This window comes from Nilaparvata lugens, chromosome 6 (assembly GCF_014356525.2).
Source record: "Nilaparvata lugens isolate BPH chromosome 6, ASM1435652v1, whole genome shotgun sequence".
NCBI classification, from domain to species: Eukaryota; Metazoa; Arthropoda; class Insecta; order Hemiptera; family Delphacidae; genus Nilaparvata; species Nilaparvata lugens.
In genome coordinates, this window is record NC_052509.1 from 65,395,033 (window position 1) to 65,624,888 (window position 229,856).

At 34.3% G+C, this 229,856-nt stretch overlaps 2 protein-coding genes, 1 long non-coding RNA gene and 1 other non-coding gene across 21 annotated transcripts; 2 read left to right on the forward strand and 2 right to left on the reverse strand.

Moving 5' to 3' along the window:
• Positions 1-9,925: 9,925 nt before the first annotated feature.
• On the reverse strand, positions 9,926-23,702 carry LOC120352089. Of its 2 annotated transcripts, none has more exons than XR_005571693.1 (3): positions 23,666-23,702; positions 21,153-22,713; positions 9,926-12,600 (listed from the first exon to the last, which is right to left on the reverse strand). It is a non-coding gene; the product is annotated as an uncharacterized LOC120352089 (long non-coding RNA). The 2 variants fall into 2 exon arrangements; XR_005571692.1 differs by lacking the exon at positions 9,926-12,600 and adding an exon at positions 18,749-19,872 and having other exon boundaries at positions 20,825-22,713.
• A 3,442-nt stretch (positions 23,703-27,144) lies between these two features.
• LOC111055439 (C-Jun-amino-terminal kinase-interacting protein 4) lies at positions 27,145-161,208 on the forward strand. 17 transcript variants are annotated; one of them, XM_039431744.1, is made up of 26 exons: positions 27,145-27,624; positions 34,876-34,996; positions 40,065-40,248; positions 45,304-45,463; positions 50,380-50,567; positions 53,545-53,636; positions 63,212-63,277; positions 67,695-67,712; positions 73,845-73,902; positions 74,309-74,365; positions 78,686-78,833; positions 91,427-91,608; positions 93,415-93,621; positions 113,484-113,766; positions 116,704-116,874; positions 118,507-118,681; positions 120,119-120,385; positions 124,709-124,837; positions 131,867-132,026; positions 134,027-134,243; positions 138,509-138,680; positions 144,887-145,000; positions 148,570-148,746; positions 151,263-151,394; positions 155,061-155,124; positions 159,947-160,617. In XM_039431744.1, exons 1-26 carry the CDS (start codon positions 27,322-27,324, stop codon positions 159,963-159,965), a joined length of 3,864 nt encoding a protein of 1,287 aa, XP_039287678.1. In that variant the 5' UTR covers positions 27,145-27,321; the 3' UTR covers positions 159,966-160,617. The 17 variants fall into 17 exon arrangements, with proteins under 17 accessions (XP_039287678.1, XP_039287687.1, XP_039287682.1 ...); XM_039431753.1 differs by lacking the exon at positions 63,212-63,277 and adding an exon at positions 60,741-60,776 and having other exon boundaries at positions 45,307-45,463; XM_039431748.1 differs by having other exon boundaries at positions 155,061-155,135; positions 159,947-160,085.
• On the forward strand, positions 87,936-88,050 carry LOC120352137. The gene has a single exon (XR_005571735.1). It is a non-coding gene; the product is annotated as a U4atac minor spliceosomal RNA (small nuclear RNA).
• An 11,560-nt stretch (positions 161,209-172,768) lies between the features above and the next one.
• Positions 172,769-225,064, reverse strand: LOC111051102 (neurofilament medium polypeptide). Its single transcript, XM_039431754.1, has 10 exons — positions 224,844-225,064; positions 216,326-216,442; positions 213,560-213,822; positions 211,784-212,006; positions 201,330-201,487; positions 197,484-197,613; positions 194,686-194,813; positions 187,562-187,734; positions 182,694-183,223; positions 172,769-175,688 (listed from the first exon to the last, which is right to left on the reverse strand). The coding sequence occupies exons 1-10, from the start codon at positions 224,914-224,916 to the stop codon at positions 173,557-173,559; spliced, it is 3,927 nt and encodes a 1,308-aa protein (XP_039287688.1). The 5' UTR covers positions 224,917-225,064; the 3' UTR covers positions 172,769-173,556.
• Between the last annotated feature and the right edge of the window lie 4,792 nt (positions 225,065-229,856).

The window sequence follows — 229,856 nt, forward strand, 5'->3', positions numbered from 1 at the left end:
AGGATTTGGTAGGGCAAAGGGAGGAATAATGATGGCTTATAGGTCTGTCTATAATAGGAGGGAAGCTTGTAAATTCACTTACTTAGAAGAGTGGCCAGTAATAACTCTTAAATGTGATAGATATGGAGAAATTCATATTATGTCAGTTTATCTAACGCCAGGAGAAAGCTGGAGTGCTGACTTTAACAAACTGAATGGATTCTTAGAAGGCAGAGAGATGGGTGAGAATTTAATATTGTTAGGAGATTTTAATGGACGCATAGGGAAATGTCAAATAATACCGGATGAAATTATGCAGAGAGATTGGGTGATAAATGTTGAACGAAATTCTAAAGATGAAAATTTGAATAGGACTGGGCGTAGAATACTCAATATGTGTGAGGAATATAACATGTGTGTGTTAAACGGGAGGACAGCAACAGATGATAAGGGAGAATTTATACCTATGTTACAAGAGTGTTGGATGCTCAGTTATCGATTTATGTTGTGTGACGATGAGTACACTAGCAGCTGTAAATAGTTTTGAAGTCCTGACTGAAAGTTTTTCTGACCATATGCCAATAGTAGTTCAATTGAAAGGAGACATTTCGAATTCAATATGTGATAATTTAACGCTATTGCCCAAGCTGATTTGGTCAAAAGTAGATGCAACAGAGTACCGTAATAAGTTATCGCGGAGCAGCTGTGATGTTATCTTGTCACCCGATAGTAGTCAAGCCGCAGAAAAGATTATCAATATCGTTTATGAAGCAGCGGGTAACAATGCAAGAATTTCTAAGAGAGAAAATAAACATGCGAAACAGATATGGTTTGATTGGGAATATGATAAAGCGAGAAAAAGAAGTTTTGCCTGTCTTAGACTTTTTAGGAGGGTGAATAGTCAGCAAGCTAGACAAATCTATGCAGAGGAAAACAAAAAGTACATTCAGTTGTGTGAAACTAAAAAAGCCGAGTATTATGATAATATTAGAAAATGCTTAGAAAATGTGCGCGACTCGAAACAGTTTTGGGACTCGGTGAAAAAGTTTAAAAGAACATCCTTCAAGTGTACAGGCCAGATAGATATTGGAAGCTGGGTCAAACATTTTAAAAACTTACTTTTCGTTGAAGTTGAGGCAGATAAAATAGCATATGTCATAGAGGACGAAAAACTAGATGCAAAAATAACGAAAGAAGAACTGAATTTGGTATTGAAAAAAGCAAAATGTAATAAAGCTCCGGGCACTGACGGCATACCGGCAGAATTTTTCAAATAAGCTCCAGATCAATTCTTAAATTTGCTGCTAAATTTTTATAATTATATTTATGATACAGGATTGGTGCCTGACAATTTTTCGGAAGCGGTTATCTTCCCAATTCATAAAAAAGGTGATTTGAATGAAGTTGCTAATTACAGAGGCCTACAATTCATCAATGCATTTGCAAAAATTTTCGCAGGAATTTTTCTGAATAGATTAAACGAATGGGTAGAGAAAAATGAAGTAATAAATGAGGAACAGGCGGGATTTAGAAAAGGATACAGTACAGTGGATAATATATTCAGTTTATACAGCATCATCAATTTGAAACTGAGGAGAAGGAAAGATAGAGTTTATTGTTTGTATGTTGACTTCAAGGCCGCTTTCGATAAAGTAGATCGTAATGCTTTAATTTATAAGTTGTTTCAGATTGGGTTGTCTAGCAAATTTGTGAGAATTGTCCAGAAATTATATGAGAATACACGGGCGTTTGTTTGGTGTAAAAATAGTCAAAATAAGAAGGATGGGCTGAGTAATGCATTTTATACAGAGAACGGATTAAAACAAGGCTGCTTGTTGTCCCCGATTTTATTCACCCTGTTTATTAATTATATTTTTGATAATATGGAAGAAGGGATATGGGTGGACGAGTTGAATATTAAAGGACTTATGTATGCCGATGATTTGATTCTGATTGCATCCACGCCGAAAGCATTACAAAAAATGATAATATGTTTGAAACATTACTGAGAGACGTGGTGACTTACAATCAATACTGACAAAACTAAGATAATGGTGATGAGAAGGGGACAATAATTATACACAATAATTATATAGGAGCCAATCTCACCCGCAATGAGAAGTCAATCATATTCAGATCAAGGGGACTCTTTCATACATGTCAGGTTTTAATTCGTAAGGTTCTAATTAGGTATTTTCTTCTCAAACACAGCTGTGTTTGGATTAATACAATAATATTCATGCTGGTATATTTGAATATAACAGCTGGTGTTAAATTGTAAGATGTTATTTCTTGATCAACAAAATTTTTAAGTTAATTAAAAATTGTGAATTATTTGAATAGTTTCTTTTTGATTATGTTAATTTTGGATGTTCAGAGAGATTATTTTCTTAAATTGAAAATTTGTTCCTTGTTTTGACACATGGTATATAAACTTCATCTCTTCTCTCCATTGATGAAATCATGTAATATTCATGGAAAAATAAAAAAAATTCTCCCTGAGTTTTAATTTATAACCTTAGTTCCTGTGAACTAACAGAAATGAATTGACCATATGATTTTGACTTGGAAAATTTTGAATCAAATCAATTCAAAACATATACTTTCTCCACTACATTTAATCAACTTTTATTTTTCAAATTATACTGTATTGAAAATATTTATAATTTTCTTTTTAGTATCAAGTTGTTTTTCATTAGAACTCTTTCCCCACACACAGACTTGTCTATGTGGGGAAAATTCACAAGTATTTATATTATTTATACATGTGTACTGTATTTGTAATGATTTCTGTGAATAAACTCAATTTGAATTTGAAACAGATAATAACGATATTAGGTTAAAATAAAAACAAAAAGGCAAGCGTTTGTGAAAGACTTTGTTTTTCCTGTTTCCCTAGCAACGAATTCGAATATGACGAAACCTATTCGTGTCGAGGGGGCGTTCTGTGCTATGCGGTTGCTATTCGGTACCGAATTCAAACCGAATCATCGTTTCACACTTATCGGAATTTGCCGAAAACGAAACGAACCGAACCGAAAGTGTGTGAAAGTAGCCTCTCGCTAGCAACGAATTTAAACCTGATGGAATTTATTAGAGTCAAGTGGGCGTTCGGTTCTAAGCGGTTTCTATTCGGTACCGAATTCAAACCGAATTACCGTTTCACACTTATCGGAATTTGCCGTAAACGAAACAAACCGAATGAGTGTGCTACTAGCCTAATACCCTACTACCCCCATTCGACCAATGCTAACAGTGGTTTTGAATAGACAAACAAGTCCGCTGAAGAGATTTAAACTGGACTCGTGCGTTTTTTATTAAAAAACAAAATTCACTTACTGTTGAGTTATTGAAAATTAACTTAAAATAATATACAAAGATTGTAAACAAGACGTGTCTTTATTTAGAACTGAAACAATTACAAATTGAGTTTGTTAATATTTTTTAAAACATATGTTTCAGTAAACATTATGTCTAACTTCTATTAATCACTTACAAACTACAGTTTACAATAGTTGGCCTCCTCAACACCCCTTATAGCCAACCCTAACCACCTCTAGTAAATAACAATAGAACAATTACTAAGTTATAATAAATTTAATTACAAACTAAAAGGAAAAAAGTTTACAACAGATTGAAAAAAATTAATAACAGGCGAATATTTTTATATCAATTTCCAAATGTGATTTCTGTAAAGATATATTTCCAATACAATTTTCAAAATAAATTTTAATTGAATCGTATAAGCTGAGCTTTAGCTTCAGACAGGCAGAAATTTATATGAATTTCCAACTCACTTCTGCAAAGATTTAAAATTCAAAATCACTTCAAAAATGAATTCAATTAATTACCAACAATTAATAAAGTATTTAATTTGAAATACAGTAAAATTTTGAAACTAAAAATCAACCGCATTATCTTAAACTTGTTTTGAGTTTATTCAGGCAATAATAAGTTGATAATTTTATAAGCTGAACTTTGGCTTCAGTTAAAGATACAATAAATTCACTTACAAACTAAGTTTACAATAGATGGTAAACTCCTCAACACCCCTTATAGCCAACCCTAACCACCTCTACTAAATAACAATAGAAAAATTACCAAGGGCCGATTTCCGAGCTCGGGATTTAGCCAAGTTCTAGACTTTAAAGAGCTGGAGTCAGAAAATTGGCTTTCCGAAACGGGGCGTACTCGTAGTGTCGTAGTCCACGTTTAAATTAAATTTTTAAAAACTAGGAAATTGAACACAAAATAAAATGAAGAGAAAATAGTGTAAAGTTTCAGCTATTTTGATTTATTTGGGAATGTTTCATTTCGTCAAGGAAAAGCGTTTCCAATTATAGAAATGAGAAAATAAAGATTATCATAAAAACTACGACTATGCCCAGTTTTGGAAAGCCAATTTTCTGACTCCAGCTAGAACTTAGCTAAATCCTGAGCTCAGAAACCGGCCCCTTAAAGTTACAATAAATTCACTTACAAACTGAGTTTACAATAGATGGTCTCCTCAACACCCCTTATAGCCAACCCTAACCATCTCTAGTAAATTACAATAGAACAATTACTAAGCTACAATGAATTTAATTACAAACTAAAAGGAAAAAGTTAACAGTTGGATTTCACAAATTAATAACAGGCAAATATTTAAATGAATTTCCAACTGTGACTTCTGCTATAACTTTGCAGATGTCACAGTTGGAAATTCATATGAATATTCCCCTCTTATTGAAGTTGTTCAATACAATATCCAAAATACATAATTATTTCAACTGAATGGCATGATCAAAATATAAAATAAATATTCTAATTTTAAAATTATTATTATTCAAAAAAGGAAAAATTAAAAAGAAACAATAATTGTGATGTAGTCCACCCACCATGAGCTGAGCGATGGCTTAACAAGTGATAATAAATATTACAAGTTAAGTTAAGTATCAACAAGTTGATAAGTATGAACCTAATATCTTCAATGAATTTATTATCAAGTAATTAATTTTAGAGGCAATGAAGTTAGTAGATGATAGAATCAGTTAGACTTTGACTTGTCAATTTGATGATATTATAGGATTCTATAATCACCTGCTCTAAAACATGGGTTTCCCATAGTTGAGTAGGTTAATTTCCGAAAAAAATCTATTTGTAGTAAATTTCATATATTGTATTTTTGAATAATTATTATGTACATTTTATTGATTAGATTGTTTATTTGTATATTAATGGAAATAAAATTTATTTGTATTGTATTGTATATAGGATTAAAATTTTTGACAACATGAGCTAAGCTATGGATTCACCATTATTAGAGCATTGAGCTGTGGCTTGGCAATTGAAATTAGTATTATTTTATCGTTACAGGAATAAATTATAGTATGATTATAGAATCATTAAGGCGTTGGATTGTTGAATTGAAGTAATTAGTATTAATAATTTTGACAGCATGCGCTGAGCTATATGAATTGACAAATTAAAGAAATTGGTTGTAGTATTTTTTTATGAATTATGTAAAAATCAATATTGGAAGAATTATTCTTAATATTATCATATGAATAGTATGTTGATAGATATTCATTTATTTTAACCAGCCAGGGCTCAGCTTATAGTAGGGTACAAAGTTACAAATAATTCACTTACAAACTAAAAACTTGACAATGTTTACAATAGTTGGAGTTCTCAAATTTCTATATAGCCAATCCGTTCCATCACGAGTTAATTACAATGGACAAATGACTTAGTTGGAAAAAACTTACTTACAACTGGAAGGAACAAAATTTATAATATTTAAATTGAATAAATTTGATAACAGGCAAAAATGTATATGAATATTCAACTGGACTTCTGCAAAATTATATCTAATGAGGAAGCTACAAGTAAATCACAAGAAGCCATCAAGAAAATCGAGTAATGGACTAGAACCTGGCGGATTAAGTTGAATGAAAGCAAGTCACACATGTTGTCTTCACAAATAGGCATTATGTGTACATTCCAGTAAGATTGAACAATTTAGAAGTTCCGTTTGCAAATGAAGCTAAGTATCTTGGAATGACACACTAGATGCAAAACTATGATGGAAGTCACACGTCAAGAAAAAGAAAGTAGAATTGGATTTCAAATATTCAAATGGACTTCTGCAATATTATATCTTAAATACAATTTTCAAAATATAAAATTATTTCAATTAAAGAGAGTTATATATTTTTCAATTAATGCAATAATTGAATGAATAATCAACAGTGGAAAATGAAAAATAAACAATAAATTCTGATAAGAGTTCATCTGCCATGATCTGATCTATGGCTCAACAAATTGATAAAATTAGTATTTTCAATTTTAAATTATTTGAATGAAGTTATTCAATTTTAAGGAATTAATGTTATTATGTTTATAGAATCAGTAAGACTTTGGATTGTCAATTTGAAGGAATCAGTATAATTAATTTTGATACAAGCTGAGCTATGTCTTAACAAACTAAATGAATTAGTATTAATATTTTTCAATATTAATCATAAAGTAAAGAATATTACAGGAATGATTAATGCTAGTATGATTATAGAATCAGTAAAGATTTGGTTTATCAATTAGAGAAAAATAGTATTGATAATTTTGACAAGAAGCTTAACAAATTGAAAAAATAGTATTAACCTTTTTTTAATGGCTATTTTGAAGTAATTACTATCAGAGGAATTAATGTTAGAATAAGATTTTATGAATTAATGTATTAGAGGAATCTATGTTAAAATAATCATTATTATTACAGTATTATTTATTGTATAAGGCACTATAATCATAATATATATATATATACACAGTTTATATTAGCATTACATTATATATATATAAAAAATAGAATATATAATTCATTATGACATTGGAGGGAAAACTAGGCTGAGCCTGTACTATTTCTCTCCAAAAACTTTGATAGAATGTTAATGATGTCCAAAAGTTAAGGTTATTTAATCATCGAATCATCCCTTTGGCTTGTCAATTTTTGAGGAATTAATATAATTGATTTTGATATAAGCTGAGCTATGTCTTAACAAATTAAAGGAGTTATTATTTATATTTTTAATGAATTGAGAAGTAATCACTATTGAAGGAATTGATGTTAGAATGTTATATAATCAGTGAGGCTTTGACTTGTCATTTTGAAGAAATAAGAATTAATCATTCTGACAACATGAACTGAGCTTTGAAGAAATTGGGAGAAATATTTTAAGAGAATTATGAAGTAATATTTTTTTAAAGAATTAAGAAATAATGATATTGGAGGAATCTATGTATGATGTACAGTATGATTATAGTAAGGCTTTGTTTAGTCATTTTGAAAAAATTAGAATCAATAATTTTGACAACTTGAGCTGACATATGACTTGATAACTTGAAGAAATATTATTATTGATATTTTTTTAATGAATTGTGAAGTAGACTAATATTAATAGTAGAGGTATATTATATTAATATTAAGTTGATTTAAATATAATTATAGAATCAGTACAGCTTTGGCTTATCAATTTGATGAAATAAGTATTAATCTATTTTTAATGAATTATGGAGTAATTAATATGGATAAAAATGTATGTTAGTATCAATGTGGTTAGTATTATTAAGCATGAGAGATTAAGATTAATCATCTAAACAAACTTTTAAATCCCAGAAAGATCTGGCAACACTTAACAGCTATAACTGGTCTGCATTCACTCACGTTTCAAAAAGAAACACTTCAAGCAATCAATTGGAGGATGAATAAATTATAGAACAGAACAAAATGAAAGATCATAATTCACTAATAAGCCACTAGTGAAATATTCAAATTCGACTGGAGTTATGTTGGTGAGGAGTTTGCAGAGTTTGGAGACAGATTACGCCATCTTGAACAGAATTTCTCCGAACTCCACAGAGAGATAATGAGGTTCAATGGAGATGCAACCGGTCACGTTCCTTTGAGGTTGAACTCACACTTACGCGACTCAGGTCGAGAAGAGACTCGACTCTAGTTGAGAGCATGTGTTTCCAAATGGTGACACTCAGACCAGTCGATTCTAGTCTACGCGACGTCACCATTTCAAAGCACATGCTCTCGACTAGAGTCGAGTCTCTTCTCGACCTGAATCGCGTAAGTGTGAGTTGAGCCTAATTCAATAATAATAAAAATAATCACCGGCTATCCAATTGAAAGTTAATTCTCTAAAAAAACAGTAAATTACTTGAATACTATCAGAATAAATTGAACTACAGATTTGAAAGAATCAAAGTGAATTTTAAAATTAAAATTCAAACTAGGAATTGGATTTAAAAATTTAATGAGATTAAACTAGAGATTTAAAATAATCAAAGTAAATTTAAAAATAGAAATTCAAACTTGAAGATAAAAGAGAATTCTCCACCAACCTTAATAAAATTAATTCTCCACTAATAATAAAATTTAATAATAATATAATAATAATCACCGGCTATCCAATTGAAAGTTAATTCTCTAAAAAAACAGTAAATTACTTGAATACTATCAGAATAAATTGAACTACAGATTTGAAAGAATCAAAGTGAATTTTAAAATTAAAATTCAAACTAGGAATTAGATTTAAAAATTTAATGAGATTAAACTAGAGATTTAAAATAATCAAAGTAAATTTAAAAATAGAAATTCAAACTTGAAGATAAAAGAGAATTCTCCACCAACCTTAATAAAATTAATTCTCCACTAATAATAAAATTTAATAATAATATAATAATAATCACCGGCTATCCAATTGAAAGTTAATTCTCTAAAAAAACAGTAAATTACTTGAATACTATCAGAATAAATTAAACTATAGATTTGAAAGGATCAATGTGAATTTCAAAATTGAAATTCAAACTAGGAATTGGATTTAAAAATTTAATGAGATTTAACTAAAGATTTAAAATAATCAATGTAAATTTGAAAATTTAAATTTTAAGCTTGAAGATAAAAGAGAATTCTCCACTAACCTTTGAACCATGAAGTAGCGAACCGGTAGCCAAAATTTCGTCTTGAACTTCATACTGTTGAAGCCTACATTCACTTACTACATTAACTAGTTTATCACTCGATGTTATTGCACTACTTATTTCACTAAATCACTAAAATTCACTGATAAAATTCGCGATGTGAGAAAATGGTGACATTTGTAAAGCTTCTCTCTCTCTCTCTGTCTTATTCTCAGCCTTTTCCCACTGAGGTGGGGTCGGCGTTTCAGGTCATTAGCTTCCAGGAGTCTACTTCGATCATGAGCTCCATTTGGTGTTAGTCATAAAAGGCTTCACTCTATAGAAGGTATTTATAATCATCCTCTCCATCTATGAGAAAGAAGCTGAAACCTCCTTATCTGAAATAAAAATATCATTAGTTCAACTGAAAAAACACAATACTGTAACAATTTAATTGAACAAAGAAATATATAGTTTGAGTCAGTCGCTTCCAGGAGTCTCGATAATGGGCTTCGTTTGGTTTTAGTCCCAAAAGGCTTCACTCTATAGAAGGTATTATAATGATCTTCTAAATCTAAGAGAAGGAGGCTGAAATCTCATTATCTGAAACAATAAATTTGACAACGTATATCAACTATATACATCTCTACTTAATTACAATAGACAATGATATTAGAGAATAAAAATGAAACATGTATAATATTAGACAAATAAAATAAATGCGCCAAAATGAAATAAATAGAAGAATAATAAGACCTAAGTCAACTATACAATAATATGCATCTATGATAAAAAAAAATACATTCGTCCTGAACTATTAAATAGATATATCAACTTTTTCATTATTATTATTATTATTATTATTATTATAAATAATAATAATAAATACAATTTGACAAATACATATTCAAATAAAATATATGTATTTAAGATTATTAATCATAATATCATTAAATATTGATATAATATATATTATATTTAATGAATATAGGCATAGCCACCTCTAATAGATGTATGTATTAAGAGGTGGCTATGATATAGGCCTATTTTATTCCCATAATAATAGAAAATTCCCATTGAATTTATTTATTATTGGAACTCATTTATTACATTTTTCAACATAAATTTTCAAAGGCACTAGGATCTTCTTGATTTAGTACTTGAAAATTTAATGTTATGACACTAAAATGTAATAAAGAGTTGAAAATATAGCTGAAACCCCATAATCTGAAACGAAATATGTTTTAGTTCAACTGTAACACAGCACTAAAATAATGAGAAATCTAAGGCTCAACTCACACTTACGCGACTCAGGTCGAGAAGAGACTCGACTCCAGTCGAGAGCATGTGTTTCCAAATGGTGACACTCAGACCATTCGACTTTAGTCTCCGCGACGTCACCATTTGAAAACACATGCTCTCGACTAGAGTCGAGTCTCTTCTCGACCTGAGTCGCGTAAGTGTGAGTTGAGCCATTATCTTGAAAAAATAGTAGTGATGATCATTATGGTGATGATATAATATAAAATGACTATTAAAATTCAAACACGTTCCTAACATCACATCCAAGACATACAAGTGGAAAGTAGATGCAGCAAATAATATATAATTTTAAAATTTACACCAGGAAAAGAGAAGTGGAATCGCTCCATATTAAGATGAATATTGAAAGAGATGTTGTCAGTTCTACATTATTCTGTAGAACTGAAAACATCTCTTTAATTCACCTTGACTTATAATTTTGAATACAATAATACCTGGCAACACATTCAAGACCAATAATTGGATAGTATGCAACAAATAGCTTATGATTCCTACATGGGTTGCCAGAGTCATTAAAACATTATCCAGTCTCTTTGTTCAACAAATCACTATTTGATCTGCTTGCAAACCCCTTCTATTCTTTGGAGGAGTTTCTCACACATTCTTTTATCAATGAAGTGTTAAGTGCCGGTTGCACAACAGCCGGTTAAATTTTAATCGTGATTAATCCCACGAGAGCCAATCAGAGAAGCCGTGTTATCAAGAAGGCCATCTCTGATTGGTTCTCGTGAAATTAATCACGGTTAAAATTTAACCGACTGTTGTGCAACCGGGCCTTAGTGTTATGAATATTTTACTGGCGTTGCTGATGACTGTATGGTCCATAGCAAATGAATTAAATCTATCTATCTATTATATGCCTACAGCTCATTCAAGATTTATAATGAATATTATGCAATATACAACATATAATATTATTATAACACATGTTTTTCATCACATATCAAACATAAAAGTGAACATATAGTATGCAACAAATGGCCACAACACAACGTGTTCAAGATGCAACATAAATCATCCTAAACATGCACTCAAAACACATGAAGAGATAGAGCTGTAAAACTAAAACTGCAAATGCATTCATCTCTTATTATCATCCGCCTCATTACCCATGCACAAGCCTAGATCACTGGAAGCATGCACTCAAAAAAATGAAGAGATAAAACTAAAACTGTAGGTGCATTCATCTCTTATTAATTATCATCCGCCTCATCAACCATGCACAAGCCTAGATCACTCGAAGCATGCACTCAATAAAAATGAAGAGATAAAACTAAAACTGTAGGTGCATTCATCTCTTATTATCATCCGCCTCATCAACCATGCACAAGCCTAGATCACTCGAAGCATGCACTCAATAAAAATGACGAGATAAAACTAAAACTGTAGGTGCATTCATCTCTTATTAATTATCATCCGCCTCATCAACCATGCACAAGCCTAGATCACTCGAAGCATGCACTCAGAAAACATGAAGAAATGAAACTGTAAAACTCAAACTGTAGGTGCATTCATATCTTATCATCCGCCTCATCAACCATGCACAAGCCTAGATCTCATGCGGGCATCACACTCAAATGAAAAATAAAAGTTGTGAGCATGTGCGCACTTTAAGTAGAGAAGCCGCAATGAATCTGAAACGTACTTGAGAAACATAAAAATTGAGAAAATTTATGTTGACAAAGAACTTGAGTTGTTCTAAATGCAACATGGGTCACTCAAAGCATGTACACAGTAAGCATGGAGGAGGAAAAGATGTGAGCGTTTAAAAAGATGAGCTAAGATGAAAAATATGAGCGTTTAAAAAGATGTACCTGAAACACTATGAAACTGAAACAAAAGGATTGAATACAATGTAGATAAAAAATACAAATTCAAGATATAAGATAATTACTCAAAGAATCCATTGTTATTGGATGTAAATCAAAAACACCATTTCACTCACAGAGTAAAATGTAAATTCAAAGACACCATTTTACTCACAGAGTAAAAATGAATGAATAGCTGCGACGATTGTGTTTATAATTATTAGAGAAGTGATGCTGTGATGAACCTGTAAACAAATTAAGGAACAGGGCAATTTAATACAATGAATAACATTAGATACAATAATAAAAATTGTAACAAATTAAATACAATATTAATATTAGAAACTGATCACATGCACACAGTATATAGTTGTAAACATGTGAAAGAGAAGCCATGTGATGAACCTGGAACATACTCAAGAAACAGAACAATTATATTGAATACAATAATATAATATTGTTAAAAATATAATAATATTAATATTGTAATTATTTTCATGCACACAGAAAATATTTGTAAACATGTGTAAGGGAAGCCATGATGAACCTGAAACTTACTCAAGAAACAGACCATTAATACAATGTTGATTAATTATCATCCGCCTCATCAACCATGCACAAGCCTAGATCACTCGAAGCATGCACTCAGAAAACATGAAGAAATGAAACTGTAAAACTCAAACTGTAGGTGCATTCATATCTTATCATCCGCCTCATCAACCATGCACAAGCCTAGATCACTCGAAGCATGCACTCAATAAAAATGACGAGATAAAACTAAAACTGTAGGTGCATTCATATCTTATCATCCGCCTCATCAACCATGCACAAGCCTAGATCACTCGAAGCATGCACTCAGAAAACATGAAGAAATGAAACTGTAAAACTCAAACTGTAGGTGCATTCATATCTTATCATCCGCCTCATCAACCATGCACAAGCCTAGATCACTCGAAGCATGCACTCAGAAAACATGAAGAAATGAAACTGTAAAACTCAAACTGTAGGTGCATTCATATCTTATCATCCGCCTCATCAACCATGCACAAGCCTAGATCACTCGAAGCATGCACTCAGAAAACATGAAGAAATGAAACTGTAAAACTAAAACTGTAGGTGCATTCATCTCTTATTAATTATCATCCGCCTCATCATGCACCATGCACAAGCCTAGATCTCATGCGGGCATCACACTCAAATGAAAAATAAAAGTTGTGAGCATGTGCGCACTTTAAGTAGAGAAGCCGCAATGAATCTGAAACGTACTTGAGAAACATAAAAATTGAGAAAATTTATGTTGACAAAGAACTTGAGTTGTTCTAAATGCAACATGGGTCACTCAAAGCATGTACACAGTAAGCATGGAGGAGGAAAAGATGTGAGCGATTAAAAAGATGAACCTTAAACACTCTGAAACTGAAACAAAAGGATTGAATACAATGTAGATAAAAAATACAAATTCAAGATATAAGATAATTACTCAAAGAATCCATTGTTATTGGATGTAAATCAAAAACACCATTTTACTCACAGAGAAAAAATGAATGGATAGCTGCGACGATTGTGTTTATAATTATTAGAGAAGTGATGCTGTGATGAACCTGTAAACAAATTAAGGAACAGGGCAATTTAATACAATGAATAACATTAGATACAATAATAAAAATTGTAACAAATTAAATACAATATTAATATTAGAAACTGATTAAATTAAATACAATATTAATATTAGAAACTGATCACATGCACACAGTATATAGTTGTGAACATGTGAAAGAGAAGCCATGTGATGAACCTGGAACATACTCAAGAAACAGAACAATTATATTGAATACAATAATATAATATTGTTAAAAATATAATAATATTAATATTGTAATTATTATTTTCATGCACACAGAAAATATTTGTAAACATGTGTAAGGGAAGCCATGATGAACCTGAAACTTACTCAAGAAACAGACCATTAATACAATGTTGATAAATTATAAATTACAACTTTAACTTATCATTAAACTAAACTAAGGCACTTCCTGAACCAACAGGAGTACATGTTCCCCCCGCCAACTGGCAAAGGCTAGAGGCAACGCTTTCTCGTCCCCGCCAACTAGCAAAGGCTAGAGGCTATCACCCGCCAACTAGCAAAGGCTAGAGGCTATCCCCCGCCAACTAGCAAAGGCTAGAGGCTATCACCCGCCAACTAGCAAAGGCTAGAGGCTATCCCCCGCCAACTAGCAAAGGCTAGAGGCTGTCCCCCGCCAACTAGCAAAGGCTAGAGGCTGTCCACCGCCAACTAGCAAAGGCTAGAGGCTGTCCCCCGCCAACTAGCAAAGGCTAGAGGCTATCCCCCGCCAACTAGCAAAGGCTAGAGGCTATCTCTCCGCCAACTAGCAAAGGCTAGAGGCTATCCCCCGCCAACTAGCAAAGGCTAGAGGCTATACATTTTCTTCCCCGCCAACTAGCAAGGCTAGAGGCTATAATTTTTCTTCCCCGCCAACTAGCAAGGCTAGAGGCTATACTTTAATGATATAACTTCAGAATTATCAATGGTATATCTCCGCCAACTTATAAACTAAATTTCATGCAAGTTAAGACTTAAATTAGGTTAGAAATCAGTTTAAACCCAAGGTTTTACAGGATTGCATTGATCTTCAGTTCCGCGCCAACTAGCAAAGGCTAGAGGCTATCCCCCGCCAACTAGCAAAGGCTAGAGGCTATACATTTTCTTCCCCGCCAACTAGCAAAGGCTAGAGGCTATACATTTTCTTCCCCGCCAACTAGCAAAGGCTAGAGGCTATCACCCGCCAACTAGCAAAGGCTAGAGGCTATACATTTTCTTCCCCGCCAACTAGCAAAGGCTAGAGGCTATCCCCCGCCAACTAGCAAAGGCTAGAGGCTATAATTTTTCTTCCCCGCCAACTAGCAAAGGCTAGAGGCTTTACTTTACTAATATCACTCCAATCTTAAAACTAAACTTAGATTTCTAATTTCTTAATTCTAATGACTTATCACTAAACTAAACTAATGCACTACCTGACCACCAGGAGTGGATGATCCCCCCGCCAACTAGCAAAGGCTAGAGGCTATACTTTCTCGTCCCCGCCAACTAGCAAAGGCTAGAGGCTGTCCCCCGCCAACTAGCAAAGGCTAGAGGCTATCCCCCGCCAACTAGCAAAGGCTAGAGGCTATACTTTCTCGTCCGCCGCCAACTAGCAAAGGCTAGAGTCTATCCCCCGCCAGCTAGCAAAGGCTAGAGGCTTTCCCCCGCCAACTAGCACAGGCTAGAGGCTATACTTCACTTTTACTTCAGCCTTAATCTAATCTTAATCCAGCATTAATCTAATATTTACATCGCCAGTGTCATAGAACAAGTCAGACCAGGCCACAGTGTAACAGTACCCCACCTGCCCATCAAATTAGTGCTGTACTGAGCCCGCAACCATCATGAAAAAGCTGTGAGACCACCACAAAGGGCACTGATCAGAAATGAAATACTCGACTGACAACTGCAAATATCCTACGGGGATCCTAACAACTCAACCCCTATTTATAGTGATTGTCTTACACCACAGCCATCCACAAACCACAATCAAACAGTAGCACATGTTCGTCCAGTTGTTGGCACGCGGAAATGCGATCTGCAGGTCAGTTGACTCTAACTTGAAAGCATCCATTGGACTCAGAACCAACCGGATAGAACTTGGCACTGCCGAGAGGGTTGGGATGAACTATGTTATAATACTAACCGCCACAAACATCCCATCCCTAAATGTCTGTGTTATGGGAAAGTGTTAAGAAGTTCTAGCCTGTCTTAAAATAATATAAATACCAGATACCTCATACCAAATTCACCGGTCCATATCTTCATTACGGTAGTGGCGCTGCTCTCCATTGATAACTGATGTATGTCTTTCCATAAACGTTTCTTTACGTTCATATAGTCCTGTTGGAATAAACAAAACCTAGGTTAATAATCATGATTTACAAATAGTATCAACTGTAATAAATATATTAAAGTTAAGCCTACCTTATGTTTTAGAAATTAATTGAAGATATTTTCAAAAAAATCAACTAAGATTATTTTTTGACAGGAGCATGCTTTCGTGAGTGCTCACAAGTCTCTTCAATTATGGAAAGCTTCCACAACATCAATGTTCACTCTACAAACCTAAAAATTGAACTTTTTTATTGGGGGTTGTGCATTCAATTGGTCTTGAAACTAATTATTTTTAATAAAATTCAATTAATAAATCTGACAAATTGGATTGTTTCAACTATTGGCCAACCTTGAAAAACGTAATTTGACCTAAAAAGAAAAATGTAATAGGCCTATAATAATTTTATTTCATGATGTAACTTAGCCTTGCCTTTATTTTAGTTTTGAATCCAAACTACTTGTAGGCTAAAGCATTTCAATAAAAAAAATTACTAGGCTATAAAAACATTTCAAAGATTTTGTGATGGAGCATTTTTAATGGAATGAACTACATTATTGAAATAGAATTTATAGAACTTACTCGAGATTGATAGAATTTCTTTTAAATAATTAAGAAAAGTATGTGATAGGAAAAGAAAGAGTAATAAGAATTGTCCGTATAGAATCGATAAGAAAAATATAGAATGATCAAAATGATTATTTAAGTATTTTAAAAGATATCTAAATTTTAAACTATTTGAAAAAGCTGGGCTCAAAATAGTTAATTAAAAAGCTAACAAGTACGGTATTGAAATGAAAAATCATTATATATTATTATGAGGCAGTTTAAAAAATTGAAGATATTTTCAAAAAAATCAACTAAGATTATTTTTTGACAGGAGCATGCTTTCGTGAGTGCTCACAAGTCTCTTCAATTATGGAAAGCTTCCACAACATCAATGTTCACTCTACAAACCTAAAAAATGAACTTTTTTATTGGGGGTTGTGCATTCAATTGGTCTTGAAACTAATTATTTTTAATAAAATTCAATTAATAAATCTGACAAATTGGATTGTTTCAACTATTGGCCAACCTTGAAAAACGTAATTTGACCTAAAAAGAAAAATGTAATAGGCCTATAATAATTTTATTTCATGATGTAACTTAGCCTTGCCTTTATTTTAGTTTTGAATCCAAACTACTTGTAGGCTAAAGCATTTCAATAAAAAAAATTACTAGGCTATAAAAACATTTCAAAGATTTTGTGATGGAGCATTTTTAATGGAATGAACTACATTATTGAAATAGAATTTATAGAACTTACTCGAGATTGATAGAATTTCTTTTAAATAATTAAGAAAAGTATGTGATAGGAAAAGAAAGAGTAATAAGAATTGTCCGTATAGAATCGATAAGAAAAATATAGAATGATCAAAATGATTATTTAAGTATTTTAAAAGATATCTAAATTTTAAACTATTTGAGAAAGCTGGGCTCAAAATAGTTAATTAAAAAGCTAACAAGTACGGTATTGAAATGAAAAATCATTATATATTATTATGAGGCAGTTTAAAAAACTGAATATATCTAGACTTGGATGAAAAACAAATAACAACCGGCTAAAATGAATGCTTCAAAAGAATTAAAGTTAAGTTTAAGAGTTGAATATTTACACTTGAAAGAAAAAGTGACTTCAACTAACCTTCAAACCATGAATTAGCGTAGGAAAAAGTTTACTCTGTAGTATAATCTCATTACTGAAAACTATATTAACAATTGATGTAATTAAAAACTTTACAAATTGAATTAAAAATGAGAATTAATGCACTAGCAAATAATTTTACAAAAAGTGAATGATCAACTAACTTTGACATCCTCACTCAAGTAGGTACTGGGGGGAGACAGCCACTCGGACGACGGAACGCTCGGACGACTTTGCAAACAAACCATTTACAACTCTGTCGACATTGTAAACAAACTATATATAGCTAATCCATGACGTAGGCAGCTCTCAGCACTCAGATGAACCTGAAACTTACTCAAGAAACAGACCATTAATACAATGTTGATAAATTATAAATTACAAATTTAACTTATCATTAAACTAAACTAAGGCACTTCCTGAACCAACAGGAGTACATGTTCCCCCCGCCAACTAGCAAAGGCTAGAGGCAACGCTTTCTCGTCCCCGCCAACTAGCAAAGGCTAGAGGCTATCACCCGCCAACTAGCAAAGGCTAGAGGCTATCCCCCGCCAACTAGCAAAGGCTAGAGGCTATCACCCGCCAACTAGCAAAGGCTAGAGGCTATCTCTCCGCCAACTAGCAAAGGCTATAGGCTATCCACGGCCAACTAGCAAAGGCTAGAGGCTATACTTTAATGATATAACTTCAGAATTATCAATGGTATATAGTCACTTATAAACTAAATTTCATGCAAGTTAAGACTTAAATTAGGTTAGAAATCAGTTTAAACCCAAGGTTTTACAGGATTGCATTGATCTTCAGTTCCGCGCCAACTAGCAAAGGCTAGAGGCTATCCCCCGCCAACTAGCAAAGGCTAGAGGCTATACATTTTCTTCCCCGCCAACTAGCAAAGGCTAGAGGCTATACATTTTCTTCCCCGCCAACTAGCAAAGGCTAGAGGCTATCCCCCGCCAACTAGCAAAGGCTAGAGGCAATACATTTTCTTCCCCGCCAACTAGCAAAGGCTAGAGGCTATACATTTTCTTCCCCGCCAACTAGCAAAGGCTAGAGGCTATCCCCCGCCAACTAGCAAAGGCTAGAGGCTATACATTTTCTTCCCCGCCAACTAGCAAAGGCTAGAGGCTATCCCCCGCCAACTAGCAAAGGCTAGAGGCTATAATTTTTCTTCCCCGCCAACTAGCAAAGGCTAGAGGCTTTACTTTACTAATATCACTCCAATCTTAAAACTAAACTTAGATTTCTAATTTCTTAATTCTAATGACTTATCACTAAACTAAACTAATGCACTACCTGACCACCAGGAGTGGATGATCCCCCCGCCAACTAGCAAGGCTAGAGGCTATACTTTCTCGTCCCCGCCAACTAGCAAAGGCTAGAGGCTGTCCCCCGCCAACTAGCAAGGCTAGAGGCTATCCCCCGCCAACTAGCAAGGCTAGAGGCTATACTTTCTCGTCCGCCGCCAACTAGCAAAGGCTAGAGTCTATCCCCCGCCAGCTAGCAAAGGCTAGAGGCTTTCCCCCGCCAACTAGCACAGGCTAGAGGCTATACTTCACTTTTACTTCAGCCTTAATCTAATCTTAATCCAGCATTAATCTAATATTTACATCGCCAGTGTCATAGAACAAGTCAGACCAGGCCACAGTGTAACAGTACCCCACCTGCCCATCAAATTAGTGCTGTACTGAGCCCGCAACCATCATGAAAAAGCTGTGAGACCACCACAAAGGGCACTGATCAGAAATGAAATACTCGACTGACAACTGCAAATATCCTACGGGGATCCTAACAACTCAACCCCTATTTATAGTGATTGTCTTACACCACAGCCATCCACAAACCACAATCAAACAGTAGCACATGTTCGTCCAGTTGTTGGCACGCGGAAATGCGATCTGCAGGTCAGTTGACTCTAACTTGAAAGCATCCATTGGACTCAGAACCAACCGGATAGAACTTGGCACTGCCGAGAGGGTTGGGATGAACTATGTTATAATACTAACCGCCACAAACATCCCATCCCTAAATGTCTGTGTTATGGGAAAGTGTTAAGAAGTTCTAGCCTGTCTTAAAATAATATAAATACCAGATACCTCATACCAAATTCACCGGTCCATATCTTCATTACGGTAGTGGCGCTGCTCTCCATTGATAACTGATGTATGTCTTTCCATAAACGTTTCTTTACGTTCATATAGTCCTGTTGGAATAAACAAAACCTAGGTTAATAATCATGATTTACAAATAGTATCAACTGTAATAAATATATTAAAGTTAAGCCTACCTTATGTTTTAGAAATTAATTGAAGATATTTTCAAAAAAATCAACTAAGATTATTTTTTGACAGGAGCATGCTTTCGTGAGTGCTCACAAGTCTCTTCAATTATGGAAAGCTTCCACAACATCAATGTTCACTCTACAAACCTAAAAAATGAACTTTTTTATTGGGGGTTGTGCATTCAATTGGTCTTGAAACTAATTATTTTTAATAAAATTCAATTAATAAATCTGACAAATTGGATTGTTTCAACTATTGGCCAACCTTGAAAAACGTAATTTGACCTAAAAAGAAAAATGTAATAGGCCTATAATAATTTTATTTCATGATGTAACTTAGCCTTGCCTTTATTTTAGTTTTGAATCCAAACTACTTGTAGGCTAAAGCATTTCAATAAAAAAAATTACTAGGCTATAAAAACATTTCAAAGATTTTGTGATGGAGCATTTTTAATGGAATGAACTACATTATTGAAATAGAATTTATAGAACTTACTCGAGATTGATAGAATTTCTTTTAAATAATTAAGAAAAGTATGTGATAGGAAAAGAAAGAGTAATAAGAATTGTCCGTATAGAATCGATAAGAAAAATATAGAATGATCAAAATGATTATTTAAGTATTTTAAAAGATATCTAAATTTTAAACTATTTGAGAAAGCTGGGCTCAAAATAGTTAATTAAAAAGCTAACAAGTACGGTATTGAAATGAAAAATCATTATATATTATTATGAGGCAGTTTAAAAAACTGAATATATCTAGACTTGGATGAAAAACAAATAACAACCGGCTAAAATGAATGCTTCAAAAGAATTAAAGTTAAGTTTAAGAGTTGAATATTTACACTTGAATGAAAAAGTGACTTCAACTAACCTTCAAACCATGAATTAGCGTAGGAAAAAGTTTACTCTGTAGTATAATCTCATTACTGAAAACTATATTAACAATTGATGTAATTAAAAACTTTACAAATTGAATTAAAAATGAGAATTAATGCACTAGCAAATAATTTTACAAAAAGTGAATGATCAACTAACTTTGACATCCTCACTCAAGTAGGTACTGGGGGGAGACAGCCACTCGGACGACGGAACGCTCGGACGACTTTGCAAACAAACCATTTACAACTCTGTCGACATTGTAAACAAACTATATATATAGCTAATCCATGACGTAGGCAGCTCTCAGCTCTCAGATGAACCTGAAACTTACTCAAGAAACAGACCATTAATACAATGTTGATAAATTATAAATTACAACTTTAACTTATCATTAAACTAAACTAAGGCACTTCCTGAACCAACAGGAGTACATGTTCCCCCCGCCAACTGGCAAAGGCTAGAGGCAACGCTTTCTCGTCCCCGCCAACTAGCAAAGGCTAGAGGCTATCACCCGCCAACTAGCAAAGGCTAGAGGCTATCCCCCGCCAACTAGCAAAGGCTAGAGGCTATCACCCGCCAACTAGCAAAGGCTAGAGGCTATCTCTCCGCCAACTAGCAAAGGCTATAGGCTATCCACGGCCAACTAGCAAAGGCTAGAGGCTATACTTTAATGATATAACTTCAGAATTATCAATGGTATATAGTCACTTATAAACTAAATTTCATGCAAGTTAAGACTTAAATTAGGTTAGAAATCAGTTTAAACCCAAGGTTTTACAGGATTGCATTGATCTTCAGTTCCGCGCCAACTAGCAAAGGCTAGAGGCTATCCCCCGCCAACTAGCAAAGGCTAGAGGCTATACATTTTCTTCCCCGCCAACTAGCAAAGTCTAGAGGCTATACATTTTCTTCCCCGCCAACTAGCAAAGGCTAGAGGCTATCCCCCGCCAACTAGCAAAGGCTAGAGGCTATACATTTTCTTCCCCGCCAACTAGCAAAGGCTAGAGGCTATCCCCCGCCAACTAGCAAAGGCTAGAGGCTATAATTTTTCTTCCCCGCCAACTAGCAAAGGCTAGAGGCTTTACTTTACTAATATCACTCCAATCTTAAAACTAAACTTAGATTTCTAATTTCTTAATTCTAATGACTTATCACTAAACTAAACTAATGCACTACCTGACCACCAGGAGTGGATGATCCCCCCGCCAACTAGCACAGGCTAGAGGCTATACTTCACTTTTACTTCAGCCTTAATCTAATCTTAATCCAGCATTAATCTAATATTTACATCGCCAGTGTCATAGAACAAGTCAGACCAGGCCACAGTGTAACAGTACCCCACCTGCCCATCAAATTAGTGCTGTACTGAGCCCGCAACCATCATGAAAAAGCTGTGAGACCACCACAAAGGGCACTGATCAGAAATGAAATACTCGACTGACAACTGCAAATATCCTACGGGGATCCTAACAACTCAACCCCTATTTATAGTGATTGTCTTACACCACAGCCATCCACAAACCACAATCAAACAGTAGCACATGTTCGTCCAGTTGTTGGCACGCGGAAATGCGATCTGCAGGTCAGTTGACTCTAACTTGAAAGCATCCATTGGACTCAGAACCAACCGGATAGAACTTGGCACTGCCGAGAGGGTTGGGATGAACTATGTTATAATACTAACCGCCACAAACATCCCATCCCTAAATGTCTGTGTTATGGGAAAGTGTTAAGAAGTTCTAGCCTGTCTTAAAATAATATAAATACCAGATACCTCATACCAAATTCACCGGTCCATATCTTCATTACGGTAGTGGCGCTGCTCTCCATTGATAACTGATGTATGTCTTTCCATAAACGTTTCTTTACGTTCATATAGTCCTGTTGGAATAAACAAAACCTAGGTTAATAATCATGATTTACAAATAGTATCAACTGTAATAAATATATTAAAGTTAAGCCTACCTTATGTTTTAGAAATTAATTGAAGATATTTTCAAAAAAATCAACTAAGATTATTTTTTGACAGGAGCATGCTTTCGTGAGTGCTCACAAGTCTCTTCAATTATGGAAAGCTTCCACAACATCAATGTTCACTCTACAAACCTAAAAAATGAACTTTTTTATTGGGGGTTGTGCATTCAATTGGTCTTGAAACTAATTATTTTTAATAAAATTCAATTAATAAATCTGACAAATTGGATTGTTTCAACTATTGGCCAACCTTGAAAAACGTAATTTGACCTAAAAAGAAAAATGTAATAGGCCTATAATAATTTTATTTCATGATGTAACTTAGCCTTGCCTTTATTTTAGTTTTGAATCCAAACTACTTGTAGGCTAAAGCATTTCAATAAAAAAAATTACTAGGCTATAAAAACATTTCAAAGATTTTGTGATGGAGCATTTTTAATGGAATGAACTACATTATTGAAATAGAATTTATAGAACTTACTCGAGATTGATAGAATTTCTTTTAAATAATTAAGAAAAGTATGTGATAGGAAAAGAAAGAGTAATAAGAATTGTCCGTATAGAATCGATAAGAAAAATATAGAATGATCAAAATGATTATTTAAGTATTTTAAAAGATATCTAAATTTTAAACTATTTGAAAAAGCTGGGCTCAAAATAGTTAATTAAAAAGCTAACAAGTACGGTATTGAAATGAAAAATCATTATATATTATTATGAGGCAGTTTAAAAAACTGAATATATCTAGACTTGGATGAAAAACAAATAACAACCGGCTAAAATGAATGCTTCAAAAGAATTAAAGTTAAGTTTAAGAGTTGAATATTTACACTTGAAAGAAAAAGTGACTTCAACTAACCTTCAAACCATGAATTAGCGTAGGAAAAAGTTTACTCCGTAGTATAATCTCATTACTGAAAACTAAATTAACAATTGATGTAATTAAAAACTTTACAAATTGAATTAAAAATGAGAATTAATGCACTAGCAAATAATTTTACGAAAAGTGAATGATCAACTAACTTTGACATCCTCACTCAAGTAGTCAAGTAGGTACTGGGCACATCTGATATTGTCGTCTGCTTTGTCCAGGTGATCGGGCCAGTCACTGCGTGGTACGTGCTCAGCTGTTCAATCAGTGATGTAAAAATATAAATATTTTCGAAGATTACCAAGCAATAAACAATTTCATCTGTTGAATAAATTTTTCAAATTACCTGGAAAATTATCAAATAATTATATTATCAAGTTATTTTCTTTCATATGAAATATTTAATTTAATTCTTCTGAGAGCGCTATGTTTAAAAGCAATGTTTTGAAAATTGGAAATTGCTCAAACAGAGAGTAGCCGTTATTGATTTCTGCGAAGAGTGTATAATATAACTTTTAGTCCAAGCGATGATTGTTAAATTAAACATCAACCTGTAAAGAATTTAATGCTCTATAAGCTTATAATCAGAATGTTTTTTCAACGTTTTCTAATTATAAGAACAAGAAAAGCAAAAAATTAGAGGCGAACGGTTTTTTACCAATTATGTCACACCTTCAAGATCAGATATAAAAAAAAAGTTGTGAGATCAATATTACAGGGAATAATGCATCCTTAAATTTCGTTCACAACAAAGGTAAAATTCACTCCAAAACTGAATAATTGAAGCTTTTTCCAGTTTACCTTGTCTGGACCCAACGTTGTAATTTGCAAAATTATAATATAATAACATCGGAAATTAATATGTAATTTAAATCATATGTCACATCTAAATCATATGTAATATTAGCTGTTTATTCCTGTTCGAAATACTCAATCTTATTTTATCTATAGAAGGCAATGGTGAGGCGGAGAATCGGCAACGTTGTTCTCCTATCTTTTTCCACTGTCATTTTATCGTGGACCTCACTACAGTACTTGAATGCTACATTATGTACTGTAAATTTGTATTATAGTACTGTAAGGCTAGCTACACACACATAGATTTTTGCCATCCTTGTAAATTCTATTAGATTAAACAGATGATTTCAAACAGATGATGTTTGTCAAGTTCCGTTTAATCTGATAGAATTCATAAGGACGGCAAAATATCGTACGAACAAAAATCGATGTGTGTGTGCAGGGCTTAAGTGATATTATGATATTGTTCTATACCAATATTTTTTGCAATGTTAAATACGGTATACAGATTCAACATCAATATAGTTTAGTTAATATTTTTGAATAGTATGGACCTTTCAGAAGAAATTTATTCATTTTACATTTATTTCAATAGGTCTACTTGGAAGTTTAATTACATTTTTATTGAACGAGCGTTAATGAGTTCTCACTTGACTTACTAAAGGTCAAAATCTTCCGTATATGTGTGTATGTTCTACAATTAACTTTCGCAAGAATTGATCAATCAGCTTCAAATTTTGAACGCATATTCTTCGAACCTTTCCACAGGTCAAGTTCATTGGACAACAAAATTGACTCACTCCTTCGTCCTTTTTCAGGATATAAGAATAATATTGAAAGTGCATAAGAAAAAAATCTGGTGTGGTACACTCACACAACTCTCCTTGCTCATTGAACTATAAGCCTCATTATCAAACGAGAATAATTTAGGGGAATAACATAATGACGATTGACGGCAACATATTTGCAACTACGATCAGACTACTGTATATGTGTATATACAATTGTTTTCAGAGTACTTTTTCCTTTATGTAAATTGTGAAATTCGATGATTTTTTTTAAATTCGTCAAAATAGCTGTTCTACACATGAAATATCTTGACTATGACTGTGTTCTTTTTATAAACTGCTCTACCTACCGTACCCACGGTATATGGAAGAAGAAAAAGTAAAAACCGTGTACCTACCTATCTCATGCACGAGAAGGAGGTTACAAAGTCCATTTCTCAAGGATTGGGTGGACCCCCCATTAGTACCCCAGGAAAAAGACTCATGTCAGTTGATAGAGCTAATAAATAACTATACAGGGTATGGATTTGAAAAAAAAAACGTTAGAGCCGTTTTTGAGAAAATCGTGAAAAACATGGTTTTTTAGTAACTGTCATTTTTCTCAAGAATATTACGGAGCTCCTGCAATTTTCTCAGAAATGAGACTCACGTCAGTTGATAGGGCTTATAAATAGCTATTCATGATAAAAATTTGAAGAGAATCGTTAAAGCCGTTTTCGAGAAAACCGTGAAAAACATGGCTCTTTAGTCATTATCCGCCATTTTTCTCAAGAATATTACGGAGCTCCTGGAATTTTCCCAGAAATGAGACTCATGCCAGTTGATAGGGCTTATGAATAGCTATCCATGGTATAAATTTGAAGAAAATCGTTGGAGCCGTTTCCGAGAAAAACGTGAAAAACATGGTTTTTTAGTCATTTTCCGCCATTTTTCTTAAGAATATTACGGAGCTCTTGAAATTTTCCCTGAAATGAGACTTATGCAAGTTGATAGGGCTTATAAATAGCTATCCATGGTAAAAATTTGAAGAAAATCGTTAAAGCCGTTTTCGAGAAAACCGTGAAAAACATGGCTTTTTAGTCATTATCTGCCATTGTTCTCAAGAACATTACGGAGCTCCTGAAATTTTCCCTGAAATGAGACTTATGCAATTTGATAGGGCTTATAAATAGCTATCCATGATATAAATTTGAAGAAAATCGTTAGAGCCATTTTCGAGAAAAACGTGAAAAACATGGTTTTTTAGTAATTATCAGCCATTTTTTCCGCCATCTTGAATTGAATTTTATTGAATTTCTTATTGTCGGGTCCTCATGGTATAAGGACCTTAAGTTTAAAATTTCAAGTCGATCGGTTAATTAGGAATGGAGTTATCGTGTTCACAGACATACACACACACATACACACACACACACATACACACACACACACATACACACACACGGACCAATACCCAAAAATCATGTTTTTGGACTCAGGGGACCTTGAAACGTATAGAAAACTTGAAATTGGGGTACCTTCATTTTTTTTGGAAAGCAATACTTCCTTACCTATGGTAGTAGGGCAAGGAAAGTAAAAAACAGTTACAGGCTCTGATTCATTCTTTGAATTTTGAAACTGGAAGCATCTTTCAAAATCTACCGCGCATTGGCTCAATCATTATGGCTGCAACATCAATTCATTTATATTCTCATTGAAAAAATAATTAAATTACTCAAGAATATAAATCAAGTTTATTACAATTCAGTGACTAATCATTAGTGATTTTCAATCAAGATTGCTATATGATACGAGTAAATTTTATTCAGAATTATCCATACAAGACGAGGAAAGAACAGGGAAATTTGGTGGCTCACCATATGTAGCAGAATTGCAGCAATGTTATTCTGTCTGCAGAGGTGGAAGGCTGACTAAAAATTGTGAAAATGTCATCCTTGTTCAGATTAATGTCGTTGTGCCTAAAAGTGTTTGATAATTGTTTAACTTGAAATAATGGTGTTGTATATGTGTGTTATTTTTACTTATCGATAGTGTTCTGTGATAATTGTACAATTAAAAATGATCGAAATGGAGCAAGAAGCTGTCTACGGGACACATGAAGATTCTCATGTTGTCATGTCCGAGAAAGTGCAATCCCTTGCTGGTAGTATTTATCAGGAATTTGAAAAAATGATCGCCAAATACGACGAAGATGTGGTTAAAGATTTAATGCCTTTGGTAGTAAATGTTCTGGAATGCCTTGATTTATCGTACACTGAAAATCAGGAACATGAAGTAGAGCTTGAACTTCTTCGTGAGGATAATGAGCAGCTGGTTACTCAGTATGAGAGAGAAAAACAATTGAGAAAAAACTCTGAACAGGTATGATAATTATTAGTTATATTCGAAATATATTTTTGGAAAATAAGAGGATAGGCCTACTAAATTTATCCGGGTAATTAAAGATAATTAGGCTATAGTATTGATCTATGGCATATTCAACGTTAGAAATGTTCATAGATATTATTAGTAGTTCATAATAAGTATCAAGTACTGTATAATATCAATAGATACACAAACACACAACTTTGTAGTGAAATTCATCTATGGATCCATTACATAGCCTACACCTTAAAAAATTGTATCGCCCACATGTGACCAATGGTTTATAGATGCAAAAGTAGCAACAAATTTGGCAGTTTGGTATCTGCTATAGTGTCTTTATTATCAATATTAAAATTATCCGTATATCTAAATATCACATCATACATAAGCTCAAAAACTAAAAGGTTCTGTCACATAATTTAAGAATAAAAGTGTAGGTTAGGAAGGTTAGGTTTTGGTGTTACATTCTATATTTCCAATATCGATAATAGGGACACCAGCTAAGAAACTATCCCCTGATATGCAGCTGAAGAATTGAACATTCGCCAAAGATGCGATCGCAATATACGTCTCGGACTCATACCTTGATCCCTGGGCGAATCTATCCCTTCCACAAAACGCTACCATGCATAGCAATAACATTAATTTTGATGACCCAGCTGGGTTGTGTCATAAGATTGTTTATGTTCCAAGTTTCAAGCCGATTTCTTGTTAACTCCAGCCGACTACTATCTATTATTGCTGGTTTGTTGGGGTAAGAGTGTGGTGAAAACGGCACAGTATGAGAGATTACCAGCGTTGCATAACTTAGTACTATTAAGGACTATCAGCTTGAGTTGAAAGTGAACATTGGAACATAAACGCTGCCCTATACTATGGGATATCTTCTTGTTCTATCCTATTCTCCGGTTGTATAAAGCTAATTGAGTAAACCAGCCAGCATATCGTAATTTTATAATTTAGAATACAGCAGTCATGCATGAGCAGTTAGCTTCCTTCTAATCTCGCCCGCCCCCGCACCGCAAAACTAGGGATATTCTCATCATTCCAATAGGCCTATTCGATTTTTAATTGCTGCATGGTTTATAATAAATAATTGAAAACAAAAAATCACATTCAGTTCCAAAGTTTCTAGAAATAAGTTGAAAAAACTGATTATTATGGCACCAATTGGTTAGGTGAAGCATGAACAAGTAGGCCTAATCACTACTAAAGCCGATGAAACTACTAAGAAAAGTATAAGTCTATACAAACAAATTACCCAATACTGGTTCCATAAATAGGAAATAATCGACAATTTCTTGTTTTCAAAGAAATTTTCAGCAATGAACTCAGCTCTTGATTTATCAATTATCTAGGCTATTGCAAGTTTCTAGTAAATTGTTTCTACCAATTACGAATCCAGTTGGCCTCTAGAAAATTACTCATAATTTGATTATTTTAGTGCAGGAAAGATAGAATCAAAGTAATTCCGATTTTTCAAGGAAAATTAGATCAATTTGAAAGAATAAGGAATGAGTGAACTAGGAAATTATGATGTCAATGAACTTGTCTAGGCTGCAAAATTATTAAATTTGGGAGGATTGCTATGGAAACATGGAAGTGAAATCGTCCGTTATAACAGTGGTTTATCATAGAGAAAAGGTAGCATAAGAAAATATCCCATTGTATGTTTATGTTCCAAATTTGATGGGGATTTTTTCTTTACTCAAGCAGATTACTGTCGACTACTGTCTATTATTAATGTTTTGTTGGGGTGAGGGTGTAAGAACGGCACAGTGTGAGAGACTTCTGGCCGGATAAGAGTGTAATAACGGCAGAGTAAAGACTACCAGCGTCACGAAAAAAATACTATAGTCTGTGTAAAATAAGTTGAGACCATCCATCCGAAGAAATTACAGAGTTGCCAATTCGTGCAACTTTCTCAAATTTCCAATTCAACGTCAGAATTGAATGTAGAATATCATCCCTGATATCCTAGTTGTATTAAAAAAGTTTCAGGGTTGAAGGATTAAATGGAAATTCAATTTGTATGATAAAATTGGAAACATCGCGAAGATTTGTTTTTCTTTTGAATATCACTTCTCTCAGAATCATGGGGGGTCGTAATGCATAAAAATTTTATATCAAATTAACGGGGAGAATGTCTTCTTTCTATTGGTCTCTGGATTATTTTTATCCGACTTATAGTTATTTTTTAATTGATGATTATGTTCGTCAATGTCGAGATATTTCGAGCAGAAAATGCGATGTTTCCAATTTTATCATACAAGTTAAATTTCCTTTTAATCCTTCAACCCTGAAACTTTTTTAGCACTACTAGGATATCGGGGATGATATTTTACAATTCAATTATGTCGTTGAATTGGAAATTTAAGAAAGTTGCAATTTTACACGATTTGGCAATACTGTAATTTCTTTGGATAGAGTGTCAAGTCTCAAATTGTTTTGCACAAACCATAGGACTATCGTTTTAATTTAACATTGAAAATTGGAACATAATCCGTGCCCTATACCGTGGGATATCTTCTTATGCTATCTTTTCTCTATGACTTAACTTGAAAAGATAATATTAGGGTATATTATAGATGTGTGTAGTGAGGATTAAAGGTAATTTACTATATAGATACATTTTGTATAGGTAGTGTAGTTGTCATGATCGGACATGTGAATAAATTATTAGTATACCGTATAAAGTTGGAAGCAACCTGTTCTTGGATTGCTTGGTTCTTAGGACAGGTTGTGTAGGATTACATAATCACACGCTCCAACCATTATGAGCTTCATTTCATCCTAACATCGTTCAAGATTCATTTAGTTTCGTCATTAGTTAAGAGACGAGACTAGAGACTATTCATTTTTGGTTTGAATGGCGACCTTGAGATAAATGAACTCTTCAGTAGTTGAGATAGTACACTGAAACGTAATAAATTTCATTCATTGTATATGAATGGGTGCTCATATTGTGTTTTGAATTTCTATTCAACTTACTGTGACTAGCCTATATGATGTTTTCATCCACTGTAATTCAAATTGCATGAGGTTGGTAACTTTGAAATGAAAAATATTTCCCTTGGGAGTTGATATTGTTTGCAGTATAACGCCAAAAATGGACGTATAAATAATAAATGATTTTATAATCTAGGAAAATACGCTTGCATTAAATTAGGGCAGAATATAAACTCGGTTATTGTATTGATTAATTTCAGCTCGTGTTTGGAAACTTGGTAAATTTTACAATCTCTCTCCATGAACACTATTCTCTTTCCAATTCCTAGCTGGTTCATACGTTTATAGTTGGGTCCACGTTATAATGTCAGTGGAGAAAGAAAGGAGAACAGTGTTGACGATTTCTGTCTTGCCTCTGTCTTCTGTAGAGTGTAGCTGATACCGTTGTATCTGATGAAATATCAACTGTTCATTCTTGTTAAAAATGATCTTCTATATTCTGTTTGTCAATAAAATATATATTTTTTATGATATTATAATAAATTTTCATATTTGAGATTGAATAGTTTGTTGTTTAATTAGATTTATACATTGTGGAATTAAGCGATCTGGAAACGTTGCGGAGGTAGATAGGGATAGCGCTATCTGCTTTGTCGAATGATAGACAAGGATAGCAACACCAAAGTAGATAGAATACTGCCATTATAACGTGGACCTCACTAGAGATAGCTAAGAGAAGAAAACTCTTCCTATAGGCAGGCCACATATTGAGAATCTAGTAGCCTACACAGGGAAAAATAAACAACTGAAAAATTATCATGAATTAATGTGTAATTTACTCTCTATTATTCTCTCAAACTTGGCTAGTGAAATAATCATAGAGTGGCTGTGTTTCTGTCAACTGAATTCCTACATTTTTCCATGCCGATTCGTACTATTATTAGCATATCAATGGTAGCCTATTGGTAGCTTAACTGAACAGGAAAAGGGATAATGTATTCCTTTTCTACTTGACTAATTCTGCATTCACTTCTTGTGCGACCTTGGTGGAATTCAATTTAGACTCGCTTCCAATGTCTCGAAAAGCTCGGGGCTTGAATTCATTTTTTGTGGTAGAAGCATTTCCCCACAACAATATACCTCAATGTCCTAGGAGAATATTTTGTAGGTTTCTCAACAATATATAACTCATATGATATGGATGAAGACATAAATGATAAGACATTTCTTCCCCCTAATCATTCTCGTGAATTATGTTGAACTATAGGGAGGTCCACGTTATAATTGCAGTATTTGATTAACATTGGTGTTGCTATCTTTGTCTATCATTCGACAAAGCGGGTAGAGATATCCCTTTCTAGTCCGTAACGGTGCCAGTTCGTTTTCCAGCAATGTAGAATTATAATTTATAAACAGAATATTCATTATGAAAATGTACCATTCAATCATTGAAGAATATGTTTTCTCGATGAATGAAATATAAATGAATATTTTAAACAAGAATGAACAGTTGATATTACATCAGATATACCGTTAACAGCTATATTCTATAGGAGCCAGAGACATAGCAACGCTATTCTCTTATCTCTCCACTGCCTTTTTTGGTAGTGAGTCCACACACTGAGTGAGTCCACACACTCTTTTAGTAGAGAGTTAGTGGGGAGGATATTTTTAATATTCTTTCCGAAGAATGGACATTGATATGTCCAAAGCTCCGCCAATTTATGTAGATGCATAACAATATAATTATTATCTATAGTTATTATATTACAAATTGCTTTTTCATATCATATACAGTTCAATAATTATTTTCTTAGTCTATATCATGTAAATTCATATATAATTTTGCTGTATTGTAAGCTATTGTATATAAGTGTATAAGACAGTATATATTGTAATCTACATAAATAAAGTACTCAATCAATCAATCAATCACTGCCATTAAAGCTTGGACCTCACTATAGATGAAATCTCCCAGAACAATATTTCATACCTCAACGATGATAGAATATGATGGGAATGAAGAAATAAATTGTAAGATATTTCATCCTCCTAATCATTCTCGTGAATTATGTTAAATAAATTAATATGCTTTACATTTTTGATATGTAACTTTTCCTTTCCTCGTAAAGTCTACGAGATCCTGAATTTTTAGAGCATGAATTATTCCAATAGCACTTCTCTCACAAAAATATCTCCAATCAATGAAATATGTATGACTGGCCTTGTATGAATAATTAATGCATCAATCAAGCTTGAGTTATTTTTCTTATGCTGCTATAAATCGAAAACTAAAAATTAACCAGCATTCATAAAAACTGTAGAACATAATTTTGATAGTTGTAGTGACTATTCAGTATCAGGTCTTAATATTCGTTTAGTTTTACCATAGAGAAACAATAGCGTATTAGATATCCCATGGTATAGGGAGTTTATGTCGAACTTTTACTGTTATCTCAAGCTGATAGTCCACGTAGGCCTAGTTATTTCCCTTGAAGCTGTGTGACGCTGGTAGTCTCTCATATTGTGCCGTTAATACACTCTCACCCGGCCAAAACAGTAAAAGTCGACAATAATCGACATTAATCGGCTTGAGATAACAGTAAAAATTACGACCTAAACTCCCTATACATACCATGGGATATCTACTTACGCTATTGTTTCTCTATGGTTTTATTCAGTCTGTGAGGATATCAGATCACATTTGTGTGAGAGAATATTCATTGTTCAACATAATATAACTGTAAAAGAGCATAGTTCTGATTGTTTTAATACGTATATTTAATTGTAGGTCATAATCTGTTAGTATTAGTCTGTGTGGATGTCACAATGGTGTGATGCTATTTGTAGCATAACAAAAGAAAACTGAATGTAATGGATAAATTATTATTTACTAGTAGCTCTGTGAACAGTAGACATCGCGCAGTTATAAACCGCAGCATCCTCTTATACCATCAGAGTAAATCCTGTCTATATGTCGTGTCGGCGAAATATCGGTGTGAAAACGGCTAATGGCTGTTGGGGTTGGTGTATCAAAAATGCTTACATTAAAAGCTAATCTCCTTCAAGACATACTGGCAACAGGACAACCCGAGTTCAAAGCAGAGAAAGTTCGAGATACATTACTATGTTATTTTAGTTATTAATTGCATGCGTTATTGCACGCAATCAATAGTTCATTTAATAGTGCCTAAAAATTGCATTCAATGAGGCATGCAATTAATAGTCTACACAGCAGCTGATTTTTTACCAAGTTACATTGAGATGCGTCATGGCATGCAATTTATAATCCACTCGACAGCTGATTTATGATAAATAATTTTATAGTCTGATTTTTACTCTAATATTGGCGTATGAAGGAGGCTCCTTTTTCCTTTTATATTATCCTTGAAACGCAAAATTTCCAAAAACCTTGTATATATGTCAAATTTCATAAAAATCTATTACCGCGTTTCGCCGTAAATGCGCAACATATAAACATTTAAACATAAAGAGAAATGCCACCTTGAATGTTGAGGTGCGTACAGATTTACGCGCCGCGAACATAAGCAATTCACTTTTAATCAGCCGATGCCAAGCTTTTTATATCTGTAACTTACCGTTTCTGTAAAAATACAGATATAGTCAGCTGATTAAAAGTGAATTGCACATGTTCGCGGCGCGTATATCTGTACGCACCTCAAGACCTCATTTCGCTCGGTCAATAATCACAATTTTGTAGAATCTACTTGAATAAACTGTTCAAAGTTGTATGTAAGTTTGAAAAGGGACTTGAAAATCAACCAATATTTTATTGTGTCTGAATAATGACACATAATAATGTACATTTTCGATGAAAATCAATAATTATTTTCCTATCTATATAGTTCATTTGGATTTATCAGTTATATTAGAATTTATTGTGTCAATTTTTATGAGATGTTCCTTGTATAACAATAATTCATATGTACAATTAGTTAAACTCCCAATATTATTGTTATTTGTGTTTCCATCCTTGAATCTACAAACGCTATCTTCAATCTTCGATTGGCTATTAGTGATAAATGAGTTTTTAATTCTATAGTTACTGTGGATTTCATGAATCTATTGTTTGCTACAACCAAGTAATAAATTTTGTTTACACATGGAAATAAATTCCCGGGCTGACAAATAAGTTTTGTATAGTAGCCTAGTGGCGCTCATCGAATTTCCATCTAGCTTTTTACCCTGTTGTCAATATTTGCAGTAGTCTTCGGGGTGATTTACAGCATTCAATTTGGATTCTTGTTTAATAATAATTAAATTTTGTTTGTTATTTAGAAATTCCTGGAGGTGGAGGATGCGACGGAAGACGAAAGAAAGGAGCTAACTGGAAAAATAGAGAGTTTAGAGTCAATAGTTCGTATGTTGGAACTGAAAGCCAAAAATTCATCGGATCATGGTATGTTAAGACATATACAATTTTTTCGTAGATTCTTTAGAGCTAAGCCACATAAAGCGTTATTTCAGACGTTTGCAGACGAGTCGGCAAAGCAGAAAGCTCTCCGATTGGCTGATCAGCTCATTCCAGAACCTAATCAGCCAATCGGAGAACTTCCTGCCCTGCGACTCGGCTGTAAATGACTGAAAAAACGCTTCGTGTGGCTTGGGCCTTACTAAGAATGTATGGTGTGAATGAAAATTGTTTCAATATTCTATTAAAAATAATCGGATCTCTATTTTGAGCGGAAATTGGATTCCAAACATTTTTGAATCAAGCAAGATGAATCATCAAATAATAAAAAGAAGTCCAGAATTCTCTTCCATATGAATAATGAGATACCGCACTTTATGTATGAGTGAGTGAGATCATTCTGATTTCATTCTTAGGAGTGGCTTTATCTTTTCGATTCTGTAATTGTTGACACGATTTAGATGGAAGCTTTTGTCATATATGTGTTTTTGGCAGAGACAAAAATATTACAAGTTACAATTTAACGGTATCTTTAGTGTATGGTTTTGGCTTTCCAAAATAGATATAAATTTATTTATTAAAGCCATTGATTTACTATTAAATCAGCTCATAAAAGAAATTCATCCATCATTCACATATCTATAGTGGGGTCCACGTTATAATGGCAGTGTTTGATTAGCAATGGTATTTCTATCCTTGTCTATCATTCAACAAAGCGGATAGCACTATCTCTTCTCGCTTTGCTCTGTTGCCAGATCGTCTTTTAACAATGTAGAATTAATAATTAATTAACAATATATTTCATCCTTATTATGAGAATTCATTATGAAATTATTGAAAAATATAATTGATTATTTTAAACGAGAATGAACAGTTACTATTACACCTATAAACCTGTATCAGCTACCATCTATAGAAGGCATTGACAATTGATTGATTAATTTAGTACTTTAATTATGTAGATTAAAATATATACTGGCTTTTACACTTATATACAATAGCTTACAATACAGCAAAATTATAGATGAATTTACATAATATTATAGACTAAGAAAATGATTTTTGAACTGCATATGATATGAAAAAAGCAATTGGTAATAGCTATAGATAATATTGTTATGCATCTACATAAATTGGCGGAGCTTTGGACATATCAATGTCCATTCTTTTGGAAAGAAAGACAAGGCAGAGGATCGGCAACGTTTTTTCCTGTCTTTCTCCACTGCCATTATAACGTGGACCTCAATAATATAGAGAATTGTTTTCTGAACAGTAGACATAAGCTATTGAAATAGTGTAATGCCTTGAAGTGTTAGACAGTTACAAAAACTTATATTATATCTTTTGTGACGTAACTACCACTTGAGATCCATGAATTATGTCGTGTACAAAGTTCAAATGTAGCCAATGTGACTAGAATGCATTAGAGCAAAATGAAAGACGTGGGTGGAATGCGTAAATGAGTTCTCTTCACTGAATGAAAATACTAGATATTGACGAACCACTTATTTAAATATTTGGTTTGACAATATCTATAGTCAAGTCCACGTTATAATGGCAGTGAAGATAGGAGAACAACGTTGCCGATTCTCGGTCTTGTATAGACGGTAGCTGATACAGGTTTATTGATGCAATATTAACTGTTCATTCTCGTTTAAAATAATCAATTATATTTTATTAAGCAAGAAATTATATTTTTCAATAATTTCTTAATTAATATGAAATATTTTGTTAATTAATTATCAATTCTACATTGTTGAAAGACGATCTGGCAACAGAGCAAAGCGAGAAAGAGAGAGCGCTATCCGCTCTCTGCCATATAGCGTATGGCATTTTGACACATTTACCTCTCAAATATGAATTATGTGTTTAATTATAATAATTGATTGTCATTAAATTAAAAAAGTCAGATATAAAACTATGCACATGGAGAAAACCAGTAGTTTTAATAACATAATTATTAAAAGATAAAAGTAGACATTTATAAAGAAAAGTCCAAATCAGCCAGCCATTCAAGAGCTGCTGGTGCAGCATTCACAGAATCCTCAACAGCATGGGGATACAACCTGACAGGACAGACCTCAGCAATATGTTTCAAAGTTTGTTTTGGAGCTCCACTGTCACATTCAGGTGATGGAATGATCCCACATTTATGCAGACTGTCCCCACATACACACCTTGCCCTGTTCGCACCCTGTTTAATCCCTTCCAAAGGTGACGGGGAAGGCTGAAACCTTCTGGCTTGATAAGTCGTGACAATTGGTCAGGTGCTTGCAAATTCCAAACAGCATTCCACTCTGAGTCTATGTTGAAATTGGTTCTGACCAAATCCTTTGGTCTTCATGAATTGGCAGCATTGGGTTATCGGAAATCTTTTTGAACTCCTTTAACAGGGCATTTTTCCTCCGTAAGGGAGGTGGAGCAATATTGCTCAGTATTGGAAGCCAATTTACAGGAGTTGACTTGATACACCCAGTAATCATTCTCATAGCCATTTTGAGCTGTGCATCAATTTTCTTAGTGTATGGGCTATTGATCCACACAGGTGCACAGTATTCTGCTACAGAATGAACAAGAGACAGAGTGAAGCACCGCAGGGTATGGGCTGAGGCACCCCAAGTAGAACCACACAATTTTTGAATTATGTTATTGCAATGCTTTGTTGTATATGCTTTGTTGAATGATAGACAAGGATAGCAATATCATTGCTAATCAAACACTGCCATTATAACGTGGACCTCACTATAGTCTTTTTTATAAATATGGATATATAACTACCACAATATGACCTCCATAACTACTCAGAGAGTGAATTCTCTATACTAAATTTTCCTTCAACTTATGATGTCTGGAGTTATTATTCTTTTCTTACATTTTCAATGCTTAAAGAAATATGTTCATATCTTCAATTCATCATATATCTTCAATATAGTTCATATCAGGCAATCAATTATTTTAATACCAAACGGGATTTTGTTTTTCAAAATACTAATAAGTTTATTACAATCAACAATAGAGTATTTATTTATTTCCATTAACCAATGCACAAATCAAATACATGATTAAAAAAGGACCAACAGGTCTAGCCTAAAACTGTTCACTTTCCGATTTACTGAGAACAAAAGTTAAATGCTTTGCAGTGTCGCATTGTCACTATCAATAATAGTAGAGTCTTTTCATGAATGTTAAGTATATAATAATGTGATGGCCGGATATCTCAAAGACAAAGTATTTTGCATACTAGTTTATAAACAAGCTTGTCATGTAAACATTACAAGCTGAATAATGAGTTAGCACGTGAACGATAATTACGTAAGAAAGGTTGCAGTAGAGCTATTTTACGAATAAAGATATTTGTACTTTTGTTAGAGAATATATTGAATGCTTGTATTATAGTGAGGTCCACGTTATAATGGCAATGTTTGATTGGCAATGGTATTGCTATCCTTGTCTAGTTTTTTATTTATTCATTTACAATGCAAATGACACTAATGCAATAACATTATAGAAGATAAAATAATAAGGTAGTCCTTGTGCTATTTTTCTTCCAAATTTATAGGTGACAAAGTCCAAGATAAGGTTAGAATTTCACTTGTGCAATTTTTATAAAATTTTAGTCCAAAATAAACATGAAAACTATAAATTTTGAATTTAAATGTCTTGAATAATAAATTGATAAGTAATATTCCACTCAATTACCTCTTGAAAACTAATACTATCGAGTTATTTTAAAAAAATTGGAACCATTGAAGAAACATAAACTTGTAAACACTGATCTATCATTCAACAAAGGGGATAGCGCTATCTCTTTCTCGCGTTGCTCTGTTGCTAGATCGTCTATTAACAATGTAGAATTAATAATATTAATCAACAAAATATTTCATCTTAATTAAGCAAATTCATTATTAAATTATTGAAAAGTATAATCTCTTGCTTAATAAAATATAATTGATTTTTCTGAAACGAGAATGAACAGTTAATATTTCATCAATAAACCTGTATCTGCTACCGTCTATAGAAGGCATTGATGTGACAGAGGTTCGGCAACGTTGTTCCCCTATCTTTCTTCACTGTCATTATAACGTGGACCTCACTACATCAATATTAGCTATTACTTGAAGGATAAAACATATGTTTGTAAAGCACAAGCCCTGTAGTAAGAAAAGATATCTGGCTGTAAACTTATCTCAAAATAATTTTCATAATTTGAGATTTATTGCTAATGAAATAAAATCCATTTGGTATTATTATTAATTTATTTATCTATACATTGATAGATACAATATAATTCTCATCGATGAATGATTGGGAAAGGAACAACTGGCTTAAAGCCCAAAACTGTTCCTTTCCCAAATTTAGATAGAAATTGTCCAAAAATAGGTTATGTTCACACTTCATGATTTTTGTCAATTTTGAGTCCAAAATATTTATAAACTAGAAATTTAGAAAAGTTGAAAACCAAATTAAATAAGAATACTATAATGATCACTGATAACTGAAAAATACTGTATTAATAATTGAAAATTTTAAAACTTGAAAAGAAACTCAAACAACTATTATAATTAAATATTGATGCTTCGAAATAGTATCTATACTTTTTCAATGAAGGATGTAGCCTACAAGTGCTGCAAAATTGATTTTTTTTTAAATTATAGTTTCTAAATTGTAATGAATTTAATGGTTTCTCTCGCAATCGTTGTAATGATTTGTTATTCATTATTATCAAGGTCTTTGCATGCAGTATTTTATTTCGTGCATTAATTATGGTGTATTTTTGTAAAACAGAGTAGCTGTGCTAGATTACATTTCATCATCCTATAATGAGAATTAATACAATTAGTATTATCAGCAAATTTCATATTTATTCGGTTAAAAAGTTGTCTTAAGTATTGTTTTATTATTCTTATTTGCTATCTTTTTTTTAGTTTTGTGCGCTGTTCTGTTGTTGTAAATTGGATGCGAAATAAAGAATCTTATTCTCTTATCTTATAGAATTAAATTATCAAATTAAATATTATGATTATTTATTCTAGTATTTTGGTTTTAATTTCCTTAGTATATAGGTTAGAAGAAAAGGAACAAGATATGAAGAAAGAGTACGCTCGCCTCCACGAAAGGTATACAGAACTTTTCAAAACCCACATGGATTATTTGGAACGAACCAAAATACTCATGGGCTCGGATAGGATGGAAGTTTCTGGAAAGCCGAGGTTTAGCATGAACATATCACATCTAAACAGGTAACAATATTTTCTTGAGCGATAAAAATAAATTTAATTTTCAAACATTGAAGTTCAATCATCAATATGAATTCTTTAATAATGAAGAATGAGGGTGATGATAGGGGAGTCAATCCGAACTAGTTGTAGGCCTTACTTCAAAAAACTTGGAATTCTCCCACTCCCTAGCCTATATATTCTGGAAACAATCTGCTTTTTAAAAAACACATAAATGAATTTAATACAGGAGAAACATTTCACCAATATTCGACCAGATAAAGAAATAATTTGAGAGATGATGCACACCGAAGTACTATGTATGAGCGAGGGGTAAGGAGTACAGGTATCCGGATGTACAACTTATTGCCACATAAAAGAAAAGTCAGGTAAAGCTTTTAGATATTTATTGAAAAAAGAGCTGCTATCCATATGTGCCTGCTCAGTGGAGGAATATAAAGATTTCTACAAATCTCAAGATGGAGGTTTAAGAAGATTTTATTTATTTATAATTTTTACAAAGTAGCACTGATTGGGAGAGAAAAACTAAGGATAATCCTTGTACCATTTTTTTCCCAAATTTAGATAAAATTTTAAAAGTCCGAGATAGGGTTATGGTTTCACTTTTCTAAAATTTAGTCAATTTTCACTGAAAAAACAACGAAAACTAAGAATTTTAAATCTTGATGGTTAAAAACAGAATAAAAAACAAAAATACCACACTCAAACCACCATTAATTGGAACATTTTTGCGTAATTTGACAAAATTTAGAGCCAGAAAAAAGATAGATAACATGTTGCTGTTTGATTAATGACAAATTGATATATCCTTATAGCCTACCCCTTTTACAGGTGGTCGTTGGATGAAATAATAATAATATTCGGACTATGTGTAACCTTATCTAAATTTGGGAGAGGAAAATAGCACAAGGTTACCTTATTTTTTTCTCTCCCTATCATTTTTGATGATGTACTTTTTGTATGAATCAATAAAGAGTTATATAGTTGATGAATTCTATAATAATCTATAATATAATAAAGGAAAGAAGTGGCTCATAAACGTTGGGATAGGAAATTCACTAATGACGCATCATCACGTCTGAACTACTCAAATGATTAAGGCTGTGCAAAGGATAAAAAAAACCTTTTTACTCGTGATATTTTTCAAAGTTTTTCGATTTGTATATCATCAAACTATAAAAATGAATAAGTTTTCTCAGGTTTTTTTTCTGATCATTACTTTTTGAGATATGAGCGCCTAAAGATTAAAGTTTTGGGACAGAACATTTCAAATTCGGTAAGAGATAAATCCATTAGATTTAGAGGATAGATTCTTCATGGTATTGTTGATCTAGTAAAGCAAAAATTCTCTGAAAATATCAATTTTTAAAATAGTTATTCAATTTATTAAAAATAACTTTCAGTTGAGTTATTTTTGGTAAATTGAATAACTTTTTCAAAAATTAATGTTTTCCCAAGAAAACTTTCTCATTTTGATAGCTTGATGATATATAAATCGAAAAACTTTGAAAAATATCACGAGTAGAAAGTTTATTTTTAGCCTTTGCACAGCCTTGACTTGAAATAGATTGCATATAGATTCTCAATTCACCTAGGATGGTAATGGTTATAGACCTATTTTAAATTCTTCAAGATTTTAGTAGGTCAAGTTTCCAATTAAATCCTTGCGTAGCACGGGTTACCTGCTAGTATAGAATATAGTTGATGTATTCTACAATAATATAGAATATAGTTGATGTATTCTATAATAATATAGAATATAAATTATGGATTCTATAATAATAAAGCTGGATTTGTGATAGTGAACAATGAAAATATTATTTCCGCGATTTTTAATTGGGCTATTCCCACTTAGCCCGGCCGAGTGAGCATGAATAAAACAATTAGAACTTATAATAATTAGTATATTTTATAGGCTAACTGAAAAATCAGTTTTTTTTACTTTCCTTGCCCTATACCATAGGTAAGGAAAGTATTGCTTTCCGAAAAAAATTAAGGTACCCCAATTTCCAAATTTCTATACGTAAATTTCATTCGCTATTTTGAATGAGTTTTTCCTATTTTATCATTTTGTTTTCTTAACTTATCATCTATTTGTTGTAAGATGTATTGTTTTAGTTGTAACTTAGAATTGTATTGTATAAGTGGAGTATTGTATACTTCCAGCAGGTAGAATTTTTTATTCCAATTCACAAATTTACCGTATTTCTAATAAAACATACCAGTATTTATTTTATTAATCTTCCATTATTTATTTTTTATCTTACTGAGCTGAGTGTTTTGTTTTTCTTATTGATTCTGAATGTGAATATTGTGAGTTTGAATAAATAAAATTTGAATTTGAAATTTGAATTGGAAGGTTAAGTGTAAGAAAGGTCTGGCTGCGCGCTAACTACGCCCTCCTAGGTTTTAAATAAAGACAGCAAATCAATCACTGTTTTGTGCGAATTCAACTTGATACAATATTTTGTTTTTTGAAAAAAATACTGACATGCAGTCAATTTATTTGACATCGCAGTTCGGATTGGATCAAGATATCATCATATATAATAATTTTGAATCTGATACAATATTTTATTTAGTAACTTTATGGTTTCCTTGATTCCTTTTCTAACTCATCTCGATTTCCATTCAGGAGTTTTATTCTTCTTTCTGGCGATGACTCTACTTTCTGTTCTGGAGGAAGCTTGATTAATCACTTGGAACTAATAGTTACCTTGTTACAACGATTTTCACCTTCAATCCTTTCTGCTTGTTTATCGACGAATTCTTTTCTCTACAGCTTTACCAGCTGCGTGCTTCAGCGAATGAAATAGAGATTTGTTTAATAAGTATTTGATGCTATGTAGGCTCACTGTTATAGCGGTAGATTTCAAAATGATGGTAGGCGTCGAAGAATAAGATGCTAAGTGAATTAACTACAAGACTTAACCTATTTCGGACTATGTGTAACCTTATCTAAATTTGGGAGAGGAATATCACAAGGTTACCTTATTTTTTCTCTCCCTATCATTTTGATGATGTACTTATTGTATCAATCAATCAATCAATAAATAAAGATAAAAGTGGGCTGATAGAAAGATTTGAAGCAAGTATTATCAAAGAGAAACAATAGCGTAAGTAGATATCCCATGGTATTGGGAATTTATGTCGCAACTTTTACTGTTATCTCAAGCCGATTACTGTCGATTATTGTCAATTTTTACTGTTTTGTTGGGGTGAGAGTGTATGAACGGCACAATTTGAGAGACTACCAGTGTCACACAGCTTCACGGGAAAGAACTACGTGAACTATCGGCTTGAGATAACAGTAAAAGTTGCGACATAAACGCCCTATACCATGGGATATCTACTTATCGTTTTTCTATGGTATTATTTTGCTGAACTCTTTTCACCCATCTAGTCATCTTTCTCTTTTATTTTATTCTTATTTATGCTAGTTATCTTTCCCTGTTCCATTATTATTTTTCTGGTTATCTTCAAGGATTCATATCAAATGAAATAGCAATTTTGTATTGTTTAAACTTGAGATTAAGTTTTATGTTTTGTATTACATTGATATTTTATTTCTTCAACAAATATTGGGTACTGAAGGCTACAGTTTTTATTAATATTAATAAGCTAATAAAGACGTGTTCCCGTTTGATATTAGCACATTTATTCTACAATAAATTAAACGTTATATTTATTTATTCAATCATTCAGAATTACACAACTTACAGATAAGTACCACAGGCTTATAGGCCCAAAACGGTCCCAATTCTAATTTATACAACAGTCCAAATGTAGCTAGGTTATGTGTCACTTAACATTCTTCAATTACACACTCAATTTACTATTCAAAACACACAGAAGTCATTTTTAAATTGAAAAAATACATCTAAATTGAATTAAATCAATTACAAATAATTAGATAATTTCAAACTTTGGAAAACTATACAATTGATATTTTATTTGCTTTCAAGATGAATTTTTCATACTCCTACAATATGATAACCCAATTTTAACACGTTGTGATTTTCATCACAGAGAAATATAGCATAGGAAGATATCCCACAATATAGAGTGTTTATGTTTCACTGTTAACTCAAGCCGATAGTCCTATTAGTTATCTTTCGTGAAGCTATGTGACGCTGGTAGTCTCTCTTACTGGTCCGTTCTTACACTCTCACCCCAACAAAACAGCAATAATGCAGACAGTAGTCGACAATAAAGTCAGTAATAAACTACAGACAGTAGTCGACAGTAATCGGCTTGAGTTAAGGCTGTGCAAAGGCTAAAAATAAAATTTCTACTGGTGATATTTTTCAAAGTTTTTCGATTTGTATACTATCAAGCTATCAAAATGAAAAAGTTTTCTCTGGAAAACATTTTTTTCGATCATTGCTTCTTGAGATATGAGCGCCTATAGTTTAAATTTTTGGGACAGAACATTTCAAATTCGGTTAGAGATTAAGCCACGAGATTTATAGAATAGATTCTTCATGGTATTGTTGATCTAGCAAAACAAAAATTTTCTGAAGATATAAATTTTTGAGTAAGTTATTCAATTTACTAAAAATGACCAAAAATAACTCAAAAAAAGTTATTCTTGGTAAATTGAATAACTTTCTCAAAAACTGATATCTTCAGAAAAACCATGAAGAATCTTTCGTCTAAATCTCATGGATTTACCTCTCAACGAATTTTAAATGTTCTGTCCCAAAAAAATAAATTCTAGGCGCTCATATCTCAAAAATTGATGATCGGAAAAAATGTTTTCCTGAGAGAACTTTTTCATTTTGATAGCTTGATAGTATACAAATCGAAAAACTTTGAAAAATATCACCAGTAGAAAGTTTATTTTTAGCATTTGCACAGCCTTAACAAAAACCGGCTTAAAATGTGGAACATAAAGAGACCTATACCATGGGATATCTGCTTATGCTATCTTCTCTCTGTGATATTAGACTCTTGTCATTTGGAAATGATGCTGCTTTGTTTGAACAGTAGATCTATTATAATTTTCTTAATCTATCTCTTGTAATTTGTAAATAATGCTGTGTGTTTGAATGTCAGTAGGTCCTCGGGTCCCGTGTCGTTTGGGTTCCAATCTCTGGAGGCGGGCCCAATTAAGACGGGATCTGGGAGTCCTGGCACCGAATATGCGCCAATACCCGCCTCTCCGCCCGACAGCCATCACTCTATCACTAGTCTACAAAACGAACTGCAACCATCAGTGAGTATATGAGATTCACGTTTAGGCTCAACTCACACTCAACTCGACTCAGGTCGAGAAGAGACTCGACTCTAGTCGAGAGCATGTGCTTTTAAATGGGTGACGTCGCGGAGACTAGAATCGACTGGTCTGAGTGTCACCATTTGAGAACACATGCTCTCGACTAGAGTCGAGTCTCTTACTCGACTAGAGTCGAGTCTCTTACTCGACTAGAGTCGAGTCTCTTCTCGACCTGAGTCACGTAAGTGTGATTTGAGCCTTAAAGTCAGCATCTGATCTACATTGGATGCATTTATGTGCATGTGCACGCAGTACCACGCGTGCACATGAGAAACAAAATCTGGAAATAGCCATAGAAACTCTTACACTTGCTGGTGGCGTTCATTGTGAACAGCAGAAGATCAATCAATATTTTTTTCGCCACTCTGCACAGAAAGCAGCTGTTTTTCAGTCCCTACGTAGATCTGAAAGACTTTGTTTGCAGACGACTCTCGTCTGACGTCAGAACAGGTTTCTTTCCGGCTAAGGCCGGAAAGAGTACCCTTTCCGGCCGCTAACATGGAACTAAGAAAGGTGAAAGAGAAATGGTCTTTAGCATAGGGAGCTAATGTATCGGATTTTCGGATAGATATTCCAAGCCAGGGCGGAGCTTAGAGATGACTTGAATAGAACAGACCAATCAGCATCTCCGGATCACAGTCCCAGAACGAACATTAACGAATAAAAACGAACATTCCCGAAGTTAATAAGTCCGTATTAATAAGTCATCCGCTAGATCGGGCGAGTGTCAACTTTCTTCATCTGAAGTCGCCATTATTTCTGTTCGAATTTCGAATCAAACTAATTCAACATTCGCTTCGCAACCATTTTTATTCAATTATTTATTGCTGATTAGCGCATTCCGAATTTTCAAAAATGCTTGAAGTCGACGATGCCCGCCCCACATGGTGTAACCTACTCACAGGTGATGCAATGCATCTATTTATTGTCTCTTTTGATTTAAAAATCATCACCTAAGCCAAGCTAGATGACAACTCTACTTGACAAAATCAGCTGTTGGAACGCAAAAGAGACCCACGAAAAACCGCCTAACTTTTTGGTGTCAGCTATACCTGTAGTGTGGCGAAAAATATCGTTCGCGACTCTCTCAGAAAGGAGTTTACGGTATTCGGATAACATATTCTCATACCGTAAACACTAAGTTTCTGTGCTTGTAGCGTAATATACTATATTCAAATCAACATAATACAATATACATAAAAGAAATCAAAACACAAAAAATCACAATCAAAAATAAATTTCCAATAAAATACAAAAAAAGGCTTTATGGTGGGGTGTAATGAAAAGAAAGAATGGAGGAAAAATAACTACAAGTCACAACGTGTTTGTCAAGGTACGTTTTCGTTTGTGCGTAAATGCCGTCGTTGACCACGACAGGGTGAGGATCTCAGATTGAGTAGATTTCAATTTGTCTGAATGACCTAAGAGATAATGTTCAGCTATGTTTTGATATAGTGAGCTCCACGTTATATTGGCAGTGTTCAATTAACAATTGTATTGCTATCATTGTCTATCATTCAACAAAGCGGATAGTGCTATCTCTTTCTCGCTTTGCTCTGTTGCCAGATCGTTGCCAATTCTACATCGTTAAAAGAAGATCTGGCAACAGAGCTAAGCGAGAAAGAGATAGCGCTATCCGCTTTGTTGAATGATAGACAATGATATATTTCGTTGTAGATCGTTTCCTAGTAGATCGTTGCGAGAAAGAGATAATTATTATCAATTAACAAAATATGTTATCCTAATTATTAAAATTCATAATGAAATTATTACAAAATATAGTTTATTGCTTATTAAAATATTGATTATTTTAAACGAGAATGAACAGTTAATATAACTGTTAACTTAATTTATTCAAAGTGCGGTGATATTAAGTGCAAAATTTGACTATAATTTGGTATTTTAATCATTCTAAATTCAAAATTCTAGCTAATATATATTCTTGGACAGAACTTTGAACTTTAAATTTCCTCAGTAAGAACATAACCTATTTTTTCGGACATTTGATTATTATTTATCAAAATTTGGGAACAGAATAGTTTTGGGCTATGCCTGTTGTTCTATCCCGATCATATTCATATGATTTGTAATTATATCAACGAATAAATAAATATTACATCAATAAACCTGTATCAGGTACCATCTATAGTAGGCATTGACAAGACCGAGGATCGACATCATTGTTCTCCTATCTTTCTCCACTGCCATTATAACGTGGACCTCACTATAGAGTCCATAAACGGTCTACAACAGTCATCGTTCAGCACAAACCGCCTGCGCTGCTCGAGATACGGAGCGATGGCTACATTGGAAACCGTAGGATTGACGATGCTTATTTTGGAGCGTCAGTGATGCTTCGCCTGTTTGAAATGAACTGATTAATTAACATTAGGAGATGTGTCTTTCAATAGGCCTCGCTCAAGCTACTTACGGCGTTCTGTGGCCTGCCAGTGTGAGGAGATATTGGGTCATATGAATAAAACCTAAGCATATGCTCATGAGCATAAGGTTTTGCTCATGAGCATTAGGTTGAAGCATAAGAATTTGCTCATTTTTATATGAATAAGCTCTACCTTATACTCTCATCTTATGCTCCTGAGGTCTGGAACAAATGCTCACGTATTTTGAAGATTTTTCATCAGCTGATTCGCCCTTGTGGTCTTACTCTGTTTTTATAGCTCACGTAAGCGCTAAATATGCAAGTTGGAGACACCGCTTGTGTTTGCGTCGTCTGCTCTGTTTTCTATTTATGAATTGAGTTTTAGGTTAGTTGAGTTTAGAATTTTGAAATAATAGCGTGAAAAATGTCATCTCTATGATAATCTTCAGCATAATCTTATAATCTCAATAGCCTTCTTATAATCGTCCACACTCTCATCTTCTTAAATGCCTATTTCCTATTCTGTGATGGCTATCTTTATATCGGATAGGTATCTCTTGTATTTATTCTTTTGTAGGAATAATGGTGATATATATCATGGTTGAATCTAATAAAAGTTTTATAGTTTTCAACTATTGGTTGTGATCGTATCTGGTATAGTTTCCTCTTACTCACACGAATTAGTTGAGCCATTTTACTATGAGCAAAAGGTGAAAATCTGCTCCAGAGTAGACTCACCTTTTTTGAAGAATTTGCTTCAAAATTTGAGCAAATGCTCTAGTTTATTCATACAATTTTGAGCAAAAGCTTTTACTTTTGAGCAAATGCTCAAACTATTTTTTTGATGAGCATGAGCAAAAGGGTTTGCTCACGTTTATTCATAGAAAATGAAGCACATGCTCTCCATATTTTAGAAGTATAAGCAAATGCTCAACTTTATTCATATGGCCCTATGATTCGACACCCATGTTGATTGCTGAGATTGAACATTTTATAGTGAGGTCCACTTTATAATGGCAGTGGAGAAAGATAGCAGAACAACGTTGCAGATCCTCTGTTTATAAAAACCTGTCTTGTCTTCTTCTGTCAACCTCTCGTTGTCAACCTCTGTCTTGTCTTCTATAGACAGTAGCTGATACAGGTTTATTGATGTAATATCAACTGTTCATTCTCGTTTAAAATAACCAATTATATTTTATTTTACAATTATATATTTCATAATGAATTTTAATGATTAAGATGAAATATTTTGTGGATTAATTATCAATTTTACATTGTTAAAAGACGATCTGGCAACAGAGCAAAGCGAGAAAAAGGTAGCGCTATTCGCTTTGTTGAATGAAAGACAAGGATAGCAATACTATTGCTAATTAAACACTGCCATTATAACGTGGACATCACTATAGTTCTTCATTAGGGTCAAACTACATGAGGCGTTTTTCAAGCGAGTCGACAGGGCAGGAAGCTCTTCTCCCTGAATTAATTATTGTTATTAACAACAATAGACCATTGATATAAGTTCAAATGTACCGGTATGAATTGGGGATACCAGACTAGAGATCATTGATTATACTCTGTACAAAATTACTTCTTACTTGGGATGGACATGCGCAGCAGAGAAGGCATACAACGGAAGGGATACAACGGCGGCTATGTTTCCGTTGTGAACCGGCCAGCGTTCTCTAATTTCCAGTGAATATTCAAGCGTTCATGTTGAACTTAGGAAGTTTCCTCTCTGCAAGCACTGACTCGACTGACTCTAAACCTAGCGCCGCAGTGCAGGATGGTTTCTCACAGCTTGGCGTTGTTGTCATTCGAGATGGGTGCCTGGTTTGGAAGTGTTTCGGCCGCATTGCAGGATGACTGTTAACGGTTGCCGGAAGATCAACAGCTGGGGTTTTTTCGTTATTTTTCGTGATGGAGAAATTCTGATTGCAGATTCGTTCTCAGCGACCCCAAGTTTAGCCTGAAGGCTATTAATATGGTAGTAAACCACGTTTCTGGAAACGTTTTACTGGTGACTGGAGTTTTTATTGACACACAAAAATCAAAATAATCGTGAGAAAGAAAACTGCTGATGAACGCGAATAAGACCGCCACTCCATTGTTCTATTGTCTCGGCTGCTTGGCTGAGCCTGGCTGGAGGGAAACCGACTGGATTGATCTTTCGTCTGTCCGCTAGGCGGAACTACGCCGACCATTGCTGGGTGGAAGATGTTACTGCGGCCGCTCGCATTCCCACCAACGCTGCTATTATTTGCTGTCTCAGCGCCTAGTCCGAGTCAGACAAGCATTCAGCCTGCACTGCGGAGCTAGGTTAATCGACAAATTGACAACTGCGCTTCCACCTATGACTCTATTAATCACTGAAATGGCTGATCTCCCTCCATTTCTCTGTGCCGCAAATTCCTCCAAGTGTGAAGTAATATTGCACGGAGTATAGTGGAGATGATTGATGGTTGAATTTGTTTACTAGGAACAACAGACTGAAGATGATGACCCGTCGTTACGTGAGCCGTCCGAAAAAGGATGGTCGGAAACCCTAGGAACGGTGTCCAAGGATAACTCTCCCGATCAGGACATCTCTGAGGACTCCTCGGCTCCTGTAGGACCACCCCCACCACCAGCGGTCACCACTCCTGTCGGCAAAAGCCATACCAAGCGGTAAGTAGGGATGGCAATATTTTTCGATTTGTCGAAATATCGGAAGCAATAGACTATATCGATGTCTATGATATATTGGCCCCCACAATATCGATATATCCGTTATATCTATTTTTGGTAGAGAGTTAGTGGGGAGGATATTTTTAATATTCTTTCCAAAGAATGGACATTGATATGTCCAAAGCTCCGCCAATTTATGTAGATGCATAACAATATAATTATCTATAGTTATTATATTACAAATTACTTTTTTATATCATATACAGTTCAATAATTATTTTCTTAGTCTATATTATGTAAATTCATCTATAATTTTGCTGTATTGTAAGCTATTGTATATAAGTATATAAGCCAGTATATATTGTAATCTACATAAATAAAGTAATCAATCAATCAATCAATCAATATCTGGTTAACGATTTATCGAAAATTTTACTTCGCTTTTTGACAATAAAACTGCATTATAAGTTCAAAATGTGCAAACACAGGGAGATTTAGTGTTAGGTAGTTAAGTAAACAGAATCACGAAAAAAGTTATCTTAAAGTAGATTGAAATATTGGTTGTTTGAAATAAGTGAGGAGGAGGCTGTGGCTCTGGTCTTGACGGGCGGCGGACTCACCTGACTGCAAAATTAACATGACTTTTACTGACTCTATACCAATACTGACTGACTCTATACGATACAGACTGGCTATATACGATACAGATGGACTTTACTATACAGAATGACTCTCTACGATACAAAACTATGACATTCATTTAAATGAAATTACCCTCATAAATTGAATTAATTTTGGCTCTCTTTCTTCTCCCCCTTCATAAAGATTCACTATACCTACTTGAAATTTCAACTCGAGTCTACGCACAGGCCACAGTGCCCATGTAGGCTCATTCCATAACCTATAATATGGAAACTTAATGTCGTATTTTATATTTTATATTATTCATCATTTTTGTACTTACTGTATTTTTGGAATAAAGAATATTCTTGATTGATTAATGAGCCCCACAAGATCATGCCGTATGTCAGTAGCGGTTGAAAGTATCCATAATAAGTCGAGAATACTACTTTCTTGTTCAGAGCTTGGTTGTCATGAGCGTGCGAGGAGTTTGGTTGTCGTCTACGGTCCGACAACCAGTTCCCTCTTAACCAGTAGGGGATTGGCTGTTGGGGAGACTCGTTGACGCCAGCGTGCAAGGAGTTTGGTTGTCGTCTACGGTCCCGACAACCAGTTCCCTCTTAACCAGTAGGGGATTGGCTGTTGGGGAGACTCGTTGACGCCAGCGTGCAAGGAGTTTGGTTGTCGTCTACGGTCCCGACAACCAGTTCCCTCTTAACCAGTAGGGGATTGGCTGTTGGGGAGACTCGTTGACGCCAGCGTGCAAGGAGTTTGGTTGTCGTCTACGGTCCGACAACCAGTTCCCTCTTAACCAGTAGGGGATTGACTATCGGGGAGACTCGATGACGTCAGCGTGCAAGGAGCTTCATTGTCGTCTACGGTCCGACAACCAGTTCCCTCTTAACCAGTAGGGGATTGGCTGTCGGGGAGACTCGATGACGCCACCGTGCAAGGAGCTTGGTTGTCATCTACGGTCCCGACAACCAGTTCCCCCTTAACCAGTAGGGGATTGGCTGTCGGGGAGACTCGTTGACGCCAGCGTGCAAGGAGCTTGGTTGTCGTCTACGGTCCGACAACCAGTTCCCTCTTAACCAGTAGGGGATTGGCTGTCGGGGAGACTCGATGACGCCAGCGTGCAAGGAGCTTGGTTGTCGTCTACGGTCCCGACAACCAGTTCCCTTTTAACCAGTAGGGGATTGGCTGTCGGGGAGACTCGATGACGCCAGCGTGCAAGGAGCTTGGTTGTCGTCACTGAACCAAGCTCCTCGCACGCTCACGTTCATGTGCCGGAGTTTTCGCAGCTAAACTGACATATATTCCATGCAGATCAGAGAATACAGTAAACAGATAGTAGACAGTTGTAGGCAGATAAGCAGTAGATCAGAGCTTGATGATAATATGGGTTGTTTTTCCAACCTCAGCTGCTTAGATATTGTAAGGGAATACACTCGTATTTCGTGGACAGAAGTTCATTGAATTCTTTTTAGCTTTCAACGTATTTAGTGGCATCAATTTATACCGGTAACATTCAAATTCAAATTCAAATTGTTTTTATTCTGATTAATTTTCTGACAGAATTTCAAATACATCAAACATCAAAAATGGAAATAAAATACAAAGTGCACTGAAGAAATTGTATAAAATATAATTTATGTAATAAGGCTTTCTACGTGTATGATGTATTATGAAAAAAAATAAAGCTTTTTTGAAACAGAATATTTCTAGCTTGCTGTGAGCATATAATGCTTAACGCGTGCAAGCAGGAGTGCTTATACTATAATTGAATAAAATCAGAAAGAAGAAAAACATTTTTTTTGGCAAGAAAAAAAATGAAAACACACACTCACACATTCAGTCACCTCTCATACATTTCCAGTTTGGGCTTAATTACTTTTTGATATGATTTTCAACAACTATAATAATTATTATGTCGAAAACTAAGAAAGAATAAAAAACATGTGTTCTAAACAATCAGGCAAGATATTTCTAAGCCATTTAAGAATGTAATATTTAAACATTTTCCTATTATCCATTCTCTTTGCCTCAAAAGGTAAATTATTGAAAAATTTCTGACCTAGAAATACAAACGATTTCTGGAAACAAGTGGTATATGACCTGGGAAGCCTTAGCAGATCAGAAGTGACTCTCCTAGTTTGATAATTCGTTCTCTCCCTGAAAAGTGCCTGACCACTGTTTCCAGACATTACAAAGAATAGGTATAAAACTTTGAAAACATAATAAATTGATACAATTCGTTTATGAAAGCTTATGAATTCCTAAGGCAATCCTTGTGTTATTTTTTCTTGCTAATTTGAGCAACGACACAGGTTAAATAATGACCGTTTTGTTTTTACAGGGAGCAAAGAATCGGTAACACGTTGTATCAAGAGCTGAGCTTCCAAGACGCAGAAGCTCTTGGTGAAATGGACGAAGGAGCCGATATTACAGGTAAAGTAGTACAATTTTTGTTCGCCTGCAAAATAATTCTACATTTTCAGAAAACAGCAGAACGTTGAAATTATTTTCGGATCACTTGGTGATGCAGTATTGAAATCATAGAAACATATAGTTGCGTATTTCTAATTCATTTTAATAAAATTGTAGTTTTTTATTTTAAGAAGTTTTGAAAACGTTTACAAATGTGATGGTTTTAAGATGCGTCCAGACTTCAGCTCAATTAACACGCGCATTAAATTTCGCTTTTCATCAGCTGATTATATGCTTATTATATCTGCATTATTGTAAAAAAACATTAAGATACATATGTAATAAGCCTAGCGTCATCTGATGAAAAGTGAAATGAGCGTGTTCGTGGTGCATAAGTTTGTATGCACCGTAATAATATTTTTTTAATTTCAAGAGTTATACCGAGTGATTCAGAAAGGACTTTACATCTTTGAAAATTCATATTAATCGTATTGAACAAGGTACAGAGCTGGTTTTGGTGTTGTTTTAAAGGAAAACACTTCAAGTTTTGACTCGCTTAGTCCGCTAGTGCCTGGTCGCGCCGCACAAGCGCTAGCGGCAGATACGTCAAAGAGTGCTGCCTTCACTGGACCCGAGCGTGCTAGCTGTGTTTTTTTGGTTGAAGAATCGAAGTCTACGACAATAGTTCAGCGTAATTTTCGTACCAAGTACACTAAATATCCTTCTAGTAGGCCTACAATTTATGAGTGGCATAAGGTGCGTACTGATTTACGCGCCGCGAACATGAGCAATTCACTTTTAATCAGCTGATGCCAAGCTTTTTATATCTGTATCTTACCGTTTCTGTAAAAATACAGATATATTCAGCTGATTAAAAGTGAATTGCTCATGTTCGCGGCGCGTATATCTGTACGCACCTCTAAATGTTTTGTAGAAACAGGGTGCTCAGTAAAACACACAAAATACAAGATTTTCTTAATGCCCGATTTTCAAATCAGTGGATTGGCCGTAATGCGCCAATTGCATGGCTCCCTCGTTCCCCAGAACTAACACAGCTGGATTTTTTCTTTTGGGGTTTCATAAAAGATTTGGTGTACTTACTACCTCCTTTGCCAGTCACTCTACCTGAACTTAGAGCAAGGATTTGCGCTGCTGTTGAGCAAGTTTCACTTGAAATGCTAGTGCGAGTATGGGAAGAAATCGACTATCGATGGGATATCTGCAGGATAACCAACCGAAGTCTATAGAACATCTTTAGTATAAGGTAAAAAAACTTGAAGTGTTTTCCTTTAAAACAACACCAAAACCAGCTCTATACCTTGTTTAATAAGATTTATTTGAATTCTCAAAGTTGTAAACTCCTTTTTGAATCACCCGGGTACTTTATTGGAGAAAGTACTAATGAATGACTCTTAATTGGGCAAAGAATGCTGAAAATGAGTCACTAATGGTTGCTAATAAAAAAATATTTTTGAAAAGCATGTTCGGTGCTCAAATTGTTGATATTTCATCATAGTATGCCATTTTTTGGGTGTCTAACTTTATTTACTTAGTCGAGGGGAATCTAATTTGAAATAATAGAAATACATTCAATTGCTGATAAAACATTAAAGATCTTGTAATATTAAATTTTGAAAGTGTGTTAAACTTTGTCAAACATATAATTTTGATTAAATTCAAATTAATTAAATTTATTAATTTTAATTTTAAATTTTTTGATTTAATTTTTTTTAATTCAGCAATTTATAGTCTAGTGGATGAATCACAACTTGATTCTCTGAGCATGGTTTCTCAAAGTAGAATTTTCTCATCTTTTTTTCTACTGTATGTAAAATATTTCCAAGTATTTTCAATCTGGTGCAATGGTCTCTTCGTATCTACTATTAGCAAAATGCTTTTGATACACTATAAGAGAAAGTAGAGTAGTCACTACTTTTATTCATGTAATCTGGAAAGTGGTGTTAAGAAATTTTCTAGATTGAGATTTTCATCTAGAAATTGATAATATGACAATTTTTATCACGCAGACTCTATTTAAAATGCAATAGCTTCCACAGTTTTTTGTTATGCACTTGATTGCATGTTGGTTCTTATTTTGAAACAAAATTTATTCTCTAAATTAGTAATTCTGAAAATCTATTCACAACTGAATATCTTGTACCTACACAATGTAACACTGCAAAAATTCTGATACTAGTGCTTAGCTTTCACATTACGGTCTCATTCAAACAAGTCGGTCAAAGTGGGTAAATAAGGGCCAAGTCATACGAAGCAATTTTCCAGGCGTTTTCAGACTTATTTGGTAAGGCAGGAAGTTCTCCGATTGGCTAATTGGGTTGGCGTTCCGGAATAAGCTGATAATCAGTCAATGGAGAGCTTCCTGCCTTTCTGACGCTTCGTGTGGCTTGGCCCTGAGGGTCAAGTGGAGCGGCGAAGGTAGGGTCGAAGGTAGAAGGTAGATAGATAGATAGATAAATAAATGCCTTTTATTTACACTAAACAATTTTAAAAGGTAGCGGAGACATTTAGATAGATTATTTAAACACTCTTAGCTACATTCTCTGATACACTCTACTTTTGCCGCTCTACTATGTTCAACCCTTATCAATATTATTACTACGGTAAAATTGAGTAATGCTTCATTATTCTACCTGTAATTTATTGTATTCAATCAATAGGTATCTTACATTCAAAAGTATGATCTAAGATTTACCACTAGGATAGATGAACAGTTTGTTTTTTTGTAATGTTAATGTTATTCTACTTGTCCCATACGAATTAGATGAACAGTTTGTTTTTTGTAATTTTTAATGTTATTCACTATGTTTCTACCCTTATTAATTATTACTACGGTAAAATTGAGTAATTCTTCATTATTCTACCTGTAATTTATTGTATTCAATCAATAGGTCTCTTACATTCAAAAGTATGATCTAAGATTTACCACTAGGATAGATGAACAGTTTGTTTTTTTTTGTAATTTTAATGTTATTCTACTTGTCCCATACGAATTACTCTGATTGTTATTTGTAGTTCTAATGGCTCGGTGATATAGAAAGCGATCTGCGATGCCATAGGTTTCTATATCTATATCTTAGATAGCACTCCAAGATATAGAATATCGGGGCAACGAGCTCCGCTCGTTATTTTTATTTATTGATAAACAGAACACAATTGATCATGTTTATATTTTACAGCTAGCTATAAGTCAGCTTATGAATTTCGGGGATGCGATATTTTGATTTTCCACAGAATCACTCGCTCACTTAGTACTATCCACAGACGACGAAAGTCTCAGCTGTTTCAGCCAAGGATGAATAATCCTTTTAATGTTGTTCAGCGAGTTTTCCCAAGGATGAGACCTAATGCAATGGAATTTTTATATCATAAACCTACTATGTCCCAAATTTCGTGAAAATCGTTAGAGCCGTTTTCGATATCCGTTGAACATAAATAACCAGATAACTAGATATAAAAATATAAACAGATATACAGAAATTGCTCGCTTAATATAATAGGATATAGAAAACCTATAGGATCGAAGATCGTTCTCTGTATGGATTGGCCCTTAAGGCTGTGCAAAGATTAAAACTAAACTTTCTACTCGTTATATTTTTCTCAGATTTTCGATTTGTATATCATCAAGCTATCAAAATGAAAAAGTTTTCTCAGGAAAACATTTTTTTCCGATCATTACTTTTTGAGATAATGAGCGACTGAAGTTTGAATTTTTGGGACAGAACATTCCAAATTCGGTAAGATATAAATCCATGAGATTTAGAGGATGGATTCTTCTTAGTATTGTTGATCTAGTAAAACAAAAATTTTCTGAAAATATCAATTTTTCGAAAAGTTATTCAATTTATTAAAAATAACTCAACTGAAAGTTATTTCTAGTAAATCGAATAACTATCTTAAAAATTGATATTTTCAGAAACTTTCTGTTTTACTAGATCAACAATACCTTGAAGAATCTATCCTCTGAATCTCATGGATTTATCTCTTACCGAATTTGAAATGCTCTGTCCCAAAAGTTTGAACTTTAGGCGCTCATATATCAAAAAGTAATGATCAAAAAATAAATATTTTCTTGAAAACTTTTTCATTTTTGTAGCTTGATGATATACAAATCAAAAAACTTTGAAAAATATCACGAGTAGAAAGTTTATTTTTAGCCTTTGCACAGCCTTAAACTACAGACTTTTTCTCCCAAATCTCAAAAAATTAGTGTAGGAAAACCAATGGAATTGGTTTGTTTGTTTGTTTTTAATATCTTCCCAGAGACTCACAACAGAGTATGAGAATTGTCAAAAAAAAAAAAAATGCTTGATGTTTCTGAACATGAAGAGATTTCAAACTTTGAAGAAACATTAATTAACATTATTTTTTATTGAAATTAAATTCCATTTCAGAATTAGCAATGGAATGTATGTTGTTTTTCCCCTGGGGCATTACATGATCTATAGTGAAGTAGGATACTCCATTCGGATATTAGCAGACATTTTTGAGGTATGTAGAATATTGTTTGGTGTGCTGTAGGTGGTTGGGATAACCAAATATGTAGCATATTAAAACTTACCGGTTTTATAGTATTTTCAATTTTTGTCTTTAGTTCAAAACTGAAAGATCCTCATAAATTTTATATGGACAACACTTTTCGAATTGAAGACGTAGACCGAAAATCATGAAAAGCTTTTATTGAATACAATGAAGACAATAGGAAAACGAGGACAAATAGTGGGGGAAAATTCAGTTTGAGAAAAATGAATTTAGTTTAAAGTTGAAAATATATTGTTAGGTTTAAAACTGTAAAGCCTTGCACACACACACACACACACACACACACACACACACACACACACACACACACACACACACACACACACACACACACACACACACACACACACACACACACACACACACACACACACACACACACACACACACACGCACACACACACACACACACACACACACACACACACACACACACACACACACACACACACACACACACACGCACACGCACACACACACACACACACACGTCAATTTTTGTTGGTACGATATTTTGCCGTCCTTATTAATTCTATCAGATTAAATGGAGCTTGACAAACATCATCTGTTTGAAATCATCTGTTTGAAATCATCTGTTCAATCTAATGTAATTTATAAGGACGGCAAAATATCTTGAGAACAAAAATCGATGTGTGTGTACACAGGGTCATATTATGCACCATCTACTTTATACCATAGAAAAAGATAGCATAAGAAAATATCCCATGGAATATCTTTTCTGTATATCTTATTCTATCTTTTCTGTATGGTTTAACGCTAATCTACGATTAAAAGAAAGGTATGGTTGCATTTTTATAATGTGTTTCAATCCGGGTTTAAACCAACAGTTAATATATCTCCGTTTAATAAAATTAGTAGAATTGATGGTGATGTTGTGAAATCTCTCCATAATAAGAAAACAAAGATGCGTTGGTTAACTACGTGAAACCATGGTTCTGTTTTAAAGTTTTTAATAAAAATTTAGTGAAATTTGACAATATCTTTGTTTTCTTATTATCTCCGTTTAATCCGTGATGGTGCATATGGGCCTAAGAATACCTATAGATATAATCAAAATTGAAAATCACAGTACCATTTTAGGTTCAGACCTAGGTTGGCGTTTTTCAGGCATCAAGCCGAGAGCTTACTGCCCTGCCGACTCTAAATACGCAATCTGAAAACGCCTGAAAATACGCTTAATATGGTGTGGCCCTCAATTTTTACTGTCAGTGAAGAACATTGAAGTTTACTATAGTGATGTCCACGTTATAATGGCAGTGGAGAAAGATAACAGAACAACGTTGCCGATCCTCTGTCTTGTCAATGCCTTCTATAGACCGTAGCTGATACAGGTTTATTGATGTAATATTCACTGTTCGTTCTCGTTTAAAATAATCAATTATATTTTATTAAACAAGAAATTATATTTTTCAGTAATTTCATAATGAATTCTTATAATTAATATGATATATGATGGAATTAAATAGAGAATGCATTTATTCAAATGCTAATTAATATATAACTATTATTTAACGAAAATCCTAAATGCTGTACATCGCCCCGAAGACTTCTGCTACTGCAGACATTGACAACAGGGTTAACAGCTAGATGGAAATACGATGAGAACTAATATCCAAAAATTAGTTGCCAGCCCGGGAATCGAACCCGGTACCTCCCAATTGCTAGTCAGGAATGCAGGAAAGCATTTATTCAAGCATTCCTGACTAGCAATTGGGAGGTACCGAGTTCGATTCCCGGGCTGGCAACTAATTTTTGGATATTAGTTCTCATCGAATTTCCATCTAGCTGTTAACCCTGTTGTCAATGTCTGCAGTAGCAGAAGTCTTCGGGGCGATGTACTGCATTTAGGATTTTCGTTAAATAATAGTTAAATATGATATATTTTGTTAATTAATTATAGATTCTATATTGTTAAAAAACAATCTGGCAACAGAGCAAAGCAAGAAAGAGATAGGGCTATCCGCTTTGTTGAATGATAGACAAGGATAGCAATACCATTGCTAAACAAACACTGCCATTATAACGTGGACCCCACTATAATACATTTCTGTGCTATGTTTAGCGTTCTATTATGATAAGATTAGATCATGGTTGATTTGGTGGAATGAGACTGTAGTGTGTGTATAAAGCATTTGCAACAAAGCACAAGGTGTTGGAATTTTTAGCCCCGGTTGCTCAAAAGCCTGTTAAATTTTAATCGGGATTAAATGCCACAAGAACCAACCAGATAAGGCTTTTCTGATTGGTTATCGTGGCTTTTAATCATTAACAGATTCGTACAAAAGCCTGTTAAATTTCTAGTGTAATCAAATTCCGCCAGAACCAATCAGAGACGGCTTTTTTGAAAAGAGTCTTCTCTGATTGGTTCTTGTGACACTTGATCGTGATTAAAGTTTAACAGGTTTCTGTGCAACCGGGCCTTAGTAGTGTAAATTGTAAAATAGGGGGTTTAGTGAGTTTGTTAATATTTGTTGATAATTATTGGGGATTTAGTGAGTTTGTTGATAATTATTGGGTATTTAGTGCGTTTGTTATTGTACGCAGGCAGCTGGGTTCACCCTGGAGACTACGCATCTTCTGGTTTGTAATAATTCTTGCCAGTCAGATTCTATTAATGTAGTTAGATGACATGACTGAGTACAGGGAAACCAATCTATTTTGCCACTCTCTCAAGTATTCGTTTTTAGAATATTAAGTGCCGGCTGCACAACAGCCGGTTGAATTTTAACTGTGATTAATTCTACGAGAACCAATCAGAGAATCCGTCCTTTCAAAAACGCCTTCTCTGATTCGTTCTCGTGAAATTAATCACGGTTAAATTTAACCGGCTGTTGTGCAACCGGGCCTAAGTTTCTTTTTTGGTCCTGCAAAAATATTTCTTTAATATGTGATTATTTCCAATTTTGGTGATAATAATGTGAAATATTTCTTCTATGTTTGGTTTTGAAGCATCTAAATTTAAAAATCTACTTTGTGAGAATAATTCACATCTGCATCTATTGCTGATTTTCTTCCTTTTTATTTTTTTCTTCTTTCGTTCGCCTTTTCTTTTAATCTATTAAGCGTTAGCCTACATGGAAAGTTATATTTTTCTTTCTCTTCAATATCTTTCTTCTCTGACCTTGCTTACTGATAGGATTTTTCTTTCGTATTATTATTATCATTCATATATATAAATAGATATATTATACTTATTATTATTTTATTTTAGGCTACTTCTTGTACTGTTACTCATTTCCCACACACAGATCCGTCTATGTGGGGAAAATATTCACAAATCTATTTTTAGATATGTTGTCTATGTATCTTGTGCTTTGTATTGTGAATTGAAATTGAATAAAATAAATTGAATTGAATTAAGGACTGAAAGTTTTGTGAAGTGAACAACTACGAGACTTATAGTCCTATTTCCTAACCTTATCTAAATTTTAGAGAAGAATAGCACAAGGTTACCTTATTTTTTCTCTCCCTATCATTTTGTTGTACTTTTTGTATGAATCAATAAATAAATATCCAATTGAAGATTCAATTTGAGTAATTTATTTAAAACTCAAATCTCCCTAAAAGTGATATTCTGAAAAAATCAAATAATTCGATAAACAATATCTTGGAGAGTATATCCTGAAATGAGTAAATTATTCTTGAATAAAAACACACATATGTTGTCAAATTCTACAAAGCTTTATTTGGTACACGACCATGGTTTCGTGACCACACCGGTCATATTTTCAAGTTGAGTAATTTATTCTCTTATTCTTTATTGATTCATACAATAAGTACATCATCAAAATGATAGGAAGCGAAAAAAATAAGGTAACCTTGTGCTATTCCTCTCCCAAATTTAGATAAGGTTACACCTAGCCCGAAAATCTTAGGGTAACCGTCCACTGGAGCCGTATTCAACCGATCCGTTCGCCCGTTGCATCGGACGAGTCTGCCGATCGTTAATTCGGCCAATTATGGTCGTCCATTGGAACCGTTTACGTCAGTCTAGTTCAGTAGTAGGCTGGTTGCCAATTATCGAATTAACTACTATCATAGCCACCAAAATTTTCCATAAACAATGATTACGTTGAGATTTTGAAAACTGAATAAACAAATATCCACCAAATTAGTTATTCATTATAATAATCTTATCTTCAGATCCTATTTATTCAGCAATCTTTGTCCACAGATTCCTTTGAACATCACGACGATGATATGTTTTGTCTCGCATATTATCCCACAATGGAACTTAGCAACCAAACTCATCAACTTCTCATTGTCCGTAGATAAAACTTTCTAAAACATAAGTTCAAAAAACAAAAACAGACAAGACTGTGAAGCATTTTTGAGGTTAGGATGAAGTTGTCTCAGCTCGACTTCGTCCGGATAGAGCCGGAAAATCCCATTCATTCCGGATCGAAAACTTGATCGGCCGGAGACGGCCGTCAACGGACGTATGAACCTGTTGCAATGGACGAGCATCTATAGCTTTCTTTGTTGGGGGATTGTTCGGACGAGTTCGGTAGTTTTCGGCCGATGCTCGTTCGGACGAAATCGGCCCACCTTATAGTTGTTCACTTCACAAAACTTTCAGTTCTTAATTACTCTCTCAAAGGGGATTTTCAAAAATGTAGATACTTCATAATCAAACAAAAAAGGAATATTTCACATTATTATCACTGAAATAGGAAATATTCATATTAAAGAAATAATTTTGAAGGACCAAAAAACAAACTCATTCATTTAAAACTGGAATAAATTTCCCTAGAATTGATTCTCTCAGAAATCAAATAACATGTCATCCGATAAACAATATCTTGAAGAGTACATCCTTAATACTCCATGAATTTAGTTGTTACCAATTCGGGTAAATTACCATTTCTGTGCCAGCCATTCCATCGTTAGTGGCCAGATTAATGAACCTGGCTCTGATTTCAAAGACACATTAGTTGATTTCCTTGTGGCAACGATTGGCTTCCCTATTGCTCGAATGAAGTGTGAGTTGTGTCTGTAGATTTGTTTCTCATCTGTTGCATGTGCCTTTCCTCTGATTCCGATCTCAGATAGCGAGAGCGAGCCTGATGCAAGAAATAATGGTACGGCTTCTATTTTTCATTTGATTTCAGTTAACTGTTTATTTTCAGGTTTTATCATTGATTTGTTGTACAAAAATCACGCTAATAGATGCTCTGTTGCAGTTTGAACGTTTTTAAGACATCCATGCTCGGCTGTTGTGATTTTGCCAAATATGAGGCTGTGTTCACACAGAGTTCTCAGGCCTTCCGAGTTCCAGCGATCTTAGAAGGGTATAGATTTATATCTATGGATATCTGTATCCTCCTAAAGGTGCGCACAGATATATGCGCCGCGAACATGAGCAATTCACTTTTAATAAGCTGACTATATCTGTATTTTTACAGAAACGGTAAGATACAGATATAAAAAGCTTGGCATCAGCTGATTAATAGTGAATTGCTCATGTTCGCGGTGCGTAAATCTGTACGCACCTTAAGATTATTCTGACCGCTCTCTGTGTGTACACACCCTAAATGTATTATATTTTGAAAATAAATAAGCAAACATTATTTCAGTATAAATGAAAATTAGAAATATAAGTACCCTAAGTGTACCTAGGTTTCTAATTTTCATTCATATTTAAGAGTAGCCCTAAAAAAAACAGTATTCCAGTTTATTTTGAACCAATTATAGTAGTATGTTATTGGAAACAGGGATTCGATAATAACTTCTTAATTATCCAGGCATAGAAGAGGATTCCAGTCATATCTACTGAGTTATTTAATAATATTAAGCTGTGTTATCAGTAGCTGCAGAATTTGTGCTTTGTAGAATTTTCTGTACTTAAGTTCCTGCAAATCCTAGTAGATTTGTCATTGGTGATATAAAGCTTTGATAGATTTCTGTTTGCTTTACTGATACGATCACTCTATTAGATAAATTACTGGGTGTTTCAAAAAGAATGAATCAATTTTAAAAAGATATATTCATTTTAAAAAATGGTGTACACAAACCAATTTTTCATCGGACTACTAACAGAAGTATCAAGTTTATGATGATGTATTATTAGTGTTCTATGTGCCCTCCTTTTGAGGCTCGGACGACGTCAAGACGGTAGCCAAATTCATCCCAGACTGTTCGCAAGATGTATTCTCGGACTGCAGCTACTGCATCAGTTGTCCTGGTTTTTAGCTCCTCAATATCAAGTGTTAAGGGAGAGCATAAACACGATCTTTAACCTTGTTCCTCCCTTAGCACTTGATATTGAGGAGCTAAAAACCAGGATAACTGATGCAGTAGCTACAGTCCGAGAAGACATCTTGCGAACAGTCTGGGATGAATTTGGCTACCGTCTGGATGTCGTCCGAGCCTCAAAAGGAGGGCACATAGAACACTTATAATACATGATCATAAACTTGATACTTCTGTGAATAATTTGATGTAAAATTGGTTTTTGTACACCAATTTTTAAAATAGATATAACTGTTTGAAATTGGGTCATTCTTTTTGAAACACCCGGTATTATTATTCATATTGTTTTGCTTCTTCTGAATTGAATATTACGCTATTTATAGCCTGATGCTATATTCTTCTTAGTTTTTTCTCAGTAGATGTATAGCTCTTGATTATTGTTTTTATGTACAGCATTTTGGAATGAGTAGAAAATAGTGATGATAGACTTTTTCATAATATGATCTTCTTTACATCTTAAAACTAAGTTTTGCAAGAACCCTCCAATAAGATTATTAAATACAGGGTGTTTCTAAGCTCCACACCAACACATTGTACGTTGTAGTGCAGTCTAAGGCCCCGTTGCACAACAGCCGATTAAATGTTAACCAAGATTAATTTCACGAGAACCAATCAGCTTGAAAAGCCATCTTTTCAAAATCGCCTTCTCCGATTGGTGGTTCTTGTGAAATTAATCACGGTTAGAATTTAACCGGCTGTTGTGCAACCGGCACCTAACGATTTACTGAGAACCAATAGTCGGTACTGAACTGTGCCCTTATTCTGAATTATGAGCAACTTCTTTGTTCAGAAATAATTATAGAATAAAAATAATAACTCTTGAAGTGTAAGGTATTATTTGATTAGAAGTTGTACTAATATTTAGATTGATGATTATCAATTTCTCGTTCAAAGATTGGTCCAGATGATGAATCTCTTTATTTATACTGGTGCCATTGAATAAAAATAATAACTCTTGAAGTGTAATGTATTATCTGATTAGAAGTTGTACTAATATTTAGATTGATGATTATCAATTTCTCGTTCAAAGATTGGTCCAGATGATGAATCTCTTTATTTATACTGGTGCCATTGAATAAAAATAATAACTCTTGAAGTGTAATGTATTATCTGATTAGAAGTTGTACTAATATTTAGATTGATGATTATCAATTTCTCGTTCAAAGATTGGTCCAGATGATGAATCTCTTTATTTATACTGGTGCCATTGAATAAAAATAATAACTCTTGAAGTGTAATGTATTATCTGATTAGAAGTTGTACTAATATTTAGATTGATGATTATCAATTTCTCGTTCAAATATTGGCTCAGATGATGAATCTCTTTATTTATACTGGTGCCATTTTTACAATGTACATTATATGTAAATACTCCCAAACCCTAGAATCAATTCTCTTCCTACACCTAAATCCATCCAAGCCTCAACATAGAATGATGAACTTACTCAAAACGCATGTGCATCGATTGTGAATGTCTCTCTCTTTGCATTTTTCTGTCTGCTATCTATCTCTTTCTATATTTTTTGCTTCAAACTCATCTGAGTACCGTTTGGTTGCGGAATTTCAACTATTTTATTTTAAATATATAAATAATTGTCTTGTATACAATTTCAGTGTACGTGAGAAATGATATTGATCCAGTTATCAGTGGAAATTAGCAGACTGAATAATTTGTTTATTTTATTCGATACTTAATGTGCTGTACAGTATTTCTAGTCGCAAGCCTCTATATTATGCGTATTGGCACTAAATTATATTTTTCAAATCTACATTTCACCTTTTGAAGCTCTAGATTTGTTTTCCGGATAAAGGCGAATTCCAGCCTCTTGCCAGATTGTGTTTCAACATGGTTCTATCGAATGAATACGATTTAAGCTGGATTCCTGGATTCATACTCAAAATTGGCAATGAACAGTTCAAATACAGAGTGTTTAAAAAAGAATGACCCAATTTTAAACAGTTGAATTTATTTAAAAAAAATGGTGTGCACAAACCAATTTTACATCAAATTACTCAAAGAAGTATCAAGCTTATGATGATGTATTATAAGTGTTCTATTTGCCCTCCTTTTGAGGCTCGGACGACATCCAGACGGTAGCCAAATTCATCCCAGACTCTCAAGATATCTTCTCGGACTGTAGCTACTGACTGCATCAGTTATCCTGGTTTCAAGCTGCTCAATATCAAGTGGTAAGAAAAGAACATAAACACGATCTTTAACGTTGTTCCTCCCTTAGCACTTGGTATTGAGGAGCTAAAAACCATGATAACTGATGCAGTAGCTACAGTACAAGAAGACAGACATCTTGCGAACAGTCTGGGATGAATTTGGCTACCGTCTGGTTGTCGTCCGAGCCTCAAAAGGAGGGCACATAGAACACTTATAATACATCATCATAAACTTGATACTTTTGTAATTTTATGTAAAATTGGTTTGTGCACACCAATTTTTTAAAATAAATATAACTGTTTAAAATTGGGTCATTCTTTTTGAAACACCCGGTATAATTCCACGAGTTCTATTATTAGACTATTGCCACTCATCCCGGCTGAGCGAGTGTGAATAGTCCTATTTCAACTTATGGGAATTATATTTTCACTGTCACTGTTGTATGCGATTTGACATTATTTTTGTCTTTACTTGTGTGCAACTACAAACTTAATTTCGTTTTCATCTCATATGAATCTCTGACCAATGAGCATCTATCCATTTTCCGATTCTGAATGAGTTATTAATTACTTATATTATTCATTTATTATATTTATCTTTACTGCATTAAGTTCAGCCTTTCAAACTCATGCTTATCTCAAGCATTTACCCAATTTCAACAGTTAGTTATCTATGAAAAACTTTTTTTCTTAATTTTTTTCAAGTTTTCAAAAATTTGTTGTTTCCTAACGGAAAGTTTGCCTTCTTGAGGACAACTCTGTCTTATTGGCAGTGTACTTGTCCCCTAGGGTTAAGTGTAAGAGAGGGCCGACTGCGCCCTAACTTCGCCCTCCTAGGTCAAAAATAAAGGCAGTCATTCTATTCTTTCAATTTCTCTTGTTATTCAGTTTCTTTCTTTTATCTTTCTTCCTGTATATCTCCTCTCGGTCTATCGGCTTTTGTGTTTATGTTTGTGATCTATTTATAATGAAGCCTGCCATGCTAGCCTAACAACAGACTAACGTTTTTCTGTTTGTTTTTCTCTTTGTTCATTGCCTGCGCTCGTGCTCTCTCCTCATCACTGAACCACCTCACAGTTAACGACAATTTCTTTGGTAAGAAAGAGATGTTCATTTACAATTCGGTTTCTCATTATAATCAAACGGTAATCAAGGTGATGGGTATGTACTGTGACTGTCCCCCGCAACAATCAGTTTTTTCTCACTTCAATGCTAACGCACTTCTCCAAAGCAGTTCTGTGAAACGAATTTGCCTTACAACGAACACATTAGTACAATAAACAGCTATTAGGCTCATTAGTCAATTTCAATAGAAATCCTAATACGAACACAGACTCGTTTAGACATGTATAGCTTATACAGGGTGGGTGAAAAGTCCGAGGACGGCTTAATATCTCATGCACAAAGGTAATTTGATAGTGGGTGTGATTGGAGATCCTACTCAAATTGAAAATACTACTTCAATATGACTTCAAAAATCTGGTCCACCATATTGACTGCAACTTTATTTTTTTAAATAGGAAGGTGGTCATGCGATAAATGATTTCGATACAAAATTTCAAGAAAAAATGAATGGCGTAAACCGCATTTCGATATCTCAAACCGTTCAGAAGATATTCACATTATCAATCAATATCAATAGAAGTGACAATAGTGGAAGTGACATAACCAACATTTTGATTTGGACATTATAGTATAAATTGGAAATGGGACAGCTTTGGGCATGAGCCTGTTGTGTCTTTCCTCATGTTAAGTACTTACACAATGTGATAAATAAATATCATGCATATCAGAAATGAAATACATAAGTGGTATTGATTAATAATGTGAATCTCTTCTGAACGGTTTGAGATATCAATATACCAGATTTTTGAAGTCATAGTAAAGTAGTATTTCTAATTTGAGTAGGATGCCCAATCACACCCACTGTCAAATAACCTTTGTGTATGAGATATTAAGCCGTTCTCGGACTTTTCACCCACTCTGTATAGTGAGGTCCACGTTATAATGGCAGTGTAGGAAGATAGGAGAACAACGTTGCCGATCCTCTCTGTCTTGACAATGCCTTCTATAGACGGTAGCTGATACAGGTTTATTGATGTAATATTAACTGTTCTTTCTAGTTTAATCAAAGGTAGATTCTCAAAGTTTATTTCTTGTTTCTAGCTTGTTTAGGTCAAGTTGATTGAAGCAAACACTTAAGGCCGGTTTCCGAGCTCGGGATTTAGCTAAGTTCTAGACTTTAAGGCTATGCAAAGGCTAAAAAAAAAGTTTCTTCTCGTGATATTTTTCAAAGTTTTTCGATTTAAATATCATGATGCTATCAAAATGAAAAAGTTATCTCAGGAAAACATTTTTTTTCCGATCATTACTTTTTGAGATATGAGCGCCTGAAGTTTGAATTTTTGGGACAGAACATTTCAAATTCGGTAAGAGATAAATCCATGAGATTTAGGCCCGGTTGCACAACAGCCGGTTAAATTTCAACCGTGATTAATTCCACGAGAACCAATCAGAGAATGCGTTTTTGAAGAGACGACTTCTCTGATTGGTTCTCGTGGAATTAATCACGGTTAAAACTTAACCGGCTGTTGTGCAACCTGCACTTAGAAGATGGATTCTTCATGGTATTGTTGATCTAGTAAAACAAAATTTTTCTGAAAATATCAATTGGTGAAAAAGTTATTCAATTTGCTAAAAATAACTTTTTGTTGAGTTATTTTTGGTAAATTGAATAACTTTTTCAAAAATTGATATTTTCAGAAAATTTATGTTTTACTAGATCAACAATACCATGAAGAATTCATCTCCTAAATCTCATGGATTTATCTCTTACCGAATTTGAAATGTTCTGTCCCAAAAATTCAAACTTCAGGCGCTCATATCTCAAAAAGTAATGATCGGAAAAAAATGTTTTCCTGAGAAAACGTTTTAATTTTGATAGCTTAATGATATACAAAACGAAAAACTTTGAAATATATCACGAGTTTATTTTTAGCCTTTGCACAGCCTTAAACAGCTGGAAAGTCAGAAAATTGGCTTTCCAAAATGGGGCATAGTCGCAGTCCACGTTTAAATTGAATTTCGAAAAACTAGAACATTGAACACAAAATAAGATAAAGAGAAAATAGTGTAAAGCTCAGCTATTTGAATTATTTAGGAATGTTTCATTTCGTCAAGGAAAAACGTTTCCAATTTATTACAGAAATGAGAAAATAAAGGTTATAATAAAAACTGCGACTACGCCCCGTTTCAGAAAACCAATTTTATGATGTTTAAAGTCTAGAACTTAGCTAAATCCCGAGCTCGGAAACCGGTCTATAATATTAACCATAGCTCTTCAAAGTTTATCACTTATTTTAGATATCAAGCTTGTAGATGCATTAGCTCAGTTGAATAAATAGTTTTTAGTATTTTGGTTGGATAGTAAAATAATTTTAAATAATGTTCTTTCTTTCAATTTAACTTAAACGTTGAAAACACCGTAGCTTGGAAATTTGAAGCATAATATAAGCTCCAGAGACTTGTGTCGTACTGCTATTTTGTAAAAATCTTTTTTTTTTAAATCCTAGAATTTATTTCATAAAATGTAAAACAATACAATGAATACAATGTATGAACCATGAAAATAATAGATGTGCAATAAATACATAATAAGATTCCAATATTTGGAATCATCAATGTTATAATTTTTCTAAATTTAAAATTTGCATCTCATATTTATTTTTGGAAGAAAGTTGAGCTTGAACTTCTTACAGAAAAAACATAACCTATTTTTTGGACATGTAATCAAAATTTGGGAATGGAATAGTTTTGGGCCAAGCCTGTTGTTCCTTCCCAATCATATTTATATGATTTGTTATTGTATCCATGTATAAATAAATAAATAATTAAATATTTATATCGCTTTAACACTACTTGAACAAACTTATAATGGCAAAGTAAATAAACCAGAAATAATAAAAGTAACATTTTAAAATAAATACATGAGTTTTAGTTGGATACAGCTCCTAAATAAGTCTCAACATTAAAATTATAATAACGTTTTTGAATAAATAGATAAATCAAATAATCTTTATCATAGAGAAACGATAGCATAAGTAGATATCCCATGGTATAGGGTGTTTATGTAGCAACTTTTACTGTTATCCCAAGGCGATAGTTCACTTAGTTCTTTCCCATGAAGCTGTGTGACGCTGGTAGTCTCTCAAATTGTGTCGTTCATACACTCTCACCCCAACAGAACAGTAAAAATTTACAAGAATCGACAGTAATCGGCTTGAGATAACAGTAAAAGTTGCGACATAAACGCCCTATACCATGGAATATCTACTTATGCTAATGTTTCTCTATGTCTTTATTCACAAAAAAGTACAGCAGCAGACAAAGTATACACATTGTATATCCCCCACAAAGAAAACGAGTCTGGGTGTGGGGAACCGATTATTAGATTTCAGTTGAATACATATCCTCAATAAGTCAATTTCATTGACAGACCAAACATTGACAATGGGTCTGCTCCATCATGAACTATTTTCTACTACCATAATCAAACATAATGGCATGATGATGAACGTGCTTCATCAATACATTCCTCTATTAACATTTGGTATTTGATAAGTATGTCAAATAACTTGTCTCCCCACACTATTCATTCACATCACCTTATAATCCTAAAAAGATCCTACACTTTTCCTTTCAATTGATTAAAAATGCCCACAAATTCACCTTAGTTTATTTAGATAGATAGATATATTACGTCTGGTTGGCCTCAACGGCGTCAGACAAGTCAAAGTGCTAGCAAAAGCGAGACACCATTAATTTTTCATTAAATTTATATCTAGTATATAATTACTATTTGTCTTTGACTCTATTACAGTAATCAAAATAGTCCTTCAGACTATAAAAGCATTCCTCCTTTAGAAATAATTTCAAACTTCGTTTAAACTATTTTATCGTTAATATTTCCCGCAACCGAATTGGTAGTACTTGGTAAATCTTTCTACCAATATAACTGGGGTTTTCTTCATACAAAGTCAATTTATGATATTCCGAGAATGTACTCTTATGCCGTGTATTATATTCATGCGTCTTATTAATAGTCTGTAGTGAACACCTTCTAATATATACACACATTTCCAAAATATAGAGACAGGGAACACTGAGAGTTTCCATTTTAATAAAATAGTCCCTACAATGTGTTTGTGGATGCAACCTCAACATAGTGCGCAATGCTTTCTTTTGACAAATGAAAATTTTCTGAAGGTTACTCTCTCTAGCTCCCCATAGGGCCACTGAATATGTAATATGTGACTCAATGGTTTAATTTCATTTATTCACAGACAATAGATACAATGCAGGTAAAAAACAGGCATTCTCCCAAAACTGCTTTAAACCTTAATTTGGAATACACAGTCTAGAGGTTATGTAAATGATAACTTAATTCACACACTATTTTGAGTCCAAAAAATGTATGTACAACAATAAGTTTGAATTCACAGAACTGAATGGAAACGACTTTATATTATCACTTTATTCATTCACGGAACAATTACACATAATAGTCCACTGATAATACGCAACAAAAGAGAATTTTTTCAAGTTTCTCAAGTTTCTATATTAAACGGAAATTTTGAATTATAAAATTGATTAATATTGCTGAGATGCAAGGAGTCATCAGAAGGTACAATCTATGATTAATGACTCTGGAATCTTTCATTTCAAACTGTTGAAAAATTAAAAGGGTACTGGTTGATTTTATTTTATATCAATAGAATTAGTAGCCCTATACATAAAATGTGAATATCTAGTGTTTTAGTTTCAAAACAGAACAGATCCCCAAAATTTCTCCATTTCATTAACACCATTGCCGGATACTTTATGCCAATGTTTATTTTGTTAGCATTGAAGTAGAAAAAATATGTTAATTCCAGTCAAAAAATTATCCCCGGTTGTAAAACTTGAGTACTGAAAGCAAGGGCCTATAAATTTGGTAGAAATTTATTCAGGAACTTGTCTTTGACCTATTTGTGAAGAATACATATACAGAATCCACATCACAACGATTTCTCATTTGAATAATTCGGGTCTAATTATGTGACTTTTTGGAAATTTATATTAATTTTTAACAATATTAAACTCCCGGTTTTAGTTCTGAAACGCAAAGTTCTAAAATCAGTAGTTCACTGACTTGAAGTAAAATCACTTACACATTCGAATATTATATTATGCATATTTTTTTTAGATATTTTTGCTGCTACGTGATGTAAAATTTTAAAATTGCTTGTACAGTAGCATATAAGGAGAATTTATAGCATTATTTATTGAGCTGATTTGGCCTAGTGCACTTGATAGCTTCAATAGCTTGAATTTACTGCAAATGAATAATGAATTTATTGCCAAATAAAAGAAATATTTTAACAAATAAATAGATCAAGAGTACATTTGTTGAGAGGTTTTTATTGCTGAAAGTTATTACTGATAAATATTTCTCAAATATAAAACACTATTTGATTCATTTACAGAGAATAACTGGTACCTTTGAAATATTGCAAGGGTACTAGTTAATTCCTATAATTGAACATTCATGTAGCTCTCTATTATAAAAAATGTTGATTTCTTCTTCTATATTATAACATCTCTATATTTTGAGATATTGTAAGTTAATGTACTTTAATTAATTCATTGATGAAGTTTTTTTTAGTTCAATAAAAATGAATTGATTGTTATGTTTTAAAAGAAAACTATGTTTTCCTTCTTGCTTACAGTGAGGTCCACGTTGTAATGGCAGTAATTGATAAACATTGGTATTGTTATCCTTGTCTATCATTCAAAAAAGCATATAGTGTTATCCTTTTCTAGCCCCGCAACGTTGACCAGATCGTTTTGTAACCATGTAGAAATATAATTGATTAACAAAATATTCAGTCTCAATTATTATGAAAATGTATTATTTACTCATTGAAGAATGTATTTTCTTGACGAATAAAATAAAATTGTTCATTTTAAACAAGAATGATCAGTTAATATTACATCAGATTTACCGGTATCAGTTGTAGAAGGCAGTGGCTAGGCAGAGAATCGGCAACGCATTCTCCTATCTTTCTTCATTGTCATTATAATGTGGACCTCACTATAGGGTGAGATCAAGTCTTGCATACTGTAAATGTGCTGATAAAATTGAATTGCAATACAATAAGTTACAAATTTGTCATTGGTTTTTTCTAGGTATGGGAAAAGAGGTTGAAAACCTTATCATGGAGAACAATGAGCTTCTCGCAACCAAGTAAGTACAACTTAACTCTTGATAAATTCACAAGAAATGTTTCTTGAAAGCTAAAAAATATTCAACTGTTTATATTTGATTTCCGTTATAAAATATTAGGTGGATGAGTGTACTAGGAAATATCTTATTTATTTATTTATCCATAAGGTTAGAAAAAACAATACAACAATCGGAAATAGTTATTTGTGCAACTAGTGCGCAAAGTGACAGTTTGCTGCACCGAAAGAAACGTTTACGCCCGAGCCGTAGGCGAGGGCGGAATGGTTTGTTGAGTGCAGCAGAGGAACTTTGCGCACGTATTTCACATTAAGTTTTTCCTACAGTTACCATTGAATATGAAAAGTGGGTAATTATGGGTAAAATTGCCTGAAATGCATCAAATAATGATGTGTTTTATTTGTTTCAGAAACGCACTCAACATTGTCAAGGATGATCTCATTATCAAGGTGGACGAATTAACTAGGTAATTCATGAACAATTAATAATCGGATAATAATTAATAATTAATAATCGAAGGTTGAGACCTTGATAATGAAGCCTCCAGCCAACCAGATTTCTTTCGACCAGATTATGTGAAATTGAGACTTTTACAAGCCCAAATATTGACCAGATTAGGTGAAATTTAGACTTTCGCAAGCCCAAATATTGACCAGATTAAGTGAAATTGAAAGAGCCCATCTGACTGAATATATATTCTACTAGTAGTTCTGCGAACAGTAGACCTCGCTCATGAATAGCCTACAACTTTCAAACTAATGAGAAGGGCCATTAAGAAAGTACAGTATATTGTGAAGATTTATCCATGTCATCTATTATTTTCTCCATTGAAAGTGCTAAAGACATTGTTTCCAGGGACACCGGACTTATAAATGTCTCTCAAGGAGGTACCTTCATATCGTCCACATATTTACAATATTACAAATTTTCCAACAATTAATTATAAGAAATCGGTCAACTGACAGAAAAAATGGAATATGCAGTAGGCAATTTAGACGATGAATAGTCTCACAGACGATAAAGAGACTGAAAATGATTCTAAATAAGATGGGTTTGTTGGTGACAATGACAGGAGGTTGCTAATAATGTTTTTCATGAAAAGTGGATTCAATGTTATGGCGGCTTGTTATGCCTATGCAGAATGTTTATGCTCACAAGTCGGTTTCCGATCTCAGCGAAAACAAGAGCTAACTAACTAAGCTGTGATGTCTCCGGCCGGTTCGGTAGGTCTAGAAACTATTCATCTATGAAACAGGGAAATATCGTGTTGAAAAGGGAAGAAGAAATGGGTGCAATCAAGTGAGAAGTTTTCTTCAATAAATAAATACAGTATGATTTGGAGCGGCCTAGACGTTTCAAGGTTCACCGCTGACAACTCTTGTCCTCTATCGATAGCATTCCAACGATACCATTCATTCAATAAAGCACATTTTAGAGCGGCACAATTTATATTTAAACCGGAGGTCTTTTCAAAAATCATACGCTTTTGCGCCTTGTTTCAAAGAACTTGTATACCAATTATTTCATCCAAATCGGACAATAACTGCGACTGTAACTGCGGTACAAACAAACAAACAGACAAAAGCCGATCGAGTCGAAACTAAGATCTCAGCTTCGCTTCGGTCAACGAAGCAATGTGAAATTGATTTTTTTTTCATGAAAGCTTTTGTGACTGAACATTGAATGACAAATTGCTGCTCTTGCTAAAGCCAAAAGTGTTCTCACATTCAATATATTCAGAATTCAGTCACTACCTCCGTAAAAAACGTTTACGGAGGTAGTGCATGGGCTCGCCTCAAAAAGTCGCAAAAATTAGTCTAGAGCTTCACAAAAAAATTAGACTATATTTTAGGGTTGCTATCTCCAAAGCTGGCTCAACTATTGGACCCGTTTAATCAATGTATGGTTGCATTAATTATAACGTGTTTCAATTGAGTCAGCTGATCGTTTAAACTAGAATAATTTGTGTTCAATTTTTTTGCAGAAAGCGTAGAAATCTCAAATCTCAAATGATTTTAGTCATACTTTGATTACAATTTATTCGCAATAATGACCTTTCATGTAATTAAGACTTGATTTCTGAAGAGGTATTAATTATTGCTGCTGTTAGCCTACTATTGATTTTGTTGGTATACTTATTTTTGTTTGAAGTTTCTGCTTTCCTTAATCAATCACTTTTACGGTTGGTATGGTTGCTAGAATATATACGTCAATGTGTAGAGTTGAATTTGAAACAAAACTTCCAAGTACTTAAACCAGTCGTCAAATTTCTGATTGCTTCCAATTAATTTCACAAAAATCTGTTTTTACCAAGCGAATTTGTCATAACTATATTCTTCAGTATTTGCATCAATAGAAAATGTATTTACATAGAAACCGTAGGGTGTAAACATAGTGAAGCGGTGAATGTAGTTCCAAGCTTAAGCTTGAGTGTTTCGAATGTAATGCATGAATTTAAATGGTGGCGTACATACTGGAGAGGTATGTTTTTGATCCATTACATGCATTGCATCCAAAACTCTCAAACTTGAAACTACCTTTGCTCTCCACCATGTTTCCACCCCATGCACTAATTTGTGATGTACAATACCCAAAAGTGGAAGTAATATGTTAGAGAAAAGATAGAATTAGACGATATCCCATGGTATAGGGCGTCCAAATTTCACTCTCAACTCAATAGAATAGAATAGAAAAAACATTTATTGAATAAATAAGCTACCTTAAGCGAACCTCAAAGAGGCTGCTTGACAAGGTACTATTATACAAAACATGTAAATTCAAATATAAATAGGTATACATATATCAGTGAACTTTATTTTTAATCAACAGTTAAATTTACTTATCAGTTTATTACACTGTTAAATTTGCTACAGAATTTACTTAACAGTTAAAATTATCATGATATTAATTAATTGTTGGCTCAGCTCTCAAAAATCTAAAGAGTGTTATAATATATAGTCAACCTGAACTTACTTACAAAAAATAGAACAGAATGAATTACAATAATACAATACATTAATAATGAGTTACATTATGTTACATCCAAAGTGTAATTATTCAACCAGATCTTCAAATTTCTTTTCAACAGGCGCATATTAACAAACTCAGCACAATTAATTATCGGGTAAATCATTGAAAGTTCTTGGTACAATGTAGATTAAGGTGTTTCTGGCTAAATTTTTCGAAGTAAATGGTACAACATATACCTCTCATTCCTTAAATCATATCGATTAACTTTCATAACTAAATATTTTTTGCAGAAGTAATTTTCTAAAATCAAAGTAAACAGAAATATACCTTTTATATTCAAAACCTTGCATCCATTCAAAAGGTTCTCATATGAAATATCTCCCTTAGAATTGCTGACCAAACGTAAAATCTTCCTCTGTACCGAAGATATTCTCCTAAGATAAACATTGCTAGCAAATCCCCAACCTTGCAATCCATTTCTCATAACAGACTCTCCCAAGGCTATATACATCATCCTCTTCACTTTATTGGGTATTAAATCTTTAATATAATACATTTTGGCTAATACCTGTTTGAGTCTGTTACAAACATTTTTTATAAGGACATCCATCAAGGCGATAGTAGTTTCAACTCAAGGCGATAGTCCTAGTAGTTGTTTTTCGTGAAGCTATGTGATGCTGGTAGTCTCTCATACATTCTCATCTGGCCAAACCAGTATTAATAGACAGCAGTCGGCTGTGCCGTTCTTACACTCTCACCTGGCTAAAACCCTAATAATAGACAGTAGTCTACTGTAATCTGTTTGAGTTAACAAAAACTCGGCTTGCAGTTTGGGAACTAAACGACATTTACCATTAAATTTCTGCTTATGATATCTTTTCTCTATGGTAATATTAATCAATTTTGTATTGTGACATGGGTAGTATTTGATTACTTATTTATTGATTGATTTTTTTCGTGTTTTAGATTTAAGATTTTTTTTCAGGAGAAAAGACTTTGATATTAGAATAATAATTTCCGTAGTTGGACTTTAGTGAGAAAATATATAATTTAGTAAGTAGTATTTTTGCAGCGACAATAAGATTCTGCTATCTTATGTCTAAACGACTCTGGGAACCAGCAAATTCAGGGATATTTGCTAGTTCTCACGGATGAGGCGGTTCCACGAGGCAAGGACAAGGCGGATGTTTGGTAGCCTGTAGATATTTTCACAGAGGAATACTGCAGACCTGGCAAGTACCCGCTTGCCGAATCTCGTGAGAACCGACTCTTCCACTAGCAGCAGTTAGGCCTTCTGGCACACTGACGTGGAGAGGGGGAAGTTTTCCGGACGGAAAACCTTCAGTCGTTAAACAACCGAGGTACCAAGCGGATCAAAAGCCATACCGTATTGCGAAAAGTTAAGTTATTTTTCCGGCATTATGATATACGTGAGTGTCCTGTGGTTTGGGATTACGGTGGGAGTGATAGCTGTGGGTAAGTGCCAAAAATTCTAGCTCCTCATAAAACATTTTCACCCGGCCGAGACCCTAATTAGTAAAACTATTGTTGTAGTAAAATTTCTAGATAGCAGAATCTTATTGGCAGGTAGTTTTTGTAGGAATAATATTTGGATAAACTTTACTGCATATTTCATTCTTTAAATTCCAAGTAATTGACATAATAAATGAGAAATTCTTCAGGTAAAACAATGTTTTTGTCTATCCAGTTCCCATGGCTCCCTTGAAGTAGTAATAAGATTTCTTCAACCCCCATCAAGGGCGGTTACAGTATTATTGGCGTGTATTTTTCTAATTCGTGTATTAATGTTGTGCAGTGAACAGGAAATCATGAGAGAGGAGCTGAAGAGTTTACTCTTGGTTAAAGGAAGGCTAAAGCAGAAAGTGTCCGAATTAGAAGAGGAGCTGAAGAAGGTCAAAGAGGAAGCAGATAAACTTGCCAAAGCTAGTAAATCCGATGATGAGGTGAGTCAAAATCACATGGAAACTTCTTGATCAAAAACGAAAAGTTGAGTAAAAGTTAGTAAATCAGATGATAAGGCCCTGTTCTATTTCGAAATTACAGAAATGTTATTGATTGAAGCTGGGTTTACACCAAAGTTATTAACAAAATGTAAATAACTTATATTAATAATTCCTTTTTTACTATTTTTTCTTGAATTATATCATTGATTTTTTAGTCTAAATGCAGATTGACTGTTTTGTTCCAACTATGTTTCTATTTTGTACCTACATTATTTAATGTATTTTTATTTATATATTCAGTTCAGTTACTCTGTATTTTTTTATTCAATTGCATTTGTTATGTTGAGGTTGAGTGGTAGAGAGGACTTAAAAGTCCTAACTCCGCCTAATAAAGAATTTTTTCATTTCATTTCATAATTTAATCCTTATAGATTATATTAGATTGAACGGAAGTTGACAAACACATATAATGTTCATCATGCGTATGATAAGTTATGTTCAATCTAATAGAATCTATAAGGATTTAGTTATTAACATTTTGTTAATAACTTTGGTGTAAACGTAGCTTAAGAAATCCGTTAATTGATTGATTGAGTACTTTATTTATGTAGATTACAATATATACTGGCTTATACACTTATATACAATAGCTTACATTACAGCAAAATTATAGATGAATTTACATAATATAGACTAAGAAAATAATTATTGAACTGTATATGATATGAAAAAGCAGTTTGTAATATAATAACTATAGATAATAATCATATTGTTATGCATCTACATAAATTGGCGGAGCTTTGGACATATCAATGTCCATTCTTCGGAAAGAATATTAAAAATATCCTCCCCACTAACTCTCTACCAAATGGAAGGGTACATGAAAGCTTGTTAAATTTTAACCGCGATTAAATGCGACAGGAACTAATCAGAGAAGACTTTTGGAAAAGAAGGCATTTCTGATTGGTTCTCGTGGAATTTTGTCAGAATTTAACAGGCTTTTGTGCAACCGGGCCTAAAAACTATAGTCCAGGCGCTGGCTTACATTGAGCATACATGAGAGAGGCAGAGAATTTGACTTCGGATTATTGTTAGGGGGTCTTCAGTGTATATGAAACTCGATGTCGTCATGTCCCAGGGTGGTCGACAGCTTGTGGGGGAGGGGGCTAAGTTGTAAAAAACGCGCGTTTATAAAATCGCCTGTCCTGCAGTTACTATTCATAGTACAGCTTTTAATTTTTTCTCAATATCATGTACACATAACTGGCTTTCAATGTGGTCCCATACATTTTTGCGATAAACCGCATAGTTTTTCCGTAAAAAAATAAAATATCTCGAAAAATGTATTTTTTTATTATGTATATTTTGTTATTTCTCGAATATTCAAGTAATTAGCCGACTTAGAGGAAAAGGCTCCCAATAAACGTTGTAGGCCGTTTCTTGCTGAATCCAATGATATATATAGTTTGGGGGTTACGATCATAGATGCGGCGGTGGGAGGGGGATAAGTAGCACTGTTACGCTGCGGCGCGGTCCTCCCCCATGATTAATGCGCGTAATGGCCTGTCTATCGCATCGTTCCTACTAGTCTATTCATTCAAATTATGTATTTCAGGAACGCTATCTTATGTATTGTCGGTCGCTGAACACGATTTTTTAACTCTCAAGCCTTGATAATTGATAATTCTCATCATAATATACTAATTATGGTCAAAATTACAAACTTCATCTCATTATCATTATTTATGATTACATTGTAATAATAAACCATCCTGTTAGGAATCCTAAGGTGTTTCTCAGTCGATAAAAAACTGATATCCCATTGAGAGAGAATAATTATTCGATTTAGTTCAATGATCACTTTGGAATTGCGAAAGTCAAGTAATGGAGTAAGTTGAACAAATAATATAGGCTACCCCATATAGAGCACCGTGTAACAGGAGTAAAATATTTTCTTAATATAAATTTACAGTTGAATAACAAATAATGCCAATTACTTCCATGTGATATGACTAAATATTTGATTACAAAGGAAATACAACTCTAAAGCTGCGTTTACACCAAAGCTATTAAGGAGATGTTAATATAACTTAATCTTTATAGATTCTATTAGATTGAACATAACTTATCATACATATGATGGACAAATGTGTTTGCCAAGTTCCGTTCAATCTAATAGAATCTATAAAGATTAAGTTATTAACATTTTGTTAATAACTTTGGTGTAAACGCAGCTTTATCAACTGATTTCTGTAACTTATATCTACGAATAGATACTTTTCATCTGGCTGATTTCGACTGAATTTGAAATATTTGGAGAGTACTGTTGGAAATCTATTGAGGGGAGATAAGTATAATTAAGGTGTGAGAGCAAGCAATCAATTCAATGAAACAACTACAAGGACTCATGAACGGTTCAAATATGAGAGATTGTCAAAGTATATTTGAAAGAAGTCAGGAGCTATTTGTGGAGTTTTTTAGAATCAAAATCAATGACTACTTGAAATTTATGACTGATTATTGTAACATAGTTTAAATTATCTTAAATTGTATTCATGCTCATAAGGAAGGACTCTGGTATTGCACATAGAAACTGTACGAGAAAAGATCCCATACTTTTTTCATTCAATCACACAAACTATGTTATAAAGTCGGTGTTATATCTAGAAAATATAAAAAAATACCCATAGAAGTAGAAAATAATTTCCAATAAGGAAACATTAAATATATACAGTCAATACATTGATTCTCTGTCAAATGAAACCTTGAAAATTTAATAAATGTGACAACCGATCATGCTTTGGAGCAAACCCTCATTCGATCATCGAAAACTGAGTGATTGGAATAGCTAGTTCTTCAAAGGCTTTCCTAAAATGGCTGCTACTATATAAATAAATCTTCCATCAAAGATTTTCTGTTCAAGTATGTTGACATCATTATGGATATCACTGGAGATTGTGAAGAAAGTCATCTAATGAATTAAAACAAGAATAATGAGAGATGAGAATGATTTCCAGAAGCATAATCTTCTCAAGAGAACATAACATTTTTCTTCAAGACTCTGATGGACAACAGAATCTGCATAATGTTATCAATGGTCTGGAAGCAAGTGAAGAAGTGTGTGATTCTCTTTTGAACGTATAGAAAGAAATAGTTATTCGGTCTCCAACGATTTTTATCTGAACATAGTTGTGGCAAATTGTAAAAGTGTATTCTCACCTATAAAAAGAAACAGAGTTCTTTCATTCTCCACGATGCAATCAAACAAAAATCCTAGTCTTAGTTAATTCTAGAACAAAAAGATCTGATCTCTGTATTTTTACTAGGTAGCTGTTTAAAGATAGTTCAGCATTGAAGTTTTAATGCAGCATGCATTTCTACAATAACCGCAATCTCTGTCAACATCTGATGGATATTTGAAAAAAAAACTCTTAATCTCACTTGGCCCATGAAATTGTAAGTGGAACTAGTTGTGGATTTGACTAAATCCCTAAATATCGTTGACAAATTCGCATAATGATGACATGGTTCTCCTGAATTCAACTCCCACTTCACTTTTCAAAACTTCAATACGCTGCAAGATTATGGAAACTTTGTGATGAGAATAGTTACGAAAATTCTCAATAAAGATGGAGTGATACAGGTGGGCATAGCTTTTCATGTCTATGGTCTAAAATCAAACAAAGGTAGTGAACATATTAGAAGCAGCAGAGTAAAATAATCACTCCAATAATATGCTCTCCAAACCATCGAGACTTGATTTGTAAATCTGTAGCAGAGATTTATTAATGTGACATGCAAGAATCTATAAAGGTATAATCCATACGTTAGCTACGTGCAGGAATACATACATTCATTCATTCATTTGTGGATAAAATTACAAATCATATAAATATGTTTGGGAAAGAATAACAGGCATGGCCCAAAACTATTCGAATCCCAAATTTTGATACTGAATAACTTGTTACCATTTCAAAACAGTCTGAACGGGAATACCATAATGGATGAATCAATCAAAAGTTAGTGAAATATCATTATAATAATACTGTTAGAAATAATATGAATGAATATTTAAATTCTCATTTCATTTTGATTTGACAAATATCTATTGGATATTATTATTGGATATAATTTCTCAAAAGTTCACGACAAACTGAAGATTCACGAAAGATTAACATTTTCATACTAAACATAATCATTATGATAATGAATGAATAATGAATTCCATTTCCACCATGAAGAACTAAGAAATTCCACAAATATTTCTTGGAAATTAACTGACCACTATATCAAGTAAGCGTGGCCAGTGTGCAATTAATAATATAATTTAGCCTGCAGCGCATCACAATAAATTAATTTGAGATAAAAACAATAGAACATAAACATATATGAATATTATCTTTATTCTATCCTAATATATTTCTTGAAACCCAAGTTTCGTTTATTTCAAACAGTCATTTCTTAGTTTCCTTGCAGAATGAGATGAAGTTTGTAATTTTGACCATAATTAGTATATTATGATGAGAATTATCAATTATCAAGGCTTGAGAGTTAAAAAATCGTGTTCAGCGACCGACAATACATAAGATAGCGTTCCTGAAATACATAATTTGAATGCATAGACTAGTAGGAACGATGCGATAGGCAGGCCATTACGCGCATTAATCATGGGGGAGGACCGCGCCGCAGCGTAACAGTGCTACTTATCCCCCTCCCACCGCCGCATCCATGATCGTATCCCCCAAACTATATATATCATTGGATTCAGCAAGAAACGGCCTACAACGTTTATTGGGAGCCTTTTCCTCTAAGTCGGCTAATTACTTGAATATTCGAGAAATAACAAAATATACATAATAAAAAAATACATTTTTCGAGATATTTTATTTTTTTACGGAAAAACTATGCGGTTTATCGCAAAAATGTATGGGACCACATTGAAAGCCAGTTATGTGTACATAATATTGAGAAAAAATTAAAAGCTGTACTATGAATAGTAACTGCAGGACAGGCGATTTTATAAACGCGCGTTTTTTACAACTCACCCCCCTCCCCCCCAAGCTGTCGACCACCCTGGGACGTGACGACATCGAGTTTCATATACACTAAAGACCCCCTAACAATAATCCGAAGTCAAATTCTCTGCCTCTCTCATGTATGCTCAATGTAAGCCAGCGCCTGGACTACTAGTAAATCAGATAACGGCTTTGGTATGAGTCCAAATTAAAGAACTATTCTTGATTTAACACCGAGGAATTCAGTAGAAGATAGGGTAGTTGATTTGTTGATGAGGTAAATCCAAATTACATAAAAATGTTGATTGAATGAAAAAGAATAAGAAATTGTCAAAAACCACAGATTTATTTATACTTAGAAAGACCGGTTTCGGTTATTACACTATTGTCAATCTCTGATAAACTAAAACTAAATACAAGAGCAGCAGAATTTATACTAGTAGGCGAGTACTGCTATTGGTCAAGCGCATGAACGCCTGCCATTGGCCCAGCTAGACAGTCTCCTCCCACTCAACGGTGTGACAAAATGGCGGCTTAAGCAACAGAATCGCCATGATAACAAAATTTACTTTCAGTACAAAATAAGAACCAAGAAAACAAGTGAGAAAGATAATAAAACAAATATGTAAATGGAAAAACTATTGACTGATGTATGCTTACAATTTTATGATAAATCCAAATTCGTAGTGTTGTATTGATTGAAATGAATCTGGTCATTTAAACTATACTGGGAATTTTCCTTAATTACTCTTGTTATTTCTAAAGCCTCTAGAATATACAAAGATCTGCCTTTGTTCTTAACATGCAGAAACTCAACATTCTCCTTAACTGTGAACTTGTGACTATTATCTTAGTCTTTTTCATTCAATATTGATAATTACCACAATATATATATACTATAAATTCAAAATGTTTAGCTTGTATATATTTTTTGACGAAAATTGAACTTGAACGTTTCACAGTAGAAACATAACCTATTTTTTAGACATTTTATTAATTTATCAAAATTTGGGAATGGAATAGATTTGGGCCAAGCCTGTTGTTCCTACCTAATCATGTTTATATGATTTGTGATTCTGTCCACGAATAAATAAATAAATATCAACTTCTCAACTGCACAAAAAGTAAAATGTTGATTGAATAACGTAAAGTACAGTTAAATTCAGAAAATTATTCTCCCTATATGAGAAAAATAAATATTATTGATATAATATATAAAATGTGTATTTTTATTTAAAATGACATAGATAATGTCTGGCATAATGGCATAGATCAATGATTGATTGGGAAATAGGCTCAACCCTAAACCTGTTTCCTAAATTTTGTAGAATAGTTCAATAACCAAATTAATTATTACTTCATCTTGTTATAACTCCTTGAATAATCAGTGGCGCAAAAGATGTTCTCATAAATAATAATTGGTTGTTATCTAGTATGTTCTTTCCTCTACTTTAAGGAGAAGTTTGGTCATTTTATTCTGGTATGGTAATTGCTTAAATTAATACAAATTTTGTATGATTTAAAAATTAATTAATCAATTTTTTAAAAATTAATTTGATTTGTATTGAGGCATTAAGGTGAACTATGCAATATTCAAAGTGAAATAAGAAGATTTAAATTATTTAGGCCCGGTTGCAGTTAGAAGCCAGTTAAATTTTAATCGTGATTAATTTCACGAGAACCAATCAGAGAAGGCGTTTTTGATAAGACGACTTCTCTGATTGGTTTTCGTGGAATTAATCACGATTAAAATTAAACCGGCTTTTGTGCAACCGGCACTGAGTTTTTCATAGATTATTTTATTCACAATTTAACAACTAATATAATAGCCTCTTATTATATTTTTATTTATTTCGTATTGAGTTATTTGAAGCATTATCTATTTAATTCCATAGTAATTTGCAATATTGTCTTTTTCCTTTAGGGATACTTTTGAATATAAATAAAAATATAAATTTGAGTACCGTACCCTTTGTGACTAAATAATTTTAAAAAGGGCATTCAGATTTATATTTTTATTTATAATTTACAATTATTTTTCCCAGCTCATCACTATCAAATTCCCCCGATTTTTTCTTTAAAACCCTTTATAGGGCACTGGGATAATAGTTTCCCACCATGCATGCTGGTAAATAAATGTTTACCCCTCTATGATCTCCTTGTTCTATGATCTCCCAATTACTATTACTGACAAAATAACATATGGAGCATCATCTGTGCATAGTTTTCTGACGTCAGCAGTTACGACACTGTGGCTTATTTGCAAATCACTGAAAAGTGGGAAGATAATATCCCACTGCCCATTTAGCGACACTGGATTTCGACCGATTCAAAGTAGCTCTCATTTCAATTGCAAATTGCAAATAGAAGATTCATCATTTCAAGACGTTTGAGGTAAGTTTTGACTAGTAAAAACTACTTAGATTACAATTACAAATAGTTTCATTTCAAGAAAAAACAGCTGTAATAATAAACATTGAAAACCCGAAGGACGGTCATGTAAACAACTTTTAGGTTATGAAACAACATAACTTTTCAGATTTATTTTTAATACGAAATTGAACAGTTTGCTTCCAAAACTATATTACACTATGTTTAGAATTTATTCCTCTATCTGTAAATATTATTTGTTGGATGTTTCTTTATCTGGCTGTCGTAATATTTGTACTTATCTTCCAACTTTCACAGTCAGAAATTCATTCCGGCTGTACTCTCATAACTCATATTTGTATAAGACAACAATATAAATGAAATAATGGAATAATAATCACTATTAGTGGAATTATTAGTTTATTTTGAAGAGAAAATTAGTTTTTTGCAATCCTGGTTTTGTAGTGAAGAGGTGATAGGTGTATAATTGACGATAACCTAAGCTGTATAGTGATTAGTATAATATTCCTTATAAGATGTTACCTGAAGCTTTATCAATTTTTGTTTCGCTTTTACTTTTGCAGGTTTTATTCTTGAGACATGAATGAACAAAGCCTGCATTGGAGTAATTCCAACATTGAATTGTGAGATAAAGATTGGACGTCAACTACAATAACTACTTCAAAATATATAAACAATTCACTAAAGTTTATTTCATCAATTCAATTCTATATAAGCTTATCGATGCATCTTTTGTGATACTTCAAAATGTATATACAATTTACTAGTGTTTATTCCATCAATTCGATTTTATATAAGCTTATAAATTCATTTATTGTAATACTTGAAGATATATATATATATATAATATATATATATATATATATATATATATATATATATTCACTAATGTGTTTTTCATCAAATTATTCATGTGATTGAAAGATATCACTAATCTTCCTCATTATGTTTCACTTCTAAAGTTCAACTATAGTGAACAAATGATCATATTCCTCATTTACTTAGTTGAATTTATTCTATTGCCAAAGTGAAAACAACTTATCCTGGTCATCTATAAGTGATTTATGATGAATGCTAAAAGTGGGAAACTATTATCCCACTGCTCTATAAGTACCAATATGATGGAATCCATAAGATTCCTTTATAGGGCAGTGGGACAATAATTTCCCACCTCAAACCTCTATGAAAAATAAGTATTTAAAAAGGAATAAAGATTTCAGTATGTTTATAAAGTACTTTTGAATGATTCTGTGGAAAAAAATCGGAAAAATTTAATGTCCTTCACTTCTGCCCTATAAAGGGTTAAAAAATATATTTGACAGCCATTCTATCATGATTCAAAAGTCTTTCTCAAGCTCAGTTTGTATATACGTACAGAAAAGCACTAGTTCATTAATTCGCCACCAGGATGCGTGACGCAAGCGCAGTAGACGCAAGTAGTTCACAGAATCTGCCACCAGATCGCGTATCCCCTATTAAAATCAGTAGTAACACAGTTTTTGGCTATTTTCAAATTTATTATCGATGGTAATGATGTGTTGATGTTGAATTCTGTTGATGAAACTGGTATTTTATTGGATCCCATTAAAAAATCTGATGGATGAATGTATTTGATGTAAGGAAAGCCAGTTGAAATCGCAACTCTCGCTGGAGTAATGTGTGATGAACTTTCTTATACTGGTTCTTAGTTTGTATAGCCATCCTTGTCTGTGGGAGCAAATGTCCAAGGATCGTTTAGTGAGGGCATTGCTGCTAACACAAAATTAATTCCACCGCACCCTGATAGATTTCAGAGTGCAATTTTTGGAGCCCTATTACTTTACATAGGGCCAAAATCTAACTCAATTCATTTGTCTAGTAGAAACTGGTTCAAACTACATTATATTTTGATGTAAAAGACAAAGACATCTCTGTGTTGTTTATTTTCTCATTCATCTGCTTTTGAAGTTTGAATGAGTTATTTCGATTAATGGAATAATTTATTATTGTACTGTACTTGTGACTATTAATAGTAAGGTCCATGTTAGTGAGGTCCAATGGCATTGATTGAGTTGCAAAGGTATTGCTATCCTTGTCTATCATTCAACGAAGCAGATAGCGCTATCTCTTTCCCGCTTTGCTCTGTTGCCAGATCATCTTTTAACAATGTAGAATTAATAATTAACTAAATATTTCATCTGAATTATTTATTTATGAAAAACATGGAAACATTCAGGATTTCTCCCAAAAATAGCTTCCATTATGAAATAATTGATAATGGTACAGTCAAGGAAGAGTTATAGAGGGAAAAGTTTGGAAGACAATTTTTGACCCCGCAGCTCTGTTTAGGGTAGTAAGGAGGTAAACATATCAAAAGTCCCCACCCCTACCCCCTGTGCTAAAGGGGTGGGGGTGGTTCAAAGGTACCATTTTTTGGTTTCTCGCATATAACACGAAAACTATTCATCCTACGGACATGGCTGTTCTATACAAAATTGAAGGTTACATAAATTCCTACAATATTTATTATACTTTTTCTGTATCTCCTATAATAGTTTTCGAGATATCCGCTCTTAAAGGTATGGCATTTAAAAAAACACGTTTGCCTTCCAATTTTTTGCCATTTTTGCTCTTATAACTTCTTAAAAATATCGATGGAAAAAATCCGTACTGATTATGAGCGTATAGAGCATCAAATTCTCTTCAATTTGATGTATTATTTAACACTTTACGCATTTCCCTACGACTGTTGCAGCAGCTTTGGTGTTAAGTGTGAAATCTTCAGTTTTGCAACAATAGATCAATTGACAAAGGAATTTGGAGGGATTTTTTTCAGCACAATTTTTGACTTTGCAGCTTTGTTGGGGGGACCAGTTAGGGGGTGAACATACCAAAAGTCCCCAACCCTATCCCATGTGCTAAGGGGATGAGGGTGTTTGAATGTTGCATTTTTAAACTTTTTGCTTCCACGCTTATATCTTGGCAAAAATGTGTTTAACCATGATGACAAACTGTTCAAAAATTAAGTTTCATAAATTCTCTACAATTTTAGTTCAATAAAGTTTTGTGATATTTCCAACAGTTTTCAAGATATACGCTCTTGAAAGTGTGGAATTGTCGAAATAACAGGTTTCTATTCATTGTTTTGCTCTTTCAGGGCTTATAAGTCTCCAACAATGCATTGTAAAAATTAATGCTCATTGTAGGTTTGAAGAGCATCAAATTATCTTCAATTTGATATATTTTTTCTCTATTCAAAGTTTTCCTACCATTGTTATAGCATCTTTAATGTAGATGTTATCAAACTTAATTTTTGAACAGTTTGTCATGATGGTTAAACGCATTGTTGCCAAGATATAAGCGTGGAAGCAAAAAGTTGAAAAATGCAACGTTTAAACCATCCTCATCCCCTCAGCACATGGGGTAGGGTTGAGGACTTTTGATATGTTCACCCCCTAACTGGTCCCAACAAAGCTGGGACAAATGAGTTATTTTTATTAATGGAAATTATCTATAATATAATTTTTCAAATTATTGTTAATATTCTGCTGTAAGTGCGACTTCTTTAATCAAAATCAATCATGTATTCGGCCTGAGTTTGATTATTTTACATCTTTGATGTCCACATGATTCTGTATTACATTTATTTTGATCAGTAGGTACCGGTTGCACAAAAGCCGGTTAAATTTTAACCGTGATTAAATTCACGATAACCGCTTTCTCTGATAAGACGGCTTCTCTGATTGGTTCTCGTGGAATTTATCACGATTAAAATTTAATCGGCACTAGGATTGATTGATAATATAAATGGATCTCAAGTAGATGGTCAATTTGAAAATACAAATATTTAATTTGATATTGTTTGTGTATTACAAATATTTCATGGAGCACTTGAAATTATTACTCTCCTAAACAATTTGTATCTATTGATCAATTTTTATTCAATCATTTTCAAAACTCTCTCTCTTTACTAACTGCTCAAAATGATACTACTCACAAAATCGGCTTGAGTATGATTATTTTTTATTTTTCATGTAGGCTACACATGATTTTGTACTGTATTATCTTAAATATCGGGGACCGAGCTTCGCTCTGGAGTACAAAAGCATAAAAAAAATTATTACGAAAGAAGAAATTATAATAAAATTCATAGTTCATACAGGAATGTTCTATCTAATCACAGTAAATTTAGATTAATTCCCAGAGGAATGCAATACTATCCCTCACAAAGGCCCGGTTGCACAAAAGCTGGTTAGATTTTAATCCTGATTAACTTCACGTGAATCAGATCAGAGAAGACCATTTCAAAAAGATGGATTTACTGGAATTGATCAGGATTGAAAATAACCCGGCTTTTTTGCTACCGGCACTAAGTATCTGATTGAATGATTACAAAAGTTCAACAGCTGAGTCATAATTTTGGCTCGGTCCACCACACATGAACTCGTTCACTCACTTCCATCATCAACAGATGACGAAATAATTATTATCAGCTGTTTTTCCAAGGATGATTAATAATTATCCTTTTAATGTCCTTCAGCGAGTTTTCCAAAGGATGAGACCTAGTTCAATCGAATCTTTTTATTATAAACCTACTATGTTCTGAATTTCGTGTGAATCGTTAGAGCCGTTTTCGAGATCCGGTGAAATACAAACATATAAACATCTATACATGTAAACATTTAAACATCCAAACATATAAACATAAAATAAACATAAAAACAGAAGTTGCTCGTTTAATAGTATATTATTACATTCCACAGTCACAATATCAAATTAATGATTGGGAGAGAATCAACAGGATAAACCCAAAATTGTTTCTCTTCCTAATTTTGATAAAAATAGTCCAAATCACGGTATATAGAAGAAGACGGTAGGTGTCACGCGCATGTTTGTGCTAAATTTCCGGTGTAGCTGACGTCATTTTATATCCAATCATCTCTTTTTAACAAAAATACGTTTCATAAATTTCTAATAGGTGTTAAAAACCTCGGTTGGTGGCGATGACGCAATCTAGCTGGCTGACACTGCGCACACATTTCATGACCCCTACCGTTTTCATCTAAATACCGTGGTCCAAATGATATATAATATTATGTATGATCATATTATAGATTGGGTTTTCTCATTGTATTTTTGTGTGTTGTGGATAAATTGATATGATATTTGATTATTGTGAATAATGATTGATGATTTTTTTTATGGAAGGAGGACGTGCCAATGGCTCAGAGAAAGCGCTTCACCCGCGTTGAGATGGCTCGTGTTCTGATGGAGAGGAATCAGTACAAGGAGCGCTTCATGGAGCTTCAGGAAGCGGTCAGGTGGACGGAGATGATTCGCGCGCATCGCAACGATCCCAACATCGATAAGAAGCAGAGTGTTTGGAAGTTGTAAGTCTGCGCTTCACTCATATCTAGTTCCTTAAGGAAAAATGAAAATGACATCTATTCTTCCAATACAATACATCACAATCCAGTTTTTCACTTTCCTTGCCCTAATACCATAGGTAAGGAAAGTATTGCTTTCCGAAAAAAATAAGGTACCCCAATTACTATACGTTTCAAGGTCCCCTGAGTCCAAGAAAGTGGTTTTTGGGTATTGGTCTGTATGTGAGTGTGTGTGTGTGTGTATGTGCGTCTGTGTACACGATATCTCATCTCCCAATTAACGGAATGACTTGAAATTTGGAACTTAAGGTCCTTCCCCTATAAGGATCCGACACGAACAATTTTGATCAAATGTAATTCAAGATGGCGGCTAAAATTGCGAAAATGTTGTAAAAAACAGGGGTTTTCGCGATTTTCTCGAAAACGTTTCCAAGGATTTTGATCAAATTCATACCTAAAATAGTCATTGATAAGCTCTATCAACTGCCACAAGTCACATATCTGTAAAAAAAATCCAGGAGCTCAATCCCATCTATGCAAAGTTTGATTTTATATTCCCAATTATCAGGCATCAGATACAATTGAAACGAACAATTTCAAGTGGAAAAGATTGAGCATGAGAGTCGCTACAATTAATGTTTAGTAACATTTTCACCTAAAATTGAAAATAAGCTTGAAATTCTAGAAAATGTGATTATTCAATTGTAAACTGTTGGCAACTGTTGATTCTATTAAATTATTCACTATGAATAGATAGCTGGAGAGAGTCTCCAGCGTTATTGTCCTGTCACCAGCTGGCTCAGATCTTTGAATAGTAGACATGAGATGCGCGTGAACACTAGCGTCAGGTGATCAATTTTCATAACGGCAAGGAAAGTTGTGTGAGTGCGCCACACCAGATTTTTATAAAATTGAGTGTATAAATTACAAGTATGAAATAGTTTCTTTTGTCGATGAGAACCAAAGTGTTTGGAAATTTTAAGTCTGCACTTTACTTAGTTCTAATTTCTTAAATAAAAAATGAAAAAAAAATCTATTCTTCCATTACATTTCAGTTATTATAACTTTCACATTTATCAGATTTGTATGAGGGTGAATCAAATGAAAACCTTAAAAGTGTTATATATTATTTATTTTGGGAATTAAGTGAAACTCACATTTATCATTTTTTGACATAGTCTCCTTGAAGTGTTAAGCAAGTGTTCGACCTCTTTGGAAGCGCATTCCAAACCTAACCTAACCTAACCTAACCTAACCTAACTTAACCTAACCTAACCTAGTGTTATGCAAGTGTTCGACCTCTTTGGAAGCGCATGGATAGCACGTTTAAAGAACTCTTTTGGTTGTGCCTGTAGCCACTTGTGCACCGCGGTTTTCACTTCTTCATCGCTTTGGAAATGCTTGCCTTCCTTTGCATCTTTAAGCTTTCCGAACACATGAAAGTCATTGGGGGCGAGGTATGGAGAATAAGGTGGATGAATGAGGCATTCAAATGTGATATTCTGGATAGTTTAACCAAGAGACGGGCTGTAATGCTGTGACAACACATCTGAAGTGAGATGTCCTCGCCGTTTAACACAATTATATCATTCTTCTACATTTTACAAACAAATAACTGTGACATTACAGTTGAAGAAATTATAACATCCTATATTTTAATAACTTTTCTACACTATAATATATATTATATTATATATAATTATGTAATATATTATTACACTATAATATATATTATGTTGTCGTTGTATTAGATGGATTCTGATTTGATTTGAGACAACAATAGTTTGAAATTGTTTGTTGTGTGTTTAGTTTCAGTAGTCTGTTCAGAAGCGGCGAGAGAGAGAGCATGTCTGTGGGTGGGCATGGACGCAAACCGGTGCCATATGGCGGGGGTGGGGGGGCCAACATGAAGTACAACGCCCCCACCCATCATGTCAGCCCTGCGCTGGACACAATGCGCAAACGGTCCATGAATGAACGCAAGCGCGGTCTCGACTATATCGACTCTGAAGATCGGTGAGTAACAATTCTAATGTTTACTGTAGTGATGTCCATGTTATAATGGCAGTCGAGAAACATAGGATAACAGCGTTCCCGATTCTCTGCGTTCTATAGAGGATAGCTGATACCGACTTATATCTGATGGAATATTAACACTGTTTATTCTTGTTTAAAATAATCAATATTATATTTTATTCGTCAAGAAAATATATCAAAATATATTTTCCAACAATTTAATATATTTTTCCTCCAGCTACTGTCTAAAGTACTTACTTTACTCCCTGAAACATAATACTAAAGTGTCACTTTTTCGCTCTCGGTAGTAAAAAACAGAAAAACTCCCTAGGGAGTAAAAGTGACTCCATTTAAATAACATGTGAAGCATCTCTATTTTGAAAACTTACATGGTAATAGGTTAGAAGGTCTAAGCTCAGATGAGAAAGCGTAATAGAGGTGTCTGTCATTGAGTCAACTGAATTCAATACCACAACCAGAAATTTGATCAACTCATGAAATATATGTTTGTATGATATTATATTCTTAATATTAGTAGACGATAAAAATTTATACAATTTTTAAAATATTTTATTCTATTCAAAATACCAGCCAACAAATATTTTTGATCTGCATTCTGCAATTCAAATCTGAACCGCGTGATCTGAAGTCAGCCATTTTTGGTAGCCTGCCCAGCTGATATAATTGTTACAACTTTGGCCGAAAGATAGCGCAATCGGCAGTGCCAATCAGACGACCGGTTTTAGGTTTTAGATTTTAGGTTATGTTGTTAGGAAACATTGTCACCAATACGTAAGTTATTAGAATGATTTAATTTGCAGTTTCTATAAAAAAATGTAGATGGAGGAAAAATGTTGTATACATCACGAGCGAAAAATACTTTTTCTCCCTCAGGAAAATTGTTGCCCTCGGCTTCGCCTCGGGCTTCAAACTTTTTCCCACAGGGAGAAAAAGTCGTACTTCTCACTCTAGATATACAAATAACTATTGTTATTGAGATTGAATATTGTGCTAATTAAATATATCAAAATATATTTACCAATCATTAACAATAAATTTTCATCATTCAGATTGAATAATGTGTTAGTATTGAATATTCTTACATTGTGTACGTTCTGCGTACAGTAAATTGTTCCAGTGGAGTGATCCGTGGTCTAGTGGATAGAGTGCTTGCGTAGCAGCACAGAGATCCCGGGTTCAATCCCTATCATAACCAAAAGTTTTTTAACCAGATCACTCCCGTGTTATCACGTTAAACTGTCGGTCCCGGTTGAAGTATGACAGTCGTAAGGCCCATTGACGGCTTAAATTATATATTCAGGCGGTGGGACCTTCCCGCAAGGGACTCCTCACCAACAAAAGCCATACGAATTTACTTTATTTGCTTTTTGTTCCAGTACCAATCGTAAATTGTTCCATCACATGACTAGTGAGAAATGTTCCCATGGAACGCCATTTCAAAATCGTTGGTTCAAGCTTTTGGCGCGCACTTATGAAGTTGATTTACACAAAAATTTGTGTCGTTTACTAGCTGCGTGAATGAAGAAAGGCTGTTTTACAAATTTACCGTCTAGAAAAGTGTGCATTTCTTTCATTCCATTATTCTCAAATTTACTACATTAGCAGTAAATTCATAAATATACTAGAAAGTGAATTTCCACTTAATAATTTCCGAAATAATAAACACAGAAAAAGAGCCACAGAGGCATGGCTAAACTTGAATTATTTCCAATCGTTGACTTTTATACAATAATCAACTTCATATTATAAATTATATTTTCGAAAACTTCATACGCTAGATTCAAGTTTATATATTACATCCCTGATTAAGCTGATTTACGACTCACACTGGCGCACAAGGAATCTTCCTTTTGCCGGTGTTTTTGCCTCACCTACTATACTTATGCATGTGATCATAAATTGAATCTTCATTTTAAAACTATTGTTTGTAATGTAAAGGATATCATTTCGTTATTATATCTAATTAAATAAATGTATGAATCTTGGTTTAAGTGCAGTAGCATATACTTATATTTATTTTTTGTAAAGCTTTTTTGTATTTTGTTTTTGGCAAATAAAATTCATTCATTCTATAGAGAAAAATTCATGACTATGCTATGGTAAACAAGCTATCAGCGCATGCGCGGAGCAAGCAGACTACAAAATTCAATTGACCAATGAGAGCTCGGATAGTTGGAACTGTAACAATTTACCACGCTTCGACTGTGGGGCAGGAACTTTGAACTGGAACTGGTTTCTGGTACAGAATCTGTCAAAATTCTTCCCAGGGGACGCGGAACTTTTTACCTGGTAAATTGTGAATCGGACAGTTTACCACATTCTATGTACATAGAACGGGCCCGTGGTTAAAAAACAATCTGACAACCTTGAGGAGCTAGGAAAGGATAGGCTATCCGCTTTGTTGAATGATAGACAAGGATAGCAACACCAATGTTAATCAAATACTGTCATTATAACGTGGACCCCACTACAATGTATATCAATCTTATTCTGTCAATGCCACTTGTTAATAGTATCCCTTGAGCAGCCTGCACATAGGGACATCAGTACCGTCACGTTGGTGAGGTCCACGTTATGATGGCAGTTGCTATCCTTGTCTATCATTCAACAAAGCGGATAGCGCTATCTCTTTCTCGCTTTGCTCTGTTGCCAGATCGTCTTTTAACAATGTAGAATTAATCATTAACAAAATATTTCATCTTAATTATGAAAATTCAGCATGAAATTATTGAAGAACATAATTTATTGCTTGATAAAATATAATTGATTATTTTAAACGAGAATGAACAGTTAATATTACATCAATAAATCTGTATCAGCTACCGTCTATAGAAGGCATTGACAAGACACAGGATCGGCAACGTTGTTTTCCTATCTTTCTCCACTGCCATTATAACGTGGACCTCACTATATTACATTTGGACTCCACGGGTGTCTCTAATCGCTATGTTTTTTTCAGGTTATGTTTGTATATTAAGCGATTGTAAAGATGTGTGGAACTTATTAAGAGTTGCTGCTTCTCACTCAACGACAAACAAAAAAGTGATAATCATGTAACTAGGGATGTCAATCCCGGGACTGATTTCCAATCCCGGTATTTCAGGATTATCCAATATCAATCCCGGGATCCCGGGATTGGCAAAATCAGTTTCATGCATTTTTAACCAATTGTTCCTCCTCAATTACATGTTCAGTAACAGTGTGTGGAGATGAAAAATGGCTCATAATAGAGTAAAAAGATATTAGTAAAATGGAAAAAGACTATGGAATAATATTGAAATCATTCTATTTCTATAAATGTTTTCAGGATTAGAATAAAATTTTTTTAAAAGCTGAACCACTACTACATGAAATTTCGTAGAGCCAACTATATTCACTTCAACTAGATATTCTACTAACTTATAGAGAAATTATAGAGACTAAAATCTACTAAATTATAGAGAAAGAGAAGAGAAGAGGAATAATTAGACAGTGAGTAGTTGGAGATTGTTTATTTCTGATTTCTGAAGTCTTCTCAAAGTTCTGAGGGCATTTCAAGGAAATAACATCAGAACTATTGCAAATATTGCGCCGTCTAGACTTAGTGGTGCTGTGGTGCTGTAGAATCAGAATTGTGAATTAGTGAATTGTGGCGCTGTGTGAACAAAAACAAACGTAGAGACATAACAATCGATCAAAAACCATTCTGCAAAGAATGCGCACCCATAATGGGAATCCTATTTAGCCAGTACAGAGTACAGTATATGACGAAGGCCTATATGCAACTGTAGGCTGTGCCTGTAGAATAAATTAGTCAAACTCTTGACACAATAAATTAGTCATGCAAAAATCATATTCATCACCATAAATGAATTCTATATTGAATTGTTTTTGGAAAAATATGGTTCATAATTTCAGGTTTTCTAATACCGAAAATCCCGGGATTCATGCAAAAAAATCCCGGGATTGTTAGGTATCAAATCTTGTCCGGGATCCCGGGATTTGGGATCCCGGGATCCCGAGATTGACATCCCTACATGTAACCAGCTGTATAAAATGCTGAAATGGCCTTAATCTATAGTGAGATTCACCTCATAGTGCCGGTTGCATAAAAAACGGTTAAATTTTAATCGTGATTAATGAACCAATCAGAGAAGTCGTCTTATCAAAAGACCTTCTCTGATTGGTTCTCGTGAAATTAATCACGGTTAAAATTTAACCGGCTTTTGTGCAACCGGGCAATAGAGTCAGCATTCCTCATGATTAGTATTAATAATACTCCCCTATTTATAGTTTTCTTTATTAATTATCAAATATATATAATGAATAAATATATGAATAAATTCATCCATCCATTTGCATTTTTTTAAATCCACAAACTTATTTTCCTCAAGAAAATTTGAGCTTGGACTGTGTTCTATACCCTCAAATTTATTATGCTCCTTGTCTCTGACAGTAGAAATTTATTTTAACTTCTTATTATAACACTTTCACTGTTTTATTGAATGCTATCATAGAGAAACAATAGCATAAATAGATATCCCATTGTATAGGGCGTTTATGTCGCAATTTTTACTGTTATCTCAAGCTTATAGTCCACGTAGTACTTTCCCGTGAAGCTTTATGACGCTGGTAGTCTCTCATTTTGTGCCGTCCATACGCTCTTACCCAGTCAAAACAGTAAAAATCGACAATAATCGACAGTAATCGACATTAATCGGCTTGAGATAACAGTAAAAGTTGCGACATAAACACCCTTATACCATTGGATATCTACATATGCTATTGTTTCTCTAAGATGCTATTCAATGTCTTAATGATATTCATGTTGCTGTTATGATTTTATTGTAATACTTTTACTCTTCTATTCAATGCTATTCAATGTCTTTATGATATTTATGTGGTTGTTATGATATTTTGTATGTAAACACAATCATTTAAAATTTCACCGTATCTACTGATTTTCTGTTTATGCGTCATGTTATTCATTCGTGTTTTGTATTAATTCTTTAATAAAATAGAATGCCTCATATTATCATAGATTAAATTTATAGTGCTGTAGAATTCTTATCGATTCATCGAATCAGTCTATGAAGACGAGATGACCATTCAATTATACTTACATACAATTATACTCTTTATTAGGCGGAGTTAGGACTAGAAAGTCCTTTCTACCACTCAACCTTACAGGCAAATAATAATACATTACAATAAGAAATAATACAAAAGAACTATAACAATATGAAACTGAGAATAATGCATAAAATTGTAAATAAAAATCAACCATTTTTGTCTGGTGCAAAAGTAAATCAATAAATTACAAAATAACTAAATAATAATAATAAATAAATTCAAGTTAATAATATAGGAAGAACGTTGATACAAAGAAAATTCAGCAAAAATCATTCATACAACATTCACACAGCCCACAAATTGCATCGCAACTAGCCACCATCGCACTACCCCCGCAGACCCGCCAATAACAGCCGCTTGACCTCCACCCCAAAGCGAGCACGTCCTTCAATACTCCTAATTATACTATTGGGCTTAAAAGTAACTACGGATATTATTTACAATTGAAAGCAATACATAGAAAATTCTCTTGAAATTTTAATTTTTCAAATACATAAATACATTTCTATGAATGTATAACGGAGTAATTCCAGACTAAATTAATTTTATTGTGTAACTTGTATCCTTTGTAAACTAAGCAAGCTGTTGCAATATGGCAATGTGAGCTACAATTTTTCCTTATCAACTTCTAAGTTTCAGTCGTAGTTGATTAGTTAATGTTTCTAGATGAATTTCATGTGTAATTAATCTTAATTTTTTTCAAAATTGAAAGCTTTTAGGGCCTGGCCACACTACGATCCTTAGGAGGATATATATATATATATATATATATATATAATATATATATATATATATATGTGTGTGTAAAAGAATTAACCGGGTACATCCGTTTGTTTTGACTTACTTGAGTCTGACGACATCTTCTGAGGGTGGCGTCGAAATCCACACTCTCGTCGAAATCCACTTTTACATATAATATATCCATCCGCGAAACACTCAAATGCAATATATATATATATATATATATATTATATATATATATATATATGAAATACACAGTTATACCTAAGACCGCTCTGACAGCAGATCACATATCGTCTCTTATGTGACCAAGCCATAAAAGCTAAAATCTATTTTAATAGAAGATCTTACTTTGAATCACATAGACCTACCTAATATCAGACTTGCTTAAGCTAGTATTTTATGGCTTTTGATTAGTTACAATGATAATATCGAGTGACCTGGCTGGCTCAGATCTGGTGTCAGAGTTTTCAGGTCGCACATTATCAATTTCAGGGCCTCTGACATGACCTAACGACTGCTTTTTTTGATTAGTTGAGCTTATTTGAACGTATCGGGAATCCAAAAAACATCAACAAAGGTGTACAACGGTACATAGTATGGAGGCTAAGTTTGAACCTGAGTTTTCTTGTGCAATTTAATACATTTTTTTATATGCAAGAAATTAGATTCTATGGTCAGGTCCACGTTATAATGGCAGTGGAGGAAGATGGAAGAATAGCCGATTTTCTGCCTTGCCACTGATTCAGGTATATCTGATGTAATATCAACTGGTTTGAAAAATAATTCATTATTTTTTATTCGTTTAGAAAATATATTTTTCAATGGTTTAATAATCAATTTTCAAAATTGAGGTTGAGTAGTTATATTCCTAACGATCTGACAACGTTCGAAGCCAAGGTCTATAAAAACCAGGTCAAGTCACTCATGCTCCTTATGGAGCGGCCATTATGTGGGGTATTTTTTGCGGTACATTTGAAATTCCAATCTGCTCATAACAAAATCATCCATTATGCTTTTTGAAAACAATATTCTGGTTCAGATAATATTAAATTCAGGGTTTAGATTTCTAATAATGAATAATAATTTTTAATAATAATTTCAATAAAACATGGTTCAATAATTCATTTTTTATTATTAAAAATTGTTCTTATTCTTGTAACTTGTTATGATTCATAAGACATTGGGACAAAAGGCTTCCCTCAAAAACAGTTTGAAGTTCCCAATCAATTGAATCTGAAAATCAACAATTCAGTTCCTAGTTGGAATCTAAATATTATTATTCCGTCGGAAGAATTTATTTTACAATTCAAAACCAAGCAATATTCCTTGAACACATCATGTTGTTCAATCTATAATGATAACAGCTGATAAATTTGAAAATTGGTGAACTAAAACCCCATAAAATGGCGATTTTGCAATGCATCACGGGACTGTGTCATGACCTGTATTTATAGACCTGTTCGGAGCTAGAAAAGAATAGCTCTATCTTCTTTGTCGAATGATAGACAAGGATAGCAACACCATTGTTAATCAAATACTGTCATTATAACGTACACCTCACTATATGATTTTTTACAGATGGAATTAAATAGAGAATGCATTTATTCAAATGCTAATTAATATATAATTATTATTTAACGAAAATCCCAAATAAATGCTGCAAATCACCCCGAAGACTTCTGCTACTGCAAACATTGACAACAGCTAGATGGAAATTCGATGAGAACTACTATCCAAAAATTAGTTGCCAGCCCGGGAATCGAATGCGAATCGGAGTTGGGAGGTACCGGGTTCGACTCCCGGGCTGGCAACTAATTTTTGGATAGTAGTTCTCATCGAATTTCCATCTAGCTGTTAACCCTGTTGTCAATGTTTGCAGTAGCAGAAGTTTTCGGGGTGATTTGCAGCATTTATTTGGGATTTTCGTTAAATAATAATTATATGATTTTTGTTGGTGATTTAATAATTTTGTCAACTAATATGCAATCTTACTGATTTCGTAGATTGGATACGGGTGTTGAAGTATTTCCAGCCCAAGAGGCTGAGGAAGGGAAAGAACCTCCTTGAGTGTTGGTTGTTCTACAGAAATAGCCTAGTTTTATTACAAAAACGACACCAATTTTGCAATTAAATGTTTGTGATGCAATGCAATAATTGTTTGGGCTTCAATTGTTTACAATAAGGCTGTTGAGCACATGTTTAGTGTAAGTTGATTAGGAATTGTTTCTAGAGTTTTACCATGTTGAACCATGGAGTTGTTGATTATAATGTCACTTGTTGATATCTAGTGATATAATTAATTGAAAGTGATATGGTTTTTGTACATTTTTTGTCAAAACTAATTCAGATCGATAGAGTTTAACGAAAATAATTCGTTTTCATTATAATTTAAGGTTCCCTAGTCATGTTTTATAAAATTGTAACTGGCAGAATTTTATTGTCAACTGTTACAGGATGTTTCAAAAAAAATGACCCAATTTTAAACAGTTTTATTTTAAAAAATCTGGTGTACACAAACCAATTTTACATCAAATTACTCACAGAAGTATAAAATTTATGATGATGTACTAGAAGTGTTCTATGTTCCCTCCTTTTGAGGTTCGGACGACATCTAGATGGTAGCCAATTTCATCGCAGACTGTTCTCAAGATGTCTTCGCGGACTGTAGTTACTGCATCAGTTGTCCTAGTTCTTAGCTTCTCAATATCAAGTGCTAAGGGAGGGAACATAAACACGATCTTTAACGTTCTTCCTCCTTATATATCTAAAGGGTACATGAAACACTTATTATACATCATCATAAACTTGATACTTCTGTGAGTAATTTGATGTAAAATTCGTTTTTGTGCACTATTTTTTCTTTTAATAAATTAACTGATTAAATTGGGTTATTATTTTTGAAACACCCGGTATATTCCTTTCTTTCATTCGATCAAACTATGAAATCATAATTCATCATATAGTATAGAATTACATTCAATTCAACATTCAAATTATTAAATAAAATTTATGGGAAATGAATAATTTCATTTATTGTGATAGTACTTCTAAAGTAATGCTGAAGGTATATTCCCACTTATATCAGTGACCAGCTCAGTGTAAATTTAGTTTCTTTGAGTACTAATTGAACTGTTCACACTCAGCACGGAAGAGCTAGTGTGAATAGTCCAGTTATTAGAACTTATGTTAGTAATATTCTCACTGTACTACCGGTCACTGATATGTGGGAATCCGTCTTTAATAAGCCATACCGATAAATGTTCTTATAATTTTTTTGAATATGTTATTATTTGATTAAAATAACATTTCAAAGAATATATTATTTGGTTTTTGAAAATTCAATATGATATTTGAGAGCTTCCCTGAAGCCTGCTTGCTTTCAGGTAGTTGAAATTGAAGTAATTTTGAGTATATTGTAAAAAACTAAATTATACACGTTTCTCTGCAGAAGAGAATAATGAGTATTGAAAAAGATAATTATTCATCCAAACATCACGCTTTAATTCTTCAGCTCTTTTTTTACTCAGTAGAAGAAGCTTATTTCCTCATCTCTTATCACATAACTATGTAATAAAACAATATTTATTTCATTCATTTGCACAACCACACAATCAAATCACTGATTGAAAGAATTTTATTATTGATATTTCTGGAAAATTGAGCTCTCTTGAGCTGCGTTTACACCAAAGTTATTAACGAAATGTTAATAACTTAATCGTTACAGATTCTATTAGATTGAACATAACTTATCATTCACATGATGATCATATGTGTTTGTCAAGTTTGATTCAATCTAATAGAATCTATATGGATTAAGTTATTAACATTTTGTTGATAACTTTGGTGTTTAAGGGCCGGTTTCCGAGCTCGGGATTTGGCTAACTTCTAGACTTTAAACAGCTGTAGTCAGAAAATTGGCTTTCCGAAACGGGGCGTAGTCGCAGTCATAGTCAAAGTCATGTTTAAATTAAATTTCTAAAAACTAGAAAATTGAACACCATATAAAATAATTATAAAATAGTGTAAAGCTTCAGCTATTTTGAAGTATTTAGGAATGTTTAATTCTGTCAAGCAGAAACGTTTCCAAATATAGTAATGAGAAAATATAGATAGCCATAAAAACTTGCGACTACGCCCCGTTTCGGAAAGCCAATTTTCTGACTCCAGCTTTTTAAAGTCTAGAACTTAGCTAGATCCCGAGCTCGGCCTCCGGCCCTAAATGTGCAAATTTCTAATTAAAATCGTGATTACAAGAGCATTTTTAAGCTCATCTCACTGTAACCTTGTATAAAAATTTTCTCACATTGAGCTGCCAGTTAATTTCATAGAAGATGATAATTTTGAAACTTTCTGAAGCATACACCAAATATTTCTTACCTCTTAATAATAATATGTAAATAGTATTTATCAGTTATTCATCTAATCTAATATATTTTTCTACCGATTTAATGTGATACTCGTTGATAACTTTGTAACAAGATATTTGAGAATGTTCCTGAAAGTGTTTTTATATTAATATTAGCTTACCATGTATTTAGTACCTACTATGATCATAACAAACTTTAGTTATTGTGTTCGTAAAGGTAGATTATTCAAGGCAAGGCTATAGAATTAGGAATTTAACATGTTTTTATGGTGAATAGTACTATAATACCGTATCTTTTAATATTGTTACTAATAATACTAGTAGTTCTGCGAGCAGTAGACCTCGCTCATGAATACAACTTTCTATCTAATGAGAAGGGCCAGTACAATACAGTACAATTTAACAAACTAAATCAGGCTTCCAAGCATCTCCAGATTTTTATTTGTGGAGTGTTGGGTTGAAATAATAATTTTTAATGATATTAAATTTAAATTTTTATTTAAATTAAACTAAGGACAAAGATATCTAGATTCTATTTGTAACTTTATACTTCTGGTTTAATATTCTAAAACTCAACTGTACTCTACTACTTAAATATATAGCTGAAATGAAGGAGTTAAATTGATTTGATATGAAGGAATCTAAATTGATGATCATATAGCAATATATAGGAGAATGTATTTGTGGATTCTCTTCGAGGTATAATTTTTTATAAAAACTGAAATGGAAATTTTGCTTCCCAGTCTTTACAGAGGAAATATAGTATGTCATTTTTCAATTGATTTTCTATTCCAATGAATTTTGAAAGCAGAATAAATTAAATTGCTGATAGATTTTGATTCAAAACATAATGTTTACTTGTTAAATTCAAAATAGAAAGCTATATGCTATAGAAGCGGTCAGACAAAGCTATTTTCAAATTCTTAAATTACACCTGGATTGTAGACCTATTTATTGTCTATGAATAAATAAATAAATATTTGAGGTGCTACTATGCATTAGTACAAATTTATCGAATTATATTATGTATGTAGTCAGTAGTCAGTATCCTGAAAATTTGTTTGAAATTATTCAACAATTCTAGTTGATTTACATAATCCGTTTCTAATAATAAAGTACGAATAAAATCACTTGAATTAGAATAGTTTTCTATTTTTTCTGTATTTCAAGACATCGTCAATCATTTATTAGCTAGTACGTTTTGGTTTATCAACTAGTCCACTAAATTCCTTACTAAGAAAATAGTTTGAATTTAAATTTTTCTCTTGAACTATTTCAGATCTATTCAATTGTGAATTACACATGCATATTCATTTATAAATTCAGACCTTTAAATACATACGTTGACATCAAGTTTTTACCTGGTATCTTTATTTGTATTTAGATTATACTTCAGATCATTGAACCTAATATCATCATGGTAGATTCGTTATGTAATTGCTCCATAAAAATAGCAATAATCGGAATGAACATAATCTACTTTCCAAATTTTATGATTATTTAGGGATGCTATTTATTTATTTTTATATCTAGGATACTTTTGAAAAATGAGATGTTCATTTTTGAGTTGTAAAGTTAACGATGTATTATGTTTGTCATTTGTAAATGAGGTTACAAAAGGTTATATGTTTATGATGTAAAACATATAACACAAACTTTATGAACACTGCTGATATAGTAAATGTTTGCTTTTGTCTTAATCAAGAGTAAAATTTTAGATGAAAGAAATAATAATTTTGAATTTTTACATTATGAGCGTTCATGAGAATCGAATTGAAAACAATTGTTTTAATAAGTGTTAGAAAGTATTGAAATATTTATCTCATTTGTTGAAAATATTGCAGATTTTAACTCTCTTTTTTCTCACTCCAAAATTTAGTTTCTCTGCATGGACAAATGTTCAAATTTATTTGATGAAACTTGAATTTTTTCAAATTTTGAAAGGAAGATTTACGCATAAACAAATACTACTATTCTAAATTCATCCTAACTTCCATGAATCTCCTCTCTAGATTAATTCCTCTTGAAATATCCAATGTTTTTTCTTTAGTCTTCCTTATTCATTTTGATGCTTTATATCAAATTATTATCACTAATATATTTCAATCTAAAGACGTTCAATCATTATTTTTAACATCTTTTGTATTCCATTCTTGATTGTTCTAACTCAAAGTCTAACCGTTAAAACTATGTATTTCTTATGAGAAATAAAAATCTATTTCAACAACAAAAATGCAAATTTATTTCTTGCTTTATTGTTCTGTTTTCCTCCTATTGTTTGGCTCTATTTTGTAAACGGAAATAGTTTCACTTAGCTGAATCTTTTAAAAGCAATAAATTGATTGAATTCTAATTAGATTTGAATAAAAATTGATATTTTTTTAATACCTTCAATGTAAGAAATAGGTTGTTGATAGTATACTTCGTTATATAAATGGATGTTGAGATCTCAATAAACCAACATTCAAATTTACAGAACCACATTTAAATATTGATACAATGAAAAAAGATCAACAAGATTCTGTAAGAGCTTTATATAAAAAAATGTCATTTCCATTCCTTACTTAAATGTGAAACTGCTTGAATCTAGTAAAGATAATTGCAATTTCCGGACTTATTCTGCAAAAAAAATCGAACATTGTCCACTGAGCTTGCACATTTGTTGTTGAAATAAGTTTTTACAATTGAAAGGCTTCAATTGCTATTAGAATATTGATAATTTTTAAGCATAATTTGATCTCAAGCTAAGATATATCGTAAATGTTTGTTAATAAGTGTGCTTCATAGCATTTCAAATTCTTTAGGTCAAATTTTTTATTGTTAGTATTTATTAGAAAATAAAAGTATTTATTAGAAGATGATGATATTATAAAATAACTCAGTTGGTTATCAGATATGGAACTTGAAAGAATATCATGGACTCAATTCAACAAGTTGGAGGAGAATAGATATGCTCGAAAGTACCTTGATTAATTTATTGATCTTGGGAGGTCAAAATTGCAAATTAGGACAAAATTTTTAAAATGTCATATTTATGAAAAACAGTCACAGTGAGAGTGTAAGAACGGCACAGTATGAGAGACTACCAGCGTCATGAAAAAGAACTAAAACTATCGGCTTGAGGTAACAGTGGAATTTAGAACGCCCTATGGAATATCACTTGGAATATCTTTTTATTCATATTCCGAGATAGGAATTGAGGGAAATTAAGGCTGTGCAAAGGTTAAAAATGAATTTTCTACTGGTGATATTTTTCAAAGTTTTTCGATTTGTATACTATCAAGCTATCAAAATGGTAAAGTTTTCTCAGGAAAACATTTTTTTCCGATCATTACTTTTTGAGATATGAGCGCCTAAAGTTTTAATTTTTGGGACAGAACATTTCAAGTTCGGTAAGAGATAAATCCATGAAATTTAGAAGATAGATTCTTCATGGTATTGTTGATCTAATAAAATGAAAATTATATGAAAATATCAATTTTTGAGAAAATTATTCAATTAACCAAAAATAACTCAACTAAAAGTTATTTTTGGTCATTTTAAGTAGATTGTATAACTTTCTCAAAAATTGATATTTTCAGAAAATTTTTGTTCAGGTATCTATGAATGAGACAACTAAGAGACTTCGAATCTCTATGGTGATAGTGTTTCAAATGTAAACGAGAGCTACCAATCATATTCAAGGGAAATTATCAAATATGAATCAACTATTGGTGTAACTTTGAGAAATATGTTATAGTGAGGTCCTCGTTATAATGGCAGTGTTTGATTAGCAATGGTATTGCTATCCTTGTCTATCATTCAACAAAGTGGATAGCGCTATCTCTTTCTCGCTTTTCTCTGTTGCCAGATCGTCTTTTAACAATAATTGATTAACATAATAATTCTTCTTGATTATGAAAATTCATTATTGAATTATTGAAAAATATAATTTCTTGGTTAATAAAATAGAATTGATTATTTTAAACGAGAATGAACAGTTGATATCACATCAATAAACCTGTATCAGCAACCGTCTATAGAAGGCATTGACAAGACAGAGGTTCAGCAACGTATTTCTCCTATCTTTCTCCACTGCCATTATAACGTGGACCTCACTATAGAATATTAACTTCACTGTTACCGTTTGGAAATTCTACAATTGGTTTCTTATAACGTGAAATATTCTGATGGGCAAAGTACAATTGTTGAGAGAATTGAAGAATGAGGTAGCATTTCAATCCAGTTTTTATTTTTATAACCATTTAATAAGCATATCAATATAATATCATTGAAATATACTACAATGCATACAATAAATATATTTTTTTCACATAGAATAATATGAAGACCAGTTAGATAATATCATGCAACAACAAATAATGTTTAGAATTCATCTTGATTCATATCCCGAAAAAATCTACCTCCTAAAATGCTGTCTTGCACCAGCATGCTCTCGACAAAACCTCTTTGCATTCAATGACGAAGCTGTTAAAACAGTGGATTTTTATTTTAATTTAGGCATTTGATCATCTATCACCTGCCACGCACGAACGAACGATCCCGAAGATATCAATAAATGTGTCCAAATTCAATAGTCAATATTGTCAATTTCAAACCATTATTATAAAAGTGTCTCTCATTCAGTTTCTTTATCCAGTTCACTTTAATAACAAATATAATATAATATTTTTAGTGATGATAATTTGAAATATTTCTTATATGTTTGGATGTTAAATTGGTTTTGTACAAAAGCAAAATTAGTCACATCATTTTTTTTTCTGAAACTTTGTCATTTAAAATACAGTTTTATTCACAATTGAATTGATTTGGCAAGGAGGTTTGAAGAATATTTCCCATTTTAGTGATAATAATGTGAATTTTTTCTTCTATGTTTGGTTTTGAAGCATCTGAATTTAAATTCTACAAATAATCAAGGACTGAAAATTTTGTGAAGTGAACAACTACAAGACTTAATCTACTTCGGACCATAGAGAAACAATAGCTTGAGTAGATATCCCATGGTATAGGGCGTTTATGTCGCAACTTTTACTGTTATCTCAAGTCAATAGTCCACGTATTTCTTTCCCAAAAAGGTGTGTGATGCTGGTAGTCTCTCATATTGTGCCGTTCATACACTCTCACCCCAATAAAACAGTAAAAATCTACAATAATCGATAGAAATCGGCTTGAGATAACAGTAAAAGTTGCGACATGAACGCCCTATACAGTGGGATATCTACTAACGCTATTGTTTCTCTATGGTGTAACCTTATCTAAATTTGGGAGAGGAATAGCACAAGGTTACCTTATTTCTACTCTCCCTATCATTTTGATGATGTACTTATTAAATTAATTAATAAAGAATATCACAGTCATTGTTAAGGTGTCTGATCTCTCACTAAATTTTTCATAAAAATCATCCATCAATCGAAAGTGGACAAGTCCACCATATTATTCTTGTTTTTCTGTATCATCCATACTGAGTGTTCCGTTCCTGATCACTTCAAACTTCATTTCCATTTTATCTTTTAACTTTATTTTTCAAAATTTTTGAATTTCTATTTTTTACAGTGTGCACTTTTACACTTTATTTTGGAGTTGAGAGTTCAGAAAAATAACAGACCTTGTGAGAAAGTAACTAAGATAGGACACTATTTGCGGCACAAAAGTGAGTCATGCACTAATTACTTTATTAAAAAATTCATCAAAAGCTGAGGAATTATATTCATTCATAAGAATTGAAGAATCTATAAAAAAATCTATATTAAGAAATATAGAAGACTTTTGTATAGTTTCATTAAACTCAATGAACATACTTGGTAAGCCAATTCGAAGAGCTTTCTGCCCTGCCTAATTGTGTATATTGAATTTTGTATATGGCCTGGTTTATGCACTCTGGCTCAAATAAAGATTATTGAATCATTGAATCTAAAAACACCGTCTGAAAAAAACGCTTAAATGGTTTAGCCCTTATTCTCAAATCACAAATTTTGTCCTCCATTGTATAAATATTACTTAATACATATTTATTCGTTCTTTTTCATCTTGCTGAGCTGTATATTTTTGTTATAGAAGGTTGGGCAGGGAGGTAGTATGGATGATTTAAAATAATAGTTGAATACTCATTTTTAAACGAAACTCAAAATTTATTTTTTTAGTGTGTACCTTTGATGTTGCCATTATAAAAATTGAAAAGGAAAAAATCAAAACATTGATTATGTACGATAAATGTTGTCCATTTTGGTCCATACACTCCTCTAGACGTTGTGAGAAGTTGTCTATACTCCTCTGAAGCATTGCACGCTCGAATCTCCTGTGTTATTGTTCCAGTCAGGGCTTCAAGGTTTTGTGGTTTGTTTTTGTATACACGTGCTTTTAGGTAGCCCCATAAAAAAATCTGTTGTGGCGCACTCACACAACTTTCCTTCCCGTTATGAAAATTGATCACCTGACGCTACGGTAGTGTTCCCGCGCATCTCAAGTTTACTATTCAAATATTAGAGCCAGCTGGTGACAGGGTAATAACGCTGGAGACACACGAGGTCTGCTATCTCTTCATAGTGAATCATTTAATAGAATCAACAGTTGCCAATAGTTTGCAATTGGATAATCACATTTTCTCAATTTTCGAGTTTATTTTTAATTTTAGGTGAAAATGTTAATGAACATTAATTGTAGAGATTTTTATGCTCAATCTATTCCACTCGAAATTTTTTGTTTAAATTGTATCTGAAGCTTGAAATTTAAGAATCTAAAATCAAACTTTGCATTGATGGGGCGAAACTCGTGAAATTTTTACAGATATGGGACTTGTGGCAGTTGATATAGCTTATCGATGACTATTTCAGGTGAAACTTTAATCAAAATCGTTGGAGCCGTTTTCGAGAAAATCGCGAAAACCCCAGTTTTTGACAACATTTTCGCCATTTTAGCCGCCATCTTGAATCGCATTTGATCGAAATTGTTCGTGTCGGATCCTTATATTGTAAGGACCTTACGTTCCAAATTTCAAGTCATTCCGTTAATTGGGAGATGAGATATCGTGTACACAGACGCACATACACTCATACACACACACACACACACACACACACACACACACACACACACACACACACACACACACACACACACACACACACACACACTTATACACACACACACACACATACAGACCAATACCCAAAAACCACTTTTTTGGACTCAGGGGACCTTGAAACGTATAGAAATTTAGAAATTGGGTTACCTTAATTTTTTTCGGAAAGCAATACCTTCCTTACCTATGGTAATAGGGCAAGGAAAGTAAAATAGTCACAAGGTGACAGGTCCGGTGACCAAGGAGGCCACTCCACATCTCCACGCAACGAAATGAGGCGTCCAGGCGTCCGTTCTAAGTTCTGCCTTAGAAACTCCATAGCTGCTCTCGATGTATGTCATGTCGCCCTATCTTGTTGAAACCATACAGTATTGACGTTGATACTTCGTCTTTTCGATTGTGGCAGAAAAATTCTCGCAACATCGTTGGGTAACAATCCTTATTGACAGTGACGGTTCGACCGTTTTCTCGAAAAAAGTAAGGGCTAATAATTGGTTTCATGGGGCTACCTAAAAGCACGTGTATACATAGACAAACCACAAAACCTTGAAGCCCTGAGTGGAACAATAACACTGGAAATTCGAGCGGTTCCACGTGCAATGCTTCAGAGGAGTATAAACAACTTCTCACAACGTCCACAGGAGTGTATGGACAAAAACGGACGGACATCATTTAACAGACGTTATTTTTCGTACATAATCAATGTTTTAATTTTTTCCTCTGCAATTTCTATAATGGCAACCTCCAAGGTACACACTAAAAATATAAATTTTGAGTTTTGTTTAAAAATGACTGTGTAACTGTTATTTGAAATCATCCATACCTCCCTGCCCAACCTTGTATTATTGCTACTGATTGTTGTTGTTGTTCTCCTTCTCCAGGTACCTTCTCCATTAAGGAGGTTGGCGACCATCATGGCAATAATTCTAACTTTGTTAACTTTTTATCTTTAGTATTTAGTATTTATTTAAATAAGTCCATAAAAGGGATCACAAAGTGAAGCCCACTGGGACACGTCAAAAATGTAAAAAAAACAACTGCCCAGAGACAGAAATCAAATACGAAAATAGGCATTCACCACATTGCTCTCCAACATACAGAACTCACGGAGTGAGTACAGAGGGTGATCCGTCAGCAGGCTCCTCAGAGCCCCTCGAAACCGCACAGCAGGCAGATCCCTGGCCAACAGAGGCAGCCTATTAAAGAGGCTGATAGACATATGAGCCAGACCAGTCCGAGTTCTGCTCAGCCTCTGGTAGGGTAAATCCAGCCTGAGTCTACCCCTAGTCTCATATGGGTGGAAGCTCTGTCGGGTCACGAGCAACCCCACGTTCGCATGTGTTCTGCAAAGGGTATGGAGAACATAGAGGGAGAAGACGGTGAGGATCCTCTCTTTGATAAAGAGTGGGCGACAGTGGGCTAATCTACCAGCCCCACAAATAATCCTCAGGGCCCTCTTCTGGAGACGAAGGACTCGGGCGACATCTGTGGCACCACCCCAGAGGGGGAGGCCATATAAAATCACGCTCTGAAAAAAGCCAAAATAGCACATTTTAAGATAATGAGGTGGCACACTGTATTTGAGACCCCTCAGCAGGAAAACCACTCTGCTCAACCTGGCGCAAACTGTCTCAATGTGCTCGCCCCATGAGAGCTTCCTGTCAAGGGTAAACCCTAACAGTTTGACAGGCGCAAAATTGTATCCATTCCCATTTCTGAGACTGAACACAATAGACTGAGTTTTGTCTTCATTGAGGAGGAAGCGATTGGCAGAGAACCAGTCCGATGCAAATGCTCCAGTCTCCACCATAGCTGCCCTCAGTCCTCCCATCTCACGACCAGCATTGAAGAAGGTGGTGTCGTCCGCATAACAGACAACACACCTGCCATCCACCTGAGCTATATCGTTAACTGAAATAAGAAACAACAGAGGCCCCAGGACAGAGCCCTGAGGCACTCCACAGTCAACACAATCCCTGATCTCAGAGAGAACTCCATTAGCCAGCACCGCCTGTCTGCGACCCCCCAGGTAGGCCTGAATCAGTTTGAGAGGAGACGGTCCCACACCATAATGCCTAAGCTTGTCCACGAGAATAGCATGATCCATTGTATCAAAGGCCTTGCTGAGATCACACAATCTTGAATATTTGAAGTATCTTGGTTATATTATATGATTAACTATATTACATTAATTAAATGATTGTTTATTTGATTTATCTATCTGTATTGTACTGGTATTGATTTTTTTATTTTTCCTTATAAAAAGAGCTGTATTAGTTCTAAAATCATGTTAAATATAGTGAGGAATGTTTGAACTCGTGGGTAGATTACAAGATTTCTTTTTCTAGCCACGCCAATTATTTTCAAAAAATTATTTATTCTCTTGTAACAAATTCAAATTGTCAAATTCAATAATTCACAAATACATGGAAAACAAAAACACTGTTGTTAACACTGTTGTTAATTGGTGAATACATTTGATTTGTGATTGTAAATATTGTGATTTGGTTGAACTAAAATTTGAATTTGAATTAATTTCAGGTGTAGCGAGAAAGTGGCGGCGCGACGCGCAACTGAACGCAAGGAGCAGTACCGTCAGGTGCGTGCCCATGTCAGGAAGGAAGACGGCCGTATGCACGCATACGGCTGGAGTCTTCCCGCCAAGAACCCGGCCGCTTCCGCTTCTGCTTCGGCGTCCACTTCCGCTGCCGTGACGTCACCCCGGTCGCTCGCTCCACTGCAGAGCGGTTCAAGCACGGCTCAGGTGCCCGTTCCGGTACCTGTTTACTGTAGACCGCTTACGGAGAAGGAACCTGGCATGAAGGTCAGTTGCTAGGCTATTAGATAAATCGAATTTTGATTTGTATCTTCATTCTAGGTCACTTATAGTCCGTGCAAAATAACTTTTGAGCAGAGAAAGCACACAGCGGGAGTGATACAGAGGCGCAATGTTGCCGTTTTGAAGCGGCCAGCGTTCTCCAACTTCTAGTGACTGTTCATATGCTCATGCTACACATGCGAAGTTTTCTGAAAGCAGTCAGACGACTGACAAATTGGCAACTGCGCTTCTACTTATGACTCTATTAATCACTGTAATTGATTGATCTCCCTCCATTTCTCTGCGCCGCATATTCCTCCAAGTCAGAAGTAATTTTGTACGGACTATAAGCTGCCTGTTCACTGGGAAAATACTAGCATAGAGAAACGATGACATAAGTAGATATCCCATGGTATAGGGCGTTTATGTCGCAACTTTTACTGTTATCCCAAGCCGATAGTTCACATAGTTCTTTCATATGCATCTGTGTGACGCTGGTAGTCTCTCAAATTGTGCCGTTCATACACTATCACTCCAACAAAACAGTGAAAATTGACAATAATCGACAGTAATGGGCTTGAGATAACAGTAAAAGTTGCGACATAAACTCTCTATACCATGGGATATCTTCTTACGCTACTGTTTCTCTATGATACTAGCTTCCACTATAGTGAGGTCCACGTTATAATGGCAGTGGAGAAAGATAGGAGAGAAAAACGTTGCCGATCCTCTGTCTTGTCAATGCCTTCTATAGACGGTACCTGATACAGGTCCATTGATGTAATATTGACTGTCCATACTCGTTTAAAATAATCAATTATATTTTACTGAGTAAGAAATTATATTTTTCAGTGATTTCATAATGAATTTACATAATTAAGATGAAATATTTTGATAATTACTTATTAACTCTACATTGTTAGAAGACGATCTGGTAACAAAGCAAAGAGAGAAAGAGATAGCGTTATCCGCTTTGTTGAATGATAGACAAGGAAGGCAATACCATTGATAATCAAACACTGCCATTATAACGTGGACCTCACTATAGGTCAGTTGAGCTGCCTGTTCACGGGGACAATACTGGCTTCCACTAGCTGTGGGAATAGGAATATAAACTCTACATGACATTTCCGATTCCGTGTTTCCTCCGCAGCTATAGTCAACCCTTAGACCAGTTATAGAATAGACACGCTGGGAAATCTAGCTTCTGAAGCCAACATCTACTGCCATATCACCATATCGTGACGTCAGCATCGGATAGAAAACTTTTCTGCAGAGTTTGTTTACATTGTTTTCTATCCGATGCTGACGTCACGATATGGTGATATGGCAGTAGATGTTGGCTTCATTGACTTTCAGTATGAATATACAATGGGCCGTGTCTATTCTATAACTGGTCTAAGAGTCAACCACACGAATATAGTTCGATGGAAATTGGAACAGATGAGTACTTGAATAAGAGATGATCAACCTGAACCAGGGATGATTATTAATCAATGAATTGGCAACGTCTATGAATGCGGGAAGGTGAGGACTCTCCTATTTCTGTCAGACTATTTTCGTGCGGTTGACGAAAATGAACCTCTGTGCAGCGTACTTAATCCTATCCGTAGATCTCTTCCACTAGAAGGCTGATAGTATAGAATAGCTAGCATATATATATATATATTATATATATATATATATATATATATATATATATATATATATTATATATATATATATAATGTCTAGAAATAGAAAGAAAAATAAAAATCTTGGTACCATTTTTGAAAATATTTAATCACAACATGTTTCGGACATTGATGCCATTTTTAAGTTATATGAAGTCTTCATATCACTTGAAAATGGCATCAATGTCCGAAACATGTTGTGATTAAATATTTTCAAAAAGGGTTCTAAAATTTTTCTTTTTCTTTCTATTTCTATAAAAGTAGCCCTGAGTCCAAAAACATGATTTTTGGGTGTTGGTCTGTGTATGTGTATGTGTGTGTGTGTGTGTGTGTGTGTGTGTGTGTGTGTGTGTGTGTGTATGTGTGTATGTCTGTGAACACGATAACTCCATTCCTAATTAACCGATTGACTTGAAATTTTAAACTTAAGGTCCTTATACCTTGAGGATCCAACAATGAGAAATTCAATAAAATTCAGGCTGATAGCATGGAACAGCTAGCATGTAATATAAGGTTCAAAATAAATAAATAAATGATGAATAAACGTTATTTGTCATAAGGGTTGCATACAAAGAGTTGCACACCAACAATACACAAATACCAACTATAACAAAAACAGTAGGCTATACAGGAGAGAATTGACAATCACCGAACCCCACTCATAACATCAACACAATTGATTTGATTTCAATATTCCTCTTCGACTTTTGGAGATAACACTGTTATTGAAATGAAATATAATTAGTTTGATATAGAATCCAAAAAATTACAGGAACACAGATTTAAAAGTATTAAAATATAATTCATTGTATATGGGGGAGTAATTTTACATGTCACCGAGACATAAAAAACTGTTAAAACAATATACATAGACCAACTTTCAGATATTAAATATTGACTACACATTGAACAACAAGTAAGGTCTAGAATATAGTGAGACTCTTGTTTTATAGTCAGATTATAGTCAGTTTTATAGTCAGATCTTGTTTTATACTCAAATTTATAGGGGAGTGTACTGGTCACGTTTCAGTTTTGAGCAGATTTATGGTAGTATTGTATTCTAGCACAACCATCTGTTATTATTGGATCCATAATTAATTGGTCATTCATGTAAATAATTATCGATTCTATCTCAAATATATTTTATTCAATCCTTGGGTTACGATGGTCACTTGGAGAGCCCAAAATTATAGGCTTTCAACTAAAAAAGACTTGCTATGAAACATTTATGTTTATTTTATGATAATATGATGATAAATTCTTATTTTAGATTTGGTGTGCGACCGGTGTGAACCTGGCCGGAGGCAGAACCAAAGATGGCGGCTCGATTGTGGGGGCCAGTGTGTTCTACTCGAATCCATCAGTCAGCAATTTGGAAAAAAGCGAGAAGGTCGAAGGAGAACCCACCAACCCTGTTCAAGACTTGGATGACGAGCTGAAGGTAATTGTCACAATTTTCAATTAAATTACTTTAAAAAACGCCCAATTTTTAAATTACTTTAAATGTGGATTCACACGTATCAGTATGAGAGCACTACCTCCGTAAACAAAGCAATAGTGCATTCTGGTGACGTCAGCACAGGTAGGGCTCCTACACCAATAAAAACACTAGCTGTTAGGCTAAAACACTATCTTACTTGAAGATGTACCTCTTCAGTTGCGCCAAAACATTTGGTTTATGCATGATGGAGCTCCAGCAAACTTCATTGTTGCTGTTCGTGAACACCTGAATCACAGCTTTCCAAATTAATGGATAGACCGAGGTGGGCCAGTACCATGGCCAGCTAGGTCACCAGACTTGAATCCTTTGGATTTTTATCTTTGGGGACACTTGAAAACCTTAGTGTACAATACTCCGATTGATACCATTGAAGAACTCCGATTAAGGATTTTGAACGGAATAGAAATGATAAAGCAGACTCCTGGAATATTTGAACGGGTCCGACAATCGATGAGAAGACGTCTGAACATATGATTCAGAACAACGGAGGTCACTTTGAACATCATCTTTAGTCTTTTGGTATAAGTTTAATGCCATTTAGATATGTTACTTTCATATAAGAATCAAACTTTTTCATAAAAAACCGAACATTTTATTTGCAATCAGCTACAACCTGTGAGTTATTTCACATAAAACGGCAAATTTTTGTGGTGTAATGTACTTACTACATAAGAATACATTTTATTCAACTTTTATTTAAATTTATTTCACACAGCTTTCATGATTCTTTTCAGAATTAAATTCTCTACAATTTTTATTGCGAAAAATTATTTGTTTACTGGTCATTAAAGAAAGTTATTAGGCATCAAACGTAGAAGTCTGTGTTTTTATACTTCGATTTTTTGCATATTTCAATTTTTTCTCAAAAACTACTCATACTACAGCTTCCAGACTAGTTTTATTCAATTTTTCAGATATTTTCCCATATGAATCCAGCAAAAGTATTTCAAGAACTAGTCCCCAAACAATTCAGCATCGATGTATTTCACCAGAAGAACTGAATTCCGGGCGAAATCTTTCACCCTGTATAGCTCGCTAATGGAGCGTTTATGGATATATGTTTATGAGAACTTTTTTTCTTATTTTTAACTCTACTATCACGTATTAAATTATTTTACCATAATTAAGAATCACCCTGTATATTGAAAGATTTTTTGCATATTTCAATTTTTTCTCAAAAACTACTCATACTACAGCTTCCAGACTAGTTTTATTCAATTTTTCAGATATTTTCCCATATGAATCCAGCAAAAGTATTTCAAGAACTAGTCCCCAAACAATTCAGCATCGATGTATTTCACCAGAAGAACTGAATTCCGGGCGAAATCTTTCACCCTGTATAGCTCGCTAATGGAGCGTTTATGGATATATGTTTATGAGAACTTTTTTTCTTATTTTTAACTCTACTATCACGTATTAAATTATTTTACCATAATTAAGAATCACCCTGTATATTGAAAGGTTTAGTAAAATAATAACTTTACTAAATAACTGTAAAGTAATAATGCTCAAGAATGACCCAAATTGAAGTTGATAATGATTGGAGGGAATATTATTGTTTTGTGGTTTTAGGACAGTGAACGGGAGCGAGAAGAGCGAAAACAACAGCTGTCTTCACTGGTATGGATCTGTACAAGCACTCACCAGGTTAGCAGGGTCACCATAATAGATGCTAACAACCCGGCCGACATATTGGAGGCGTTCTCAGTTTGCCAGAATCATCTGCTCTGTATTGCCAGTGTGCCAGGTATTCAAACAAATATTTATAATTGAAAAATTTGTTTGGTTTCAATTCTGTGACTGAGACTGAAATCAGCATAAATCTCATTAGCTCATCTTGGAAGCGTTTAGTGTTTGCATGGAGAAAATATAGCATAATAAGATATACCATGGTATAGGTCGTTAATGTTCCAAATTTCAAGCTGTTCTTGTTAACTCAAGCCGACTAATGTCTATTATTACTGTTTTGGCTGGGTGAGAGTGTTAAAACGGCACAGTATAAAAGACTATCAGCGTCACATAGCTTCACGAAAACGAACTACTTGGGCTCTTGGCTTGAGTTGACATTGACATTTCAAACATAAACGCCCTATACCATGGGATAGGGCTCCTTATGCTATCTTCCCTCTAGGGTGTTTGCTAGAATCACCTGCTCTGTATTGCAAGTGTGCCAGATATTTAAGAAAATATTCAAAATCATTTATTTACCATAAATGTAATTAAAAATTGAAAGAATAAAAATTATCAATTACAATATGGCACTACTGGCAAAGGAAAACTTGTGCGCCAGCAGTGAGTTCGAACAACTATAGTGAGGTCCACGTTATAATGGCATTGGTATAAGATAGGAGAACAGTGTAGACGATTCTCTGCCTTGCTAAGGCCTTCTATAGAGAATAACCGATACCAGTATATCTGATGTAATATCAACTGTTTATTCTTGTTTGAAATCAAATATTTGTTAATTAATTATTTTTTTACATTGTTGAAAAATGATCTGGCAACTTTGAGGAGCTAGAAAAGGATAGCGTTATCTGATTTGTCGAATAATAGACAAGTATAGCAACTCCAATGTTAATCAAATACTGCCATTATAACGGGGACCTCATTTTTTAATGTTGTAAACCAACAAAAATATAAAATAAACATTGTACATAAACAATCTGAAATCATGTGACTAGATTCACTCTAATTTAGACGAAGCAGCTTCAATTTATTTCACATATGGAAATTACTGAAATATTGCAATTTTTCAAATGCTAATGAATTAATTATTATTAAACGAAAATCCAAATTAGATGCTGAAATTCACCCCGAAGACTTTTGCTACTGCAAATATTGACAACAGGGTAAACAGCCAGATGGAAATTCAATGAGCGCTACTATTCATAAATTATTTTTTAGCCCGGGAAACGAACCCAGTACCTCCTAATTCCCAGGCTGACAAATAATTTTTTAACAGTAGCGCTCATCAAATTACCATCTGACTGTTTACCCTGTTGTCAATATTTGCAGTAGCAGAAGTCTTCGGGGTGGATTGCATCATTTAATTTGGATTTTCGTTTAATAATAATAATAAATTTATTTCCCTTTTTGGTGAAATCTGGCCCAAGTTAATAATTTATTCATGACGTTTTAATTTATTTGTATGGCTGAAATTCACTGAAAGTGATCCCATTTCCAGGAGCGGTGTTGAGCGACTACCTCAGCGAAGATAACATAGCAACGAATACGGAGAGCCCGATACCGGTCAGTGTGGAAGAGGCGACCAAAGAAGAAGAGAAGAAGGAGGAGAAGAAGGAGGAACAGGGAGGAGAGGAGAGCAGCGATGACCCGATCATCGGACGGATCACGTTTGTGAGTTGCGCCACCGGAAGTGAGGACACCGCTGGACTTCCGCCCGCCCCGCCACCCACTTCCGGTTCCGCAAATCCCATCGAAAATGAGTTCAGTAAGTAGAAACTGGAAACTGAAGGCCAGGTTGCACAAAAAATAGATAGAAAGATAGAAGAACAGCGTTGTCGATTCTGTACCTTGCCAAAACTTCGCCTCACACATCACTTTTAATGTTATAAGGTGCAAATAAAAGACATTTATCTATCTACTAGCCGTCAGGCTCGCTTCGCTCGCCATATCCGTCTAGCCAGGGGGCTCCATTCCCTGGACCCCCGACTGGATCGTCCAAAAATGAGATCAGCGGGCTCGCTTCGATCGCCTGCATTTTTCATTTGAGCATGCTTCATTCCATCAGAAAGTCAAAGTACTGAGAAAACGCAGAAAGCTGAGAAAAACGCTGATTTTGGGCGTATCTTTAATGAAATATTAAAGTCACCTCATCAAGAAATTTTTAGACCCTAGCTAAACCTCTATACCAAATTTTAACACTTTCTGTCTATTACTTGATGAAAGAACTGAGAAATCGCAAAAAACTGCTAATTTTGGGCGTATTTTTGGCGTTATTGCAAATTCCTTCTAACACAATATTATTACACCCAAGCTGAGCTTCTGTACTAAATTTGAACAATCTCTGTTCATTTGTTCTCAATAATGTAGTGTAGAAGAATGTTATAATGTTTATGTGACGTGCAATATTTTTGTAAGCTTCTGTTATTCTATTTATTTATTTCATGTATTCTTCAATACCTGTTGACATGGCCAGTTGTAAAGTGTTTTGGCTTAATAAAATTGAATTTGAATAAATCTGTGCTATCTGCTTTGTCGAATGATAGACAAGGATAGCAACACCACTGTTCAACAAATACTGCCATTATAACGTGGACCTCACTGCAGCACGGTTACACAACAGCCTGTTAAATTTAAACCTTGATTAATTCCAAGAATTAATCTGACTCTTGGAATTAATCAAGGTTTAAATTTAACAGGCTGTTGTGTAACCGTGCCTCAGTGAAGTCCACGTTATAATGGCAGTATTTGATGAACAGAGGTGTTGCCATCCTTGTCTATCATTCGACAAAGCAGAAAGCACTATCCTTTGCTAACTCCACAACGTTGCCATATCAGTTCTCCAACAGTATAGAATCGTTTTATTCTGATTATCTATCAATCAACAAAATATTCAATCTTAATAATGTATAATTAAATAATTTAAAAATATATTTTCTCAGTGAATAAAATATATTTTCTCAGTGAATAATACTAAATTACAGCATCAGATATACCGGTATCAGCTATCCTCTATAGAAGGCAGTGGCAAGATAGACAGATAGGTAAATGCCTTTTATTTGCACTTTATGCGTTATTAAAAGTGATATGGACGAAGTTGAGGCGAAGTTTTGGCAAGGTAGAGAATCGGCTACGATGCTCTTTTATCTTTCTCCACTGCCATTATAACGTGGATCTCACTGTAGAAAAATATAAACAACGAATTATATGATTATGTATTTATGTTTTTGATTGATTTTCTGTGTAGTAGTTGTAGGTGGTTTAGTTAAAATCAGTTTTTAAATTATTTTACCAAATCATTATTCAATTTCATCTCATTTTATTCGCATATTCATCAAATTTTCTACATCATTAGAAGGTGATAGAGTTGAATAATTATGTGGGTTTAGTGAGGTCCTCGTTCAAAATATGCTCAAGTGTAAAAGTGTTGTAAAATTTAATCTAAGTTCGCTCAAGCTTCAATGTTATCTTCATGATATTTTCTTATTTCTATCCACTGTTGATTGAAAAACTCTGTGCCGGTTGCACAAAAGCAGGTTAAATTTTAATCGCGATTAATTCCTCGAGAACCAATCACAGATTTCGTCTTATCAGAAAGGCCTTCTCTGATTGGTTCTTGTGAAATTAATCACGGTTAAAGTTTAACCGGGCCTCTTATGATAGTTTAGATACTTATTAAAACAAGGTTCATGTACAGTCCCTTTTCAACTTCAATTGTAAAAGTGTTGAAATTAAATTTTCAATTAAAACTGAACGTTTAGTTTGTATGGGCCTCTTGGTAATGGTTTATGTGAGTTTTTATATATTTTTTTGTTTTCTACATGTTTGTGTCTTAATTGTTTTGTTTTTTGATAACTCTAAACTTTCCTTCTTGATGTGTAACCTAGTATGATATTTTTCTAATTATGTGTCTCTGTATTTTGACTACCTACTAATGAATTTGTTGCTAAGACCAGCTCTCATGGTTTCCAATAGATATTTTCCATTGACCAATCATAAAACGTGAACCTCACTAAACATAATATCACTACTTAGTCCAGTCACTATAATTATACATTGGTGCTTGCAATGTATATTGTAGTTCTGATCTTTTAGTCCAGAACCAATTCTGTCATACAAAATTTTCTTGTGCTAGATACAGGATGGCCCTAAAACCTCGTATTTTCGGTTAATTTTCCAGTTTTCAGCTATTTTCGCCATATCCAGTAAACGGACAGAAAAAATTGATCTCGCTTTTTTTATAATATAAAATCCTGAATAAAATGAGATCATTCGGAACTCTCTATCTTCAATGAGTGCTGAGTTATGATTTTTCAAGAATGGGTGAAATTTTAAGGAAAAATAAATTTTGATGAATTTTAGTTTTTGATCAACAGTATCCTTTAATTGTTACCATTTAGATGTATAATTCAAAATCCCTCTGGGCGTATTTTTGTGCTCTACAATCTGAAACCAGGTAGAGCGCTCTATCTTATATAAAAGTGAAGTAAATTTGTATGGCTTTTGTTGTTGGGAAGTCCCTTGCGGGAAGGTCCCACTGCCTGAATATATAATTTAAGCCGTCAATGGGCCTTACGACTGTCATACTTCAGCCGGGACCGACAGTTTAACGTGCCCATCCGATAACACGGGAGTGATCTGGTTAAAAAACTGTTGGTATTGAGAGGTATTGAACCTGGGATCTCTATGCTGCTACGCAGGCACTCTATCCACTAGACCACGGATCACTCCATGGATCTCTATCTTATATAGATTTCCAGCTACACCTGACAACAATGCTCCTTGTATTGTGGAAAACATCTAATTTTCAGCTTCAACCATCATCACCAACTACATTGTCCTCACATTGATATTTCGCACAATGATATAAGTCCATGAGAATATTTATATCTCAATATAAAGATAATATAAAGAATATCTCAATATAAAGAATATTTATATGAATATTTATATCATGAGAATATTTTGATATAAGTCCATTTCAATATTTCCTAATGGAGAGGAAATGGAAAGGGAACCTCAAGGATCAAAATTTCAAACACTTATAACTTTTGACACAATGCACGGATCTCAGTAATACACTTCATTCTTCTCGGCTTGTCAAGGCGGTTAAAAATCATGCATCATAGGTCAAATTCGGTTCAAAAATGGAAAATTTATTGTTGAGTGTACTTCAACCGGTATTTCAATACACAGAAAATGACCAATTTCAATCTCTCATGTATCCAAATAATACATATTACAAAATCAGAACTGCAATATACATTTAATATCCCTTTTTAATGTCCAATATCGGGGACCGAGCTTCGCTCTGGAGTACAAAAGCATTAAAAATTTATTACGAAAGAAGAAATTATAATAACATTCATAGTTCATACAGAAATGTTCTATCTAATCACAGTAAATTGAGATTAATATCCCAGAGGAATGCAAAAATTTTTCTCACAAAGGCCCGGTTGCACAAAAGCCGGTTAAATTTTAATCCTGATTAATTTCACGTGAACCAAATAAGAGAAGACCATTTCAAAAAGATGGTTCTACTGGAATCAATAAGGTTCAAAAATAGCCTGGCTTTTTTGCAACCGGCACTAAGTACCTGACTGAATGATTACAAAATTTCAACAGCTGAGTCATAATTTTGACATAGTCCCACACACATAATCTCGCTCATCATCAACAGACGACGAAATTATTATTATCAGCTGTTTTTCCAAGGATGAATAACAATTATCCTTTTAATGTCCTTCAGCGAGTTTTCCCAGGGATGAGACCTAGTGCAATTAAATTTTTATCGTTAGAGCCGTTTTCGAGATCCGGTGAAATACAAACATCTAAACATATAAACAGAAATTGCTCGTTTAATAGTATAGGATATTGACTGGACTAGCTTGCTTAAATTCACTACAGTCTCAATGTGCTTTCATTAATTCTCACTGGTGATATTTTGATGTATGTTTGATGTGATCCCATATTTCATTATGTGTGTAACATTGTTTTATTATATGTGTGTAACAAGTAGACTTTGAGCTTGCCGTGTATGTTTATGTGTATGTGTGTATTGATGTATGTGTGTATGTGTGTGTGTGCTCAGACCACGATGCTAGTCAGCAATTGCAGTCGGAAGTGGGTGAGTCATCTTCGTCGCCCGGCCCTCAAAGGAGGCTGCTCAAGGACTTCAAGGAGGGGATCTTGAAAGATGGCGTCTCTACTGCGCCTACAGGTTGGTAGCAATGCTATAGTGTGGTCCACGTTATTATGGCCATGTTTGATTGACATTGGTGTTGCTATCCTTGTCTATCATTCGACAAAGCAGATAGCGCTATACTTTCCAGCTCCATAACGTGTTCTAACAATTTAGAAATAGAAATAATTAGCAAAATATTTTATCTCAATTATGATAATGTATTATCATAGAGAAACAATAGCGTGAGTAGATATCCCATGGTATAGGGCGTTTATGTCGCAACTTTTACTGTTATCTCAAGCCGATTATTGTCGATTTTTACTGTTTTGACCGGGTAAGGGTGTATAAACGGCACAATATGAGATACTACCAGCGTCACATAGCTTCACGAGAAAGAACTATAGGACTATAGGCTTGAGATAACAATAAAGTTGCGACATAAACTCCCTATACCATGGGATATCTACTCACGCTATTGTTTCTCTATGGTATTATTCAATCATTGAAGAATATTTATATTCTTAATTGACCGAGCGAAATGAGGTGTAAGATTCAAGTCGACGGTTTGGCATTTCTGTTAATGTTTATATGTTGCGCATTTACGGCGAAACGCGGTAATAGATTTTCATGAAATTTGACAGGTATATTCCTTTTTAAATTGCGCGTCGACGTATATACAAGGTTTTTTTGGAAATTTTGCATTTCAAGGATAATATAAAAAAAGAAACCGCCTTCATACGCCAATATTAGAGTAAAAATCAGACTATAGAATTATTTTCATCATAAATCAGCTGTCCAGTGGATTTTATAATAAATAAATAAATAAATAATAAATAAATATCCCTTTTATTGCTTTGTTCAGGTTCATTACAAAATTTCAAATAAAACTATATAACATTATAAAATTAATTACAGTATTAAGCAATAATCAGCAGCTGCTGGGGAATATCCTTGTATACATTCTTCATTCTCTCCCATTCCTTTCTCTCTCTTGCAACTCTCTGCCACGTCGCTCCACCGCATACTTTTCTGAACTCCTCGTCCCATCCATACGAAGGCCTTCCTCTACTTCTTCTCAAATTACGTGGGTACCATTCCAGTATTCTTTTCGTCCATCTTTCGTCCGTTGTCCTTGCGATATGTCCAGCCCAATTCCATTTTCTCTCTATTATCGTCTTGCCTACATCTTCAATTTTTGTTTCATTTCTAATCCATAATTTTGTTTTCCTGTCTTTTCTTGTCACTCCTATCATTACTCTCTCCATCGACCTCACGGTAATTCTAAGTTTCTTAATTATTTTTTCATTTATAGTCCAGGTTTCGCAGCCGTACAAAATTGCTGGTAGGATACACGTTTGTAGCAGCTTTTTCTTATTTTCCATTGATATCTTGGATCTGAATAGATAGCTGTACTTTTTGAACATTGCCCATCCTATTGCTACTCTTCTGGTAACTTCTCCCCATTGACCTTCTCTCCCTATTTTCTGACCGAGGTAAATGAAATGATCCACTTTCTCTATCCTTCCGTCCTCAGTCACCAATACTCTATCATTTTCATCACTGTTATATGTCATTACTTTCGATTTATCAAAATTTACTTTCATTCCAATCTTTTTTGTTACTTCAATCAAATCTTTCAACATACCGCATGCCTCCTCCGTATCATTTCCAACTATAACAATATCATCAGCAAATTTCAAGGCATTTAATTTCACACCGTTGATATTGATGCCTCTCTCTTGCCATTGCAACTTCATTAGAGATTTTTCTAAGACTGCGTTAAATATTTTAGCTGATGGTATATCTCCCTGTCTCAAGCCTCTATTCACTTGCATCACTCTACTTTTTCCTCTCAAGCTGAACTCACTTTTCATATTTCCGTAGATGAATCTGAATATTTCCAAGTACTTATTGCTTATTCCCAGGTCTTCAAGTGTCTGTATCACAGCTGCTGTGTTGATTTTATCAAAAGCCTTCTCAAAGTCTATAAATAGTAGCACTAGTGGAAATCTATATTCTTTAGAATTCCTTATCAACTCCTGTAGGACTAGGATGTTATCCAGAGTGGAAAAGTTTTTCTTAAATCCGGTCTGGCTGATTGGAGTTGCTGCGGTCAAATATCCGTCTATTCTGTGCGAAATTATTGCCATGAATATTTTGTATATACTTGACAGGAGACTAATTGGTCGATAATTCTTGACTTCCTTTTTATCACCTTTTTTGAAGAGCAGTAACAAGTTAGCTTTGAGCCATATTTCAGGAATCTTTCCATTAGTGAGGCATAGATTAAACAGCCTTGTTAGTATTTCTATCACCTTTTTTCCTCCCGCTTTCAACTCTTCATTCGATATTCTATCTGGTCCTGCAGCTTTTCCCTCCTTGAGACAAATAATTGCCCGTTCTACCTCTCTTTCCATAATCGGTGGACATTCTTCGTTTCTATACTCATTCCTGCCGCGTTCTCCATTTTTCAGTTCCATGTTATCTTCTTCCAGTTCATCCTTTTTATAGAGGCTCTCATAGAATTCACAAATTATTCCAAGTATCCCTTCTATTTCTCTTATTTCATTTCCCTTCTCATCTTTCATACAAATCAGTGTGTTCATTCCTAATTGCTGCTGCCTGTTAAACTCTTTGACGCTTGTCCCGAGTTTCAAAGTCTCTTCTAATTCCTTTGTTTTCCTATTATTAGACCATTCAATCCATTTCCTTCGAATTAGTTTGGAGATTTCACTAAATTCAATTTTTCCTCTGCCGTGTCTTTTTAGTTTTCTTCTCTTCTCTAACAATTTAACTATCTCTCTTGGAACTTTTCTTTTCTTGTTTTCTCTTAAGTTTCCTAGCAATTGTCTCGTTTTTCTCAAGGTATTAGTCAGTTTATCAGTTATAATCTCCATATCCTCACATTCGTTTATTCTCTCTTCATTCAAGTTATTTTGTAATTTTTGTTCAAATCCTAGGTTTCTCAAGTCCACTGTTCCCAGTCGTGTGAGCCGTTCGCTGTAATATCTTATTCTATTCTTATTGATTTTTATCACCATTCTCAGAGGCCTATGATCACTTCCAATATTTATCCCATCCTCTACATCTACATCTTGAACAATAAATTTTTTGTCTATCATGAAAAAGTCTATTTCGTTCTTTGTCTCTCCATCGGGGCTCAACCAAGTCCATTTTCTTGATTCGTGTTTCTGGAAGAATGAATTCATCAGATACATCCTCTTGCCTTCGACAAATTCGACAAGTCGTTCACCTCGTTCATTTCTCTCCCCAATTCCGTACCTTCCGACACATTTTTCACCCCTGCTCTTCCCGATTTTCGCATTCATGTCTCCCATAACAATATTATATTTGCATGTATCATTTTCGAGAGCCTCTTCCAGATCCTCGTAGAAATATTCAAGCTCTTCGTCCGATGACGCTGACGTTGGTGCATAAACTTGTATCAGTTTGATTCTTCCTTTAATGTGTCCTTGTAATTTCCAAATCATCACAGAGATTCGGTGTGTATACTGTTTGAAGCTTACAATTTTCTTTTTTGATACCTTGTTAATCAGAAATCCTGTTCCTCCAGTATAACCATTCCCATTCAGATAGAGCATCCTATCATCTCCCATGATCACACACTGCTCACCATCTCTCCTTACTTCCGCGAGTCCTATAATATCCCACTCGATGTTGTCCAGCTCTTCTAACAACTGTTCCACCCTCCAATTTGCTCTAAGAGATCTACAGTTGTATGTGATTATATTTATGTTGCCTCAAGTAGTAGCTTATCTTTTTTGAGATAAGCTTTTTTCCCTTCTTTCCTAAAATCGTACATGAAGTGTGATAATTCTTTCCTGACGGCGCGAGTATTGAAGTCGAGATCTTCTTGTATCTTTATATAACTATATTTCCCTTCCTTTGACAAATTCGATTTTTTCCTGAGTATTTTATTTCTTGTGAATGACGACGTAAACGTTACTCTAATTGGACCATCGCTTTCTGATTTGCTCAGCTTTTTTAAGTATTCCATATCCTGGTTTCTGATATCAGCATCCAGATATTTGAGTATCTTCATTATCTCTTCTCTTAGAGTCCAATAATTGTTACCGCCTTTAATACCGAATATTATTATATTTCTTCTTCTGTATTCCTCTTGTTTCCGTTCTTTCTGTAATTGCACTTCGGATTTAAGCTCTCCTACTTGTTTTTTCAAAGTTTCAATTTCGTCATTGAATTTGCTGGCAATATTATCAATTTTTGTTTCCAAGCCATCTAGCTTATTTAGTTTTTTCAGAATCTCGTCCAATTTCTTCTCCATTTTATTTAAATTTAGTAAAACGTGATGGTAATTCAGTAGTGTTCTATCAATACACCTCTCTGTAATATTAGTCTATTATTCACTATTTTTCGTTTTTATCGAACAGAAAGATTATTCAGCTATAGAACAACGAAACTTATTAGATAAGAATTTTGGCTCAGTTTTATATGACAGTAGTTGAATGGAAATTCATGGTGAGCTATGTATAATCAAGGTCCAAAGTCCAATTTCTAATCTCCCGTTCAGCCTGTTAGCATACTCTTCTTCTGTGGATTCTAACCTCAAACATTGTCACTATTCTATTCATATCGAGAAAATATAACGTTTTCTACATATTGAGCTTCAGATTCACTCTCACAAAAAAAAAACAGTGTACAGTAACGTATCTAACTATATAAATTGATTGTATCTCACCTAATAAAAACTTGACTAATCGAATAAAACCACGGAGCTCACAGAACACAACCTTTCACTTCTAGCGCTTATCTCGTACTCCATTTTATAATACTACCCGTTCAAAAACATCGAACATCTTGAAAATGTATATATCCATCAACGTTGTAGACAGCTGCAGCCAGACCTGATAACAGCGTTCACACTCACATTCCGGGACGACATGTCACGGTACGATAGGACAGAAAGCTCTATGTTTATTTAGGATTTCTTCTAGACATTTTAAATTGATAAATTATTTATTAATTTTTGAGAAAACATAACAACAGGTCAATGTAACTTACTGAGCGCGAGGTCTACTGTTCACAGAACTACTAGTATTACATCAGATGTACCCTTGTAAGCTATCCTCTATAGAAGGCAGTGGAAAGGCAGAGAACCGGGAACTCTGTTCTTCTATCTTTCTACACAGCCACTATAACTTGTACCTCACTATGGTTAAAAATTCAAAACAATCACATAAACATATCTTATTGTCATCTTTTATTTTTATTTAGGGCTACTTTTGAATGAATATAATTAAAAAATAGAAATCCAAGAACCCTTTTTAAAATTATTTAGTCACAGCATGTTTCTGCTATATAATGCCATTATCAAGTGATTGGAAGTGAGTGAGTTATTTTCCAAACACTTGATAATGACATCATATATCCGAAACAAGCTGTGACTTTTTAACCTTCCGGTAGTCGCACCCTACTCAATCACATGAGCAGTCGCGTGTTGTACTTTTTACAACATCCATTTTTCCAAGTTTTCTTTACTCTGTTTACTGTCAAAACATATTAATTAATTGTATTATTACTTTTTCCATCTTCTTGGATTATTTTACGCCTATGAACATTTGGATGATTACCATTTCATAGCCCAATAAAGTACATCAAGCAAAGCCATCAATTATTCTGTGTTATTGGTTCGTTTACAGTCCCCGTATACAGTCTTTCCCTATCATAATCATGCACTGTCGCGACTAAATGGTACCTAAAGACTTGATACTGCAACTCAGTGGAGTGATGGGGAGAAAGTTTTGGAATGCATAGGTTACTCATTCACTGACACCACTCCATCCAATAGATTTGTACTTTTTACAACAGCGCGACTGCCGGAAGGTTAAAAAGGGTACTTGTATTTATATTTTTATTCACATATGTTATTATTTGATCTGTGCTTATTATTTTAGCTTATGCTAAAATTTAGTTTATTATTGCTTGCCACATCACTACTATATATTCACTACTATTCTATTCTCACATAATTATTACATAGACAAGAAGTTATCTGTTACCGTTAAAAATATTGTCTCATTCAGTTAACTGAATTTCCTGTTGCAATACGTTTTAGGGTACGTTTATGTCGGAGCTGCGATTAGTGATAAAAGCTGCGATTCTAGCAACGCGTAGATAATACCAACGTGCTTTCTAATAGGCCTGTTTATGTCGGAGCTGCGATGAAAATCGATCTTGGGTCCTGACCATCGATAAGAGCATCGATAATGGCTCGGTACATTTTTGAAGCTAGTATCGAGGCTAGTATCGAGTTGTAGACTACAAAGGACAAACATGGACCAATATTTTTTCATGATTTGGGTTGATTTATATGTGGAGTTTCGTAAGCAAGTGACATTTTCTTTTTAAACTATTTCTTATTCAATTACAAAATTCTCATTGTCAATGATAATAATTAAACATAATATAGACCTTGATGTATGCATTTCAAGAATAAATTCAATAGTTTCTATTTTATCAAAGAATATAACTTCTTTGTATAAACCTACTTACCTTAATGTTAGCATTAATCGCTCCTCTGCCATGATAGGACTTATGTGATAATTATTCCAGTCCTTTTGGAGATTATTGGAAACTCTCTTCAAAATGTAGTCGAAAGTTTCTATTTACATTCTCATATAGTCAAAAAAAATTTTTGGATGCTGTCTTAAATCTTTATACAAATGATGATACGGGTACTCCCCAAATACATTCCTCTCCAAATTGATAGGATGTGCATAGTATTCACGTTCTCTACAACCTAGTAAGTAATGCTTTACTGTATTCAATGAAAAAATAAAATCTTCATCAGAATCACTCATTATAGCATACACAAATTGGTTTTTCAATACATGAACTCACGAATCAAGCTTTAAGCACGACTGTCGGCATGAACAGTCGATAGAAGCTGAGCGCTACTCCCTACTAGCATCGCTTCTTTCATCGTTGCTAGGATCGTTTATCACAGCTCCGACATAAACGTACCCTTACAAATTGGATCACTCTGTATTATTTAGTGATTGATTTAGTGTTGTTTGATTGCAGATAATGAGCTGGCGTACGAAGAACTGGAGAAGATGAGCAGTGTGCTGCCTACGGTGTGGCTGGGTTCGCAGAATGGCTCAGTTTATGTGCACTCGGCCGTATCACAGTGGAGGAGGTGTCTACACTCTATCAAACTCAAGGACTCTGTACTCAGCATTGTGTAAGTTACAGTCAAAACTTTGCTTTAGTCTCCACTGAAGTCTATTTTTCCAAAAGAAAGTCTCCAAAGAACCAAAGAATGACTTCTCCAAAGAAGTCAAGTGCAAAAGCCTGTGGAGACTTCCGAACATTAAGTTTGATGAGTCACATGCTTAAAGTGTTTTTAAAAGTCATTCACAAAAGAATTTATAACATATGTGAAGAGCAAATTTCACCCAATCAATTTGGTTTTGTAAAGGCTGTGGGAACAAGGGAAGCTCTGTTTCAAAGATGCAGAGATGTGGGTTGTAATGTTTTTGCATGTCTGATTGATTACAAGAAGGCCTTCGACCATGTTCAACATGAGAAAATGATGGATGTCTTGAGAAGAACTGGGATTGATGGAAAAGACCTAACAATTATAGCCAACTTATATTGGAATCAATCAGCCGTTCTCCGAGTAGATGGAGAACATACAGAACAGGTGAAGATCCTGCGAGGAGTTAGACAGGGTTGCATACTATCACCTATCATTTCCAACCTATATTCAGAACACATTTTCAGAGAAGCACTTGAATATATGAATGAAGGTATCTCAATCAATGAAGAGAAGCTTAACAATTTACGCTATGCTGATGATACCATTGTGTTCTCTGATTCCATAGAGGGCCTGCAAAAGCTGATGGATAGGATTGCAGAAACGAGTAAAACCTATGGACTTGATATAAACTCAGCCAAAACAAAGCTCATGATCATTAGTAAAGATGACATCCAAGGAGCGGAGCTGTACATTGATCAGACGAAAATTGATAGGGTCGCACAATACACCTACCTTGGAACTATGATTAATGAGTCATGGGATAATTCTCAGGAGATCCGGTGTCGGATTGCAAAAGCCAAAAGTGCTTTCATAATGGGGTCTGTTTTCAAGAGCCATGACCTCACCTTGCATACGAAGATTCGATTACTGAAGTGCTTTGTGTACTCAGTACTGTTGTATGGTGTTGAATCATGGACTCTAAAGCAAAACACAGTAGCAAAGCTCCAAGCATTTGAGTTATGGCTGTATAGGAGAATCCTGAGGATACCATGGACTGATAGGATTATCAATCAGGAGGTGTTGAGGAGGATGAATATGGCCCCAGAACTGGTTAACATCATAAAATTCAGGAAGTTGCAATACTTCAGGAAGTTGCTATATGAGCTATTACAAAGCATACTGCAGGGCAAAATAGAAGGCAGGAGAGCCACAGGTCGAAGAAGAATATCCTGGCTGGCCAACCTGCGAGCCTGGTTTGGAAAAACCTCCATTCAATTGTTCCGGAGCGCAACTAACAAAGTCATCATAGCCAATATGATCGCCAACGTTCGAAACGGACAGGCACCTTAAGAAGAAGAAGTATATTTTTAGTCTGCACTCTGCACTTGAGGACTGTGTACTCAGCATTGTGTAAGTGATGCAGTTCAAAAAATGAAATGTATGTCTCCCAGTTCCGAAATAGGAACAGCAACAAAAAACCACCTTCTGCGCTCCAGGTGGAAGTTTTGTCAACTTCCACAAAATTCCCGATTCAGAATTTGTGAACTAGGTTATGTTCATAGAATGCATGTAGTAAGTTCAACAAAAGCAGGTAATGTTTTCTATTTCTCAATTATTCTTCTTTTGATTATTATGACAAAAAATAGTGTACGTTACTTGGACGTGAATGTCTTTTGTAGTGCTCGAATGAAATTGCCTGCAAAAGGCTCCTTCCCGTCCATGTGACGTAAGATACTATTTCCGATCAGCCAGTCCTTCAACAAAACTTCAGAGTCAATCTCAAATATAACAGGTGGGAGAGAGTTCAATTATCTAATTTTTATATCTAATTATTTAAATATTACATTATATATTTGAATTTGTTATTTCCAATCAATGTTATCAGTCGTGTCTTATATGAATTAAAGATGAATGAATGGTTGACATTACATACACGTGTTGGATATCTATTTTTCAGTAATTTTCAATGGTTACTGTTACAGCCACGTGTCAGGTCGCGTGCTATGTGCACTGGCCAATGGGACAGTAGCTGTGTTCAGACGAGGGCCCGACGGCCAATGGGATTTGAGCAGGTATCACGTGGTCGACCTGGGTCCACCAATCAACTCCATCCGATGTCTCATCGCAGTTCACAGCAAGGTGTGGTGCGGATACAAGAATAGGATACATGTGTTGGATCCGAAAACGCTAGCTGTCCAGGTTAGTTTGGAGTTTTTTGAGGAGAATATTGTCGAAATACAAGATCTGTATTTACATCAAATAAATAGTATATTTCGCACCTACAGCAGAAAATGAGACTTTTCCGGCTCGAAATCGGTTTTCAAGTCCGTGGCCGTAGGTCGAGGTCTAGAAAAGATTGAGAGCCGGAAAAACATTTTTGCCCGTGGTGCGAACGATATTTTTCGCCACACTACAGGTATTGCTGACAAAATAAATAAAGAATACAAAATAAAGAATACTTGTTATCGTACCTATCTCTTGATTTTAGTGGTAGAAGATTTGCAGTCAGGATTTCAGATTCTTTTAAAATTTCACTTGGAATATCACGGGCGTCGTCATCTTCAAGCATTTTTGAAAATTTGGAATGCGCTAATCAACAATAAATAATTGAATAAAACTGGTTGCGAAGCGAATGCTGAATTAGTTTGATTTGAAACTCGAATTGGAATCATGGCGACTTCAGCTGATGAAGAAAGTGGACACTCGCCCGATCTAGCGGATGACTTATCAACTACGGCCTTCATGACCGGCTGGAAAGAGACCACTTTCTGGCCTAGACCGGAAAAGAAACCCTTTTCTGACGTCAGACGAGAGTCGTCTGCAAACAAGGTCTTTCAGATCTACGTAGGGACTGGAAAACAGCTGCTTTCTGTGCAGTGTGGCGAAAACAAGTTTTCAACAGGCATCGTCAGTTTAACAAAATTTCCATTTTTAAAATTATTGAGTCAATTTGTCAGATTTATATAATCATTACAATTTAGATAATCATCTGTTGAGTAAAATCCTCTAACCTTAAGCCATCCAGCAATAGTTCTTCCAAGAATGTTGAGCGGCAACAATATAATGGATAAAGACAGCTTGTTATACAGTCTAACACTCGGTGTTACCATAGAGGAACGATAGCATAAGTAGATATCCCATGGTATAGGGCGTTTATGTCGCAACTGTTATCCCAAGCCGATAGTTCACGTAGTTCTTTCCTATGCAGCTGTGTGACGCTGGTAGTCTCTCAAATTGTGCCGTTCATACACTATCACCCCAACAAAACAGTAAAAATTGACAATAATCGACAGTAATCGGCTTGAGATAACAGTAAAAGCTGCGACATAAATTCCCTATACCATGGGATATCTACTTACGCTATTGTTTCTCTATGGTGTTACCAAATCATATCTATGTCTCGTATGAAATGTATGAACAGTATCATTGGAAGCGAACTGATTCAAATTTTCCTTGACATAAATCAAGTTTTGAAGAATTAAGATACATGCCAAAGTCATTATATTTAGATTTCTAAAATAAGTTCTACAGGATACATCGTTATTATATTACAAATTGTTCTGATAGCTCGTTTTTGCCAAATGAAAGGTTTTTTGCAGCATATTACCCCACAGATGTGCACCATAATATAAATAAATAAATAAATCATTTAATTTGTTCAACATAATGCTACACCATATCATCCAGTTAAACTTAATATTGTTCGTCTTATCCGAATAGCTGCATTGGTATAAAAATAGATATCATTTATTTTATCTCTGTTTAGATTCGACAAGAGAATCAAAACTTTATCTTCGTCCTGAACAATGTTAACAGAGTATTTGGCCAGATAACGTCGCCGGATATCATTGTACATGGGACATCTAATAAGAAAGTGAAACAGACTCTCCTCCTCTTGAAAATTACATAGAGGGCATAAGATAGTACAATCAAAAAAGGTGCCACTTCCATCCATAAACAAATACATACTCATCTGCGTTGCCATCCGCAATTGTGTTATGCATCTGACTCTAGAAAATGACATGATACATCCTAGCTGCTCCCCTAAAATGAAATTTGGATTTAAAACTATGTAACCAGGGAAAAATCTGGACTCTATTGCTTTACTTATATCTGCCATATACAAAGCTCTTGCATGTTTCCTAATAATATAGTCACTTTCTTTCTCCAATATAGTGAAATCTACATTTAAAAAGTATCTTAAGTTAGCAAGAGACATTTGTTCTTTCATTAGATTAATCCAGTTGTTTCTATTCTCATTTATTCTATTATCGTTAGTGCTTAAGTCTAACAGTTTATTCATACACATTTTTGGATATCTATGAGATGGCATTTTCAAAACGTTGATATAAAAATTCAATGCTTGACGAAAAATTATATGTGACAACCTCAACCTTCCAGTTTCAAGTCTTAAAGCAAAGCACCATAATATAAATGAACATGGAAAAGGCCAAAATATGTAGTGACTAATACCTCATTATTCACACAGTTTCTTTATTTCCTCAAGATAAAAATTACTCTTGAAAGCTTTCTACAGAGATTATCAATATGTGTGTCCCAACAAAACATACTTACATGGTAGAGTACTATCCTACGGTGCTATCCGACTCTACTCTACTAAAAACTAGTACTCTACCATGAGCGTTTTCATTGGGTGAGTTCACAAGATAGTTAGTACTTTCCCAGGGAACTATACTAATGAAAACCATGCTTTTAACCTAGCGCCGCAGTGCAGGATGGTTTTTCACAGCTTGGCGTTGTTGTTATTTGAGGTGGGTGTCTGGCTTGGAAGTGTTTCGGCCGCATCGCAGGATGACTGTTAACGGTTGCCGGAAGATCAACAGCTGGGTTTTTTTCGTTATTTTTCGTGATAGAGAAATTCTGATTGCAGGTTTGTTCTCAGCGACCCCAAGTTTAGCCTGAAGGCTCAGAATGTCAACAATGTTTTTAAATAATCAAAAATCATCATGAAAAGTCATTAATATGGTAGTACACCACGTTTCTGGAAACTTTTTACTGGTGACTGGAAATATTATTGATTATAGGTAACACAAAAATCAAAATAATCGTGAGAAAGAAAACTGCTGATGAACGCTAATAAGACCGCCACTCCATTGTTCTATTGTCTCTGCTGCTTGGCTGAGCCTGGCTGGAGGGATCAAATAACCGACTGGATTGATCTTTCGTCTGTCCGCTAGGCGGAACTACGCCGACCATTGCTGGGTGGAAGATGTTACTGCGGCCGCTCGCATTCCCACCGACGCTGCTATTATTTGCTGTCTCAGCGCCTAGTCCGAGTCAGACAAGCATCCAGCCAGCACTGCGGAGCTAGCTTTAGAGACAAAATTAGGAAATAGAAGAGGTTTTGTGCAATAGCCTGTTTTTTACTTTCCTTGCCCTATTACCATAGGTAAGGAAAGTATTGCTTTCCAAAAAAAATTAAGGTACCCTAATTTCAAGTTTTCTATACGTTTCAAGGTCCCCTGAGTCCAAAAACATGATTTTTGGATGTTGGTCTGTGTGTGTGTGTGTGTGTGTGTGTGTGTGTGTGTGTGTGTGGTGTGTGTGTGTGTGTTGTGTGTGTGTGTGTGTGTGTGTGTGTGTGTGTGTGTGTGGTGTGTGTGTGTGTGTGTGTGTGTGTGTGTGTGTGTGTGTGTGTGTGTGTGTGTGTGTATGTGTGTATGTCTGTGAACACGATAACTCCATTCCTAATTAACCGATTGACTTGAAATTTTAAACTTAAGTTCCTTATACCATAAGGATCCGACAATAAGAAATTCAATAAAATTCAATTCAAGATGGCGGAAAAAATAGCGGATAATTACTAAAAAACCATGTTTTTCTCGAAAACGGCTCTAACGATTTTCTTCAAATTTATACCATGGATAGCTATTCATAAGCCCTATCAACTGACATGAGTCTCATTTCTGGGAAAATTCCAGGAGCTCCGTAATATTCTTGAGAAAAATGGCGGATAATGACTAAAAAACCATGTTTTTCACGGTTTTCTCGAAAACGGCTCTAACGATTTTTTTCAAATTCGTACTCTGTATAGTAGTTATTTATCAGCTCTATCAACTGGCATGAGTCTTCTTTCTGGGAAACTAATGGGGGGTCCACCCCATCTCGATAAATGTACTTAGTAACCTCCTTCTCGTGCATGAGGTAGGTAGCGCAGTTCATAAAAAGAATACATAGTCGAGATATTTCATCTGTAGAACAGCTGTTTTGACGACTTTGAAAGAATGAGGACTAAAAAAATCATCGAGTTTCACAATTTACACAAAGGAAAAAGTAATCTGAAAACAATTATATATACACATATACAGAAGTCTGATCGTAGTTTCAAATATGAGCAAGGAAAGTTGTGTGAGTGTACCACACCAGATTTTTTCATTTCCGACTATTTTATTGTTTGCTTTGCTCTATCCAATAAATGAATACATATTTTTTGGTGTTTGTAGAAATCATTCGACGCTCATCCGAGAAAGGAAAGTCAGGTGAGACAGATGGCGTGGATAGGAGATGGAGTATGGGTCTCGATACGACTGGATTCTACGTTACGACTCTACCATGCTCACACCTACCAACATCTACAAGATGTCGACATTGAGCCATATGTCAGCAAAATGCTAGGTAAGTCACTTCAATGTAAATATGTACAGTTCGAAATACAAACCCTATTTCTACATCATCAGTAATCTATCTATATAATAAGAGAGAGTAGGGTTGTGTTTGTTCGTGTGTTCGTTTGTTCGCATCAAAACATGTCAACTTGTGGATTGCATACCGGAAAAACGGGAATGATTTAGATCTCCAAATTTTGCACATAGATTCTAAAAATATCAATCTCGTGCAACTGGAAGCCCAAATTTCAATTTTCCTTCTAGATTTTTCAGAATTAATGTTTAAAATTCATTAATGGTACATTCGATTTCATTAAAAAATCACCAAATCATAATATGGTCGGAATTAAAAAAGGAACATCTGTTTCTATATTGCTTTCTACCTGAAAAACATAGTTTTGAAACTTCGTTTTCCTGATGCAATGTTTAGGCCTACACGTGGCATGGATTATCATTTTCTCAGCTAGAACAATTTTTGAGACAAAGTGCTAAATAAAGTATAGGAAAATTATATGTTTGACGCATTATCACGTCAGAACTACTGGACTGATTAACTTGAAATTTTGCATATAGATTCTTGCTTAACCGAGGGTGGTTATAGACCAATTTTAAATTCTTCAAGATTTGATTACATCAAGTTTTCAGTTTGTCAAGTTTTCAATTATTTGTCATGCTTCCAGTTTGTATGGAAGCAGCAGAAGATTTCTCTTAAAAGGGAAATTAGAAGATATGTATGATTGGGGATCCTTTTCGAATGATAAAAACAGGTTTTCCGTCACACCCAAATTTTTTCCGCCATTTTGAATCCAACTTCTTTTTTAATTGAAAGGTGGTCATACTGATTTACTTGAAATGCAGCATATTAATTCTTAATTAACCGAGGATTATTATAGGCCTACTTTGAATTCTTCTAGATTTCATTACGTCGTTTTAAGAAAGACCCTTGCGAAGCACGGGTTACCTGCTAGTACTATAATAAAGCAAAGACTGGTGCCCGGTTGCAGAGTCGTTACATAAAATCAAACATAGCTATGTGAGACATAGTTTAAAATCACTTACATATGAATGGTTGGTCGTTGCATAGTCGTTTGCGGAAGACTATTAATTTAGCTATATCTCGAATCACACATAGGTCACACTGCAGCTCTATTCACTTTTTCCGTACATGCTTCTATCCAACCAATTTCTTGGCATCGGGCAAAGTTTTGATCGACATTACTGTGAACATACCTAAAAGACCTCACATAACATTGATAAACCATATGGCGAATCTTGGCTTTTGGCGAGATTTCTCACCATATTTAGCGATAATATTACAGATGGTTTTTAATAAACATCTTTCAAAAGAAGAAGCTATCACAACCTCTAAAATGCATTTGGCGAGTGTGGATATTGGATTTAACAGCACGACTTTTAGCACATAACTAAAATGACCGTTTTTACTTTCCTTGCCCTATTACCATAGGTAAGGAAAGTATTGCTTTCCGAAAAAAATTAAGGTACCCCAATTTCTAAATTTCTATACGTTTCAAGGTCCCCTGAGTCCAAAAAACTGGGTTTTGGGTATTGATCTGTATGTGTGTGTGTGTGTGTGTGTGTGTGTGTGTGTGTGTGTGTGTGTGTGTGTGTGTGTGTGTGTGTGTGTGTATGAGTGTATGTGCGTCTGTGTACACAATATCTCATCTCCCAATTAACGGAATGACTTGAAATTTGGAACTTAAGGTCCTTTCACTATAAGGTTCCGACACGAACAATTTCGATCAAATGGAATTCAAGATGGCGGCTAAAATGGCGAAAATGTTGTCAAAAACAGGGGTTTTCGTGATTTTCTCGGAAACGGCTCCAACGATTTTGATCAAATTCATACCTAAAATAGTCATCGATAAGCTCTATCAACTGCCACAAGTCCCATATCTGTAAAAATTTCAGGAGCTTCGCCCCATCAATGCAGATAGATTCCCAATTATCAGGCTTCAGATGCAATTGAAACAAAAAACATCAAGTGGAGTAGATTGAGCATGAAAATCTCTACAATTAATGTTCAGTAACATTTTCACCTAAATTTGAAAATAAGCTTTAAATTTGAGAAAATGTGATTATTCAATTGCAAATTATTGTTGATTCTATTAAATCATTCACTATGAAGAGATAGCAGACCTCATGTGTGTCTCCAGCGCTATTGCCCTGTCACCAACTGGCTCAAATATTTGAATAGTAGACTTGAGATGCGCGGGAATACTAGCGTCAGGTGATCAATTTTCATAACGGCAAGGAAAGTTGTGTGAGTGCGCCACACCAGATTTTTAATAAACATCTTTCAAAAAAAGCTATAACAACCTCTAAAATGCATTTGGCGAGTGTAGACATTGGATTTAACAGCACAACGTTGGGCCCATAACTTTAATGACCGTTTTTAGCTATTGGAGACATAAATAAGCTCTTTTTGACGACTCTGCAACGAAATCATGTGTTTAATTGGGCGTTTTTAGTTTTATGGGAGTTATAGTTTACTTTGTGCAACGAGAAGTGGAGTTATGGCTTCATAATAAGTTAAATGCCTGATTTCAACTTTATGTGACGACTGTGCAACCGGGCATGAGAGTGTTTAAATAATGCATGTTTCTAAATGTCTCCACTACCTTCTACCCTACACTCGCCGCTCCACTATGTTCAGAAACATTTGAATAATTGCATTATTTTCAACACTCTCAGCTACCTTCCCTGCTCCACTCTACCTTCGCCTCTCCACTATGTTTCGACCCAAACTAGTACTGTGAAAATTACTAATATCGGGGGACCGCGCTTTGCTCTGGAGTGTAAAAGTCTAGAAAATTTGTAACGAAAGATTGAATTTATAGTTAATATTTATTTATTCATTTTCTCAGTCGTACAATTATTTTTACAGTTATATGAGGAGCCACAACAGGCTTATGCCCAAAACTGTCCCTTTTCAAATTTATACTACAGTCCAAATCAAATCTAGTTAAGCTACTAACACTCATCATAATAACAATTTATTCACACTTCAAAAAACAAACACATCATCAATTACAAATAGATATACTATGAATTCGATTTACTATGTTTGCTACAATATTTGTTAATATACTATGTACTATTCTACACTAACAGCATCTAGTTACTATTTTTGACTTTCTGTAAACATGTTTTCTAAAAAAAAAGATAAATGAACGAAAATAAGTTTTTCTTGCATATTTGTTAATATACTATGTACTATTCTACACTAACAGCATCAGCTATAGTGAGGTCCACGTTATAATGGCAGTGGTTAAAGATATGAGAATAGCGATGACGATTCTCTGCATTAATTAATTATATTTCTACACTGTCAAAAACAAAATTGGCATTGTGGACCTAGAAAAGGATAGTACCACCGGCTTTGTTGAATGATAGACAAGGATAGCAATTCCAAATTTGAACAAATACTGTCATTATAACGTGGACCTCACTATAGTTACTATTTTGGACTTACTGAAGTAAACATGTTTTCTAAAAAAAGAGAAATAAACAAAAATAAGTTTCTCTTGCTGAATTTTTCTTCTCGTGAGATCTGCTGGATGATCCCACACACATGCACTCTCTTCCATTACGGTATCGACAGACGACAAAATTTCCAGCTGTTTTTTCAAGGGTTATTTATCCTTTTATGTCCTTCAGCGAGTTATCCAAGGGTTGAGACCTAGTATAATCGAATCTTCATATCAAAAACCTACTTTGTTCCAAATTTCGTGAAAATCGTTAGAGCCGTTTTCGAGATCCGTTGAACATAAATATATACCCATACAACCATATAATCAGATAACCACATAACCATATACATATATACAGAATTTGCTCGCTCAATACAATAAGATAGTGAGGTCCACGTTATAATAGCAGAGGTGGAAGGATAGCAGAATATCGTTGTCTTCTCAATGCCTTCTATAGACGTTTGCTGAGACAGGCTTATTGATGTAATATTAACTGTTCATTTTCGTTTAAATAATCAATTATATTTCATTAATCAAGCGATTATATTTTTCAATAATTTCATGATGAATTTTCATAATTAAGATGAAATATGTTGTTAATTGATAATTCTACATTGTTAAAAGACGCTCTGGCAAAGCGAGAAAGAGATAGCGCTATGTGCTTTGTTGAATGATAGACAAGGATAGCAGTACCATTGCTAATCAAACACCTGTGTTACACTATAGTAACCCGACATTTTTATCTCTATTCTTACTTCTCGTTGAATGCCGCATGTCAGATTCTATTTCATCTAGTGTTTATGTTATAAATTAGTTCTGTAATTGAAAGTTTTCAAATGATTAAAAAAGTCTTCAAATACAATTGGTATTGTTGTATGGGGGGGGTGCCTTTATGAACGTTTTTAAGCCGCTGCTGATTGTGCAGAAGGCAGTTATCTAGGCTGCGACAGGCCATCCAAGACGTTATCCTACTGATCAGCTTTTCATGGAGTTTCAGGTTTTGGATATTCGACAGCTTTTTGTCAAGGCACTACTTGTGCATATGCATAAAAGAAGGGAAAGTTTAAATATTATTGTATTAAATCATGACCATTTCACATGCCTCTAGCATTAGCAACATAACGATGCCTAGATTGACGAGTCTGGCCTCATCCCGATGCCCCTATTATATTGCTCATCGCTTGTGTTGCAACATGCCTGTTCAGTTGTCAATCTTTAACACATACTGTAATGCCGCGTACAAGAAATGTTGCTCTCTTGGCTGTTCCAACAGAGTAGAGAAACATCGGAGATGTTATTACTGTCTGTTTACCATTTCTAAAAGGTTTTTTGAAAGTGATAATCTGTTTTTAATTTGCTATGTCCGTCTCTGGCATGTGCTTGCCTGGCGGCCCTGATGGATGATCCTTGACCCAAATTAAAACTTTTCTATTTTGTACTTTCTTCTTTCTATCTCTCTCTCTCTATTTGGTAGAGAGTTAGTGGGGAGGATATTTTTAATATTCTTGCCGAAGAATGGACATTGATATATCCAAAGCTCCGCCAATTTATGTAGATGCATAACAATATAATTATCCATAGTTATTATATTACAAATTACTTTTTCATATCATATACTTTCAATAATTATTTTCTTAGTCTATATTATGTAAATTCATCTATAATTTTGCTGTATTGTAAGCTATTGTATATAAGTGTATAATATCCTCTGTCTCCTTTTCACTCTCTTTTTCTTCCTCCTTCTCATCCCTTCTTTCATTTTTTTCTCTTTCTCTAGTTAGTTTTTCCTCTTGTTTCCTCCTTTGAATTAAAATTAATATATTAAGTGATTCGGACTCTTCTTCGCACACAGGCATCATAACCAATGTGAAGAAAATTTCCTATAATGCTTTCTATAATTTTTTGTAATGTGTACTTATAAAGAGGAATAAATTGATTTTTCCTCCAACTACTGTCAAAAGTACTTACTTTACTCCCTGAAACATGATACTAAAGTGTCACTTTTTCGCTCTCGGTACTAAAAAACAGAAAAACTCCCTGGGGAGTAAAAGTGACTCCATTTAATAAATAACATGGGAAGCATCTCTATTTTAAAAACGTACATTTGGAATAGGTCAGAAAGTCTAAGCTCAGATGAGGAAGCATATAGAGTAGTCATTAAACCAACTAAATTCAATACCTCAACCAGACATTTGATCGATACCGTATATAAAATTTATGTTTGTATGCTGAAATTATTATTACAAACTTCATATCACTATACTAAAAAAATGTAAATATTTTTCCTTTTATTCCATATTATCAAAATATCAGCCAACGAATATTACTTATTAACTGATCAAATTTGAAACGGGAACTTCCTCATAGCTGTAGTTTTGGCTGTCATTGTTGTTACAATTTTAGCCGACAGATAGTGCTGTCGGAGGAGAACTGTGATTACAAGCCAGCTGTTTCTGTTTACTTTTTAGATTATTTTGTAACACATTGTTTGGTCACATACGTTTTTAAAAATTATTTTATTAGCAGTTTTTATAAAAATGTAGGTGGAGGAGCAATGTTGTGCATATCACGAGTGAAAAATGTTTTTTCTCCCTCAGGAAAATTGTTGTCCTCGGCTTCGCCTCGCGCTTCAAACTTTTCCCTCAGGGAGAAAAAACAGCACTTTTCACTCTAGATATACAAATAACTATTATTTTATTCTATGATTTTAATTGGCATTTTTCAGGAACTGGGAAACTTGGTTTCTCTTTTGTAAGGATAACAGCACTGATGATTTCACTGAATAGACTGTGGATCGGGACAGGGAATGGAGTCATCATTTCTGTTCCATTATCCGATGGTAAGTTATTTGTGTATCTTTCATTATTTCTTTATTTCTTCAAATAGTTTTATTTGTTCTTGAGCAAGTTATTTGTTCTACATTCATACAATAAGTACATTATTGAAAGTATAGGGAGAGAAAAAAATAAGGTAACCTTGTGATATTCCCCTCCTAAATTTGGATAAGGTTACACATTGTCCGAAATAGGTTTTGCACTTAGACCATTTATAGAGTAGACACTAATAATATAATAATAATAATGGTTTTTGTTCATAGCACAGACATGCCACCAGGGCATGTCCATAAGGGAACACGTCAAGATAATAATAAAAACAAGTCCATAGATGGACAGTCAAAAAGTAACAGAAAGTAAAAAGAAACACAGAAAAATACAACCAAGCAGCAGGCAAATGCGCTATTACAAGAAGTAGCTACTTACAGTTGCCGTGTCACATTCAAAAAATTCCCTTAAAGAGTAAAAGGGATTTTCGTGCAGGAACGTCCTCAATCTCCTCCTCAAGACCACCTCAGGCAAACCTCTGGCGGAAATGGGCAGCTTGTTGAGAATCCTCACCGGCTGGTAGGCCAAGCTGTTTTGAGTCCTCCCCAATCTACAGTAAGGGAGGTTCAGCCTGTGCCTGTTCCTGGTGTCATGCCGATGAAAGTCACCTCTGGTAGGCAAGGCAACAAGTCCCCGAAAAGCTGCAATGGCAGACCTGTAAATGTAGAGGTTGAAGACTGTCATAATGTGCTCCCTTACAAACAGTGGCTTGCAATTCGCCAGATAATCAGCCCCACATAAAATTCTTATAGCCTTCTTCTGCACCAGCAATATCCTTTTTACCTCGGCAGCACCACCCCACAGTGTAATACCATAAGCCATCACGCTATGGAAGAAGGCAAAGTAGCACATTCGATGATGGGCCCCCGGGATGCAACCTCTCAGACTCCTCAGCAGGAACAGCACTCTATTGAGCCTGCAACAGACACCCTGAATGTGATCTCCCCAAGCAAGCTTACGATCCATTGTAAAGCCCAAGAGCTTTACCGAGGGGAAGTTGAACTGATCACCATTCTTGAGGCTGAACACAATGGACTGAGTCTTCTCGCTGTTAAGCAAAAATCTATTTGCTCGGAACCAGTCAGCCACGGTCCCCTCTGAAGCCTGCATCAGTTCATGCAGGTCAGCCAAGTCCCCATTGATGTCCAATAATGAGGTATCATCAGCATAGCATACCACTGTCCTGTTTCTGGAGAGAGCAACATCGTTTATCATGATCAGGAACAATAAGGGCCCCAGCACAGAGCCCTGGGGCACCCCACAGGTCACCAATCTCACCCGCGACCTTATACCATTTGCAGACACAGCCTGCTGACGACCCTCCAGGTAGGAGCGGAGAAGCACCAGAGGACTGCCAACTATGCCATAGGCAGAGAGCTTAGACATTAAGATGTCATGGTCTAGGGTATCAAAAGCCTTGCTGAGATCACAGAGAGTCAACCCAGCAAGACCTCCCCCCTCCAAACTCTCAATTACTTTTAAGATTAAATATCCCACAGCCTCAACAGTGGACCTCCCCGCTCTGAATCCAAACTGCGTACCTGCAAATAAGCCATTAATCTCACAAAATTCATAAAGCTGCTCTGCTATTACCATCTCGAATATCTTTGAGAGTACAGGTAATATAGATATTGGCCTGTAATTGTTGGGGTCACATCTATCACCTTTTTTAAAAACTGGAATCGTTTTTGCCTATTTGAGCTGGCTAGGAAAAACAGACTGAGCTAAGCATAGGTTTATACAGTATGTCAGGGGAACAACAATCAGCTTAATAATACTTTTTATAAACCTACTAGACATATAATAAAAGTCTTTACTAGTAGAGCTCTTCATACTGGATGTGATCCTCAAGATGTCCTCTGGTGTGACACTGTGCCAAGTCAGGGTAGCCGCTGGTGGTTGCCTGGATTCTCTCAGAAGTTGTGTTGGTGATGCTGATGCCTCTGGAGAAGCAGCAATCCTCTCCCTGATGTGCTGGATAGAGTCAATCCAGTGGTCGTTCAGCTCCTCCGAAGACAGCGGGACACTTGCTGGGGCAGGTGATTTTGTCTCCCTTCGGATCACATTCCAGGCTGCCAGACACTTATTAGAGGCCCCATTGATAATGTCTGCATTGTAGGAGAGCCTAGCCTGCCTGGTTTCACGATGGTATCTGACCTTCAGTCTTTGATACATAGACTTCGATTCACCTGAGCCCTCCTGTCGAAACCTTTCATAGGCCATCAGGACCAAGTCTCTCAGATTAATAAGATCTTGGCTTATCCAAGGAGATGTTCGTCCTCTCCCAGCTTGCTTCAGCAGTCTGAGTGGGAAGGCTGAGTTGAACTCACCCAACAGCCGATTGAAGAATGCTGTAAAAGTGGGCTGAGCATCCAGAGAGTGCTGAAGCAGTAGAAACCAATCCACATGACCAATCAAACAGCAGAACCGCTCAAAAGAACTCCTAGAGATAATTCTAGTCATTATTGGTTGGAGTGGCAGGTTGTCTCCCGGTCGGAGATGAGAAGTAGAGGAGGGTTTTGACACTGCCAAATTCGCCCACGTTGACGTCACAACAGTTTGTTGTGTATGTGTTTGTGGTGTTTAACTTACATTGTTGTTGAACAATGTATTGTTGTTAGCTTGGTTGTGACGTCAATATGGGCGGATTTGGCAGTAGATGTTGGCTACAGAGGCTAGACTTCCCAACGTGTCTACTCTATAAATGGTCTAAGGTTTTGCACACTGCAAAAAATAGAAATTCAAAAATTTTGAAAAATAATAAAGTTGAAAGATAAAATTAAAATGACGTGTGGAGTGATTAGGAACGGAACACTCAGTATGGATGATACAGAAAAGCAAGAATAATTTATGGTACTTGTCCACTTTCGATTGATGGACGATTACTATGAAAAAATTATAAATTTATTAGGTTAGCAAAAACAAAACAACGATTAGAAAATAAAAACAGGCTATTGCCCAAAACTTCTTCAATTTTCTTATTTAGTTTATTAGTGAGAGATCAGACAAATATCTTAACAAAGACTGTGATATTCTTTATTGATTAATTTAATAAGTACATCATCAAAATGATAGGGAGAGTAAAAATAAGGCAACCTTGTGCTATTCCCCTCCTAAATTTGGATAAGGTTACACATTGTCCGAAATATGTTAAGTCTTGTAGTTCTTCACTTCACAAAGTTTTTAGTCCTTGAATATGTTCAGAAAGAAGATTTTCAAATTTAGATGCTTCAAAACCAAACATAGAAGAAATATTTCACATTATTATCACTCAAAAAGGAAATATTCACATATTAAAGAAATAATTTCGAAGAAGGACTGAAAAAAAACAAATTTGAATAAACGGCACCTTAGTAACATGAGGAAATGATCCTTCTTATTCATTTAACCTCAATTTTTGTATTTATATAAAAAGGGTATTGCTACGAATGGATAATAATGATGAACTGAAGTATCTTTGCCGAAAATAATTGGATAAAATGTTTGAATTTGACATGAAAAACTAATATTGTTTTGCTCTTTCCAGACCCGAACGGCATTGTGGGAGCAAATCGGGTACCGGCTCCAGTGGTTAGGGTGTTCGCTGACTCTGTGACGTCACAGCTTACCCCCTCCACATTCACTCCCTATTGCTCAATGGCGCAGGCTCAGTTGTCATTCCACGGCCACCGGGACGCTGTCAAGTTCTTTGTCGCCGTTCCAGGTAACTGATATTATATATTATGTTGTAACTGTTGTGATATTATGACGTCACAGGTGACTGGCCCCACCTTCACTCACTATTGTCGCCATTCCAGGTAACTGATATTATATAATGGGCCATATGAATAAAACCAAAGCATATGCTCATGAACATGAGCATGGAGCATAAGGTTTTGCTCATAAGCATTAGGTAGAAGCATAAGCATTTGCTCATTTTTATGTGAATAATCTTTACCTTATACTCTTACCTTATGCTCCTGAACTCTGGAGCAAATGCTCACGTATTTTAAAGATTTTTCATCAGCTGATTCGCCTTTGTGGCCTCACTTTGTTTTTATAGCTCACGTAAGCGCTAAATATGCAAGTAGGAGATACCGCTTGTGTTTGCGTCGTCTGCTCTGTTTTCTATTTATGAATTGAGTTTTAGGTTAGTTGAGTTTAGAATTTTGTAATAATAGCGTGAAAAAAAATGGCATCTTTATAATAATTTTCAGCATAATCTTATAATATCAATAGCCTTCTTATAATCGTCTACACTCTCATCCTCTTAAATGCCTATTTCCTATTTTGTGTGATGGCTATCTTTATATCAGATAGCTATCTTTTGTATTTATTATTTTGTAGGAATAATGGTGATAATATATCATGGTTGAATCTAAAGAGAGTTTTATAGTTCTCAACTATTGGTTGTGATCGTATCTGGTATAGTTTCCTCTTCCTCATACGATTCAGTTGAGCCATTTTACTATGTGCAAAAGGTGAAAGCTGCTCTAGACTAGACTCACCTTTTTTGAAGCATTTGCTTCAAAAGTTGAGCAAATGCTTTAGTTTATTCATACAATTTTGAGTATAAGCTTTTACTTTTGAGCAAATGCTCAAACTATTTTTTTGATGAGCTCGAGCAAAAGGTTTTGCTCGAGTTTATTCATAGAAAATGAAGCAAAAGCTCCATATTTTAGAAGTATAAGCAAATGCTCAACTTTATTCATATGGCCCATCATGTTGTAACAGTTGTGATATTATGACGTCACAGGTGACTGCCTCCACCTTCACTCACTATTGTCAAGTTTTATTGTCGCGGTTCCAGGTCCTTGTCTATCATTAGACAAAGCAAACAGCTTTAACCTTTCCAACTCCACACCGTTGCAAAATTGTTTTTCTTTCGCCAAATCGTTGCCAATCGCTATGAAGAAATATAATAAACTAGCAGGATATTGATTTTGTTTTTAAATATGAGAGTGAAGGATACGTAAAGATTCTGAATTTACCGTGGATGCTTACAGGCCTGTTTTCATTCTTATCAATCAATTCTAATTTGATAAATGGAACAAATTCATTCAATGTGTGATTCAAAGTTTACGCAACTATAAACCCAACCAAACTGGACGTACTCCAAGTGACTCCGTAACTTATTTGAGAGCTCGCGTGGTTCATGAATCAGAGATTGTGGGTTAGAGACCTATCAAGCTCACTTTTTTTCTGGAAATTTTAAACTCTTATGAAGATTATCCATGTAATTTTGAACAAAATGAACAATTATTCAACTTTTACAGGTTTCCTGGACATAAGGAGATCATTTTACAACACAAAATTTCCTCCGGTGCAAAGCACGGGTTACCTTCCAGTTTTCAATAATTTATTGCATTATAATTGATTGTGTATTCGGTCTTCACCACCTTATTTCAAATATCGGGGCACCGAGCTTCGCACGTTATTTATTTATTGATAAACAGAGCACAATTCTTCAAAATGATTATTTGCTATAAATGGTCCAAAAAGTAGGTTATGTTTCATACTCTTGAATTCAGGACCAATTTTCAGTCAAAATATTTAAAAGCAGAAAAGTTCTAATTTAGATTGTTTACAAACCAAATCGAATAACAAAATAACACTTACTAAACACTAAACTATAAAATAATCCAAAGTTACATTGCTCATTGTTAATCTTGTATTGTTGTATTTGTGAAGGAGACACATTAGGGGTAACCTGTTGTCTCCATAAATAAATAAATAAATAATGATTAACTTTGAATATTATGATATACCATCTCATGTCAACAAATCAGATTATTTTGATCCAGTCAATTACAATTTTTAGATTTCTTGTGAGATACGGTAAGCTTATTAATTACACAGCTGATCTCCCACACAGGCACACTCATCTTCTGTTATCGACAGACGACGAAATTATCATCTGTTCATCTCCAAGGATGAATAATTATTATCCTTTGCATGTCCTTCAGCGAGTTTCCCCAGGGATGAGACCTAGTGCAATCGAATTTTTTATATCAAAAACCTTCTATGTTCCAAATTTCGTGAAAATCGTTAGAGCCGTTTTCGAGATCCGTTGAACATAAATAACCAGATATAAAAATATAAACAGACATACAGAAATTGCTCGCTTAATACATAATAGGATAATATAATAGTATAATAGGATGTCTATTCTGTATTTCATTGCACAACAGTACTTTATCAGTCGGTTTCTTTTCAATTTGCCTTATTATTATTTTTCAGGCAGTGGGGGTTCTTCAGCTGCCACTAGTCAACCAACAGCATTGCCAACTTTGGAGAATGACTCAGACCCAGATAAACCAATATGGATGCTAGTTCTATCAGGCGGTGAAGGATATATTGACTTCAGAATGGGTGAGTTCACCAAATCAAATTGTTATTATTTCAAACTTAATCCCAACTTTTTATGTGTTTGCTTAGTTTCTCCAAGTAGTTTAATTATTTCTGTAGTAGGTAGATATGATTATATTGAGGTCCACGTTATAATGGTAGTGGAGGAATAACAGACATAATTTTAATTTTTTTTGAGACATAATTAGAGATTTAAGTGTTTTCATAACCTTATCTGGTCTATTTTTATCAAAATTAGGGAGGGAACCAGTCTTGGGTTTATCCTGTTGATTCACTCTCAATCATTAATTTGATATTGTGATTGTGTGAAATAAATAACCTACATAATAGTTGGACGATTTGAGACAAAAAAAAGAGGTTTTGAGCTATAGCCTTTTTTATAACCATTGTATTATTTGCTCTATTCAATAAATATATAGATAAACAACATTGCCGATTCTCTGCCTTGCCAGTGCCTCCTATAGAGGATAGCTGATACCGGTGATATTAACTGTTCATTCTTGTTTAAATCAATCAATTATATCTTATTCTATTTAAAAGAATGATTGAATTAAAATGTTCACAATCAAGTTTAAATATGTTTTTGATTAATTATTATATTTGTACATTATTAACGATCTGGCAACGTTTCGGAGCTAGACAAGAATAGCGCTATCTGCTTTGTCGTATGATAGCCAAGGATAGCAACACCAATGTTCTATAAAATACTACTATTATAACGTGGATTATATGACATCTTTTCACCAATTTTGAAATGCATGTACGGTAGTCCTATTATCAATGTTTTTTTCTGTAGCGAAATTAGTATTTGTAGGATATTAATTATTTTTTCAAGATCCCTTGCTACTTTTCTATCATGACAGACTATTTATGCTTATGGGCATTTAAAAAAAAAAAACCATGCTTAAACCTTAGCAGGTATTATTGAAATCCTTCAACCCCTGCTTTGCAGGCACGGGCATTCAAAGTCTTCTGATAATATGAATCGCATGTCGAGATTAAGCACATGATTTTTATGCTTGAAGCTCTTATCATAAAACGATTTAAATCCACTAAAATAAATATACTTTTAGAACAATTATATTTTTTATCAAAGAAGTATTTTTCCATGTTTCCTTATTGTTGTAATATCTGCTCAGTTCCAATTGTTCAATAAATCAATATTGATATTCAATAATTGTAAACAAATATAATCTCTTGAATTAATTGGAAAAAATTTTAATGCGTAATTTTTAGTTTAATATTATCATCAAAGTTTTTATAGTTTTTGCTTTTTAAATGTGATTTTGTGTTTGAAAATAGTCTTCTTGATTTTAAAACTTATAAAATAGGAACTCAGGAAGTAAAGGTGCATATATTTAGTGAGAAAAAATGAAGGACCCAAGACATAACCTATAAACTTGGGTATTGATAGGAAATGACATTGGGTAATACGGCGATACAGAGCATCCGACAGGATCTCTCTGCCGATTAAAGCCATAAGAATAAATAAAATCTCTTGAATCATAATACTTGTAATAGGTGATAAAACTATTTCAGTGTCAATGGATTTGCCTTAGAAATTTTGTTTCCGTTCTAAAAAATTACTATTGATTTTATAATGTTTTGCCTGCCTAGATGTTAGTATTTGATCAATATCCAAATCCTGTTTTCAATTCTCTAGACCATTTTATCCTCGTACTAAATTTTTATTCCAACGGTATGATCGCTTTATTTATTTATTACATTACACAATGTAATAAATAAATCATTTTGGATGTGTGTAAGTGTATGCAAGTGCATGTCAGATCATGTCAGAGAAACAAAATCTGGAAAGAGCTATTGTAACACGTTGTGACTTGTTTGTAGCTGCAACCAGCAAGTGCACGCGTTCAGTGTGAATGTTCCTATTGCTCTTTCCAGATTTGTTTCTCATCTTCGCGCTTGCTCATGCTTGCACTTGCACATATACGCATCCAATGTGATCATACCCTTAGATTTCTAGATTCTTATACAGTTCACCTCAATTTCAACCTCCTATTTATCCTATAATAGCCTATTATCATAGTTAGTTGAGTAGTTTGTTAGTTTTTTATCAACTCATCACAATTTGTATGCTCTTTCCTCTGTTTTCCTTGTAGACTAAATTTGTATTGACATTGCTACTCCTCATGAATGAAATTCCTCACATCTTTATTACATAGCACCATTTTCATTCTATTTTATTATACGACCGGTTTATGGTACTTATTTATCTCATTCATTTAATGACAAAAATACGTAGTGGAAAAAATAGGCATACTATTACAACTATTTCTAACACAATTTCGAAAAATACAGTCCCACATCTGTAGGTCATGTCCGAATTTCTGTTTATGCCAACGGGTTTTACGCTGCAATAATTATTCATCCCTCTATTTATTTATTGATTTATGAAAACATGGAAGGATATTGGATTTCTCCCAAAAATGGCTTCCATAACAACATAATTACAATAGTTCATTATACATAGTAAGAGCACAAAAAATTAAGAATATTAAAAATCAAGTAATAAATAAATAATTTTACTTCCATCATGAATTTCATTTGACATTCATTTTAAGTTTTGGAAATTACACACTTTGGCAAGTTGTGTGGTCATTGTTATTAATGTATTTAATAAATAATTGTTAAGACAAATTAGATTAATTTTTTGGAGTTCAGTGCATCACTTTACAGACATTTTAGCGCACGGTGTCTGCATCATCATGTAAACTTTAATCATTATTCCTAATAAGCTAAGATAATCAGCAATAAGTAAAAAATCAAATATAACAAGACAACACATGAGTAGATCTCAATGATATAGAAACATACAATTTATAAAAAATAAAGCAGCATACAAAAACAATACATAAACTGAAAAACCAATGGATTCACAACCAAATTAAAGACCATCATTATTAATAATAAATGTATTAATAATAAATAAATGTATTTCCTTAAAGAAATACAAACAAGGAATTAAAAACATAAAAATTACAAAATAATACAAACAAGCAATTAAAAACATAAAAAGTACAACATATCTAAAATACAATTCAATAGGTCTATAAAAAAATATGTAATTTAATTCTATTGGAAATTAACCTACTCAACTATGGGAAACCCATGTACTAGAGTAGGTATTATTCCCTCTAGACCATTTTATTTTTCTGTTACCATAGTTAGTTGTGTAGTTTCTTAGTTTTGTATCGACTTATTTCAATTTGTATCCTCTGTCCTCTGTTATTTTTGTAGATTAAAATTGTATTGTCATTGCAACTTGATTAGAATTTCCTTAGATAAATGATAGAATTCCATTGCTTTCACAATTTTCTTTAGCTTTTTGTTTGTTGAGAGCTGTCCTTGTACGTTGACTGTCAGAAGAAGTGAAGTGTCCAAAATATTATTTCTTAGATCCACTTTTTCAAGTAATTTCCTAAATTATTTCATTAGTTTTCCAGTGCTTCCACAATTTTATTTTTTAGCTTTTTGTTTGTTGAGACCTGTCTTTGTACGTTGACTGTCAGAGGAAGTGAAGGGGTTGTATTGTGTTTTTGTCATCGAAATGGGGCTTTATGGAGAGTGTTTATGTTTATTGTTTTGTTTGATTTATGTGGATGGTTTGGGAATTTGAGTGAACAATATTTTGGTGGGGTGGTTTTTCAGTGGATGACGCCGAAGAGGCTCAGGATGCAGCCACTCATCTCATAGTCTGGCAAATTGTGGTCCGGTAAACAAAACGTATATAAACCATCACCTATTATCAGACTGCTTCTCTCTCTCTCTTTCTCCTTGGATTCATATGTTCTTCTCCTTCTCTATTACTGTGCCTTCTTTGTTTTCTTGTTCACAATAGTAAAAAACCGTATATAAAATATCAATCACCTACTATAGTGAGGTTCACGTTATAATGGCAGTGCAGAAAGATGGGTGAATAGCGTTACCGATTCTCTGCCTTACCTTTGACTTCTATCAAATCAAATTCAAAATTTCTAGTTTATTTATTTCTGGACTGAAAAGTAGACTCAAATAAAAGTGGATAGCATATCCTATCATTTTTATTCATTCATAGCTCTACCTTCATTGTATTATCATTCATCCCATCATCATCACCTATAGTGAGGTCCAGGTTATAATGGCAGTGAAGAAAGATAGGAGAAAAACGTTGCCAAGTCTCTCCATTTTGCCACTGACTGTACACAGCTGTTACTCAATTCATTCCATTAAATTTAATCTAATAATAATCATCATTTCCTTAATAAAATAATCAATTTAATGTCAAATTGATCAAGAAAATATATTTTTCATAATTTGATTAAAAAATTTGCTTTTATGACTAAGATCAGATTTTTATTTTTATACAAACCTGAAATGGCGGCTAATTTGAAAAGCTGTGATACAACAATCTGAATTTCAAAACAACAGAAATTGAGTTATTTGGTAGGTATGCTATTCCAATTTCCTTTAAAAATAATAGAAAAATAGAAATCCTATTTAAAAATGAGTAATTTCAATGGATTAATTCTGAAATAACTTTTCAATATTATTTATACCGGTACGAGTAGGTCTAACCTATAGGGGTAGGCTAACTGAAGCATGGATGAAGTCTAGGATGGTTAGTTATCAACTTTTAAAATGTCATTTCAGGTATTTTAATTTGTATTTCTCATTCGGTAATGTTTAAAAACTATTTCATTGTTTCAAAAATACATTTTAAATCCATTATACGACTTGTGTACTCGAATATTTTGATAGAATGAAGAAAGAAAATGACGGCTGAGAATATGGTTTGTTCAGTTTTGTACAGTCACTATCAAAAGTGAATATAAAAGAATCTGGTGTGGCGCACTCACACAACTTTCCTTGCCGTTATGAAAATTGATCACCTGACGCTAGTGTTCCCGCGCATCTCAAGTCTACTATTCAAAGATTTTTCAATTTTAGGTGAAAATGTTACTGAACATTAATTGTAGAGATTTTCATGCTCAATCTACCCCACTTGATTTTTTTTGTTCAATTGTAACTGAAGCCTGATAATTGAGAATCTATCTGCATTGATGGGGCGGAGCTCCTGAAATTTTTACAGATATGGGACTTGTGGCATTTGATAGAGCTTATCGATGACGATTTTGGGTATGAATTTGATCAAAATCGTTGGAGCCGTTTCCGAGAAAATCACGAAAAACCCTGTTTTTGACAACATTTTCGCCATTTTAGCCGCCATCTTGAATTGCATTTGATCGAAATTGTTCGTGTCGGATCCTTATAGTGAAAGGACCTTACGTTCCAAATTTCAAGTCATTCCGTTAATTGGGAGATGAGATATCGTGTACACAGACGCACATACACTCATACACACACACACACATACAGACCAATACCCAAAAACCAGTTTTTTGGACTCAGGGGACCTTGAAACGTATAGAAATTTAGAAATTGGGGTATCTTAATTTTTTTCGGAAAGCAATACTTTCCTTACCTATGGTAATAGGGCAAGGAAAGTAAAAATCGATGTGTATGTAACTGGCTTAACTGTTCATTCTTGTTTAAAATAATCAATCATATTTTATTCGCCAAGACAATAATACTTTTCAGTATAATGAGTTCTCATAATTGGGATTGAATATTCTGTTGATGAATTATATTTCTACATTTTAAAAAAAATTCTTTGGCATCATTGCGAAACTAGAAAAGGATAGGGCTATCTGCTTTGTCGAATGATAGACAAGGATCGCAACACCAATGTTAATTGAATACTGTCATTATAACGTGGACCTCACTTTATCAGACTCCTTGGATTTATATGTTCTTCTCCTCTTCTATAACTGTTCCCTCTTCTTTTACATGTTTACAATCATTGTGCAATATTTTCGGCTTCATCACCACTCTACCTGTAAACTGCACTTTTCTGTATGGGGTAAATTTTTTACATGGGATTATAAACTTCTTGAATCTGTCTTCAAATGTTGTAAATAATGAAATAATGTCTTCTTCTGTCTGTTCTAAGCAATGCTAGGAGCAAATTGTCCACAATATTTGATAATACCTCTAAATTGACTTTAATCATAACCTTGAAAAGTTTTGTTTTCTTATTATTCTTGATTTCTAATACAGGATTCTGGAGTCTTATTAGACTTAAGTCTTATTAGACTTAAAATTTTTAAAATAAAATAATTTGATAAAATAATTTTAATAAATAATTTGTAAATATTTCAGAGGAAATATCTATTCCAGTTCCTCATACTTGAATACTTTAAGCTTAAGATTCGAATCACAGCTTTTACTAAGTACATGAATAAATTACTATAGTGAGGTTCTCGTTATAATGGCAGTGGAGGAAGAAAGCAGAACAACGTTGCCGATCCTCTGTCTTGTCAATGCCTTCTATAGACAGTAGCTGATACAGGTTTATTGATGTAATATTAACTGTTCGTTCTCGTTTAAAATAATCAAGTACATTTTATTAAGCAAGAAATTATATTTTTAAATAATTTCATTATTAAATGAAATATTTTGTTAATTAATAATAAATTCTACATTGTTGAAAGACGATCTGGCAACAGATAAAAGCGAGAAGGAGATAGCGCTATCTGTTTTTTGAATGATAGACAAGGATAGTAATACCATTGCTAATCAAGCACTGCCATTACAACGAGGACCTGGCTATGAATTGTAGCACATGCGCAGTATGAGAATATCTGAAAATGATCAATAGACTTCAATTGTTGATATAAACTCTCTTCTATGTATTTAAAATCAATTCGTAAGTAATTATGCTGTGATCTAATTAAAATATAGCATGTATATGCACGGAAATTTGTAAATAATCACTACATTATAAACTTGACTGTAACATTCATCATTTATAATTTTTACGAAGAAGCATCGGGAGAGAAAAACCAAGGATACTCCTTGTAATATTCCTCTCCCAAATTTAGATAACATTTTAAAAGTCCAAAATAGGGTTATGATTTCTCTTTTCTAAAATTTAGTCCATTTTCACAACATAAAACATTGAAATTATAATAACTCAAATACAATTCGAAGAAAGTGCAGTAAATTTTCTCATAATGATCAGACTTCTGAACTCTTTGGTGGCCCTTGGAAGCTTTTAGCATAGAGAAAAAATAGCGTAAGTAAATATCCTGGTATAGGGAATTTATGTCGCAACTTTTACTGTTATCTCAAGCCGATTACTGTCGATTATTGTCAATTTTCACTGTTTTGATGGAGTGATAGTGTATGAACGGCACAATTTGAGAGACTACCAGCGTCACACAGCTGCATAGGTAAGAACTATGTGAACTATCGGCTTGGGATAACAGTAAAAGTTGCGACATAAACGCCCTATACCATGGGATATCTACTTATGCTATCGTTTCTCTATGCTTTTAGTGAGATGTATAAAAAACATATCAAGTAATCTTTCATTCTTTTGCTGGTTTAATAATTATAAATTTTACAGTACATTCTAGCTCCTTGCTTTGAATAATTCTGTTGATACTTTTTATTGCTCCTTATTCTCTTGTAAATTGTTCCAAATGCAAAATTGATAATAATTTTTTCCTTACAAATAAAATACGAGTATTATTGATTATTCTATACAAGAATGAACAGTTCATATTACATCAGATATACTGGTATCAGCTATCCTATATAGAAGGCAGTGGCAATGCAGAGAATCAGCAACGCTGGTCTCCTATCCTTTTCCACTGCCATTATTATAACGTGGAACTCACTATACAAGTTTGATATAGTAATGGCAGTGTTTTGGCCCACGTTATAATGGCAGTGTTTGATTAGTAATGGTATTGCTATCCTTGCCTATAATTCATCAAAGCGGATATCGATATCTCTTTCTCGCTTTGCGCTGTTGCCAGATCGTCTTTTAACAATGTAGAATTAATTATTAATTAACAAAATATTTCAACTTAATTATGAAATTATTGAAAAATATAATTTCTTGCTTAAAGAAATTTAATAGATTATTTTAAACGAGAATGAACAGTTAGTCTCAGCTCACACTTACGCGACTCAGGTCGAGAAGAGATTCGACTATAGTCGAGAGCTTGTGTTTCCAAATGGTGACACTCAGACCAGTCGATTCTAGTCTCCGCGACGTCACCATTTGAAAACACATGCTCTCGACTAGAGTCGAGTCTCTTCTCGACCTGAGTCCCCTAAGTGTGAGTTGAGCCTTAATATTATATTAATAAACCTGTATCAGCTACCGTCTATAGAAGGCATTGACAAGACAGAGGATCGGCAATGGTTTTCTCCTATCTTTCTCCACTGCCATTATAACGTGGACCTCATTATAGACAGTTAATAAAATGAAGCTTAGTTAATTAAAATTCCACAGTTACTCTATGGAGAATTGACATCAGTAATCCATTAATTTCTGTAGTCTTGAAAGATTTTGTTGTCAGAATGTTTTCAAAAATAACTCGAAATTTTGGTTGTAATTTTTGTTTGAACTCACTTTATGTGGATTGAGTCTCAGTGTACAGTATTAATTTCTTGTTTTCTGTCTCTTTTTTCGTATGAATCAGGAGCGGGAGAAGACAATGACGACGAATTGGGAGAAGACCATCAAAATGTGGCCGCCGCTTTGGGTAGAGGGGAAAGGAGCCATCTCATAGTGTGGCAAGTAACCATGCCTGCGCATGCGCAGATCTAAATGACGTCATCCCCTGCGAAGCGCAGATATAGATTACGTCATCACTACGCCAGACACCTCCAGATGACGTCATTACTACGCCGGACACCTCTAGATGGCGTCATCACTACGCCGGACATTTCTAGATGACGTCATCAGTACGCCGGACTCCTCTAGATGACGTCATCACTACGTCGGACGGCACCTCTAGATGACGTGATCACTACGCCGGGCACCTCTAGATGACGTCATCACTACGTCGGACGGCACCTCTAGATGACGTTATCACTACGTCGGACGGCACCTCTAGATGACGTCATCACTAAATTATTTTCCTCAATTACCTTTTTTTATAAGCGACGCACAACATTAATGTGCTCATAACCTGAATTTATGCTTTTGAACAAATTTAACTAGGAGATATTTAGTAAAGTACTAAGGAAAATATGTATTGTAAAATAACTGACGAATTTTTCTTACATTGAAGTATAATGTATTCGTGATAATTGATATTGTTATGAGTTAGTTCAAAATTACCCAGCACATGTATTGCTAGACGTTTATTGAGAATATTTTATTATATAACTCACTTGTACAGGATGATTAGTTTGGATTGTTTGTTCGTTTTACAAAAGTTGACTAGTTTGGTTTTTAACAATGATAATTCTTTATTGATTCATACAATAAGTACATCATTAAAAATTATAGGGAGAGAATAAATAAGGTAACCTTGTGCTATTCCTCTCCCAAATTTAGATAAGGTTACATATACTACGAAGTAATTGTTTGTACAAGCTGCTTGCAAATATTATCGATTGTAAAAACGAATTTATTGATTTCGCAAAATTATTGCGCTCCAATACATCGCGCGATAACTGTCTTAGGCTAGGCACACACCTGTTAGTCAAGACAAGACATGATCAGACACGTTTAGTCACAATACTTCACATAGTTGCTTATGAAGACATGTTTAATTGCAATGACTAATCAGTGTATGTTGCGTCATAAGCAACTATGTGAAGTATTGTGTTTGATCATGTCTTGTCTTGTCTTGACTAGACAAGTGTGTGCCTAGCCTTACTCAAACAATAAAGTCGCGTTTTACGCTCTTAATACATAAATAGTTATTTCAGTTTCTAAAAAAAGATTCAGTTACTAAAATTTATGTTTTTAGATTTGAGGCAAATTAATTTAATATCATTCATTTGTCACTCTTGATTGAAAAAACATAAACTACAATTTTTCAGCACAAACATTTTATTATTAAGTACGGTAGCCTAATTATATCCATCCAAATTATTTTGTAGTATTTTCTGTTAGGCTACATGCCTTGTAAAGATTCATAAATTGTTGTTTCTAGAGTTGTGTTGAGCAACTGAATAAAATGTATTTTTAACACTCATCAAGTTTTGTGTACTTTATGAACACTGAATGTTCAATTGTTTTAATCATTTGACCATAGTTAAATTGATTATTTCTATTAGTGTTTAGTAATTTAAATTACTATAAATTTTTTTATTATTTTACTTCGTTCAGTGTACACATGCAGTACCTTATTGTTAATACTTCATCCAATAGTCATAAGTCATGAAAAAAATATGATAATACTTTCAAACTGTTGTGCCAAAATTGTATGTGAATAAAATTCCAAGACAATATTTTCCTTAGTTTGAAATGTACCTATTGACTCTAGTGATATTTTAACCATGGAAGAAACCATTCTCTTTTCTTATTGTATGTTCAAGCTCGATTGAACATCAAAGTGGTTTGAAAACATTATCAAGGTTGGACGGAAATCATAGTTGCTGAGCAAGAAATTTTTAAATGAAATTTCTATCTGCTTTAGTAACTCACTACAGTTCAATCCATTTGAAATTTGTTCATTTTTATTGTATATTCTGCAAATCATCCTGTACTTTTCATTGAGATTAATTGTTTCTAGTAATTGGATTAAAGGTCAGTGCTTTAATGTAAATTGTAATGGCTTTTTGAAATACTTTTTACCTTGTTGAACTTGGTATGAAAAGGCTTGAAGCCTTCTGTAGGTAATATTTTAAAGAAAAAGTTATATTTTAGTTATGATAATTTATAATGTGCGTTCTTATTTATTTTATTTATTATGTGCATTACTTTTCTAATCTGTGATTACAAAATAGCTGCATAGTTAATGCAGACATGACATTAAATGAATATTGAATTATGTTAATTTTTGTTGAATAACATTAGAATATTTTGAAGATTTTTGTTTCAAAATGATTGGTTTGTTTGAATATAGTAATATTCATAGCTTGTACACGTTAAAATGTACATTTGTTGATAGGAATTAGAATTTTATATTTATTGATTTCGTAATATTTATTATAAATACTCTAAATTGAATAAATTTGAATCTAATAAATTATTTGTGAAGCAAGTCTTTCTTTCTATTCGCCTTCCTCTACATGAATATGTTTGTATCTGGAGTAAACCAGTGGATTCACTCGTTAATAATTTTGATTCCTTTTGGACCTCCCCGAAGACTTTCATTGAATATTTCACTCATTACAAGTTACAGTGATACCTTTTTTGGTAGCTCTATACAGGCATAGGTTGAAAGATAGCATAAGAAGATATCCCATGATATAGGTAATTTTGTTCCAAATTCCAAGCCGATTTTTGTTAACTCAAGCTGATTCCTGTCGGCTACTGTCTTATTATTCCTGTTTTGGCAGGGTGAAAGTGAGAACGGCACAGTATGAGATACTACCATAGCAGTATAGGCGGTGGGACCTTCCCGAAATGGACTCCCCACCAACAAAAGCCATACGAATTTACTTTTACTTCCATAGTCAAATAGCTTAACGGAAAAGATCTACCTACAGACTATTAGCTTGAGTTAACAGTGAAATTTGGAACATAAACGCCCTATCTTCTTAAGCTATATTACTTTCCTTGCCCTATTACCATAGGTAAGGAAAGTATTGCTTTCCGAAAAAAACTAAGGTAACCAAATTGGAAAATTTCTATACGTTTCGAGGTCCCCTGAGTCCAAAAAAGTGGTTTTTGGGTATTAGCCTGTATGTGTGTGTTTGAGTGTATGTGCGTCTGTGTACTCGATATCTCATCTCCCAATGAACGGAATAACTTGAAATTTGGAACTTAAGGTCCTTCCCCTATAAGGATCCGACACGAACAATTTCGATCAAATGCAATTCAAGATGGCGGCTAAAATGGCGAAAACGTTGTCAAAAACAGGGGTTTTCGCAATTTTCTCGAAAATGGCTCCAACGATTTTGATCAAATTCATACCTAAAATAGTCATTGTTAAGCTCTATCAACTGCCACAAGTCCCATATCTGTAAAAATTTCAGGAGCAAGTTTGATTTTGGATTCTCAATTATCAGGCTGCAGATACAATTTAAACAGAATATTTCAAGTGGAAAAGATTGAGCATAAAAATCTCTACAATTAATGTTCATTAGCATTTTCACCAAAAATTGAGAATAAGCTCGAAATTAGAGAAAATAAGATTATTCAATTGCAAACTGTTGGCAACTGTTGATTCTATTAAATCATTCACTATGAAGAGATAGCAGACTTCTTGTGTCTGCAGCGCTATTTTTTCATCATTTTCTTGTGAAAAATAAAAATGTCTCAAACTTTGTGACCTTATGCTCCTTTGCGAGAAACATGAATCTGGAATTATATTTTCAAATTTTCTAACCGTTCAGGAGATTTGAATATTTGAAAATTTTATGTTTGCAGCTTCATAACTCACTCTGTATAGTAGCTGTGGGTACCAAATTTGGCTCCAACATTTCCCAGGTCAAGCTTCATATATGGTGCAAATTTCAGCCAAATCTGAGATGCTTTTTGATCCACGAAGTCCATGATTTTCATCATTTTTTTGTGAAAAATAAAGAAAGCTTGAAATTCGTTATCTTATGGACTTTGATGTGAGAAACACAAATTTGAAATCATATTAGCAAAATTCCTTACCGTTCAGTAGATATGACCAAATTTCAGCCAAATCTGAGAAATGATTTTCATCAATTTTTTGTGAGAAATAAAAATCGATCAAACTCCGTGATCTCTTGGTCTTTGATACGAAAAACATGAATCTGGAATCATATTTGCAAAATTCATTATCGTTCAGAGGAGATATGACCAAATTTCAGCCAAATCTGAGGTACTTTTTGTTTCAGTGTTTCACGATGGTTTAGACCATGATTACAATCAATATTGTAATTTTATATTTTAAATATATTCAATATTGTAATTGTAATTTTTTTCGTCTGTTTCCAGAATTCAAATGACGTAAATTATCTTGGAAACTCCGAAAGGATGGTCGGATTTGTTTGATTTTGGTACCAAGTTAGTCTTACATTTGATGAAATTGAAAATAAAGACACATTATCAACTGAACTAAACACATATATATTTTAATGTGTGTAAGCATTAATCGGTAATGCCTCAGTTACCACTTGCTATGTTTTAACCTCCTGTTACATTTCTAAAATACAAATGAGCTCAGTAGTTACATAAATCATGAGAAATTTGAATTTCCCGCTCAAATAGTATAAATCATGAGAAATTTGAATTTCCCGCTAATCATGAGAAATTTGAATTTCCCGCTCAAATGTTATAAATCATGTGAAATTTGAATTTCCCGCTCAAATAGTATATATAAATCATGAAAAATTTGAATTTACCGCTAATCATAAGAAATTTGAATTTCCCGCTCAAATAGTATAAATCATGAGAAATTTGAATTTCCCGCTCAAATGGTATAAATAAAATCATGTGAAATTTGAATTTCCCGCTCAAATTGCATATTAGAAATGACCAGATTTCTACCAGGGCATCAGAAACATGCAAGAGGTACACAAACTAGATCAGTGTTGCGGGTTGCCTATGCTTGCATTGGAAGGCGTTGAAAAAAATCCATGGACTTTGTCATTGATTTGTAAAAAATAAAAATCGCTCAAACTTCGTGATCATATGGTCTTTGATGCGAGAAACTCGAATCTGGATCCATATTTGCAAAAATCCTTACCATTCAGGAGATATGATCATTTGAAAATTTCATGTTTGCAGTTGCATAACTCACTCTATATAGAGGGGGTGCCAAATTTGGCTCTGACATTTCTCAGGTACAAGCTTCATCTATGGTGCTAATTTCAGCCAAATCTGAGATACTTTTGGTTTCAGTGTGTTTCACGATGGTTAGTTAGCTAGCCATGGTTTTCATCAATTTTTTGTGAAAAATAAAAATCGCTCAAACTTCGTGATCTTATGGTCTTTGATGCGAGAAACACGAATCTGGAATCATATTTGCAAAATTCCTCACCATTCAGGAGATATAGCCGTTTGAAAATTTGCAAATTTTATGTTTGAAGCTGCATAACTGACCATAGATAAAGCTTTACCTGAGAAAAATTGTAAGCCAAATTTGGTACCCCAGGGTATATTTAACGGTGAGGAATTTCGCAAATCGGATTCCGGATTCGTGTTTCACGCATCTAAGAGCATAAGGTCACAAAGTTCGATCGATTTCTATTTTTAACTAAAAAAAATGAGAAAAAGTTTGCACTAACATCATTTGTCTTGAAACAGTTAAAAAAAAGTGTCTCAGATTTGGCTGAAATTCGCATCATAGATGGATCTTTACCTTAGAAATGTCGGGGCCAAATTTGGCACCCCTAGCCACTATAAAGGGTGAGTAATGCAGTTTTAAACATAAAATATGCAAATTTTCAAACGCCATATCTAATGAACGGTAAAGAAATTCGCAAATCGGATTCTTGAGTTATAAGCATTTAAAAATGCATTATTTTTACTTTCCTTGCCCTATTACCATAGGTAAGGAAAGTATTGCTTTCCGAAAAAAATTAAGGTACCCCAATTTCTAAATTTCTATACGTTTCAAGGTCCCCTGAGTCCAAAAAACTGGTTTTTGGGTATTGGTCTGTATGTGTGTGTGTGTGTATGAGTGTATGTGCGTCTGTGTACACAATATCTCATCTCCCAATTAACGGAATGACTTGAAATTTGGAACTTAAGGTCCTTTCACTATAAGGATCCGACACGATCAATTTCGATCAAATGCAATTCAAGATGGCGGCTAAAATGGCGAAAATGTTGTCAAAAACAGGGGTTTTCGTGATTTTCTCGGAAACGGCTCCAACGATTTTGATTAACGTTATACCTAAAATAGTCATCGATAAGCTCTATCAACTGCCACATGTCCCATATCTGTAAAAATTTCAGGAGCTCCGACCCATCAATGCAGATAGATTCCCAATTATCAGGCTTCAGATACAATTGAAACAAAAAAAATCAAGTGGAGTAGATTGAGTATGAAAATCTCTACAATTAATGTTCAGTAACATTTTCACCTAAAATTGAAAATAAGCTTCAAATTCGAGAAAATTTGATTATTCAATTGCAAATTATTGTTGATTCTATTAAATCGTTCACTATGAAGAGATAGCAGACCTCATGTGTGTCTCCAGCGTTATTGCCCTGTCACCAGCTGGCTCAAATCTTTGAATAGTAGACTTGAGATGCGCGGGAACACTAGCGTCAGGTGATCAATTTTCATAACGGCAAGGAAAGTTGTGTGAGTGCGCCACACCAGATTTTTATTTCCGATCTTAAAGTGGAGGAAATATCTTATGTTTTAGTGAATTACTCACCCTGCAAAACGTTTTATATTATAGCACAACACTTGTCAGGTCAACCTCTATCCGTAGCCCGAATATCAATCAAATCTGGGAGATTTGCATTTCTCATGAAATCCATGAATTTTTGTAAAAATGGTCAAAAATTATAATCGCTCAAACTCTCATGAATGATAGTACTTGACGAGTGGAACATAATATGTATCATATTATGATAGATATTATTTCATATATGATAATATGTATCATATTATGATACATAATATGTATCACAATGGTCATCACTGCCATCATAATGTGGACCTCTCACTATAGTAGGATAATTGGCTTATCAAACCACACAAAGTGAATAAATAAACGTTTAAAAGTTATAAAACAGTTTAATGTTCATTTGAAACAAATTTACATCATTCAAAGTTAGTATCGATCGAGCAGTCGTAGCGAGCAGACGTAGTTTTTTTTTTAGTGAGAGTAGTTGAAATAGTGTATGCAATAGTTAAAGTGCTGAGTTCAGTGTTTTAATTGTTGTGCGCGAGTTCAGTGCCCTGCGCCGAAAAATCAGTTCAGTGCTGAATTACCATCTAGTCCGGCTAAGGAATGTAAAGAATGTGAGGAATGTCGACTCCCAAAAGATTGCCAACCTTCCTACTGCCAGAGTTCGAAGAGGAGGAGGAAACAGAGGACGACGCAACTATGAGTCAACTAACACCGGCTAGGAGCGTTGAACCAGCGTCAATGACTGGAAACGTCAACACTTCCCCAGAATCGTTTCTAAAAACGAATCAACTGAAAACTGCAACGGAGCAGTTTTTGTACAATGCATGGAAAGAAGTCACTTTCCAACAGAGTGAAGAGAGAGAAAGAATGCATAAACTGGAAAAGGAGTTGGAGAGAGCACGGTTGGAGATTAATCAGCTGAAAGAGATATTTTCATCAGCATCTACAACCACACAGAATCTTCAATCTTCAGCTTCACATACAATGCAACCAGCATCTTCTAGAAGTAGCAATAAAAGTTATTCACCACCGAATTGGGAGGAAGAAGAGAAAATGGTAGCATCAGAGACTGCATGGATTCTCCCTAAACAAAAGAAGAGAAAAATCCGTGACTCACCAGAAAAAATAAGGCCTGCAACTGATTCTACAAGTATGAAACCGACAGAAAAGAGAAACAAGCCACCACCAGTCATATTAAGCAATATACAAGAGTATTCGAAAATTAAAGAGGCATTGAAATCGAAAAATCTCAATTTCAGTGCCAACATGATGAACAACAACCAGCTAAAATTGAATGTTGAAACTGAACAAGAATACAGAGATTTAACTAAGATGTTGAATGAAGCTAAATATGAATGGCACACGTACGAAAATAAACAAACTCGTCCAATTCGTGTCATGGCTAAAGAGCTTCATCCATCATGCGATCCAGAGGATATAAAGAACGATCTTCTAAGCAGAGGCTTTCAAATAATCAGTGCTGTCAACAAAATGAAAAAAGTGAAGAAAGATGGAAAAGAACACATCATCAGACTCCCAATGTTCATGCTAACATTCAAGAATACAGAAGATACAAAAAGAATATTTGAAATTAAACATATTTGCTACATGAAAGTGAAGATTGAATCAATTAGAAGTAATAAAATGATTCCACAGTGTAAACGTTGTCAGCGGTTTGGTCATACACAGACATACTGTCAACATGAACCTGTGTGTGTGAAGTGTGCTGGAAAACACTGGACTATTTCGTGTACTAAGGCTAAAGAAACCCCAGCCAAATGTTTCAATTGTGCTGAGGCTCACCCAGCTAACTACAGAGGCTGTCTCATCGCAAAAGAACTTCAGAGAAGAAGAACTGAAAAAGAAAACCTAGTTAAAAGAAGTAGCGAAGTACCACATACAACTAAACAAAGAAACTTCACTTCAAAAAAGTACACTGGAGAAATATCCTATTCCCAAGTAACGAAACCCACTCCAAGCCTACAACAGGAGAGCCAACCAAAGCAACAACAACAACAACAACAACAACCAGTTGAAGTCAATAAGGTTTTGCAGGAAATTTTGAACAGTTTAAATATTCTTTCTGGACGACTTGACAGCTTGGAAGGGAAGAGTAAGAGTATTGAGAAGAAAACTAGAAAATGAATATTGCGAGCCAACAAGATATAAGGATTGCTACCTGGAATGCCAATGGAATAAATAATATCAATAATAATAGAAAACAAGAAATAGAAATATTTCTAAAGACACGAAATATAGATGTTTGCCTCATCTCTGAAACCCATTCAACTGAGCAGACTCACTTCAAAATCAATGGATATAATGTTTACGAAACTATTCATCCTCAAAATCAAGCAAGAGGTGGAAGTGCTGTAATAGTGAAGGAGAGTATTAAACACTATGAAGACTTCAGTATTCAAAGTAACGAAATACAGCTAACTGTAGTTGGAATAGAGTCCATCAACCAGAAAATACTTGTTGGAGCTGCATATTTTCCACCACGTTACAATTTGAAGAAAAATGATTATACAAATATTCTTCATCAGCTTGGAGATAGATTCATAGTGGGTGGAGATTTTAATGCCAAGCATAAGGATTGGGGTTCAAGACTCACGACTACCAAAGGAAAAGAACTCAGAGAGGCTATCCAGGAGCTGGGCTGCGAATTCCATTCATCAGGGACACCTACCTATTGGCCAACAGATTTGAATAAAACTCCAGATCTTCTAGATTTCTTCATAACAAAGAGAATATCCAGTAATTTCATCGACATTGAAGAGAGCTTTGACCTGGATTCTGATCATTCAGCTGTAATTCTCACACTTAGTGAACGAATAATAAAGAAAGAAGACAGACCAATGTTAGTCAACAGAACAACAGACTGGGAAGCTTTTAAAGTGGATTTGGAGAATGAAATCAACTTGAATATTCCACTTAGAACAACTGAGCAGCTAGATGAAGCCGCAGAAAATTCATGTGGCAAATCCAGAAATCAGCCTGGAAAAACACCAGACAATATACCAGGAAAACAAAAGGATGCAATTACCCTCTGGAGATTCGACAACTTGTTTTAGAAAAACGAAGGGCAAGAAGAAGATGGCAACAAACTCGTGATCCTGCTGACAAAAATATCTTGAATAACAGAACACAACAATTGAGAAGAGAGATAAGGAAACTAACTGAGGAATCCATTAATAACTACCTTCAAAATTTGACAGCTGATGCCAGTACAGATTATTCATTATGGAAAGCAACAAAAAGGATTAAGCGGCCAATATTACAATCCCCTCCAATTAGAAAACCAGATGGTACTTGGGCAAGAAATAACAGAGAAAAGGCAGATTTATTTGCTAATCATCTAGAAGAAATCTTCCAACCAAACAACATTCAATCTGAAATTGATCCTGAAGAAGATATAATGGATGATTTAGATACAGAGATTGATCCAGTTTCTATAAATGAGGTTCAAGAAGAAATAAAATATAATATGAATACCAAAAAAGCACCTGGGTTTGATCTGATTACAGGTGAAATCTTGAAGAAACTTCCAAGGAAAGGTATTGTCATGCTAACATACTTATTCAATGCATCACTCCGATTACAGCATTTTCCTACAATTTGGAAGGTGGCAGAAGTCATTATGTTGCAAAAGCCTGGGAAATGTCCTCAAGAAGCAAAATCATACCGCCCAATATCTCTTCTACCTGTAATTTCAAAGCTTTTTGAGAAATTGCTAATGAAGAGATTGACTCCCATCATAAGTAGCAGGAATCTGATACCAACCTATCAATTTGGTTTCAGGCAGAAGCACTCAACCCTGGACCAAGTACATAGAATCACCAATGTAATAGAGAAGTCATTAGAGAAAAAATCGATATGTTCAGCAATCTTCCTTGATGTGGCACAGGCATTTGACAAAGTGTGGCATGAAGGACTGATCATTAAACTTCATAAAATTCTCCCCACTCAACTTGTAAAACTTTTAAAATCATACATCAACAACAGATTATTCAGAGTAAAACAAGGTGACGACGTCTCCGAATTGAAGGAAATAAGGGCTGGAGTTCCACAGGGTAGTGTTCTTGGACCAGTTCTTTATGTGCTGTACACAAGCGATCTTCCTGAATTGGATGCAGTGACAATAGCTACTTTTGCTGATGATACTGCAATACTGGCAGAAGGGGAAACAGTACAAGAAGCAGCCACAAAACTACAGAATGCTAGCAACAGATTCAGTGACTGGACCAAAAAATGGAGAATTCGATTAAATGAGATGAAGTCTATTCATATCAACTTCACAAACAAAATTATCAATGACCCGATTCGAATAAATCTGAATGGGAATGTAGTACCACACAGCAACACAGCAAAATACCTTGGAATGACTCTTGATGCCAAGTTGAAATGGAAAGAGCATATCAAGATGAAAAGGAGCGAGCTAGGACTTAAATACAGTAAAATCTATTGGCTGTTGGGCCGTCAATCACAACTCTCATTGGACAACAAGTTATTGATTTACAAACAAATTCTAAAACCTGTCTGGACGTATGGAATTCAGCTTTGGGGCTGCTCTAGAACATCTAACATCAGTCAGATTCAAACATTCCAAAACAAAGTACTGCGGAACATGGTGAATGCGCCCTGGTACATAAGGAACAGCGATTTGCACCGAGATCTGCACATCCCCTATGTGACCTGTGAGATAAGACGATTGGCAGCCCATCATGAGTCACGTCTTCATCAACACGACAACACCGAAGTCATCCAACTACTAGACAACACTGAACTCACTAGGAGGTTGAAGAGAACAAAGCCCTTCGAGTTGGTGTAGTGCTAGTGGAGTGATTAAAGTATATTGAATAAAAGTGTAGTGAAATAATTTAAAGTAGTGAAATTATAGATTGGAACTGTAGGCTTCACTGGAAGACTTTAGCAATAAAAAATTAATTTAGGATAAGAAATAACAGAACAAAATTAATGGTTAGTCCTAGTGACTAGTTTTAATAGAAATAAAATAAAAAAAAAAAAAAAAAAAAAAAAAAAAAATCATTCAAAGTTTTATAATCGATCCACAGCAATGAACGTTCTCATCTCAATACATGGACAGCGAAATATAATAAATCATAAACTAATCATTTATACAGTGGTAACTTAATTGAGTAAAAAGAAAAACTAGTACGGTATGGAAATAACTACAATAATAGAGAAAACAGATACATTCTCTATTATTATTCTAAGCTTCAATTAAATGAACTGGCCTACTGTTAAATTCTTTATTGAATTCTTGAATTCTACAATAATTATTTAGAATAGTTTATGATAATTTTTAATGAGCTCTTAATAATTCTTGAATACGGTAATAGTTGCAGCAAACTATCTATCTTTCTGATTGAATTGTTACCTATCATCATTTAAAAAACCACATCTCATGAATAATTTTATCATTATTCCTAATGAAAACTATAATAAGTACGTATAATTTTTTTCATTTCAAAGTTTTATTAAATACGTATAATAATGTCAATGTAATATAATAATGTATTCATGGTTTGTTTTATAAAGTATTTACTAAGGACTTGACAGTTTAAATTCATGAATGATACTCATGTTTATCTTTTTGGAATTGATAGGTTATTGTTATTCTACTGTTATTCAAAGCAATGTATCTGTAGACAATTAAATTTTTCTTAAAGTTCTATTTATTCTGAGATAATCTTTCAGTATCTTAAATGATCTTTGTGTTTTCTACATATAAAATTAACACGTAAGTTACCGAGAAATAAAATTAAGAAGAATTCCGAAATTCCTAATAAGTAGTTCATGAAGTGCATAAATTATTTGTACTAAAATAGAACATGGATTTAAGTATTCTAAATTGAAATTAGGGCGATGATCTATCCACGATTTTCTTTCTTATACTAACTTGATAAAGCTCAAATTATGCATGACCTCAGTTCGGTACCAGTTAATCGTTATTTTTCTCATAAAACTCACTTATGCAATTTAAAGTGTAAATTCACTATCATAAAATGTAATTTTAGTTTGTTTTTTTTTTTAATTTTGTTGTAGAGAGAGTATTTTAGTTGTAATTGTAATTTTTTGTAGTTTAAGTGTAATTTTCATTGATAATAAAACATCTAAGTAGCCCTATTAAAATACATTTATTAGATAATATTTTCCTATCTATTAAATTCCCATCACGGATATAACTAAGTACTTTACATAGATTCACAAAAAAATATGACTTAGATAACGTTTTAAAAAGTCAGGATATAAGTTCCATGCCATTACGTACTGACGTAATGATGGATGTCTGAATCAGGTGAATTATGATTGCTTTCAAATTGAAAACTCTGACACCACACCTGTGCCATCCAGGTCACACGATATTATAGTGAGGTCCACGTTATAATGGCAGTGTTTGATTAGCAATGGTATTGCTATCCTTGTCTATCATTCAACAAAGCGGATAGCGCTATCTCTTTCTCGCTTTGCTCTGTTGCCAGATCGTCTTTCAACAATGTAGAATTAATAATTAATTAACAAAATATTTTATCTTAATTATGAAGTTATTGAAAAATATCATTTCTTGCTTAATAAAATACAATACATAATTGTACAATTTGTACAATCTACAAATGTATTATTGATTATTTTTAACGAGAATGAACAGTCAATAAACATGTATTAATTAGATCAATAAACCTGTATCAGCTACCGTCTATAGAAAGCATTGACAAGACAGAGCATTGGCAACGTTGTTCTCTTATCTTTCTCCACTGCCTTTATAACGTGGACCTCACTATAGTACAGTCAATTGTAATCTGTTATTTTCCTATATGTTCTATTGAATTTTATGTCTCCAACGCGCCGGAATTTTGTTTTTAATAGCCTGCTTGGTGTTCATGTAAGTCTCCCTGGTGTAGTCTTTTGCTTGCCGGTAAACCATAATAGCTAAGACTGGTATAGCAAGTCGCTCGTCTTTGCATAAATACAACCAACACGCCACAATAAACATCGCTACATCTGTCAGGTAATCCACATAAGAATGCAATTTCTTCTCAGTCACATATGGATCATTTTCAATTTTTGATGGCTCAGAAGCTTGCACCTCTATGTGCTTCAGAGATCGAGATTCTTTCTTGGAAGGTGTCTGGTAGCTTTCTGCTTTTTGCTTCCAATCATCGCATTTTTGGAATGCCATCATTTTCTTCTCCAGTTGAGCAACTCTATCATCAAAATCGTAATTCTTGGAAGATGCTACTTTCACCTCACTTGAACTCTCCTTTAATTTTACTTCGGTTTTTGGTTGTATTTTCAACTCTAATCTGTCGTCTTTGAATAGTTTTCTAGTCTCTTGTTTCTCGATAGTTTTCTCGTCTTTCAGTTCCACTGGTATATTTTTTATTTCAGGTGATGTATCTTCTTCAATATAGTCGACTTGTTGTTTTTGGTTGGGGGGTGCATATTGAGCCTCCTCAACTTTTTGAGCAGCTGCTTTCAAATCCTCATAATTTAGATAAAGAGGTGTAGCGACCTTCTTCACATGACCATACTCCTTCACAATATCACTGTAATGGTGGATCAGACATTTGGTTGCATCGGTCTCAATTTCCGTTCTAGATTCCGATTTAGTTTTCTTTACACTGCCGCTGTTATCAGACTTCCTATCTCCAGGCTCTGATATCCGAACATGTTTCTTCTTGACCTTGTCTCGTTCAGGAGTCAACTCAAAGCTGGAGTGACTAGAGACCACATTCAGTTCGGACTCCACATTTGCCAGCGGTGCTACAGCTCTATCTCTCTTCTCTTTCGCGCTCAAGTTCTGGTTTGACAGTGTTCTCTCTTCAGAGCTGTCGCGGCACTTCAAGATTGGCTTTGGAAGTTGAGGCTTGGGGTTTGGCAGGTACCTTCCGTCCGGTGTGAAACGAGGCGGTAAGTATGGTTGATCTGCTTCCAAACTTGGGGATTTACGCCCTGGAGAGGCTGATTTCCTTGAAATTTCTGTCTCAGGAGGTGGAGTCACTTCTATCCTAACATGATGATCGGGAACAGGCGGTTTGAGGTTTGACATCGGTTTTGAAATTATTGTAGTCGACACCGGTCTAAATGCAACGGGTATTGTGATGGAGTGACTGACCACTGCAGTCGCTAAACCAGTCACCGCTTTCAGGTTATCAGAGATATTCGTATTCTGCTTCCTCTGCACTGAAACTATTCTCGGTGTCATATTTCTTGGATGATAAGTGTCCTCTTCAATCATATAGTTGGAGGGTCTCTCCTCGTATTCACCTTCTGACTCTCCAAGCGCTGTTGATTCGAAATCATGTCTTTTTGCGTTGTCATCATCATCCAGATCATAGTCTTCTTCATCCTCCTCCTCCTCCTCTTCCTCTACACTCTCTATAGAATAATCTTCTTCCTCCTCCTCCTCTTCCGCCAACTCCTCCTCCACAGCAGACCTGTTTTCGTCCTGTTCTAAATGATCATAGGATTGTTTTCTGGAGGGAGGAACATCATCAATCTTCATTCTATCCTGTTTTGTAGACTGAGCATATCTGGGCTCATCTTCGTACATAGATTGTTTTCTGGTGGGTGCATCGTCACTCTTCATTCTATCAAGTTTTGTATCTCTAGGTTCCCTGTAGATTTCCTCATGTGAAGAAGACCTAGCAAACATGGCTGCTGCCGTCATTTCTCCCTGACTATGAGACGAGGCTGACGAGCACGTTGAATGACGATCACTGCTCACTTTTCGTTGCCTCCTGGTGTTTCTTTCTCTCTCGTTTTCCTCGGCCGCCTGATAGAAGCGGGCCATCGCTCTCTCGTGCAGCAGCTCAGTGGAACTCACCCAGGCGCGCTGCAGCAGTGTTTCTGGCTCTATGCTGCCCAATTCAGGCGCCGATAACGACATGGGTGGGGCGATTTCGGCGTCTGTATCTTCCAGCGACTGCATGATTTCTCTCTTTGTAGATTCTGCAACAGAAACGTGCAATATCCAAGAATATTAATGCTAGAACACAAGTTTGAGTTTTAGGCTTAGGTGTTCTGAAAAAAGGTGCCCATAAGTCAGGGATTGATTGCTCACATCAAAAGAAGAAAAAAGTTCTAATTAGCATAGGTCCGAAAATGCTTAGTTACCAAGTTATACAGAGTGGAAGATTTCGTCTGAATTGCTATGACCCCACTGAAACGAAGTCTTGGGGGTATTTGTTGGCTGTTAATTAAGATGTACAATGTAGCGCGTTATTTATGTAAAATTAACTGAAAAATTGAATAAAACCGTTTCCAGACCTGTAGCTACAGTAATTTTTAAAATATGTGACGAAATACATGAAACTTGGTCCCGAAAAACAATTTCCTCATTTGAAGCAGATTTACTATGATAAATGTACAATAAACACAAAATATTTTTTACAGTACTTGTAGAAAATTTAATAATTTCGAAGAGAAAGATGTAGAATAATTTCATAATAGACTAACGCAACCTTTAAAAAAATCCTTAATTGTATACAAAACGCATGAAAAATAGATAAAATCTGTTAAGCTCTCTATTTTTCATGTGTTTTGTATGTACTGGTAATTAAGGATTATTTTTTAAGGTTGCGTTTGTCTATTATAGACTTATTTTACATCATTCTCTTCGAAATAAAATTTTCTACAAGTTCAGTAAAAAAATATTTTGTGTTTATTGTACATTTAAAATAGTAAATCCACTTCAAACCTTGAAGGAAAATGTTTTTCGAGACCAAGTTTCGCGTATTTCGTCACATATCTTAAAAACTATTGTAGCTACAGGTCTGGAAACGGTTTTATTCCATTTTTCGGTTCATTTTACATAAAGTACGCTAAATTGTTCATCTCAATTATCACCCATAGGGCTTTGTTTCAGCAGGAGAACTGAAATTCAGACGAAATCTTTCACTCTGTATAAATTGTTAAACCTATGTTGATTAGTACTTTTTTTCTTCTTTTTATGTGAGGAATCGCACCCTGACTTATGGGCACCTTTTTTCAGAATACCCTGAATAAAGAGATCCAGGTCACATTGGCTACATTTAAACTTTGTACACAACATGAGTCATGGATATCATATGGTAGTTACGTCACAAAATATATAAGTTATTAGAACTGTTTAACACTTCAAGGCATTACAATATTTCAATAGCTTATTACGTCTACTGTTCAGAAAACAATTCTCTATAGCGAGGTCCACGTTATGATGGCAGTGGAGAAAGATAGGAAAAAACGTTGCCAATCCTCTGTCTTGTCAATGCCCTCTATAGACGGTATCTGATACAGGTTTATTGATGTAATATTAACTGTTCATTCTCGTTTAAAATAATCAATTATATTTTATAAAGCAAGAAATTATGTTTTTCAATAATTTCATAATGAATTTTCATAACTAAGGTGAAATATTTTGTTAATTAATTATTAATTCTACATTGTTAAAGGATGATCAGGCAACAGAGCAAAGCGAGAAAGAGATAGCGCTATCCGCTTTGTTGAATGATAGACAAGGATAGCAATACCTTTTTGTGTAGTTGAGAAGTTGATATTGTGGTAATTATTCATATTGAATGAAAAAGACTGAGAAATTGTCAAAAAGCCACAGATTTATTAATACTTAGAAAGACCGGTTTTGGTTATTACACCATTGTCAATCTCTGATAAACTCAGTACAAAACATAAGTCATGGATCTCATATGGTAGTTACTTCACAAAATATATATTTAAAACTCAGTTCATCAGAGATTGACAATGGTGTAATAACCGAAACCGGTCTTTCTAAGTACAGTATTAATAAATCTGTGGTTTTTTGACAATTTCTTAGTCTTTTTCATTCGATAGCAATACCATTGCTAATCAAACACTGCCATTATAACGTTGATCGTTCTCCACCATGATAGAGTCTTGAATAAATATCGTATCCCATAAATTTATTAAAAACCTTGTAATAAAACTATCTCACCTCTCTCCTCGGTTGTCTCCCTACTTCTATTTGGCAGAATCACCAGCATGAGCTCAGAGCTTCCATGTGTCAGGTCATTCTTATCTTGAAAGCTTTCTGACCTCAAAATATCCGGCTTCCCTTCAGATTTCTCATTCACTTTAGCTTCAGTTTCCTCCTTATATCTTGCTTTAGTCCTTCTCTCATCATTCATAATTTCCTCCTTGTGTTTTTCTTTAATCCTTGTCTCATAATCTGTGTTCATTTTGGCCTCAATATCCTCCTCCTTGTCTTTAGCTTTGGTTCTCCGTTTGGGCGCTTTGGGCCCTCTTTGTCGCACTTTGTCGAATGCCTCCTTCTCGAGTCGCATCTCTTCGTCGTCCGACATTGACGGTGTCTTCAGTTTTCGCTTGGTTCGCTCCGGCAGCGGACTGATGCGGCTGGCTGATGTCGAGTTGTCATCTGATGATAACCAGTCCATCAGGGAGCTTGTCGACCGCTTACTGGCTGCACTTGCCGTCTCATCGCGGTGCTCTGGTGCCGATAGTAGACTACAAACACAAAACATTTTGTAAAATAACGTGGACATTTTTCAATCAATAGTGATATAACGGCCCAAAGCCTGAGTACTGCACATAGACTGCCGTCGAGAGTCAAGGGCAGTATTAGGCCTATTGTGTTTCGTTTTCTGCGTCGACAAGACAAGGAAGCTTGGCATTCCAGTTTCAGATCATCTGCTATTAAAGATAATAGAGGCCCGGGAATATCATCGAAATGCATTTCGCAGGCTCTTCCTGAGAGCAGGGTGCTCGCTTTCCAACATCATTCGCCATCGGTCATGCAACTTTTCCGAGAAGTTAAAAAATGCGCAATGGAAAAGAAATATGATTTTGTATGGATTCGGGACAGCAACGTTCTAGTGAAAAAGGATGAAGCGAGCAAGAGTGTGGTGGTGATAAAAAATGAAAGCGATATTTCAAAGCTGTAAGGTAATCATAATCACTGGTAACTCAACCTTTTATTTCTATAAGTTTGTAATGGATATTTGTGATTTACTTGATGACTTAGAAAATATGAATAGTAATGAATCAATTAATCTATGTGATTTGAACGAAGTGAAAGCTTTTTTTGCAATGATTCGAATTTAAAACTTTTTCATTTAAATATTAGGAGTATAAGGAAAAATTTTGATGAATTGTGTATTTTGTTGTCTGGTCTTGATGTCGCGTTTGATATTATAGTATTAACTGAGTCTTGGCTCACACACGATATAACTGGATTTGATATCTCTGGCTATAACAAAATCATAAAGCCAACAAAATTTAATAAATGTGATGGCATTGTAGTATACATAAAGAATGAACTTAATTATAATATTTTGGAAGTAGATATAGATTATGCCAATGTTTTGAATTTCAAATTAGTGTATGATGAATTGGAGTTTTATTGCACAGCTTTATATAGGTCACCAGAAACTGATGTAGCGTGTTTTGTGGATGCTCTAGAGATTTTTCTGAATGAGACAGCACATTTCGAAAATAGGTTAATTGTTGGTGACTCTAATATTGATATTCTTGATAAAAATTTGTCTCTTGTGGGTAATAGATTTTTGGATAATCTTCTTGAATATGGCTTTATAAATTATCTCTATGGCAGTACTAGATGTACTGTTTTAAGTGAATCGTGTATCGATCAGATCTTTTTGAAAAGTAAGCATTGTCTATTCAAATCAGCTATATATAATTGTGCAATCACAGATCACAATGCAGTGATGTGTTGTGTAGAACGTAAGAGCCGGTTGTCATATGGCAGAGATGTTGAATCTGATTCCCAGGATGTTCAGGCTTTATTATTTAATGAAGATGTTTTTCAATCAAAAATTAAAACAGAAACATGGAACGATGTTCTTCAGGAGAACGATCCCAGACTAGCTTTCTCTTTGTTTTATGATAGACTTCGTTCATTATTTGACTCTGCAAAAACTGTTAGGAGAAGGATTAGTAATAATACAAAGAAAATCAAACCTTGGGTGACTAATGGTATTCTTCGATGTATGAGGCGAAGAGACAAAATGTCTCTTAAGGTTCGTAAACAACCATTTAATGTACAGCTGATGGATTGTTTTAAATCATATAATCGAACACTGAAGTCGGCATTGCGAACTCTAAAGGAACAGTATTTCAAGAATAAATTAGTTGAATGTGGAAATAATCTAAGGGCTGTATGGAAGGTTGTGAATGAAGCAACAGATACCCCTTGTAAAACTAATTGTTCTATTAAAGAGTTGGTTACCAAGGATAATCGCATTTTGAGATCTTATCAAGTAAATGAAATAGCAGAGGAGCTTAATGAACATTTTGTGAGTGTTGGTAGAAGAATTTCTGAAAAAATTACTAAGGTAAAGGACAAGATTTTTAGGGAAAAAACTAATAGATTGTTTTGTAATTCGTTTTTCTTTTTTCCTGTCATAGCAGAGGAAATTGATATGTGTATTAAAAACTTGAAGAAAGGGGTAGCACCAGGATTTGATGGAATTTTTTCTAAATGTCTGAGTTCAAATTCTCGCATAATTTCAGTTCCTCTGGCTCATGTAATAAATTTATGCTTTTTGAATGGTGTTTTCCCCGACGAGTTGAAAAAGGCCACTGTTATTCCTTTGCATAAGAATGGTAACAAAAGTGATCCAGGGAACTATCGCCCAATTTCTCTGCTTTCATGTTTGTCAAAGGTGATTGAGAAATGTGTTAAGACTCGTTTGGTCGAATTCTTGGAAAAATATGAAATTTTATCTAATTGCCAATTTGGTTTTCGTAAGGGTGTAAGTACTTCTGATGCTGTATATAATGTTACTAAGAGAATTATTGAAACACTGGACAGGGAAGAAAAATGTATAGCTGTGTTTTTAGATCTCCAGAAGGCTTTTGATACAGTGGACCACAATATTTTATTTAGAAAGTTAGAAGGTATTGGAATTAGAGGTGTTGCATTGGGTTTCTTCAAAAGCTATCTCAGTTGTAGATCACAGGTGGTTAGTGTTGATGGTATAATGAGCTCAGAATTAGAAATTACGATGGGTGTGCCACAGGGAACAGTTCTGGGTCCAATATTATTTTTGATTTACATTAATGACTTACTCAAGATAGAGCTTGAGAGCTGTTCTTTGTTTTCTTTTGCTGACGACACTGTTGCTATTTTCTGTGCATCAAAATGGGAAGATGTTTTTTGTAGAGCTAATGAGGGTTTGAAAGTTATAAAAAACTGGTTAGATTTCAACTTAGTTAGTTTGAATATAGCAAAAACTACTGCAGTGTCATTTTCTTTGACCTCAGCAGGTCAGCCAGATAACCAGGGGAGTTTGGCTTTTCATGAAACTGGATGCGATGATAATAGTTGTCTATGTCCTATAATAATATTTAAGAACAGCACCAAATACTTGGGAATAATCATTGATAAGCATTTGAAATGGAGAGACCATATTTCATATTTATGTTCTAGGTTGAGGAAGACGCTGTATAAGTTTGTTCAACTGAGAAATATTTTTACAGTTGAGCAAATTAAAATGGTTTTCTTTGCGCTTGTGCAGTCAGTTGTGCGATATGGTATAATTGGCTGGGGTGGTTGTGGTGTTACCGTTCTTAAGCCTCTTATAGTATTGTATAAGAAAATTATTAAAATATGCTTGAAAAAACCGGTTAGATATCCAACAAATTTGCTCTATAAAGAATTTAATGTTCTCAGTATTGAGCACTTGTATGATCTTGACCTAGCTAGTTTTGTCTATTCGTGGCCCAATAGATTCCCTATAGCCCCTCATGGCGGCTATGTTACTCGTAGACAATCTGAGAGATTTTTGCTAGAACCACCTTGTAGAACAGCGGCTGCCAGTGCTCATGCAGCGTATTATGGTCCTAGACTTTTAAACCGTCTGTTGCTTGAAGTTTCTGGAGGGAGAACTGAAATTCAGACGAAATCTTTCACTCTGTATAAATTGTTGAACCTATGTTGATTAGTACTTTTTTTCTTCTTTTTATGTGAGGAATCGCACCCTGACTTATGGGCACCTTTTTTCAGAATACCCTGAATAAAGAGATCCAGGTCACATTGGCTACATTTAAACTTTGTACACAACATGAGTCATGGATATCATATGGTAGTTACGTCACAAAATATATAAGTTATTAGAACTGTTTAACACTTCAAGGCATTACAATATTTCAATAGCTTATTACGTCTACTGTTCAGAAAACAATTCTCTATAGCGAGGTCCACGTTATGATGGCAGTGGAGAAAGATAGGAAAAAACGTTGCCAATCCTCTGTCTTGTCAATGCCCTCTATAGACGGTATCTGATACAGGTTTATTGAGTGATATTAACTGTTCATTCTCGTTTAAATTAATCAATTATATTTTATAAAGCAAGAAGTTATGTTTTACAATAATTTTATAATGAATTTTCATAACTAAGATGAAATATTTTGTTAATTAATTATTAATTCTACATTGTTAAAGGACGATCAGGCAACAGAGCAAAGCGAGAAAGAGATAGCGCTATCCGCTTTGTTGAATGATAGACAAGGATAGCAATACCTTTTTGTGTAGTTGAGAAGTTGATATTGTGGTAATTATTCATATTGAATGAAAAAGACTGAGAAATTGTCAAAAAGCCACAGATTTATTAATACTTAGAAAGACCGGTTTTGGTTATTACACCATTGTCAATCTCTGATAAACTCAGTACAAAACATAAGTCATGGATCTCATATGGTAGTTACTTCACAAAATATATATTTAAAACTCAGTTCATCAGAGATTGACAATGGTGTAATAACCGAAACCGGTCTTTCTAAGTACAGTATTAATAAATCTGTGGTTTTTTGACAATTTCTTAGTCTTTTTCATTCGATAGCAATACCATTGCTAATCAAACACTGCCATTATAACGTTGATCGTTCTCCACCATGATAGAGTCTTGAATAAATATCGTATCCCATAAATTTATTAAAAACCTTGTAATAAAACTATCTCACCTCTCTCCTCGGTTGTCTCCCTACTTCTATTTGGCAGAATCACCAGCATGAGCTCAGAGCTTCCATGTGTCAGGTCATTCTTATCTTGAAAGCTTTCTGACCTCAAAATATCCGGCTTCCCTTCAGATTTCTCATTCACTTTAGCTTCAGTTTCCTCCTTATATCTTGCTTTAGTCCTTCTCTCATCATTCATAATTTCCTCCTTGTGTTTTTCTTTAATCCTTGTCTCATAATCTGTGTTCATTTTGGCCTCAATATCCTCCTCCTTGTCTTTAGCTTTGGTTCTCCGTTTGGGCGCTTTGGGCCCTCTTTGTCGCACTTTGTCGAATGCCTCCTTCTCGAGTCGCATCTCTTCGTCGTCCGACATTGACGGTGTCTTCAGTTTTCGCTTGGTTCGCTCCGGCAGCGGACTGATGCGGCTGGCTGATGTCGAGTTGTCATCTGATGATAACCAGTCCATCAGGGAGCTTGTCGACCGCTTACTGGCTGCACTTGCCGTCTCATCGCGGTGCTCTGGTGCCGATAGTAGACTACAAACACAAAACATTTTGTAAAATAACGTGGACATTTTTCAATTATTAGTGATCTGAGTGTAATATTTTTGTTTTCTATCCAGTTTCTCAAACTTCAAAATTCAAAATTCTTAGTTTCTGTTGTTTTTGAGTGAAAAAGATAGTTATTTGTATATCTAGAGTGAAAAGTACGACTTTTTCTCCCTGTGGGAAAAAGTTTGAAGCCCGAGGCGAAGCCGAGGGCAACAATTTTCCTGAGGGAGAAAAAGTATTTTCCGCTCGTGATGTACACAACATTTTTCCTCCATCTACATTTTTTTATAGAAACTGCAAATTAAATCATTCTAATAACTTACGTATTGGTGACAATGTTTCCTAACAACATAACCTAAAATCTAAAACCTAAAAACCGGTCGTCTGATTGGCACTGCCGATTGCGCTATCTATCGGCCAAAGTTGTAACAATTATATCAGCTGGGCAGGCTACCAAAAATGGCTGACTCCAGATCACGCGGTTCAGATTTGAATTGCAGATCAAAAATATTTGTTGGCTGGTATTTTGAATAGAATAAAATATTTTTAAAATCTACAAATATAAAGAATATAATATCATACAAACATATATTTCATGAGTTGATCAAATTTCTGGTTGTGGTATTGAATTTAGTTAACTCAATGACAGACACCTCTATTACGCTTTCTCATCTGAGCTTAGACCTTCTAATCTATTACCATGTAAGTTTTAAAATAGAGATGCTTCCCATGTTATTTAAATGGAGTCACTTTTCCTCCCTAGGGAGTTTTTCTGTTTTTTACTACCGAGAGCGAAAAAGTGACACTTTAGTATTATGTTTCAGGGAGTAAAGTAAGTACTTTAGACAGTAGGTGGAGGAAAACTAAATTTCAGAAAAGTGGAATCATAACCTCATTCCGGACTTTTAAAATGTCATCTAAATTTGGGAGAGAAATATTACAAGGAGTATCCTTAGTTTTTTCTCCCATTCAGTGCTTACTTGTAAAAATTAGAATAATAATAAAATGTATGAAGTCAGGGCTACTTTCTTGTATTTATAAAATAGAACTATAGTACCCCTTTAAATTAATAAAACAATAATACAAATTGTAACGTAACTACTAGTTTCGGTGATCACACCATCGTCTGATTATAAAAACAAATTTGCAATAAATGTTATTTAACAATAACAAAACTATTATTATTAAACATCAGAAACAGGAACGAAAGATGGAAGTGACTGAGATGAGAATGTTAAGATGGATGTGTGGGGTTACAAGAAGAGATAAAATAAGAAATGAATTGATCAGAGGCACTGTAAAAGTTGGACCACTGGGAAAGAAAAAGCAGGAGACAAGGATGAGGTGGTTTGGGCAGCGACGGGAGGAGGATTATGTTGGACGAAGAGTGCAGGATTTGGTTTTGGATGGTGTGAGAGGACGAGGTAGACCTAGGATGAGGTGGGGAGATAGAATAGCGGCTGGCTTGCGGGAGATTGATTGATTGATTCAGTACTTTATTTATGTAGATTACAATATATACTGGCTTATACACGTATATACAATAGCTTACAATACAGCAAAATTATAGATGAATTTACATAATATAGACTAAGAAAATAATTATTGAACTGTATATGATATGAAAAAGTAATTTGTAATATAATAACTATAGATAATTATATTGTTATGCATCTACATAAATTGGCGGAGCTTTGGACATATCAATGTCCATTCTTCGGAAAGAATATTAAAAATATCCTCCCCACTAACTCTCTACCAAAGGAGAGTGGTTGGAGGAGAGAGGAAACATTGGATAGGGCTTTGTGGAGAGGCAGACTAAGAGAAAGGAATGCCGACCCCATTTAAATGGGATAAGGCTCAGCCAAAGACGAAGAAAGAAGAAGATGGTGTTATTACCGTAACTAGTATTCACGATACAATTTGTATTCTTGTTTTATTAATTTTAAAGAGTACTATAATTCTATTTTATAAACAAAACATTTATTTCAATCAGTTTTTAAATATTCACAACTATAGTGACGTTATAATGACAGTGTTTGATTAGCAATTGTATTGCTATCCTTGTCTATCATTCAACAAAGCGGATAGCGCTATCTCTTTCTCGCTTTGCTCTGTTGCCAGATCGTCTTTTAACAATCTAGAATTGATAATTAACAAAATATTTCTCCTTAATTCTGAAAATTAATTATGAAATTATTGAAAAATATAACTTATTGCTTAATAAAATATTATAACTGATCATTTTAAACAAGAATGACAGTTAATATTACATCAATAAACCTGTATCAGCTACCATGTATAGAAGGCATTGATAAAACTGAGGATCGACAATGTTGTTCTTCTATCTCTCCTTACTGCCATTATAACGTGGACCTCACTATAGTGGAAGCTAGTATTTTCCCAGTGAACAGGCAGCTTATAGGTCCGTAAAAAATTACTTCAGACTTGGAGGAATATGCGGCGCAGGGAAATGGAGGGAGATCAGTCAATTACAGTGATTAATAGAGGCATAGGTAGAAGCGCAGTTGCCAATTTGTCTGTCGTCTGACTGCTTTCAGAACCAGAGACTTTAATGTTATTCAATCACGAAACTTTAAGAAAAAATTATAGAAAATGGAAGTTATTTTATTCAATTACGTTGTGAAAGAAAATCACAATATCCAAATGTTATAAATCCAGTGAATGCAGTATTATAATGCCACTGTCAATAAAAAATACCCTACATCACCAAAATCAATTATTGAAATAATTCAGCGCTGTTTTTTGGATGGATGTCAGAGTTTATTATTCATTTTTAATGAATACTTAATTGTTTTTAAATGTCATAAACCAATAATCAAACTTTTTCAAGACTATTAAATGAAATGGAGGAATTGCACAAGGTCACCTTATTTTATTTATTTATTCATTCATCATTTACAATAAACTTAAGGACAAAGAAACAGACAACAGTCCAAAACTTCTTTTCATCCCAATTTCATAAGATAAATAAAAATTTCTATTTTCCCTATCCCTATCATTTAAATGATGTACTTATTGCTCCCTTAACATGGGAGCCTCACTTGAAGAAATCTTTGTGCCATTCATACAACACCCGCCAATGACAACAACTTGATACCCAACGTACACGATTAACCAAAGTACAGAAGTCTCATCACGGCTTCGGAACAAAGTTCTACAATAGGTTGCCAGAGTCAATAGACAATTATCCAGTCTCTTTTTACAGCAAATCACTGTTTGATCTTCTGCGTGCAAACCCCTTTTATTCTTTGAAGGAGCTTTTCACACAAGCTTTTTAATCAAGTGTTAAGTGTTATGAATATTTTACTGACGTTACTGATGACTGTATGGTCCGATAGCAAGAGAATTAAATCCATCTATCTATAGTGAGGTCCACATTATACTGGCAGTGTATGATTGACAATACTGTTGCTGTCCTTTTCTATCATACAACAAAACAGATAGCACTATCTCTCTCTCGCTTTGCAATGTTGTCTATTTGCCAGAATATTTTATATTCACTTTTGACAGTGACTGTACAAAACTGAACAAACAATATTCTCAGCCGCCACTTTTTTCTCCATTCTATCAAAATACTTAAGTACACAAGTCTTCAATCTTCATTTAAAATGTATAATTGATTTACTATTGATTTATATAATTTATTGATTTAAAATGTATTTTTGAAACAATGAAATAATTTTTAAACATTACTGTATGAGAAACACAAATTAAAATACCTGAAATGACATTTTAAAAGTTGATAACTAACCATCCTAGATTTCATCCATGCTTCAGTTAGCCCCGTATAGGTTAGACCTACTCGTACCGGTATAAATAATATTGAAAAGTTATTTCAGAATATTATTAATCCATTGAAATTACTTATTTTTGAATAGGATTTCTATTTTTCTATTATTTTTAAAAGAAATTGGAATAGAATACCTATCAAATAGCTAAATTTCTGTTGTTTTGAAATTCAGATTGTTGTATCACAGCTTTTCAAATTAGCCGCCATTTCAGGTTTGTATAAAAATAAAAATCTGATCTCAGTTATGAAAGCAAATTTTTTAATCAAATTATGAAAATATATATTTTTTTGATTTATTTTACATTAAATTGATTATTTAATCATGGAAATGATAATTATTATTAGATTCATTTAATGGGATGAATTGAGTAACAGCCGTGTACAGTCAGTGGCAAAATGGAGAGACTTGGCAACTTTTTCCTCCTATCTTTCTTCATTGCCATTATAACATGGACCTCACTATATCTGTTAGAATATTAAAAAAATAGATAAGTGAAATATGATGTTACCCTCTCTGTGGATCCGGAATGAAAAGGATATCTGACTCTTCTCCAGGTTCACTCACACCGAACGGATTTTCAGCCTTAACTCGGAACTTATACTCGGAGCCTTGTATGAGATCACCCAGTGTGGTGGTCAGCTGTCGGCAAGTAGCTGCTTTCAACCACATATTCCAGCCTATCTGTGAAACCAAATCAAACAAACTTCTGAATCTTTTCAAAAACATATCTGACATTCAAAAACATGTATCATGCATCAAATCTGTAACTCAATAACATTAAAATGAACAGCAATCTTTCAATTAAATAAGAATGTAATTAGAATTAATCAAATAGGACGAATGCTTCGAACCACATTAATATTCCATCCTATTTGAAATAACAGACTTATTATTTGATATTTTAGTTGAATTCTTTATTGATTGATTCATACAATAGGTACATCATCAAAAAGATAGGCAGAGAAATAATAAGGTAACCTTGCCCTATTCCTCTACCAAATTTAGATAAGGTTACACACATTGTCCGAGTTTTGTAGTTGTTCACTTCACTAAATTTTCAGTCCTAATTATTTTCACAATAGTATATTACGCTACAAGCACAGAAAGTTAGTGTTTACGGTATGAGGATAGTTTCCCGGGCGAGGCTTGCCGAGCCCGGGAATATGTTATTCGAATACCATAAACACCTTTCTGAGAGAGTCGCATACGATATTTTTCACCACACTACAAGTATAGCTGACGCCAAAAAGTTAGGTGGTTCCGTGGGTCTCTTGTGCGTCCCAACAGCTGATGTAGTCAAGTAGAGTTGTCATCTAGCTTGGCTTAGGTGATGATTTTTGAATCGAAAGAGACAATAAATAAGATACATTGCATCACCATGTGACCCACGAAGCCCCCTAACTTTGATATGGCGGAAGGTGTGGCTCGTTCATCAATTGGGCTAGTCAGTCGGGTCGAGCGAGGGGTTTGTTACCACTGTCTGAAAAAAAATGGCTTTTGGTGGCCCTGAAAAAGGGCCAAGTTTGTTGCTGGTGGCCCTGAAAAGGGACCAAGATTGTTGCTGGTGGCCCTAAAAGGGACCAAGGCAGGCTAGATGTTTAGTAGTCATCAACTGGCGTGATACCACGCCGCGCGAGGGTCCCGGGCAGGTCCGTCTGGTGCGAGAGCAGGCCGGCAGGGGCTCAAGTCAATGGTTCGCAGTCTCCACTCTGGTTTACCCGGGCTACGGAGAGGGCTGACCGGGTGATCTACTAGCCAGAGGTCGTGCCGAATCTCCGCCGGGAGGACCTCCTCGACCACTTCCTCGTTTAGAAGGGGCCTTCGGTCAAACCCCGGGCAGGCAGGGTCGTAGGCTTCCGCTGCACACACTCCGATGTCGGTTCGGCACCCAACCCGCGCATCCAGAACCGCGCGCCAGTTGTTAGGCTGGGGCGCTAAGTCTTGGGGCGCAGCTGGCGCGGCAGTGTACAGCCTCAGCCTCTCCTCCACCTGGCGAAGCCGACGTAGGGCCCTCCTCTTCTGGGTTCGGCGGCCGGCTCGGTTCCTCCTAGGCATCGGCTGGGTAGTAGACAAGGAAGACACCTCAGGTTGCGGTTAGTCTCGCCGTGGTTCCCTCATTGGCCTGCTCGCTGCTCTGCTCCTGGTCTCGGTAGTGGTCTCGGCTGGTAGTGGTCTCTGGTAGTGGTCTCGGCTGGTGGTCTCTTCTGGCTCTTCAGTGGAAGGCTGCTAGTGAGCAAGTGCTATCGAGGGTAGCTGAGTAGCCCCCTTTTATTCACAGTCCCCGAGTTCACCTGCGCTGCTATTGGCCGGCGGTGCTCGGCCAATAGAAACGCAGGAACGGGTGGCGGCGACTGAGGCGCACCCTGGTGGCGGGTGGGTCAACCACTCATTTGGTTGATGCGTGGCGTGGGGAGCAGAGCAGAGCGGCAGGCTGAAAGGTAGCGAACGCGAGGGAGGTATCAATTTTTTGGCATCTATATATATATATATATATATATATATATATATATATATATATATATATATATATAAAAGCGAAATAGCACTCACTCACTCACTGACTGACTGACTGACTGACTGACTGACTGACTGACTGACTGACTGACTGACTCACTTACTCACTCACTCGCAGAACTAAAAATCTACTGGACCAAAAACGTTCAAATTTGGTAGGTATGTTCAGTTGGCCCTTTAGAGGCGCACTAAGAAATCTTTTGGCAATATTTTAACTCTAAGGGTTGTTTTTAAGGGTTTAAAATTTGTCTTTTAGCATGTATATTCTTCTTCTCCCAATCTCTTAATTATAATATTGAAATTTCCATATCATTTGTTACTATAGAACTATAATCTAGATAGAGTACCTCTTTGAAACAGTTGTTAACTGGCAACTAAATTAATAATTTTGTTAGGTTGGCATTAAGTTGAGTTGACTTTGTTAGGTTGGCATCAAGTTGAAGATTTAAATGCATTTATCGCGGAAAAATTGATTGGGCACTGCTACTTCAATCCTGGGAATATTATATTACTAGCCGTCAGGCTCGCTTCGCTCGCCATATCCGTTTAGCCAGACGTTTAGTCTGGACCCCCGACTGGATTGTCCTAACATTTGATAAAAATGCTCAAATGAAAAATGCAGGCGAGCGACGAATATGGCGAGCGAAGCGAGCCTGACGGCTAGTCAGCTATATAAGAATAATAAATCGAATAAGAATGTTTTATGAGAGGGGGGGAAACTTTGATGTCTCATATCTCAAGAACCAGACGTCGTAGGGTACTCAAAGTGGGGTGAAAATTTCCGATCTCACCCTCCTGAACACAATGCACCATATGGCACAGTTGTCCAAACACATTTTCAAACATTTTCAAAAAGCGGCCGGAAAGGGTACTCCTTCCGGCCTTAGCCGGAAAGAAGCATGTTCTGACGTCAGACGAGAGTCGTCTGCAAACAATGTCTTTCAGATCTACGTAGGGACTGGAAAACAGCTGTGCTGTGCATTGTGGCAAAAAGTAGTTTTTTAATTCAGATGCTTCAAAACCAAACATAGAGGAAATATTTCACATTATTATCACTAAAATAGGAAATATACACATATTAAAGATATAATTTTGCAGGACCAAAAAAACAAACTTAATATTCATTCTAAAATTACTAATATTAAACTAATATTCAAGATTTGCTCTTGACATGATTTGTGATTTCATGTGAAATATTATATAAATAAATAAAATAGGTACTATATTGTATAATAATATTGAGCGTCTATTCAAGGTTTTACTCAGATCATCAATAAAATATGAGACAATATAATATTTGGTTTTGAAGCATCTAAATTTAAAAATTTAACACTTTTATCAGAGATATTGTGGAACTTCTCCATATTAAGATAAAGAAAGGAAAAAAGATGTTGTCGAATTCCACTAAAACATTTTTATTCACCAAAACTAGTTTTCGTTGCCACTGAAGATGTTGCCATAGGCAACGAAAACTAGTTTTGGTGAATAAAAATGTTTTAGTGGAATTCGACAACATCTTTTTTTCCTTTCTTTATCTTAAATTTAAAAATCTACATTGTGAAAATAATTAAGGACTGAAAATTTTGTTAAGTGAACACAGGCCCGGCCCCAGGGGTGGGCGGACCGGGCGGCCGCCTAGGGCGGCAGGTTTTGGGGGCGGCAAATTTAAAGGACCGGAAAATTTTAAAATACAAATAAATAATCAATTCATAATATGAAATGTGAATGGTAAAAGTATATAAGAAGCTTTTCAACCTCGAGCTAATGAAGACTTTTCTAAGATCAACAATGTCCCAGGAACGTCTGAGTGGTCTAGCGAACATAAAACAGTTCAGTCCCCAGATTATGAAGTATTGGTGAAGGAATTTCGCCAAGCAAAGGTCAGACGATTTCTACTTAATTTAACAAGTTTGTGTTAAACAAACTTGTATAAATTGTATTTCTAATTACTTAGCAAGTTGAGTAGGCCTAATACTAAGTTGCAGTCTACGTCTTAAGGCTGTGCAAAGGCTAAAAATAAACTTTCTTGTACTGTTGATATTTTTCAAAGTTTTTCGATTTGTATATATCAAAATGAAAAAGTTTTCTCAGGAAAACATTTTTTTCCGATCATTACTTTTTGAGATATGAGCGCCTAAAGTTTAAATTTTTGGGACAGAACATTTTAAATTCGGTACGAGATAAATTCTTCATGGTAGCCTATTGTTGATTGAATAAAACAAGAGAATTTTGAAAAAATTTCTGAAAATATCAATTTTTGCGAAAGTTATTTAATTTACAAAAAACACAACTAAACGCTATTTTTGGTCATTCTTAGTAAATTGAATAACTTTCACAAAAATTGATATTTTCAGAAAATTTTTCAAAATTCTCTTGTTTTATTCAATCAACAATACCATGAAGAATTTATCTCGTACCGAATTTGAAATGTTCTGTCCCAAAAATTTAAACTTTAGGCGCTCATATCTCAAAAAGTAATGATCGGAAAAAAATGTTTTCCTGAGAAAACTTTTTCATTTTGATATATACAAATCGAAAAACTTTGAAAAATATCAACAGTTTCAGACATAAAAATAAAGACCGGAAATTTTCAGAAAATTTTTGTTTTATTAAATCAAAAATACCATGAAGAATTCATGCTTTGAATTTTATGGATTTATCTCGTATCGAATTTGAAATGTTCTGTCCCAAAAATTTAAACTTTAGGCGCTCATGTCTCAAAAAGTAATGATTGAAAAAATAATGCTTTCCTAAGAAAACTTTTTCATTTTGATAGCTTGATCCTTAAGCGATCCTTGATCGTGTCCTTAAGCGCGCCTCTCCACTAGGAAATACTGAAATGAAGTGCATCTAACGGGTGATTCTCATATAACATAATCTCATGAACTTATATCACTGTGAGGACAATATAGATGGTGATGATTGTTGAAGCTAAAAATGAGGTGTTTTTCACAATACAATGAGCATTGTTGTCAAGTGTACCTGGGAATCTATATGAGATAGAGCGCTCTACCTAGTCTCAGATTGTAGAGCATAAAATTACGCCCAGAGGGATTTTGAATTTTACATCTAGATTGTAATCGGGATATTATTGTTGATCAAATACTAAATATGATCAAAATTGATTTTTTTCTCTTAAAATATCACTCATATTTGAAAAATTATAACTCAGTACTCATTGGAGATAGAGTGTTCCGAATGATCTCATTTCATTCAGAATTTTATAATCTTAAAAAAAGCGTGAGCAAATTTTTTTGTCCGATTACTGATTTTGCCGGAAATAGCTGAAATTGGAAAATGAACCTAAAATACGAGGTTTTTGGGCCACTCTGTATATAGCACAAGGGAATTTTGCTCTTTGAAGAATTTGGTTCTGAACCTCTCTCATGTATCCAATTAAAATATTAAAAAATCAGAACTACGATATAAATTGCAAGCACACCCCCTTTTTTATGTCTATATTGACTGGACATTACTGTTCCCCAATATTTATATATTCATTTGAATGTCAATAAATATTGTTAAACATAATTTTTCAGAGTTTACTGAGACTCTGTGGACGTGGTGTGAATGGCGCGATCGCATCACAGCGGAGACACAATAGTAACGCTGGTTACACACTGGGCGGTTTCTGCCGCGGCGGCGAAACTGCCGTCGCCTCCTCGAAAAAAAGTCGAGTTTACACATTCAGCGGCAAAAATACCGCCAAACATTGAGCGGCAAAATGACCGCCACTTATGATCAGTAGCCAAAATAATTCTTGTAGTTCTTCATCGCAAATGTGTTGTGACTTCTCTGTTTCATGAGTGTTTAGTTAATTGTATTCTGCACATTTTTTAAAAGTATATTATTAAGTGTTTAACTCAAAATGGAAAGGCAACAACTTTTACCACTTTTGTTGTACCGTCGAAGGAAAAGAAGACAGCAGAGAAATCGCCTTGTTTGGATTCATTGAAATGAACGTTTTTATTGAATCGACAGCGATATACAACATATTACAGTTTTTTCCTTGTCTTCCAGAGTTTCAAAATCCCTCCTAATCTCCATACACACTTCCTTCCACGAATTCCTTGTTGCATCTGGATCCTTAAATATGTCGAGGGTTCCCACAAAACTGGCCTCTGTTCTACAGATGATATTAACAACTCATTGTCTATTAACTTACTCATTTTCTCACACTCATCAACCACAAACACTTAAAACAATAAATAAATGTTATAGACAACTCACAAACTTTACATCAAGTCACAAATTGAAAGGCTGATTTTCAAAGACCTCTGACTTGGAGCAACTGGGAAAGACGAATGATCAGCGGCGACGGTAGACAACCGCCAAATGTGTTAACATCCATTTGGTCACGTACGCCACTGTGTAGACAAGAGCGCAAAAACACCGCCAACCGCAGTGGCAGTGGACGGCTGCACAGCTGCCGCCAACAGCAATATAGCCGCGCGGCGTTTCTGCCGCCCGGTGTATATCCATTCAAGTCCATAGACTACTGCTTGAACGGCGGCGACAGCGAAATTACCACCCCGGCAGAAACTGCCCAACGTGTAACCGGCGTTCGGCGATCGCTCAAGAAAGAGGTAGAACCCTGGATTAGCAATTAAAGACGGGATACTTGCTGGGGGGCGGTGGTTGCCGATCTCGCCCAGGGCGGCAAAGTCCCTAGGGCCGTGCCTGAGTGAACAACTACAAGACTTAACCTATTTCGAACTATGTGTAACCTTATCTAAATTTTGGGAGAGGAATAGCACAAGGTTAACTTATTTTTTTCTGTCCCTATCATGTACTTATTGTATGAATCATTATACCGTACCCTTGAACGTTTATAATTATAATGGTAATAATAACAATACTGAGGGTGAAGCCCACATAAGCTCTTGAGCTTGTGCGTGGGTAATGAGTGAGAGGGATGATGATGAGAGATATGACGACTAATTTTTAGGTGATCGGGACCGTCGGCTTATCGTCTCCTCCGAAAGACGGGTTGGCCGTATCTATGTGATTGTGCTGTGGTCAAAAACTTTTGCCCCGGCCGAGATTCGAACTCGGGCTCTCTTGATTATAAGACCGGCGCGTTAGGATGGTTTCTGTTTAATTTTTGTTGTCACTCACCCTATAATATTCGACAATGTAGTTGCCGATCTTGCAGCCTCCATCGTCCTCAGGGGCAGACCATGATAATGTCACCGATCTTCCCAGGGTCATTACAACACAGGCTTTCCCTGGTCCCTGAGGTCTGTCTGCAAATTACAACACACTATTCAGTTTTTACAAGGAAAACATTCTCATGCACTCACTCATCATTAAACTAGTAGTTCTGTGAACAGTAAACCTCGCGCTCAGTAAGTTACATTGACCTGTTAAGTTTTCTCAAAAATTAATAAACTAGTAGTTCTGTGAACAGTAGACCTCACGCAGTGTTCTCATCCACAAGTACCAGATGTCAACTGTTTTAAATGTTAACAAACTCAGTTCACGTTTGAATTTGTATTCCATATGATATAATTCATCCAGTTCCGTGATGATCTTTCTATCTGATGAAAATTAATTTTTTAGAATCAAAAATATTATAATTTCTTCAGCATTATTTAGTTCATTTATTTATTTTTATTCACCTATTAAATTAGTTTTTTCGAATGTGAGAATATTGATACTGATGGGCACGCATAATAATACCTTGACTGCAAAACAAAATATTGAAACCAAAGACCTTAAAACTGCGATTAGACCAAATTTATTGATTCAAGTCAACGGTTTGGCATTTCTCTTAATGTTTAAATGTTTGAATGTTTAAATGTTTATATGTTGCGCATTTACGGCGAAACGCGGTAATAGATTTTCATGAAATTTGACAGGTATGTTCCTTTTTAAATTGCGCGTCGACGTATATACAAGGTTTTTGGAAATTTTGCATTTCAAAGATAATATAAAAGGAAAAAGAAGCCTCCTTCATACGTCAATATTATAGTGGAAATCAGACTATAGAATTATTATTCATCATAAATCAACTGACAAGTGAATACACAGATGTGTGGAGAGCCAGTCTATTGCTGAATTTCCATCAGGTCTATAGTTTCAATCAGGTACTTGTGGATGAGAATACTGCGTGAGGTCTACTGTTCACAGAACTGCTAGTAATTTTATCAATTTAAAATGTCTACAAAAAATCCTAAATAAACATAGAGCTTTCTGTCCTATTGTACCGTGACGTGTCGTCCCGGAATGTGAGTGTGAGCGCTGTTATCAGGTCTGGCTGCAACTGTCTACAACGTTGATGGAAAGATACATTTTCAAGATGTTCGATGTTTTTGAACGGGTAGTATTATAGTCCACTAAACAGCTGATTTATGATGAATAATTCTATAGTCGGATTTTTTTACTCTAATATTGGCTATGAAGGAGGCTCCTTTTTCCTTTAATAATATCCTTGAAATACAAAATTTCCAAAAACCTTGTATATACGTCGAAGCGCAATTTAAAAAGGAACATACCTGTCAAATATCATGAAAATCAATTACCGCGTTTCGCCGTAAATGCGCAACATATCAACATTAAGAGAAATGCCAAACCGTCGACTTGAATCTTAGACCTCATCACTTCGCTCGGTCAATATTATTGTATCGATAGAATATATGCCAAAAATAAATCAACCGAAAATTTCCTCATAAACAGGATCTCAAAGTCAAATTGTCGTTTTTTGTTAGGGCTACTCTTTAATAGAAATAAAAATAAAAATCTAAGAACCCTTTTTTAAAATTGTTTACTCACAAGATGTTTCGGTTATATGATGTCATTATCAAGTCTTCATGAAGACTTTAACAGGTCAAAGTCAAAGGAGTCAAAGTAAGTTGATTGAAAATTTGTATCATATTGGTATTAGATCAACAGAGTGGTTTATCTGGAGATAGCTAATAAACAGGGTGCAGGGATAGCTAATATGTTATGAAGAATAAACAAGAAAAGACTCTGATTGAAAATGAACCTGACTGCAAGAAAATACAGTTTCTAAAAATCTGGTGTGGTACACTCACACAACTTTCCTTGCTCATTGAACTGTGAGCCTAATTCTTAAACGAGAATAATTTAGGGGAATAACATAATGACGATTGGCGGCAACATATTTGAAACTACGATCAGACTACTGTATATGTGTGTATATAATTGTTTTCAGAGTACTTTTTCTTTTGTGTAAATTGAGAAATTCGATGATTTTTTTAAAAGTCGTCAAAACAGCTGTTCTACAGATGAAATATCTCGACTAAGTTATGTATTCTTTTTATAATCTGCTCTACCTACCTTCATGCACGAGAAGGAGGTTACCAAGTCCATTTCTCAAGGATAGGGTGGACCCCTCATTAGTTTCCCAGGAAGGAGACTCATGCCAGTTGATAGAGCATATAAATACAGGGTATGAATTTGAAAAAAATCTTTAGAGCCCTTTTCGAGAAAACCGTGAAAAACATGGTTTTTTAGTAATCATCCGCCATTTTTCTCAAGAATATTACGGAGCTCCTGAAATTTTCTCAGGAATGAGACTCAGGTCAGATGATAGGGCTCATAAATAGCTATCCATGGTATAAATTTGAAGAATATCGTTAGAGCCGTTTTCGAGAAAACCGTGAAAAACTTGGTATTTAGTAATTATCCGAAATCTTGAATTGAATTTTATTGAATTCCTTATTGTCGGATCCTCATGGTATAAGGACCTCAAGTTTAAAATTTCAAGTCAATCGGTTAATTAGGAATGGAGTTATCGTGTTCACAGACATACACACATACAGGCCAATACCCAAAAAACACTTTTTTGGACTCAGGGGACCTGGAAACGTATAGAAATTTAGAAATTAGGGTACCTTAATTTTTTTCGAAAAGTAAAAAGTAATATGAGGCGTAAAAATATGAAGACATACCAGTGACAGTGACCAAGAACGAAGCCGTGTCCTCGCCGAGTTGGTTGGCGGCTCTGACTTGGTACTCGCCGCGGTCCGAGCGCCTCGCCTCGTCCATCTTCAACATGGCGAATCTCTCGTTCGTCGACACCTAATCAATACACATATTTTTCTTATCAATAATACCGGGTGATTCAAAAAATACTTTACAACTTTGAAAATTCATATAAATCTTATTAAACAAGGTACTTAGCTGGTTTTGGTGTTTTTTTAAAGGAAAACACTCAAAGTTTTGACTTGCGTAGTCCGCTAGTGCCTGGTCGCGGCAGTTACATCAAAGATGGCTGCCTTCAATGGACCCGAGCGTGCTAGCTGTGAGTTTTGGTTTGAAAAACGGTATAGTGTACCTTGATATGTTGCAACAATTTCTGATACCACAGATCGATGAGGATGACTGAGAACGAAATGTTTTCTTATGCAAGATGGCGCACCACCACACTATCCGACTGACGTATGGGATTTTCTTGAGATTCGCCGCTTTCCAAAGGAGTTGTTTGGCCGTAATGTGCCAATTGCATGGCCCCTCGTTCCCCAGACCTAACACCGTTGGATTTTTTCTTGTGGGGTTTCATAAAAGATATGGTGTAAGTACCTCCTTTGCCAGCCACTCTACCTGAACATAGAGAAAGGATTTGCGCTGCTGTTGAGCAAGTTAAATCTTAAATGCTAGTGCAAGTCTGGGAAGGAATCGACTATCGATGGAGTGTCTGCAGGATAACCAACGGAAGTCACATAGAACATCTTTAGCTTAATGTAAAAAACTTGAAGTGTTTACCTTTAAAACAACACCAAAACCAGGTCTGTACCTTGTTTAATGAGATTTATATGAATTTTCAAAGTTGTAAAGTCCTTTTTGAATCACTCGGTATAATAAAGGAAAGCATCGGCGCATACACGTACGGGATAGGAAATTCACAAATAACGTCTCAACTACTCAGCTGATTAACTTGAAATTTTGCATGTCGATTCTTAATTTACTGAGGATATAAAGTCAATTTTCAATTCTTCAACACTCCACTTGGTCAAGTTTTCAGTTTGTCAAGTTTTAAAATAGACTCTTGTGAAGCACGGGTTTCCTGCTAGTCAATAACATAATCAAGGAAAGAATCGGCTCATACACGCACGGGATAGGAAATTCACAAATGAAGCATTATCACGTCTCAACTACTTAACTGATTAACTTGAATTTTTGCTTATAGATTCTTGATTCACCGAGGATGGAAAAATCCAATTTTCATTTTTGTTCAACAAATTTAATGTGATGCAAAGTTCAAGTAAGATGAAAAATGCACAATCAAATTGGTTTTCTATTATAAATGATTACAGTTGTTAATACTTTCAATAGCAGCAAGGAACTGTAAAACCAAATTCAATATATTTCTATTATTCAATATATAATTCAAAAAACATTTATATTTTTTCAATAAAATTGTTTAATTTACTTCACAAACATCTAAGAAATTTGGAGAATGGAACTTTTAAAAATCATATCAAACGATTCTTAGCAACTAACCCTTTAAACAACATTGACGATTTTTATACATTAGCTAGGAATATTGGGTTATAAGTTGATAATAAGGTGACATATTATCATAGGGTACTGATCGTGTAATATAACTTACTGATGTAATGTATTTGTATTTTGTATCATGTATAATGATGTGTATATTTGACTCTTCTATTGTATCTAAAGACCTCAGATATGGCTGCAATAAAGTTTATATTCTATTATAATAGAATATAGAGTATAGAGTATATAATAAAATACATATACATATATACATAGATGAGAGAATTTGATTCAAGGATTAAAAACTGCGCTATAAAATCCTCTAAAGTCATTAAAGTACTCGGAATAATTATAGATTCCGAGCTCTCCTGGAAGCTTCATTTGGCATACTTGAAAGGAAGACTGAATTTGGCAATTTTTGCTATTAGAATTTTAAAATCACTCCTTAAAAGAGAAACGAGAGGTATATTTTGCAATATTTCATTCCCTCTTGTCGTATGGGGTTGTTTTCTGGGGCAATTCGAGTGGTATTATCGAGATATTTCATTATCAATCTATCTAAATTTGAAATTCTTTGTTTTATTCTGATTCATAGTTTCAGATTGAAGATTTGGTGTTGAAATTGAAGTGAACATAACCTACATAATATTTGGACGATTAAGTTTTGGGCAATAGCCTGTTTTTTCTTTTCCGACTATTGTATTGTTCGCTCTATCTAATAAATAAATAAATATTCAGACTTCAAAGATGGGCGTTAAGAGTAATAGCAGGAGAATCAATAAGAAATAGTTGTCGGCCACTTTTTAAGGAGTTTAAAATCCTACCATTGCCTAGCCTATACATCCTTGAAACTATATGTTTCATAAAAAAATATGAGAACTCATTGAATACGGGAGCATTATTCCATAATTATGAGACAAGATACAGGCGAAACTTAAGGGACGATGCCCATCATACGGTTATATATGAGCGAGGTGTAAAAAGCTCTGGTATAAGATTATAGGATTAAAAACTAAGTCATGTAGTATTTTATAAATAAGCAAAAAGCAATTTACTGTATTAGAGCACTTTATTTTATAATTATAATTATATTGTCAAGTCATTCTGCAGAACACATACACGCACCACACCAGTGCCATCATCATCATCTGACAGTGTCACCAACTTCTAAATACAACATCTCCCTCCTTAAATGGTAAAGGGTATATTACCAAGACGTCTGAAGGAAATCACAGGTAGGTAGGGAGTTTGGAGCTCAATTGAAGAGGGAGTTACTGGATATATCTCCATATTCAAGGAAGGAATTTATTGCTCATTAAGAATCAAACGTTTGGGAAGTTAGGTTAAAAAATATTAAAATATGACTAGTTAGATAATGGACTTAAATTATGACGAATCCCTTTCATGGGCGGACAATGGATGATTGATTAATAATAATAATAAAATAAATTAAGGTAGAGTCAGAATATTCAAAGGAACAAAGTCTCTTTACATAACTTAATTACCTGCACTATTTTGGAGATGTACTTTGTTTACAATAGGTTTATCTGTTTTTTCTTTTTATCACTTTTTTCATGTTTACTATGACGATATTCAACTGATTTTTTGTGCAAGTAGCCTACTGTGTTGATTAAAATATTCTATTTTATTTTATCTAATTTTACCTCGCATCGGTTTGAAGGGATAAATAGATCTATATTTTGATCTATAAGATCTATTTTTGTGGAGTATCTGTTTCTCTGTTACTTATTTTGTGTTTACTATAACGATATTCAACTGTGAAAATACTGTGTTGAGTAAATATTCTATTTTATTCTATCCAATCAAGGTTTGGTAGAGAGTTAGTGGGGAGGATATTTTTAATATTCTTTCCGAAGAATGGACATTGATATGTCCAAAGCTCCGCCAATTTATGTAGATGCATAACAATATAATTATCTATAGTTATTATATTACAAATTGCTTTTTCATATCATATACAGTTCAATAATTATTTTCTTAGTCTATATTATGTAAATTCATCTATAATTTTGCTGTATTGTAAGCTATTGTATATAAGTGTATAAGCCAGTTTAAATTGTAATCTACATAAATAAAGTACTCAATCAATCAATCAATCTTACCCTGCACCGGTTTCAAGGAATGAATAGATTTATATTTTGATCTATTAACATATATTTTTGTGGAGTATCTGCTTTCTCTATACATATTTTATATTTAATATGAAAATATTCAATTATTCTTTTATTTTTGGTGGGAATGTTGTGTTGAATGAATATATTATTTGATAATCTTACCTCGCACCGATTATTGTTGACAATTGGCTCGCCATTGTGATGCCACGTGACCGCTGGCAGAGGTTTACCGGCCACAGTCACCTTTAACCTGATCACCTCGTCCTTCTCGAATAGCAGACCCTCTTCGTACTGGCGAGGTAGGCGTATACTGGGCGGCGCTAAACAATCGGTTTCAAAAATTAACTACACTCACGGTGACATGTGAAATTCATTTCAATTTAACGTATTGTCATTTACCTCTGAATTTCTACAAGTAAAATGGGAGAAACTGGTTTTGTTATCATCAAGTAGCAGATGTCTATGAATCGATTACTTTTTATTAAATTATACAGCGAATATTATATTAATTCAATAAATTTAAAACTCAAAAAAGAAATTAAAAAATGGCTGTTAACAATGGATGAGATCGAAGACCTATTTAAAAAAAATAGTTAAATTCAGAAGCTAAGATTGCACCTATAAGCCACAATACACAAACAGAATTATAATTAAATAATAAAAGCTTGAAAGGTACGGAACGAACTATTTTCTTTTCTTTCTTTCTTACGCTTGCTTTTGTTTGTGACAATAACTGGCAAAGCCGCTTTTCATCATTCATCTCTCTCTTTTCATTTTCAACATAGATTAATGTTCATTGTCATAACCTCATTCTTCATCTTCTCTTGAAAAAAAACTTCTAGTTTTACACTACAATATTCTATTAGACATAAGGTAGTACTGTCTCCATCATTCACTTTCATTTTTTATTCAAATATTAATAACTTTTGTAAAAATTCCGACTGTAAGCTCTTTTGTTAGAATATTTACATTTCATGGTTTAAGTTAATTTATTTTTAATTGATTGCATCAAATAAATTATACAAATGGACTTTGATGGCAACTCCCAAAATAGAATTTTTCTCGGGAGTGTCTTCTCAATAGAATAATTGTTTCTAGTAGTAATGTTGTGTTTGTAATGAATGCTTATTGAGAAATAAAATTATTATTATTATTTATATTGGAAGCCATGTACTGTGTCACTGCCTTAAGTATCTAACTTTCATGCACATTGTATGTATAGAACATTGTCCTCTTGCAAAACAAAATTATATAATATACACAAGGACTATTATAAAAATAATGCACATAATATCACCCTCACTCATACGATAATAATATCTAATGATTTCCATAAAATTCTATCTAAACTATTACTATGAAGAAATATATATAATAATAATAATAATAATAATTTTATTTCTCAATAAGCATTCATCACAAACACAACATTACTACTAGAAACAATTATTCTATTGAGAAGACACTCCCGAGAAAAATTCTATTTTGGGAGTTGCCATCAAAGTCCATTTGTATAATTTATTTGATGCAATCAATTAAAAATAAATTAACTTAAACCATGAAATGTAAATATTCTAACAAAAGAGCTTACAGTCGGAATTTTTACAAAAGTTATTAATATTTGAATAAAAAATGAAAGTGAATGATGGAGACAGTGCTACCTTATGTCTAGTAGAATATTGTAGTGTAAAACTAGAAGTTTTTTTTTCAAGAGAATATGAAGAATGAGGTTATGACAATGAACATTAATCTATGTTGAAAATGAAAAGAGAGAGATGAATGATGAATATATTCTTAAGTTTCTATTTTTCATAGAACTAACAGTTTCAATTAACGCTTGTTCTGTCCGGTGCTCCTGTATGTGGACGTGACCTCACTCTTAAGGTCATTTGCTTACAGTAATGACTTATTAACTTTGTAACTTGTGAATTTTTATCTTGAGTTGCTGTCCACTGTTATTTTATTGTAGCTCTAGTAGAGTAGTCTTTTTGATGTACCGTATTTTTCGTTTGCACTGTAGCTCTAGTAGAGTAAGCCATTAGCTGTATTGTTTTTTTTCTCATTGTATTTCTATAGTGGAACAGAATGATACTGTAGAATAATGCATGCTTATTTTTCTATTACTCTTAATTTTCACTTGTTCTGTATATTTTCACGCAGAAATAAAGTCAAATTTATTATTACTAGTAGTTCTGTGAACAGTAGACCACAAGTACTCTCATCCAAAAGTACCTGATTGAAATTATAGACCTTATGGAAATACAGCAATAGACTGGCTTCTCCACACATCTGTGTGATCACTTGTCAGCTGATTTATGATGAATAATTCTATAGTCGGATTTTTACTCTAATATTAGCGTATGAAGGAGGCTCCTTTTTCCTTTTATATTATCATTGGAATGAAAAATTTCCAAAAACCTTGTATATACGTCGACGCGCAATTTAAAAAGGAACATACCTGTCAAATTTCATGAATATCTATCACCGCGTTTCGCCGTAAATGAGCAACATATAAAAATATAAACATTAAGAGAAATGCCAAACCGTCGACTTGAATCTTAGACCTCACTTCGCTCGGTCAAAAATTGGTCACAAAATAAAATGATGGTTTGAATTAAATTTCAAAAAACTAGAAAAATTAAACACAAAATAAAATAAAGAAAAAATAGTTTAAAATTTCAGTTATTTTGAATTATTTAGGAATGTTTAATTTTGTCAAGCAAAAACGTTACCAATTATAGAAATGAGAAAATAAAAACTGCGACTACTGTTATAAAAACTGCGACTACGTTTTGTTTGAAAACTGCCCCGTTTTGGAAAGCCAAAATTCTGACTCCAGCTGTTTAAAGTCTAGGACTTGGCTAAATCCCGAGCTCGGAAACCAGCCCTTAATTTCTTCTTTATTATTTCCGGAATTAAATTGTTTTACCTCTGACCTTGGTAGAGAGTTAGTGGGGAGGATATTTTTAATATTCTTTCCGAAGAATGGTCATTGATATGTCCAAAGCTCCGCCAATTTATGTAGATGCATAACAATATAATTATTATCTATAGTTATTATATTACAAATTGCTTTTTCATATCATATACAGTTCAATAATTATTTTCTTAGTCTATATTATGTAAATTCATCTATAATTTTGCTGTATTGTAAGCTATTGTATATAAGTGTATAAGCCAGTATATATTGTAATCTACATAAATAAAGTATTCAATCAATCAACCTCTGATTTATATAAGTGAAATGGAGAAACCTAGCTTTGTTATCATCAAGTAGCAGATATCTATGAATTGACTATTTTTTATTGAAATATATAGAATTGTTAAATTTAATTTCTGTTGTGTTCCAGTCCTTATCAGCAATGCACAGACTCATATCATCAGCGTACAAACATAATTTACTATTTTAAACTATATCGCCACTTAGGGTACAAACACACTGAAAGCGGAGCGTGGCGTGGCGTGGTCAGGGCGTTCATGATACACACAGGAAGCGTCTGAGCGTCAAGCGCCAAGGGCCTAGAAAATGGCGTCGTCTAAGTTTACACGGACATCACTTTGTGAGAATAATTACTTAAAGTATTAAGGTTCGTACAGATATACGCGCCTCCAACACGCTCCGCAATAGCTCCACGCACGCTCCGAAATCGCTCCGTGCACGCTCCGAAATCGCTCCGTGCACGCTCCGAAATCGCTCCGCAATCGCTCCGATCATGAACTGTTACACGCTCTTCTCGCGTTCCACACTTGCTCCCCGGTCGATCATCAATCGATCTGCTCGAGTGACGTTCGATTGCGGAGCAGAGCGAAAGTCTGTACGCACCTTTGGATATTAGCTAAGACTCTAAATATGAACCAAATTTCCTCCACAAAATTTACTAGATGTTGAGAGAATTGATGAATTTTAAAAATTTCATAGAAATACGAATGAAATGGATTAGAATAGCCTTACTTTTGATTTCAAAGTGCAATAGATGAGTTTTGTCTTTTGAATAATCAAATAATAAACATCACAGGGGAATTTTGGCAAACATTAAATATACTAGTGTACTAGATGGTGGGAAAATGTAGTCGAATAAGTGCATTATTATGTACTAGACCACCAGTAGGTATATTAGTGGGGCACTCGCACTTTGACGCTTTGACGCTAAGCTTGTAGACGCTGCAAAAAACAAACCAGCTTGTTCCAAAGTTTGACGCCACGCTCCGCTCCGCGAGTAGACACTTCCAGTGTGACGCTCCTCAACACCATGCCAAGCCAAAGCTCCACTATCAGTGTGTTTGTACCCTTAGTCGCTAAGTATTGAGTAGCACAGTAAAAAAAATGAACCCAACACTTTTTCTGCTATACTGCCCTACTAAGCAAAAAAGCAGTATCTACAATATTTTCACAAAATGAGTTATATATATATATATATATATATATTATATATATATATATATATTATATCAAAATTCTTCAGCTCAACGAGCTCTATCTATTAAACAAGAGCGCAGTATTTTGTTGAAGAAATAATGACATAAAAAACGCAGTATCTAAATGATATTTCTTTTCTTACTATTTCTTTCATTACTTATCGGATAGAGTATCAGTGAAGGCTGGTGTACCACAGGGCTCTATACTTGGCCCTTTGTTGTTTTTGCTAGGCTATATGTAAATGATGTGCCAAAAGGGTATGTATGATGTATCCCAGGGTAGAGTTTTAATGTATGCCGATGACACATCATACATTTGCAGCTCTCAGGATGCAAGTGTGTTAGAAATAGAATCTTTCTTGAACATTAATGCCATAGCCCAGTACCTCTCTCAACTCAAATTAGGAATTAATGAATCAAAATTCCATTTTTTACTATTTAAACATAGAGATAATTCCAGGATAGATCAACTTATTAATGTACAGATAAATGAAAAAAATGTTAACCAGCCTCATTTCGTGAAATTCCTAGGGGTTGCTCTGGATCAGCATCTCTCTTGCGATTTCTATACTGATCAGCTCTGTGGGAGGAGTCTTGCATCTGGAGTCTTTACACTCCGACAAATAAGAAGATTGAATGATACCAAACTCACAATGGCAGTCTACCACTCACTCATAATGTCACACATCCGCTATGCCATTATTGTGTGGGGTGGGTTGTGCCAGAATTTGGAGAGGGTGTTCAAGCTCCAAAAAAGCTGTTAGAGCGATCAAAGGTATTATGCCTTTAGAGTCCTGCAGGAACCACTTTAAAGAATTAGGCATACTAACCGTTCCCTCTATTTATATCTATGAGGTGATTATGCATGTTAGAAGACAGACAATGACTAGAAATGCTGATTCGCATGGATACAATACTAGAAATAGAGGAGACTATGCTTCACTGTATCACAGAACAGCTCTTTTTGAGAAGAAACCTACATATATGGGCCTTAAATTTATTAGAAAGCTTCCTACTCACTTGAAAAATTGTGAAGATGTCAATGTTTTTGAGAAGGAATTAAAAAGTTTTTTGATGCTTGGAGTATTCTATACCACAGAAGAGTTTGTGTGTGGAGAGGGTTCCTTTGTGTGATTTTTTTGTAATACTGTATGTATTATAAATTTTTGACAATTCCTATACTCTGATTAGAGTCTCTGGGAAGCTTTAAAAACAAACAAACAAACAAAAACGCAGTATTTCCAATGTACTAAGGAAGAACGCATAATCTAAAGCTCAGATACTGCGTTCTTCTTTAGAAACATCACTTACTGCGTTCTTGCTTAGTATATTAGAGGCGACCATATGATATTTGCAGTAACTGACAGTGTGTAACACAGCTTAACCTATAAAGAAAAGATTCATCAGTGATGATAAAGTTTGACGTTCTCTATGATATAATTATATCTATTCTGTTTCAACAAAAATTAGTTGACTGTACTGCATCTTTTCCAAGGTATTCAATAATTTATAATTTTGGTGGTTTATACTAAGGAAAAACGTAGTACTGCATTATTACTAAAGTATTGGAATGAAATGTTGGTGGTTTATACTAGAGAAAAATCTGGTGTGGCGCACTCACACAACTTTCCTTGCCGTTATGAAAATTGATCACCTGACGCTAGTGTACCCGCGCATCTCAAGTCTACTATTCAAAGATTAATTGAGCCAGCTGGTGACAGGGAAATAACACAGGGGACACACATGAGGTCTGCTATCTCTCCATAGTGAATGATTCAATAGAATCAACAATAATTTGCAATTGAATAATCACATTTTCTCGAATTTAAAGCTTATTTTAAATTTTAGGTGAAAATGTTACTAAACATTAATTGTAGAGATTTTCATGCTCAATCTACTCCACTAGATTTTTTTTGTTTCAATTGTATCTGAAGCCCGATAATTGGGAATCTATCTGCATTGATGGGGCGGAGTTCCTGAAATTTTTACAGATATGGGACTTGTGACAGTTGATAGAGCTTATCGATGACTATTTTAGGTATGAATTTGATGAAAATCGTTGGAGCCGTTTCCGAGAAAATCACGAAAAACCCTGTTTTTGACAACATTTTCGCCATTTTAGCCGCCATCTTGAATTGCATTTGATCGAAATTGTTCGTGTCGAATACTTATAGTGAAAGGACCTTAAGTTCCAAATTTCAAGTCATTCCGTTAATTGGGAGATGAGATATCGTGTACACAGATGCACATACACTCATACACACACATACACACACACACACACACACACACACATTTTTTTTTTTTTTTTTTTTTTTAGATTACGTCCAAAAGACTCCAGACATGGAGTATAAGACAAGTCATGTTATTACATAATAATTCTAGCACTAAGTAGTTCAACCTAGTTTAGGTTTGAAAGGAATTCTTGTACACTATAAAAAGCTTTACCAACTAAATATTTTTTCATTTGTTTTTTGAAAATCTTCAAATCATCATTACTTTTCAAGATTTGAGGTAGCTTGTTATAAAATTTCCTACCAATATAATCTGATTTTTGTTCAAATAACCTACTATTGTGACCCATTATATGATAATCTGCTCTGTTTCGCGTATTATACTCATGAACATCTGAATTCTGGATCACACCACTCGTTTTCACATGCATTACAACTTCATATACATACAAAGATGGCACAGTTAATAGACCATAATTGTTAAAGATAAGCGATGTGTCATCAGCAAACAACAGAGCTCTGTGATCTTTTAACTCTTTTGGTAATTGGTTCACATACAACAGAAACAGTAAGGGACCCAGAATTGAGCCTTGAGGTACTCCAGCCTGGACCTCCAGTTTTTGAGATTTAATTTTTACTATTTCATTCCCATACACCTTGGTAAGCTGAACACACTGGTTTCTACCTATGAGATATGATTCAAACCATTTTAGTTCTATACCATTCACACCTACAGTTTTTAGTATTTCCAATAATATTCTATGGTTCACACAATCAAAAGCTTTGGATAAATCAAGAAATATTGCGGCTGCCTTCTCACCTGAATCTATTATATCTATTAGTCTTTCAACAGGGATACTATTGCAGTCTTAGTAGATTTCCCTTTCTGGAACCCATGCTGTTCATCACATATGAAATTAATTTCTTCCAGGTGCATCAATAACCTATTTAAAACTACTCTTTCAAAAATTTTACTTATTACATTTAGAATACTAATGGGTCTATAATTTTCAACTCTTTCAGAATCACCGCTCTTGAAAATTGGCAAAATTTTTCCTTGTTTCAGATCATCAGGGAAAATACCCTGCTCTAGTGAAGTATTAAGGAGATGCAATAAAGGGTCCAGTAATTCATTTTCACATTCTTTTAAAATTTTGCTTGAGACCCCATCCAATCCTACTGTTTTTTTGTTATTCAAATTTTTATTATTCTTGACAACTCATCTCTTGATAATGGATGAAATTTAAATACCTTTTCAATTGGCTCAGCATTTAATGTAGTTGTATTATAAGTATTAGTGTTCAGTGACTTTTGGAGATTATATGCAACCTGTTGATAATATTATTGAAAAAGTTACAAATGTCTATACTATCATCCATATAATTTCCATGTTCATCGATTATCCCAGGGTAGAGTTTTAATGTATGCCGATGACACATCATACATTTGCAGCTCTCAGGATGCAAGTGTGTTAGAAATAGAATCTTTCTTGAACATTAATGCCATAGCCCAGTACCTCTCTCAACTCAAATTAGGAATTAATGAATCAAAATTCCATTTTTTACTATTTAAACATAGAGATAATTCCAGGATAGATCAACTTATTAATGTACAGATAAATGAAAAAAATGTTAACCAGCCTCATTTCGTGAAATTCCTAGGGGTTGCTCTGGATCAGCATCTCTCTTGCGATTTCTATACTGATCAGCTCTGTGGGAGGAGTCTTGCATCTGGAGTCTTTACACTCCGACAAATAAGAAGATTGAATGATACCAAACTCACAATGGCAGTCTACCACTCACTCATAATGTCACACATCCGCTATGCCATTATTGTGTGGGGTGGGTTGTGCCAGAATTTGGAGAGGGTGTTCAAGCTCCAAAAAAGCTGTTAGAGCGATCAAAGGTATTATGCCTTTAGAGTCCTGCAGGAACCACTTTAAAGAATTAGGCATACTAACCGTTCCCTCTATTTATATCTATGAGGTGATTATGCATGTTAGAAGACAGACAATGACTAGAAATGCTGATTCGCATGGATACAATACTAGAAATAGAGGAGACTATGCTTCACTGTATCACAGAACAGCTCTTTTTGAGAAGAAACCTACATATATGGGCCTTAAATTTATTAGAAAGCTTCCTACTCACTTGAAAAATTGTGAAGATGTCAATGTTTTTGAGAAGGAATTAAAAAGTTTTTTGATGCTTGGAGTATTCTATACCACAGAAGAGTTTGTGTGTGGAGAGGGTTCCTTTGTGTGATTTTTTTGTAATACTGTATGTATTATAAATTTTTGACAATTCCTATACTCTGATTAGAGTCTCTGGGAAGCTTTAAAAACAAACAAACAAACAAAAACGCAGTATTTCCAATGTACTAAGGAAGAACGCATAATCTAAAGCTCAGATACTGCGTTCTTCTTTAGAAACATCACTTACTGCGTTCTTGCTTAGTATATTAGAGGCGACCATATGATATTTGCAGTAACTGACAGTGTGTAACACAGCTTAACCTATAAAGAAAAGATTCATCAGTGATGATAAAGTTTGACGTTCTCTATGATATAATTATATCTATTCTGTTTCAACAAAAATTAGTTGACTGTACTGCATCTTTTCCAAGGTATTCAATAATTTATAATTTTGGTGGTTTATACTAAGGAAAAACGTAGTACTGCATTATTACTAAAGTATTGGAATGAAATGTTGGTGGTTTATACTAGAGAAAAATCTGGTGTGGCGCACTCACACAACTTTCCTTGCCGTTATGAAAATTGATCACCTGACGCTAGTGTACCCGCGCATCTCAAGTCTACTATTCAAAGATTAATTGAGCCAGCTGGTGACAGGGAAATAACACAGGGGACACACATGAGGTCTGCTATCTCTCCATAGTGAATGATTCAATAGAATCAACAATAATTTGCAATTGAATAATCACATTTTCTCGAATTTAAAGCTTATTTTAAATTTTAGGTGAAAATGTTACTAAACATTAATTGTAGAGATTTTCATGCTCAATCTACTCCACTAGATTTTTTTTGTTTCAATTGTATCTGAAGCCCGATAATTGGGAATCTATCTGCATTGATGGGGCGGAGTTCCTGAAATTTTTACAGATATGGGACTTGTGACAGTTGATAGAGCTTATCGATGACTATTTTAGGTATGAATTTGATCAAAATCGTTGGAGCCGTTTCCGAGAAAATCACGAAAAACCCTGTTTTTGACAACATTTTCGCCATTTTAGCCGCCATCTTGAATTGCATTTGATCGAAATTGTTCGTGTCGAATCCTTATAGTGAAAGGACCTTAAGTTCCAAATTTCAAGTCATTCCGTTAATTGGGAGATGAGATATCGTGTACACAGACGCACATACACATACACACCACACACACACACACACACACACACACACACACACACACACACACACACACACAACACACACACACACACACACACACACACACACACACATACAGACCAATACCCAAGAACCAGATTTTTGGACTCAGGGGACCTTGAAACATATAGAAATTTAGAAATTGGGGTACCTTAATTTTTTTCGGAAAGCAATACTTTCCTTACCTATGGTAATAGGGCAAGGAAAGTAAAAACGCAGTACTTCATTTTTGCTTAGCCCACTTGTGATTAAAGAGATACTATTGCCCGGTAAAACGCAGTATCTGCTTCTTAAATGCCCTAACATATTTTTTGTGGATTTTTACTATTAAAAATAATATTTTATGTAGACTATATCTATATACATCCACAGTACAAGGTAAAACCTATTTTAGTTGTTTCAAACACAATTCAAACTTTGACCTCATTTTTCTCAGTTTTGTTTACTTCAGTAGATACTGCGTTCTTGTTTAGTAGGACAGTAAATATTATAACCTCTCTGTTATCCTCTCAGCTACCTCCTTCTCCTGGTGCCTTGACCCTGGTATTGTCCCTTACCTTGAATAGTTAGCGTGGCCTTGGTGACAGCATGTCCCACCCGATTGGTCGCCGTACACTTGAACTCTCCCTCATCGGTGAGAGCCGCCTGGTAGATGATGAGTGAACTACAACCGTTCTCGGTGACAATGCGGTGGCGTCGCCCACTATAAACCTCCACGCCATCTTTGTACCAGGCCACCGTCGGACTAGGAGTGCCTCGCACCTCCACTGTCAGTTCCGCCTGCAACCACAATCATACCTGAATAACCGATGTTTCGGATGGACACGTTAAGCCGTCAGTCCCGGCTGCCTGAAAAGCAGTCGTTAGGTCATGTCAGAGGCCCTGAAATTGATCAGTTGCGACCTGAAAACTCTGACACCAGACCTGAGCCAGCCACGTCACTCGATATTATTATCTTTTACCGGTGTTTCAAGGTCACAAACCAAAGAGTAAGAAAATAATGGCAATAAGAATATGTGAGTTTTTGTGTCCCAAAACTTTTAATTTGGCAACAGAGTATTGGAGGCCAAATGCAACTGTTAGCTGAAGGAAGATAGCTATAGTGAGGTCCACGTTATAATGGCAGTGGAGAAAGATAGAAGAACAACGTTGTCGATCTGTCTTTTCAATGCCTTCTATAGATGGTAGCTGATACAGGTTTATTGATGTAACATTAACTGTTCATTCTCGTTTAAAATTATCAATTATATTTTATTAAGCAAGAAATTATATTTTTCAATAATTTCATAATTAAGATGAAATATTTTGCTAATTAATTATAAATTCTACATTGTTAAATGATGATTTGGTGACAGAGCAGAGTGAGAAAGAGATAGCGCTATCCGCTTTGTTGAATGATAGACAAGGATAGCAATGGTATTGCTAATCAAACACGGCCATTATAAATTGGACATCACTATTGCATGCATGGTCATTTTTTTTCAATTTAAACATCAATATTACATTTTTTCCAATTGTATTTAAGATGAAGCTTTGAAACTCGGTATGGCTCCATATGGCACCCCAGCTGATTTTACAATGTTTTTCAGATGATCTTGTTTGTTCATAATCATGCATGCTGTATGAAAATAATCAATTTCTCTGTTATTCTCTGACCAATTTCTCTTTGGTAGAGAGTTAGTGGGAAGGATATTTTGAATATTCTTTCCGAAGAATGGACATTGATATGTCCAAAGCTCCGCCAATTTATGTAAATGCATAACAATATTATCTATAGTTATTACAAATTGTTTTTTCATATCATATACGGTTCAATAATTATTATTTTCTTAGTCTATATTATGTAAAATCATGTATAATCTTGCTTTATTGTAAGCTATTGTATATAAGTGTATAAGCCAGTATATATTGTAATCTACATAAATAAAGTACTCAATCAATCAAACCAATCCTAATAAATAGGTATTATTGAACTCTTGATAAAATTTGATAGATTTTTTGTCTTTTGTAAATTTTCTGTAAACTGAACAATTTTCGTGAAATTTTGAAAATTTACATAGAAATTTTTTTATTTTATTTTTTAAAGTTGAGCCTTTATAGCATAAATATTCATGCCAATTTTCAGATAAATACATCATTTCGTCGTTCTTGAGATAAAAATTCCCAAGTGAAAAAACAAAATGGCAGCTTTAAGGATAACCGCTGAGTTTTGGACACTGAAAATACGACATTTGTAGACTCCTATCATCCAATAACAATACCCTAAAATTTTTGACACTACTTCTGAAACACCCTGTATTTAGTAGTTTCTAAATTAATTAGATTAGAAATACCTTTTCGTTTTCGGTTGCTAGCAGATCGCGCAGCTCGGTGAGAAAGTGCGGCGCGGAAGCGGCAGTTCGCTGCAGGGTGACAGTGAGCAGTTCAGACAGGTCACCGGGCGCGGAAAGGCCCGCCGCGTTCTGCGCGGAGACGCGGAACTGGTACCGCCAGCCGGGCTCCAAGCCGGACAGGGTCAGCTCCGGGGCGCGGAGCAGGGCGGGAGACGACCGCACCCAGTGTGGTGAACCGGTGCGGCGGTGTTCCACCAGGTAGCCTCACAGCATCACATCAAATTAGCAAATAAATTCTCCATCTATACATGCAAGTACAAGCTAATTGCATCGAATTATAGTCAAAAATCAGGGTGGAATTTTAGGGGAAAGAGGTAGCCTAGGCCTTTAATTATGTCGGCCGATTGTCGGCGGTGTGAAAACAGCTATTGTAAGGTGTTTGTTCTAGACGTCGACAATTTAATTTAATCAATTAATTATTCTTTGCATGTACATTTTTTCACAATGTTTAGCAGTTCGTCATAAATAAAAATTAACAACAATAGGCCTAATAATAATAGAAAAGAAGCCTTGATAATTGATGTAGCCATACCAGCAGATGAAAATTGTCAAAGAACAAGAGGTGAGAAATTGATGAAGTATCAAGAGCTAGCATGTGAGCTCAAAGATATGTATGGGCTCAAGAATGTCAGAATAATCCCAATTGTAATATCCGTGAATGGTCTGATTCTTAATTCATCAGTGGAGAACTGTAAGGTTATTTATGTCTCAGAAACTCTGGTAGGGAAAATGCAGAAGTCTGTTCTGCTTGATACAGCTCGCATAGTACGCCAAACGCTCCAACATATTTGGTAAAATACTTTAACACTAATAGAAAATAATGCCAAGAGGTTGCATAAATTGTGCCCCTCTTCGCATAAGCTAACCGCAATTGCGTGAAAAAAGAGAATAATAATAAATAAATTTATTTCCTTTAAAAAATACAACAAGCAATTGAAACATAAAAAGTACAAAATATCTAGAATATAATACAATGAGTCTATAAAAAAATATGGAATTTAATTCTATTGGAAACTGGCCTACTCAACTATGGGAAACCCATGTACTAGAGTATTGTAATAGATAGATTTTGGGTGGGGGTGCAAACTGCAAATACGTTGGGTAGGTGAGCTCACATATTGTTTGAGATTATGTTTTCCATTATGATGTCTTCCAGTTGAAAAAATCCAGTTCTTAGCGGCAGTTTTGAATCTTGTTGGGTTTTCTATTGACTTGATTTGTGCAGGAAGTAGATTGTGGAGTTTTGGTGCTAGGTGGTTGAAGTGTCGTCAATATATTGCCTTCCAAGCCACGTTCATAATAAGAAGGTTTCTGTTTTTTGTGTTGTGACTGTGGTCCCTATGTTGAAATCTTTCCGGGTATGAATATAGAGGCTAGAAAGAGTGAGAATTTTTGAACTTTTAAATGACCCTCTACAGGAGGTTCTTGGAGATTTCTTCAAAATCGTTCAACTAAACTCTCTCTCCTGTACCCTGAATACCCTTATTGAGTCCTGTGATAACCCCCAGAACATTAAGCCATAGGTAAGGATAGGCTGGAAGCATCCATAGCAGGCAGTCAAGCTCAATTTCTGTCTCATTATTTTTGCTAGCCTTGATATTGCAAAGATAGCCTTACTCAGTTTTTTAATGAGACATTCAATGTATTATTTAGCCTGTTCGGTAAACCTTTTTATTTTTTTTAAACTGGATAATTGTTAAGATCATTATAAGAGTGAGAAAAAGTAGCATCTGAAATTTTTAAGTGGTCTAATAAGCGAGTAATAGGTTGTTGAAGTGCTAAACTCCGTTTTCTTTCCAGATCATAAACGGTTTTGAATTTACCATTGGATTTTTTTTAATACATTCAGTATATCATTGGCTTTGTTCTAATATGCGTTTTTTCGCGATTAATGCCAAAATAAACAAGTTATCGAATTAAAAAAAATGTTACTTTTTTATTTATGAATGGGGAATAAAACGTTTTAGTTTGGAAACATACAATTTTTGAATTTTTAAGAGAAGTTCTAATAATATAGTCGAAACCCTTTATGATTTGGAAAGAAAACGGAGCTTAGCACTTCAACAATTCATAACTCGCTAATTAGACCACTTAAAAATTTCAGTTGCCACTTTTTCTCACTCTTATAATGATCTTAACAATTATATTGAAAAAGATTATCCAATTTAAATAATCAAAAAGTGTAGCGAACAGTCTTAAAAGTACCATATGCCACATGTTTATTCAGTCTATGGTGTTAGTATAATTCCTGGTATCTAAACACCAAAATAACGCTGGATTCGCATATATCTGTACCAGAGTCTGGATCCGTTCACGAAAATTATTATTCCTAAGGTACGGTTGCACAAAAGCCGGTTGAATTTTAACCGTGATTAATTCAACGAGAACCAATCAGAAATACCCTCTTATCAAAAACACCTTCTCTGATTGGCACTCGTGAAATTAATCATGGTTAAAATTCAACTCAGAAATACCCTTTTATCAAAAACACCTTCTCTGATTGGCTCTCGTGAAATTAATCATGGTTAAAATTCAACCGGCTTTTGTGCAACCGGAACTAAGAGTAAAGTTATTATTAAAGGACTATTCCAATTAGACTACAACGGCTGAGTGGCAATAGTCCCATTAAATCTCGTGATGATAAAATTTTCACTGAACAGTGATATGTGTGAATCCATCTATTAAAACTAGTTATTATTATATTACCTGTGATTTTTGAGCCGCCATCATAGACTGGAGGATCCCACCTGATGGTGACGACATCCGGTTCAAAGTGTGACGTCACTGGAACCAGTTGTGGTTTTCCAGGAGGTGATGGTCTGTCTGCAAATTGAACATTGATAACAGTTAATATTATAGTTGAAGTAACAGTTGAAATAATAGTTAAAGTGACGTTAAAGTTATAGTTGTGGTTTTCCAGGAGGTGATATTCTGTCTGCCAATTAAAAATTGATAACAGTTAATTTTATAGTTGAATTAACAGTTGAAATGATAGTTAAAGTGACAGTTGAAATAACAGTTAACCGTCTGTAATATTTATGATAGTAAGCACTTAATAATGTTCAGATTGAAGTTTTTATAACGAGTGTTTCATATATAGAGCATAATCCAAGTTACTTCTATGTTACTTATTTATTCCAGCAATCTTTTTATTCTAAACAGAAGGGATTAAAAATATTTGAGCCCATTGATTCTCTGATCAATGATCAACCACTGATCAACAATGGAGTCTATTAGTGATACATTTCGGAGACGATAAACCGTCGATCCCGTCTACCTAAAAAGTAATCGTCATCTCTCATCATCATCCCTCTCACTCATTACCCACGCACAAGCCTAAAAGCTTATGTGGGCATCACCCTCAGTATTATTATTATTAATATTTATCTATAAAATGCAATGCAACATATATTGGCAGGCAATGTTGGCTATATTGGCTTTTACAAAATACTGTGTGAGCTATAGAGGTTTTATGAAGATCTTAAAAAAAAACCTGGTCAGAATTGTTTGTTTTCGAAGTATATAGGCTAGAACACTTTAGAACGTTAATCTAAATCCATGATTTTTTGTTATTGTTATGAATCCTCCACTCATAAAACTAAATCCGCCAATGTTTTCAAGAGCATGCAATAAACCGTTCTATTTGGAGAAATCTGTTGAAACTCAATTTTATGACACTGCTTTTGAAGTGGTACACTATTCATTTGCACTTTGACTGACTTAGCATTTCAAGTTTTTGAAAGCTTTGATTTCAACAAATTTTGACTGTACAATAAAAATATCTGGTTCACTTCAGAAATGACATTATTGTTATCTGTATATTGTTAATTTTAAACATTCATTTGAAAACGTATAACATTGACAATATAGTGGTAAATTTCACTCAGCACCCTAGCTATCACAGAATATAAGTTTCTGTATTTTGTATACATCTGAGCAGAAGTTTTGGACTGCGAAATTGTCCTGAAGTTACTAATAAAATTGCTTTATTATCAAGCAGCAACTGACAAAATATTGCTTGGAAATGAGCCCAATTAATTCGTTCTACAAGAGTTGATATTTATTTTGAATGTGTGTGTTGAGTTCACAAGCGTCCAAACATTTATGAGAACACTAAACTGCCTCAGTACAAATATATTGTAAACATAAAATATTGTAAAAGGTAAAAGAAACCTTTCTTGAAATGTCAAGATAGGATGGAAACAAAGAAAATAGTTTCAAGTAGTCGTCTGTAGAATATAGTTTTAATTCTACACAGTTCATTGAGAACATAATAATATAATAATTGTAGGTACACACTGTTTCATCATCTATTAGCCTAAATTGGGAAGAAAAATAGCACAAGGACTACCTTATTATATTATCTACCAATGTTATTAAATCAGTGTCATTTTTGTATCCTAAATAAAAAAAAACAATTTCTACATGTTATTATTTAGCATGTAAGTTAGTATGGAAATTGATACGTTTCAAAAATTATTGAATGTTCTATTTCAAAAAAACACTACTGTAAAAATATGAATACATTCCACTATATTAATATGAATATATACTAATCAAATGAATAAAAATATTGTAGAAGATTCACTTTTTTCACATGAAATATTAAAAGTTCTTACTCTAGAATCTGAAGGGAACAATAAAAATAAATATTGATTACTATACGTTCTTCCATGACTTTATTAGGCTACAGTGGGATAGGATATTTGATTGACTTTGAAATTTAACAACAAGACTTAAGAACTCTATCTAGGTTTTGAATAGTAAGATACTTATTTTGACTTTTGACTAGTATATGAACTGGACGAAAAGGCTCAATTTTTAAAATTTCATTTGAAAAAAAAAATGATGACTGTAAAAGCGGTCCCAAATAGTTTTGAATTTGTTCAACGCATTATCCAACTCTACAGAATAAAAACAGCGTGGCGTGTTATAGTTTTCTATAAATAGATAGTAGACAAAAGGGATCTTGGGAGAAATAACACTGTACAGTGTTTCTGTGAAACATATTGAGTTAGTCTCAGTCATTGTGAGGCTCAAATACAACTCGTATTTTCAATGTTATGAGAATATCTCTATAAATAATCTAATCAGACTTATTTAAGATATTATTGTTTCTTATGAAGTATAGGCTACTTCATTTAATCAATTGAGCTGTTAATTGTGAACCTTAATTTATTATATTTCCAAAATCAACTATCAATAATGAATTGTGCCATGTGGATTCTACTAGTTGATCTAATGGATTTAATTATCCAAAATACTCAACTTCTATAAAAATCTTAATCATCCAAGATTTACTGACGTTGAAAATTGTGATGTCATTAAAAACTACTTCAATGTGCTGTGTGGCGTTGATTGGATACGGATTGCAATGTATATTAATTATGGAATTAAAATTAAAAAAATTTGGTGTGGCGCACTCACACAACTTTCCTTGCTCATTGAACTGTAAGCCCCATTCTTAAAGGAGAATAATTTAGGGGAATAACATACTGACGATTGGCAGCAACATATTTGAAACTACGATCAGACTACTGTCTATGTGTATATATATAATTGTTTTCAGAGTACTTTTTCCTTTGAGTAAATTGTGAAATTCGATATTTTTTAAAAGTCGTCAAAACAGCTGTTTTACAGATGAAATATCTCGAGAATGTTGTGTTCTTTTTATGAACTGCTCTTCCTACCTACCTCATGCACGAGAAGGAGGTTACAAAGTCCATTTCTCAAGGATAGGGTGGACACCCCATTAGTTTCCCAGAAAGGAGACTCATGCCAGTTAATAGAGCTGATAAATAACTATACAGGGTATGAATTTGAAAAAAATCGGTCAAGTCATTTTTGAGAAAATCGTGAAAAACATGGTTTCTTTAGTAATTATCCGTTATTTTTCTCAATATTACGGAGCTCCTGCAATTTTCCCAGAAATGATACTCATGTCAGTCGATAGGGCTTATAAATAGCTATCCATGGTAAAATTTGAAGAAAATCGTTAGAGCCGTTTTCGAGAAAACCGTAAAAAACATGGTTTTTTGTAATTATCCGCCATTTTTTCCGCCATCTTGAATTGAATTTTATTGAATTTCTTATTGTCGGATCCTCATGGTATAAGGACCTTAAGTTTAGAATTTCAAGTCAACCGGTTAATTGAGAATGGATTTATCGTGTTCACAGACATACACACACAGACCAACACCCAAAAATTATGTTTTTGGACTCAGGGGACCTTGAAACGTATAGAAAACTTGAAATTAGGGTACCTTAATTTTTTTGGAAAGCAATACATTCCTTACCTATGGTAATAGGGCAAGGAAAGTAAAAAGTTACATCATATAGAGGCTCAGACGAAAAGGGTTCAGTAACATTATATTCTTCATAATCACTGGATCAAAACACTTATCATCAATTGGAGAGACTTAAAATGTTGTCAAAAAAGTCCACTTTATTTTAATAAAAATTATTATTTCACTGTGAAATAATTTTTTTATTAAAATAAAGTGGACTTTTCGACTTGTGGACTTTAAAGTCCACTTTATTTTAATAAAAATTATTATTTCACTGTGAAATAATTTTTTTATTAAAATAAAGTGGACTTTTCCGACAACATTTTAAGTCTCTTCAATTATTATGGAAGAGTTCCACAACATCAATATTCAATTTACAAACTCAATTACTAATTGAATGAAAAAGACTAAGAAATTGTCAAAAAACCACTGATTTATTGATAATTAGAAAGACCGGTTTCGGTTATTACTCCCATTGTCAATCTCATTGATGTGTAATAACCGAAACCGGTCTTTCTAATTATCAATAAATCAGTGGTTTTTTGACAAATTCTTAGTCTTTTTCATTCAATATGAATAATTACCACAATATCAACTTCTCAACTACACAAAAAGTCAATTACTAATCATTAAATTTAAAATGAAACTTATAAGACTACTGATGTATTCACCACTCAGATTGGACGTTTTTTGGCTTCATTCCTGAGAAATATTTCCGTTGCATGTGTTGAGTCTAATCTACAGAAAGTTACTTCACTAGCCAAAAATTTAAGCAGTGCAATTAGAGAAAACAATCTGCTTAATAGTAGACGATAATCCATTATAGATAAAGCATCATTTTATAGGTTCTCAAGTCAATAAACGGGATTTACTTTCACTTTCTGAACAGTTTCCAATGATATTTGCAATGAATAGGCCCGATTATCAATGGAAGATACACTTGAAGTGGAGAATAAAAATATCAGTTTGACGTTTTATTTCTAGATATGATTACCATGCAGCAAGCTCATGACAAGAGTGCTAGAGCAAGTGCTTAGCTTATTGGACAGCTAATTCATAAATAGAATCATTGCTTGGAGTTTCTATTTCGGTGAGTGCAGTTCTGTTCATTCAATGAGCGGTTAGACGACCTAACTATAAAAACAAAACTGAAAAATAAAACGTGATTGTTCGATTTTTGACACATGTTGTTCAATACAATACTTAACCTATTTGGGACTATGTGTAACCTTATCTAAATTTGGGAGAGGAATAGCACAAGGTTACTTTATTTGTTCTCTACCTATCATTTTGATGATGTACTTATTGCACTATGCACTGATTGAATCCCACATTGCTCACGGCATTGAATTATGGGGGAGTACCTCGAAGCAAAACATTCAAAGAAATTTTGTTTTGCAAAAGTCCGCAATAAGATACCTGGAGGGGCTCAAATTTCCACAGACATGTCGGGAGTCTTTCAGTAGCCTAAGTATTTTAACTGTTCTATCATTGTACATTTTCAAATCAATATTACATGTGAAGGATAGGTTGAATTCATTCCAAGTTAACTCAGATATTCATGGCTATAACACTAGAGGAAGGAATAACATTTCAGTTGAGAGACATAGGCTGAGTGTATTTGAGAAAACACCTAATTATAGGGGACAAAAGTTTTTTGCGAAACTTCCGGCTGATTTGAGAAGTATTGTTGAAGAAAAACAATTCAAAACAAAACTATATTCTTTTCTCAGTGAGAAGGCTTTCTATGAGGTTGACGAATTCTTGTTAGAGTGGAAAAAATTATAATCTAAATTTTGCAAATTAATGAATTGTTAAATGTTATTAGAGTTTTATTTTAAGATTGATATTTTATGTTATTATGTTATTTATCTGTGACGTTTTTCAACTGTATTACATTGTTTTTGTTATACTTTTGTTGAGAATAAAATATTATTATTATTATTATTATTATTATTATTATTATTATTATTATTATTGTATCAATCAATAAACAATGGAAACAAAAACTATTTTCACAGCGAACTAGTTTGAACAGTATACTAAAAATTACAAATTAATACCGTATTGAAAACGATTATAGTAGCTAATTATTTATATTTTGCTGAAGTGACAGTAGGCTAATTCAATACAAAAAAAAACGAATAATTTTTATTCTGTGAAAAGTCATCAGAGTGTTTCAATACTATATTTATTGAGATCTAAGCTTCAAATTATTTTCAAAAATCTGACCATTGAATTATTTTCAAAAAGAATGACTCAAATTATTATTGAAAATGTAGAAAATATTTATTAGACGGAGTTAGGACTTACAATTCCTCTCTACCACTAAACCTCAACACTAATTCATTGTACTTGGAAAATATGAGTCCTCTAAAGGCACAAAGACCCTAACCATTAAATTCCTTCTATCTCATTTATTAGAAAAATCCTGATGCATTGTAATTTACAAGATTAAAGTGTGCAATGCAGTAGTTGAATGTTGATAAACCGTTTCAAGTTGATAAGCATTTTATTCTATGTTGGTGAGCATTTATGATCAGTTATCTCCACAAGTTTGATCAGCTATCAAACACAACTTCCAGAAAAGTATAGTTATAAAAATAAAATTTTAATAAAGCATTCAAGTAGTTAAATATCGAATACTAATAAAACTTTCAATACAGATGTTTACAACTATAAAGTGAGGTCCACGTTATAATGACAGTGGAGAAACTTAGGAGAACAACGTTGCCGATCTTATGTCTTGTCAATGCTTTCTATAGACGGTAGCTGATACAGATTTATTGATGTAATAAATTAACTGTTCATTCTCGTTTAAAATGATCAATTATGTTTTATTAAGCAAGAAATTATATTTTTCAATAATATCATGATGAATTTTTGTAATTTTGTAAGATGAAATATTATGCTATTTCTAAATTGTTGAAAGACGATCTGGCGACAGAGCAAAGCGCGAAAGAGATAGTGCTATCCGCTTTGTTGAATGATAGACAAGGATAGCAATATAATTGCTAATCAAACACTGCCATTATAACGTGGACCTCATTGTAGTAGTTTGTGATTACTGTGAGGTCATGGATATAATTGACCGAACGTAGTGAGGTCTATTTTTTAACTCTGATTTTCTTTTTTCTGTCTGTATGCATGTAACGCATTTACGGCCAAACGCGTGGATAGGATTTCATGAGATTGGCAGGAATATTCCTTTTTTAACTGCGCGTCGATGTATACACAAGGTTTTTTAAATTTTGCATTTCAAGGATAATATATGAAAAGAAAAGGAATTTCTCCATCCTCTGATATAATATCGGGGCACCGAGCTAAACATCTAAACATATAAACAGAAATTGCTCGTTAAATAGTATAGGGTAAATATGAAAATATATATACAGAAATTGCTTGCCTAATATAATAGGATATCATCTACTCTAAAGATAGGATTAATCAGACTATAGAATTATTCATAATCAATCAGCTGACAACTGGATTACACAGATATGTCTGGAAAAGCCGTATCTATAATTCGTTTATTTCACTGCATTTTTACAATTGGTAATACAAATACATACATTAAGCATCTATTTCTATGAGGTCTATGGTTTCAATATTTTGTTTTGCAGACATTGTATTATTATGCGTGTCCATGCATCAGTATCAATATTCTTACATTTGAAAAATAAATTTAATAAGTGATTATAAATAATTGAATAAACTAAATAATGCTGAAGAAGTTATAATTTTTTGATTGAAAAAAATTAATTTTCAAATATTTGAGAAATATTTTCAACAGATGGAAAGATTATCACGGAGCTGGATTAATTATCACATGGAATACAAATTCAAACGTGAGTTGAGTTTGTTAAAATTGCAAACAGGTGACATCAGATACTTGTAGATGAGAAAACTGCCTGATGTCTACTGTTCACAGAACTACTAGTTAAATGGATTTATTATAGTACTGTACTGTGAAAAAATAATCGACTATTTATTTTGATAGAGACAGAATAGTTATCAAAAAAGAAGAAATAGATTATACTTGAATGTGAAATTATTGATTAGATATAACAATATCTGCCAACAGGTGGTAATGAACAGAACTAGACAGTAAACAGTTCAGGCTAGTAATGAAAAGCTAAAAATAATGGCAGTGGAGGAAGATGGGGGAACAGCATTGCAGATTCTCTGTCTTCTATAGAGGATAGCTGCTGATACCGGTAAATCTGATGTGATATTCTTGTTTAAAATAATCTATATTTTATTAAACAAGGAAATACATGTTCAATGATTAAATAAAACATTTTTGTAATTGATTACATTTTGAAAAACGATCTGGCAACGTTGTGGAGCTAGAAGAGGAGAGCACAATCTGCTTTGTGGAATGATAGACAAGGATATCAACACCCATGTCAATCAAATACTGTTATTATTACGTGGACCTCTCTATACTATACGGTTTAAAAGGATAGAGCTATATGCTTTGTCGAATGTTAGACAAGGATAGCAACACCAATGCTAATCAAACGCAGCCAGTATAACGTGGACCTCGTTATATAGTATACAGTCTGATTGATTACATTTTGAAAAACGATCTGGCAACGTTGTGGAGCTAGAAGAGGAGAGCACAATCTGCTTTGTGGAATGATAGACAATGATATCAACACCCATGTCAATCAAATACTGCCATTATAACGTGGACCTCTCTATACTATACGGTATAAAAGGATAGAGCTATATGCTTTGTTGAATGATAGACAAGGATAGCAAACCAATGTTAATGAAGTGCCGACTTGATATCGTGGACCTCAGTGCCCCACTATATCCAAAGCTATCGAATACTAACTTCACAATTATTAATTAATCTAGTTTACGGTCTTCCTTACACAAAATAGACTGTGAATCAATAATAAGTAAATAAAAATGTGGCCGCAGCTAACCTGGATGGTTGGAGGAATAGGAGAGCCGACCCTTGGTGGCGTGGGCTCTGGATTTGGAGGCAGAGGCCCCCATTACACGCAATCACCCTTCAAGCCACATCACAAATCCCAACTGAATAGTTTCTCACCACTCAGCAACAAGGCTGTTCTAAATTTGCGTCCCCACAGAGGCTCACAGTGCCCTCTACCGATAGCTGTTGCCGGAGCAGTTTCCTTTTGTATCTAGCTGTATACATCATGGATTTGAGATAACTAGTAGTTCTGTGAACAGTGGACCTTGCGCAGTTACAAACCACAGCCTCCTCTGTCCATACTGTAGATATCAGAGTGAAAACGACTGATGGCTGTAGGGATTGTTCTATCAAAAAATACTAACATCAAAAGCTAATCCCTTTCAAGACATACTGGCAACAGGTCAGCCCGAGTTGAAAGCATAGAAAGGTCGAGAGAAAATACCATGTTACTTTCAGTTATTAGTTGCATGCGTCATTGCATGCAATTGCATGCAGTTAATAATCCACTCGACAGCTGATTTATGATGAAAAATTCTCTAGTCTGATTTATACGGTAATATTGGCGTTCGAAGGAGACTCCTTTTCCTTTTGTATTATCCTTCAAATGCAAAATTTCAAAAAACCTTGTATATACGTCGTCACAAAATTAAAAAAGGAACATACCTGTCAAATTTCATGAAAATCTATTGCCTCGTTTCGCCGTAAATGCGGAACATAAATAAATATACAAACATATGAACATAAAGAGAAATGCAAAACCGTCGACTTGAATCGTAGAGCTCACTTCGTTCGGTCAAAATAAAATAGAACATCCGTTGTATTTTTTCTTTAGGACTACTTTTAATATAAATGAAAATAATAAATCTGAGTACTCTTTTCAATTATTTTGACACGACATGTTTTGGCTCAGATTTATTTTTTCATTTATAAAACATCCATACCTACTTACTTTTTCTATTTTATCAATAATTAGTGCTATGCTATGTTTTGTGAGCTATTTATCTGCAAATACTACTAGGACTTTCTGCTTGAGTTAACAATGAAATATGAAACATAAATTACCTACCATGGAATATGTTATTATGCTACTTTTTCTCTATGCTGATACGTACTGATATGTGGAAATACAGCTTAAGAGTTCTAAAGTAGTAACAGTTTTTAACAGTTTAAATGTGGTAGCAGTTACCGTAGTTACTCTCAGAAGCCTCTCTTTGCATGCGATATTCGTTAGCCGTTTGTATATTACTTCAATCTCTGAGCCAGATTTAGATTTTAGAACTCAGCGGCGCGCTCTGTTCTAAATAAACAGCTTCCACCGGACTAGTAGTCTGTCTATCACTCAGTCTCTCTCCATCTGAATCTATCTCTCTCTCTCCTGCCATAAATCTGGCACCGTTCGCAGGCATGACAGCGCACCGTGTGTTCAGTAGCCAAGTGGTCTGTCTCAAAAACACTCATCAAAAGAAGTGCCTCATATCGTTCACTGTGCTGCTAAAAACTCATTGTAATGTCAAGCCTGATCAAATTAAATATGCGAGACAATAACAAAATATTGAAAATAAAGGTGGTTGGAGCCCTTAGTGAGATATTTCAAAACTATTCATATCGTTCACTGAACTGCTAAAACCTCTCTCGTTGTATTGTCAAGTCTGATGAGATAGATAAAATAATCACATCTTATTTAACAAACAGTATTTAACAAAAATCTGGTGTGGCGCACTCACACAACTTTCCTTGCCGTTATGAAAATTGATCACCTGACGCTAGTGTTCACGCGCATCTCAAGTCTACTTATAAACAAAGATCTGAGCCAGCTGGTGACAGGACAATAACGCTGGAGACATACGAGGTCTGCTATCTCTTCATAGTGAATCATTTAATAGAATCAACAGATGCCAACAGTTTGCAATTGGATAATCACATTCTCTCGAATTTCGAGCTTATTTTTAATTTTAGGTGAAAATGTTACTGAACATTAATTGTGGAGATTTTCATACTCAATCTTTTCCATTCTAAATTTTTTGTCCAAATTGTATCTGAAGCCTGATAATTGGGAATCTAAAATCAAACTCTGCATAGATGGAGCGGAGCTCCTGAAATTTTTACAGATATGGGACTTGTGGTAGTTGGTAGAGCTTATCAATGACTATTTTAGGTAATAAACTTGATCAAAATCGTTAGAGCAGTTTTCGAGAAATCGCGAAAAACCCTGTTTTTGACAACATTCTCTCCATTTCAGCCGCCATCTTGAATTTCATTTGATCGAAATTGTTCGTGTCGGATCCTTATATTGTAAAGACCTTAAGTTCCAAATTTCAAGTCATTCCGTTAATTGGGAGATGAAATATCGTGTACACATACACTCATACACACGCACACACATACAGACCAATACCCAAAAACCACTTCAATGGACTCAGGGGACCTTGAAACGTAGAAATTTAGAAATTGGGGTACCTTAATTTTTTTTGGAAAGCAATACTTTCCTACCTATGGCACAGAATAAATTAACCAGTAGTGCTTCTCTACTCTGTACCTATGGTAATTGGGCAAGGAAAGTAAAAGTGTTAAAAATGAAGCTCGTAATTAAGATAATCGAGCTCTTAGGGCCATATGCTAACACTACGTTTAACCATAGCATAAGTAGATATCCCATAGTATAGGGCGTTTATGTCGCAACTTTTACTGTTATCCCAAGCCGATAGTTCACATAGTTCTTTCCTATGCAGCTGTGTGACGTTGGTAGTCTCTCAAATTGTGCCGTTCATACACTATCACTCCAACAAAACAGTGAAAACTGACAATAATCGGCTTGAGATAACAGTAAAAGTTACGACATAAATTCCCTATACCATGGGATATCTACTTACGCTATTGTTTCTCTATGGTTTAACGTACCTGTAACGTAACGTACCTCCACGTTTACCTGTAGATATGGTTGCATGAATCACAATGTGTTTTATACTGGGTTTAAACGAACAGCTGACATATCTCCGTTTAAACTGAGTGTCTGCATACGGGCCTTAGTGAGTTATTTTAAAAAAAATCATCCAATACTAGCAGATAACTCGTGTTCTGCAAGGAGCAATTAAAAAATCGACGTACTGAAATCTTGTAGAAATTAAAATAGGCCTATAACCATCCTCGGTAGATAAAGAATCTTCAAGTTGATCAGTCTAGTAGATAAGACGGGATGATGCGTCATTCGTGAATTTCCTATCCCATACGTGTGTATAAGCCAATTCTTTCCTTCATTACTATTATATACATCGCTATCATTATTTAATAATTTTTTGACCGCCTATTGAAGGGGTGTGTAGATTCGTCCAAAAATTCCAAGTCTAAAGAAAAATTTCTACTACTAACAAGTCATGAGTTGGATATATCTAGATAGATGTTTTATAGGCACCAAACAGCACCCAAAAATTTACTGAACTGGTCTTTTTTAGACCAAAAATGAGAGAATTTTATTTTTTGTGTAGTTGAGAAGTTGATATTATGGTAATTATCCATATTGAATGAAAAAGACTAAGAAATTGTCAAAAAAACCACTGATTTATTGATAATTAGAAAGACCGGTTTCGGTTATTACACCATTGTCAATCTCTGATAAACTATAGAGATAAACTTCAGTTTATCAGAGATTGACAATGGTGTAATAACCGAAACCGGTCTTTCTAATTATCAATAAATCAGTGGTTTTTTGACAATTTCTTAGTCTTTTTCATTCAATAGAGAATTTTATTTTCTTGAAAGATAACATTTATAAAACTTAAAGCCCAGGCAATGAATGCTCAAAAAAGGGTATAGAGGGAAATGTTTTGGAAGACAATTTTTGACCCCGCAGTTCATTTAAGGGTAGTAAGGAGGTAAACATATCAAAAATCCCCATCCCTACCACCTGTGCTTAGGGGGTGGTTCAAAGGTACCATTTCTTGGTTTCTCGCATATAACTCGAAAACTATGTATCTTACGGACATAACTATTATATACAAAATTAAAGCTTACATAATTTCCTACATTATTCATTTCACAACTTTCTCTATATCTTCTCTAGTTTTCGAGATAACCGCTCTTGAAGGTTTGAAATTTTATGAAAAAAAAAAAACATTTGCCTCCAATTTTTTGATTATAACTTTTTAAAAATCGATGGGAAAATTCCATGCTGATTATAAGCTTATAGAGCATTGAATTCTCTTCAATTTGATGTATAATATCACACTTTTACGAATTTCACTACACCTTTGCAGCAGCTTTAGTGTCGAGTGTGAAATCTCCATTTTTGCAATAATAGACCAATTGACAAAGGAATTTGGAGGGAATGTTTCAAACACAATTTTTGACTTTGCAGCTTTGTTAAGTTGTGAGATGAATATTGTAGGAAATTATGTAAGCTTCAATTTTGTATAAAACAGTTCAGTTATGTCCGTAAGTTTTCAAGTTATATACGAGAAACCAAAAAATGGTACCTTTGAACCACCCTCACCCCCTTAGCACATTGGGTAGGGGTGGGGACTTTTGATAGGTTTACCTCCTTACGCGATCCGCCATACTATGGGTATATATATCTTAGATCGCTCTCTAAGATAAAGATAGAATACCTAAAGGAACGCAGATTGTTTTATGTATGGCCGGACCCTAAATTAACTTATTTTCATGAAAATTCGAGAGGTGAAAGGTATAGAGGTAAAAGTGTGTTGAATTAGAGAGAATCGACCATTCGAATGCAACCAATTCAAACAACCTACAGTAAAATTGAACTAATTCAAGAAATTGTAGAGGCCATCAAAGAACTCTACTTCATTAATAGGCTGGTGGAGCATTGTTTCTATTCCATTTCTGAATTCCACGATCACTTTGCCGGCACCAGAAAAATGAGAGAAAATCGACCATTCGAATGCAACCAATTCAAACAACCTACAGTAAAAAATTGAACTAATTCAAGAAATTGTAGAGATCATCGAAGAACTCTACTTCATAAACAGGCTGGTGGAGCAAT

What these genes read in the sequence shown, in the direction of transcription:
- LOC111051102 (XM_039431754.1), bottom strand. Translation starts at nt 224,916, where the DNA reads ATGGGGGCCTCTGCCTCCAAATCCAGAGCCCACGCCACCAAGGGTCGG. An exon ending in CTATTCCTCCAACCATCCAG is followed by an intron (nt 216,443 to 224,843) that starts GTTAGCTGCGGC and finishes TTCAATTTGCAG; the next exon opens with ACAGACCATCACCTCCTGGA. An exon ending in ATTCCGGATCCACAGAGAGG is followed by an intron (nt 183,224 to 187,561) that starts GTAACATCATAT and finishes TTGTGTTTGTAG; the next exon opens with TCTACTATCGGCACCAGAGC.
- LOC111055439 (XM_039431736.1), top strand. Translation starts at nt 27,322, where the DNA reads ATGATCGAAATGGAGCAAGAAGCTGTCTACGGGACACATGAAGATTCT. An exon ending in CAAAAATTCATCGGATCATG is followed by an intron (nt 34,997 to 40,064) that starts GTATGTTAAGAC and finishes TAATTTCCTTAG; the next exon opens with TATATAGGTTAGAAGAAAAG. An exon ending in CTGTATTGCCAGTGTGCCAG is followed by an intron (nt 118,682 to 120,118) that starts GTATTCAAACAA and finishes TCCCATTTCCAG; the next exon opens with GAGCGGTGTTGAGCGACTAC.